The sequence below is a fragment of the Melanaphis sacchari genome, unplaced genomic scaffold, assembly GCF_002803265.2.
Source record: "Melanaphis sacchari strain LSU unplaced genomic scaffold, SCAv2.0 Contig26_pilon_pilon, whole genome shotgun sequence".
NCBI classification, from domain to species: Eukaryota; Metazoa; Arthropoda; class Insecta; order Hemiptera; family Aphididae; genus Melanaphis; species Melanaphis sacchari.
The window spans coordinates 707,367-967,028 of record NW_020271143.1 but is presented as its reverse complement, the minus strand read 5'-3'; the positions used below and the strand labels follow the sequence as shown (position 1 = coordinate 967,028).

The 259,662-nt window shown below is 27.7% G+C and overlaps 8 protein-coding genes across 17 annotated transcripts in view; 5 read left to right on the top strand and 3 right to left on the bottom strand.

The window, feature by feature from the left end:
- Positions 1-21,556, top strand: part of LOC112595361 (acetyl-CoA carboxylase) — a 49,770-nt gene extending 28,214 nt beyond the window's left edge. For 4 of the 6 annotated variants that reach the window (XM_025340522.1, XM_025340520.1, XM_025340523.1 and 1 more), the window contains exons 3-37: positions 9,103-9,217; positions 9,365-9,494; positions 9,648-9,766; positions 9,850-10,030; positions 10,560-10,762; positions 10,844-11,053; positions 11,123-11,456; positions 11,609-11,771; positions 11,839-11,935; positions 12,007-12,164; positions 12,554-12,720; positions 12,800-13,011; positions 13,083-13,436; positions 13,507-13,646; positions 13,722-13,891; positions 14,030-14,268; positions 14,406-14,609; positions 14,695-14,813; positions 14,884-15,190; positions 16,113-16,267; positions 16,739-16,919; positions 16,987-17,223; positions 17,290-17,493; positions 17,782-17,983; positions 18,049-18,146; positions 18,211-18,480; positions 18,585-18,705; positions 18,777-18,985; positions 19,065-19,329; positions 19,407-19,594; positions 19,657-19,792; positions 19,933-20,110; positions 20,481-20,910; positions 21,078-21,233; positions 21,333-21,461. In XM_025340522.1, the coding sequence (XP_025196307.1) occupies positions 9,103-9,217; positions 9,365-9,494; positions 9,648-9,766; positions 9,850-10,030; positions 10,560-10,762; positions 10,844-11,053; positions 11,123-11,456; positions 11,609-11,771; positions 11,839-11,935; positions 12,007-12,164; positions 12,554-12,720; positions 12,800-13,011; positions 13,083-13,436; positions 13,507-13,646; positions 13,722-13,891; positions 14,030-14,268; positions 14,406-14,609; positions 14,695-14,813; positions 14,884-15,190; positions 16,113-16,267; positions 16,739-16,919; positions 16,987-17,223; positions 17,290-17,493; positions 17,782-17,983; positions 18,049-18,146; positions 18,211-18,480; positions 18,585-18,705; positions 18,777-18,985; positions 19,065-19,329; positions 19,407-19,594; positions 19,657-19,792; positions 19,933-20,110; positions 20,481-20,910; positions 21,078-21,233; positions 21,333-21,461 (6,781 nt within the window). Of the gene's footprint in view, positions 1-502; positions 564-9,102; positions 9,218-9,364; positions 9,495-9,647; positions 9,767-9,849; positions 10,031-10,559; positions 10,763-10,843; positions 11,054-11,122; positions 11,457-11,608; positions 11,772-11,838; positions 11,936-12,006; positions 12,165-12,553; positions 12,721-12,799; positions 13,012-13,082; positions 13,437-13,506; positions 13,647-13,721; positions 13,892-14,029; positions 14,269-14,405; positions 14,610-14,694; positions 14,814-14,883; positions 15,191-16,112; positions 16,268-16,738; positions 16,920-16,986; positions 17,224-17,289; positions 17,494-17,781; positions 17,984-18,048; positions 18,147-18,210; positions 18,481-18,584; positions 18,706-18,776; positions 18,986-19,064; positions 19,330-19,406; positions 19,595-19,656; positions 19,793-19,932; positions 20,111-20,480; positions 20,911-21,077; positions 21,234-21,332 lie in introns of those variants that run through there. The other 2 variants (XM_025340525.1, XM_025340519.1) reach the window with 2 other exon arrangements.
- Positions 21,557-29,548: 7,992 nt separating this feature from the next.
- LOC112595304 (leucine-rich repeat-containing protein 51-like) lies at positions 29,549-30,136 on the bottom strand. The gene has a single exon (XM_025340451.1). The coding sequence runs from the start codon at positions 30,134-30,136 to the stop codon at positions 29,549-29,551; it is 588 nt and encodes a 195-aa protein (XP_025196236.1).
- A 3,063-nt stretch (positions 30,137-33,199) lies between these two features.
- Positions 33,200-41,365, top strand: LOC112595332. Its single transcript, XM_025340486.1, has 6 exons — positions 33,200-33,451; positions 37,829-37,933; positions 38,009-38,184; positions 39,708-39,825; positions 40,020-40,130; positions 40,924-41,365. Exons 3-4 carry the CDS (start codon positions 38,019-38,021, stop codon positions 39,806-39,808), a joined length of 267 nt encoding a protein of 88 aa, XP_025196271.1. The 5' UTR covers positions 33,200-33,451; positions 37,829-37,933; positions 38,009-38,018; the 3' UTR covers positions 39,809-39,825; positions 40,020-40,130; positions 40,924-41,365.
- An 11,241-nt stretch (positions 41,366-52,606) lies between these two features.
- Positions 52,607-55,455, top strand: LOC112595339 (histone deacetylase 8-like). The gene is made up of 9 exons (XM_025340494.1): positions 52,607-52,936; positions 53,211-53,391; positions 53,715-53,856; positions 53,961-54,067; positions 54,164-54,356; positions 54,435-54,607; positions 54,932-55,032; positions 55,162-55,267; positions 55,362-55,455. Exons 1-9 carry the CDS (start codon positions 52,859-52,861, stop codon positions 55,406-55,408), a joined length of 1,128 nt encoding a protein of 375 aa, XP_025196279.1. The 5' UTR covers positions 52,607-52,858; the 3' UTR covers positions 55,409-55,455.
- A 3,181-nt stretch (positions 55,456-58,636) lies between these two features.
- LOC112595334 (receptor expression-enhancing protein 1-like) lies at positions 58,637-62,822 on the top strand. The gene is made up of 6 exons (XM_025340488.1): positions 58,637-59,240; positions 59,340-59,412; positions 60,740-60,819; positions 60,886-61,006; positions 61,082-61,192; positions 62,380-62,822. The coding sequence occupies exons 1-6, from the start codon at positions 59,209-59,211 to the stop codon at positions 62,647-62,649; spliced, it is 687 nt and encodes a 228-aa protein (XP_025196273.1). The 5' UTR covers positions 58,637-59,208; the 3' UTR covers positions 62,650-62,822.
- Positions 62,823-65,497: 2,675 nt separating this feature from the next.
- Positions 65,498-76,251, top strand: LOC112595294 (carnitine O-palmitoyltransferase 2, mitochondrial). Its single transcript, XM_025340435.1, has 12 exons — positions 65,498-65,545; positions 67,841-67,890; positions 68,486-68,887; positions 72,120-72,261; positions 73,053-73,209; positions 73,306-73,576; positions 73,653-73,855; positions 74,604-74,773; positions 74,893-75,006; positions 75,085-75,196; positions 75,291-75,483; positions 75,810-76,251. Exons 1-12 carry the CDS (start codon positions 65,498-65,500, stop codon positions 75,934-75,936), a joined length of 1,989 nt encoding a protein of 662 aa, XP_025196220.1. The 3' UTR covers positions 75,937-76,251.
- A 4,121-nt stretch (positions 76,252-80,372) lies between these two features.
- On the bottom strand, positions 80,373-90,499 carry LOC112595330 (cullin-3-like). Its single transcript, XM_025340484.1, has 14 exons — positions 89,319-90,499; positions 87,537-87,734; positions 87,243-87,428; positions 86,315-86,518; positions 86,071-86,250; positions 85,785-85,979; positions 85,378-85,554; positions 84,122-84,292; positions 83,945-84,055; positions 82,525-82,646; positions 81,384-81,621; positions 81,134-81,303; positions 80,936-81,074; positions 80,373-80,866 (listed from the first exon to the last, which is right to left on the bottom strand). The coding sequence occupies exons 1-14, from the start codon at positions 89,367-89,369 to the stop codon at positions 80,714-80,716; spliced, it is 2,295 nt and encodes a 764-aa protein (XP_025196269.1). The 5' UTR covers positions 89,370-90,499; the 3' UTR covers positions 80,373-80,713.
- Positions 90,500-99,293: 8,794 nt separating this feature from the next.
- Positions 99,294-212,733, bottom strand: LOC112595320 (protein muscleblind). 5 transcript variants are annotated; one of them, XM_025340464.1, is made up of 10 exons: positions 212,715-212,733; positions 203,994-204,055; positions 173,745-174,065; positions 173,411-173,619; positions 127,972-128,142; positions 117,480-117,680; positions 108,898-108,939; positions 102,335-102,476; positions 100,226-100,307; positions 99,294-99,421 (listed from the first exon to the last, which is right to left on the bottom strand). In XM_025340464.1, exons 4-9 carry the CDS (start codon positions 173,594-173,596, stop codon positions 100,276-100,278), a joined length of 774 nt encoding a protein of 257 aa, XP_025196249.1. In that variant the 5' UTR covers positions 173,597-173,619; positions 173,745-174,065; positions 203,994-204,055; positions 212,715-212,733; the 3' UTR covers positions 99,294-99,421; positions 100,226-100,275. The 5 variants fall into 5 exon arrangements, with proteins under 5 accessions (XP_025196249.1, XP_025196250.1, XP_025196251.1 ...); XM_025340465.1 differs by having other exon boundaries at positions 173,797-174,065; XM_025340466.1 differs by having other exon boundaries at positions 173,832-174,065.
- Positions 212,734-259,662: the final 46,929 nt, after the last annotated feature.

Here is a 259,662-nt window from a genome sequence, read left to right as displayed (position 1 = left end):
ACCACCACCATTGCTGCCGCGGCTCGCCAACTCGCAACGGACAAGGCGACCTGGCTGCAGACCGTTCTTCTGGTCGCCGACACAACGCCGGCGCCGTGGTCGCGACATCATCGCCGACGCGTGACACGCGAGTAAAAATACCGTCCCGGTGTCCGCGCACGAAACCCGCGAACGCGCATGTGCCCTGCGCGAACCAGTGTCCGACGCGCGCGCGCGCGTATACCACCTGCTCGGCCGAACGATGACCAGCAGCGCAGGAACTCCAGGCGGTTCGGTCGTCCGGCGTCGCGAAGATGTCGCGCCGCCGCCGCCGCCGCGTCCGCCGCCATGGCCGGCGAGGGAGCGGCGGACGTCGACGACGACCGTGTCCGCTGACCGCCGCCCGATTTGGACGACGCGACACGGCTTGCTACAGTTGGAAACTGATGGAGGTCGGCCGCCGCGGGCCAAACGGCGCTGGCCGACCTGTCACGCCGCGCGGACTTGCACGACGACGGGCCGCCGCCGTCCAACTACGAGATCGCCCAATGGAAATCGATTAAAAACCTCAAGTCCGGCATCACGTAAGTGTCCCGCTGCAAACACCCACCGCGGCTTAGCCCGCAACGCCGCCACCGCCGCCGTCGCCGACTAATGATATATTATAACAATCACGTCCGCCGTTGTTCAATTCTATCCGTTTCCGTTGATAACAATATTAATTATATTATTATTTCTATCGCGCACTGCAGATTGCAGCGGTGCACTGCATTTCGTTCGTTCGGCGGAAAGCCTGCAGTTTACGTGAAATATCGTGTGAGGTTTCGTTGTCTCGACATCACTACGTCGTTAATAGAGCTTTTTTATACGTCTTGTGTCCGACAATTTGACAAAATATAAACGTAGGCGCCCGCGGTGTTAAGAAGTCAAGAAAATTCGATCGCCTTCGATTACCGCTCGCCAAATCAAAAGTGTATGCGCTCTAATTCAAACTCTCGTTCAAAGCACGTCATTATTCTTAGTACGGCTTTTCGCTATCAAACGAAATGCAATGCAGTATTGGCATCTATTGTAAATAGTTATGAAAATAATACGTTACGTGATTTATATTTAATTTCGATTAACGTGCACATTTACTTACGTGTTATTGTTACGCGTAATATACTTGCACATCGCACTTGTGTTATTATATCGCCGGGTCTCAGGTCTAAATCACGCCTCCTTTACGCACCTTAATTACTTATTAATTATAATATTCGCCAATATATCAGAGCCGTCCCGAACAACATTTTATACGAGGGGGGGGGGTAGACTTATTAATTCGCCGACTCAAAAAAACTTTTTCTATTAGATATATTACATTATAATTTAAATTAGTATCTATTTTATGCGTAGGTACATTATATATAATATACAGAATGTTTCATAATGAACTGATAATTGTAATAACTTTTATTCTATTGAATATTTTCAACTTTTTTTTTAATTGTCAATCATCATTTGTGCTATATTTAAAATATTTTTCGAGTTTTTTAAATTTTGTATACAAAATTAAAAAAATGTATTTGTTATTTAAAATAATCTAATATCCATTTCGTAAATCTGATTTTTAGAAAAATTTTGGTGTTAAAAACTTTTACTAAGGTTGAGTCAATATTTTTTAAAGTTTTCATAAATTAAAATTTATTTTTATTTATCAGTGCTACAGCGATTATCGATTATCCAGAAAATCTATTTAAAATAATATAAAATTGTGAAAACTTAAAAAATTGTAAAAAAAAACGTTTGAACATTTTCAACAAAGACAGCATTTGGAATATAGGCTTATTTTTTTCAATACAACATTTCAAATTGTTTCTTGATAAATTGATTTATGTCGATACGAAAAAAATAACCACTTAATATTAAAATAATAGAGAAAAGTTCATGTCTAGAAGCTACAAACGATGTTACCGTTTATCTTAGACGAATAGTCGAATATACGACAACTATCAATTGAAAAGTGCAGATTGCAACAATAATAAATTAATATTGTATATTACTAAGAATAAGTCAACGAGTTTGATAGTAGATAAACTCGCCTGTTTTTAGAATTCGGCGTATTCTAATAAAGTTGTCGTCATCGTTTTAAACAAATAGATTTAATAATATATGCAAATATTTCTTGAAAATAATAAAAATATTATCAACATTCTGATGATACCGAATCGCTGACAACTTTTACTAGGTGTTAAATTTGCCGACTAAATATTGAAAAATCATGATTGGGGAGGGGGGTTAGACACCCTTCCCACGTTCCCCTTAAAGGAGGGCCCTGTTTATTATGCCTATGGCTGTAATTAACATGCGTAGTGTAAGAGATGTCGGTGATCAAAAGATTTTAATTTTTATTACTTTTTTTAATCGTTCGTTCACACCAATACACCATTTTTTACACACACACACCTCATGAATACATGATACATACAAAGTAATTAAATGAAGCAGTGATGTTCAAATCACTTAACACTTATTTTATAATTTTTTCTTTTTATCCGTCATATTATTATAACGTATTATTGCACTTTAATAAATCGTATTATCCATTGTTGTTTGCATTCTAATTTGAGCACTGTTTTTAGGTTGCATGCTTTGGCCAGCCGATTTGGTCTTTTCGTTATTATTATTGCCGTTAAAAAAATCGCATATGTTGCAAAAATGTTTAACTATTCATTTTGAAGTAGGTAGGTATTGTTACTTGTAAAGTATTTATTAGTAACTACTTTTTTACAGAAATAATATAATGTTTTACCAAAGTAGTTGTCTAAATTTGTATCAACTTAAAATGCTTATAAATAAGAATACTATTGCCATTCGATATTCTATACTTATACATCAACGTTTTTAGAAAAGTATTATTAAAAAAAGTGAAAAATTCTGTTTTTTTTTTTTTTGTAATGAATGTAGTACTTCATACATTTTGATAAACACCTTTAAAAAAAAAAAAAAAAAAAAAAATCAAAAATCATCTAAATAAGATTGTAGCCATGCAAAATGGATCTCATTTACTACTGATAACCAGGTTGCGATATTTCGTTGAGAAATATTTCTGTGCCACGGCCTATAATATTTGTTGCGTGAGACGTGTTTTAATGCCTAAAACGTATATAATACATGATTATTACGACATCATGAGCCTGTTTTTGTTATTCCGTCATCTAAAACTTGCCTATACATACGAGTGTGCTTTCCTGCAGGCTACAGTTGTATTCTGTAAAAGCCTAAACGAAATTCTAATATTTAAAAAATATTATATTCATAAATACCACTACATCACGATGGCCAACATGTAATAATTGAGATTTTCAAAAAATATTATTATTTATTACCATCACAAGAATATAATTATTTCATTTTTTTACGGTGCTTGTACAATATTCATCAAGTTTTTAACGCTTTTTTATGGCTTTGAAATATCAGTTTGTCTTTAATATGCTATTTATGTGTAGCGTGTAGGTACCTTTAGTTATGTATTTTGTTAAATAATAACATGTTGACTTATTGCGTTAAAATCGTATTCAATCGTTAGTTTAGCACGTTTTTAGCGCATAAAGTTGTTAACGTAAACAGCAAAACTACCCCTCTGCAATCCAAAGCACACCATAAGGATGACCTATAACATTATATAATAAGATTTTATTTATGTTTATTATAATTCAAAACAAAAACACAAATATTAATGTTAATCTAATTAAACCTTGCAGATACCTGTTTATGTAAAAATTTTGACATATATTTCTTATTTCAATAACTGTTTGGAATAAATTATTGTGGTTTGTAACATACGTATTTGTAGGCGACTGAGGTAAACCGGTTCTCGTTTAGCCATGGATATATTATGATTATCAGATATTTTTCGATCATTTCAAAAAAATAAAATTATTATTTATTAGGTACTTCATTAGTGTTGGTGTTTTTGCACGGTCGGTTGAAGTAATGTTAAGCAATACCCGCATCAAGAGTTTATAAAATAATTATAAAGAAAATATAATTTAAAAAATATACATATAATGATATATTATAAATTCAAGGGAAATAATAACTACTAATAATTTTATGTTGTTGGGAATAACATTACGTAAAATAAGTCAGTTTTTAACGTAGATATAAATTACAGTTATTGACAGTTGACCGATAAAGCACAACAAATTCGTAAAATTTGTTTGAAGTGTAAATCAATTATACTAACAATTCAGTTGGGTGTCTTTGCTGGGAATTAAATAAAAATGTTCGACTATTATTATTACAGTATCCTATATCTAAAAGTATGATGTTACTTAGTAATAGACAAGGTTTATGAGTTACGACTTACTAATACATTCTAATTTCTTTTATTCTGATTTTTCTTTTGTTTGGACTAGCTTACACGAATTGGTTCAAGGCAATTTCGTTGAATTAAATCTTTACTTTTAACTATTTACTATTATTTTTGGTTTATATGTGATGTGTTCAATGGGATCAGTATATTCTAAATTACGAAATAAATAATAATTCATAAAAATTAATCTTTATGCTTGAAATTGAATCATTAGTAAAGACTAAAAGTTAAAACTATTGTAAACAAAACTTAATTTGTAGATTTAAGATAATTTGCACTTGAACAATATTTATGAAATGCTAATGTGATGATTTGCAATTATTTATTAGCTATTTAAAAAAAGGTTTATAAGTGTTTATAATGGTTGTTCATAGAATAAAATATTTTCTTACATTTCATGTTGTACTCCCTATTAGACAAATTTGACATTATTTGAAAATATATTTAAGATGTTAGTTAATAATTAACATAACATAAATATATACTTATATATTTTATATTAAACATTGACTATATTCATTGAACTATTTAAAAATAATTTCATAATTAATTACTTGATTACAATATTATAATCATAATAAATCATTTTATTTAATTTTATTTTATAATAAATCTTCTTTTTATTTATTTTAATTTTATAATAAATCTTTCCTAAATCAATATTGTAATTTACCTTAATACTTATCTTGTATATATGTGTTTATTTCTTAGTTTATCATTGATAAATATTAAAATATGTGTAAAAATCAAATTTGTATTCGCATGTCTAAAGACATATCTTTAATATTTTCTTAGTTTAAAATTGTTTGATAAAATAAAAATTCTGATTTTTTTTTTTCATTTCATATAAGTTTGTGCTACAATTTTTTTTTTTTCAATGATTTCAAAATATTATCCCATCAATAGTCATATTTATTGTATTGAATTGTTTTTTTTAAAGAAATATTAGAAATTATATATCTGTTGTAATATTTTATTTAAACTTGCCCAGACATATAAGAAATTCAATTAGTAACTAATGGTATATAATATGTATTTTACTATTTCACATTTTTATATTTGTTTAACATAAGTCATTTATTTTATTTCCAAAATGAAAAACAGGTTGATGCATATAATAAGAAATGAATATGTGTTTTTGGTACCTTGCTTCAATGTAGTTAATTCCAGTATTTATATTTATTTAATTTGCCTACATGTTTTAAATTCAAGGACACCTGGTGATATATTTAGGTTATACTTTAAAATTAAGATTAAATTATTTTTTTTCTAATGTAGGACAACTTAAATGTTTCATAATTTCAAGTACTTTACACTTCTTAAAAATTAAGTTAAATTGTGTTATAGACTTATAGTTGTATAAAATATTTTTTTGGTTATCATTTTAAAGCTGAACTGTAAAATGTATAAAAGTTAAAAATTGTTCTAAAAATAATTTCTTTATAGTTGATTTTCATTTATTTATTTACATTTTATGTAAAAATAAAAATGTCACACCAGTATTTCTTATTTTTGTTTTTGTTATTCTATAAAATCAAATGTTTCAATATATTACTAATAATATTTAGTTTTTTTTTGTATCATCTGTTATATTATTTGTAATATTTTTTACTAGTGAAGTACTCTAAACATCTCAATTACTAGAAAACATAAGGAAATTAATTTCAAGAACCATCATGTATCTTATTTATATCTTATAAATTTCTACTTGTATTAATAATAGTTTTAGGATTAATTCCAATATCCCATCTAAGTTGATCTTATAAATTTATTACTGAATATAATAACTCATTAATAAGTGTTTTATAGTGTTTGTTTTACTTTGTTAACTTTATTTTTATTTGATTAAAATTGTTTCTATAATATATAGATGATTTATTATTTTTCACATTTATAATTTTCTTTGTGTGTGCACTTAAACAAAAAACAAAAAATATGAATTTTTTGTGCTCTTGATAGATAATTTTTTTATTTATTTAAGTTCTATTATTTATTTTAATAAGATACTTAAAATTATAAAAAAGACTGTACATTGTATATAACATTATGGGCATTATTAATTTAACCTATAATTTTTTATGATGCTATTACCTTGAAATTTATAAATAACATATAAAAAAAAAAAATTGTATGAAGATTTAACTAGATGAGAAAATCTAGTTAGTAGCAAATATTTTTTATAACCAGCAAAGAATTTTATATTTTGTTTAATTTAATAAAAAAATGTTATTTAAAAATTAAGCACCTATTTAATTTCTTCATAAATGACATCATAACTAATTATTGGTTCAAAATTCCTTTGTCCAAAGTCTTATACCATAATTATGTGCATTGAATTATTATGTGGTGAACTGTTAGTTAAATTTTATTATCAAAACTGTTTAGCAAAGTAAATGTTGACATGAATTATTATTAGATAAATATGATTAAGTAAAATTAGGTTGATGCATTAATCACTATTCATTATTTCAATCATCTCTGTCCACAGGTTTAATGCTATTGTTCTTTTAAAGAATTGCTGCACTAAGCACACAAAGCCGATATAAAAATAATATTTTATGTTGTCACTACTTTTGGTTTATTATTTTATTGTGTTACTATATTATAACATGGTTATTAATCATACCATTTATTTAATAAATGTTAGACCATAATTTTTTTGTAGACCGCATAATATGACACAAATGCCTAATTTGTTGTTATCCTCTAAAGTTTATATGCAAAGTTATATTTTATATCTTGATGGGTTTTTTTGTGTACTATCCTGAAGCATTATGGTTAGGTTAGAGTTGTTTCAAAAACTATAAGAACAGTTAGATATAAATAAACAACTATTATGAATATTCACTTTTTTTATTTTTAAGAAAACATAGTAATACTCTATCATTAGAAAGCCAGTATTTTTTTTTTTAAACAAAGAAAAATGTATAGTTGTAATCATATGCTAGGTGCCATATCTTGTAAAATATTATTGAAAATTTAAATATCATCTAAAAATATTTTAAATATTTAGTGAAAGTTTGAAAAATGTGTTAATATGTGTTAATAAATAAGATTAAAATCATCTTATATTAAATACATTATTTATATTACCTGACTATTTTAAATTTTACTTTATTATAGAGTGGTCTTAAATTATTTTTTTCAGAGATTTATAACTTTCATATTGTGCTTTTATCAATTGAAAAATGTATTTTCAATATTCTTATTTGCCAATTTCCAGTTTTGAGAAAAAATATTATAAAGTTATTAGGTATAAAATTATTTTGAGATTCCAATACTTTATTCTGAAGTGATCAGTGATTTAAAATGTTTAATTACAATTTGGCAGTTATATGCAGAAACATACTCTTTAATAATGTAGAAAAATATATAATTTCCCAATTTTAAACTCATTTGTAAATATTACTTTTAATTTTACCATGTAAAATTTAAATTTAAAATTATTTATATAATAGACGTATTAAAGGAAATACTTTATGGATCATTTTTTTTTCTTTATCAAGGCCATTATGGACTTGGAACTATGCAGTAAGTCAGTGTATAATTATAATAATTGGAAAACTCAGGTTTATTACACATTTTTCTATGATAAATTTTTTTTCTTAAAATTGTAAGTATTTAATTTATCTTAGTTTTGTATTTCTAAAATTATTTGTTTATTTAATCATTGAGTTATTAGTATTTAATAAAAGTATAAAAATGTGTTTCCAAAATAAAATTATAAATATCTAGTTCTAATTAATAAGTTTTTCAACAACTTTATTTTTGATGTATAATTTATTTTATGATTCAATTAAACAATTTTTTGTGAAAAGAAATTCATAAATAAATTTTGTTTGTAATGTTCAATTAAATAATACATTTTAATAAGATTTTATGATATTGTAATAGCTACAAAAAAATAGTTATAAATTATAATAGTAGAGAATATATGATTTATTTATAAAATAGTAAGCAATTAAATGAAAGCAAACTAATAACTACCATTATGCAAAAATATTTATAGTATAAGCAAACAAAAAGTAAGCAAAATTATAGATGAAAATAGAACATTAGCATTAATATTGTTTTTGACATAAAAGAACAATGATATTGCTGTGAAGTAAAATTATATGAAAATTTATATACTAGTTCCTCTCTGCAGAAGTGAAATATTGGACAAATTACCATATAAAATTGTTTAATAGATTGAAGAACATTTTTTAAAATATTTCTACCTAAAAAATAAAATAATAATTTGATTACTTAGTTAATTTTACAATTTAAAAAAATAATTAACTATAGTATTTGAAATCTTTATTGATTTTCTCAGCTCTAACTCTCATTTGAAGGCGATTTGATTTATTTCCAAAAATGAAAAGTTTTCAGTAACTGAATTTATTTATTTATCACACATCTCTGCAAATATGTTGATACTTGAAACTGTTACCAATTGCATGACCAAAAATATAGTATTTTAACTTAATTATTTTGTTGAAAATAGAATAAATATTATATATTAAAAAATGAATGCCTTTTTGCCCCCTCCTTGCAGATACAACTCTTGTCTTACTTACTACACCTAACACATTTATTTTAGATATTATTAACAAAATTGCAAATAATAAATTATTTCTTAAATGCTATTCACACTTTAATTCATAAATATTTTATCATACTTAAAATTAAAAAAAAATATTACATGTTTAATTCAATATTTATATATAATATTTATAATAATACAATGAATATTTTAATAAAATATGTTATTAAACTAATTACAGGCCTAGTATGTCACAAGGTAATGTCATCCATCAAAGACTTACTGAAAAAGACTTCAATGTTAGCACTCCTGAAGAATTTGTGAAACGTTTTAAAGGAACAAAAGTTATAAACAAGGTTAGTGTTCATGAATTTGACAGTAGTTGTAACTTTCAACAACACATTTACAATGAATAAATAATATTCTTAAAATTCAAATTTAAATATTGCTACATTTTATTTGGTAATTATATAGTATGAGATAATTTTATTTTTTTATTACAGGTTTTGATTGCTAACAATGGTATTGCTGCAGTCAAATGTATGAGATCTGTTCGCCGATGGTCTTATGAAATGTTTAGAAATGAAAGAGCTGTACGATTTGTAGTTATGGTTACACCAGAAGATCTTAAAGGTATTATTTTGCATGTAAAATTAATGAAAATTAATGCCAAAATTAGTTGATAACAATTACTTTATATGTAAAGAAAAGATAACTATTTATTTATTAATGTTTGGTATTATGTATGAATAAAATAGTGTCATTTATGTATTATTATTATTTTAGCAAATGCTGAATATATTAAAATGGCTGATCATTATGTACCTGTACCTGGAGGTACAAATAACAACAATTATGCTAATGTAGAGCTCATTGTCAATATAGCTATACGTTCTCAAGTTCAGGTATATTTGTATTTACAAAATTATTGTGAAATATATGATCAATTATATTTATATTAATGTCTGATTATATGTATTTATAATAGGCTGTATGGGCTGGTTGGGGACATGCTTCTGAGAATCCAGAACTACCTAAACTGTTGGACAAAAATAAAATTGCTTTTATTGGACCACCTGAAAAAGCTATGTTTGCTCTTGGTGATAAAATCGCATCGAGTATAGTTGCACAAACAGCTGAAATTCCAACATTGCCCTGGTCTGGTTCAGGTAGAATATTAATAAATGCTTATATTAGTACATATACTAGTAAGAATCCCACATCCATTTATAGAACTTAATGTTGTATTGTGTGGAATTTTTAATTGTTGCAGAACAAAAAAAATGTGAACTTCTATAAAAGGATATATTATTATAACACATGTTTTTCTTCATTTCAGACGACCCACTTTTTATGTCAATTTCTAATTTTTATATTACTAAATAACTATTACAATTTAAACATGTTCAAAGCAAATTTTTTATAAGTGGTCTATTAGTTCATTATTTTATACAACTTACATAAATAATTCATTTAGCTAATATGTTCATAAATATTTTTTTCAAAAATTAAATTTAATATTACTTTTAAACCAAAATTGAGGCTCAACATTTTTTAACCAAAGAAATGTGTTTTTCATTTCATAAAATTTAATAATTCTGTTTTGAAACACATAAAGTCTTGTAGTATAATATATCTTGTAAACTGAAATAACATATATACTTAATTATCTTTTAAATTTGTATATTTTAAATTTAGGTGTAGTTGGGCATTATTCTGGTAAAAAAATTGAAATTGGACCTGATTTGTATAAAAAGGGTTGTGTTGCAACAATTGAAGAAGGCTTAGTATCTGCTGAAAAAGTTGGTTACCCAATTATGATAAAAGCTAGTGAAGGTGGTGGAGGTAAAGGTATAAGAAAAGTTGAAAATACTGAAGAATTCCCAAATGCTTTTAAACAGGTATTTGAAAGTTATATGCTTTACAACTGTTTGATTCATGAACAATTGAATACTTTTTATTGTAAATTGATTAATTTGTAGGTTCAATCTGAAGTTCCTGGATCACCAATATTTATTATGAAATTGGCTAAATGTGCTAGACATTTAGAAGTACAACTTTTAGCTGATCAATATGGTAATGCTATATCATTGTTTGGACGTGATTGTTCAATTCAAAGAAGACATCAAAAAATTATTGAAGAGGCACCAGCAGTGATTGCGGAACCTAGCGTTTTTGAAGAAATGGAGAAAGTAATGAGTTTTATTTTTTATTATAATTTTTAATTTTGACCCTATTTTGTTTTTAATATTTTATTATAGGCTGCTGTTCGTATTGCTAAAATGGTTGGTTATGTTAGTGCTGGTACAGTTGAATATCTATACGATACCGATGGAAATTATTACTTTTTGGAGTTAAATCCTAGACTGCAAGTTGAACATCCATGCACAGAAATGGTATCTGATGTGAATTTACCTGCTGCACAATTGCAAATTTCAATGGGATTACCTCTTAACTGTATTAAAGACATACGATTACTATACGGCGAATCTGCTTGGGGAGAAAGTTATATTGATTTTGATGCACCAAGACATAAACCTCATCCATGGGGTCATGTTATTGCTGCTCGAATAACTAGTGAAAACCCTGATGAAGGTATAATAAAAAATTAATAATTATTTTTATTGTTTTTAATATATGAAGTTATTAATTCGTGATAGTATAGTTTATGACTGTATTGAATTGCTATATAAATTATGAAATTATGTTTTATACGAATGTATGTTGAATTACATATTTTATTTTAGGTTTTAAGCCTAGTTCTGGAACAGTTCAAGAATTAAATTTCCGCTCTTCAAAAAATGTATGGGGATATTTCAGTGTAGCTGCCTCAGGAGGATTACACGAATTTGCTGATTCTCAGTTTGGACATTGTTTTTCATGGGGAGAAAATCGAGAACAAGCTAGAGAGTAAGATTTTAAGAATTAAAATATATGTTTTATAATATGTATATAAACGTATTTTGTTCTCAATTAGAAATTTAGTTATTGCACTTAAAGAATTGTCAATTCGAGGAGATTTCAGAACTACAGTTGAATATTTAATTACACTTCTTGAAACTGAATCATTCCAGGTACGCAATTCTTTGATATTTTATATAAATGCATAACATTTTATTTAATATTGTTTTTCTGTAATTTTCAGTCTAATACAATTGATACAGCTTGGTTAGATTTATTAATATCAGAGCGAGTACAATCTGAAAAGCCAGATATATTTCTGGGAGTAATTTGTGGAGGACTTCATATTGCTGATCGTACTATATCCGAATCTTTCCAAAACTTTCAGACATCTTTAGAACGGTAATAACTAATAATATATGTTTCAATACTTACTTTTTAAGAGGGGTAATTTATGTAATAGTTTGCAGTTACATCTTTAAAAAATGACTTACTGTTTAAGATTTTTATTTAATTCTAAATTTTATAGTTCTGTTTACTTTTTGAACTTAGGTATTTTTTATTTACAAGATAAAGCATAGAACAATTTATATTATTGTATAAACTGATCTAGATTTCTTTAAATTAAATGTATTTATTTAAAAATTTAAGTATCTAGATAGTTGTTTGTTTTAAAATTTAATTTTGAATAACTAAATTAAATTTTAAAATAATATTGATGTTTCAATGTTAATAGTGTTTATTGTTATTGACCATATGCAATAGTTCTTATACTATTTATCTTTTTTTAGGGGACAAGTATTGAGTGCCAGTACTCTAGATCACCACGTATCTGTTGAACTAATAAATGGTGGATACAAATATAAAGTTCAAGTCACTAAATCTGGACTTAATTCATACTTTCTTATTATGAATGGCTCATTCAAGGAAATTGAAGTCCATCGTCTGTCTGATGGTGGTATGTAAATTATTATTTAGTTTTTGTTTTATTTGTTAATAAGTTATTTAAAATGTATTCATTTTCAAATCAAATTCAGGAATTTTGTTATCTTTGGATGGATCGAGTTTTACTACTTATATGCGAGAAGAAGTAGATCGATATAGAATTGTAATTGGTAATCAAACATGTGTTTTTGAAAAAGAGAATGATCCATCTTTATTACGCTCGCCATCTGCTGGTAAATTGATAAGTTTTCTTATAGAGGATGGTGGTCAAGTTAAAAAAGGTCAACCATATGCTGAAATAGAGGTAAATGTTCATAAAGAATTTATAAAAACATTTCAAATGGTAATGATTAATTGGTATTTTGTTTTAATCAGGTAATGAAAATGGTAATGACATTAACAGCAACAGAAAACGGCCGTGTATATTACAGCAAAAGACCAGGTGCTGTTCTTGATGCTGGTTCATTAATTGCAACACTTGAATTAGATGACCCATCTTTGGTTACAAAAGCTGTTGAATATAAAGGACAGTTCCTTGAACTCGATGGAACTTCACATATTTATGGAGAAAGTCTTAACAATATACATACATGTTATAGAGCTATGCTAGATAATATTCTGGCAGGGTATTGTTTACCAGAACCATATCATCATGTACGTTTGAGAGAAGTCATTGAAAAGTTTATGAATTCTTTACGAGATCCAAGTTTACCTTTACTGGAGTTACAGGTATAGTAGTTTTATTTTTTTTTTATCTAGAAAAATGAATTATAAACCAATTTTTATTTACATTTATTAGGAAGTGATATCATCAATATCAGGCAGAATACCAAAAGCTGTCGATAAAAAAATCAAATCATTAATGAAGCTATATGAAAGAAATATCACATCTGTTCTTGCTCAATTCCCTAGCCAACAAATAGCTGCAATTATTGACGGGTAAGTTACTATTAAAACATTATCGAATTTAGTTGATATTAATTATATATTTTTATAATTCATTTTAACTAAAAGCCATGCTGCAACTTTACAAAAAAGAGCAGACCGTGATAGCTTCTTTCAAACAACACAAGGCATTGTTCAACTAGTACAGAGATATAGAAATGGAATTCGTGGTCGAATGAAGTCTGCTGTTCATGAATTGTTGAAACAGTATTATGAAGTGGAAAGTCAATTTCAACATGGTAAGGAAATATCTACATATTATATTATGTTAAAAATTAATAAATTTATTTTATATTTTTTGTTTCATTTACTAATTTTAACTACATTTTTAATTATATTTAGTATATTTAATCAGCTGTTATCTTAATATTTTACAGGAAGTTATGATAAATGTGCTACTGCATTGAGAGATAGATACAAAGATGATATGGCTGCTGTTACATCAACAATATTTTCACACACACAAGTAGCAAAGAAGAATATGTTAGTTACTATGTTAATTGATCATTTATGGTCCAATGAACCTGGTTTAACAGATGAGTTGGCAGCTACATTAAACGAGTTAACTTCACTTAATCGTAGTGAACATTCTAGAGTTGCTCTCCGGGCTCGACAAGTTAGTATTATTATTATTATTATAAATATTTATAGTTCTTACTTTCTATTTATTAGTATTGATTCATATAGAATCCATATTTTAAGTTTTCAATAAAAATCTATTAAGAAAAATTTGTTATAAAACGTGTTTTATAGGTGCTCATTGCTGCACATCAACCAGCTTATGAATTAAGACATAACCAAATGGAATCAATATTTTTATCTGCAGTTGATATGTATGGACATGATTTTCATCCTGAAAACTTACAAAAACTTATCCAGTCTGAAACTTCTATATTTGATATACTTCATGACTTCTTTTATCATTCAAACCGTGCAGTCTGCAATGCCGCATTAGAGGTAATATAAGTTACTGAAATCAACTATTATAGATACTTGGTAATATTCAATAAACTAATACATTAATATCTTAATGTTTGATTAGGTTTATGTTAGACGTGTTTACATATCATATGATCTTACATGTTTGCAACATTTAGAACTGTCGGGAGAAATACCATTAGTACATTTCCAATTTCTTTTGCCAACTTCTCATCCAAATCGGTAAGCTTATTGAATTTTACTAAAATTTCTACTAGAAATATAATTTTAATTCCATTCTTATTGTGTACAGTCAACAAAATAAAATCAACTCTGGAGCCAATGGATCTGAAAATCTTGAATCACCAACCAAAACGCCATTGCCGTATATTCCCACTTATCAAAGAACTGGTTGTATGGCAGCATTTGAATCATTTGCTCAATTTGAACAATATTTTGATGAAATTCTGGATATTATGGAAGATCTATCATCTCCTGTTTATGTTTCCCCCAAAATCATTGATGCTCTTGAAAGTGGAAGTGAATCTAGATTAAGCTCATCTCTCAATGTGAGCTTGTCTCTTGGTGACCAACGACCACCAGACCAAGAAAACGTTGAGGTAATTAGATTTGTAACTGCATATAAAGCAAAATATAGCAAGACTTGTTTAAGATGCTTTCCTACATTAAATGTTGTTTTCCGTCAATTCTTAGACAATCATCCCTATATTATTCAATGTTAAAACCAGCTCATTCGAGTTATGACTGCGGTTTTCTTTAGACGTATACTTATGAGTTGCATCCATGAGTTTTTCAGCAACTGAGAATAATGTTAAGTAATAATTTCGTAGATAATCTGAAATATCGATATCTTATCTGTAAATACTAAATACCACCTAACCATTTATTGTTGGAAATTAATTTTGTTCATGTCAGCATTAGTCACATTTTGACATTTCATTTTTTTTGTCAAATCATCATATTATTTAATTCTGTTTTGTAAAATCTTGAAATAATTCAAAAGTTAAATGAAAAAAATAAAATAAATTATTATATTGTATCATGAATACAAATTTACTTTTCAAAAATGTTTGAATGATAATGTTCGGAAGTGGTTGTGTTCAAAACACTTATGGAAGTATTATTTTAAAATTAACTAAAATAGTGAAATAATTTAGAAAAGAAAAATATGTATATTATTAACCAATTAATTAATCATAACTAGGGTGTAACTAGTATATTTTTGTATTTTAGGACGGAATTCGTATACAGCTATAAAAACCACCTGTTTAGATGTTTGATTTTTTTCTATCTATTAAAATAAGACACTTTTTTCAACAGATAACGATAAATTTAGTATTTAAGAGAGAGTAAAAATAAGATTAATAATAAATGTTGAGTTATGTTATTTAAGTAGAAAACTTCCTTGTTAAAAGCGCATTCTCACAATCCTATTTTTCTTTTAATTCTTTTGTAAGACGCTCTAGAGTCTAGAGAGTTTTATTGCATAATTTTCATGACAATTCTTTTTATTAATTTCAGATTGAACCATGTCATATATTATGTATAGCTATGAAAGACACTGGAAATATGGAAGATGACAAACTTGGTAAGATGTATGAAGAATTTTGTCAACAACGTAGAGAAGAGTTGAAAAAAAGATCAATCCGGAGAATTACTTTCTTGGCTTTGAATAAGTAATTTAATCTATATTCTATATCATAAGTCATAACCATCACATTTGAATAATATATATTTTATATATATTATTCAAATGTATTTTGAGAAATTCAAATTGAATTTTAATAATGTTGGTGTAAAGAATTAATCAAAGATATTACTCTTAATTTGCATAATAAAAAGTAAATAAATATTAAAATTATTGTGAAATTGATTAACAACGCCAATCATTATTTAAAATAATTAAAATTACCTAAAAGTATACCTTATACTTAAAACAATAGTTATTTGAACAGTGTTAAATAATATTTTGTAGGATATTTAAAATAATTAATAACTTAAATAGTCAAATGGTTTTAATAATCAATAGATCATTTATCATTTGACTAATTAAGTTTTTAATAACTAGTAATAAATAAATATGCCTAAAATTTGTACTTATTTGTATTTCATATTTATTAAATGTATTTATTTATATTGATTTGTAGAAGACAATTCCCTAAATTATTCACCTATAGAAACTATGAAGATTTTGCTGAGGATAGAATTTATCGGCATTTAGAGCCAGGTATGGCTTTCCAATTGGAATTGAACAGAATGAGAACTTATGAATTAGAAGCTTTGCCTACATCAAATAGAAAAATGTACTTGTATTTAGGAAAAGCTAAAGTAAGTTATATTATATTAAATATTATTAAAAATCTAATGTTTTATTATTTTTATTTTTTTTTTTTAGGTTCCAAGAGGTCAAGTTGTAACTGATTATCGTTTCTTTATACGTTCCATTATAAGACATCAAGATTTAATAACTAAAGAAGCATCTTTTGAATACCTTCAAAATGAAGGAGAACGTGTATTATTGGAAGCAATGGATGAATTAGAGGTTGCTTTTAGCCACCCACATGCTCGCAGAACTGACTGTAATCATATATTCTTGAATTTTGTCCCCACTGTTATTATGGATCCTGCTAAAGTAAAATTTAAAAAAATAAGCTATTTTTTTTTTTACTCATCAAAAAATATATTATTTTATGCTTAGATTAAAGAAAGTGTGACTAATATGGTAATGAGGTATGGCCCACGTCTTTGGAAACTGCGGGTTCTTCAAGCTGAGCTTAGAATGACAATACGACCTTCACCTACCAGTAAAACTTCAAATGTCCGCTTGAGTCTTGCAAATGGTAGCGGTTATCATTTGGATATTTGTCTTTATAAAGAAATTACAGATTCTAAATTAGGAATGGTTAGTACATTAAAAACATTTGATAATTTTAAAATTGTAATATTAAGACTGTAGTTTAATTAAGGACAGTCTTGCCAAACATGGGTAGGCAATTTAACTTAAATTACATAATAAAAATCCAAAATAATTTTATCTCTTGACTAAATATTTAATTACTTAATCTTACTTTCCTGGCTAATATATATATTTAAAAAAAAAAAAAAAAAAAAAAAAAAAAAAAAAAAAAAAAAAAAAAAAGATATTAAATAAAGAAAGTCCAATTTTTTAATAATTATCATTAATTTACAGATTAAATTTGAATCATATGAATCAAAGCAAGGACCATTACACGGACTTCCAGTTTCTACTCCATATGTAACTAAAGACTTTCTACAACAAAAAAGATTCCAAGCTCAAAGTGCTGGAACTACTTACGTTTATGATATTCCAGATATGTTTAGACAAATGATAGAAACTTTATGGCAGGAATACATTTCAGAACATCCAAATGGTAGGTTATTAGTTTACTGAATAAAGTTTGCTAACAACATTCTTTATATAAAAAATATTTTTTAGATGGTGTTTTAAAAAGTAATTTAGTGTTTGACTATGTTGAGCTTGTTGTTGAAGACAATCATTTAATTGAACAGAAACGTTTTTCCGGTGAAAATACTGTACGTATTAATATGTTTGTCAATGTTTATGCAAAATGTATTAAAATTTGTTTCTATTTTATAGGCTGGTATGGTTGCTTGGAGATTTACAATGCATACTCCTGAATATCCTTCTGGCCGAGATATTATTGTGATTGCTAATGATCTAACCGTGAACATTGGTTCATTTGGCCCACAAGAAGACATTGTTTTCGATTTAGCTTCTAAAGAAGCACGAAGAAGAAAAATTCCACGTATTTATATATCAGCTAATAGTGGAGCTCGTATTGGTCTTGCAGAAGAAATAAAAAGTTTGTTCAATGTAGCTTGGGAAGACCCATCAGATCCAGAAAAAGTAAATAACATTATTTTTAAATGATTCTTATTTTGATATATTTTTATAATTTTAAATATATCAGTTATTACTGTTGTTATTAATTTTAACTATTTTCATCTTAGGGATTCAAATATTTATACTTAACACCAGATGACTTTGGAAAATTAGCCGGTCAAAATTCTGTAGAAGCAGAATTAATCGAAGATGAAGGGGAACCACGATATAAATTAACTGACATTATTGGTAACTACAGCACATTATTATTATTTGTTACAATATAGGAACAATTTTAATGTATTGGTGTTTGGAAACAGGAAAAGATTTTGGTTATGGTGTTGAAAATCTAAAATTCGCCGGTATGATAGCTGGTGAAACTTCTCGTGCATATCAAGATATTGTTACAATTTCAATGGTAACTTGTCGTGCTATTGGTATTGGGGCTTATCTTGTGCGACTTGGTCAACGAGTTATTCAAATTGAGAATTCTCATATTATTCTGACAGGATATAGTGCTCTAAATAAGGTTTGGTTTTTTTTTTTTTTTAAATTTATTTAGATTTTTAAAAAAAAACTTCAGTTAAAATTTAATCTTATTTTTTTAGCTTCTTGGTCGTGAAGTGTATGCATCTAACAATCAATTAGGTGGTATTCAAATTATGTATAATAATGGTGTGTCACACAAAACTGAGGCTAGAGACTTAGATGGTGTGTACAGAATTCTGAAGTGGCTTTCTTACATTCCAAAAACTAAAGAATCTCCATTGCCTGTGATTAAAAGTGTGGATCCTGTAGAAAGAGATATAGACTATGTGCCAACTAAAGTTCCATATGATCCTCGTTGGATGATTGCTGGAAAAGAAAATACAAGTTAGTCCTATATACACAATTAATATATCCAGAATTTACTTATTTAAAAACCCATTGACTAAATTTATTCATTTTAGATGGCCATTGGGAGTCAGGATTTTTTGATAAAGGATCATGGGATGAAATAATGCAACCCTGGGCACAGACTGTTGTTTGCGGAAGAGCTAGGCTGGGAGGAATCCCAGTCGGTGTTATTGCTGTTGAAACAAGAACAGTAGAAGTTACTTTACCGGCAGATCCTGCCAATTTAGATTCCGAATCTAAGGTAATCATCATCATATTTATTTTATGTTTTTTTTTTATTACTATATGTATTAATGTTACTAGACTGTATCTCAAGCTGGACAAGTATGGTTCCCCGATTCTGCATATAAAACATCTCAAGCTATTAAAGATTTTGCTCATGAAGACTTACCACTTTTCATCTTTGCTAACTGGAGAGGTTTTTCTGGTGGAATGAAAGGTATTCCACATTTAATTATGAAATCATATCATTATTCGGTTACAATTTATTTAATTTATGCTCTGAATTAATTGAGAATTCAATTTGTAAACATATTTTCAAAATTTGAATTTAATTTATAATTTTTCTCTATTTATTAGACATGTACGAACAAATAATGAAATTTGGTGCGTATATTGTTGATGAACTAAGACAATACAACCAGCCAATTATCACATATATCCCACCATTTGGTGAGTTGCGAGGAGGTGCATGGGCTGTTGTAGATACTACTATTAATCCAAGACATATTGAAATGTATGCAGATCCAGACAGCCGGTAATACTTTCAATTTCAACAACTTATTTATTTATGTAATTTATAGAATAAGAAAAACCTAAACAAAATTGATTTAATGATGCAAAAATCCCTGTTTCATTATAATTATCAAATCATACTTACTATTTATATTTTTAAAATGGTTATGTAATGATTTATCTTATAAATCAGTATTTGTTTCGAGTCCTTTTTGTCTTATGATATATTCTATATGTTTTGATATATACAATGTGTTAATATATATGGCTAAATGTATTAATTTAATACATTTTCTTGTAAAAGATGAATGTAATAAATTACAAAACAAAATTATTTTAAAGCACAAGTAAATAATAACTAATGTATTTATATTGTAAATGTTTGTTCACAGGGGAGGTGTTCTTGAACCTGAAGGAATTGTTGAAATTAAATTCCGTGAAAAAGATATCTTGAAATCTATTAACAGAATTGATACAAATATTTTGAGTCTCAAAGCTAATGGTACTCCAACTCCCGAAGAAGCAGTCGAAATAGAAAAGAATGTTGCAGATAGAGTATCAGTGTTGAAACCTATTTACCATCAAGTAGCAATTCATTTTGCAGACTTACATGACACACCTAAATGCATGCTTAGTAAAGGTGTTATTAAAGATATTGTACAATGGAAAAAATCTCGTAATACATTATATTGGCGCCTTAAACGGCGTTTATTACAAAACCAAATCCAAAAAGCAATAACAAAATCCAATGATACCATCCAAGATGATGTTGCTTATGAAATGCTGAGAAGATGGTTTGTTGAAGACAAAGGCACCACTGCTGTAAGTGTTATTTTGCTATACATTTAATTATTTTTTATTTTTTAATAGTAAAACAAAAAAATTCCTTTATAATGTTAAACAAATAATTCAAATGTCTTTAATTATTTCCCTATTTAACATATTATTAATTATTAATATTATCTTTTTTTTTTTTTGTCTTTTTACAGTCTTATTTGTGGGATAACAACCAAGCTGTAGTACAATGGTTGACAAGTCAATTAGATGAATCTGATGGCACAATTATAGCTGATTCATTGATTGGTAGCAATATTAAGAGCGTTAGGAAAGATGCAGTTATAAATCAAGTTACATCTACAATAAATGTAAGTATTATTTAAATTAACATAAATATTAATTTTATTTTAAAACTTCAAAGTTTATTAGTTCTAACATTAATGTATGTAATTTCTTGTTATTAACAGGACACACCTGAAGTTACATCAGATGTTATAATGGGTATGTTCCAAAGTCTATCAGAAATGCAACAACTCGACTTGATTCATAATTTAACTCAGGCAACAAGCATTGGAAATGTGAAATTAAATAGTTGATTACCCTTTACTATAAGCAGTTATTGTTGTTTAATATAAAACAAAATTATAAATAAATGTACGCTTATACATGCATACACACATAAATATGTATACTATATATAATAAATGTGTGTGTGCGTGTGTGTTACTTTAAAATAATTATTTTAGTTATTTCTGTACTGTGCGATTGATGAAAAAAAAAATTAATACTGTTAATTTGATTTCACACAATTGCTTATAATTTTAATTTTATTATGAACAAATAATTACTATCAACGGTTATATTATATAGTGTGTAGTTTATATCTACAATATATTGTATAGTGTTTACCAATCTTTTTTTCCTTTTTGACAAAATATCAATGACTGTTTTCATTAATTTAATTATAATTTATAGCTAAAGAAAATTATGCAAATTTATTATATGGGTTCATGATATTTTGATTTATTATTACATGCAGCTATTATAGAAGTGTAATGTAAATATTTATTGTTTAATGTTGAACCGTTTATAGGCAATTTTTAAAAAAATAAAATATTATACATATGCTATTTATATATAGTTTTAAAATAATTATACTTGAAATTGAGTTCTATAAAAAACAAATAACTATCATATTTCAATGAAAAATATACTCGTTTTTTGTATGCTTATATATGTTTAATATCTGAATAAAATCTATCCTAGAAATTTCATTATAGGTATAGTATTTTTCTGACTAAGTAAAATGTATTTCATATTTCAAACATGCTACCATTTTATATTTTAAAAATGGCATTGGTATCTATGATATAGAAAATTTATGGAAACTACTTAAATAATTAATATATTTGTATCTAATTTAAATAATAAATTAGAACATATAATTAACATACAAATAAATTAGCGTTAAACTGAAAAACAAATACAAATTAATTAAATACATGTTGTAATGAATTCAATTAATATCTTGTATAAATGTTTTTTGACTTGAAAAAATAATTCATTTTTTATTATTAATGAACTTAAACTAAACTTAAAAATTTTATTTTTACACTTTATTATCTACATTTGTGTTTAAAGAGCATTAGGGTATTATAAGCATCACAATAAAAATAATGATGCATTTTTTTGTTTTTAAATTTTTGGAACAATTACATCATAAGCTTAACTGAATGTATTTGAAAATTGATTATGACTCAATAAAATAATTTATAATTTCATAAAATTTAGTGGTAGTAGAATTAATACTTAAATCATTGAATGAATAATCAAAATCAATGATCGACTAGCATTTAAGAAAAATTATAAAAAGTTAATTATTACTTCATTTATGTTAGAGTGATTGAGGTTAATAATAAAGTCTAATGGAGGATGATCATCATCGACTAAAGGAACTAAAGAGTGTCTTTAAGAGAACGCCATTCTCGCATAAGTTGTCTTCATCGTAGGTACAAATGTGGAACATATTAAATGTACTATCAGCAGTTTAAGGTCAGCTATGTTAGTTTCAAAATTAGATTTGATATGTTCCATTGACTATTATGAAACTGAATGGTACAAACATTAAAGCTATTTGTAAGTCGATTTTATTGCCATATTCAATTATTTAGCAAGTTTTGCATATCTATAGCACAACTTAAAAATTAATTTTATTTGCTTAAAAACTGAATAATCGTAAAAACCAACATATGAACACACCACAATATTACATTGATATGTTACATATTGAAAAATGATTAATCGGCGTTTCGGATAGGCATTTACGATGCATGAATGTGAGTTTTATGTTGATAAGTTGTTTATATTTTATACTGTTCCGCGTTCAGTGCGATATTAAAATGCCATTACAATATTTCCATGGCCAAGTTTGGTCAATAATTTACTTATTACAATACAGTAGGATACTGTGAATAAATTAATTTTTTTAATGTTAGCATTAGCTGTTACTTAATAGGTGATCGTGTATACACCTATAAACGTATATTATATACAGTACATACTAGATACGTTCAAGATCAGCTAAAAATATGGCTTATACATTTTTTTTATTTTCCACTAAACATCTCTGTCGTTTTTTTGGTTCTCTGTCCAGGATTAATTCTCTATTTCTAACCTGCTTGACCATTTCTTAAGAAGTGAGGAAAAATATCTAACAAATTATCAAAAAGTTTATTATAATCAACATTTAAATATATAATCGTATAACGAATATAAAATATACAAGGACATGAAAAAATACGTCTGCAATGCATTTTTTGGTTGCAGTGGTCTTACGTTTATATTAATATGAAAAAACTTTGGTATAACATATGTTGTATGAAATCGTATGTTTACGTTTTATTAATTATGTTATTAATCTATAAGCCAAAATAAAAAAATAATGAAAAAACATAAAAATATACCTAATTACTAATAGTAGTAATTACTGTTACAATAGTCCTCATCGACTGATATTTTTTTTATACTGGTATGATTTGTTTAATATATATACATATTTTATACTTATTGTACTATCTGTGTACACTAAACACAATTTATTTGAAATGTACTTTATGTTCTTATCTCGCTCCACAAAAATCGCATACACGGCCAGCCATCCTGCGCAATAATATATTAATATATAATAATATAATATCATATATTATGTATCTACAGTGAATTTCGATTTACCTACATTTTCTTGTACGACTCATCATTTATAAACTTTCAATGTTTTGTAACGTTTTACTTTGATAATTGGAAACCATTGGGAATACAATTTACGAAAATAAAATACGATATAATTTATACTTATGTTCACATACTAACACAGTCATTTAGTCTTCCCGGTATGGTATTTCAGACTTGTCCAACGTCAGCATTAATACGTTATTATGCCTATAGGCTACATTGTTTTATCATTATCAATTAATTAACTTACTTGGGCGTGCCACTCGCAACAGTGATACAGTGTCAGTTGTCACAGTAATGCATAAACCCCATGGTCCACGATGAACAAAGGCAACGCCCTGCCAATAAAAAGCCATAGCCCGCATATAATATAAAAAATTATACATCATACTTACACACGACTATATTTTACACACACATATATAAATATATATATATACTTATGTAATATATATATACTTATGTAATATATATATATATATATATATATATATATGAATACCGAATAGCTTCAATTAAAATCCGTAATCATAACACCTCCACGTTTTTATATTGTCACTTTTATTTTAGATCTTGCGATACCTACTGCGTTAGATATGTACATAAGTTTATTGACTATTATTTAGATATATTCAAATACCATGCGACGTATAGCTTCATTTTTTGTGGGATCATTATTGGTATTCAACTACGTACTCATATATGCGATAGATAATAATATATCATGATCATTATGCGCAATGCCTCACTAATCATAATATGGTTGCATCGAATTTATAGGTACATTAATGGTAAAATAGATATGTATAATGTAAAATATACACATTCATAAAATATTAAATGACTACGTATAACTGTATAACTATATTTTTATATTTCTTTTAACACATATAAACATAAAATAAATAAAAACGCTAATCTTCGTTTAAAAATTCCATCTAAAGTTTAAATTAAAATAATAAAATCCATATAAAAAATAAATGTATATATACTTTTTAGATTTTTAAGTTTCAGCACGTTTGAAAAACATTGTATTACATTTTTAAACCTTAACTGTAAAAATTATATATTTTATTAATTTTTAACTTCAAATGATTGTTTTAATAACCTAGAGGAACTTATAATTAAATTATAAAGCTTTTGACTTAGAAAAAATGTTATATCAAAATCCAAATTAAAAACACTGTTTTAATTTCAAATCTATTAAATAGCTTAAAAAGAATCAAAGTATTTTTAAAATTTTATCATGAATAGAATATTTTAATTTAAACATTTGAAGACAATTTTAAGTATATATTATTATTCAAATACTGTATAGATATAACTATATATTTTAGATTCTAAGTGGAGCAATGAGTGAGAGTAGATCCTAAGTATATTCATTTTACAACAATGATGCATTTTTTATGTGTAGGTACCTATATGTACTATATGTGTCACAATAATAAGAAGACGAAAAATGCTTCAATTTTCAACCTTAAAGGTGGTTTTAGATAGCAAATTCAATTTAGTTTGCACTTTCAAATGATCAAAAATAAAAATTCCCAAACCATTCAAGAAAAATAAAAATAAAATTAAGGAAAATCAGGAATTTTTACAAAAAATACAGTTCCTAACAAAATCGATTTTGTTTTTTTGGTGTAATTCGAAAACCAATAATCTAGATTCTATATAACTTGAAATTTTAACCACATTTTTATAAAATAATTTTAAATACGTAATAAAATTTTCAAAACATTTTGACTCTTATTAAGCTATTTAAAAACATTTAAAAATTTCCTTTTTTTTTACGTGCCGATAAAAATTATCCACAAGGTAAAATTATTTAAAAATTTAACACAAGTTCCCAAATAATAAGTTATCTTTATATAGATACTATGTATATGAAAATATAGAAATTAGGCAACATTTATTTTTTTAAACATTTGAAGTTAAAATTTTAACAAATTTTGTCAAAATCACGAAAACTTACAAATTGTTTTGTAATTAAAAATTTTTAAAAGTGCAATATTTTTACTACTAAGAAAATTTAATTCAAAGTTTATCATAAATATTTTATACTGAAATCAAAAACTCTAAAGAATATAATAGTATTTACATATTTGTATTTTTATACAGATAATTTAACATAAAAATTTCAAATTTGAATGAAATTACATATTATTTAAACTAATGATATTCAATATTTTGTTATAGTTTAAAAACATTATTTGTGGGGATATAAAACTTTTATGTATATTATTATTTAATATTTATTATACTTTATACGCACAAATACACAATGTACCTACTTACTACCTACATATTTCCAAATGTAATGTTTCTGCGAAAAATAATTCAACCTACTGTTTATAAAATAAATTGCCTAATACAAAAAAAAACATAAGTATCACGTACATAGAGTATTGTATATATTAATTTTCTTCACTCAAAAAAAAGTAATCTATTGGCGTCAGTGCGTCACTGTCTATAACAATAACCATAACGTGCAGAATATTAAATTAAATTGATTTTTTTTTTTTGTGAAGCGAATATGCATAAAACGTTATAAATATCTAGTTATGAATCATGTTTTATAGTCTACGTATAAATATAAATGTATAATAGTTCAAACTTTTGGAAATTCTGGGTAATACACGTATATATTTTGTAAACTCGTCGCGTGATGTCACCATTCTAATTATTCATTTATTTTTTTTTTCTTTACAGTCAAAATATCGCTACAAATAACGAATTAAAATTATGTAAAATAATAAATTCACTTTTTATTTATAAAAATATATGGACAGTAGTCAGTATTTAGTGTTTCAACCGACGGTTAGTCGACAAATTTTATCATGAAAATTATCGTGAGTCATTGTAAATGAATTATTGATATTAAATATTAATAATATGTTATTATCAAAATCTATATATAGGCAATATATGGTAGGCAGACGAACAGATCAACAATAGTAATTTACGTATTTTTCATATAAAATATATGCACATAAAGTGACGAATAACGGTTTACGACGCACTTTACATAAACTGTCTATGTGGAAGAACTCAGAGATAAAATATATTTTATATTGCATTCTCAACAAATAAAAGCAGAAATTTCATCATTTTAATATAATATTTACTTGTCTGCGTACTTCTTTAAATTATTTATTGACCGTCTTTTGAATAATAATTGTTTGCATTCAGTTTTCATTTAAAAATATTTAAATGACATACGAAGTTGGAATACTTCGCTAAAATAATAATGCACCATCTATATTTACTATAAATTATTATACCATATTTCACATATTTGTATTTGTATAACATACATAATAGTATATATATATAAACATAATATGGGGTAGGTATTAGTTACTTACTACTCGGCACTCGCATAAATGAAATGAAATGTCATGTAATGGTTATCCTAAACTATTAAATATTGTTATTCGTTAATCATCTGTCGATTATAAAATATTAATTGTATCACCTATATATATTTCATATTTGTAATTAACTAATAAACAATATATTACTATATGTATGTGTGTGTGTGTGTATTGTATATATCGTATGGTTATATATATACAAAAGTTATTAATTTATATTGTATTAGTCTATCAAACATTTTTTTTTTATACACCTATAGACTATAGTATTTGTAAGAACACTCTCAAAATTAATTTAAAAAAAATGATTAACAAAATGCACCCTTTTCAATATTTTCAAAATGATTTCACCTTATTTAGTGCTAGGCTATGTCCCGTGGGAAGGTACTCTATATTTTATTATTTAATTATAATAATAAATGTATATTAGCCATTATTTTTAGCTAATAAGTATAAAATAATACATTATTAATTATTTTTGATTAATATAGTTAATTTAAGTAAAGTTACTAGGTAATTAGGAAATTCAGTCTTTTTATATATTCATGGTAATAAATATGCGGTATAAAATATTATAAATATAGACTCGTAGAAATGTAAATCGTAATACGTAGATTGTCACTCAAATAAACAACTTTTCATTATGTCATCGTGAGTTTTTTCAGTTTGTTTATATATTTTCATTTCATATTGAAAATGTATACTTTATTGATAAGTAATAACAATTATTTATGTTTAAAACTGATTTTCATCTTGTAAATATTATTATGATAAAAATATCTGTAATATCGTAGGAAATAACATCAGCTGTTGAAGTCTGCAAATTCATCATAAAAAAACTGGAAAGAAATGGATAAAATAAATACGTATACTATTTCACAGTTAATTCGTCCATGTTTCATTGTAGATAAAGAGAATGAAAAAAATATAAAATAATAATAATAATAAGAAGAAGAAGAAGAAAAAATAAATATTTTAATATAAATTCCCAGTTGTCGTTTTTCTGTTTGTATATCCAATCGATACACAAAAATACGAACAATAAATAATTAACATCAATATCTATAGTAATTAAAAAATACTTTATAAAAGTATTAGTATTGATACAAATACTTAAAAATATATTTATAGATACTTACAAGTATTTAAATATTTTTAAATGAAATTTAAATGTACGCAATTATTTATTTATATTTTTTTATAATGTTAATATTTCCTATTTAATAATTTTAAATAAATAAAAAAATAAACAATTGCCTATAGTAAATAAATTAGTCAAATAATTAATCAAGATTAAAAATAATTTATGTCAAAATGTATAGAAGCATATTTATTTAAAATTTAAAATAACTTATAATGAGTTATTAAACTTGAATATATGTATATTTATTTCTAGCTTAAAGTTTTTAAATTTTAGTAACTTGTCTTATCCGATTTATATCATAGTTTTCTATACTTCCACATTTTATAAAGTACAGATCAGCATAAGGAATTTTAACCAACTGTCAATCAAAACTGATGACCATCGTGATTATTTAAAAAAGTTAAAACATTTTTTTTTTCAACAAATTACATCTAAAATGAATTAAAATGTTCATATTTGTATTACAAAGAGTGGGTTAGGACACGCTTACTGTATTAAACACAATAATCGATTTAAATTTCAAACGTCAAAGGATCAAACCTCGAAACTCATTGAATCGTTATTTACCTATAGTTATTTTTTAAAAGGATATATATTATTATTATAATAATTTATTTGGCAGTTCCGCAGCGATATTTTATATCGATTCGCGCAACGACTGCAACACTATTGTACAACGCAAAATCGTAAAACAAAGTGTCATTTAATGTTGTCGTAAGTGTGCATTATAATTTATAATAATATATTTATGGCCGCAGCCCGCAACCTGTGGCGTTACGCGTCTCTCCGTACTTCCGCAGCCGTCGGCGGCACGATTATTATACCTACATATATGTATTCTTATTTTTTTATCGTCGCCTCCAAGCGGCTTTTCGCAATCGCAATCCGCGGCCGCGGCCTTTTGCACGCGATCGTTTTCGCCGGCCGGTCACGATCAACGGCGCATCAAATAGTTCTTGATGAAACCTTGCAAAGGCGTGGGTGGCAACAGACGTCTCTCGCCGCCCGTCACGCTGACGAAATCGAGCCGGGTGATCCTGCGCAGCGCGGTCAAGACCGCGGTACGGTAACCGCGGTGCTCGGCCACCGGGTTGTTCTGCAGCGTCAGAGACCTGAGCCGCGGCAGCCGGTCGATCCGGGCCACGACGCACAGGCTGGCCAACCGGTTGTGGTGCAGGTACAGCGTGCTCAGGTTCGGGAACCCGAGCAGCGCGTCCGACACGTCGGTCAGCCGGTTGTGAGACAGGTCCAGCCAGCAGAGGGCGTCCGGCTGCCGGAACAGCCTGTCGACCAGCTGCCGGATGTCGTCCAGGCCGCCGGTCAGCCGGTTGTGGCCCAGCAACAGCGACGCCGTCTTGTACCGGCCGTCGCGCCCGGCCGGCACGCCGAGCATCCGGTACGAGCTGACGAAGCCCGTGGAGAACACGCGCAGCGAGCTGGACTCCAGCGACTCCAGGTCTTCGAACGATAGGTCCAGCGGTTTGGCCCGTATGTACGAAAACGGCACTTTCGTCGACTTCATCGCTACGTCGGAGCTATATGTTTTGTACGAGTATAGGTACTGTAAACGTTATAATATATCGTTTCGCGTGTGAATTACATTTTTTTTTTTTTTTTTTTTTAATAAAAATTTGTTTAAAATAGTTAACCGTTCTCATATCAACGGTTCATCCTATATGGCATGTTATCGTAATAAACAAAATATTTTAAAATCCATGATAAATTTATATATATATATATATTATATGTGTATGTGTGTGTGTGTGTGTGTTTTATCGTTTAACGGTTGACCCTGCACTGCGTTGCCCGTGACAAATCGAATACGTAATATGTATATTTATATTTTAAGGAATCATATTTTTTAATAATTTTATGAAACGTTCTGTAACTAGAATATATACTTAGGTATAATATAATTAATTCAAAACATTCAATTTTTATGATATACATTTTTTTTCTGTAATCTTTAATTTTAATTTTTAGCCATTCTATGGAAACGATAATGTATTCTTTATTAATGTATGTGCAGGATTGTTTTTCTCTCAATTGAAATACTGTTTTCCTCCTCATAAAAAAAAAGATTACTTTCCATTTTCGTCTAGATTTTTTTGGATTTAAATTACATAATTTTCCGTCCAAATAATATCTAAATTAAAATAAATGATATATTTTATAGTCGGCACCAGTGTGGTAGAAGTGTTAATATGTACCTACCATAATATATAACAAGCGTAAGATACTACAGTCAATAACTACGTTGTATGTCGTAACTCTAATTAAGCCTAATTATGATTAGTATGATAAGTACACATGGGCATATATTTAGGTACATCAGTACATGCGATTTGACATATTATGTATCGGTTGACAGTTGAACAACATGACTAAAAAATGATGTTATTCAGGTTTTCGGTAACTACTTCTTATTCAAAACTATAATTATCGTTTCTATGGATCCATTGGATCCATATGTGACATAGCTATTGCTTATTAATTTATAATTTTCAAGTGGCGATGGCGTTGTATATCTTACACATGGCAATTATCTTTACCTTACAAATAATAATTAGTATAGTGTTCCTCTTTCTAAAACCTTGGAAACTCACAACTTGTATTTGATTGGGTTAGATAACGGTATATTTAAAATAGAAAACGTATTCATTTTAATAGATTTAAAATAGAATTGTCAACCTAATTCTCTCAACGAAAAGAATAATTATGTTTATTTTTTTCTTCAATTAAATATTCTTCAGATAACTCTAATAAAAATAAAATTATTCTTTTTAATATGTATATGAATGAGTACCTAAGCTGATAATACGAATAGGTAATACGATATAAATAACAATTTACATTATTTTAGGATTTTCTTTTCTTTTAATTATGCGTTTATTGAATAAATATTTAAGGTGTTTTATTTTTACTTATATTGATAGTTACAGTTTTCTGTAATGTTACATTTTCGTCTCAATGCAATGTTACCATGTTTAATTAGTTATTTAAATATCTATAAAATTCAAATTATTTTATAGTATACATATATAACAGATTATTTTGTTTAATAATTACGTACTGTCACAATTTAATTAAAATTAAATAAAAATATCTATAAACTTTTATATTTTAATAGAAAAAAACTAAAAATTATAAATAGCTCATAATTTATTATTCTAAATATTTTAAAAATTAAATTGTGTATAGAAATTAGTTGAACAATTTAAGTTTCTAGTCTTTTACGATTAATATTTTTCAAATTATGTATAAAAAATAAAAATTTCAAAAATCAATCGAGGAAATCGTAACTTTTTGTGTTTTTTTTATGCATTTATCTGCTAATGTTGTTGAAAGCCGTGTAATTATTAATGTCTTTTTTGACGCTCATGATACAACTTATTGTGTATTTATGTAATAAGAATTTTCTTATTTAATCGTATTTTAAAATTATTTTGGTAATACAATAATTACATTAAATGTTCCTACTCTTATGTATAAATAATGTGAAATATAAATAGGTATCTTAGCGATTTGGAGTTTTGCTAGCTGTTTACACAATTAAAAGAGGATTCGACTTATACTATGCGTTTTTAAAATCAATTTTTTTTTTATTTAAACATTTAATTTTTTAATAAAAATTATTAGTATTTTTTAATATTATGTTTATGTATACTCTATAAATAATGTATACATATTATATTATGATGTATAGATTGTATAGGGAACGAAAGTCACTATTTAATCTCGTGTAGCTAGAGTGTCAAGCCACTTATTATATTATAATATGTAAGTAGGCAAGTACTAGAGATAGAGAATAAAGAAACTTAATAACCTGCAAAAGCATTTTTACAATTAGTATAAAGTTTAATTTTCTATTATATCACTATTCCACTTTTAAATACTAAAATATTACTTTTATTTATTTCAGCTGTAGTTTTTTTTAATCATTTTATTCCATTCGTTTTTATAATTAAAAATTTAAGTTTATTAGTGCACTCGTTTAAAATGTTCTCTGAATCTTGCAGTACGTTTAAAACGTCTGCTCGTACTCATAAATGTGTTTTGATTCATAATATTACAATGAAAACCAGTCTTTGTAGACGGATAGAAAAAGCTTTTCGTCAGAGTTATCGTAGTAGGTATTATGTACGTATGTGTCTGTGGGTCTACGATAACGTTGGGTCAACTTTTTCTGTACATGCACTATTTCGCGGCCAATGTCTTTTAGGGCTTTAAAAAATATCGCCCCCCCTCTTAACCCCTCTAACACGCAAAACGGTGCTGCAGAGATCGTCGTGTAACATACCTCTTCACGATGTGAAATTATTATTATTATTATTATTACTGTTATACGTATTGGCAGGTACCTCGCCCGGGTAGGCACGAACGAATAAACACAAAATTCGTGGATAATAATATTATTCTCGGAGAAAGTCCGCGACGCCATCTAGCGGTCGTTTTGCGTTCAGATTGTTTATTAGCGGTCTCTTCGGCCGAGCGTCGCCGCCGTTCACCGCTCAAGCGAGCTCTTGGCGCCGCCCGACCGCTTGTCGCAACTCTCCGGCGGACCGAGTCGTCAGTCGTAGACGGCGTCCAGTCCATAGATGGTGTCGTCGGACGGGCATTTGCGGCGCGGCGTACGGCAGCGAGACGACGACGACAACAATAATAATAATAATATCTCCCGCGCGGATCGATAAAAGTTTTCGGTTTCTTTTCGTCGACGGCGTAAACGATATATTGTCTCCACACACCGCCGGCATTATAATCATCATCGCATCGTAACGAACACCTGAACACCCGTAGTTGCGATACGCTCATAATATTTAGAAATAGCGCAGAAGTGAGTTGAAAAGCTTTTTACAATATATTGTACCTCTTCCTTTTTTTTTTTTTTTTTATTATTGTTGTTATTATTCTTTTTATTGTTGTACGTGCGGTCGAAGTGGCGTAGTCAGAGTTCTTGAACGGGGAGGTTTAAGGGGTTTAGGTATATGTTAGAAAGGGTTAAGCAATGTGAAAACAGTTCGGCCCTCATGTAGTGATTTTCAATGAAAAAAAAAGGTATATATCAGAGATGGACAATTCAAAATTGTGGCGGGCCAGAACATAGAAAGCAAAAAAAAAAAGGTTATTCAAAATATTATGCATTTTAATTAGAATTATGATGTTTATAATGTAAAAATTAACCATAGTCTTCTTGTTTTGATCGCTAATTTATTGAATAATCAAAAATATTATAGGTGTAGGGGTTACAACACCCAAACCCCCCCCACCACGGCTACGTAACTGGTGCGACGTCTTAAATACGCTTTCGTCGTTATTCCCATCCGATTACGAGATAATGTCAAATACGACGACTAACGAGTGCGTTTTTATTTTATTTTTTTTCCCAATAATACGGATATTAGGTAGGCAGTGCGCCAAGTATGGTCAATGAATTCGGCGCCCCCGTGTCTTATGACTAAGACATGATTTTTGCACATCCCACGTCACCGATACGTGTTATATAAGTGCTGTGTACGACCACGTCTATCTTCAATAAAAAGTATATCGTAAATTATGATTTTGACTAGACAAATATTTTAAAGGTACTTTTAATCGACACTTAGAAATAGTCACTATATACTTATATTTATCACGATTTACAGTGGAGTTTAAATTCAATAAAATCAAAGTAAAACATATCAGGTTACCGATCTATGATGAGAAAAATTATTACGTAAATACATAATACGAGTATGTGTGATAGAAAAGTTAAATGTTTATTTTCAATTTTATTAAATAGAATATCGAGTACGTATACAGGGTTGTAGTTCGTAAGATACGATGTGCTTTTGTATGTTTTATAATAATACACGATGTGTTACAAATACGGAATAATATAATGTTTTTAGTAGGTATTAATTATTGATTCGATGATTTCTAAATAAACACAATTAACAAGTACATTTATTTTTAAAGTTATTCGTATTTAAAAAATAAATTATATGATGAAAAATTATTTATCTAATATCTAACACTTTATTTTTTTAATTGATGCTGTATATACTTTTAGAAAGTAGTTATTTTGGTTTAGAAAGTACTTACCACTGCAGTAGGCACCCATGTACAATTATTAGTGCGTGACACAATAAAGTCTTGGTAATTGATATGAAAATCTTGCAGGTGAAGGCCCAAGGGCACATTGTATTATTATATTTAATTTTTATTTATATATCTAACGTAATTAACGTTCTAAAATAAATGTTCTAGTTGAATATTTGATTGTAAAAAATATTGTTTAGGTACTTTTTAATATATGTATAATATGTAATTATACAAATGTAAAACATATATATTTTTAAATGGTATTTATAATATATAAATTATAAATAAAATTAATAAGAAGTAACTTGTATTTTAAGAAAGTTAAATATTGAAAATTGAAGATACCTATAATTATCTAATTCCTTTTACTCAGTTGAACTTTTTAATGTGTGTCTACTGTAAAATAATATATAATAAATTGACTCATAATTTATTTGCATTAATTGACCATATAATATATCTGAAACTGTAATATATACATTATCATAACATTGTATATTTATAGACTATAGACCAGTTGTATAGTAATTTTTGTTATAAGTAGACGAAAAAATAAAACAAAACAGTAAATCAATATCAGATTACAATCACTTTTGTTTTATTTTTGGCAAGCCAAAAAATGTGTTTTACGAAGAAATATGCGTGAATGCTTAGTGGGCTCTTCATTGCCCACAAATGACGTAATCTGCACTATTAATATTACGTTAAAGTTGTTAAACAATGTTGCATTTATTTTATCGTATATCTTGTTAAATCATCTACTAAATATTTTTAAATTGGTTTGATAGAAAAAATAAAATAGAGATATAGGAAATCTATATACTAAGCAAATATTGATACCTTATATTATATGTATTAATAATCATTGTATTCAGTAAGAGGTACCTGAATATTGTTTCAGACTTTCAGTGAATTGTAAATCCTTTTTTGTTTTCTTAACATTTTTCATTAATTAAAATTTATTTTACTTTCAATAAAATAAATTGTACATCTTAAAGTTACCTTCACAAATTATTAAATTTTTATTCAGTATTAAGTTTTAATTTCTGTGATCTTTGCCTAACTAAATTTTACATGGTTTTTTTGAATGATTTGTACATGCTATAAACGTTCGTTTTCATATTTGTATATATTTAATAATTAATTACTTATATGTTAGGCTGTGAATTTTTAAATAATTACATTACTTTAAGCATATTATAAAAAAAAAACATTACAATTACTTAACAAAAAGTTTGAATTAGATGCTAATAAATTCAAATTTTACACTTTAATTTTTTTTTTTTAAGCCATTTTTAGCTTTTTAAAATAAATTTTCATTTTTGTTGGTATTTTTGATAATTTCTATCAATTACAAATTTTTAAAAGCGCTTCATTAATTATTATATAATTTTCGTATTATAAATATATGCTAGATTTTTATACTCACTTAAATAATAAAATCTTTTATTTCAAATATTTTACACTTGAAGAGTATTATATGAGTGGCATATTCACACCCTTCAACCCTTAATTCCCACAAATAACACCCCTTATATTTCTCGCTAGATCGGTTTAGATATTCGATGTATTTTTTTTTACTGGATAACAAATATTTAAAAAAATCTGTTCTGTTATTATATATACATTAGAAGAAATGGGTGTAGTCATGGGGTAAATAATAATGAGGGGGATATAAATGTCAAAATATGACTGGTGACTGCAGGGTAGTAAATGCCCTTGTCGCACTTACAATAAGTATATTTATGAATAGACCAGTTGTTGTTGAGGCTTTTTTATTTAGAACTTTACACTCAAAGGGCACAATATCGATTTATGTAAACCCAATTTAAGTGTTACGGATTAGTTCCTAGGCCGATGATAGGCATATAAAAAATTAGATTTTGTCATTTTTTTAAATATTAAATTTATCGTGATTAACATAAGCACCCAATGAAGATATTACTATAACTTTTTTAAAATTAATTTTAATAAAATAATCATATTTTTTTAAGAAATATTTTTTACCATAATTATTAGTTAAATTATAATTTTATTTATACTTTTTATTAGTCTATTATGTTAGAGTTACAGATAAAAAAAAAAAAAAACAGAGTTGTAATAATTTAATTTAATTTTTAGTTATTCTACTTTGCTAAGCTTCCATATTTATACATAGTGCAAATGCATATAATTTACAAAAATTAAAATTGATTTCTATTATTTGTTAGTATGTATTGCAATTTGCAATTTACATCACACTTATCAATAAGTAATACAGGTATAACTACTATTAATAATAATAATCAAGATTATTTACTTAATAGAGAGGTTCATCAACTTTATAGGAATCGAGAAGAATAATTTTATAAAACTTGAGTACATTAAAAAAATCTAACATTACCAATATAAAATGAAAATAAGTAAAATATTAAAATATTATCTAACGTAGTTTAGGTAGGTGGTATATAGTACTTTATGAAATCAAATGTCAATAGTAGCATTAAGTACCTATATCTACTTTTACAGTTTTACATTCGAAAACCATCTCAGATATTTACACAATGACATAACTTTTTACTGAAAAACAATTGTATAAGTACATTGTTTAACCCAAGGACCAATCCGTATTAATCTACCCAAAAAAAATTAAGTCATTAAAATAACTACTGTGTTCAATTATGAATATATTTAATTCACATTTTATCGTTTCATACAGTTAGATATTTTATTCATCACAAAACAACATCGAGTGATGACTATCTATATAATAGTATTAGGTTTTAAGCACCTATTCTTATCTATAAGTGTGAAAATATATATTTATTGAGTAGGTACCGCCCGATACCTGTATTTATTATGATTTTTAATATTGCTAAAGTAAATCATACAAAATTATACAAGAAATTATTACGGCGTATTTTCATTTTCTGTACTATACTTTTGTTATCTTAACTTAATTTTATGTAAGCACTTTCTTCCTTCAACGAATTTAACATAGGCTTTGCTTAAAAAAGATAGACTCATTTCCAATAAAATATTATATACTAAAAATGTTTTTTGTGATTTGAAAAAAAAATAAGTTCAAAATAATATCAACTTAATACAAATATATATATATATATAATATGTAATACTATTATTGTTACAGGAAAAATTATAAGGGGTTAGTACCATACCGTGTAAAAGAGGATATTTCAAGTTATTATCAATAATCGTATTCTTCATTTAACCTTCAGATTTTTTTTTATAAAATGTAAGTATATCATGAATATTAAATATCTTTATTCGAATAAAAATGTATTAATATTACATTACTATTTTTTTTCAGTATTTCTACCATGCAAGAACCTCCTCAAACTGATTGGCTTATGATCATCGCAATATGTTTCATAACTAGTTGTGTATTAATTGGAATACTCTGTGTTGTTTGTTGTTTTTGGTCTAAATGCTTACTATTCAACTGTTGTCGACCAAAATATAACAATACTTTAATAATATCCTATGGTAAATAAATATACTTGATAATATTCGTATCTCAATTTTTTTCTTACTTCTTAAAGTATTAATAAGTTGTATTTGAGGGATTATCTTGAAATATTTTTTAATTTGAGTTTATTTTTATTCCTCTTTGAAATTTGAGTTTTGCAATATTTTAAAATATAAATAAATATATTCTTAGTTAGAATATATTATTTTAAGAGTAGATTATGATGAATATTTCTATTATTTAGGTGAAAAATAACAATAATAATAATAATAATAATAATAATAGGTACGTGTTATGTCGTAAATCGAGGTCAAAATTAAACAATTATACTGATTTTTAATTCAAGCTATTTATTATACAGGGACTTACTGTAGAATTCAATATTTAAAGTTATATGTTTTTTAATATTTATTATTTAAATGAATTAGTCTAGTCTAAAATCTATTTTCACTAACCTGAATTAATCTTGATTGATGTATTATCATGTACATTTTTACTTATATTTAACGCGACCAGATTTTTTAATATTAGGAGGAATAATTGTACTGCTTTTAAATATCAAAACAGCTACTAATAAAAATAATCTTTTTAACATTATACTGCAAATACCTGCGGTTCTATATCTAAGGCTTATAATACATGCCAATAAAAATAATTCATCATAATTCATATGCCATCAATAGAATACCCACTTCTATGGCAATTTGTTTTATAGTTTGTTTTTTTTTTTTTTTTTATTTGATATGAATTGTTACAAATATTTTTATCATATAAAAATAAAAAGTTTTTTTTTTTAATCTGATTATATTACTCCACAAAAAGAGTGTCCGCTGTATGTTTCAAAATGTATAATTTTAATAATAATAAATTTAAAGAATACAAAATATCACTAAAAAACATCCTCGTAAAATAAAAAATTTACAGTAATAAAGATAGCTGCACACAATAATAAAAAATATATAAGAATAAAATGTATTTATTGTCTTCTTTTTAATCTTAAGAAATTCACTTAAAATTTATTACATTCGGCGTTTACATTGTTTGCTCAAAAAAAATTTGTGATTGATTCATAACTTCTTTATACTCTTAATTAAATAACAAAACTTTTGCCAAAATATAGAGATTGTAACTGTACGAGTGCCGTGCAATAAATGATGTTCTGAACGCCTGAGTTCATACTTTTACGAAGTATCAAAATATAATTATTGAAAATCATAAATTAGATAATATAGCCATAAAGATATTGTGTAAACTAAAGAAAATAAATTAAATCATATCTATTAAAGATAATCATAAGCCCTTGTCAAAATCAGCCAGTCGCAGACAACAGCCAGTATAATGCGTTTATCGGTAGACATGCATACTATTTTATGACTGTTTTATTGCCTTTGAATAAGACTTATAATGATTGAGTCTTAGTTAAAAAATTATTTTCTTATTTAGTTCGAGCAAGCTATTGAACAAGTTTTTATTTACCAATCCTAAACTTTTTTTGATACATTCATTTATCATTAACTTAATATATAATAATTGTTTATAGATAAGCCGGAAGAAGCATTGAATTTACCACCAGAAGACACAAATAACAGTACTTGTTACTCGCCCGTCCGAATGAAAAAAATAAAAACATTCGATTATTAAATTTTTTGAATATTAAGGTAAATAATATAGTTTTTATTCTAGTATTCTAAATAGTTTGTTGCTTTAGTATAATACCTACGTATACCTATCTATAATTTAAATGTTGTGATAACTTATTACCCGATTTATTGTATAATACCTAATAAATTATTAGATATTATTAGTGATCATAAATTTTATACATTTTTTTTTTTTAAATTTACATTTACAGCAGCAAGATAAATGCTTGCGTTATTTACTTGTGACTGCAAATAATTTATCAAAATGCAGCGAATGTTCCTGATCTCAGTATTACCCACATAAACAAATAATAATAAAAAAAGTGAGTTATTTTTTAAAAATATAGATACATTTTTACCCAAACTTTTTGATATAAAAATTTATAATATTCTAAAAGTAAATAATGTACTGATGAGTTAACCATAATAAGACTAATGTGTAGTTTTTATAAAATTCGATAGTTTGAGCATTGGATGTGTTAAATGTTATTACACCGGCTCTGTTCTCCTATTATTCAAGCTAAGGGTTCATTTTAAATTCTCATCGAGGTTGTTTTTAGAATTATTCTTTTCTATTTTTTGTCCTTATTATGTTCCACGAATTATTTTTGGAAGGTCGTATCTATTCAATTCCTTTATAAATACCTACTTTCCTTTGTAGTATCTTTTGTTTAATTATTTTTCGTTACCAATTGAATAGTATTGTGTTATTATTAATAATAATAATAATAATAATTATTATTATTATTATAATTGTACTGTTTGATTTTTATGTTTAAAAAAGATTTGCTGTATCCTGTGATGTAACTATACCTAATTAATGAGCTCTTACTGCAGTATTTCTGCATAAATTAATTATAGTATAATACCATTGTATAAATATATATACATATGTAATACTATAATACCATTATAGTTAAAAATTAAAATATTAAGTACAAATTTTATTTTAATTAACATAATGATTACGTGGATATAGTTGGCACCTATAAAATTGGTTGTTTTGTAAAAGCTCTATTTTCATATCCCTAATCCCTATAGTAAATAATATTTATAAAATAGGATGATAGAGCGAACATTATTATTATATCTAGATGGTTTGATATTTTTTTTCAGGATTCAGAAGTCAACTAGAATATTTCATTTATTCAGAAACAAACAATATTATAACAATTGATTCATAATTAATGCTTTGATCGACTTTGAAGATCTCAATAATTTATAATATTATGTTTGGTTTGTACCTGTATGTTGTATTATACTAAGTACCTACTACCTATACCTACTTATCAGTATTATAATGTTAAATGTAAAACGGCCAATGGTTACATTATAAAGGTATATTATAATAAAATGCGCCAGTGCATGATAGAAAGCTTTGAAGGTTAAGAGGTAGAAATTATTAGAAAAAGTTGAAGAGTAATATTTTTAATCATATAATATGATGTTTTAATATTATTCAATTACTTATAGCTACCATTATAAAACAGAATCGTTTGTTATGCCTGTATAGTGTATACCTACTAATTTAAAATGTCTTTGTAATCAATTAAATTAATATTTGTCTAATTTTGTTTTGATATATATTTATTAACATTCGTTAGTTAGTGCCAGATTTACTTTAATTACATAAATTAACTATTCAATTTTTTATTTTTAAATAATTATGTTAAGAACAAAATTAATTTGTGATTATTTAATTATTATTTACTTATTAATGTAATAATAATAATAAAAAAAAAATATGTTACCATATAAAATTTTGTATTCGTCAACATTAACCAATTACATTATTCTATGCTATTTTTTTAAATATATAATATCATTTATTTTATATACCTACCAAAATAATTATAATCAAATTTATACTAAATAAGTGGCACACACAATTAATAAATATAAATGTAAAATATCTCAGAAATTTTCCCAAAAGGTATCTACATACTACTTTTTTTTATGTATAACCGTGCTTTATTTTTCACTATTAATGATTTTGCTTGTATTCAAAAAAAAATTATCTCTTAAAAAATAAATTCTTTATACAAACTGGATGTTTTATAATAAATGCGTGATAAACTAAGATTCTTGTTTATCAGTTATTTGTAATATGTTAAGATTTTAGACTTATATAGTTGTGTAATAAATACAACATAATATATAACTAACTATAATTTAAAACTTATGTAGATTATAGACATAGACTACTCGTATATTAATAGAGATTCGAATATTTTATGTTATTAAATACAAATCTTAAATAATGAAATACTATGAATTGTGATCTAACCAAACAATTATTGTCCGGCGATCGCCAACCGGCATATGCATATCTGCACATACGTCATATCTGCAGTAACTGAAATAACAAAATTACATTATTTTTACAAAAACTACTTATAATATGTATACTTATAATAAGATAAATATATACCTACTTCAATCTAAAATTACGTCAATCTACATTTATCATATATACAGCCAAAGTCGAACCGCTTTAACTACAAATTGAGCACCCAAGTATAGCTTGGGTATTGTTATGAATGTCATAATTTATAAGCACTCGGCTCGTTTTAGTGAAAACTATTATACCTAGTAGTGTTGTGTATAATTAAAATGTTTATAGATTTGAAAGCGAAGTTAAATCGCTTCGTTTCAAAATATACCCGACAATGAGTGGATCAGTTAACCGGAAAACATAAACATGAAATACGAACCTTGGTTTCCGAAAGGAAGTTTTTTTAAGTTACATACCTATCGGTATATATACCGGTTTCAAATTTCCAATCTATGCAAGTCAATCTAATATACCTATTATAGTATTACCTGTACAAAATATGCTACAGCTATAAACACAATTTTGAAGCGCTTTAATTTGGAAAAATCATATTAATGATGAAATGAAGACTAAACGTAAAACACACATAATCTTCAAAAACATTTTGCCTTAAAAAAATAATATAGCTATAAATATGTATCTAGCAAGATAATTTTGTTTAAATTAATTAAGGAAATATTTTTTAAGTCCTAAAAAGTAGAAAATTGTATAACCAGCAGTATTGGTATTTAATTGTAGTTCAATAATTTTACTAAAGGTTCCTACATAATTATATCCATATTTTGTAAAAGAACGCTATAACCCGGGCTGTGAATTTATAGGAAAGTGCATTTTTTTTTTTTTTTTTTTGGTGATTGTAAAACATAGCTTTGTAAGTACATAATTTTAATTATGTAATTACGAATTCATCTATGAAACACTTTTATTTTGCATTTTTGACATTTTTAATTTTTTAGGTCATTTTTTTGTATTTTTAGGTCATATTTTGCTTTTTTAGTTCATTTTCTAGTATTTTTAACCAAATTCTGTCAATTGACTTGTTTGAAAACTTTTTTTTATTTAACACAAGCTGTATATATTATGTCAAATTTATATTTTATTAAATAATATTTTACATAAGTCACAAGTTATATACGGGTTAGGTAAAGATAACGATTCGATAAAATAAGGCGATTGCTAGACAACTAGATAAGTTATTGTGGCATATCGTATATCAGTCACGAATTTCTAGATTAGGTTATTAGTAGGTATTTCAGTATTTATCGTTTAGTACCTGTTCGGCTGTTCTGACCTCAGATTTGATGACATGGCTTTTATGCAATATGCTCCTATTACGTCTGTAGATGTTGAAAGGAGTTTTTCGGCATTTAAAAATTTATTGACAGACAATCGACAGTCATTTTTATTTGAGAACATCAAACGAGCACTTGTTGTCCAATGCAACAGTAAATACTAAAGATGAATAAGGTACCTGGAAATAAATATCTTTAAGTTTGTTTTATTATTTTAACAAAATAAATACAAAAAAGTTTTTTTTTTAATGTTTCAGGTGAATAGCATTAATTTAATTCAGATTCAATCAACTTTTTTATTAAATAAACATTTTTTTGTACTAATATTTAATATCCTGTACCTAATATTAATATAAATATAAAAATTAAATTAAAAACCATTTTAAATGAATTTTATACTATAATTTTTGGCATTTTATATTCCTTTTTTTGCATTTTGAGTACATATTTTATTGCATTTTTTTGGCATTTTTAATGCATTTTTTAAGGTTTTTTAGTGCATTAAATTCACAGCCCTAGCTATAACATAGATATAGATATTTAGCAGATAATTAAAGTTCAACAATATTATATTGGTTATAATTTAAAATTGATAAATCTAAATACAATGAACATTAATTTAGTTATTACATGGATGATACGTACATATGCCCACATTTTAATATTAGAATATCAGATATCTAATCCTAGAATTTTTTTTTTAGTAACAGTAGGCCTATGCCACGTAAAAACAAAATAATACTTCTCCAGTAGCGGAGTTAGGTCTTTTTTCCAGCGCGAGTCAAAGGGAAGCCAACATATATTAGAGTAGGCACAGCCACACGATAGTGACACAAATGGTAGGAAGAGGAGCAACAGTAGCACCCATGGTCTGAACTCCTTCAACTTTGAACCCTCTAATCTAAGTACGGTACCTTTGTAATAAAATATTATTCAAACCTGGAATTTAAACTCTCAAGGTCTTTAATCCTGGATGCGTCATTAAAACTCAATGGACATTGGGAGTTTTGGAGCGCTGGTCAGATTGGTAATATAATATTAAAAATTAAACACATACTTATTTTAAAATTATATAATTCAAAAAAACCATAGCTGAGTAAAAGTATATAATATATAAATAGTTCCATAATGCATATTACACTATTATGTAACTGAATCATCAAAATTCAGCAATTATTTTAAAATGATTCTACGATTAATAGGTACGGGATATTGTAAAAGTATCAATAATTTCGTCTATATTTAGAAATTAAGCTTCACTTTTTCTATTGATATAACACTCTAACTTGGTAAATAATTATTGTATAGTAAAGAATTTCTTATATAATTATGTTTTCGTTTCGTACACGAAAAAGTACGTTTACAAACAAATGGAGATATAGGTATAATTATTGCGATGAAACATTTTTTAAATATTTCATTAAAGACTATTTGCTTCTCACATTAAAAAAATAAAAAGTATAAAAAAAAATCTCTTAATTTTAATTTTAACTTTTCAACATATTTATTGGTTTTTGGTTATTTTTAACTCTGTTTTTAAAGAATATAAACCATTTGTTGAAATAATGATTTGCTAAAGGCACAATTAAATAATAATCTAAAAAATAGATAGGTATCTTTTTGATTAAAGGCACTTTTCCATATATAATATTAAAAGTATCAGTAAATCGCTTATCTACTTCACTTATATTATACAAAATACTGTAATATAAATCAGCTTGAAATTATTTTTCTAATACAATTGATTTTTTTCTAAAATACTATTTTCATAATATAAATATACATATTAAAAATAAATAAATAAATATAAATATTTTTATAAATATTTCCAATTATTTAGGTATTTTTTTTTAGTATTTTTAATTCCTGTAGCTTCATCGTATATTTTTTTTACGAGAGTCCTAATTTCTCATATCCGAAAAATACCTTTTTATATACTCAGTTAATGATATTCCATTTATTATATCAGCACTAATATCTTGAAAGTATTTACTAATGATATTTATTTGCAATAATAAATCATAATGAATAAATACATTTATCTTGGTTTATACAGTCCTTTAGCATTGACGTCATTTAATAGCAATAAAATAATGTCAAAAGTATTTTTAATAGCTTTGCAATAGTGAATTTGTGAAAACCATTTTGAAAGACAAAGGCGTTTTGATTCCATAAGTTTATTAGTTTTTAGTACCTTTTTTTTTTTTTTTGTAAATCTATAAATGTATTATGTAAAACTGAACTAGACATGAAAACATAATTCCTGTAAAAAATTACTGAAGATTTCAACTTCTTCAATATTTTTACTTTTTAGTTACATCAACTAAAATTCAATTTAGTCTATGATTAGCACAGTGTATATACATAGAGCCAAATATTTTTAAAACTATTTACGTAATCATAATTGAATATTGAAATTCAAACTTTTGTATTAAATTAAAATTTCAAAGTGAGCCAACGAGCAGGCCGTAAGTTTACGAGGCGGGCTACGGCCCTCCCGGGTCCGCCTTTGGCTCCGCCATTGTACTTCTCAGTCATAAATATACACGATATCTGATAATAAACTACTGCAATGCGACGGTCATAAAAATTGTACTTATACAATGCGTATCTTGTAGTAAACCAAAGCAATGAACATACTGTAGTATTATATATAAGTATATAAATTGTGGAGTATTGAGTATTGACATATTACACTACGATAGATAAGTTGCAGCCGTTGTAAGTATATATGTATTACGCGTATAGATATACTGTTACAACTTACAAATCAATTAGAAACTTAATTTAATCTATCTGCTCTATCTAGAATCTAGTTTATTTTATTTTTAAAATTGATTAAAACATTGGATATATTTCTAGTACTAGTGATAACTTTGCTCATATTGACCAAGAAACGTAGGCCGTAAACAAGAAAACAATTCAATAAATATGTGTATGTTTATTATTAATGCGTATAAAACATATGTTTAAAATGTACACCAACTTTGGTCGCAGGGTATGCAGCCGATTAAATGTGCTTCCCAAAAATATAAATGTCCCAAGTTAAATACTCATACTATTTTAATAAAAAAAATAACTCATTTTATTATCATTGATTTCTATTACCTAGAAAGCATAGGCGCACATTGAGTGTGAATTTAGGGGGGTGCTGGAATAACCTCGCATACTCTATTATGTATACAGTAGGATAATTAAGAATAAAGTTATAATACTTGAATTACAACTTGAAAGTATTAAAGTACAAAATAGTTATAATAGTTTATAACCAGTTTAATTTCTACTTACTTTGATAGCAGAGTTGGCTTTAAAACGGTTTCTGTCCTAAGCCTTTTTAAATACGCTACCTCTTCAAAAAAAAAAAAACTATAGTATTTATTAAAAACTTGGAGTCTTGACAAATTAAAACTACATAAATTTATCAAAAAATTAATTTTGATATATAAATCTTTATATTAGCCTGTATACGTTTTATAAGTTCGGCTATCAATTACAATTTATTTACTATAACGAGGAAATAAGAATACATTTATTTTGAAATTGTTCTGGTTAAAATTACTCCATTACTTGTTTCGCCAAATTGACATTTTTTATTGATAGTTCTCCTATATTTTTTGTATCGTATTTTTTAGCATATTTGTATAGCTTTTCTTTCATACTCTTTATAATACCTCTTATCTCTAATTTTAGATATATTTATTCTAAAAAATAATAATCCATATAATTCAATGATTATTTTTAATTTAATATCGACTATCTGATCGTAATTTTTTTTTATTACTTTCTAACATGCCGTTTTAAAAAATAATCATAAAGCACATTATATAACTGACATTATATTTATATGTTATTTTATATGATATAAACCTTTAAGAACAACACATAATACAGTGTACTTAATATTTATAGCTTATCTTTATAATCTATATTACGAGAAAACTGATTTTGTAAATCGACATAACGATAATAGCGACGATAACATTTCAGTCTTATTTTTCCCTATATTTTGTACTATGTAAGTTTAGTAAGGCACATTTTATCAATAAGTCAAATTAATGGTTTATATTGCAACTATTATGGCTAATGTTTTTTAATATATGTTATTATTTATTTATGCATTTAAATAAAAAATTATTGCCCCTTAAAATTTGTAATCTTAGAAGGGCTCTGTTTAATAGTTATGTCTAGCAGTGCGATTAGAGTTTTTAAAACAAATTCAAGTTACCTACAATGTTAAACTACATATAACTCATAATTATATCACTTTTAATTGATATTTTTCATTAAAAAATAAAATATGAATAAGTATGGAAAAATAGTAGATTACAGCTCTGCTGTAGGTATAGTAGATGTCAACTGCCAAGCATATGCTTTATCATTAAGTATGTTACTGTAATATATGTATTAAATTCGAATTCAGTGAAAAATTATTGCATACGAAAAATAATTCTAAGGGAAGATGGAATTTATTATATAATATATATTTATAGTAAAGTAATTTATTTTACTATAAGTAAAACATTACGCATTTGAAAATATCATTTTAAGTACAAAATATAATGATATACATTAAAAGTTTCATGTACCCAAGAATAATATTTGTTAAATACAAAAAAAATAACTGAAATCTTAATTCTTTTTGTCAAATATCTATGTACTTAATTTCGTCCAAATTTTAATTTCAAATGTCTAAAACACGAGTTAATTCAGATATTTGATTTTTTGGTAGTTTTAATATGAGATAGTTATGAGGAGTTTTTTATTCTAGGTAAGGCTAGAAAATTGTACATTTTATAAATATTCAACTACATAAAAATGTATTTACTTTTATGAACTTAACGAATTTTTCCGAAATTTGAAGTTTTTTTTGCAAAAATTATGCATGTGTATACTTAATATTTTTAAATCACTATAATAACAACTTATAAGGCACCTTGTATATATTTTTATTGATATTTATAGAAAAAACTTAGCTTTTACGCAAAACCAGTTTTTGGGGAAACTGTATGTAACTTTTGTGTAACTTTAAAACGATTAAACGAACAAATATAAATGGTTAAAAATAGTAATACCTAACTTTTTTTTTCTGCTAACTACTTAAGTAAATATTTAGGTATTTTTGAGCAAACCATCAAATTTAAAACTAGAAATTACCATAGATAATTATACTAATAGTGTAATATATACTTTAATATTTTTTACTAATTTAATACAAGGTTTCTCATAAGTTTTTTTACTTATATATTAAAAATTTAATTAATTGGAAAGTCGCATTAATATTTTAAACGCTAATAACAATTTTAATAATATTAGATATTTACGTGTAAAATAACGTTTTATCATAAAATAATCCATTGCATTATAATGATCCATTAGACATCTATACAGCAAAGTGGTACCCACTTGCCCACTCTTTTCTTTTTTAATCTTACGTATATTTTTGTGAGTATGATTTTAAATTTAACATATTGTTATAATATACAAGTATACCCAACACATAAAATAAATTGAATAGATATACAGATCACAGATACAAGTCAAAATATTAAGATATTCATTCTAATAGTTTTAAATACTATGAAAAACTGGAAAGCTTATAAAATTAAAATTACAAACACACCAGCGTCGTAAATACATAAAAAAAAACTTAAGACATTGGCACTATAATATTTTCAAACAAATATACATATCATTAGACATTGAGTAATTTAAGTGTGAAACCCACACGGCCTCGCATCGTATTTCTTAAATTGTTACGTACTTTTAATATAATTAAACTTGTTTCGTGTTGTGATGTCCTTTAAGAGGATACTCGTATTTGTTATACTTGTATTTATCTTATAAATGCGTGACATACAATTTATATTCTGCAGTAATTCACGTTTACCTTGGTGCTTGGTTAGTTTAAATATATGTGTAAATTGATCATGTTTTACGATATTTCAATATTAAAGCAAGTTAAGAGTATTTTTAAATTTCAATACTTTACATACTAACAAAAAACACAACATACACTTAAAAATAAAAATATCGTAACAAGTCAACGTACACAAATATTAAAAATAATTAGATCTTCAAAGTTAAAGTGGTTAGATAAATTCATACTAATTAATAATAACGAAGCTAAACGTGATCTGCTGAACGTAAATGTATATGTTAGTCATTTGTAAATTATAAACAAAATGGAAATTAATTTTCGATTTATTGATAGGTACCTACTTATTTTACTGACTATGTATTAGTGTAATATAAAAATATGATCAAGAAACAAAAATATAATACGATAACGACCTAAATACCTACAACGAAAGAATTATTAAGTTTGCATCAATATAATAGAGTTGTCCTTCTTAGCTAATTTTGATATACGAAGCTGTTTGTAAATTTGTAATAGAAACTTTGGCCTTGCTCCTAAATTAGTTCAGGAAATTTAATTTAAAAAAAAATTAAAGTCGAAAATTGCTATGAAACAAGTAAAATTCGGACTGATAATACATGTTCAAAAAAATCTTGTCCAGAAATTTAATTGAAAACCACTTAAAAAATAAACATATCCCTAAAAATTAAAAATAATTAATTTAGTATACCAAATAGATATTTGGCATTTGTTCAAACCTATATACAATCTATAATGGATGACAAACATCCAACCTAATTAACTTATAAACCTCTTATTATTATATTTTAATATTCCATGCATTTTTCGGTACTCGTCTAATATGCTACCTACCCTAAAATGGTATCTACCAAAAAAACTGTAAGCGTGTAGTATGCTACATACCGTAGTTATTTTTATTTTATTTCATTTTATTGCGGGAAAGTACATTTGAGTCATTACGATAAATAACAGTCGTACAAAATTATAGCTTAATAGTCATTATGATATCTGATCCACTAAGACCCATGATAACTTACTTTTAGATATATTATTATAGTCTATGTTGTGTCTGTGTTGTGTTCCCGTATGTGTTCTAATCGTTGCAAGTTTTACTTTTTATTTCTTTATTTTAAAATAAACAAAAATGAACAAATCAATGCGCTATTTGTACAAGCATATAATATGTAATGGGGAAACATATGTTAATTATTTTCAAGAAAGAAATTTGTTCCAAGAACTTGGTAGTTGTTCCAAATTAAAATATGGTATTATTTATGGAGGTACGTTGAAAGAATATCAAAAAAAAGTTGCCAAACTTATCATTCTTTAAAAAAAAAAATCCTTTTTTACATATTAATAAATTATTTAGTAATAAGTTATTATTAAACAATAGTAAATGTTTTTTGTAGGTATTATTTTACAGTAAGTAGCATACTACACCAATGAAGTAGCGGTAAGTAGCATATTAGACGAGTATTCATTTTTTACAAAATTTTTATTTTTTTTAAATTTAACCTAACGATTTATTCAATGTGTTATATAGCTAGTGCTTGGTAGATTACATATTAATAAATTATTTTAAATTGTACGGTAGATCGCATATTGCATGAAAGTCATATTTTTTTGTTTGGAGTACCTAAGTCTCAAAATTTAAAACAATGCTATTTAACTATTTTTTAATTTTTACACATTTTCTTTAATTTTTTTTTATTGTATTACTAACATGCACTTATACCGTATATAATGTATTTACTTAGTGTTTTTTATTTTAAAAATGTTTTCATGCATTTATATGAAATAAAACACTATTATTGATATTATAAAATGTAGACAGCAGTTAATACCTACCTATAGGTATCATAAAATAATATTGGTTTAGAATGTTATTGATTCATTTTTGATTTGTACACATTTATTAATATACATCCGACCATTCACGGCTTCGCGTGTAATTGGTTTTTTATTTTGCCTTTGGACGGTGATATGTAGAATTTTTTATTCAAATTTTATCGTTTAATGTGATCAGCAAGTAAATATAAAAAACAGTTAATGAAAACGTATTGCAATGTTTCTAGCGGTATTAATGATAAATATATTTTTATTAAAAATGAATACAGATACAAAAGAAATGCTAATTAATCTGTCGTTGATAAGGAATTTTTTTAAAAGTTTTGAGTCTATATCGTTTTTTGTTTTATCTTCTGTTGAAATCATTAAATAATTCTAGTCCCCAATTCGAGAAAATCCTATGTATAATTTGTCTATGTGAAAAGCACTCTGAACAAAGATCTACGCCACCCCTTCGACAAAAAAAAAAAAAAAAAATCAAAAATTGGGCAATGCGATGACATTCAAGAAAATTTTTAGTACAACTATGTGAAAAAAAATTCAATAGCGTCTAACAATTTTATAAAGTATCTAGAAGAGATTATACAATAATAATTCACTTGATAATATTAGGTAAGCATTTATGCATATCGCTGCTCAACTTACTTCTATTAGGTACTTATCTACTAAATACAAATATTGTTGTACATAGTGTATTTACCTATTTCCGGGGCTTGTCTCTCCTTTTTTCAGTACAGGTATCACACACACGAAAAGAAATACATGACGTGTAAGCGATAGCTTTTAAACATAATAGCTGATATCGTCTATTTTAATTATGTAGGAACTTATTATAGTCTAAACAATTACAAGTTATAATAAAATTATAGTCTAAACAATTACAAGTTATAATAAAAACAGTAATAATTGGTAGTTACTAGTTATGGTCTTGGAAAATAGAAGATAGCAAAGCCGAGTTCACAGAAAGCCATGTCTTCTATCGTGTATAGTATTGTTTTTTTTTTTTTTTTTTTTTTTTTTTTTATTGTGTTTCGTGTTTGTCTTTGTAAGTTGAGCTCGACCTCAATCGTGTTCGGTAAAATTATACCATAGATTATGTGAAAATATAATATTATATGTTTACCATGGTCAGTCACCAGAATACGACGAAATCCACACGGCACGACGAACACGAAACCGTAAAACCTGGGCCGTTGCCCCGATAGTTAACAGGCAATATGGATCCACCTTGTTAACCGGTAACCGACGGTTGATATCAAATAACTGTGATAAGAGAAACGCCGTTAAGAAGTATCGTTGCGCTATAGCCCATAGATAATAGATAATATTATTATGCATTGTCCGTTTTGTAATTTTCGAATGATTATGATTATGAATTATAAATTATAATACATAATAGTATCACATATTATTATTTATTGTCTTGTTGATACGATTATAGGTGTAATAATAATTAATATTAAAATGTAATAGGTTTATTTCGGATTCCAGTAGCTGAGTTTTAAATGAGAGTTTCGTTTTACAAAACTATTAAATTTTATTCTATTGTAGTTTAGTTTTCTTTTCATTTTTGCGGTTCATAGAACGCTCGGATTTCAACAATCTAAATGTTGCTCTTTTACTGTTACCCAACAAATCTAGATTTTTAAAATTATAATATATGTACTTATAGTTCTTAAGATTTAAAAATTATTAGTTATGGACCACAGTGTGTGTTATATTTCTGACCCTCAGTTGATCAAAGAATGCTGCAAAATTCCAAACGTCTCAAAAAGAGTAAGATCTGACTAGTAAAAATATGAATAATTATTTTAATTTAAATAGTATACCATTTTTCTATATTGTTTATTTAAAATAAATATTTACTGTTCTGTTTCTATGCTTATCAAAATAATTTAATTATTTCTGAGGCACATAACAATTATTATAGATAGGAATCTGACATGAACATTTTTTAAATTGTATTTTCTTATTGTCAGGGTTGAGCAAAGTACATCATTTTATGTATTTAAAATAATAAATCAATTAAATTTTTTTTTCTTAATTTTAGGCTTATTTAGTTGATAGTCTTATTAAGGCATATCACCTTTCTGATCATATGGATGTATTTAAGGTGAATCCTTCATCATATGAAGATCTCATAGGATTTCACTCTAGTGCATATGTTGATTTCCTCAAGAAATTAAATGACAACAGTTCTATCTTGGATACTGAAGATGAATATGGAATAGGTTATTATTATTATTGAGTTATATCGAAAAAACAATAAAAATGACTAATATTAAGTAATACTAATATTATTAGTCTTGTAATAAATACTACTAATATATTATGATAACAAATACATTTTTAATTGTTTTATACTAAACTTTTTTCAAACAAGACTATACATAATAGATCAATTCTTAACTATTCAAATATTCAAATTATAAACTAGTTATATGCATAATAGTTAATTGTATGAAATAAAATATTAACAGTTTTTATACTATCAGCTATACTAACCAAATTATTAGATCTAAATTATAATTTAAATACATATATATATATTTAGGTTATGATTGTCCAGTAGTAAAAGATATATGGCAATTTATTACATATATCTCGGGTGCTTCATTAACTGCTGCAAAAGCATTAACAACCATGAAATACAAATTTTCTATCAATTGGTGTGGAGGTTGGCATCATGCATTAAGGTTATACATTATATTATTAATTATTTATTATAATTAAAAATTTACTTAATTATATTATAACTTTATTTAATGCCATTCAATTCATATTTTTCTATTTTTAATAGAGATTCAGCTCAAGGTTTTTGTTATGTAAATGATATAGTTCTAGCTATTGAGATATTAAGAACAACATTTGGAAAGGTGTTATATATTGATATTGATGTTCATCATGGTAATATTAATTATATTTTATTTTATTTTTATGAATTTATCTTTTTTTTTTTTCATGAATAAATTTTATGTTAATAAAGATTTCTTATTTATTTAGGCAATGGTGTTGAGTATGCATATATGGCTACAGATAAAGTTCTTACACTTTCATTTCATCAATATGAACCGGGTTTTTATCCTACCAGTGGATCGTTGGATGATATTGGAATAGATAAAGGAAAATATTTTACTGTAAATGTACCATTTAAAGAAGGAATAAATGATGATAAATACATAACTATGTTTCAAACGTAATTATGAATAACTAATATTTCAATACATAGTAATGTTTTAACTAAAAATAAATCATATTTATTTATTTTATTTAGAATTAGTAATATGGTATATAGTTCCTATAATCCAAAATGTATTGTTCTACAATGTGGAGCGGATAGTTTAGCCGGAGATCCAATTGGAGGATTTAACTTAACACCAAAAGCATTAGCTGAATGTGTGAAAATCATAATGAAATGGGGAAAACCTACATTATTTCTTGGTGGAGGTAATAAATGTTTTAAAAATTTATCATGAAGACAAGGTACATAATATGGGTGTCCAAAATATAAATAAGCTATTCCATTATTCCAGTTAAATTTAAACTATCTTTCAGTTTATTAATTTTGTACTGAATATCTGATTAGGTCAAATTAGTTTTGACTACCTATTTATTATATTGCGACTTTAAATTTGTGGAAATAATATATATATATATATTTTTTTTTTTTTTTGCAAATAGTATTCTAGAAATGTTGAATACTACAATTTAAAATATTTTTTGTAAATTAATTTTTTTTAACAACACTTTTTTATTAAAATGTTAAACTAGGTGGATATAATGAAGCAAATGTTGCACGTTGTTGGACATATTTAACTGCAATTATTACTGGACAAGATGATTCATTGTCTAGTGATATTCCAGATAATGAGGTAAATGTAAAAAAAAAAAAAATACATAACCATAATATGTACAAATAATAGATTGAAAAATTTTAACTAAAATATGTTTAATCAGTTATTTAAAATTATTTTTATCTAAAAGCATTAATTTTGTTTCAGCATTTTTCGGCTTATGGTCCAGACTTTATTTTGGATATTAATCCAGGAAATCGAAAAGATTTTAATTCATTTTGTGATTTAAATAACATTTTCAGTGTTATTGCAAGTAATAATATTTTTTGTAATAATTTTGATTTGTTAATAATTTATAATAATTATAATTAATCATAATTTTTTTTTTTATTTCAATTCTTTTTAAGAAAACATGAAAATAGTAAAAGAATTAGTACGCAAGCAGGAACAATAATTCAACAATAAAGCTGTTTATTCCTGAAAAAATTGTATTAAATATTATTTAAAAATAAAAATGTTTATAGTTATGAATATGTCTTTGGTACATAATTATTTTTAAAAACTGATATGATTTTAAAATTTGGTCAAAAGCCTGAAAAAAGTTGGCTATCCATATTAGACAATATTTTTTAAATATTTTATTTTTCATAGAAAGATTTTATATCTGTAACTTTGTTTATTATAAATTTAAATAAGTACAATTAAGTTTTTAATGAATATTTATACAGTAATGGACTGACATTTTAGCAGGAATTTTCATACTACTTCACTCCACTCAACTGAACTTTAAATACTTTAAACTCCTAAACTATTTATCCAATTTTTAATTTTTATGTTTTAATATACTCCAGAAAATAATCTTTATATTATTGATGCAAAAAAAGTGTAGGTTATTAGTATAGAAATTTGTTTTAATTGACTCCCAAAACCTTTTAAAATATTATAATAAAATATAAATTTACTTGATTATAGATATTATGTATAAAAAATGTTTGTATTAAATATTTTTTTTTTTTTTATCATGAATATTTATATGATAGAAAAGCTGTAACATAAATATTGAATCATTCTGTATATTTTAGATCCATGAAAAAAGCAATGCAACAGAATATAAAAAAAAAGTTAAGATATATTTTACTATTAATTTTTTTTTACAGGCACATATAATTTGACTAAAAATGAATATTTTAAAATATTTTGTAATTATAATAGTGTTATAAAATAGTAATATATCATCAGACATGTATAACAGTTTATTCACTAAACAAATGTTATATTTATAAATTATTTTGTAATTAATGTTTTAAATATTTATGATTTATGACAAAAAAAATGAGATTATTATTTTCAAAATTAAATTGATTTTCAACAAAGCATGAAATGTTTTTAGCTGGTTTTAATCATTTCAATGTATTGAAGTTAATATCAAAATTTTAGTTGTTGTTTATTGGTTTTATTTTTCACTCTATAATTTTTAAAATAATTAAAATTTTGAGTATAAATCATTCATGTAGATGTTTAGTTAAAATATCTTAAATTAATATTATTTTGTCACAATTTCAAACAGTAATTCCTTTAAATGTGAATTAATCATGGCTGTTCAAATAATTTAAAGCTACAATTAATTAATTTATACTTAAATTATTTTTTAAAATTTGATATTAAAATTATAATAATTATTTTGTAATAACAGTGATTATTTCATTATCATAGGCATTATTTTAAAATTTGATTGAAATACAAGTCAAGTATTCATGTTAAATAATTCAACTATAGCTAATGATATTTCAATTGCTACTGATTGTAACTTTAAAATATATTTTATAATTATATAGAAGTATTATTTAACTGTATTTTTTAATTTTTTTGGTATGAAAAAAAACAAGAAAATATGGCAAATAAAAATTTTTAGCTATTATAACTATTTAATTTTTGACTATTGTAGAATGTACCAGTATACCAGTATTATGTCTACCAGCTTAATATTGAAAACTTTTTATTTGATAAATTAATTACATTCAATTAACAATAGATTAATTTTACGACATTATATGTTACGGTTTAACTGAAATTGTATTTATAGAGGACAATTAATATTTTAATTTTTCAAGATTTAAAAAATAGCTTCTAAAATTTTGGAGATGAATTTAGAAGTAATAATTTCGTAAGCCAGTTCAATAAATATCATATTAAATTTGTAAAACAATATCCATCATTGGTATCAAAACTTGTGATTTTTATTAATTACTTAAAAATCAAAACTATACTTTAACAATATGAATTTAGATGAAATATCAGAAGAAGAATCTATTATTTAATAATTTTTAGCTAAGAGTAATAACTAAAACATGATAATTAATCAATTACATAATTAAAAATGTATTGGTAAGTATTAAGTAATGGATAATAATTAAAATATAGACAATATATGATATAAAATAATAAACAAACAGATGAGATGTATATTAATTAAATATTACAAATTTTAATTAATACTTATATACTAAACAAAATTTTCAAATAAAACCAAGAAATATCTAGAACTTAAACAGTGTAGTACAATTTAAATCTCAAAAATATATGAAATCAAGTTTTTATAATTAAATATACCTACTATTCAATTTTCTGGTGTCAGAAATGGGGAAACATTTCTATAAAATTTTATATTTCAGTTGCCACATTAATTATAATATTTTTCCATTAATCTACTGCCCGTTACATAATTGACATTGATACAGTGTATTAAATAAACAAGAAAACTCAAGTTTTAAAGAATTTTAGAGTTTGAAATCTGTTTTTTTATTTAAAAGAAGACATTTTACAACCAGCATTGAACTTTGAATTTTATTTTTTATTAAGTAATTGTATAAAACAATTTGTAAATAAACATAGCATTATTAGATATATTATTTTTGAGTCAATATTGAAAAACAAAATTCAATGTAGTCTATAGAATGTTTTTCATTATTAATTAAATAAAAATAATCAAACTTGGTTGATTCTACAGGTCAGGATCATATGGTATATTTTTGAGAACAACAGAGCATTAGCGCATCATTGTAAAATACCTTTAAGATACATCATCAAACATGTAAAAGGTAACGCAAACATTAAAATTAAGTTTACAACGCACTAAACGAGTAATATCTCACTTATTTTGATATATAAATAATTAATCATTAATATTTATAGCTCAATCAATCGTAGGTTTAAATCACATGGCACTTGGTATAATTAATACATTGAATACCTGAGCAATTGGGATTAAAACATTTGGAACTTAAGTTGTGAACTAGTTGTTATCAGTCAAAAATAAAAATATTGATTAAATAAAACAAACTTAATTCTTATTTAAGTTATTCAGAAAATACAGAACAAGTGATTTATTCAGTTAGCTATCACCATGGTAATTTTTATAAAACATCCGAGTCAGTGTTATGTATTATGCTTTAATTTAGTAATCATTTTAAAAAATCTAAAAAATAATAACACGCGTAAGTTATTGTTATTAAAACGAATTATTATTTATTTTATTTACCAATTTCAATACACAATTAATTAAAAAACAAATCAATAAGCTCTTCGAAAAACTAGTAGACAATCGACATTAAAATTTGGGAACAATTTTAACTTCGTAAATCGTAAAAGAAAAAGAATTTAGATGTCGTCTGTCGGTTGTTACTCAATTCATATCTAACAGTGGTAAAGACTAAAGAGTAAAGACTAATTTTTAACTATCATATGATATTATTTAACGATAAGAAAAAATTACTATCAAATGAAGAAAGAAAACACCAAAAAAACCCTACTCCGATTGTGTTAAGGTCTATGACCAAAACAAAAGCAGCCTGTGATAGCTAATCGTAGCCAATAAGAATATTATATTTTTTTTTCATCGAGACAAATTAGATATGTTAGTAGACCGTGATCGTTCATAATGTTTTGAAATCCGTTGCCTTATATAGTAGTAGAATCGTATAGAATGAAGGAATTATTATGTAGTGTATTGCGTGTATAATGTGTAACAATTTTATTTCTCGATCGTTAACTACAATAAATGAATAAAAAAACACAAATAAACTGTTTAGATGTAAGAAAAAAAATGAATTTGAACAACTTTTAAAATTGGGCAAGTTCATTTTAAACAGAAAATAGACAATGTTCCTTTTTAAAATAGCCAACAAATAATTAGCAAACAGTTAATCAATCCATGTATAAATCTTCATTTTAAATTATTCAATTGATTTGTTCAATATGATTCCGGGAGCTGTGTGCAAAGCATTAACGTAAGTCAATTTTCTAAAAATTAATTATTATTAGTAAATTTTTTTTTTTATATACATGAATAATTTATATCATAAAAATATTATCATTGATACTTATAGACTTTTATTTGGTGTAATGTATCCAGCTTATGCATCGTACAAGACAGTGAAAAACAAAAATGTGAAAAATTATGTGAGTAATGTTTAATGTACAGATAATTTAAAAGTAGGGCTCGATACATTTGTTTAGACAGGCTTAAACTCTGAATCTATATTTTTTTTTTAATCTTTGTTATTTAAATGAATAAAAATTGACTTATATTAGTTATATTATGAAAATAATAATTAATAGAAGGATTAAGTAGGTATCATATATTTACTAGGTGTGAATCTAAGTGTTCTCACTGTTCACTTTCATTTTTTCCTTTAATACATATTTTTATTTAAATATTAAAAATTTCAGTATACTTACTGATGGAGTAAAAACCATTTTTCAAATTTAAACTTCTTTTGTTTAAATGTTAACTATTCTTTATTATTTATAAATAAATTATTTAACTATTAAAGAGGTGATATTTTTAATTTATAAAAATTCAAATGCATTCTTTTTTTAATGTTATTTAACTTTGTAATTTTGCATACCTAATAATAAATATGGAAAATATTTTCTAAATCTATATAGCACCATTATTAAGGACTTTAGATTACCTAGGATATGTCAGATGTGTTTTCAAAATATCACCTGATTAACAATTAGCAGTAAAAAGTATAATCTTTTAAAAAAAATACTTATACATCACCATAGAATACTCCTTAAATTAAATGACAATTTTCTAAGTATTTAAAAATATGGTGTTTATGTTTATTTAAAATTATTATTTGTATTTTAAAAATCAGATTTTAAAAATATGCAATATTAAGAGGATAAAGAGGAGGATTTGTAATATGAATTAGATTTGATCAAAATTAATATATTTAAAAACAAATTATTTATGTATTAACATATTTATGATAAGTAGTTAGTAGTGTGTAAGTTTTCAATGGTCTAAATTTTAGAAATGTTTAGCACCTCTTAGATTTGCCAATAAATTTTGTTCTTGTAAAATATATATGATTGTACTTAATTATTATTAGCTATTAAAATTTCATAGTTTTATTAATGTGTAGTCTAATTTGACTAAAACATCCTAGTATCACATTCATCAATAAATCAGTATGCACTAAACTATAACAAAATAAACAAACTAAAGTTATGAAATTAAGATAGGATAATTATAATTTGATTAACAAATAAAATGTATATTCTTATTTGACCTATTTAAATAAATCTTATTATTTTGAAATATTATAAATCACATTTCAAAGTTTTACTAAGTTATTTATAATACTCCAATCTTTATTTATTATAATAATAGTTTAAAGTTTAAGTTGCTTAAAAAAAATAAATACTATTGTATGTTAGTATCATTTTATTTTAGAATTGTTTAAAATAATAAAAAATTATATATTTTTGCTTACAGGTTAAGTGGATGATGTATTGGATAGTTTTTGCAGCATTTATTTGTATCGAAAGCTTAACTGATATATTCCTCGAATTTTGGTAAAATATTTACACTATCACTATTTGAATTAAAACTAAAAAAAATCTTACATTATATGATTATAGGTTTCCATTTTATTATGACATTAAATTACTTGTGCTATTATGGATTTCATGCCCATTTACAAAAGGTTCAACAATTTTATACAAGCAACTAGTACATCCAACTTTATTGAAAAAAGAAACTGTAAAAACAATAATCAACATTATAAAATTATAACAAATTTGGCTATTATATATAACTGTTATTTATTGTTTACAGGATATTGATGAATTTTTAGTCAATGTTAAATCACGTACCTACAATGCTCTAACTTCAACCGCCAAACAAACTTTTCAAATGACAGCTGCAATTGTAGCTCAGCACACAGTAGTAAGTATTCAATATACATTATTAGAAATAAGATATTAAAGATCTGAAAAATACCTAAAACTGACCAAAAAAATCTGATACACTTATATTATATAGCATAAGTGGATAAATTTAGCCCTGTCTTATAGGCCAAACGCCTAACTTTAATTAACATGCTTAAAACTCTTAATACCCCTTTTAATATATTCTTCATAATCATTGCAAAATCTACATAGCTATTAAAACTTTAATTTCTTAAATATTGGATGCTAGCTTCATTATATGATAAAATGTAATTTAAATTCTTTGTTAAAAATGTAATTGTTGAGCTACCATAAATTATTACTAGCAGCTAAATAAAAAATAAAAAAAGTGGATAAATTTGTATTATTAAAAACTTTTATTTGTGGGACATTAATATTTATAAACATTGTCTAGATAAATAAAATTATAGAAAATTAAATTAAATTATTTCAAGTTCACTCCATAATCAATCATTTTATTTTAGGATTAATAGATTGTATTAGTCAAATACAATATGCTGTGATTTTGTATACTTATTTAATTTAGTTAGAAAGTGATTTCTTTAATACTAATATTTAAGTTATATGTTCCTCATTTATGCTATTAGTAGAAAAGACTTAGAAATTACATATTTTTTGTTTATTCTAAAAAATGTTCAAGAAATATATAAATTTTTTTCACACTTTTCTAATGTCTTGTATGCAATTTTTATTTTTTATTTTTTAATATTTTAAGCTTGATAAAAATGTATAAAAAGAGCTATTTAAAAATTTTGTTGACATTTTTATCATCTAGGTTGTTTAGAATTAGATTTAAAGTTTTTAGAAATCTAGAGATTGAAGCGACCCTAATATTTAAGTGATTTTAAGTTATTAATAATTTTATCAATTGCCAAATAGGTATCAACAAACAGAAAATTCCAAAATAAAATTGATTAAAATAAAGAATATATATTAATATCTTTTTGACAATTTTATTTTGCCTATTTTAATTTTTTCAATACGGTTTGATATTTATTTTAAGCATTTTTAATCTTGTTTTTCTTTCCTATTTGAATAAACCATTCAACTAAATGGACTTTCTGGCATTACATAAATTGTTGTTTTATACAAAAGTATAATCACTAGTTCCATTAAATTATAAACAAATCATCTATAAATGTATTAATATTATATTTACTATAGGTTGGGCGTATGCCAATGGTTCTTCAACAAATGGTGAAATTGGATGATGAATGTTTATCTCAACAGCCAGCAGCTGTCATAAGAAAAGTGAAAAAAAAGAAACCTACAACCATTATTATAGAAGATTCTATATCAGATTCTTCCTCTGATTCATTGCCAATAGAATCTACTATTGTCGTTGAAGAGGTACCCGTTCAAAGACCAAAACGTAGTAAAGTGCAATATCAACAAAAATCTAGTAATATCAATAAATTCAAGACAGTATTTTAAAATAACCATATCATGTTCCATTATAAAATCATCTTATTATTTCTCATTATAATAAAAGCTTTATTATGTATAAAATGACATCATAATCGATGACAATATTGCACTGTTTTTTTTTTCATTTCCACTTTCACAAGTTTAAAGTTTGTAATCACTGAAGGTTTTTAATTTTTTTTTTTTATTATTATTAGTTTAATTTAACACATTCACATTTTTAATGATGAACAAAATAATGTTTTGATATAGTAGAAACTTATCCTTTTATAAAATACTATATTCTTGTTAGTTGTTATACATATACTAATTTAGTTATAAGATATAATTTTTGACGTAAATAATTAATAATATAGAAAGACAAATATAAAAGACTAACAAAAAAAGGGTAATAAACAATAATCATATTATATTGCTCACATTACAGTTGTTTCCTTATGTAACGGTGCTACTTATAAGTTAATTTATGTTTAAAAATAGTCGTTATTTTAGGTAATCTCATCTCATTTGTGAATATTTAAAAAATACTTAACTAATTAAATTGTTTTTCTATCAAATATTATTTGAAATCTCCTTTATACCTAGTATTATTTTGAAAATTTAATAAATATTGTTTAAGAAAACATTTTGTAAAAAATATTTTTATTTTTTAAAAGTATTATCCTATAAATATTATATTTTTTTTTTTCTAGTCACATACACAATCACAAAACAAATATATATAATTTGTATTGAGACTTTAATTATGTCATTTACATTAGATATTTAGAAATTTTAGACAAAACCAAGTGTTATTGTTATTGTTACTGATTTGTATATTTTATTAATATATTCATATTTATTATGGTAATAAAATATTTTGTTGATACTTTATTTGGTTTTACCTATTAAAATCACAAATTATTACTTGTTTATCTAATTCTACATTTAAACATATTTATTTATGTTTTCAATCCGAAGATTGATTAAATGATTATTAATGTCTCTCTTCACTTATCATCCTCTTCAACTCGTAGTAATTTAAATATTTAATGCAAAACTGAAAGTGAAATTTTCAATAATTTTGTAAAATAATGAGAATTTCTTCGAAAGATTAAAATGATCTTCGTAATGAGTTAAATAAATAAAATATAATTAAATACATTTTATTAAGAGGGAGAGATTTAAAGATTTTTAGCATACTGTAAGTTGTTATTATTCTAGACTATTTCATATTTTTCGAAAAAACATTTTTTAATATTTGTTATCATGAATTTCTCTGTAATCACTTGAATTGAAGAATTGTATTTTAGTACATTACTCTGTGGTTTGCAAGAGAATGATTTGTACCCCTTACACGTTATTAACATTTAGCAATTTTTTATCGAAATTGATAAACATGTTTCTAATATAGTTAAAAACAATTTGATGAGGTCTTAGACATTTTTAATGATAAAGTGAAATTTTCAATTCTACTAACCTAATAGCTTAAAATATATTTACTGAAGAATTTAAGTAGTTAGATACTTAAATATTAATTATCTTATTATACCTTTTGTATTATCTTATGTTTAATTCAAAAAATATAAATAATCTTTTAGCATTAATTATTATCAATTTATTTTCATTAGAGTTAAAGAAAAAATGATCAAATATTAAAGCTCTACAATGTTAAATAATAATTTATAAATCTAAAAATATCTATTTTGATAGTGATTCTGATTACAATTGAATATTAATTAAATTATTTTTGCATTCTATTACAATCTTTTAAATGACGCCTCTGAGTATAGTACTTTATAAATGGTCGTTACAATTAACGAGCGTTAATGAGTGTTATTGAGTGTTAATAGTACTTTGAACTTTGAACAAGTCAACTATTAAAACTATTAATGTCTACATTTCTTGTTTAAAAAACAAAAGTAAGTGCAGTTTTGTAAAAAAAATAATGTATTGCTTTCAAATAAAACGTAACGACTCACTATATAGCAATAAAGTGAAAAAACCCATTAATTACTAATGCAAGTTCATCGGACATCACAAAAAATGCTTGATAATAATATTATATTTATTAATATTATGAAATAAATTTGATATACCTACCTTTCTAGTAGGTATCAAAGGAATATTTTTTCTAAATTATTCATTTATTAAACTATCCGATAAAATTATTTGGGAATTATAAAAACTATAAATACTAGAGATGGTTTTGTGTTAATTTTCCGCATCATTAAAAAATAAAATTTATTGGAAGGCGCGAGCACGGATTAATATTGTAATCTGAGAACGCTAATATTCAGTATACACTATACAGAATAATCAATAGGTACCTACATATTATATTATAGAGAAATAAAAAAGTTAAAACCTAAATCAAGTTTCAAAGAAAAATATTAGATGTGTATTATTGTAACAGTTTTTTTTTTTAACGTGTTTGGTGCTCAGTATAAATGAGTTGTGTAACATCAAAGAATGTTTTAACTTTTAATTAACTGGTATAAAAAATCCAATGCGATTTATGCGAGTACTGAGTATTCGAGTTTATCATCAAACGACACAAGCTATTCAATGTCTTGTTATCAATTAAAAAAAATATCATGACAACATTTTTTTTCTTCTAATGATAACGAAACAACACAATAGTTGTTGTCATATTATTACGAGTATCTATTAATTTATTCATTATTCAATTATTTTATACAAAACAAGTGTCCTTATATAATTTTGTCATGTTTATGGCAGACGTTTTACTAGGTCTTAACATCCTCAACTGCTCAATACTCGATTGAATTTAACTTAAGACTTTGTGAATACATTATTACGTTTAAGTAACAGTTTGTTTGTCTTGTTTCGTTTACGAACAATATAATTAAAGAAAATGCTTTCGAAGTACAAGCCATCGATTAACTCCCATGTGGTTGAAAAAGTGAGTGTCTTTGTCTTTATTCAATCATTTAGTTATTAAAAAAGAACGATATTAAATACACATTTGAGATTTGAGTACCTATATTTTTAAGAACTATAAATAATTTGATTTAATGAAATGACAAATTATGTGTGTTAAATTATAACTTAAAAAAATTGCTACTGAATACTTATAATATTAATTTGTTATTGAACAATAGATATTACATGGTTTTTAGAATAACAGGTAAACATAACGTTTAAGACCTTGGTACTGAATCACATTCAATATAAATAATAGTCTATACAATTAATTAATTACAAATCAATTAATTTATTTAACAAAATGCAAAGTTATGTAAAATATTATGACAACAAAACAAATTTAATTAAAAGGTTGATATTACTTAATTAATGATTTTAAATTTTACTTAATAATTTAAATTATTTTTAAAAACCCTGAAAAGTAAAAAGTAGGCAATTCAAAATAAAATTAGAAAATGGTTCATCAATTTATTAATTTATTAGTAATTACTTATAGAATCTATTATGAAAATGAATATCTATATAAGACTGGTATGTTTAGGTTTGGAATTTGGTTCATGATTTTACCTATAATAATGAAATTGTCAACTTGATAATACATCAACTAAAAAATTATTATATAAAAAAAGAATTTTTTTGATTAATGTGGAGCACAGAGAAAATTTGATCAATAATGCTTAGAATTTGCAAATGTTAGCTAACCTAATTAAATTATTTCTAATAACATAAATAACCTATTGTCTATGACTAATAATGATAATTTATTTAAAAAAGTGCAGTAATTGCCTATATTATTTTAAAAATGTTATACATTTTTTTTCTAAAAATCTGTCCAAACATTTAAATTAATTAAAATTTAATTTAATGTATAACAATAAATAAAATTCTCGACACAGAATTCTAAAAGTTTTGTTGTAAAATACTTAAGACTTAATGCTGTATCTAGGGCCATATATAGAATTTATTGGCCCCTAGGTTAGCCTATAGTGCAGGCCCTACTATGAGTACAGGAATATAATTAATATACATAGACATTATTTAAAATAAATAATCATTGAAGTAAATGTTACTAGCACTTTTAAATACCTCTTTCATTTTATGATGATCAGTGTTTAAAAAATTAAAAATATTGTCAAGTTTCAATAAATATTTAACACATTTATTTCAATATTATTCACATTAAATTGATAGAATCAATGTCATTAGATGTTGGTGGTTACTTATCAACTATCATAGAAGTATGAATTTTATAATTGCTGTCTACTTACAACAGAAATTTTATTTTAATTTTGAAATTCTTGATAACAAAAAAAATAATAGTTAATTTCAATACTTCATCATCTAGCTATTGACAACAAAAATGATGACACTGTGATGTGTTGGTTAGCAATAATCTGTTGTTGATGGTCGTGGTTATTTTATAGTTCCTATCTAAATACTAATAACAATAAAAACTACACAACATTAATGGTATTATTATTGTAAAATATTTTAATATACACAAAAATATTTTTTTTTCTTGGACTTTTCTATAGTTTAGGCTTCTAAGCTGCCTATGAAATTTAAATACGGCTCTAATTATGCCTAATAAAAGTATTATATAAAAAAAAAAAAAACATATTGGGGATTGCTATAAAATACATATTTTTTAAAACAGGTTTTATCATAACGTGAAATTAAATATTTATGTTTATGGATAAAGCAACTCAAGTCAATGGGAGGTATATTGCTAACATTATAATAATAAAAAAATTATTTTTAGATACTCAGATGTCTTCTAAAAATTTTCATTAATAAAAAGCTAATTTATTCACTATTACAAAACTTTTATTACATCACTTTTTGTTATGGCATAAACCTTTAGGTATACAACACAAAGACAAATAATCAATTATATTCTAACTGTTTTTACAACTAGCCACTAAGTATTTAAAAAAAATATTTACTAATATATTAATATCTCATTAATAATTTATAAATTATATATATTTGAATTTAAAAAAATGTTTTTACATACATAAATTTATTTTTTTATACATTTTTGTTCGCATATTTTATAGGTTTTAATTTCTATAACTTACAAACTTAACTGATCAGCAATAATGTCAAAATGGTTGTGTATAAGAAAAACATATTAATTTTAATTATGTAATTTATATAATTTGAATAAGTTTTGTATTTAAAGACCTAAATATTCTAAAAGGCAATACAATAATAATTATATATTTTTATGTTTGTATTACATTGATATTAATTTATTTTATTTTTGTAGGTAATATTACAAAATACAGATTCAGCAATTAAAATGTTGACACAAATAAGGTAAATAGTATACATTTGATGGCTTATTAAATTAATTCATATTTTAAAATATAACACTATTTATTTAAATAATAAATGTATAAATATAATATTTGTTATGATTTATTTAGTAACTTCTAAAAATTTCTATGATATGATGTTAAAAGTCTATATAAATTGCTTATATAAAAACAAATAATGAAAAGCATTAATCCATAATTAATAGATTGTTAAAAAAATATTATCGTATTATTAATTCTTAAAAAACAAAGAAGTACCTAGGTTATTATGATTTTGAATTCTATGTTTTTACAATGTTTAAATTTAAATATCTCAATAAAAAATTTAGACTTTCAATGTAAATGTATTTCAATTATTTATTCATAACTTTATATAAATATTCTTTATTTAAACCTTTATGTATGTTATGTATATAAAATGTGATGGGTGTTTTTATGATAATTAATCTTACTGAAATAATTAATTATTTAAAAAAAAAAAAAGTTATATCAAACATTTCTACATTAATCAAACAAAATTATATTTATCAATTAATTAATTGAAAATAATTGTAGGTAATTGTATGTATTTAATTGTTCATATTTAATTTTTTCAGACATCGATCTAATGACTATCAATTTATTCAGAACAGTATTATACCTACAATGCATTTTCAACGATCTTTACCTAGACTTCCAGTTCCAGAATTAAAATTAACTTGTCAACGTTACCTTAAAGCACAACAACCTTTGCTATCAAAAAATGATTATTTGAAAACTAAAGATATTGTGGAAAACTTTGAACAAAATGATGGGCAACTATTACAAGATATGTTAAAAAAAAAAAATGATGCAAACAAAAATACCAGTTATATTACTAAGGATTGGTTTAATATGTATTTGACAGAAAGAACACCTTTACCAATTAACTATAATCCATTGTTGGTGTTTAAACAATTTGATAGTGCATATAATAACCAATTACTAAGATCTACTAATTTGTTGATATCATCACTAAGGTCAGCATTACCTAATTAATATAAATTATATTTAAAGTAGATAAATAATTATAATATAATGCTTTTTAAAATTGAAATCTTAATAATGAATATAAATAAATTATATAAATTATATTAATACAAATACTTCCTGAAAAAAAAATGTTTATAATTTTTCATGGTAATAGATAGCAAAATTAAAACTAGGTATATACCATTTCTTATTTAATTTCAATATTATGAATCTTATTTACAAATTTTGTGTAATATGGACAGAAATTAAATTTATTTTTGAGAATATATTATCATATGCAATATATATTGCTAAAAACATAGGAATTTCCATTCTTCAAAAAAGAAAAAAAGGAGGAAAGTGGGCTTTACTGTATAGTAGATGTCGAGTGAAGTTTGCTATAAATTAAGCTTAATTGTTATTTTTTGTTTATTTTCATCAAAATTTGGAAATAAAATGTTTAAAAAAAATTGTGGTTACTTATATAAATTGGATTTAGCAAGCACTACATAAGAATAACTTTGTTCAATTTTTAAGATTTTTAAAATATCTATAAATAGCTCAAAGAGAATTCAATCTCTTTTTAAAATGTATTATAGTATACTCTTAAAAAAAGTATATTATACTTTTAATAATATTTGCCTTGAAACCTGTAATATGGTTATGACATAAGAAACAAGTAATATTATTTGTATGTTTATGAAAGAATAATATACATTTTCAATTCTAAATAAATTAAAAAAGTTATTTATAAGTTACAAGGTAATTAGGATCCTTCCTTTTCTTTTTTTTTTTAAATATTAGTTCGCTTTCCATCTAATTATCAATTATAATATGTGTTAACTTATCTCAACTTAAATGTCATAACTTGTTGTAAGTTTATAAAAGCTGTATGATGTTTATTATAATTAAATTAATTGATTAATAGCTGAGTAAATAAACTTATTATTTGCAAATTAAGTATTATAAAAAAAAAATTGAATTATATGTTAACATGTTTTTAAAAGATGAAACATGAAAATCATTTAAATGAATGAATGTTTTTTTTTTTTTTTTTAATCTGAGTTGAATATTATTGTTTATATATTTGGGTTTAATTTTGTTTAATACTTCTAGGGTATTAACAAAATAATCTTTAGTATATTTAATAACATTATTAGTTGATATATGATGAATCTATAAGCCAATCATAAATTAAAATAATCATACTATCTGCTGTGTAACATATTATTTCCATATTAATACCAAAATTGAGCTAACATTTTTTACATACATATAGTAAACCAAAAAGGTTCTAGAACAGTAATCTGAAGAACATCTTGTGTAATTTAAAGTGGAGTATTTAAAGAATTATTTATTTTAACTATTTGCATTCTATTAAAAAAGTTAGATTTTATTATAATGTATATTTTGTTTTTTATTTTAGCTTTTTATATTATGTAATAAAATGCTTTTATATTTATATATTTAAATATAACCCTAGAATTTTAGAACACTTGCTAAGTCATCATAGATGAATTGATTAAATATAAATAATATATCATTAGCAATGTTAATATTTAAAAAAACCAATTTGATAAAACTTGCAGTTTAAAAATATTGATATATTATATTTTATAAAAACATTTTAAATTTTGGATATTAAGAAGGAGAGTATAATTATGTATATTAGTAGAATTACTTGGCTTTTATAACTGATTATCTAATTACATATATTTATTAAATTTTAAAGATTTGTATTTAAATATAATTAATTTAACCCAAATTTAAAAAGGGAATAATCTTTAATGTTATTAACATGAAATTCAATTTCTAATCTATTTATTGGCTTTACAAATATTGAAACTATTATTTCACAACTGCTATTGAAATAATTAAAAACAGCTAATTTCATATTATTTTCAATAAAAGGACCTTTATTAATAAGATATTTATTACATTTATTTCAAATGACTTCATTGTTTTTTAGTTAGATTATCAGAATTACCATGTTACTTATGGCATATGTTTTACTTTTTTTTTACAATAACTTCATAAATTAATTTTCACAGAAATTTTTATCTTTACCAGTTTTAATTATTTTACACTGATAAAGTAATAGTTTGGAAATTTTTTTATTTAATCATTTCTATAATTGTACAATGTATAATGATAAATTATCATTATCAAAAAAGTTGTAAATTAATTAAAAATAAATTTTGGATAAGAAATACAATTTTAAAATGACATGTTTAATTTTTTATGGGCATAGTTTGATATTTATTGTGCATATTTGCATGTATTTTTTAGTGTTTTTAATGTCATAAACATCCTAACTCTAATGATAATATTGTCTTTTTAAATCTTTATCAAAAAGTGTTTTTCTTAACTTACAATCCAATTTATTTTCATTTCTAATAAAAACAATTAAACCCAGTATAATCCAATTTTTATTCTTAAAATATTTTAAAACATGATTTTTTTTAAATTATTTACAAATTTGTTAATTATTCAGTTTACTAATAATTCACTAAAATACAATGGATCAATCACGAGCAACTAAATTATGCTTAAGGAAACAATTAATTCAATGATTAGTAATGTTTATGTAATTTGGCATTAAAGTTATATAATTTTCAAATATATTTTTTAATGCAAGATTTAAATACATTTAATTTCAAAATATTAAGGTATTAATTTAATTAATAAAATTAAAAAATAAAATAAAATATTAAATGTATTTAAAAATTAAAATTAAAATGTTTATTATCCTTTTCTTGAGCCTTATTTATTTTAAATTGTTTTTCAATTCAATTATAAGTTATTAATTTTAAGTGAAATATGTTTATTACTTAACCATTTATATTATTATTATACTTTATCAAATAAATAATAATAATAATAAATATAATTAAAAAAATGATATATAAATATAAATACAATATAAATGTATATTTACATATATTATACTTAAATCATATGGTATTCAATTTTTTTATTTAGTTTGAATTAAAACCATTAAATACTATAAAATTATTAATATTTTTATTCATAATATAGTTATAAATAATAATTTATTGTTGAAATATTCTTTAATTGATAGATATAATTTATATAATTCAATGGTCATTCAATTGTTGACTATATTTATTTAAAAAATAAATCAATTTAAATAACATTTACCTATATTTTTTTTATTAAACTTAACATCAATTTATTAAAATTCTAATAAATATGTCTATGTTTTCATTTAAAATTTAGATTTTACAAATCACTTAAAGCAAATATATTAGAGCCAGAAATTTATCATATTAATCCAAAGAAGAGTGATACCATCCAATTTAGAAAATTAATGAAATATCTTCCAGAATCAATTAGTTGGTATGGAGCTTACATGTATAATGTAAGTATAGTATTTAAATATAAGTATAAGTATTTAAGGATAAATGAGTTTAATACAGGCAATTTTCTAAGTTTATAATTAATAATGCGTGTTACTGCACTGTAAAAGAAAATAAATAATGGAAATTCCCACTTATCCACTCTGAAATCATATTATATATTTATAAAATTGTTGTTTAAAAGTTTCAGTTTTTGTCAATTGTATTTAAATATTTTAAAACAGAATTTTAATTTACTATTAAGTTTATTTGCAAATAGCTTTTTATATTTTTGTTTAAATTTTTTGAGTAAAATTTTTAAGAATTTTTAAGTTTTAAAATTAATTAAAAATTAGTTTTTAATTGAATTTAATAAAAATTCAATTAGAGCTTCAGAAGTTGTATTAAGATATTAGGATAATTGCTATACACAATATAAAATATACACATTTTAGTACCTAGACATACTGTTATAAAATTCCTTTAAATGAAATAATTAAGCCTATTGAATTAAATTATAATTCTAAGACAACAAAATTAATTTAATAATGGTTGTTAATAAAAGTTATTGGAATTATTTAGACGTTTTTTAGTTTTAATTTTGTTATTAGAGTTGTATATTTAGAATACCATAAAAATTTAAAACATTAAAATGGTTAATGAAGTTTACATTTACTACATAAGGTTTATAAAATATATACCTTTTTATACATATTATTTATTTTATTCTATTAATTAAATATCTATGATGAATAATTTATTTATTATACCTGTATAATATATAGAGCACTTATTTATTTTTAAAATTTTTCAGGCGTATCCTTTAGATATGTCTCAGTATAGTTCTTTATTTAATAATACTCGAATTCCAATGGCTAATCAAGATGTTTTACACAATAATACATCTGGTAAACATATTGTAGTTATGAGGCGAGGACATTTTTATAAATTTGATGTTCTGGATAATCAAGGTACTTGTTCATAAATTCATAATTAATTATTTAATTTGAATTTGTTATTAATAACTTATAATTAATACTTATATTTTGTATAATATGTACTTAAAGGTAATATATTAGACCCTCAGTTATTATTATCCAAAATACAATATGTGTTGAATGATAATATTGCCCCATCTAATCATCCAATTGGCGTTTTGACAACCAGTGAACGTAATAATTGGGCAAATTTAAGAAATCATCTTATCAAGTTAGGAAATGAAGAGTCATTGCGAATAATAGACGACAGTCTTATGATGATTGCTCTTGACGATGAAAAACCAGGTTCTGATCCAATACCTTGTGTTAAGCAATATTTACATTCTGACGGAATCAACAGGTTGCAGCAATAAACGATTTAATAATAATATGTGCACAAAAGTTCACATATATCTATTGAAAATATTTATGTAAAGGTGGTTTGACAAGTCATTCACATTGATAGTATGTGCTGATGGAACATCAGGATTAAATTTTGAGCATTCGTGGGGCGACGGAGTTGCTGTGTTGAGATATTTTCAAGATATTTCTAAGGATACTGCAGACTTTCCAAGATGTCATCCAGAAAATGTAAATCAAGTATCATTATCAGCAGATGCATTAGACATACAGAAATTGGGTAATTAGTATATTCAGCATCTACTTTTATAAAATTGGTGATCGTTAACTTAAAAACACTCAATAAAAATTATCAGTTTGAAAAATGAATCAGTTATCAGGTCGTAGGCACATTAAACTATTATCATAAATTGTGTATACAAATACAATATTAATAATATAATTTTATGTTATGAATATTACTGGATAAAAAGTAGTTCTGTTGTATAAACACATAGTTCTATGTTCTGTTATTACTAATTTTTGCTATGAAATTTGGAAATTATTATAAAGCCGAAATACCTAAATTAAACATTTAACATTTCATATTTAACTAAACATTTAAAAAATGAATAATGATTGTCTATTAACTATGACCTTGCTTGGAAGCTTTTAAAGTACTTTATCATGGTTAGTTGATAATTTTTAGTTGAAGTTGTCATCTATTCCCTTGAAATTTTCTCTTTAAGTTAAATGTATGATTTATTAACATTTTATATTGAATGATTGAGCTGTTTATATATCAGAATTTTATAATATTTCAAGGCCAGTCTTTGGTGTTTGGTTAAAATATTTAATATATGTATATGTCAAGATCATGAGTGCCTATTTGTGTATTATTTATAGAGAATAATCAATACTTCTTATTCTTTGCAGAGATAATTGAAAATATTTCTTCAATTTTAATTAATTTATTAGAGCGGTAAAAAATATGTTATTATATATTTGATGTTAATAACCTATAACCACTAATTTATTTTATGTTTTAGAATTCAATTTGGATGAAAAAATGAAATGTGATATAATAAAAGTCAAGAATGAATTCCAATGTAAATATGAATCTTTGGATGTTAATTACTTTGAGTTTTTTGATGTTGGTAGAAAAATGTGTAAAAAATTTGGAATAAGCGCAGATTCTTTGATGCAATTGTGTTTCCAGGTAATTACAATACAAATTAATTAAGATTATATATAAAAAAAAAAAAAAATGTCTTAAACTATTTGAAATCAAGTATGCATGTATGATGTATTTTATAAATTAATTTAAATATATTTTAGCTGGGTCATTATAAATTACATAAAAAACATGTTGGTACTTATGAATCATGTAGTACAGCAGCATTCAAACAAGGACGAACAGAAACTGTAAGACCATGTACTATGAAGACTGCCGTAAGTATAATTAGTAAAATTCTTGTTGAAATTAAAAATTAATATCTACAATGAATTTATTTTTAAAATATATTTTAGGATTTTTGCTATGCTGTTTCTAGTAAAAACAAACCTTCTAAAAATGACTTGGTTAATATGATAAAACAATGTTCAGTTGAACACAGTAAACTTGTAAAGGAAGCTGCAATGGGTAATACTCTATTAAAATATATATATATATATATATATATATATATATATATATATATTATTGTTTAATATGTTTTATAAATTTTTGTTACCAGGACAAGGATTTGATCGTCATTTATTTGCTTTACGGTTATTAGCTAAAGAAAACAATTTAGATATTCCAGGCTTATTCACTGATCCTGCTTATAGTCTGATTAATCATAATATCATATCTACTTCTAGTCTAACTTCAGATCATGTGTGGTTAGGAGCATTTGGACCTGTTGTAAAAGATGGTTATGGTATTGGGTAAGCAAATCAATAAATTATGATTTTTTCATGATGAATTTGTTTTAAATAAAATAAAAGTATTGGAAAATCTCACATTTTAAAAAATGGTCTCAAATTAATAATAGTTATGAGACTATGTTATTGAAAATTAGCTTTTAAGTTAATTTGTAAAAAAATTATTACTACAAAATGTTTAAATATTATGTTTTGTTTGTACTCCCTTGCGTATTTGTTGAAATTAGCAATAAGATCAATTAATTGAAATCTAGATTTCACCATTACTTAACAAAAAAAAAAAAAAAAAAAAAAAAAACATAACTGACATAAAGATTTTTTTATTTCAGATACACAATTCTCGAAGACTACTCAGGTGCTATTATTACTAACTACAAAGAACATTCTGATGGAGATACATTTAGAAATGCATTAACACAGAGCTTAAATCAAATCCTTGATATTTTGAAAATCTAGTTTATTAAGTAGGTTTATATCTCTTAGTTTGTATTTAATATGTCTTTACTCTTTATTCCATAAGAATTACTTTTTGTTTTCATTAAAAAGTAAACATATTTTTATATTATGAGCTAATTTAAAGTACATGTATAATTTTTTCTTTAATACGCCAAGAAATTTTTTTTACATATTGTAACCACTGCATTCTTTAGTTTATGTTAGCAAAGGAAGCTTATTATAACAATACTTGAATCTCTGACGTATAAAATGTCAAGACATAAATATTGATATTTGATATTTTTCAATGCAAACTAAAAACATCAATAATTATTATAACATTTAATCGGATATTATGAAACATAAAGTATTAAATTATTGTGTGCATACATACATTTACATGTATTAAATTCCATATTAATATTGTTTTGGTTTTTTTTTCTTTTTGTTGTTGTGTATACAATTTCTTATATTTTATTTATATTTGTTTATGAACAATATTAAATTTATTAAAGTTATGTATATGTTAAGATAATAATTATTTCAATTCCAACTGAAGAAGTATAGACATAAAATAGCAATAAATATTTAAATTAATTCTTATTTCTTCAATACATACTAGTCTTGTTTATATTAAGATCATTATTGCTCAATAAATATTTTAGTTTTATAATGATATGCATTTTAATTTGTTTGTCATTTATCAACTTGTTGTGGTTGGTAGCAAAAACAATACTTTAAGAGTAGTTTATAGTTGAAAATTGAATCAATACGGTACTTTCCAAAATAATTGGAAAACAATCGCGATTTAAAAATGAAAACAGTAGATAATTTCATTTTTTACTGAATATTTTTCTTGAAATTTTAGGATTTTGGAGATATTATTAGAATTTGAAATTTCTAGTCAATCTACTAAGATTTTTTTTTTTTTAAATATTTTTATGAGCAACTTCTTATTCAATCGATTAAGTCAAAGGACCAACTGAAAACAAATAAGAAAATTAAAAAGTAAAAAATTTATTAACTAAATAAAAAATTTATTAACTAAAAAAAAAAATTTAATAACTAAAAATTTGAATTAAAAAAAAATTAAATATCAATTTCATGGTACACCTCAAACCTATAATTTTTTACCAAACCTTGTCCTAAAAATAAACCCCTAAATTGGAATAAGAACGCAAAATACTTCAAATTAACATGTATTTTTTTTTTTTTTTTATTCACTTCTATTAATTTCTAACAACTTCATTTTTTTATTTACTTCCATTTGTTTGATTGTATATACTAAAATGTTTTCATTTCATGTTAGTCTTATCAAAAAAAAAAAAAAATAAATAAATAAATAATAATAATAATATTAATAACAAAAACATGAAATAAATTAATAACATATCTATTGCATAGATTGCATGTTATAAAATAGATCGATTATTAATATATATACCATAAATGATGTATATTTTCCATTGATAATATATGTGAGTTAATATGTTTATTCCATAAATTGAATATATATATATATATGTCATTAATAGTAAATTTTTATTTTTTCTATGAATTTTTTCTCCAATATAAAATTATGTTTGATACTTTTATTCACAAAAAAAATATTAATGTTATGGCTATAAAAAATCTATACATTAGTGGTTGGCAATCCGCAGGCCAAATCCAGCTCGTGAAGAAAAAATAATTGGACTAAAAAAATATTTTTTTTTAATAATGCTGATTTTCCACACATAATATATTATACTTTATCTATTTTATGATGTATTTAGAGATTACGATGGTGTTTATCGTTTATTGCTATTTACAATAATAGTTGCGATAATACAACAATTATTAAATAATAACGTGAGTTTTTAGTTTTTACTGGCCCTCAAAATTTTTTTTTTTTGATTTTCTGGAACTCCATAGAATTTAGTTGCCGACTCCTGCTACACATAATCATAAGGTATAGTAGTCGTTATCTTTTTTAAGCGCAGCATTTTATGTATACTAAATTTATAAATTATAGATTATTTAGAGTATATCAATTAATAATTATTATAGAATTAAGGTAATATTTTTTATTAGTTTATTTTCATGGTATTTTTAGCAATGTTGTTATCAATTAAGTTTATTTTACACATTTTATTTATTATTCTTAACTAATACATATTGTGTAAATATTAAACATATTTTAAATTTTAGTTTATTGTTAATTAATCAATTTAAAACTATATAAAATTATTACAAGCAACAGCTTATAGAAGATTTGAAAAAACTTTTGTAACATATCTGTTTTATTTAATTTAAAGGTAATACCTATATTGTGAAACATATAAATAAATAATACTCTGTAAGTAATAGTGATTGAGTAGTTCATTGACAACATCATTGATAGTCATTTCTCCAACAAAATTTATGATTTATTATCATGCACATTATGTTGATTTTTCACTATTAATTAAATAAAAACATTAAATCAAAAAGTACTCAAGAAAACAAATACAATTTATTCTAAAATAGTATAATATAAAATGTTAATACCATTTAACTTAGAAATGAATGAAAGAGAGGCTAAGTGAGAACTGAAGAATTAGGAAATCTAAAAATTATAAAAGAACATATATAATGTGAAATAATATTTTATATTCAATACATATATAATGGAGTTATAATATATCAGGCAGTATATGGATTTAAAATCATAACAATGTTTATATCATTATGAAGTATTTTAGCATAATATTTCTTTTTATTTAGGATTAAGGATTTAGTTTTTAAATATGTTATACTACTAATGAAAATCCTGTTAAAATATTACAGTTTAATTTTATATTACCAGTAACACGTCCAGTATCATTGATTGAGGTGATAAATAAAATTACATTTTCTCAGATGAAAAAACATGAAAAAAAGTTGAATATAATGATCGAGTCAAAATTAAATGATTTAAAATTTGTACAAACACGTAAAGGTTAAAAAAAAAAAACAAAAAAACAAATAACTTAATCTTAAGATTACATAAAATAATTATAACAATACTGTAGGTATGTATTTTTATCAATAATTACTTAAACGAAAAAATAACATTAAAAATCAAACATTATTTACTTACAATTCTAAGTGTTGTCAAGTAGGTAACTGAAAAAATTAAAGTGTTGCATAAAAATCAATTTATTAAAATTGAATGACCCCAAAATGGATGATCAGTTCACAATCAAAATCAATTTTAATATTTAATGATTATTTATGCAAGTTGGTTTTATATTAATATTAGCTAGTTAATAGAAAACAAACAAAAAAAAAAAAAATTTCCTAAGATTATTATTGAATAAATTAAAGCACACAAATAATGGAAAATAAAAATTTTATGGTTTAATCATACACATAAATACACACTTATAATATATGTTTAAATATATTGAAATACTCCATAACTGGAATGTAGAAAATTGTTTGCATAAATACCAAATTGGTTCATTAAAAACACATTAACTTAAAAATTAATTTTTCATTAAATTAAAGATTTACAGACGCAATCAAAAAAAAAAAAAAAAAAAATAAAACAATTGAATATTTATAAATTGATATAATTTAAATTGTGTCAACTTATTAAAATTATTATACTATATTATTCTTGGTTATATTTCAGTATGAAAAAACACATTTTTTTAATTTATATTAATTATGTGTACTAAAGATTGTCCCGAAATAAACAACAATTCGAGTTTGTTTGATAATATATTTAAAATGGAATAAACACATTTTAAACTCATAATACAAAAAGATCATAGATGAAAATGATCATTATCACATTAAACTTAAGAGTAATAATCTTTTTGGTTTTTGTAAATAGTGACTGGAAATTATCACTGGTTCACATTAAGATACCATATAGCACCTTAAATTTGTTACACGACTATAACATTACTCAATATAAATTCCTTTTGAATGAAAACAATTAAGGAATTTATTAAGTATTTGTTCATTTACTTATATGGTTTTATTTTATTTTTTCAAATAGGAACAACGGGTCCCTAAATTAATATGTACATATTGTGTGTTAATGCTAAGAGGTACCACTTATTTAATTGGATAATATTGGATTTTTAAGACTACTTAATATACATTTTGAGAAAAGTTCAAATGTATGACCTGTTTTCTATGTGCACAATCAATATCTTAATTTTAATTAAATCGCAACAATGTTTTTATACATTTAGATGGATCAATTAATTTTTAAGTAATTTTGATGTAAAAAGTTTTGTTCTAAATTACTTGTAGCAAATTGATATTTAAAAATACTATCTGTTTTTAACAAAATTATGATACTACATTTATTCACAGAAAATATGTAAATTAATACCATTATTTATAGAATAACAAAGTTTAAATTAACAAGTTTGTCATTTTTTTAAATTTTTTTTTTTTTTTGTTATTTAATGAATGCCTAAATAAGAGTACAATTGAATTTATTCTAATTCAAGTGGATTTTATATTTTGCAAAAATTTTTAATATATAAAATTGTTTATCTAAACCTGCAGGAAACACAATTGGTTACAATTAAAAAAAAAATCAAATTGTAATTTATATACACATATCAAACGAGTTAGACAATTGAAATTTTCAATTTTCTACAAATATAATCTTTTGTACACCTTTTTAACTTCTAAAATCACATTTCAATCAAAGGTCATCTCTAGTTGAAATCATTAGTGGTTCCTCTAAACGTGATCACAATTAATAATATTACCTTTTTGTTTTGTCAATTTTTACATAGGAAGACTTAATATACAATATTAAATACACATTTTATGCAACATAAAGATAAGTCCGTCTATCTTCTGCTGATCTTGATAGGTATTCTCTTTCAATCAGTCCTTCAATTCTTTTTTTAATAATAACTGGAGAAGGTAAGAATCTATCTTTGAGTTGTTCAACAACTTCCAACACAAGAGCATTATGCTAGAAAAAATAAAATTAATAAAGTAAACATTTAACGTCAAATAATGATAAACATTGTATTCTATTTACAATCATTTTTTTGCGAGATTTCATAACGCGTACAATAGCTGCTTCAATTTCATGTTTACGGTCCTCGTCTACTTTGCTTCTAGTTTCTTTTCTTTCTGGTTCAGTTTCACCTTTAGCTGCAACTGTTTGAATTTTCACTCTAAAATGAACAGATGTTTAAGTAACGTGACTTTAAATAAAAACATGAATATAGCTTACCTATGTAATTTTGATGTAAATAACTCATTAACACAAAATTCATGAGTTAATTCGATTTCTTTACATTTAGGAGTTTTTAAAAGAATACGCTGTGAGGGTTTTCCTAATGCTAAGGATTGTAATGCTCTTATTAAATCTTTGTCAGGAATATCAGTTTGACTGCGAATATCCTGAAATTTTTGTATTTCATTAAATACATACAAATCTGAATATAATTAAATTTGAATGAATATTATATTTAATAGTTTACTTCAAAGGATAATTTTTCACGGGTATTGAACATTAAAAGAATACACATCTGATAAGTCGATACTTGAATTATATGTTTTCGTTCAGTAGATGGATTGAGTGAATTGACTGAAGAAGATACACTTGTTGATAGGTCATTATCTGGTCGTTTTGAACCATAGAATACAGCATTCAAATCAGCTGAACCAAGTTGTGGTTGTAATGTTAGTTGCCGTCCATTATGTTTTCCCAGATAAAATCTGTTAAGAAATTATATTTTTAAATTACTAAAAGCAATTAAGTTATTAGTTAAAATCTTTAGTATACAAAGTACTATTTTTTTTATCTACATTTAAAATAACTTTATTATCTAACTAAAAACCATGATAGTATAGAACATAGAGAAATATAGAAATTACAATTAATTTTGTATAACCTAAGTATTTTTAATCAATAATTTATGGTTTACAGATTTTATATTTTAAGACTGCTATCTTGTGAATAAATTAATTTTGATAAGAATACTCGTATAATAAATATTATATTATATATATTAAAAAATGTTTTAAGCTAATATATCAATGGTTAACTTAATATGTATCAGTATGGATATTAAAATAAAGTAAATTATATTTTAAAACACAAAAGTTATGGAAGTTTCAAAAATATATTCATGTTAAATGAAAATAACAATAAAAATTAATATATTTTAACATTGAGAATTGAAAATACATTTTCATACCTGGCATTTTTTCAACAATTTTTATTTTATAGATCATTGGTAAATAACAAAATATGCATTATTACAGTATAGAAATATTATATAGTTATATAATATGCTGCAAATGTTTACAATTTATAATTAAAAAAATATAAATATGACAATTTTTATTCTATAGATATAAATAAAATATTATAATATTTTAGATTTATTGAATGAAGTTTAAACAAGTTTATATAGAATTAATACAATAAAATTTAACATTTATAAAATAACTTGTAAAATTATTCTCAACACTTATGTCATTCTAAAGAATAATAATAATATTCTTCACAGCAATTGTGATGCTTAACAATAACCCATTACCACAAATAATAATTTTATACTTCAAATATAACTCAAAATATTTTTACTCATATTGTCATTCTTAAAGTGTACTCACATTCGGTATTCTGCAAAAGCACTTCTTGGAACTAATGGTACATTGCATTTTGATAATGCATGAGTAGGCCAGAATCCTGTGGTTAATACTCTCACAGTAAGATCCAGAGAATGTAAATATCGCTAAAATAAAATTTTTAAAGAAAAAGTTTGTAATTTATACACAAATAATTAATAGTAAACATAGAATATAAGTAGTGTATAATAGTTTTAACTTTTCTACAAAAAATTAAAATTTTTTATAGTTTACTATATAATATTTATTATTGAAAATAGTCAATAAAATAAATTATTAAGTATAAATTTTATACATCATAATAATAATATAGATAAATATTATATAGAGATTCTAAATAATTATAAATGATGGAAACTAAGCTAAAAATTTAGTTTATTGAGGGTTTTTGATTTGGTAAGTTTAATTATTGAAAGAAAAAAATTAATTACAATTAAAGAGAGTTAAAAAGTTTAATTAATAACTACAGATTATAATTTTTTACTTTTATTTTCTAGAGCAAGCATATTATTTCTTTAATATTTTTCTAAGGTTTTTTCAAAACATTTTTACATGTTTTGTGTAACATTTTTATAGCAATAAAAATTGAATTGTTACACGGTTCATCATCTATGGAGTTTAAAATTGTCTATAAAACTTCTATTCAATACAGCGTTTTAACATTTTTTGTTAATCCTGGATCTAATGATTGGAGTAAAAATATAACCAATATATTTTTAACAATAAACACTATACTTTAGGGGATCAGATTATGTTTTTAATTATTTAAAACAACTATTTGACTATTCCTCAGACTTCGAGCAATGATAAATGAACAAAATAATTATAATCAATTGCAGTGATTTGAGAAACTATAAAAATTAACTACTATTATGATAATAAACTAATGCTGTTATTATTTTTCAATGCTAAAATTATATATTCTTTCTAAATAAAAGTATGCCAGTTGAACCACATTTTTAATTAAGTTTATTAGAAATAAATAGTATCAAATTATTTAAGTTCTAGTCAAAAATATTTGAATTGCATATTGTTTTCTATTGCTGCACATTTTATTACTTTTGATTTTTTGAAGGTATACATTTGTTTTTTTCTTATTATAAAATTATTTTTGATTTATATGGTTTCTCTAATTATTGAGAGTTTACTGTAATATATTATTTTAGCATGCCTTATTTGAATTCTAAAGTTTTCAACAAAGGAATAACTAATGAGACAACTTGTTCTGTTTGCTATTTATAAAGATTTGTTTATAGCTAGTTTAAGGAGAAAAATATATAAATATTAAAATCCAAAACAATGTTTCAGGAAATTATTTTAAACAGAACAAAATTATCTAAAATATGTTTATTAATTTATGCATTACATATATGTCATATAATATTTTAATGTTAATATTACTTACATTATTAGATTTAGCAGCGTATTCTTTGAATTCTTCCATGATAGTGTTAGATATGGACATATCTTTAAACATGCCTTCCAGTTTTGAAGTAAATTGACAGCCACACTCAGTCTACAGATAATTTAAATAATTATTAATTTGGATTTAAAAGTTTACAATATACTAAATAAAAGTTACCTTGAGCTTTGAGATCATATTTTTTTCATTATCATTGCTGACAGATTTATTTAAAAGTAATCTCTTGGCTAAATGCTGTTTATAATATCTTTCAAAAACATCTTTTTCTTGGAGGAAACGGAATATTACCATAGCTTTGTCTAAAACTACCTCCACATCATTTTCAGTTAACTGTAAGAATAAAGTATCACTTTTTAATTAAAGGATTGAAATTAAATTATAAATGTAATTAATAACAATTTAAAAAAAATTGTATGCTATCTTTATCAATTCCAAATAATAACCTTTTATAGAAAAATTTAAAAGTAACAAACATAATTTCACAGATATGAAATGTATTAATTCATAAAATAAGTTAGTGAGTTTTGTTTTTCAAGATTCATAGACATTGTTTTATTACAAAAAAAAAAAAAAATTGTTTATAGCTCTTTTTAATTTATAATTGAGAATAATTTAAATTGAATAATACAATTAAAGTATTAAACACTATTATGTCATATTATATTATATGTATACTCAATAGACTAATGTTAATACATACAAAAATAGATGTTACTAAGGCCTATTAAGGTGTAAAAATACAAAAACATTAGTTGGTCAGATTTTAAGAAATTCTTAATGTTTGTTTCACTAGGTGATTCATTTAATAAAAGCATATTAGTCAAAAATTATTTAAGTTTTTTTAAAATATATTTTTCAATTTTTTTAAATATTCATAAAATAACAATCATAAAAATAATTTTATTTTTTATAATTTTTGATTTTCATAGTTTTTGAAGTCGGTTAGTTTTAAAAATGATATAAATTTTTAATTTCATAACTTAGAGCAGAATATTTATTTGGATTATTGCGATATATGCAATTTTGAACAAATAGTTAATTAGTTCAAACTTAAAATACTTTCATCTATAATTTGATTTTAATGTACAAAGTACTTTAAACAGTATTCTGCTTTGCAGTAAGAAATTAAAAATGTATGTTATTATTATAGAAACAAAAAATTTAGTATCAATAATTAAGAATAGTAAAAATATATTTTTAAAAACATAATTAAGTTTTGACACATGAGTGTTTCTTGATAAAAGAATCACATTATACATTGATGAAAATAATCAGGAACTCATCAAAATCAGAATCTTTTTATTTTTTTTTAAATCATTGTAGATTGATAAGATTTGTAGTATACTAATGAATTTATTTCTAAAAAGAATAATTAATTCTTAATTATAATTTAATAAATTTTATAAAATAATTACCCCGCGAACACCTTTTTTTAATTTCTCATCAATAAACAAAGATAGATACTCTGGTGATTTGGAATTTATGTTGAAAAAGTATTCAAAATCAGCAGCAATCATTTGTTTGAACATTTTATCATTGTTGAAAGAATGAACCAAAAAAAAATTAAATCTATCTTTCAGATCCAGCAAACTCTGAAAAAAAAATGTTTTTAATTAATTAAAATAAATATCAATGCATCCAAAAAGTTGGTAAGTATATATATTTTCAAGGTTTGTTACATTTATTATATCTTTTTTTAGCAACAAATTGTCCTGGTCTCTCAAAAGTAGTTAAAATCAATTTTACTATACTTAATAATAATGAGAATAATTTTTATCGTAGTTATTTGAGACATATTAAATGTATTTTAATTTATAATAACCTGAATATAGCTGATTGCATTAGTATTAATATTTTCTTCCTGTACAAGTGATTTTCCTATTTCCCGTAAATATTGACTAACACAATCAGACATGGTTTTTAAACCATCTGAAACGCGAGATAATAACTTGTACATACATGCTAAATCATCAATTTTGTTATTCTTCAACATGTATACAACACCAGAATTTTCCATCTAATAGAAAAAATATACAATTATTAAAATAATATAAGTGATAAACCGAAAAATAAATTCAATTTTAGTTTAAAATAATGGATTTTTTTACTTCAACAATGGTTTTCATATTTCTTTTAATTAGTTCTACTTCAATAACCTCAACAATTCGACATTCAGTTGAATCATCAAGGTAATGTTTTGCTCGTTCAGATTCTTCTATAATTCTAGATTCAACTTTTCTTATATAAATACATGCACTGTTTTCATCTAAAAACTTTTGACTTTCCATCTATAAATATTTTCAATATTAAGGTTTACAGTTATTACAAAGCTATATAATTTTAAATACATACTTTATAAAATTCAGCAGATTGCTCCAAAAATGGTTTTTCAAAATCTTGTTCATAAACCATTCGTCCAGTTATTCCAAGAATCATTAACATTTGACAAGCATTTTTAATAGCTATTCGATCAACAACTTCACCTTTTCTTTCAAGTTTGATCATATTTAACAGAGTCATTCGTAGGTGATCACGAATATATCCATAGCGAACAATCTAAATGAACAAATAATATAGTTAATTATGTAAATGTAATATTATGAATTAAATATTTTTATAAATATTGAGAGCAGATACTTATTTAAAATATAGTAAAAAAAATAACAAAATTATTTAAGTTTCTACTTCACATTAACGTATAGTAAGTTGGTTCAGTGGGGAAAATGGATGGGTGCCATTCAGGCCATAACGTTACTATTTAAATAATTGTTCAATGCCAAGGTTCCTTTTTAATGTGAATGTAATATAGAAAACTATTTTTTTTACAAGCAATATATTGTATTTTTTTTTTTTTTTTTTTTAAAAATTTTTAGTTAACCCTTAAGTGCACGCTAAGTGACACTGCATACTGCATATTCACGCCATTTTAATTTACCTGGTTATTGATTACGTAATATCACTATGACTATGTTCTATTTTTTGTCTTATCAATACACTATATTTTGGATACGCATGTTACAATTTTAAGAATTTTTGTTGATTTTGTTCTTTTGAAGTAATAAAAGTTATCATTTAATGTTATATTGGATAAATTTGTTTTCTTGATAGGTTCTGATAAAAAAATAAAACTCTACTAGATGTTTCAATTAGTCATAAAAATGATAAAAATGCTTCAAAAGAATATTGCGTTATACAGTGTGCAAGCGTGCACTAACGATACAATTATAGATGTGTGCACTTAAGAGTTAAGTTAATAATTATTGAAACGTGTATAACTTACTAAATCACGAAATAAAATGAGACCCAAATTATAAACATTGTCAACTTCATTATGCTTAACATAAACTCGGTCCATGTACATCAATATATCACGTATCATCACCATAGAAGTTTGATGATCATTCCATGCAACATTTAAAACTTGTAAAAAATTGTTATTTAATGCTTTTAGAACATCTTCTCTGACCTAAAAATAATAATATGTTTTTGATTTGATAATACTATTTATTTATATTTAATATATTATTATTATAATCAAAATAGATGGTATATTATTTTATATGATTAGGTATACCTTATTTTCTAAATGGTTTATTACAGCTTCCTTCATGCCAGTATATAATCTTTCGCCATGTTTTAATAATACCATGGTATAAGCATTTCGATACAATTCTTCAAAGCTTAAGCCAGAATTGTTTTTCTTTTGAATTTCTTGAATAGCGTTTTTCAATAACAGCCAAATACTGTCAATTAATTTTTCATCCATTGTCATCTGAAATAATATTAACACAGAATATTATTATGTTTAACTTTAAATAAATGAAAATATTTAAAACCAATTTAATATTAATAAAAAAAAAAATGTTCATACATGTTATCTTAAAATTATTTCATACATTTAGTTAAGAAATAATTAAGATTTAAGTTAATATGAATTTAATAAAAAAAGACAAATAAAACTGTATGTACCTTACTTTTAATTAATTTAAAACAATTTAATATTGAAATATAAATTTTTATAAAAATAAAACAAAAATTGTACCTAATAATATTATAAGATACCAATTAATTAAATAATATAATATAGACATACAAAGATTTGGATTGCACAAAGAGAAAAAATAAATTTAATTATAGTAAGAGATAAAGAAACTACAACATACCCTACTAATGAAAATAAAAAACAAAAAATATTTGATTTTCCATGGTTGATTAGTAAAGAATTATAATTTGTCAACTAATAATTACATTAATAAAAAATAAATATTTCATCAAATTTTAGACATATAAGATATTTTTATTATATCAAATATCAATTATTATGATCTTAACAATGCATGAAAAATAAAAAAAATATTGTTTTATGATTGGGGCAAGTCTGTTGGTAAGTTTCTTCTTTCAATAATCATATTACCAACCAGAATATGTAAGAATACACAGTCCATATTCTTATATTATAACTGTGGTTCAAACATAATTATTCTATTTATGTATTTGACTATGAATTATTTTGTCTATTCCAAAAATAAGATCTGTCATGGTTTTCAAAAATCTGTTATTATGATACTATACTGTAATTATATTATTTATATTTCTATATTATAGATATATCTTCTGTCAATTAAATTAATTTGTTTATCCTTGTAAAAAGGTCTCAGCCAGTGAAATATATAATAAACAAATATCTTTTAATTAGTTTCTATTATGTTCACTTAACACATGAGTAAGTATATGATTAAAAATAATTGCCGAAAAGTGTAGTTTTATTGAATGTTAGTATAGAATTAATTTGATATGAATAAACAAATATATATTATATAATATCATATTTATTTAGTTTTACTCGGGTTATTATAATACATTATTAACTATTTACTTATTTATTATATGTTTATAAATACCTATTACTAACCAAGAAAACATTTTTACTTTTCTAAACTTTTATTGGAACCTACCTAGGTGAAAAAATATCAAATGATATATTTTTTTTTTCATATTATTAAAAATAGATGTGTAATTAATGTTCATTTCATATTATATAATAAATAAAAATGTATATTATTATCAACAGTAGCAGCTATCCTATGCTTCAAAAACACATAAAAACTAATAATACTAAATATTACAGAATTTTGATTGAGTTGATGAAGTTATTGAATTTCGAAGTATAAACAAATACTTCATGTCGAAAAAAGTAGTTAGGTATATAAAAATGAATAGTGAGAATGTTCAAAGTATATTCATTTGTGAGGATTTAATTATTAGGCAAATGGGTAGATATCATAAAGATTAAAAATGGGAAAATAAAAATACCAGAGTAACAGAGAAAACTCAATAACAATACTGATGGACTTACCGGGAAAGCTTTGATGCGCAAGTTTGTACGTTTCTTTGGTACACCGTTCATTATTCTGTGTTTGAAGAGACGCTCATTGAAGTGGGGCAGCAAATGTCTACGATAGATCGTTGACACGATTAGTCTGGCTAGCGTAGAGTTAATTGAGTTTACAGTAGTTTCCAAGTGACCATAGCAGCGACTGTCATGTCAATAGACTGACGAATGGATGGTGAAACAGAAGAACGAGACTAAGATCAAAATTACGATAGGAACGAAGCGATTGGCAAAAGCGAAATAAAAAACGTTGTTCACGCCTTGCACTGATCTCGCAGTGGCGCTGTTCGAAAACGTACCTCTCCAGAGGCTGCGAGAGGCGGCGGTCACGATAGTGGCGAAACAATGTTAACAAAAAAACAGACGGTGTATAAAACGAAACGATATCGGAACTAGGACGTTAATCGAACGCGTACGCACGCACACTAACACTATTTCTTACAATCACCGATAATATACACATACACATACACACACACACACACACACCAGCGATAGTGTAGGTGGCTACTGGCGAATAGTATTAGATCTAGGCACGTCAGTACGTGTGTAATGCAAGTCTATTTATTATTATTTATACTTATCTATTATCTAATATTTATTAATGGTTAACATGATAGCACGCGAATCGCGGTGAATGGCGACTGGCGAGTATTCATCATTTTGTCGTTCGTCCGTCACGCAGTGGCGGTGATCGAGTTTTGCGCACGGTCCGCCTGTCTTCTACTCCGGGGTCCGGCGAAAAGCGCGAAGCTCGGGCGCTTTTGTCGCTGTCGTTTCGGCGACAATCGCGATCAATGATTATTGTTATTATTTATTACGTTCGATGGACTGCAACGGTGATAACTGTTGACTGTTAAGTAGGTATTTCATCAATATCGGAAAATGGGTAAAGGTACTCGACGAGAAAAAATTAAATAAAATGATAATCCGAGTGGAGTAGTTGATGCGGCCGCGTTAAAATGTCGCGAGTAAAAATGAAAATGTCGGGCATAAAAAATACGCTTCTTGGTTTTTCTCACTACCGTCAACGGCGGCGGTCCCGTTCCAATGGATGTATTTCTTCGTATATAGATAATAAATATTATTACTATTATTATTGTCTACGCGTCGACTAGGACAAACCGCAACTGTGCGTTTGTCAGCGATGCGCGTGCGGCTTACGTAAACCTCGGCAGCTGCACTGCGCGAAATTTCGCGTTCGTGTGCGCATTATCAGCTGCTATCGGACGATCCGCAAGATTCTCATCTTACGTAACGTTGCGCTCCGGCCGCTGCAGCTCGTACAAAACAAATGGTACTATAGTTCCGACGCAAAAGCTTTCTCGCTTTGACTTTAATGAAATTCTTCTGATATTCCAGCCAACTCTCAGTCCATTCTTTTTTTATAAATCACTCTCACAGTCTCATTTGGTCATTTTGATCACGGTCAAGCTATTCCAACAGCCGCAGTGGATATTTTAACTAATATACACTGGGCGACAAAAATGTCGCTTAGAGAAAACTTTTTGTCGCCTAGTAGACTACATATTTAATTACTGGGCGACAACGATTTCTCGTAAAAATAACGATGTTTAAAATTATTACATTATAATTATTTATTATGATTAATTTTGTTATTTATTTATATATTTATATTATTTCGTTCGATCATTTGAATTTGGAAGTACAAATAACTATTGAAATTTTCTACAACGGAAAACCCGTGTCGCTGATTACCTTAGGCACTCATAGAATAATACAGTACCTATGCAAGTAGCAATTTATTCTATGCGACAATGCGACATGTTTCATCTGGTCATCAGCCGTTTCAACAAATATCTACAAATTGTTTTCGATTTGATTTTAGTCCTGTTTCAAACTAATTCTTATATTTATTTTAATGCGTGTAGTTTTTTTATACTTATATAATATGTATACTGTATGTTATTGATTCCTTTTTTAACTAAAAAGAATAAAGTTAACTCATCAATTATTTGTACTTGTTTATATGTTGTGAGTTTTGATGGTATTGTTAAATATACCATAGGTTTTGTATACTTAATTCCGAAAAGTATTTTTTAGGCATATATGTTGATTTTGATTATGACGTTTCCCGTGAGAATTTGTTTTTTTAATATCACCTAGTGATAGTTAATAAAAATATTCACTGCCAACAGGTCATATTCAAAATATAAAAAATTACTCGTTTTTATAGTGTATTGACTTTGATTTATATATATATTCTTAAATTTGTATTTGTTAAAACTAATAGCTTTATACTAAGTTTGCTTAAATGAAAAAAAATATATATAGTTAGTGTTGCCTATTATTTAATTTATGCCTTTAGATGGTCTTTTAAACATAAATTTGTTTTAAAACGTAAACATTTAAACATTTTTGGATTTTAATGAATTATTACCTTTTGTAGAATATGATTTATTCCATTTTATAGAACTTATTTTGACTTTTCTCTTTTGAATATGACTTACAATTTATTATTTTCGAATTTAATAGGTTAATAGGTATTATTTTAAACATGGATCTTCATTCTTATGGTTTGATTCTTTGATAAATATACCGAAAAAAACCTTGACTTTTTTATTGTCATTTAATAAATCATATATTATTGTAAAATAGTTCTATAATAGGTAACACTTATTTGCCATAATTTATAACCAACAATTTTTGTTTAATATGCAAATAAGAAATTTTTACAGTCGTAAATTATTCTACATAAAATTATTTTATGATTTATCGTTTTATTAATAAAGTAGGTGAAATGTTTAAAAAATAGTCGGCGGAGTACGATTGCGTGCAACGCCAGAATAACAAAGGACATGATTTTAACTATTCAAAGGCATACGATTGCGCGTAGAATTGGATGCGACGTTTCCAAATTTTTATTAAACAATAATTAAGTTGTATCATAATTATTTTTAATATTTAAATACAGATAAAAATACTATAATAAAATTTTAAAAAATAAGTATAAAATTTAACACTGTGACAGTTGATACATGAACACAACTGACAGTAAATAGGCAAAGCATTAATCACATCGTGCATAGTATAGGTATATTCGTATATGTATGGGAATTTACAACAAAAATAATGATTCTGATCCACTTAAAATATAACAAATTACTCTTAGTGATGGGAGGTTTGTTTGGTATCGGTAATAATAAGTAAAAATAATTTACCATAATCTACTTTTGTATCGTAACCGTATGGATTTATTATGAGATTATATACTTAGAAACGTTGCTTAAAAGAAAAAATATTATAGCACACGCAGTCGTTGCCTCAAATCTACCACTATTAAGGACCACGCGCAATTGTATCGCGCCTAAAATAATTATTTAATAAAATCATATGATACAAAAATTGCATACTTAGTTATTTAGCATAATAGGTACTAGGTAGGTAATAACATTGAGTATACTCAATGAAAATAATAATAAGTATCTCATAAAAATAAATACATATATATTTTAGTATATTTATCTTCTTTGGAATAAAGTTGAGGATTTTTAGTGTTTTTTTTTTTGACAGGGAGAATATTTGAAGAAGTATGGCTAATTGAACAATTAAATGAAATAAGATCTTATAAATGCGAGAAAGTTATAACATTTTATTTATTTAGAATAAATATAAATAGACATGATTAATAATAACTTTCTTATGATAACGCTTTAATAATTTTAAGAATTATAGACATATTTGAAATTGGTCTAAAATTGGTTACATTATGTTTGCCATCATTTTTATGAATTAGAACTACAAACAATTTTTTCCAAATTCAGGAAAGTAGTCAACGCCCAACACTCAGGGTCGGCGGAAGGCAGGGGCGGCCTGGGCGATAGCCCAGGGCGGCAATTTTTGTCTAAATATCCATGGGCGGCATTTTAGCTAAAACTTTCGCAATTTTATAATTGTATTAATATTATTAGTATATTTATATCTATGTGTTATGTAAAGACTATTTTATACTTTAATTTTATGTTTATGACGAAAATATTATGACTATGAAAATAAATGTTTTTAGATAAACCAATATTATTGCATAATTTGTATCATATGATTATTTAATTTTTTTATTTATTTAGTTTTAATAGGGCGGCATTTATAATTTAGCCCATGGCGGCAAAATAGCTCGCGCCGGCTCTGCCAACACTGTTATTTATTTGCCTATATTTTTATTAAAGTAGGTAACTTAAGTACTTAAATTGTTGTTAGTAAACTTATAAAGTAATATCATACTTACCAAACTAAATGCAATATGTTATAACTTCATGTTACTTCAAGTGAAATACCTTGTTGTTTGTTTAATAATATGAACCATTGTGGGTTGATATTTTTTAATATTTAATGGATATCTATTATAAATGACTTAAAATAATTTAATAGTTTCAATTGCTGTAACCTTTAGATTTTTCTTGTTCTACTAGATGTAAAATTATTATATTCAGCATTTTTATAGTGATAATATTAAGATGGAACAGCTTAATAAGTATAGAAATGCATTAAAAAATTAATCAATTGTTTTTTAAATCATTATGAGGTATCTTATTTAAAGGTTTATTTTTATCGTGTTCATCTTTTATAGCAGTTAACAATTTAAATTTATTTGATTCAGTGAATTTTATGTAATTTTGTGTAGGTATTTATAAATTTTTCTAAAATAAATTGTTGACAATATTTTGTTATAACACCATAAATTGGCAAAAAATAAGAATTTGAATAACTTTTTTTTTGACATCAATAAAATTGAGTAGGTAGTGTTTTATTTTTATTGACTATTGGTTAGTATTTATTGATGCTATACATTTATTTTTTATTTTTTGATTACTTAGTCAATTTAATTTTAATATCATGGTATAATTTAACTAAAGTTCAAAATTATAATTTGTACTTATAAATTCTAACAAAATAGTCACAAATTTATAATTCAATTTGTTATACATGATTATTATTATCTATGTAAATGTTTTTAATAATTAATAATAATATTATGTAGTGATTATTTAAATAATACAATTATAAATTACTGTATTTATTTAAATAAATCCCATAATTGTAAATAATACTCAAGTATTATTTTACAATTGGCTACTTTATTTGATCTGTACAATTTTAAACCACTTAAAATATTGTTTAGGGATTTACAGTAGGCTTACACTAAATCGTTTGAAAATATTGATAATTATACTGTGGATTACATAAAAAAAAAAATAAAGTTGAATTTAGATAAGAATTTGAAAGTTACAATATTTGTTTATATAAATGTCATAAACTATTATGTCGGTGATGGTAATATTTTAAAAATTGAAAAAAAAAAAACATTTAATTTACTTACAAAACCAAATGAATGTATAATACCTACTATTAAAATAATGTAATATAAAGTATAGACTTTAGTAATATACTTAGAAATTGCATTTTGAACTTGGGATTAGCTATCATTACCTATTTAATTATTATTTACAATTTTAACTTTACCTACCTATACATCTTATATTTTGTTGATGTAACGTATCTAACTATTATAAATATTATAAAACCACATGTTATACTTACTATGGGCTGCACTATGTAGGAAGAAAGTTTTACTATAAACTTTAACTTTATTAGTATAAAGAACTTCAATTATTCATAGAAGTGTTAGGTACAAAGTCTCGAAAGAAAAAGTATAATAATTATATATTTTTAGAATGTAAATATGTTTTTATTTTGTCTTAAATATACACCAATAATAAATGTTATGATCTTTTAAAAATTTTCATTGAACTTGAGAATTCTCGAAAATTAAAAAAAAAAAATTTTAATATAATATAATAATAATCACTAAAAATAAATAGGCACATCAATAACAAACATTTCTTATCTAACTATAGTAAAAAAATATCACGAAAATCATAATGAAGTTTAAAAAAAAAAAAAACTATCCTTAAAAAATATACGTATAAATATAAGCTTACAATATTATACATATACAATTATATATGTTTATTATATTCATATGCATAATGTATGTACCTATATACATACATTATAAATATGTGTGTGTGAAGTATTGTGCATAATATGTTACAAACATGTTACGGATAATTAATTAATTAAATAATTTTAAGTAGGTTTAGGTACTATGTTATATAAAGTTTATATTTTATGTTGAATTAGTTTTTTTCTATAATATAATAAAATAATGAACTAAACGAAAAAACATTAAACAAATAAACATAATATGAAAGAATAATTATTAAGTCCGTTTTGAATTATTAAACAATCATCATCGTGTGTGAGTCAAGATCAAATTAAAATGTCAATATAATTCTGATTGTCTGTTTTTATGTTGTTCCTTATGTTTAAAATGAAAAATAATTGTTTATCTTTCATAATAATATCCAAAGAGTTGACGTAAAAACTTAATACAACATTTTCATACATTTTTATTTTATGTTACAAAAAATATATTGTAATAATTATAAGTTAAATTGGTAGTTAAAAATAACAATATTATCATGTATACAGGGATTTTATATAATAATAATAAAAATTAAGACGTTTATAGAAATGTCTGTCCGTCATTAGAGATAAGTAACAAAAACAGTATGTGTTAAAAAATATTATGCAAATAGCGGCTATAGCGAAAATTTAGGAGTTAAATATTATATAAATGAGATTAAAGGTTTAATAAGTCAAAAATATAATTAAATACAATTTTTCTTTTAGATCAATAATTTAATTAGAAAGGAATACATTACGTTAAAGATGTGTCTTATTATCATTTCCTAAAGTATGATGTTAATGACATTAAATATGTTGAGTGAAAAAAAATATCTTTTAACACAACCTAATATTTTGTTAACTATATCAAAATAAGGACAAACATTACGTCTCACCATTCTCATGATAAACTTGCATTCATAATATAAGATAATAATAATAATAAAAAAAAAAAATAACAAAAAAAAAACAAATAAAAAAAAAAAAGGAACAAAAATAGAAACTTTAAAATTTTTTTAAATAAAACAAATCCTATTAGGTATGTTAAAAAGGTTAACTAATTATAATTAACTATAAGATTACATTCTGGTATAAATGTATTTATGTAACTTAGTTTAGTTCTAATAGTTTAAAATTTTAATTTATACAAGATGGCCCGAAAAGTCGCACATTTTCAAATAAACTTCCCTGGAAATTTATAATTTTTTTAAATTTTTATTTTTTTACATAGAACAGCCAACGATATTTAATCATGAACAGGCGTTTAAAAATTCCAAGACACCTAAAAGCTTATAAAAACATCCTTAATCGGATATCGTTATCAAAAATTGTTAGTGTCGAAAATGTTTGAAGATGTTATGCCATCGTAATACAATAAAAACGTTCAATAATAACATCGAGTAAATAGCAAACTTTTACACTTAACATCTTAAGACTGATTTTGGTCTGTATTGGTCGCAAGTGTCATGTTAATAAAATGTTTTGAATAAAGAATTTTGGTGAGTCTGCATAAACATATAGATTGGTATTAGATAATTTGTAATAATGCCAAACAAAACACTCTTATAAGAAGTATAATATACTTAAAATATTAAGGTAATGATAATGACTTAAAATAGGTACTTAAAGTATTCTGAGTGTTTACTTGAATTATTTGTATGTTTTGTGAAACTACTCTACGTAATAGGCTATAAATAATTAATATAAATATATTCTTATAATTATATATACACGTGTTGTGTATGTATTTATAGGTGTGTGTGTGTGTGTGTGTACTGTGTAGATTTATATTAATATTTATATTTTAAAACTAAATATACCGATATAGGTTTATATAAGGTAAATATAAGTTAGGGTAAATGTAGAATTTTTTCAAATAAAACCGACGGTGTAAAAATCGTTTTTCGTTTTATGGTAGCTATGGACTAGCATTGAATGTATTGCGATTTTTTGGAAGCATTGAAATGTAATAGTTGTAGTTGAAGGTGAATTATTGGTATACGCTTACAAATCTGGTTTGAGATACACGACAGTGGAAATTTAAAGTAAAGTTTTCGATTATGGACATTTGGAAACTTGTGTATGTATTTATACATTTATTTAGGTGTATATATATATATAAATATTTTATCGGAAATTAATTAAAATAAATTAATTAAGTGACATAGCTAGTTAAAAATGACTTGGCTAAAAATGTATTTCTTGATGTAAGAATGATATATTAGATTGACACCTAGTATAATGATGAATTGTTGTTTAATTTATCGGAAGATAAAAACGAGATCGTTGAGGTAATATTTAATTTTAATACTCTCAGGTTGTTAAGAAGAATTTTATTTATTTTGTAAGTAAGAGAATTACTGGGATTAAAAAAAAAAAAAAAAATGAATAATAATGTTAGTAGTAAACTGCAGAGTTACCGCTTATTGTTTTAATTTAAGAAATCGCGAATCACATTAAATATTTTATTTTTATTTGATGTGTTATACATTTTTTCACATCACTTCTATATTTACACACAAACGGTATGATGGATTTTGGTTAATATTACATAACATTACTATAACATACTTATAGTTGCAGTAATGTAATATTTTTAAGAAGTAAATTATTATTATTATTATTATTATTATTATTATTATTTTCAAACACGTAAATCTAATCAAACATTGCGTATCGTAGCATATAATGGGAATAGCTTTACTAGTATTGTTAGTGTTAGTTTATAAGTAGTAGTATTAGTTAGTGATGGTAGTGGTTGTATACCAATAGTGGTATGTGTGTTGTGGTAATAGCAGTATGGAGAAGGTATTATTATGGTAGAGTAGTAGTTGTAGTTTGATTATACGAGCAGTAAACCAAAGGCTGTCCGAATAGCTACTCCTTTGTACTCGGCGCATCTATAATACCTATAATACTGATTCCATAGTAATAATATCTCCAGGTAAATTATATCCCTCCGGGTTCATAATGCGAAATTCGTAACTATATAATACGTAATAAGTATAAATACTATATAGGTATGAGCGACCAAAACCATCCGAATAATAATATTTTTTACTGTACGGACACTCGCCGATGTTAATCGTTTGTAATAACGCCAGTCAATCATTGGATATAGAATTGGATAGATAATATATTATAATAATATATATATGTTTATACTGCGGTTAAACATTTGAACACATATAATATTATTGTTATTATAATATTTCACACAATTTAGTCATAACATGTTAAATTTTGTAATTTTTATAACAATTTATTGAAAACTCATTTATTTATGTCAATTAATATTTGATTAATAATATATTATTATAAATATATGCATGTGTATATAAACATACATATATAATATTTATTATTGTATATAGAAGGATTATTTTAATTTTATATATTACTTATATTTTGAAATTTTATTTTCTAATCTAAACTCGATGTTATACAATTTTATTATTAGTAGTACATAAATTAATAGTGTACCTAAAAAAATTTCCTTAATTTAATTTTAAGTACCTAATCTAAAAATATTGTTAAATATTTAATAATATAATGTATAATAGCTACCTACAATTAAATAGCATAAAAAAAAAAAAAAAAAAATATTGGTGCGTTAAAATATAATAACAATAGATTAATATTTATGTATTATATTGGTAATATAATTAGTTATATTTTGAGTAAAATAATGACTTTAAATAATAATATGAAAGGGTTTACATATTATATAGTGAGTAATCAACTTGACTCTATACAATTTAAATAGTTCAATAGTATTTTAACATTTATCTATGTAAAATAGTTTACTTTTGTTAACAAAATACAAAGTGCATCGTTTCTAGTTAGATTAATAATAATCATTGACATAGTTTCCGACACATTTTAAATATTGGATAAAGGAAACTTAAATCAATCTAATTTATTAAATTGTTCAATAATATTCAACTCATATTCTACTTTATTATTTATGAATTATATAATGTATTAAAATACACTATAAAAAATTTACGGTGTATTAAATTGATGACTTGAATTGAACGTGATTTTGTTAATAAATATTAGGCCACGACCATACATTCCTGTGAACAAAAAAAAAAAAATTAAAATTAATTTATATTGTATCTCGTCAATATCTACTAACCTACACAATTGACTAGTTATTATTATTTTCTTACTTTTTATTTTTTATTTTTTATTTTTTAATATTTATCTTTTAGTTGTAAGAATTTCGGTACTTGATGAAATTATAAATTATTGACTATCGTAAGTTTATAACGTATTAAACATATAAGAAGAGCCATGTTTTATTTAGAAATGCTAGAATGGTAATAAGTAATAACAAACTCTTTTATTTAATTCGATATTATTGAACAACAAAGAGAAACTTTCAAACATAATTTGTAATTTATTTGTTTCATACAAGAAGTATCAAAATTTCTATTCAAGTAGGTAAACTTTTTAAGCTTTTTGCCAAAATATATTGGATGAAATATAATATAATATACTCGACAATATAGGACGAGTTCCATTTTAAATTGCTGAATTTATTTAGTTGTTACTCTACTCACGTTTAAAGTTATAAAAATTATTTAAATATTGATTAATTTAACTTATGATACAGGTGCATCACTTAGTGTAAAAAGCTCGATGTGAACATGTAATTAACTTATATTTATTATTATTGTAGAATCTTCGTTATAAAATTATTGTTTGTTATATTTAAATTTATCATAAAAGTTAAGAGTTTCACGAACAAATTGTCATTTGTGTTCGAATGAAAGAAAAATGCATTTTATCACCGATAACTTTAAAATTTAAACCGTAATTAATTTTTAGAAAAAAAACTTTTATGTAAATGTATAAGTTCAATGTTTGTTACTCACAATGGATGCATGGTGTAACACAGATTGATTTCTGGATTGTAGTCGTTATGTTAATACCTCGGGATGCCCGGTGGTGCAGCAACTAATATAAAAAAAAAAAACAAACATTATTTTAGCACTTATTGAACTATACAACTTACAGTAATCGTCAAAGTGGACAAGTATACGTTATACGAAATTGTTAATACTTAATATATTTCTTTTAACGGTATTTCGTTGATACAATAATCATGAAATTATAAAATTTAATCCTACATGCTCATATATAGTGTATCTTTTGTCATAAAGTTATCAAAGACGTTTAGCATATACAGACTGATGCCTAGAATAGGCAAATAGTATTTTACTTATAAATGATATTATATAAAATATATTTAAATATTTAAAAATATTTCCACAGTCCATAAAAGAGATTCTTAGCTTTAAATTTTTAAAAATACCATAAGTATAAATTATAATAAAATATTCATGAAAAAAAAAAAAAAATTAAAAAAAATTATAAATAGTATTTTTAATTGAATTATAAATTTAAGCTTGATAAGATTATTTATTATACAGTAGAATAACTATAGTTTATTATAACTGAGATGGAGAAAAAGAGCAGGGGAATTGCATTCTTAAAAATAATTAAGAGTAGAAATATAAGATAATATTTCATTGTAAATATTAATGAAGGGATGGCCTACAAATAATAACCCTGTTTGGTCCACCGTTTATAACTTTAACCATATAATAAGCTATTTTGTACTCTGAGCACATTATTTTTTTTAATTTAACAGTAAACACTTATTATCTCAAAAAGTAAAACGTTTTTAAAAGATTTTTCTTACTTAATTTTTAATCACTAGAAACGAAATTTTTGAAAAATAAATTAGATTTTTACTATTTTTTATCGTTAATTTCATGAAGTTTCTTATTTTTTAAAACATACATTTTTAATCTTAAATTTCAAATGATGTATACAGGTTAATTCTTATTCAAACAATACACATTATTTCGAAATCTATTAACGTTTTAAAAAAATAATATTTTACCTAATTATCAATTAAAATATTTTAAATTTAATATTGTGATGTAGAATATTTTTTGGAGAATTTCAATACACAAAAATCAATTATTTTGACGAGTAGTTTATGAGTTATGAATATTTAAAATTTAAAAGTTATAACAATAAAAAACGAAATTTTATAAAAAAAATGTTGTTTTATTTCGTCTGGAAATTATGCAAAAAATATTCTTAAAAACTAATATATTTTTGAAATAATAAGTGATGTTTGATTAAAAAATCACTCAATATATATTTAATAATTTTAATTTATAAAATAATACTTTTAACGACTAGTTAATTATTTATAATTATTTAAATTTTTATTGAGAGAAGTGGAGTAACTTAGGGAAACGAGTCAAATATTGGTCCGCTTCATGGGCACAACTAAACCTCTAAAATGTTGGGCGCTTAAACTGTTAATGTCTCACAGAGCCATGGCCCATGGTATTTCTTTTAAACAATAACAGTTGGTTATAAAAAATAAGGGGGTGCTAAATTTGAACTAGGGAGTGCTAAAGACCTTTTTGCACCCCCCTAGTTGTGCCACTGATCCACTTCTCTGATAATCTAAATTATTTTAAATAGTTATAAATAACTAATCAGCTACTTGTTTAAAAGAAGATTATTATATCTTAAAATTGTTAAAAAAAGTTTAAAAAAATTAAAAAGATAAAAATAGTAAAAAGTACGATTTTAACAAAATGTACTTTAGTAAAATTGTTAGCAGATTCTTTACAAAAAAATATTATATTATCTAATTTGGTATAATATATGAATATATTTAAAAAAAATAATATAAAGGTTTATACTTTCGATATGAAATTTTAAATAGCCTTTAATATCATAACTTTATAGCTGGTTATATTTTAGTAGTCGTTCGGCTCTCCAGAACATCTATTTCCTGACCCCTAATAGTTATTCAACAACAACCCGTATATTTACCGAGATTACCTTGTTGATTTAATTAATTCTCTATTATTGGCATAATTCATAAGAATACAAATATACACCATATCAACAGGTACCTAACACAGGTTTCGTAAATATTTAATGAGACTTACAAGATACGGTTGGCACGAATGGCTGAAGCAATTGTTGGTAAGCTCCTGTGTTTTGTTGAAACACCGGCATTCCAGACTTGTCGCCCGCGGCACGTTTGTACTGCATCATTCCCGGAAATGCCTGGAAACCATTAATATTCATCTAATATAAAAAAATAAAACATTAAATCTCTGTACTTTAAATATTTATAACTTATATAAGTAGGTATACACTTAATAAGTGTACTTGCAATCAGACTAACAATAATTTTAACTCATCTAATAATATATAATATTAATTTTAGTTTATTTATAATTTATAATGATAAATATGATTGAGTTGACGTTTAAATAAATGAAAAATAGGTTAAAATAATAAATTAAAATTTTTAGTAGGTTAACTAAGCTGTAGTCTATAAATATTTTGCTGATGTTGTATAATATTATCATTATCGGATTACATTCATAGGCGTGTGCATACCTTCTGCAAGCAAGTTAGGACCCAACTCTAAATAACCTTTTTTATCGCAGCATCACTATTAATCAAAAATATAATAACTCGTTTGTACGTTTTAGTTCAATAAGGTTGTTTTTAAATAAATATTTCATTAATGTTTTAATTTTTATATATTTAATACAAATACTTATTATAAAATAAAACATATAAGTATTTTGAGAGAGATACAATTAAAAATGCTATTTTTTATTTAAAAAAAGTATTTTCAGATCTTTTTATATAAATTCTAGCTTCTTCAAAGTATTTTTGTTTTTTAAAATCACAATTAAATTTTATTTTAAGTACTTATTTGATGAGTTTATTATTTAAATGCTTTTAGAAATTATATACTTTTAGGTCAGTTGAAAAATATTAAATTTTCTTTCAATCCCTTTATAGTAACAGATTACTTTGAAATATAGTTTTTTTGAAAAGTACATAATGCAAATTACTTTACATAAATTAAAAAAAAAAAAAAATTAATTATTTTCCACTTAAAATTCTTAATCAAGAATAAATTGAACTAAAAACACAGATGTGATGATTAAGTGATTGATATGTTTAAGATAATATAGATTTGTGTTGATTTTTGATTTATTTTGTTAATTTTTATTAATAATTATCGTTTATTATTAAATATTTTTCTGATTTATATCTAAGTTTATTAATATTGTATTTAAAAATAAAAACTAATTTCTTGTAGTCCTTCTTTTATCGTTTGACCATGCGCACGTATATAACATAAACATTATCTAATAATATTATGTAAACATATTAAGTTAAATATTAATTATTTTTTATGCCATTAACTTAGTATGACATAATAATATACCTCTGGTGTACAAATAAACAAAGGTTATTAAAAATATTTAAATTTTATTATTTTATATCAGATTTGTATTGTAATCTGATTACACACTGCAGTTAATTTCTACATTCTACGCAAAATAAACTTAATTATAATATTATAAAATAAGATCTAATTTGATCTAATTTGATCTATTATAAAATATTGTGTAAGTATTATATAATTAGTTTGTTATGCAAAACATAAAATATAATTAAAACTAATAGCATGCGTTTTTTTTTTTTTAGTATATCATAAAAAGGTAAAAGCTCAAATCAAGACATAAATATAGTTAAAATCATCTAAATGATAATTAATAGTATTGTTTACAAGCTATTGATGTATTCAATTCGGTTTATCCATACATATATGTATAAATATTAACGACATGAAGACTTGCAGTGCAAGAATTGAAAAATAAAAGTAGTAAAATTATTGAACAATGTAAGGGTAGGTACAAATAATTTGTTTTTCAAAAGATTTATCGACTTGTATGTCATTAAGATAAATTAGAGGGGTGCGTTAGAATATTTTTAATATGGAAAGAGTATAATTCGCTTCTTTCTAAATTAAAGTAACTGAGATGACTTTAAACAAGGGGTGTAATAATATACGTAAATAACGGGAACTTTTGTATAGGGTGTACGTTATTGCGTTATTTTGCATCTGTTAAAATATTTTTATTTTTTTGATAACTTTAGATACGTTTTCAACAGTAAGTATTATGTTCAAAGTTTTTACATTGAGTATTATAAAATTATAAATTAACCGTGGGTTTTCGGATTAAATATTAGAATCATAAACTTATATGCCATATACATGTAATATTTTATTATAGCCTATTAAGGGTGATAAAATAATGTAAACAAAGTAAAAGTAAGAAAGCTTTAAAAAGGTAAATTTTTTTTAAATTCGTTTTGATTCTGTTGATATTTAACAAACTGATATGAAAAATAATAGACTTTTTTGTCATTAGGATGTGAAGTGCAGATATATTGGCTAAATTAATAAATATTTGTTCAAGTATTTTTTATGAAATAGTTATTAATAAATGTAAAATTTTGTTTTCTTATAATGATCATAATTTAAACTTGAATTGTAACTTTTAACTTCTAAGAAACTTGGATTTCTTATTTATCTTTAATGATAATTTATTGTATTAATGATCTGCATAAAGAGTATTAAAGATAACGATTAAAAAAATGTACAACTTAACAGCTCTTACTTTTAAAAACAAAAATCGCATATTAGAAAGGTACCCAAGGAAAAATAAAGTATCAAATTGTACTTAAAACATAGATACATTATTTTTGATTGTTTTATCTAAATAATTATTTTATTAACTACTGTACATAGTATAAGATACGAATATAATTTTATTTATTTAAAATAAAACTTAAAGAGGTAGGCATACAATTTAAACACTTGTCTTGTAAAACAAAATTATTTTGTAATAAATATTACTTCTTTATTTTTTATCTCTTTTGTTTATAATGAAGTGATGAACTGATAAATGTTTCACAAATAAATCATATAAAAGTTTAACTATCATATTTATAACTTAATGATTATTTATATTATTATTTGATTTGATTGTGTACTAATAGAAAGGATAAGGTAGAAGGTAAACGACTAGACCTCTCTTCTATATTTTAAAGAAAAAATATAATGATTTGAAATTTTAATCGTTAATACTTTATAATTAATAATTATAAAATACCTACTTATTTAATATTTAAATTTTAAGGGTTTTTTTTTTTTTCAAAAACCTATTACATTATCTAAATGTTGCTAAAAAAAAAAAAAAATTGTTCAAACATAAAATTACGACACTCGATGTATTTTAGTTTGAGTGTGAGTGTACTTCAATTCATGGATAAGTCGGTGTCGGCATACCTCACTAGAAAATAAATCCGACCGATAGGGTCAACTTGCCTTTTTGGTCAATCTGGATTATACACAAACTAGTATCCATTTCGGTTTAAGAGTTATAGTTTCACGAGTAGGGCAGGGAACTTAATGCACTCAAAAAGTGTTAAATATGCATGCACTTATGCGCGCATAATAGTACAAATATGTTTTAAAAATATGCACTTATTATTTTTTCTTTTCACAATTATCATGAATACGAATATTTTGTTGAAACATATTTTTATATTTTATAATTTGTACTAAATATTTATTTATAAAAACAGGAAATTGTATGTCAATTAAGGGTTTGAAAAATACGACAAAATATTATCTAGAGAAAACCTCAAAATAAAATATGTATTATACCAAAAGTATATATTTTTTTTATGTTAAATTTTCAAATTGTATTATTAATACATCATTGGTTATCAAATATGATCTTAAAATTACAAAATCACTAAATATGCAATAATATGCACTATAAACTTTTAATATTTTCGCAAAGTCGGGAAATAAGTTATAAGCTTACTTAGCAATACATCTAATAACTCAAAAACATGCAAATGCATTAACTTCCGAGCCCTATTCATGAGCATATCGTCTTGAGTAAATAGGTAAAAAGAACAACGAAAAATGTGAATATCACAGATTTTTAACACGGTGATGTTTCCATAGAAAAATATTTTGAAAAGTCGCTGTAAAAACCGGATAGATGGCGCCATAAAATTGTTTTTATTTCATCGCTCAAAGTTTTGGAGATACGAAATAATTTCGCTTATACCTAATCCACGGCGTGCTGTATTAATTAAAAAAAAAAAAAAACACCTGGCAGTTGATCAAATAACCATTGAAATCAATTTTAGTTTAATAAAATAGTATACACAATAATGTATATTTAGTTTCGTACGAGCTTTAATCGAATTTATAGAATTCAGCATTACCACTCCACAATTTAAATGTATTCCTACGACATTGATTAGTTTAAAATAATTGTGATTATCTAGTTTCGTATAAAATAACTGTTATATATTAACTGTAATTTTTACGCAGTTTGCACGATTTTTTAAGTCACAAAAGTTATATCCTATTTACTTATTTACTTATCTATATATTATTTTAAATAATGAACCTTTTTAACAACTTTTACATGATGTTATCGTGGATAGAATTTTGTTTTAATTTTTTTCTCTCTTAAGGATGAAACAATTGAAATAGCCTTGAAATTTTTAGTTTGTTTTTTTGTTTTGCAAATAACAACAGCAAAAAAAAAAAAAATTAACGAATGGGTAAAAATGTTTGAAATTTTAATACAAGGTTTCTAGAAAATGGTTTATTTACCAATTAAAAAATATGAAAAGTTTATAATCACAATATTTTTATTACAGCATTTAAATTTAAAATTTTGAAAATACAGCTTATTTTACAGATTATTAATTACTTATTTAAATGATAAATAATGATGTTAATTATTTTGTTATAATTTAAAAACATTATTTATTAGAACTTAAAGCTTTTACGTATATATTATATTATTATAAACTTTATTATACAAAATAAAATTTATGATTTATTTTAAGATATTATCTATTTATAATATGAATCTATTTTTTTTTATTGTTTTACGGTATTTAAAAAAAAAAAGTAATTGATTTTCGATTTAAATAAATTGATATAATATGGTAAACATATATATATTATCATAATTAAATACTAATCATAAAATGAATATGATATTTTTGGAATTGGAGGTACTTAATTTACTGTACTACTGTAATATTAAAATAAAAATAGACGACTTTGATAGCTATGCATATCAAAAAACAATTATGATATATATTTGTGATATAGGTTGACAGACCGTCTCCGCTCAGAATCACATTTTTGGTATACAATAATATAATATAATTTAAATCAAATTTAACACACCCATAACAATGACCTCGACATCTGATGTACAGCAAAACAGTACCCTCTTGCCTACCTTTTTATTTTTTAATAGTTAATTTATTTATTCAAATTCTGTTTTATTGTATTTTTAAGTGTACCTACTTTAGATGGTATATTTAAATATTTAGATTTTTTCACCATTTTGGGAGTTTTCTGTGACGATGCAAAATGTTTTTGAAAAGTATAATAAACTTGTTTACTGTAAATTTTAAATTGGATGATTTTTTTTTTTTTGAAAAATTTTATGCATCTAAATCAAAGTTTAAACAAGTAATTTCGAAATTATTTAACTTTATAAAATGAGGATAATAGTCCTTAATAATGAATATACATATATAAAATAAGAAGTAGATTTACTATTTAGTTTAATTTTTTTTTATACATAAAAAATGAAATGCTTACAAACTATACAATTGTAATAAATTAATATTAATTATTATAATTTTCAAATTATCTTAGCCTTCAGTCTCTATTCAATGGTTTTAGTTGTACTCGTATATTAAACTTTTAAATGAAAACAAATTATGAGATATACATTGCTTATGAGTTATATGAGAATTAATCTTTCATTAAAAGTGCGGTAAACAAATTACTGCAATCCGTATTTACGTATTTGCCTAAAATAGTTTTGTATGAATATTAAATGTCTCTTTTGATTTGTACAGTAATCAAGACCATTTTGAAATTTATTTCATAAACTCATCATCTAAGTACTGAGTTCTATAAATTTTATCAGTTTTCGAGGTCAAATGTAGACAATAACGCTTTCTGAAATTTCAAAAATATTAGTCTCTCTTTTGCTGGAAACGTCCGGCAGCGAAAGGGTTAATTTATTAAGGTCTAAAATATCCGTTGTTACTGTGGTTTTTTGCACTACATTATTAACACATAAATCAACTCTCCCGAGTTAGTAAGCTTCAAGCAGATAAGCAAATGTTAGCAATTAACAAAATAAATAAGGCATGTTAAGCGTTGTATCGATTTCTAAAATGAATATGATATGATGATGAAAGCAAATCGAATAATGGAATAAATGGATTAAGCGAAACCAGACCGTATAAATAATATTAATATTTAAAGACGATGACAAAAATGGTCGCATGTTTGCATTGGGCAATTAATGTGTGAATAATTATGTTACAATGACAGTTTGTTATAACGTTTGCAATAAAAAATTAAAATAGCTTGAACCGATTATAGCTGCACCACGGAATGCTTCTTATTTCTAATGCATTATTATGTTATAATATTATCTTTCGTTTTTTTTTCGCATAGAACACATTTTTAGATCATTTTAGAATGTGAATCATTGAAATGCGTCATTTCGAAATCAAAAAATTGCACATTATCAATATCAACAGTATTTACATGTTATTTACTTACAAAATTTTCGTAATAAAATGTTCCAACGGCTTTCATATCCATCTGAAACACATAACTCGTTGATAAACTAATTGTAAACCTTAACACATTGAGCTGGGAAGTGGGAGGTGATTATTGAATGGAAAAAAATAACAATTATTTTCACACGTTTATATACAGTAGTAATTATAACTTATTATAGGTTATATTTTTACTTTCGACAAAATTGTATATGTTAAAATTTAAAATCGTATGACGTTGCTGCAATGAGCTATGTATATAGTATAAGCTATATTATGGTACTATAGAAATATCACTGAACGGTCTCATTTTTTCGTTTGTTTTGTTTTTTACACGATTCTTAGTGATTTAAACACAACGTTTTTGAAAGATAACTATATTTTATACTATTATTTTTTTTTGTTATTTTGTAATGGGATGGATACAGGGATATATTGCAAATTGTTGTTTTAGATATTGATATTTTCGAAAAAATATATACTCAAGAATATAAAATTTATGTTATAATTTGAAAATTTAAAAATTTTTGAAATAAAAACGAAATAAGTTAGTTAAAAGTATAGCTTTTTTTTCAAAAATGTTGTATTGTATCAAATTCAAATTATGTTGAAACAAATGTTATCAATAACACTTCAATTTACAAATTAAATGATTATCTAGTGAAAAACAAATCAATTTTTTATCACTAATCGATTATTTGTAGTCTCAAATGTAACCTGTATATTATAATATACCTATATATTATTACTTTTAATACCAGTAGAATACCTTTATAAAACATTTCGTGAGTTTATTTCTTTGATACCTTACTATACGTACATATTTTATGTGTATTTTTTAGACATAGTTTTTTTATCTTGGCACACATCATTGTACAATAAATTAATAAATAACAATATTTAGTACTCTACTCTTATCTCGATACAGAAATTTTTATTTTTTGATTTATTGAGTAGGTGTTTGTATACTAACGTTGTATAAGTGTTTAAATCAAAGTCAATATTGTTTTCTCTTTGAAACTATTAATATTTCTTTTGACTTTTATCGATATTATGTTTTCTTACAGGATTCACGTTAAATAATTAAATATTAAATTGAATGAACTTTAATATAATATATTATGTGATGATGTCCGGTTGTTTGAAGATGTATTGTTTAATTTTTTTCTTTTATTTGTAAAAATGAGACTTATTTTTATTAATTCATATTTCATAATTATGAAATATTTTCATTGGAAAAAAAAAAAATTGCGTAGTCGATTCGTCCGTTAACTATTCACAATCACGCGCATGTACAATTTTGTTGTATGTATTTTTATTCGCGTTATGATCATTTTTGTTTGTCAAATAGCTGCGAGACACGAAATTCTAAAATTGTTCGTTCAAATGTATTAATGCGATAAATCAAAAGTAGATTCCTCATAAAATACACTTAGCTAATCAACATTTATGAGTTATACATTTGAATATTAAAATTGCTATCTTAAAACGAACCACGATTTATTTATGGCTTTTGGACATGGACGAAAATTCAGTAAGCTTAAGAAAACTTTGGGATTACACGTTGTGTACACTAACTTCGTTTATATAATGGTGTCTGAATATTATTATTATTATTATATATCGTTAAAATTATTTTCGTACCATCTCTGTTCGATTATTTTACGGTTGACAATTATTATTATTACGAATTTCTGAGCATATATTATAGTATATGTATGTAAACGTGATAATTATTTAGTTTATGAACATAAAATGAAATTGATGGTTGCATCCGATAACCATGTTGTGCAGATTCATTATTAGTATTGATTGCTGTGTATTGTAGTATACACACACATTATATTAAATTATTATTTGAAATAGTTATAAAGCGTTATTTGATAAAATCATTGTATTTGCATATATATGTGTAAATATCATTTCTATACTTGTAACTAGGGCTGGGATTGATGCAAAGGCATCTTTTTTTCTGGGTGTTTTGAAACGTTGGTCCGTAAGTACCTATAAAATATATTTTGGGTGATACTGATTATTTTAAAGTAATTTTTTTTTTAACATTTTTTGACAATTTTAGTGTATTTTCTTAGTTTTTAGAACACTTTTCACAATTTGTTCATGAAATTAACAAAAATTTTTGCGATTAACAAGAGACTTTCGGCAAACTGTCAACAGTATAAATAATAAATTATATAGCACGACAAGTTATCATGGATAAAATTTTTTTTTTAAATTATTATTTTAGAATGAATGGTTATAAGAAAACAGAAGTACAATAGAACGAAACAAGCAAAAACGAACAATACTATTGAAAAAAAAAAATACTTCTATAGTAAAATTAAAATTTTTTTTTTCAATTTTTAAGTTTTAATAAATATTACTTAAATGCATTTTTATAGTGCAAATTTTCTAAAATTTTAAAGTCATGTGTGCATTTTTTTTAAGGGCATTTTTTGAGAGTTTTTAGGGCATTAAAATCCCAGCCCTACTTATAATGAACACCGTAAAGTTGGTGTTTTATAAAAGTTTATAATTTATCAAACATCATTCAAAATTATTCGAACGAAATTAATTTCCATTTAGGATACCTACATATTACAGCCACCCTAATTATTAGCTATAGCGAGATGGAAGAATACAGATCACAAATATTTTATGCACGACACATAATTTTATTAAAGTTCGTTTATTCACTCTAATATCAATCCCGGGTAACATAGACACTTAATGTAAACCGATCGGTCGATAAATTATTATTAATCGACTACAATGTATTATATAATACGAGTATGTCTTGGTAAGAAATACTGTAGACAATATACAGCATTGGATAACAGTTCATTAAGTGACTGAAAAATCAATGTTTTAAAAACATTATTTTAAATTTAAATTATATGTATAAAACAAAGATTACAATAAAATTGAATTTTACGAATTCGTCGTTATTATTTATCTTGATTTTAAAACAAAAAGAAGTTTAAGAAGTTATTGATTTCAATAACGTCTGGGCGACAGGATTTTTTCCGGTTATTCTTTCAATTATTTTTAATTTGATAGAGTAAATCGACATTTTTACAAAAAAATATAATATTTATTTAGGTTAAACAGTTCTACGTATAATTGTGTTTCTGCATTGTAGCGTGTAAGCTCATGTTTTTGGGCTAATAAATATTCGGAGTGGTTGACAGTGCCGATAATGTGTGACTATTTAGTAGATATTGAGTATGCTTTTCACCTATCACGGAATAGTTTATAATAAATTATTATTATTTTTTGTTTGATTTCACTTATTGAATTATTATCTAAATGGATTTTTATAAATTCGGTTTTTGAGAAATAAAAAATTTTATTTTAACTAAACTAGAGATCCAATTTTATTTTAGAACTTTTAAAATGTTATAACTATACATTGTAAGATTATTTTTTTAATGTTTTAATAATCCTGATTTTTATTTCTAATATTTTTTAGTCTTATACAAATTATTCTAAAAATTATAAGTCATCATGTATTAGATTGTAACTCGTGTAGAATTGTCAAAATCGATGCGTAAGTTGATTGCGATTTTGTTCTTTAAACAAATCATTAGGACTATCATCTCTTATACGATGCTGATCGATAGATATATTATTAAATATACTGGCTTTGGTTTATCGTAATATAGGGCTTGAGGTTGACATGAATAATTATCTATACGGTCTGATCACTGACAATATACTGCACAATACGTAATAACAATACGAATTCAATAATGTAACATTATTTATTTATTTTATATATATATATATATATATATATATATATATATATATATATACATACGATACAATCTCTTTTAAGACCGCCGAACTCAGTGTTTTTTAGAATAGGTACGAGCAATATTATCACTTTGGTTTACATTCGCATTTGATTTATGCAAGACTGTTCATATTATACAATGTACGTCGTCGTCGTCGTTTTTGTCGTTGTTTGTTCAGGAAAGGATCTGATGGCATTTTAATTAAACCCGGGTTAATTGGTCATCTCATACATTAAATGTATATGCATATATTCTGCGACCCTCAATGTTGACGGTTCTTCCGCATAATGCGTTATGTATGGTCGTCGGTATTTTTAATTTGCTATTAATATTCTTAACCAAAACGGTTTATGCGACGCCAGGCACGTGTTATAAATGACGAAAGGAACTCCAAGTGCGTTTATACATATTCATTCTAACGGTATTTTAGTTTTAACGCGATAATTTTTGTTGTGGAATCACGCTGAGTGAATATTATATTAAATATTGTTTAAGTATGTTTTTCGATATGGTGGTAAGTGTTATGAACTCCGTATATAGTAAAGGTATACCGTAATAAGTAAAAATAATTATTGAAAAAAATAAATAAAGCAGTACAGTTAACAAAAAAGTGTGAACTGATGCGATTTAGGCATAGGATACAATAAAATTATATTTTAAAATTTATGTAACTGAGGAATAAATTGGTTGAAAAAGATTCTGAAACAAGCTATGATGGTGTAAAACATCAACGGCACAAGGTTTTGAAGGGGTTTTTTCGCATACTATCTTGAACCACCATTAATTTGATATATTTATTTACCTAAACCAAACCTCAACGACTCACTCGCGTGTACTAAATCTTGTCCTTGTGATTTTGATCACCTCCTTAACCACATCGCCTACTTTTTACTGATATAATATATTCTTATTAAAATTTAGGAACTTCCCATCTCCAATTATTATTAATGTAATCTGATAAGAACTAAATACTTAATAATAGTGCTTCATATTTCGATTTCCAAATTTACGATTCGATCGTGCACTACGCCACCCATTATGAATGATAAATATAATTTCGGTTATTTAATTTTTTCTTTTAAGTATTGGTTTTGCGTTTATATAACAGTTACTTAGTTTTCTAGTTTATTAAACATATTATAATATATATACATATTATATCTGTACCTTTAAAACGGATATTATATTTAAGTATATAATTTTGGTATTGTATATCATATAGGTATATATAAAAAATTAATACTAAGGTCGAAAAATTAACGCGTGACAGGATTTGGCAATGTCTTACTTTAACACGTAGCACGATCATGTTGTGGTCACTGAATAATAGATTACCGTGGTTAAATAGTGTATAATAAAAATATGGGATTTCTGGTCAGAAAATTCCTTATTTGAAACCATAGTCGTATTATAAAAATAATTACTATAAAATCATCATATTGAGTTTATGTTTATGATTTATAAACAAAATCTATAGTCTTAAAATTGGAAAAAATGTGTTAGAAAATCGAAAGTATTTGTATTCATTTTGTCGGTAAATTATTTTTTAGACGCCGTACACAAAAGTTACAGTATGGGTGTGTGTATGTTATAGTGTTTATTAATTCCTATAGTATACGTCTGATTCTTGTTAGAAGAAAAATAGTTTAAATCGTTTTTTGTAAATATCTTTTTCGGGACCAGTAGCGATCAGAAAATCTGTGGTTGAAACAGTTTTAATCCGACGAAATGAAAAGGAATCGCATCGATGAGGTTTTGAAAATACCCCTCGTTACACACACACACACACACAGATCCAGGTATCAGTACGGGGAGGTTTGTCGATTAATTACTATTAGTTGTTAGTACTCGGGTTATACGGTGGGAATAGGATTTCTGGTCGGTAAGAGCACGGTGATAACAATACAATAATACCTATATATGTTGGTCGACGTTGGCCCGGGCAACAGATTCAGCTACTTCGCGACCCTCCCGAAGTGCAGTTCAAACGTTACGGATGGAAAAAGTTATTAATGCCAAAATAAATTGGTGGGTTATATATTACATGTATCGAGTCAGCATACCCAGGGTCACGTAAATAAGCCGGACTAAAGTTCATGCGGTAACCTGAGGGTGTTGCTGCAATACGGTGTGCTGGTGTGTGTAATATAAAATGTAATAAGTAGCTTTATATACATTGTTGTCGGGTTCAATTTACAATTTGTTCCGTTTGGCGTATTGTAATATATTTATACGTCGAGAAATTTCAAAACGTGAACTTCAAAATTATTTGAAATGTTATACGTATTACTGTGCGTTGTTATTAATATTTTTTTTTATTCAGTTCATATTGATTAGGTTTATGTGAAATAAAATACAAGTTTACGATTGTTAGTTATTATTGTCACATATACAGTAATATAATTTGGCATAATGTATTTGAAAATATTGTCACGAGCTTAATCGAGTATAACTGATGATGGCGTGTTTTAAAAATAATATTTCCTGTGACAACATGGATAATAGTGATAGAATATTGATTTTTTTTTTTGCATTTCATTAGAATTACTTATTTTATTTTATGTATAATGCATAATGGACCAATTTGTATTGATTTTTAGCTATAAATTTTAATACTTTTCAAATTTATCATCAATTCTTTAGTTGCGTTTAAGAGTTGTATTAATTTTTGATAAATATATTATGTATATGTATATTATATAAAGAGTTATAATTACCAATGGGGAAATACGTTTCAGGATCATTGAGTAAATTAAATTTTGGAGAGTAAGCAATCAACTGGAAATGCATATTAATGATGTTATACGAGTTATTTGATGAGAAAAATATCGATTTACTTTTAAGAACAATAGTGATTTTTTAGTTTATAACCTTTCTTTAGTCATTCAATGATGACTTCAAATAATTTTAATATTAATGAATCACGCGTTCGATATTCGATTAATTTATGCTAAAATGTTCTCTACATTTATAAACTAATATAATTTTTGCCGGTTTAAGATTAATTTTCTCTGAAGTTTGAGGAAATAAATGAAGGATAAAAAATAAAAACTATAAAAAAAAAATATATAGTATAGTTATAGTTATTAGAATAAATGATTATAATAGGTATATTCTAAAAATATATTAATGAATATTCCTAATAAAGTCAAAATAAAACGATAATATTATGAAGGCTTTTCGGTATAAGATTTACTTAAGAAATAAAAACTAAACCCGTAGTAAATAACATACCATTATAACACTAGATCTTACATAACAATATAATATTATGTAGCATTAAATGATTATTTATTGAGTTTTTTACAGACTTAATTTTTGCATAACTGGTGCTAATAATTATATACAACAGGACCGAATCATTGAGACGCACTTTAAATGTTGGTACAATTATTGTGGTAGTAGATTATTGCAAAGGTGGGCATTAACTAGTTAAAAAGTTAATTTTTTTAAATTTTATAACTTAACTAGTTAGTTTATTTTCCATTCAACTTATGAATTATAAATTGTATTGTTTTAATGTTTTATGACCTTCAATTGCTATATTCTATAAAAAAAATAATATTTGTTAAATTATTAATTTTAGATGTGTATAGTTTAAATTAATAAATAATATATCACGTAACGTAAAAGGGTATTTACACTGTACAGTGTGTATTATGATAAAAATTAAATAACATTATTTTTTATAATTTAGTAAATTAGAAAAACATAAGTAATCATTCTTTATATGATTTGCATACTAATCAAAAAATAAATAAATAATTTTTTTTTTAAACTGAGTTAAGTGAGCATTTTTTTCTTTCTATATTAAATGTTAACTTATTGAGTTAAATTTATAATTTTTTAACGGTTAACTTCTAACTTATCGATCTTGTGGTTTTTTAACTTAACTAAACTTGAGTTAAATATTTTTATTAACTTGCCCACCTTTGGATTATTGTACGGGTCACGGAGTTAAGTTGATATCGTAATGTCATATAAAATCTTTCAATTCGCAATACCCTTCTCAGTTTCTTGTTATAAGTAAGTTAAAAAGTAATTAGATAAAAGCCACACAACAGTCGCAGTAACAACAGTGTATTCATAATATGTATGTATAGTAAATAAAAAATAAAATAAAAAGGTGTGCGCTAAATATAAAAACTTTTATCGCATTAACAGTAATACGTTTTTTTCTTCAGATAAGCAATAGAAACATAATTTTGCTAACGGCATCATATAAATCTACGAGAACGTTATGAGTTAAAATAATAATAAATAATCAAACAAATTACATTTCTATTGGCTGATGCGAGTTTGTTTAGCAAAAGTATAATGCTTATAATAAATAACCACGTGGTAAGATGAAATCTAGTATTAATATAATCGTAGATGTCTCTATATTATGTACGCACTAGAAGTAGTATATATAGGTATTAGAAGTACGCATGTAATAATATAATAATTTTGTGTAAAAAAAGCTACTATATAGGTATATATAAATATAACAGGTGATAATATTAAAATAGTAATAATTCTTTAGTCTAATAATATAAAATAACAAAAACAACACCACGTATTGTGAGAAAACGTAGGTATTAGCTAAAAAGATGTAAGAATTGAAAATAAAAAAAAATTAAATGTTTAGCTAAAGGGATCGAGTATAATAATGATAATATTATAGTTTGATCCCGTTGTGTCATGCTTTTTTTTTTCATTCATGTTTTTTCAAAACAAAGATTAATACCTAAAATAAATATGAAACTATAAGGTTAAAAAAAGATTTGTTTTTTATTTTACTAACGTCTAGACGGTCGTTCCTAGGCATTTTCTGTTGAGTAACCATTGTCTGCTGTACGGCCATTGCTAGCGGATTGTTCGGGTCTGAAGTGATTATTGTGGTCGGTCCAATCAACGGACCGGCGGCGCTAAAGTATGGCGTGTAAGTGTTACCGACCTGGGTACTTGCGCCAGGGATTCCGGTCAAATATGCTGTTGGCGCTGCCTGCAAATAAGACAAAAAAAAAAAAAAAAAAAAATGGTCAAAAATTATTTAGAATATTTTTTATTCGAACTTTTTGAAGTTAAAAATGTAGCAATATTCCCAACAAGTATTTTGTATATTTTAAATACATTAGGCTATAAAATATAAAACTGTAAACTTTGATTCATTTTTTAATTAGATACCTGTACACAGATATATTATAATCTTACTCGATAGAGCTAGAGAAGCATTGGTAGAGCAAGCCTTCATGTTCTGGATGTGCAAATATTTATAGAAATCTTAACCTCACTCCTCTCTCAATAAAAATATTATTATTTTAATATTTTCTTTGCGTTGTATTAAGTAACTGAGTACTAAAAATTACAAAATGTCAGTTTACCTGTATCATAAGGATATACACAATGACTCGCTCCACTCAGAATCTAAAAAGCATAATTCGTAAACAACTTATTTTTGTTAAGGGATGACACAGCATACTCTGTACACCCCCAATGTTCACTTATGTTGGGAAATATGAACTTTTATTGATAAAATGTGTGTGTTACGATTATTATTTTAATGTAATTAAGGACCATACAGGTTTATAAGATGTATTGATCATAAATTAATGATATTCAATAATTAAAATGCTAAGGTAAATATGCTAATAGACTATAACTTATAAGTACTCTTAAATATAATAATAATATTGTTAAACAAAGTGCAATTAAAAATTCTGAAACTGTATGTATTAATGTTATACACTACTAAGGGCCTCAACAAGCATCGATTAATACATATAAAATTCATAAAAGAATAATATTTAATATTTAAATCTTTTATAAAGAAAGAAGACGATTAAAATTATTCAAAATTTACAACTAAATGAGTATCTAAAGTTATGACTTATGATACTATATTATTAGTATCAAATATGTTCATTCAGTTCATTTTGAGTTAAAACTAATAGCAATTATTTTATAAATAATTTTAATAAGATATTTATTAAATTTTAGAGTGTAGTGCTGCCATAGCTATTAAAATTGGTATGTACAATGAAATACGTCTAAAAGTATTCAAACTATGATAATAATATTATCTAAGTAGGTACTCGTGTTAGACTTAATGATAGTCAATAATATTATATTTAAAATTTCGATATCGTAAATTGCATCACATTTATTCGTATATCGTATCTAAAAATATTGATTTGATTAATCTTTTAAAAAAAAAAAAAACTATCGCAATGCTGAATATAATTTCAATTAAATTTATTAGGTATAATAATATCTTGTTCAGTATAATTATTTTTGAATCCTTGTAGAGTCGTATGAATTCATTTCAAGTTGGTAGTAAATTCAATTTGTTTCCAAGTAAAATTTCGTTTATTTATCAAAATCATTCATAAATGATAAAAAAAAAAAAAAAAAAATGAAAAAAAAAGAATACCGATTTTACTTTGCTAAAAAATGTGTATTATGCCATTACCAGAGAAAAGTTTTGTTTGCGTGGACGTAACGATGTACAAAACAGCCTTATCGAAAAATCGCTAAGCTTTCCAGGGATAGATAAATAACTACGCTTTGATATCGGTATGATACTTATTATGATTTGCACCGAAAGAACACCCGCCCCGGATACCGGTGCGATAAAGACGATTAAGCGGAAAACAACATAATATAATATAGTAGCTAGGTATAGGTAGGTATATTATACTATAGGTACCGAGTCTCGGCGCAGTAACTTAATTTAAAGGATTCGAAAGGACGAACTTTATATATAACTATTTTTTCTGTCTGCGAGCGAACAAAGACGCGCAGTGTACAAGAATGAGTTTCACTAGAGTAGGAACTTTTCAAATACCAGTTAAGGAACACACCCTCATACACACCACCCACATGCATGCGAATATTACATTATGCGATCGTGTTTGTTATCGGCCATCGTTGTACGCTGCGGTGGAAAATCGATTCGGGTGTTTTTCGCGTTTTTTCTATTTTTTTTTTTTTTTTTTTTTTTTTTTTTTTTTTTTTTACGGCCATACAATGCCGAATGTGTCGTGGTACTATAAAATATTATATCGTAAATCGTAACAATTTAATCGCGTATAATAACACTACATTACTTCGTCGGCGGCGGTGCCAGAACTATATCGTAACCTAGTTGCGGGCCGGTCGGCTGTCCGTGGCCGATTTATGATTTTTGCGCCAGACGTCGTCCGCCGACTGTTTTAAAATTTATATTTATTTTGCGCCGATATTCAACATCTAGCGAGGCGATACTCGCGGGTCACACAGCGGTCGACAGGCATATTATCAAATAAAAATAACAATAATAATAATAATAATTATATTCACGTATTATAATAATAATTATAATTATTAGTTCAATCTATGTGCATTGTATTTATATATATACACCTAGGTATATATCTACACTGCGTGTAACACGTAATTTATTGACACGCAAACGTTATTGAAGTTTTTTTTTAAACTTTGACGAATAACGTTTTTATTTTTTTTATTTTTATACGTGTTACGATATATCGTACCTAATATTAAAACTGATATCATATTAGCGCTGTAGATTTTTTTTGTAGTTGTTTTTTCTTTTAATAGTCACTAAACCAGCGTTTATTACTATTTTTTTTTTTTATTATATATATATATATACAGTCATGCAATACATTATTTTATCAAGGTGGACCCGGCGGGCGCCGCCACTGGCGCCACTGTAACGACAACGCCGACGGTCTGTACAAATATAATATACACGTTTACTGTGTGCACGATAAAATCGGCGACGACGACGGTATGCCGACTTTAATAATGGAAATGATGTGAGCACGACCCGTGTGTGCGTGTGCGCGTACAGTGTGGTGCACAGCAGTACATACACACACACACACATTCCGAGCACCTAAAACCGAAAATAATTAATACTACCAGCTCTGTGCAAATCGGGCGCAGAAAACGCATCGCTTAAAAGGTCGCGCGCGTCGCGTGACGCGGGCTCGGACGTAAATCATCGACCATTGTCTCGCAGGACTGCGCGACACACACACACACACTCACACTTGCGCCTCGCATTCCTTCTCCGGTGATTACGAGCCGCGTTCAATTATTATTATTATTATTATTATTATTATTATTATTCACGCGAGGACGTTTTGTGCAATTATGCGGACGGAAATCGCCGGATAAACCGACAACGTAAAACCCCATAAGCGAGAGTATTATTATTATTATCGTCATCGTCATCGTCATCATTACGATGGCATTCGATTTGTTTAATGATAATAATTATTGAAAAAAAAAAATAAAAAATTGCGACACTCGTATAATATAATATTATTAATAAAGACTAGTAATAACTATATTATAAAGAGTGACAAGCACACACACACAGAGTATAGCATTGGCATGTGTATCTGTGGTCGTCGTAACACTTCTTCGTCTCGTCTGACGTGCGTGCAGTGTTCGTATATCTGTTTATAATAACAATAAATCTACGTCGCACGTACGAACCATAAGATAAACCATAAGGTTATTTATCAATAGATAATTCTCTTATGGTCCTCGTTCTACGCGTATATATCGTAATTTCGTACACTACTTAATATACTATAGGTTTAAATTCGACATTGGATTGGCAACTATACAATATACGGTCTAATGGGGCGTTTGTTTTTCTTCAAGCGCCAATATTAATTTCTATAATTTTTTTTTAACTACTATTACCGTTGTAGTCTGTATGTCGATTTCGGAGCATTTATTTCATCGCGATTGTAGGAAACCAGCGCGGTGTGCTTAAATTTTTTGAAAAGGATTGGATATTCTTAGACCACGTTATAATAAGTAGCAAAAAACATATATTCTTACGATTACTCATCAGTGCTACATTAATTATAATTTAATAAATCGTGTATAAGGAGAGTTTGTATATTATGTATGTTTGTTGTTACTTATTAATTTAATTTTAGCCTAAATCACGGTAGACGGCGGTAAATATGTTTTCATTACTTTATCATATATTTTATTGTTTTCAATCAGTTTTACTTATAAGTATGAAAATTTAAAAATCACATGGAAAAAAAAATGTTGAAAACACGCACAGTGCATATTTTAATAATAAAATATATGAAAAATCAATTGACAAAATAAAAAGTCAAAGGATTATAATATGACACCTTAATCCTTCTCTCGTTAGCATGTTCTTGAACAGTTATAAGACAAATTCAATTTTTTCGTATTATAAGCTAGAAAAAAAGTGAACCGATTATGACGCCCGATAACCTAAGTTTTAATACGATTTTTGTCGTGGGAGATTGAAAATTAATTTTAGCGACACACTCGATCTACGCGCGCCCAACTCTTCGGTATATCATCGTCATTTATGATATACCATATACAATAGTACAATATACATATACGTGCATATACCTTATACCTATATGTCATACACCGATACGAGTATATTGTATTATGTATTTCATTTAGCTATATATTATATTGACGTGACTCGCGAGACAACGATGACAATATGAAATAACGATAACAATAGAAAAACAAAATAAAAAAAATCTTCCTCGGCAAAGGTTAGGATCAACGTCGACGAAGACCATAGCGTAGCGACTATAGCAAAGAGCCACCCTTTTGGCGTGCCGCTGAATACTGGCATTTCATTACAATTGCGGATCGATATACGGAAATAAAACAAATCGATAAATTTTTATTTTATACGAAATGATGGCACGCGTGGGGTGTGTAATCCCGCTTGCTTCACCGCCGGTCCGTTCGACGTCTGTGAAAAATCATGTAATCAGTGCTCGTCTATGTATTGCGGTCCGCGATAAGGGCGAATCTCACGTCCGGTTTGTTTTATTCGTTGTAAAATAAAAAGAAATAGTAATAATAAAATCGGTATTTCGTTCACGTACACCGGCAGTCTGATTCGCAGGCGCGAGGAGACCGTTTTTCCTCGACGAGCGCGTTTGCGAAATATCTATATATATATATATGTGTGTGTGTGTGTGTGTGTGTGTGTGTGTGTGTGTGTGTGTGTGTGTGTATTTTGTATTTGGCGATCCCTCGTAAGTCGCATTCATCGAACATTCGTCATATTATTATGTACATACGATCCGCCCTCCGGCGAAACATCACTCGAATTTATTATTATCAGATGTAGTATAATATATTATATAGGTAAGTACAGTGTAATTTATCTCACCATTCAACTTAACTCAGTGTCGTTTTTGAATTGCTTGTTATTTATTATAATCCTGAGTTTTGGACGTTATTTAAATAAATACATAAAAAGAAAAAAATAAAGTAGGAACTTACCACTATAAAATAGTCAAAGATAAGATTTCCAAATACTTAGATTTGTTATAGCATTAATAGTTTACAGACCTTCAGTGCAAGTTAAAGTACTGCGGTGGCGTTTTTCCAAAAATATAGTAGACCTCTTTTTTTCAGAGAATTATTAAACGGGTCAATTTTTTTTTTTTTAGTATATAAACGCTAAAATATCTACTTATTAAAATCAAAGTAATAAAAACAAACTGTAGACAATTGGGTACCGCTCTACTGTATTTTAGCCGTTAGATGTCGAGTTTAAATATTGAATTATTATTATTTTTATTTTTACCATATTATATCAACTTATATAACTCACAAAATGTAATTATATCTTTTTTTAAATACCATAAAACAGGGAAAATTGATTTATCGTATAAATAGAAAATATCTTATAATAAATAAAAAATGTCATTGTGTATGATAGTAATATTATAATATACATAAAAGTTTTGATTTCCCGTGAATAATGTTTTTAAATTGTAACAAAATAATAACCAACGTTGTTTATCGTTTAAGTAAGTAATTTTATCCAAATTAAACTTTAAATGTTTATAAAAAATAGTGTCTGCTTATATTTTTTTAGATTTTTTGGTTCCAGTATAAACTACTTGTAAAAAATCTTATATTAAGTATTCAAAACTTAGATATAAAGCAAAAAGTTTTTATGAATTTTTAACTATAAAATAGTTTTAAACTTCAGTTATTTTCTCAAATTTCATAACATAGATTAATTTAGAGTTTTTTTATTGTTTATATAACAAAATATTTATAAAAATTGGAGTGCTTCTATGATAAATATATATAATAAAATGAACATACGACGGAGTATACTATGTTGATCGTAAGAGACACAAGTACCTAAATACAATTGGATTGATGAGATATTGGAGAATGTACACACGTGTGCGGCAGCTTATGAGCTTTTGTCACAATATTTATTATAATTTATTTTTTATTATCATATATTCGAATGAGATCAGCCATTATTACAAGATCTGATATTGGTTAAACGTTAAACATAAGACGTATTTAAAAAAAAAAAAAAAAAATAAATATTTACTTGCAAATTAAAATTCATTGATCTATTTTATGTTTTATGTATAACCCATAGGTACAAAGGTATATGTTATAATAATATACTCAAGTATTCAATAAACTATAAACCTTAGATCTTAGTACATACGTAGTAGAATAATTCAGGAACCGCTCGTTTGAATTGCAATTTCAATATATGCATTAAAATTTTCAAACAAATTATCTGCATGACAATCCAAAACAAAGATAGGAAGTTTAATAAATGCGTTTTTAACGTGTTGTGAAATAACCAAGACATAACATCTCCCTCACTATTAAATATTTTAGTATTTAGTTGCTATTTCAATTGGAGGAAAATAGGTTAATAAATAATTATTAACATATTATAATCAATACTTTTTTTAGTTTAATGGCCCATTTTAATTATTATAGAGATGAAAATAATAACTTTTCTCCATTATAGTCATATTGAAAAATAAAAGCTATTGGAATAAAACGTGTGTCTTTGTTATGGCTCTTTTCTCTAGATAGGTACTTAAAAATGCATGTAAAATGTACTTATTTTATTAGTCTCTCAATATTAGTTTAACCCTACCTAAATAGATATATTACCAAGAATAAAATAATATTAGTATAACTATGTTTATTATTTTTTTAACTCTATAGAACATCATGTACATATTATTACCGAATTGAATGTGCTTACGTTGGTCAAAAGAAACATGGTTTAAATATTTTTTTCTTTGGATAAATGAGACAATCTATGTTTTAGAAAAATATTTTTCCCTACAATATTTGTGGGGTTCCATTTAAAAAATAATTATAAAATGTCATTATATTACAATGCAGCCAAACGTTTCGAGAGGATACAATATTTTAATGAACGGTATACCACCTTTATGAAGTCGTGAGTGTCTAATTAGTAGACATTTCCTATACATAAAGAGTATACGGATAACCGTAGGTACTAGGTACCAAACGAAATTGAAAGATATTGTCATCACCTCGCGAAAAAATCTAGTGATACTGCTGTAGCAACTAACAGTGTTCATACAAACGCGTGCATATGAATAATAAAGCACGTAGTTTGAGTAAGTACGTTTTTTTAGATAAAAAAAATCCAAAGTGCATTTAAGTATTAGACATTCACGATCTACCCATTTATATTTTATTACGTTATGTTGGACGGCACTTTGCGTTGTGTCTTCGATGCTGCAGGATTCTTGAGATGATTAATAAAATAAAACATCGGTTCGCGTGTCTCATTTTATTACGTTTGCGCTGGCAAGATATTGGTTTGTATATAGGTCCTTGCTTCGCATCGACAAGTCTTATCAAATTTCCCGTTATCAACTAGGAAACCAACGAATTTCCATTAACGACGGTTGACATTACGCGTACAAGTCCAAATACATTATACAGAGTACCTGTGAGACCGAGGTTTTATCGCATCAGGCACATAAAATAGAATATAATATACTATTTTTCCATTTCGTCTTTATTCTTATTATTCATAGTGATCAAATTCGTACACGGCGGTTCTGAGAGAAACGATAAATCAATAAATCGTTACGATCAAATCAAAATTCCTATTGTGATTAATTTTTACTTAAAAAAAAAAAAAAATTCCCCATTAATCTATTTTTTCTTCATTATTGAAATAAGAAATTTACCCGTTTATTGAAAGTTAAAAGTCATTGTGATAGAGTATAGACTATAATAAAATATTAATTTAACACATTTGTGCATAATGATTATCTACCCATCTCTTACCTTAATTCGATTATTTTAATACTTTTACTAAATAGAAATTAGTTATTTATTAGAATTTTAATGTAGGTTCTTATTATACTGAATCCATTTTTACGACTACAATAGTACAACATATTTGGGCGTGATAATACATTAAAAAAAATGTGTTAATAAGTATTATACCCATAAATATTTTTGTGCAAATGAAAATTTGACAGTTGAGGGGGGGGGGAGGTTGTGTGATTTCTTTGGAATGTATAACCGTATAAGTACGCGATATGTTCTTATTTTAGGACAAATTTATTGAGGTTCTGAGGCTGAGTGATTGAACCGTAGCTTGGAATAAAAAAATATTGAAAATGAACTCAGAAAAGATGAAATTGTTGCCACTAAAACGCTATTGACATAATAATGAATCTAATTTGGACGTACCGAACGAGCAAAAATTAAAAAAAATATATTACTATTGGTGTTATTATAGGAATTGGAATCGAAAATTATACGTATTGAAACCATACGATAGCAATAATATGTAGTACAATATGCACATTATGCAATCACGGTAGTACAATAATTTATAACAAATGTCATTGATTAATTAAAAATCAAAGCGGGGTCGCCTTTATATTTTCCAACGTATATAATTATTGTTATACTCTACCCCCGGGGTATACACTATACGACAATCGCATTGGCATAAAATAATTCGTATCGTAGAGGGAAAAAACCAACAATAGTATTGAATATTAAACATCAGGGTGTCTCATTTCCCTCGCTGCATATACCTGAACCCGACATCATGAATCCGTGCAACTTTGGTCTACTTAGTCCTTTGCTCTATTCAAAGCCCCCGTCAACATAATTTTTTATCATCCTATGATAACATGCTGTATTATAAGAAACTTGTTACCCTAATATATCGAATTTAACGGTAGACGGAAATGATAATCTAAGAAAATATCCACCAAAAAAAGTAAATCCAAATTATAAAACAATTAAATTTTGTATATTTTGTTAGACATTAATTATAATTAAAAATTCAGATCAAAAATAATATTTTTAATTAAAATTGTATTTCCCTAAATATGCATTTAAATAATTAAATAAATATATAAAACTTTCTTTTTTTATACCTATCCAATTATTTTTTTTTTAGTTTTTATGTTAACATATTATACATGAGTATAATATAATAATAGAATTTAACCGATCAGATTTTTATTTGACTGAATTTTTAATATAAACCGAGTGGAATTTAATAAAAAAAAATTGTGAACTTTTCATATTTTTTTATTATATTTGTGTACAATTGTTTTGATTAATATATGTCCAGTGTTTTATTAATTGATTTCACGACACATAAGTACGATAATATCAGAGAACTTAGCCAATAGGATTATTGATCTAAATTAAAAAAATTAGAAAATTAAATTTAACGTCTGATAAAATATGAAATAATAGCAAAATAATGTACAAATTTGATTTTTATTTTTTCTTGAAATTGTTTTCTACCTTAAACCACGAAAATATTGATCCTTCCAATAAATTATTAACGAGAAAAGTAATTAACGCAAATAGGTATATCAGTTGCCACTCCGATACACCTACAATATACATATAAAGTATAGCCTAACCCAGATGGGTTACATTCACTAATTATAACATAATATTTATTGACAGTTAAACCGATGACCGGATATTCGAAAATAAATTCCGTACAAACACCTATAACAATAATAATAGCTAAATTATCAATGCGCTCTATATTGTGATTACGTAACAATTTATACCTGAATCAGCAAAGGATTATGTAGATTTTAATATGAACGTTAAATCATCTGTTTTACATTAAACATGTTTGTACTTTTAAAATGGAATTAAATAAATCGTAATTACTTTTGCAGGGTGCTTGTAATTATTACGATGTAGGTTATGAAGTCATATTATAATGTATAATATGTTTGTGTGTGCACGCGCACGCGCACAATATGATAAATTGATAAGATAAACATTTTCTGGTGTAATAAAGTGAACATCCCCCCCCGCGGACACATTATATTTTATATAGCATTATTACTACACCTGTATAAATTAATTCCTGTACTTTAACTAAATTATATTTATGCGTTCAGGACGTAAGTAATGTACAAGTTTAATGAACTTACCACTGCTGTAGGAACTTGCCCCGGCACTATCTGTTGACTAGCCAAATTCATTTGCTGCATTAATGCATTCTTCAGGGCCAAGTGGTTACGACCATTTATCAACAGCTGGTCCTTGAGATGTTGCGGTGGATGAAAATATTTGCACGGTGGTTTCTCTCGGTTACACCTGCCCTGTAATTCATTAACATAAATAAATTAAGTATTGAACATTCGCTTATTGTGTTAAACAGAGGCTTAACATAAAACATTTAACGGTGTGCATAATTTCCGTTTCATCAAAGAAGGTCGGTAACATAATTTACACGTGTTTAGCAACACTACATGGAGTCGTGCATGTGATATTGTATTTGTTCCGGAATAAGGTATACAATCATGTCCCCGAGATCACCCGTCCTCACTTAACACAAGAGACGGATATTATAACTTATAACATCGGGATGTGTATTTTATTTATTTATTTATTTTTTTTTTACAGTAAGCAGTATAGTGTTTTATTTTACAAACTTACAACAACACTGTCGCATATTAATATATTAATATTACATTGAAAATTCGATTCGTACGTTTATATTATAATATTTATTATACCAATTGGTTTTTTTACAATTTAACTAACCCACATTTTGCTTTTTGTACCGATAATAAGATAGTAATTTTATCATTTTTTTTTATTTAATGAAAAATATTACTCGGCAATTAAACGACAAATTGATGATACATAATATGTGCGGGATTTTTTGTACCTTAAATATGAAAGTTAAGTAAATAATTAATAATTTTAAAAAGCTCATGTTTTGCTATTTGCTTTATAATATTGTCTTCTTTCAAATTTACAATAAATGTTTAATTGATTATAGTACGTCTATATTCAGTAATAACTACATTAACTACATAATGGCTGACCTGAGTTTAAGTGTTTTTAATGAATCTCTATAAAATTTTGTCAGTACGCAACAACAAACAACGGCAATGATACATGGCTATCTGTAAAGGACTTTAATTTTTTACTTCATATTTATAATTATTCCATTTTTTTAAAAATTCTTTTGAATCGTCTAAATAAAACCTTATAACAACGCAGGTGAAACATCTTTTTATATTTTATTACAAATATCATGAAATCAGACGTGAATATTTTCTATAATAATGCAATATAATATAATACAATATGTCCTAATTCATTAATGTGTACCTATAACTAATAATAATATGTTATAATGTTAATTGTTTGTAACGTTGTTTCATGTCATGGCGTAATGCGTAACGCTTGTTATGTCTTATTAGATCAAAAACATGGTTGATTGGTCAAATGGCACAGCAAAGGCTCACCGGATTATAGGGCTTATGTGTATGAAAATTGATGTACACATACTAACTTGGTATATAATACATTATACTCGTAGAGTGTAGTTAATCAATTTAAAAAAAGAAATACAGAGAAACCTCTGATTCACAATTTATTTTTATGTATATATTCGTAGTTTTTCATATTCTGTAACAAAATATTATGTATTCAAAACGTTTCAATTTGATTTTTAGTAAAATTTACAAATATTTTAATGTCAAATAAATATATATATATTTTTTACTAAATAAAAGTACAACGAACCTACTTATAATATTTATATTTTAATAAATAGTAGTGTACTTCTTGTAATATAAAAATGAAATGATCCAAGTTTGGAATATTCGTTTTGGTTCGAAAAACCAACTGAAAATTGCTATTATTTGAATTGAAACAAACTATTTAACAGTTCAATTTAAAAATTAAACTTAATACACTTAATTTTATAATTAAAATAAAAATAAGATGTAATTATTGTTAGAATGAATGCAATATTGTTTTATTATATATTTATTGAAACATACATATAATATTACATTCAACATTTCTTTTAGTAATTTTTAAAGAGGTTCGGTTCGGGTTGGATATGAAAATATTAAGATTCCGGTTGGTCTATAAATTGTCGTGACAAAACTGATTCATATTTGTATAAAAAATTCGTCATATTTCAATAAACCACGTCAAATATAAATGGCATTTAATACACAGTGCATAATTTATGCATGTAATAATTACATTGTGTCTAGGACATTTCTCTAGAGAATTTGATAACGTTGCATTTGTAGATGTAAATCGACAGTTAACGGACGTGGGGAGATTGTGATACACGACCAATGACGCACTGAACTTTATTTAATATAAATAATTTATTATACATATAAACATATTATAATAAAATAACATTATCTAATTTTGATCGTCATCCGTTTTTTAATAGAGGTTATATGCGTGAACCGAACCACGTGACACGATTATGTGGTTTACATGCTATGTATAAAATTACGTGGTTTCACAGAATAATTTTCTGTTCTTAATTTCAACGGATTTTTTCGGAGAATAATAATACTTATCCAGATCCAGAAAATGTTTAAGTTCAACAAGTCGTGTGCCGCACGATCAAAATCCGAGCGTATATTATCATTCATCAATAGGGTTGTTAATGTTTAAAATTTTCCAGTGGTTTCATGAAAAAAAAAAAAAAACATGACAAGAGCGAACGGACATAAAAGAAAAAGAAAATTTATTACATTGACCGTTTTTTACTATTATTATTATTATTATTTTTTTTTTTTTTAGGTATAATAGCTGTTGATATTTGTTTTTTTTTTTCTAGTGCAATGATTTATGATCGCTTTCTGTATTATAAAGACGTGCGTCCAAGTCCTGTGTAAAACTATTTTTAAAAAAAATCTTTCGAGATGCATATTAATAATATTTTACTATTTGTACTTTTGTTTTATACGCCATAAATGAAACGCATGTGGGTTCACTAGTTAAAAATGGGACAAGTAATAATACTGTAGCGCGGCTTGTAATACTGTTAAATGCTGTTGTATTAATAGTGATATTGATATATCTATGAATACATTAATGTTATGTTATGTGAAATCATTAGTATTTCCAAATAAAAAATTTAGATTTTACTATCATAACAATATTATTACGATTATAATATCTGTGTTTAAATCTTAAGAATTAATTAAACTCGATATATAGTTTGCACATGACATTTGTCAATTATTTCAAAATTTTCTATAATAATGAACACGATTTGTTTCCTAAAATAAAAAGCATCCTGTAGACTACTGTCAGTAGTCACTGCCTATTGGCGTCCGGGATCATAAAGTCTATAATTTTCTATTAATGGATGTATTGAATATTTTAGAATAATATTATGTTGAGCACGTGTGTGCACGGAATATTAAGAGTGATCTGACGTGGTATTACGTGAGCTTTATTCAGCTTCGAAAATGAATAGTGATGTGAAATATGTAATTTGGTAGTTGGTAGAAGTTCGATTTATCATTTATGCGTAGTATGCTATGCAAATGTATTTAGGCAGAAATATCTGCGCACACCTATTTATGGTTGAACAATATATTCCATCAAGAAACGTACTATCTATTTTGCAATCAAAATAAAAGCTTTTTAAGAAAATAATCGAGGAAGTGAAAACAAGTAAAACTTGACGGAGCTTCAGTAAAACAATTGAATAATAATAATTATGGAGTTGGTTAAAAAATATATTCCTCCCAGTCTCCCTAAGACTAAACAAATAATTTAATGATGTAATTTTATAGGATAATAATCAAGGAAATAGTTTACTTTCGTGTAAAAAATGATCGATTACAATCATAATATTAAACTATATATACGTATGGTTGCAGGGACATCATGATTATCAACAGTAAGTTCATAAAAAACGTAAAAAATAGCTTGCACGAGATTTTATAAATTTTAAATTATTATTACTGTCTGTGAGCTTGCACAATAACACAAATGACCTGCAATTTGCATTGCATCCAGTTGGTTCTGAAACAACTCGTACGGAATTATGCTGTCATCCATTATTATTAGTTACCTGCAGATGATATCGTGTCAGCTATAAATATTTTATAAGCAATTCTGTAATGGATTTAACGTGTTTATGCGTTTACGTCATAGAAAATAGTTATAATATTATGTTTAATTTATTTTATCTTTTTTTTTCAACTGTTAGTTTGTTTTCCGTAAATATATTCGAATTCCGGCTACTTGAAGTTTGCTTATATTTTGTTTTTACGTTTAAAAATTCAATATACATATTTAAACGCGTAGTAAAACCATTTCGGGTTTGCCCTATTCGAGCATTCGAAATAATATTTGATTCTTCTTAATATTGTTGGATCCAAACAAATAAAAATGAATATGAAACTGTAATAAACTGTTCTGTTGAATAAATTTAAGTCCTATGTGCGTGGTTTTTTTCTTACAGACCTTTCTCGTTTATTATATTATGAGATATTCAAAACATTATGATTCGATAAACAGTACTATTAGCTCGAAGTCATCTAAGGCGATCAAGGACGTCGAATTTTCAATAAAAAAGCAGCCTTATTACAAACAGGCGATGTTGTTTTCTTTTTTTACAAAATATTTTTGTACTTTTTTCATTATTATTAATAAATTTTTTTTAGTACAAATTCGCGTTAAAATGATCAAGTAAGATCCGCGCTTGTTTTTCATTCTAAAGCTGCTTACTAAACACTCTTTATATAGGTACCTAATTTACCACTTTCATGTTCAAAACATTTTCTCCGAATAAGCACACTAATCAAATCAATATAGATTATAAATAGCTACTTATTTACAAAAATGAAGTAAAATATACGTGGCCGATTGTTAGATATCAAAGTTTCAAAGAAAATTTGTCGTGTTACATAGATAAATTGAGGAATGTGTACTAAAATCTAAAAAACAGCATTGAAGTTATAGTAAAAAACTTCTATGGAAAAAAAATTATGCTTTTGTTTACAATAATAATTATCAAGATAATTTTTTAAGTTTACTTTTTTGAATGACAACAGGTATTTTTAATTTTACTATTCGAAGAAAAATATTATTCAGAAAAAAATAGTATTTAAAGTATTGATGAGCTGGTGGAGTGCTGGTCAAATATTTTGTGCGGTATTCCTATATTATACGACTCCACTCTACCAAACTTTAAATTAATTCAACTCATGAAATAATCGTTCAAAGTTTGTTTTTCATGCATTAAACTCATCAAAGTACTTTAAAAAATATTTTGCTTGAAAAAAAAAAATCAAAAATAATAACGATAGAAAATATTTTTTTAACGGCTTAAAATAATGGACAATTAATACTTTCAAAAATGTTAATAGTTTTTGAAATAATGAATGTCTTGCATTAAATAAGTTAGCTGGTATAAGTTACTGTTTTTAAACTTTTTTTTTGGTTATTTTTGGCACAACAATATTTTAAATATACTGAAGTAATAATTTCGTTTTTGCAATAATTTTCATTCGTTCAGCGTGATTTTTAGAGTATACACTTTATTCAGACCCTCACTTTTTTTTTTTTTTTTGTTAATTATTAGTGAAACAAGAAGTCCGCGGTTGATGGTAATATTATTGTACTGTGTGTAAACAAAAATTAGTCATTGCCTAAATATTATTTTCAGCTGCAGCTGCGTAAAGAAAGAGAGGAAAAAATTTCATCGTGGTAATACAAAAGAAAATATTTGTATAAAATCGTTTTACGAATGAATATAAAATATGTTTACTTTCTCTCTCACTCCCCTCTCCCCCGTCACGACGAACCGGAGCATTTGCTATTTTTTTTTTCCATTCAATTGTACGCACTGCATCTAATGGTTATTTAATTTTTTAAATTGCTAGCCACAAAGTCTCCGCCGGGTGTTCAATTTATATCTCGTTTGTTTCGTTTTCGCTGCCCTCGCGGTCATCGACCACCCCGGTGGTCCACGACCGACGACCGCGAAACCGCCGCTGATGCTGTACGAGTCGAATCCGGCAGAAAATAGGTATGTCTTAATTAATCACCGGCCGACTATTGCGTTATTGCATATTATACGACCAGAGCGTGCGGCAAACGGAAATACCGACTGCAGAGACATTATTAAATAATATTATATCTTCGCCCAAACGACGATCATGGTTGTACAGTAGGTACATATTATACGTATTAATGTATTATAACTGGGGTCAGAATTTCAACGCATAGTGCATCACATTCTTTGGGAGTTCTAGGATAATGCGTTCCAAGTGCATAATTCGTTTGATGTAGTTTTTTAACATATTCAGATTATTTTATTAATTTTGTGTGCATTTATTAATAATAAAAAGTGCCAAATCGAGTTTTTAGTGTAAATTAAAAAATTAAAAACTATTTTACAAAGAAATATTTTTTTCATAGTATAAAAAAAGTGGTTTCTAAGTATTTTTCATCCGCACCTAATGTTCAATCGTTCAGTAAATGAATGCGCAAAACGGATTTGTCTGTTTCCAGCGGGGTAACGGTTATCGGATGTAGTGTCTTACCGGGACTCAAACAAATAACAACTAATCACAAATATCAAATACTAATTAGTCAGTTGTAACTTGTAGGATATCCATCGCGATCGCGTTTATTTCCAGCACACCTTCTACCTATCATCGATAGTCAAGTTAAGATGAAGCGTTTAAAATAAGGAAAGTTAAACTAAAGTTTTCCAATTGTTTACGTAGCCGCGTTCTTATAAAATACATTTTGATCATTATATTAATGCGGTTTATTTGGACCTTGAATTTATGACGATATATTCGATTAAAAAATTGACTAGGTCTCGCTGGCGTTTGCAGTCTTTTCGTGTTATTTACACGTGTCTATTCTTTCGTTTGTTTTGTTTACGCGTAAATTTAGCCGCATAATGATATCAACGTTTTTCTATTACTTTTTTTTTCGTTTTTGTTTGTTTTGTTCCCAACGAATTGCGTCGAAAATAGTGCAGCGCCGGCAGTTAACCGAGACGATCGAATTCGTCGAATAGCAGCCGTCGCCACTGCAGCAGACTGCGGTTTTAGTGCGTTCTAGACGGAACATAATGGGACAAACGCTAGTGACGTGTAGGTATTATTTTTTTTTTTCAAGAAGCTCTTCTGTGGTTGAACACGAAACAATATAAACGAAAATCATTCGCTTTAAAAAAAATAATACGATTTTCTCTATGAAATCGATTCAATATTATATAGGTACTAAATATTATCGTCTCGGTGACCTTAGTTGTCAGTGACATTACTATTCAATTATTATTTAACTGAGAAAATTAAAGTGTAATGATATTATTTTATACAGATATATATTATTAAAACACAATTTCTGCATTGTAAATAATAACCCTACCTACCTACGACGTACTAAATACTAATTTAAATAATGTCTTTTTATTTGAGCAATTTTTAAAATCCTTTTGGTTCAGTTCACGCTACAACCCCATTAGCTGCAATGAACTTTTATTTTTTTTTTTAAGGCGTGTGTTGTCATGCCCAAATGTAATATTTATACGTAACTAGGTCACCTCCGACAACGATGCAGAGATTTAAATAGAATGCGTTTTATGAAATATTTCATTTTTATGAAAAAAAAAAAAAAAAAAAAATCATATTTAAAGTAGATTAATGCTGTAGTTGAAAATTACCAAAGTTTAAAATATAAAAATATTTCATAATAATATACGTAAACTAATCGTGGTTATTTACTTTTATAAAAAATTATGTTACATTTTGGCACAATTCCAAATGACTGTATTAGCAGTTATTTTTATTAATCATTAATAAATATTTAACTTATTCACACACATTTAATTAGATATTGAGCTGAAAATTCACATTCATGCCGCAGTTATGTCATACGATAAAATATAGCACTATTTTCGTTTTGCACGAATCTAGCCAATAATGTACAATATTAGAAAATTTAAAAAATATTTAATCTAAAAAAAAAGTTACTATTTTTAACAGCCAATAAGAGATATTAAATACAAAAGCAGCAGTGAATTTTACTATTTACATTAGAAATTATAATTGGCAGAAAACTATTGCAAAAGAATAAAAAAGGTCAATAGTAATTTGCGTTCCAAAGTTCTTTTGTTCTAGTCTAGTTGCCATCTTTACTATCAATATAATAATATAATAAACAGAATAATAAATATTAATCGTAATTTGTAATTTTACAACAAGCAAATTAATCAGAACGAAATTGTCATAAGGAATAATATGTTCAGAAAAATTTATATTATGTCAAGTATTCTTAGAACTGATTAAATCAGAATAGTAAATACTTATTTAGTTACTTTTGTTGGTTGAAAATATGTTAAGTGGATTTTTTTTCTTTCTAAAACTTAAATATAATCTTAATTTAAATAAAAAATAATCGTAATATAATAATTAAATTGATATAAAAAAAATTTTCAAGTGTAAATGTAATTAATAATAATAATAGTATACCATTATATTGCAATAATAGTAATAAAAACAATTTAAATTTAATCACCATAAAAATATGTTTTACCGCATGTCGAAATTTAAAATAAAAATTCATAACTGTTATCTGCAAAATAAAATTTTTAAATTACGTAGGTCGCATTTCTTCTCTAAAAAGCACATTATAACTGAATAACTTTTTTCACTAAAATAACATCGGAAGAAGTAACATCCTCTCAATAAGCATTTCGATTACTTTACATAGAATTGCAAATTTAATTTTTGATCTTAATGTATACGTACATGTGACTACGTATGATTGGATGTGTTATTTTATTTTTTTATTACGTTTAAAATATTATACTGTATATCTTTGTGCTCTAAATTTTCGTATTCGTCTGTCTACACGTACGATATATGTTTATTCCATCGACCGCTCCAACATCTTATCATCTCTGTTTGCTACATTCACATGTCACAGCCCACCTTTCCACCCCTAACTTGTACCACCTTTGTTGAAATTACAATTCTACACGTTATTTACTTATTCATATGTTTATACCATTACATTTTTCTTAGCATATTCCACTAGCAGTTAGGTACTCCAAAAACCATCACCTCTTGTATTATACATTTACCTAACCTACTCGTTATTAATTCTACCCACATAAGAATCTTCATACGTGTACGTACACTATACAATATTATTAACCATTATATCTTCCCTGACATTCTCACTTCTGTTTTTTTTTTCATTTTGTTTCGTCGCCCGTTACTCTCAAACGTACTGTAATGTATTATATTTTAATACCATGATATATAATTATGTTGTATGCGTTCACGTCATTCCTCACGAATTTCTCAACACCCTACTCGGCCTCGAGCCCATACATGGTGCACATATTGTTTATATAATTCACGCGGTGAACTTATATTATAATACGTGTGAAATAATGACCGAAGAGTATATGCGATACGTATATTTATGCGATACGTATATTTATGCGATATAATATTATAATTTATAATATTGCGCCAGCATAACGAATTGCGTGTACATATAGCGAATAAATTAGTTGCCGCGTGCATTTGTATAATAATGATTATTCGGATTGTGATTAAACTTTGACGTATAATAAATTCAATTACAGAAATGCAGTCACATCTGTCGTCGCACGACTACCAAACTACAACGTGTCGTCGGTACGACTGCAGTAGTGGTGTGCGATTGGCGAGGGGAAAAGGGGGCAGGGGCGGAAAAACGCAAATCGTATGACATTGTATATCGAGTGTGACAATAGTAAAATGCACCTATGTTTTATTATATAATCGTACGCATAATATATCATTATCGGTCTTTTTTTGATGCAGTCACTGGACAACGTTCCCATTTTGATGCATATATTACCACCGAGAACACTGTTCTATACTTTCCTGCAGTAAAAAACATGTAAAATACAAAACATGTTAAATTTGAAAATTGTCAGAAGCAAGTATAATTTTTTACCGGACAACCGCCTCATGCCTACTCACTACGCGCCGGGTTCCACTCACCCCGATCATTGGTCACAGTAAATGCATAATTCCGATAAATGCGTTTTTTGTTTGCATCGTATAAATCAATATATTCCTACAATGCATTGTCACAGAACGAAAAGCCACCGGTAAAATTCATAAATTATATCTAACAATGTCATTTTATAATGGTTAATCTATGGATTAACAAGATTTTAATTTTATAATCGATTAACCTCCCTGAGGACCATATTATCTGGAAAAGTTTCTTGTTAACATATTACAGTTGATTTGTTAACTTTACCGAGGTTTTTCGTAAGTTGTATATTATACATGGTTTCTCACCGAGCGTGCGCACACTCCCGTTTTTCATTTAATAATGCATTTATTTCAGGATTAAATTTTTAAATTTTTTATATTGCTTATGTGTTTTGTATAGAGGTAAAAACTCCTGTTTTTCTGTTTTTTTTTTTGAGTTCCCCTATTTATACTGTAAATTATATTATGAATATATTATATAATTTTTTTTATAGAATAAAATAGGATGTGCATATTTGATGAATCGTTCTGTATATTGTTGTCCACCGATTATTATACGTACTATGAACTCACTACACCCTTGCTTATTTAAAAGCTCAGAAGTGACTAAATTTTTGTAATGGAAAATAATATTATATTGTTGATTATTGTATTTTATTATAAGAAATTATCGCTTTTTTTTTTGTTTTTGTTTTACTGTAATAATTCTTAAAAACCTCGAAAAGTCGATATTTAAATAACGAGTATTGGGCGAGACAAAACGGACCTTCAGAACGTAAGTAATGTAGACAAATAATATACGAAAATGCACTATAGAAATTCCCGTGGGTCGCATGCACTACGGGCATTTCGCGTTAACAAAGTTTTTTGGTTCCGTATTTTTTTCTTTCCATTTACGAAACCAAATAAAGATATACAATTTATTAGACTTGATTGTTAAAAACGAGTACAAAAGGTCGTCGCATGCCTGTTGTTTTTGGGGAGTGGTCTTTCTTGAAAAAGGCGACGGCGGCGTTAGCGACGGCGGTGTAGAGGAAACGAATTGATGGCGCCAGTGCATTGGCAGACAGTATCGTTGTCTATAACCATGGCAACATAGCAGTGTATATAGTTTAAAAGTTAGATTACTGATTAAATACAATTATTCAAAGGGTTAGCGCCTAGCAGGGTGTAGGGCGGGTCATCGTGTGCACTGAGAGAGTGCGTGGCAGGTGAATATTTTGGTGAAAGAGGGGTAGACGTTCGTGTCGGGATTTACGATTTTTATCTATTTGAATCGGTCAGAAAAAAAAACACACCCAAATAATAAACTTTTACGATAATTGTGTGGCGTGGAAAGGAAACTATATAGAATACTAATTTTGCGATTGTCGGCCAGTAGAAAAAATATAATGATAATTGTGGAGTAGGTACGTTTTAGGAGAATAACGATTAATCAATCGCAAAAAAGTACGAACGAGGAAATTTATCTAAGGAAAAATAACTTTAAAAAAAAAGTAAAGAGAATTACACAGAATGAAGTCTATAGGTACATAATATCTTATGAAATATCCCTTCTCATTACTACTTGCTCAGGATTGATAGCTTCCGGGTTTGTTTAAAGGGTCGATTGGATTTTGCGATGTGTTTAGAAATTGATTATGGTTTTAGTGGTCACGACTTTATTAAAGTAACAATAAATTAAAATTTTTATACGATACACAATACAATATATTTCGAAAATGCTGCCATATAAAATTAATGAAAAAATCTATCATACCATATACGGAGTGATTCACTATAGATTCACTATACACATTCACCCCCATTTTTCATTTAATAATAAATTTATTCGAATTCTTAATAATTATTTTAAGAAACTTCAAATAAACTCAAAGACAATATTTAAAATTCTTGAGATTTATTAATATTAGTTAAAGAATGTTTTGTGAGACGATACAAGCTTTATTTTTCAAACGATTACACTAATTTTTTACTGTACATTATTTAATGTATTTAATTTTTTTTTTTTGAGAACTTTGATGAATCAAATTAAAAATTTTATTAAGTAGTTTTTTAGTTATTTAAATATGTTTATAGTGTTTGTACAAAGAATGATAGCCTTTAAAAATGATTTTGCAAAAATTAAAGATAGATTTTTAAAATTAGAAAAATGATTCACTGAATAAAGAGAAAGTATAGTTCAATTAAAAAAAAAAAAAAAAAAAAAACAAAAAAAACAGAAGTTTGTATCTCCACAGAGTATTCTTTAAGTAATGAGAAAAAGTTAGAAAAAGTTTCAAAAAAATTAAAAATATGGTCCTCAAGTGTATTTTAAGTTTTAAGAAATAAAATTTTGATTAGCTGCATTATTAGTAAAAATAAAGATATAAAAATACTTGATGAATCACCCTTTGAACACCATATTATATATATATTACAATTTATCGTCACGTATGTACACATATAATATATGTTTACAAATTGTGTATTGATAAGGCTAATGATTCGGTATACAGTTGTTATCGCAAATTTATCTATCGGTATCGGTTCATGGTTTTCACTAAAAATGTTCGGTTTTTAAGATATCGTTTATCGGTTTTATATGCCATATAGTGTAATATTTACATAAGATTATTAGAATATCGAGTATTAGTAGAATAAAAAGTGATATCAGTCCATTCTTTAGTTATATAGGTCAGCGCCACTGTGTTCGTAAATGATAAAAGTATTCAGTAGTTGTTCAACTATTATAATGTACAACTATGTGTATAGTTTACTTCCGGGATATACATGCAACATCATATTACCGGGCTTATAATATCCGCATACAAATTCGCTTTTACCGCCAACCATTTTCTTATCAACCCTAAAACCCTTCTCTCTGCGTTATGAGTAACATGCACCTATAAATGTAATATAATATACAAACGATAAGTTTACGAAATTCAAAAACCATTCTAATATCCACTAATTAAAATTTACGTGCATAATATATAATTCATTATTATTACCAATTATTCAATAATTATTTAAACTTGAATGAAAAAAATATTTGAATAAAAGTATAAATGTATTTAAATACTTAAACATATTTATGCAATTTAGTAGATAGTTATTATTTTGAATTCGGTGGGAACATATGTATATGATTGAGTATAAAAATATACTAGACATTTTTAGTATTTTTAAATGTAAAATCGCAATTTAATTACTAATAGGTATTTAAAATATTTATTTTCTAAATGAATTTGAAATATATATATATTTATATAAAAGTATTTATTTTAAACTGAAAAAAATCTTAAGTAAGTATATTTTTGAATATAACATGTACGTATATTTGATGTGAAATTGTCGGCACTGAATATTTTGTTCATTAAATTCATCACATCTGCTGTTTAAAACATTCTGATGTACTGTGTTATATTATATTATAGGTGCAGTTTACTGGTCTTTGGCCAATTTTTTAAATGACATGTATCACAAAAGCTCTATTCACACATCGTTGATCACGCCAGTACAGACACATATTAAGCAGCGGTCAACTTGTAACAATTTTATTAGATTTTACATAAATCAATTCGTTTTATATTATACCTATTATATTACGTTTTGGATTTTAAACATCACTATATTGTATAATCAGATGGTAAACGATTTATAACAGCGATTGCATTTATCACATAAATCACCAAAAACGATACACACACGAAAACTCGTTAATATATAAGTATAAAATTATGCAGCTATATACACACGCTACAAATGTTCACCGAATACAAGACGTGTTCAATCTAAACAATCCAAAAATCGCTTTGTCGTTTTCATTTCTCACACAATATACTTTGCAAAATGGGTTCTGTTTTCCAGTTTTATTACCCCATTCATTATCATACTTATTCTCAATTTTTCTTTTAATCTTTTGCTTGTTCAAATTCTGACTTCCGAAATTTTTAAAAACTGTATTTCCCACACTTTCAAGTATTTAAATTTAAATAGTTTCTTGAGGCAATAAAATCATTTATTTTGTTCAAATGTGAATCAAAATTTTCAATTATAAATTCTTAAGTAAGTAATTCTTATTAAAACCTTTTCCTGTGTATTCAAATTTAATTTTTAACGACTACTTTTGAGTTATTAAACGTTATGTTTAAAGGAAATAATCCACTATAATAATAGGTTTGGAATATATACGAGGGCTATGACGATATTTCATAAATAATAGATGGTATAATTAACCATAATATTTTAAAATAAGGTCTTAAAAAGTTTATTTGACAATTATTTTGAACAATCAGAATTTGAATAAGTTGTATTATTTATGGATAAATAGTGTGTGAGGGGGTGGTAAGCTTGATGAATCATACTATATAATTGTAACACAGAGATAAAAAAAATGGTAATAAATATTATATTAAAGTTGCATTCTACTGCTTCTAAATTTAAACTTGCGACCTCAGCTGTAAACTATACAAAAGTGGAGTCATGATACATAGTTTTAAGCCGTCATTCGTTAACGCTATAAAATGTACAATGCGCATATCATATATTTATACATATTTATAATATATTCTCTCATTACAATGACGAATCTCAAAATATAAATATCATATATTATAACATATTATTATACCGTGCTGAGCGTGTCTAAAAAGTTTGAAAGTCTTAAATATTGTATGTAGACCAATATGGCGTACCAGCATGAAAAAGTGTAGCGATTTAAACTTAAACGAAAAACTTTCTTTGTCTTAAAAAAAATCAAACGGTTAATATTTTCATAATAATATAATACGTGTTATTATTATGATAACAGTACTTATAGGTACCTGTATCGACTACCAACACGATGAAAGTTATTGGTTATCGTTATTTTTATGATCGTCAGGTTAGGGTTTGTTTATAAACTTTCCAGACATGCCTCTCGTTCAACGATTCCGTCGCTCAAAATCTGATTCGATTATTATTACTATTATAGTTTTACTATATATTACACCGTGTGAGCACAAATTACCCATTTCCTGCATTTTTTTGATTTTATAGTCTCATCTCAGTCATCTAAATTTTATAAAAACCAGCGTGTTAGGCACGCTTGGCATAGGTACGACTTGTATCAAACTTTTTTTTTTTTGAATAAGATGTCGATTTTTTTATTCACCTGGATTTTTTTCAATAGAATTATCAATTTTTATTTTTAGTGTGCCTAAAAATATTTTCATGCACTGTAAATACATATCCTTTGTTTTGTAGCGTGAAAAAACTAAACCACAACATTTATATCAAAACAATCAATGTTATATAATTCGAAATAATAATTATCATTATAATCAAAACGTTTTTAATATATTTTTGTTTGTTTTTCGACGTTAGATGGTAAGGTTATTATTTTTCTTGTCGTTTTTATTTCACTATCTCATATTCCCTCAAATTAATATAGGTACGTATACGAACAAAGATACAGATGCAGAAAGACTTTATGACGTGTACAATATTGCTATAGCGTGTGTGGATGCGACACGATATTACGTTCGTTGTCATTACCACTGCGAGAATATTGAGAAGGTTATTATGATTATTATTACTATTATTGTCATCTGTTTGCGCACGTCGACGATCGCGTTGGTGTATGATATGGAAATGAGGTAGCTCGTGATTTGCATCAAACATATACATATATTTACTTACCTATGCATCGTCATAATAATAATAATAATAATAATTTTTTTATCGGATTTCACCGAGTTCGTACCGAAATCAAAAAGGTATACTATGAGTATGCTTAAAATAAATTTGTACCGGAACTTAAAAAGTCATATTGCCAATATTTGAATCATTTGGTTCAAACAAATTCTCCTTTCCCCCCCCCCCCCCCCCCAACACACACACACACACACAAGCAAAATGGGTAATAATTATTTGAATATTCGGAGAATTTGGTGTAACTACTAACTCTACATTGGTTACATTTATATTCGGGGTGCGTGTATTACCGTGTATGCCGTCATAGGCCTGTGCGTGGCACTTAAATTGGCACATCAAAATATTGTTAAACACACCTACGTAAGATTATAAGAATATTTTAATATTTATTGTTAATTTTATATATACATGCTACTCCAATATGCAACTAAAAATTACTTATAACTGTATAGGTGATTTGGTAGGCAACTCAGTGTGTTAATTGTCGACATTTTTGAGATGTTTTTACAACATGAATATTACATCATATAATCTCACAATATCCATTTAACTAATTAAATAAGTTAATAAACGAAAAAGGCATTATTGAAATTATTTTAAAAAAGGATCTAAGGAAAGTTATCATAAAAACAGCATAACGTCCTATACGTATTCCATTAAAAAAAAGTACACTAAAATTTTTAAAAAAGGTGTAAGTACTCATATCTCTCTGTAGTTCCCCTACCGCTAGAAGTCTAGCATTGATAATAATATACTTATAATGCCCTTACCACCGATTACCTTTTACTGCGGTGGTCACTTATCGCTACTTTAAAATACTGGATTATTATAGTCTGCCACGTTCAGCAAACGTTGACTAACTCTACAGTGGTCCTCTGAACTGAGTGCACTCTCATACCTGCAGTACGTAATATATAATTCCAAATGATAATATCACTATTATTGTGCACGTGACGCATCGCACGGTTTGAAAAATAATCATGAGTACTTATACGTAATGTTGTTATGGAACCGATGATAATTTAAATGGTCTATACTAATGATTCATGCGTTTGCTTCCACATTTAATCGCATGTTGTATTATAGATACGAGTACCTAAACGCATTATCTGCAGCTACGGTGTGCCTAGGTATATAATGTTTAAATTGGCACGTACAGTTCTATATAAACACACACGCACACACGTCACACACATATTATATTTATATATATGAGTTAAATATAATACAACAATATGAACGTTGATTTAATAAAAAAAAAAAAAAAAAAATAAAAAAAGGGCTTAAACAAAAAAAAATAGTAGTAGAGCTCTGTCCCACTATTTCAACCGTGTCCTCCCAAAAAAACCACAGTTTGAGCACCATAGACTTTGACTGCTGATTTTATTGAATTTGGCACGTCGTAATATTACGGGGGACAATAAACTATGAATATGTGCTGCAGGGTGAAATAAAATCAACGGTAGCTTAAATTCCTGAGAATATTTAATTATACATCTATATTTTACACTTAAATCGCTAATGGAAATATGGTAAATTGAACTAACTTTTGCTGAAAACAAATCGCATAAATCCTATAATAATATTAATATTATTTTATGCCATATTACTAGGTAGTTGTTATTAACTTTTAAGTCGATGTATCGTGGAGCGGTATGAATAGGTTCGTAATATAAAAAGCTTATATAAACCTAAGTACCTCCGTTGAAAATTAAATACCTAATATACGGAATGGCGAAAAGTTCTAAGTACGTGCGAATAATATTGTAATAATATTATATTACATAAAAATTAATAAAATCGTTATTTTTCATTTGAATATTTAGTTTCGATACTTTTAAGTAGTTATAAAATAACTTACGAGAAACATTGCATTACGTTTCCAAGCCTTAAACATTAGAGTTAAAAATCTTATGAAGTATTAACTATAAATTTCTATAAATATCTCAAAATATTATGAACAATTTATTATGTCTAAAAAATGGTAGGTACCTACTATAAATTTCTGTTAAAAATGTTAATTACCTACGATTATTCTTTTTGTAATTAAAACAAACAAAATCGATGTCGACAAAGACTGACAGTGTTGCGTCGTTTTCTATAATTTATTATATATTTTTCTCGATTATTTTATTAAGTTTAGGTAATTTTTTACCTATGAGTGTAGAATTTACCCAAAGTTTTATTCCAATTTTCCATCAAAAACCATCTTCAAAGTTGAAAATATTAGAGCAAAATTAATATTATATGTATAAAGAAAAAATACATATCTTTGTAAAATTAATTCAATCACCGTTCCGCTCAGAGTCTAATATGTATTTTCAAATCAACAATCATCAGCCGTATGTAAATGCTAAATTATATGTAATTATATGTACAGTGGCGCCGCCGGACTATGTAACTACAGCAACAGGTATGAGTAATAATATTTAAGCCCCCTGAGGACTAATCACAACCGATTCTGCTTCAAACCCCAATAAATTATACGAGGACGATGTGTATACATAAATAAATAATAAATAAAATATGGGTAGGTGCTTACTGTTATAAAATTGTAATTATACGTTTCCGCGTTGAATGTATAATTTTGTTTTTAAGATACGATATACGATTCTGTTTGTACGCTGTAATTTTTTTCAAGTATTTGATAATAGGAATTATATTATCTTCTCCCACTCACGATCGATTGGTAGGAAATCGTGTTTAAATAATACTATCAATATACATATCGGTAGCGATTTTCTCAGCAGTTTTTCCTTGAGTGTGAATAATAATAAGGAAGATAATAATACCGCCTGTTGAAGATATTTTTCTATATATATATATTTTTTTTTCTATAGTTATTTTAACATGCTGGTTTTAACGTAACATTTTTTTAACTATCGCAATTTCAGTCGTGTTTCATCAATAACTAAAATCCAATGAAAAATTTTAGCATATCTCATTAGTAATACTGTTGTAGTATTGTGCAATATAGTTATTGATTTTTATAATATAATAATATACCGTTTATGAAATTATTTAATTTGACTCGTAAATGTTTTGAATGAAAAGACGGAACTGTAGAACACGCGTACATACTACAAAATTTTATTATTTTTAAAAGAGAAAAAAAACGCGGAAAAATCGATCATCTGGTAACAATATGTATGTCTTCGCTGCAGGCCGCAGAACAGAAGAATTATTGTGCGCGTCGTGATGTTATGTGCCAGTATAGTTGGATCAGTGCAAAATATTGTGTTTCATACAGTAGACGAAGGTAAACACAATGGTTTCTAAATTCGACCTGCTTTCATGACCTCTGAATTTTTGTAATATGCGTCGTAAGTGATGATGGATTCGCCGAGTGGAGATTTTTGAGAGTGGAAAAAAAGGGGATTTCTTTTGATGAGTGTTAAGTTGACAATAGTGATTGATAGTCTTAACATTATGAGCAAGAGAAAAACGAATAACTGAGCATTTGATATTAATTTGTATAATATTCGGTTTACTCGGCTATAATGGTTTCCCACTCAAGTACCTACACATATTATATATTGCAGGATTTCGTCGCTTAGATATCTGTACACAATATTATGCGCGTATATCGTGTTATAAGTTTATAACTTTCATCTGCAGGTCTTTGTAAACATAATATTATGGTTTTAGTTATTCAAAGCGACTGATTATTTATATAACTGTACAGACTCTATATTCGATTAGACCGCTACTATATATGCGCATTATAGTAGTATTTATTTCAATTTCATTATTAGACAACCATTATTATTATTACACGGATCATTTCAAGTTCTCGAAATTAAACGTATGTGATAACGAATCGTATAATATAATAATCATATTTTATGTGTGATGGAGTTAAATTAATTTGAAAACATATAGTTCAACATTGTACGGATTTTCGTTAACGAACATCTGCTTAGAAAAACAAATATTATCTGATTTCTGCTTCCTGCAGTTTTACAATGTCACTCACGCGATCGGGTTGTTTTGTGACATAGTTTTCGATTAACTTGAAAAGTATGTAAAATGCGTACAAACCAATTGTAAAATTTAAGTCCAGCACTATAGCGGTATGTTCGACATTGATTTTCACGGAAAGTTTATATTTTGTAAACAAAATCTTAAAAGCAGTTGAGTAACACGAGATCTTCTCGAGAAGAAAAAATACTCGCCTCCAATTATCTTTTTGTGAATTACTCGTGTCCGTTCTCAGCATTAAGTTGCCTCAAAACTGATATAGAACATTTGTATCAAGAATATTTGAAAGTGATATTTTTAGCATAATATTACGATTAAAAAAAATTAAAATAAAATAATTACATGTATTCAATAATACATAATTTAAAATAAAAGAATTGTTATAAGTAGACAACAATAATAATATTATTACATACAAACATAAACAAATTCACAAAACTGATCGCTAAACCATGTTAAAATTTTTGCATTTTATTACAATCACTTTAAGTTCAAATTAATCATTTTATATATATGTATTTATATTTTTGCAAAGAAAGCTATAATTACTTATTTATATATTTAAACGGACAAATTATATTCTAGTATATTCTAAGGTGGGAACCGATTCTGACGTTTCGGGATCAGTCTTATAGGAACTATACCGGAAATAAAAAACAGGAAACCCGTATATTTATATATATATATATACATATTGTATTTTCACCACACCCCCTTGACGTCAAGGCTGTGGTCGTCGTAAACACCACAGCGTTTGAATTTTGCACGAATATTAATAATATAAATAGTAATATCATTGAATATAGGTACGTATATCGTATACAATAATATAATATAATATTATACTGAATGGTAATATTATTAATAATAGTAATAATAATCGCGTGAGCATGACAAGTTTAAACCACCGTCGCTGCGATGACAGTCACGCACAGCTGCAAACCAATCAAACGCGTCAATATTTTATAATAATATAATATCATATTATTATGACAACGACGACGCGACGAGACGGTTTGTCCGTCAACGTAAATCTATTATACAACGATCGACACATACAAATATGACACCGTGCTGTATAATATTTTAATACTAGTATAGATATTAGTTATACATAACTTCGTTATTACGTTCAATTAGAGAGTATTCAGACGATATCACATCATAATATAAATTATAATAGCAGATGATCCGGTAGTAGGTAGCTTCCAGAAAATACTTAATAAGACTTAGTTGTATATTATCGCCGAACTGCGCACGCAGCTTCTTTGAGAGGTAAACAGTTTGATAATAACCAAAAAGATTCAACTATATATTAAACTTCTATGCGAAGTCACATAATTAATTTTCCGTAGATCCCTGAACACTGTATTGTTTAGCCTCAGTAAGTGATTATAATTTTGTGTAGATTAATCCGAGTTAATATGATATATCGTATTTTAAACGCACACTTGAATTTTAGACACATCAGCGATTTTGTATAGATATAAAGCTCGTGTTTATGAATTGTAAGGTAAAAATAGAAAAAAGTTTAAATAGTTAAATTGATTTATTAGAGCGTGTTCAAACAAACAAATAAAAAAAAAATTAAATAAATAAATAAATAAACAAGTAAAATGTGATATTTAAAAATATTCCAGAAATATTGATCACATTAATAAACATATCCAATGAAAATCTGTATATAGACATAGACCATAAGGGTATAAAATATAAATTATTGTAATTCGTGATTAATTAAAATACTATAATATTAAATAGTTATTGTTTTTACTGCTATTATCCTTATTCCTACACTTTTCATTGGTGTCTTCAGACTTAGGTTAAGTTAGGTAGGTAGGTAGGTATGTTTTAAGTGAAGTTTTTGTCTACACATTTTTACTTTAATTGTTCACCTAAAGAGTAGAAATCAATGTTTTAATAAACTTATGAATTTGAATACATTTTCGAAAAAAAAATCAAAATCAAGTAAAATGTGTTATAATAAACCTTAGATTTTAAAACGAAGAACAAATGCAGTTCACGATCACAGTTTAATTAATTGGAACAATCAAATACCTAACTGTTTAAACAGCCAATGAAACGATTAATGTGTATAAACATTTTGCCGATTATATGTTATTATAGTAGCGCTTGATGGATTGCCATTCTAAATATTATAAGTACGTACTTGAATAATAAATGAAAAAAAAAACCATTGACGTCGCCTCGTTCACTTCAGATGAGTGGTGCGACGAGTGACCTCAAATTAGTCGCACCGACCCCATTTACAAACGAAATTAACGGACCCAGATTCCTTACGAACTATGAATTTAATTTTGATTATATAAAATGATTACAAAGAGTAACACTCAGTTTAGAGTTCACGCCTGTCCCCCAACCTAACTTTAAAGGCGGCATAAAAGCTGGTACCACATATTTGGTCTGATAAAATTAGTGGAGAAAAATGTTTACAATAATTAAAACTAAAAAATACGTCAATAAAAAAAAACTTTCCGAAACACTAAAACACATCAAAAAAATAATAAAAAACTATCTTCAATATGAGTGCGATGAATTAAACCTGCCTACCAGCTGGAATGTCTAAAACATGCCTCCTAATCATTATTGAATATTTGGTTAATCATGTGTTTGGTGAGGATAAAACATTTTTATCCATTATAAACATTTTAAGATGACTCAAATTTTAACTTGTTGTCTAAATTTTTCTCTAAACATATTTACACATACACACAAATACATAAAGTAAATTTCTCTCTAAACAATTTAGTTTCCGAAAAGAAAATTTTGCATTCGTTGTACACTTTAGTATAATATATTATGTAGGTACTATTTATGTTTTGTTATTTTTTTTGGCATGTTCCGAGATATAGATAAATTAATATAATATTTCGGTTTTATATTCAAAATCTATTAATATCATGTGTGTTGTAGACGGACTTAACTTTCTGGGAGAAGGATGAGAGAGGAGGTAGAAGTTTATAATATCCGCTAATATATACTCCTACTTAAGTAATTACTGGTAATTGTGAAGGTTAAAAAAAACATTTAGTTGTCTTCATCGGCGTAGGATCTACAGTAAATTAATGATCATTTGAAAAATGAACATTTAATTAATCTCTTCAAATAAACGAGGAAAATTAGCCTGAGTACGAAACCTGTGACTCGAAACGACTATCGAAACATTCTTAAGTATACAAAAGACCAAATCGGAAATTTAAATTACGATGTCTGGAGGCGGTTACCTTAAAAAAAAAATACAATCCAAATCGTATTTAATTTGAGTAAGTAGACGTTCAGAGTTTCATTTGAATTACGCACAGTGAAAAAAAATAATTATAACTCTCGTTGGCGATAATCAATGTTTTATGTACGTTCTGTTGATCCGTGTGCTGATTAGGTACTACCTATAATGTAATTTCGAAATGATGAGTTGATTTCAACGTTAGATACAATAATTGTATATTACGAATCGTATACAGGTAACCATATCACATTCCGAGTGAGATTTTCGTTTACACATAGTCAAGTTTACAAACGATTTTCAATGTCGTCATTAAATTGTGATAGCTACGTATAATATTATGCAATTATAGTTCTATGCATACACGTTTAATTTGACTAAAAACGATATAAGTGTCACGATCCCGCCACTGTGTTAATGTAGGTATCAAATTACTAATTTTAATTACATTGTTTAAACTTTAAACTATTCACATTTAGTCAGTATTCGATCAGTATGAAATTGTTTTCGTTTTCTATGAAATAACACATTTTCAAAAGTATAAAAAATATATTTTATTTTGGAAAAAAGTCATGAAATTGATCTAAAATTCTTTTCAACCGAATTTCCATGTACATCAATCAAGTAAAATACGATTTTTTAAAATTGTAAAACCTTAATATTATGTTACTGATTTTTTTTTTTTTTTTTTGCTGGTTCAAAGGGAATTTTTTACCAATAGTAATAATAAGCGCCACTTTAATGTTATATATTATGTACCGGAAAAAAACCATTGCTCCCTCCCACGTCATCTGATTTATATACACGTGTGACAGTGACACACAAACATCACAGTAGTTATAGACAGACAGGTCATAAATTACGTTCGGACAATAATAATTATCACATTATTATCGTGTGGAATTTAAAGTTCGATAAATGCTGAGTGTCTGACATAATATTAAATTACAATGTGCAATGTGTAGGACGTATATGCCGCACGATAACACAATTCTGTACATTTCTAATATATATTATTATTATTTTATTTTTACAGCAACGGCGTTTTTCGTTGTTTTTTTTATTTCATGCATAAACAATATAATATACGGTTATAGCATATCATTACACGTATGTATCACAATATTATACACAGGTAAACAGTCATTATATTAATTACGCTGAGACCGAGGATAAATGTGTACCTACATTTTAGTTTTAGCTTTTGTTTTACAGGATATATAGGGTGTGGACGCCTTCGAGACGAATATCCAAAAGTAGAAAAAAAAAACCGGACAAAACAGAAATGAATAAATTATAAAATCGTTCGTGAACGACGTGACACATACTTTTATTGTAGACACGCAACAATAATACTGTAACGATCGCTATTAAAAAAATTAATAAAAATAGTTTTAGTTGAATAAAAATCATTAGTAGGTATTATAATGTATGTACCGCGCGTGTATGAGTCAAATATACGAACGTCGATGAAAATATTTTTCTCAGTCAAAATAATTTGTTTTGGTGAAAATTGCATTTGATCGCGTTTAAGTCGGTGCTCGTACAAATCAGTGGTATATATGGGTAAAATATCAGATGGAGGGGGCATCGCTAAGGAAAAATAACTTTATAGTCGGATTTATAGATAAGTAAATACCATTCGAAAAGATAAATAACTAGAGTGAATGGGAATGATAAGCTTTGTTGTCAACAGATATTGATAGGGACGTATATAATAATTTACATCAAAGTAATATAATCGTGAGTTTGGAAACACATATTTTACAAAGAAAATGCGTATACCGACTATTATCGTGGTACTTAGATTTTACGATGGATATTTTCAATTTAAATAGACTGAGCGACCGTTTACAAACTGTTATAAGATAAGATTGTGTGTGATCCTGTCCGGTCTTCATAGATGTACAAGTGATGATAAAAAAAAAAAAAATAAAAAAAAATATGACGAAAAAATAAATGTCCCGAATAAAAAGTTTTATCTGAGTTATTCGCCTTTAACTTGCGTAAGTGATTCGTATGTCCCAAAAAGTTTTCAATACTCAACATTATAGATATATCCATATGAACTTTTTATAGTTCAGAACTACAACAATGTGTGTATTGCAAGTTATTAGTCCATGAAACGTGTTAATCTTGCAATTAATTAAGTATATCAAAACATTATTACTGCCACATCGACGGTATCTATGTAAAAAAAAATTTAACTTTCTGATAAAATAAATTATTCCGTGAAATTATTTTTCCCGAAACTATGCACGATTCTTTGTACAAATAAATCGTCCACTTGTTATACTGTTTTTTCCATCATATATGTTTATCTCTATGACATCGGATATCGGACCAACGAAGATAATTTCTTGCGTTAATATAATAGATATACTTACTCGTAATAAGTATACTATGTAGAATGTCTATAAATATAATACGTTATTCACGTTAAGTGGTGTCGTAAAATTGTTCAGTTTGGGATTTTTGATAGGTGAAAGTGAATATCGAAATAACCGCTCAGGGAAATTTAAAATACTGACTGTTTTTTTTGTCTCACATAAGTACAATACGTGTTAGGTAATTAATATTTTATTTGGCTAAAGTAAGTTAAAATTTACGAATTATCTAATATCTGTTTTGAACACTTCCGTGTTTTTGTTATTTACCCTAAATTAACTTATTTGTACTTGTGACATAAGATCAAACATAATTTAAGGTATCTAATAGAAATCATAAATTTACAAATTCATCATAAAAATATGTGTGTTTAAATTTTATTATTTTATAAACACATACTGGTTGTTTCTTACGTATTCTATGAGCATGTATATAAATAGTAATTTTATAATATAGTGGATATTTTAAATATGAAATGACTGTGATTAAGATTTTGTTAAAAACGGATAATTCCTACATTTGAAAGCAATTTTTTAGTAATAAAACAATTTCTAAAAAAAAAAGAATTTAAAAAACGTAATCTATGTATATTTATAGAAAACAATGTATGTTTGGTATTAAAATATATATAAGTTATATCGCCAAAGGTTTCAATATTTCACATTTTTCCAAACCATGTTTCAGTATTCTCTTTCACTTTCTAAAAATCCTATTTCAATCAAATATCATTCAGTCAAGAGCAGAAATATATTTTGGTATTACCTCTTAGCACATATACGCAATGTTAAATATACGCACCCTATTTTCAAACTAAATTCAATTCTGATTAGTAATATACATGTAATCCATGCTGTAATCGTTCACGAGTCGTTTGTGTAGGTACCTATATAAGCTATGAGATGATCGGTCAAACAGTCGATTGACAACTGCTGGATTACAGAATAATCTCGTATGTGATCAAAATTCACATTTTCCATTGGAATGGAAATAACATTGGGACGTATATATTACCGGGCACCTATACATAATATTGAGTTCAATTTATAGTAAATATAAAGGAAAAACCAGAAAAAAAATTATACGATTTTTATTCGTCAAATATTTTTTTTGTTGCACAATAAGCCACTATTATACTATTATGATGATAAAAGTTTCGGTTACGAGATTTTTCTACGTATACATTACTATGAAAAGATTCTTTGATCCTTATTTTTTGATATATTCAAGCGTCGAAGCGTTCACTCCGAAAGTACCCTTTTTACAAACTATCTTAATTATCTAGTTTTCATATTTTTATGTACAAGAAAAAAATAGAAAAAATAATAACTAAAAAGGTAAATTCGGGTTTTAGAGTTTTAGATATTTTGATTATAAGTACTGTACTTGGATTGAAATTTTTACTGATGTGTTCCATTTGATTCCCAAAACGTATATTATGTAATTAAATATATTGAATTCGATAAGAGCGTATAGAACAAAAAATCAAACAACGTCAACGATGACACATTACTATATTAATCCGGCCGATTTGAGGGCGAGGAAAAAATTTAAAAAAGTTCTATCCACGTTTCACCGATGAATTGATTAAAAAAAAAAAAAGTAATACGAAAAATTGACGGGTGCAAACTATTTTATATTCCATGTAATGCGACGAACATATAGACGATATTACGCATAAATATACTATGTTAACGTTTCTTTTATATAAGAACCGTTAAATACCTACCCCTTTCTTTTTATTTAAAAAACCTCATTTCATTCCTTGTCCCTTAACTAGTTCCTTCTCTCACACTTAAAAAAAAAAAAAAAATGGCGTGTAGATTATTGGTACAAAAATTAACTGTACAAATACTAACTTAATCAATACAACATTCATATTATAAAAGAGCATTAAAAAGAGATTTTTAAATTGGTAAATTTGTAAATTATTTGATTCTAACCCTTCCACTAATTGGTTATATATTACTATTGTTTTTAAATTTTAGAATAATATTGTAATAATAAAAAATAATACAATATAATAGCCGTAAAAAAAAAAAAAAAACAATACTAATGTTAAATCAATATTTAAATTTTTGTAAATATCCATAATTGTATGAAATTGGTGGAATGAATGGGCTCGTGATTTTGATTAAAAACATTTGCAAGACGATGAGATTCTTCGTTTTCAATTATTGCGATGTGTTAAAACTATATTTTCAACGAGGAAAAAAAAGAATTACAACATTTATGTAAAAATAAGGAAATAATTCACGTTTATTTTTTTCAAAAACAATAGAACCCGTCGTCCTTTACCGCGCTCCTCAAAAGGCGAGTAGATCCTTAACAACGCTGTTCACGTAGGTAAAGGCAGTACATATAAACCTAAATATATGCCATTACTTGCGTTCGCCACATTAGCCAGTAAACTCGCGGAATTTCGTTTGTGAAAAGACACCGTATAATATTATAATACAACGATCGTTAGCCATGTTATTATTTCTTTGTTTTCGTATCCGTAGAAGTCGTGCCAGTTCAAACGAAATTCTACGTACATAAACAAAGCGTGTGTGATAATTGGCAACGACTATCAACTGCTATTAACTATTTATTTTATTTATTTTTTTTTTTTATGCAATTTTTGCACTCCTATCGTCTTGATTACACTCAGGTCTAAGACACATGCATGCACGTACACACTCACGCCCACGCAGAGACATAGGCCAAATTTGTTTACGTGATTTTAAACGGTTTACAAAAATAAAAACTAAAAAGAAGGGAACCCCGTACAACAAAATATACATATTATTCTTTATCTACGGAATAATATTCCGTTGTCCAAGTAAACGCATTTATCATGTGTTTTAGTTAAAATTTGTTAATGTTTTATAATATATCTGTAGTAGTTATACTGCGACTCAAGGTCTAGAACAGAAATTAAAAATACTGGTATCCGAGACCTGGAGCCTGACCTAACCCACGTATTTCATTTTCCGTGGTAACGAATTCGAAATTACAATTTATTGTTTTCGGTTTTTATAAATTCGAATTTCATATTATTATTTTTACGATGAATTACAAAATATAAATAATTATTATAAAACAGTTGCAGCAGGTTATTATTTTACTTAATATTTTAAGTATAAATTATGCGAAGTAATCAGTATAGTGTACCTAATGGTTTATTTTGATATGGTTATTTTATTTTTTTTATGATAGTGGAAATTGCGTCGAAGGCTATACGTTGTACATTGAAAATTGAATATGATTGTAGCATGGACTATCTGTAAAAATCAATTTCGTATTTATCGCACACTAAAACTAGAATCGTAACTATTTTTTTACTGATTTTGAAAAATTTAACAGAAATAGAAAAAAAAAATTAAAAGGTATCTAGAGGCGCCTAACCATATTCTGTACGCAGGAACATTACAATATTATACGCCATAAGCATTTCAATCGTATTTCCACACTTGACGATTTAAATGGTATATTTTTAAAATGTTTGTATTTGTTATAATCGCATGCAATTTTCAGAGTTTTTGTGGTCATCTACATTCTAAACCTAGTTATAGTTTATACATGCTAGATGGGCGATCGAATTTATGTTGAAAATCGAACGAAATATATTTTTATGAGAAGTTCATGATCGAAATGCGTTACCGGTTACGAGCGTCATTCGAAAACGAGAAAATGATAATAATCTCATTAATGGAATTATGAAGAGGCGTCATCGCGAATCCGTTTTCAGATGAAATATTTTTTTATTATTTGTATTCCGTCACAAGCGTTACGTATTGTGTATTACAATATAATATAATACGAGTCTAAAAAGCGTATTTAAAATAATTACTAAACGAATAATATTGAAATAGACGAAAACGAAAAATAAGAAATGCTGAAAGTTACTTTTCTTCGATATTTGACATTATTGTCACTATTATGTATCAGTTAACATAAATTACGAGTCTTATTTGCATTAGTTTTTGTTGTCTTAGGATGAGTCCACTAGAGGATCTAATCTAAGGCTTTAACACTCAGAATATCTAAATGCCCATCGTGCACACTCTGTAACAAAACAAACTAAAGCTAATACAACTTATTAAGTCCTAGTTCACTGTACACCCTGAAACGCTTCCGTCTATGCCTTATATAATATGCTAGAAACGTCTTGATTGTACTACGGTTCACAGTATTTTCCTCATTTCCACGTATTTTATATCCTGTGGTTTCACAATGAGTTATAACTAGTAATCAAATTGTCATTATTGTTATTGTGCCAGCAATTCTAATACTCACACCACTACGAAATCCATAATAGTACACACCTACGAGGCGCGTATAACATTGTCTCGAATAATTCATGTTTATATAGTTTCAGATCATTTAAGAAAATATTTTTTATATAACACATATATTATTATAAAATATAGATTAAATAATCTCTATGTTATTATTTAAGTGTTAACGTTTTTGAAAATTTTAATTTTGAAAAATGTAAATTAAATTAAAATATATTATTTAGATTTTTCTTACTGATTTTGTTTTTTTTTCATCCATAATCTACTCGTCAGTTCTTAATTTTTAAATCGCAATCAATATATTTTCTATTCACGCATACGAATATTGCCCAGAATAAGCGCAGACGTTTTTACCGTGATTAAATAAAACTGCAATTAGTAAAATACTATCATTTTATTATAACTTATAGAATTTACAATAAAACTACCTGACAGATTTTAAACATTGCTTGGTTATAAAATAGATTTATAATATATACAGTACAAGTATGCAAAAAATAAAAAAAAAAGTGGCAAAAACTGCCGTAGGTTGATACGAATTGAAAAATTAGAAGCTGCGGAATACGATATTATAAATTCTGTGTGTGGTATAATACACATGAGTTTATAAAAAATAAACGAACTTTTTAAACAAAACCGTCTCACTTAGTAATTTTTTTTTTTTTTAACTCTTTTGAACACGCAAATACTTGTATAAAGACTCTTGTCCTTGTGTCCTGATTATTTTAATACGCACATTATATTCGTATACACTGAACTTTTGTATTATAATTTACGCGGTGCGTGCATTGCCGTTGCTACATGTAGTCACCGAATACAATTAACGGAAAACCGGAAAATAATTACAGATGTACCCAATAGTTTATTTTTTTGAGTACGACGAGAACTCTTTAATAATATAATAATACAAAAGTAATTTGAAAATACATTCGTATCATTAAGGCACGAGAAGATATTTTTAAAATGTATAATACGACGCGAGTGATGCGTATGATACGATGTATATATATATATAATATAAAGGTATATACACACATATGTATTATATAATATATACCTATTATTATTTTATTATTATTATTATCTCGCAAGGGATGTTATTCAATGTGTATCTCCAATTTCAGCGAAAAAAAGATGAAAAAACACAAGGCGGAAAAAAACGCACGCGGACCGCATCGTACACTTATCATATTTAGGCTCTTGAGACCTATTATGATGTTTCATATTTGCTGAACTAACGATGTACTGAAATAAATTTATATTTCCATAAATGTAAAAGACGAAACCAATATTTTCCGAAAAAAAAAAGTGCAACGTCGTAATGATATACCCACACGTACTCGCGCAACAATATTATAATAAACATAACGACGACGACGATGATGACTATGATGATGATAATAATGTATTCATGTGCTAACCATAAAGAGTATGACTGTGAACATTATATTTTCGTTATAAACATTTTTTTTTTTGTCTCTTTGACCTCGCCTTATATACTTCACTGTTTTATATGTATTTTCAATGGCTGTAGGAATTGTTCATTAATTAGGGTTTATTTCGTTTACATCGTTGCATTTATGTAGTTAAGATATTTAAGATTCTTTAAAATTCAATATGCTACGTTTAACTCGTTTAAGTACAATAGAAATGTTAAGACTTTTTGAAATATTTTATTGTCCCCCTATCAGCTGTTAACCTACCAACATTTTTAAGGCCCCCAGATAAAGGTATATATTTTAGTCTATGGAAATTATGGTATAATACATATTTAAATAAGAAAAGAGAAGATAACAGATGCATGAGATGAAATAAAAATGAAATCGAAATTATCCAGAATCAATGTGAAATAATTTTGTATTTAAATAATGCATTTTATACATTAGGACACTAAGTAACAATTTCAACCCAAGTACGTTTAATCACCGTTATTAAAATTATGTATACTTTATCCAATGCCAAATGTATTTATTAAATAATTTCTTCGTTATTCTTATAATTATTTCCGATGAAAATAAATGTCAAGTGCGCAATTTCATGATATAATTGACAAATAAGAAAAAAAATACATTAAAATTCAAAAGATGATATTATTAATGTCGATAAGAAAAAATAAACATTCATTATATAATTTTGTTATTTACTAAAAACGTTTAATATATTCTATGTAATTGGTCACGTGGAAACGGTTAAAACAAAATGTGCTCTATGGTCTATGCAATATATTAATAAATAGCATGTATAATATTAACCTCTTCATTGTTTTAAGCGATGTTTTAAATAATCGCTAAAAATAATACTCATTCTCTGCCAAGAGAATATTATTTTTATACTATCCGTTAAATAGGTGGATGTAGAATAGGAGATATACTTAAAAAAAATTTCTCAGAGTAATATTTGCTTTGTAGTATCGTTATATTAAGGTGACCTCACAACATCATGTTATTTGGGAATTTAATAATAATATGAAAAAAACTCGTTGAATGCTTTGACGAAAACGAAAAATTCGTTTCTATATTATATTTCTAGATTTTGCTTTGTACATCAAAATAGAAGCATTGGTATTATTTCGTTGGTATATTATTATTATTTTTTTATATGCCCTTATTGAAAAATCTACACACACATATTATATACATGTATGGGAGCCTACAGTACACGATTGTTCGGTCGGTGTAGACCAAAAACCAATTTATCCGAAATTCTGTAAAGGTCAGCGTGGACATAGTGCTCTCAAAAGTCCCCTGAGAAACGTCGACCTGAGTCAATTGCATATATCTATCCCTCTAAAAATAAAATAAAATGAAAGGGAAGAAAAATCGCTCACCAGCCACAGAAACATACACACATTTTCACGTTTTATTTATTCCAAGATGAATGGCACAAACAATTTCACTGAGATTAGGAAGATAGCTGTTACCTAGCAAACGCCGGCAAAGGAGCTTCCCATATCATATCCAATATAAATAAATAGGTAAAAAAATAAAACGGCCTTCTTATAATCTTTTTTTTTTTGGCATTTTCAATTTCGCGACAATGTTTTCGAGCGACTTTTTTCCCTTTAAGTTTCTCATAATAAAATATATTAACTTTTACACACAAAGGGTGGTTTTGCCCTGAAATAACATCGCTTTGAGGAAATACATACGAAGCGTGTAGTACACGTTCTATGTTATATAATATTTTGTACCGCGGACAGGGCCGAAGGCTGAAAAGCATAAATTAGTACGTATTATAAATAATAATATTATAATGTACGCGTTGTGCATTATCTATTTTTAACCGAAACCGTCAGATCGCGATGCTGGGGCGGTGTGTTCGCGTGTGAAGTGCTTTGCGCGGGACGCGTTTAAAACACATTTTCGAGTATAGCTTTTATAGAACGTTTTATGTTTATCTTTCTATTCAAATATTTAAATACGACTGTATTGTGTGCGAATAAAATAATAACATTAATTAATCAATGAGAAAATCATGCGCGGTCTGCATCATCGAGGCTTAAAGCGATTAGCGGCTGCCTTATCTCGTCGGCGTACGTGTGCCCGTGAGCGTATACCTAGCTATGTCTTTAGGTGGCTTATAAATATTTTAAACACCCAGGTTATTAAGCGCTACTCGATTGGCGGTTGTTTTCGGTGGCTAGATAGTACCGTAGCGCCAGATTTACTCATATGTTATTGCCTTGTTTATTCGTTCACTCGTTATTTTATAAGTGTTCGGTATGTACGTTTACTATTACCGAAAAAAAATCACTACTGTGAGCACACACACACAGACACACACACACACACACAGACACACACACACACACACACACACACACACACACACACACACACACACACACACACACACACACACACACACACACACACACACACACACACACACACACACACACACACACACACACACACACACACACACACACACACACATTATCCGTTGCCTGAAAATCGTTAGAATATAATAAATAATATTGTGTACATAAATGATCCTAAAATAAAATATAATCATTAAACAGCAAACGTTTTCGCTAGTAAAAATACAATAATAATACATTTTTGTTTTAGATTTTTCGTTTCGTAGTCATTGACACGTTTACCACATATTATTCCGGTTAAATTGGATAGCACATCACTAACATTTATGATTTTAATGATTTATTATAATTAGTGGTTTTTATATAATGAAAACTAAATATTAATAAATAAATGTGAATGGATTGTTTTTGCATATCTTTAAAAGTTTTTCAAAAAATTGTTTGGTTATACTATAAAACGTATTGTAACTAATCAGCAAAAAATAAATGTATGTATTTTTATCGACTGAATACGTTAATGGTGGTTTGAATAACAACGGTTTGCTTTTTGATTTATAATAAATAATATGATAAAGCAAGAAATAAGAAGCTTTTATAATATAAAAGAAAAAATACTTGCACAGAAACACCTAAGATATTTTATAAAAAAAAAAAATCACGATTTGTATTTATTAAATATTGCGAATGATTCGTAGCTATATCAACTTACAATAACGAAACTTAGTTTTATAATTGAACTCAGCGTAAAAAGATTTACGCGTAGTACCTACAGGATAAATATGCTTGCACACAATATAATATGTCTTAACTTACGGGTCAGACTAAAATATACAACAAATTTATGTAGATTACATGTACTTATATCTATGAAACACCTATTAATAATCTAAATAAATTACGTTAACGTTTAAAACAAATCAATAGTCGTTGTTCAACCTATTCTTCAAAACGTTTATAAATACAGGATGAACATGAATAAAATTATACACGAAAAGTAAATTGCAAAATACTCATTAATGCAAATAATACATTAACTATGCATTATAATATCATATGTCTAAGTTAAATTATTGTAAACTATTTATTTATAAACCATATTGTTTTAATATCACAGCTACCACCACCATAATATAGCGTATTAATACTGTTTTCAAACTTCAGTGAAATATTAAACAAATCGAGCATGATGTCACCTTCGCCACCCTGCAATTTTGTCGAATAACGATTTATACAGCTGCAGGGCAAACGAACGGTCACAGTTAATATGATTTTATATTTTTAATTCTGTTTTACACAGAAAACCACTACTGACACGCAATGCGGGAATTTTCGTGCCCACAAAAACTGTTGCTGTAGCGTTCTAGTAAATCCATATAGTGCCCGGCAGGGAAAAGAAAAATACATCATTACTGTACAGGTAAACACAATTACTATTATTGATAATGTAATATTTTTCATATATTTTTCTAGTGCAGCAACGACAGCCAAACTACTGACTAACACGCCACTACAGTTATGCCCGGACGTCCATACCATTATTGCGGGTATCGTTAACTAATAGTAAATTTACTACTAAAAGTGTTATATTTTCTCTCGTGGCGCATGTACATTACGGAATTTATGTAAAAAAAAAAAAAAAAAAAATGTATACACGTTTATTATATTATATTATTAAATATATTATTACAATGTATTTTTTTTTTCATAATAAAATAACATAATACGAAAACGGATAAAACGCATGGGAATAATATACGGCTCGGCGCGTCACGCGGCAGCAGTGACGTGACGGTGCAGGTTTTCATTACAGTAAAATGGATATCTGACCGAAGTTATGTGACAGATTTAAAAATATATATATATATATATATAAACTAATTTGAAATATTTTTGTACATCTACAACAAGCGTACGTATATACGCAGTATAGTTTATGTATTGTGAGAATAAAAAAAAACGAAAAAAAAACCACTGGTTTTTTCACCGGGTGTGAACTTTGAAAGACACAAATTTTAATATTTAAAACTTTCCTGGAGGGGGGGGCAAAAATAAGCAATTCTTTCGTGTATATGCTACACTCCGCACTCGCTAACCAGCAACGCGATATTATGTTAAATTAAAGTAAAGCAAAATTAACTTATTTTTGAATTTATTATTAAAAGAAAACCTCCACAGCATATAAAACAGTATACGCGTTTTATTTATTAAAAAACAAAAGCAAACTCTTAAACTTTGATTACACACAGAATAAGTAAAACGAAACATATTATAAGGTAAAACTTAACGCGTGCTTTTGCACACCAAATATTATGTTTTGTTTTTTATTTAAACATTATTTTTTTCACCGCGGTAATAAACCCTGTTTATACAATACATAATAAAATCGTAAAGAAGTGTTATCGGTCTTGTTCGGCGTTTAACTTATTGGCGTATATTATTGTGAATATGAAATGTTAAAAGTTTAGTTATTATTTTTTTTTTTTAATGTTTTTGTCGGGAACCATTAGTATCGTATGCTTTTTTCACGGGCAATAGGTAATATCGTATAAAGTATCTCATATGTGTGTGTGCATTTTGCGCAGGAAAGGCCTGATACCGTAACATTGTAAAAAATATTTTATATACGTGTGCACTACACAGTACACACGTATACTATTATAGCAAGACATCCCTTAACGGGCAAGTAAATGTGAAGTTAAAAACGTAATATGAATCTCTCGTGGTGTAGGTACCTACGTTACGGATTAAACGAATAAAAGTGTGTATATTATTATTATTTTTTTTAATAAAATAAAATGATACGAAAACGGGTAAAACGCATGGGAATAATAATATGCTTCAACGCGTCTCGCGACAGTGGCATGACGGTACAAATTTCATTATATATTCTAAAATGGATATCCGACCGGACTATGTGACAGATTAAAAAAGCAATATATAGGTATATATGTTTTATAAATTAATTTAATTAATGTTAGACATATTTTATGAGAACAAACTACAAACCTAATAACCTTTTAAATAGTGGACACAATTTCAACGAACGATTGTGTCCGGTATTTAGAAGTTTATAAACATATGCCAAGGGCTTGAAACAAAATTGAAATTTTTCGATTAAAATTAAATTTTATTTACCGATATTAATTTTTTCTAACATAAACTTAGTATAGTATGTATTTATTTTATTATTTTAATTAGATTTAAAAAAAATATTTTTTCGAATTAAAATATATCACTTTTAAATTTATTTTATATGGTTTTAATTTTTTTTTCTATATACTTGGAGAATCGTCAAAACAGGCACAGGTAAATTAAATATTAGTTTTTAGTATTTTATTTTTGTACCTACTGTAGATAAACAATATTATACCTGTTTGCTATTGTTGAGTTTTAAATTTAAAATGGATTTACTGATATGATTATATATAAATAATTATAAAACAATTATTATTTTGATATAAATTATTGATTTAATTTTTTTTTAAATTCCATTATAATATTAAATATTTAGAACATCATTAGCAAAAAAATGTCGTTTTTATTTTTTAGAATAATTTTCAACGATTTTTATCGACAATTAAAATAGATTTTTATTTCGATTTTATGCACTGATGTGCACTGCAGGGTGACACAGACATACACACACATAATATAAGTACTTATAACGCCGTGACGATAGTAATTGAAATAATAATACCGGGTAGAGCGAGGAATCCGAAAATTGATTAGATCATCAAGATTTTTTGTTTGTTCTCTTCCTGTCGTAGATGACGACAATACAACGACGGCGTATTAATGTATCATTAATAATATGCTATTTGTGATTGCTATTTCTTAAACGTACTCAGCAATTATTATTATGAATGACAGAAAATAATAGAAGAACTGTTACGGAGGACGTTGTCATTGGAGCACAAAAAAAAAAAAAAAAAATATAATATAACGGATCGTCATCGTAACAAATATTTTATTCGTAAATTTTACCGACACACGCTTAAAACGTGATCCGTCTTCATTTTGCAGCGGTCCCTTCATTCGGTTATTATACGGCACGTGTAGGTTGACAATCAACGGCCAAACAACTAATTCGGCATGTACTCGTATACCATATTTTATTGTAATACACTTGAGTCATATAATAAGATGGTACGTTTTATTTATTTGCGACCACACATGATATTGTAATGTACATATATAGGTATCGTAATCGTCATCGTTGTTATCCCTGCAGTACGTGTACACGCATGATATCTTTAACGTTCGCAAAGACGATCAATGTAAAAGTTTTAATACATAGGTATAAGAAGATTCAAAGTCGATTCGAGGTCCCGTAAAGAGTATAATTTTACCGTTTTGATTTATTGTTATTATTTTTCGATTTGACGAGTTAATTTTGTTCTACCATATAGTATTATGTGCGACTACGCGACGTGTAGAGTTATTTCGCAATCAAAAGATATTTTATTATAAGTACCGATTCGTGTAGTATTATTTTTATTATTTTATTTAAACTAATTGTTTTCGTTCAATTCTATTGTGCGGAATTGTATATTATTATAATTTATAACACAATACAGGGCTATTCTAAATGAATCATATCTAATGCTTTGCACCTGGCTTGCTAAGTCACCTGGTTCTACGCCATTACTTCATCTTTTTTAAGGACTCTGGGAAAGATACTGTGTACGATACGTGCCATAATTATCATTAACCATAGAGGAGATGAAAAATTAGTGGTAATTAGGTAAACATTAAAGTTAATTACATCGGATATATGCATGAAATGAATTAAAGTAACGACTAGACGTCGTTGTTCGTGTGACTAAGGGAATAGTCACAAAGAATATTTGTAGATACCATTACCTTACATTTGATATTATTATTCTGTTATTTAGTGTGTCATACATAGTATTTTAAATCAAAACATTAAAAATATAACCAGCTTTTAAAATTGGATAAATCATTTTTAATAACCCTACTCATTTTTAATCGAGATGGGGATAGACTTTTTAAAAAACAATTATGTAAAATAAAAAATTTCGATCTCGATCTCGATCAGAAGATTTAAAAAATGATTGTGTTATACATGAAAAAACATTCTGTTTTCGATAATAAAAAAATCAAAAATATATGTTGTTTCAAAAATAATAAAAAAAGGAAAAAATAAATTTTTTTTTCTTCAAAAATATTGCACTGTAATAGAGTTTTAAATTTGACGAGAAGAAAAAAGTTTTCGAAAACACAGTGCCATAAAATTTACCGAGAAAGTTACTTCTCGTGATAAATGAATCAGCCTGAAGTGCAGAGCTTTACGGTCGTAGGCGTTCAAAACAAGTCACCATACTCAAATTACGCGGTTCGCAAAACTATAGATTATTACGGGTATGTGTGTAAGTAATATATAGCGGAAGGGTCGTCACGAAGCGCAATGCATTTGATTATTAATCCAATTTAGCGAGTATATATAATATGTTATTATATCCACCAATTATTACGTAACGTTAAAAAATCGACAGTTACAATAGTAATAAAATAAAATCCAAACGAAAGCATATCGTTAACGATCAGTTTTCGGTTCGTTTTGAACAATATTTTCTGTTATTATTATCGTGATACTATATTATTATTATTATACATTGTCGGTTGGACACGAATCAGTAAAATATAATGCTTGTAAGTATGCGAATTAAATAACTTGGGAGCTACTCGTATGAATTACAATAAAAAACATTAAAATTTTCAACTAACGAAAAAATCATCAATTTCAATTAACAGTAAAAAAAAAAAAAAATGAAAAGGTCTTAAAAATCAAAATTAGAATTTGACTAACCACGTTATAAAGGATAAAATGAGGGCACTTGATAAACCATTTTATGATTAAAATATATACGCGTATATCATATAGTTATAAAAAAGTGATGTGTTATGGTGGAGTGAGAACAACTGCATTGTATACTCTTTAGACTAAAATCAAATATTCTATAATTGTTTGTAATATTTTCAATTCTCAGACGGTATATTTCATATTATGTATCAGCTGGTATTCAGAAAAAATATTTGAAGAACCGATGAGTATTTTTATATATCCACCTCATATCCTTTACACTCTGCAGTATATTTGTATTATTTTTCTGTTTTAAAGTTTTCAAAAATATAAGATGTCATGAATGTATGGCTATTTTCCTTTAACGTTATCTATTGAGTTTTCGTGATTTAAAAGTATTACCTTACAACATATCCACAAGAGATTATTCCCAAAGGTATTAAATACTCGTGTCCTGACAGTTATATAATAGCTGTAAGGAAACTTTTTTTGTTATTTTTTGACAATTTAATGACAAAAAGTTTTTACCAATGTTACTTACCTACTTAAAAAAGTCGTGTACAATATACACACTGCAGATATGTTTAGCGATACCTATACATCACTAAATAAATTTGATATTATTAACATAATAATATAATATACGCGTGTATATAATATATGTATATATTTATATATTAGGTACCTATAACTGCATCAGTCTCTGATCCTCAGCGGCTCTAAACCCGCATAATAATAATAATAATAGTATATGCTCTCAAGAATAAGTCATTATCATAATAATTATCATAGTACGCGATTGCGATAATCGAGAGAATCAGCGGAGAAATATTACGGTTACGTTAAAACTTTTGTCATGAATATTTAAATGCACAACCATATAGTATAGGTTTGAATGGATATAATGATATACCTAATATTGTACCCATTATGTTGTTTATATTATAATGTCGCACACAGTCGTATACGCAATATATTATAATGTTTGATGGAATAAATAAACGGTTTGGCGAACACTGTATTTTGTTTGTACATTTATAATATTATACGTCAAGCGTCGTATCATGGACCTAATAATAATTTAAATAATAATAAATTACACCTTGACCTAATTATGTACGCTGCCACGTGGTGCTATGATATTTTATCATCGAATGACACCGCGCGACGGCAAAGTATTATATGTCACTGGATGTTGCAGTATGGTGAAAGATCCGCATTTTTAAATTAGTTTTAATTTCCCTACACAGTCGTGTTTTCAGTATAGAAACTTTCGATCCGTATCCGTTCCGAACGTCACCGGTCGGATAAACATTAAAATATATTCGAAACGTCAACGAAACATATTATATTAATATAATAAGTACCTACGTAAATATAATTCATGAGATAGGTAGTTGATATTTCAATTAAATACGACCGACACACATTTATCAGAAATAAAATTTGATACGAAAATCAATGCGTACGCGTAAAATATTGAGACACACTTCATTGTAATGAATTATGTAATAGCCATCAACTCAATACGAATATTATATTAAAAAACATTAGTGTCCATTATGTCATCGTTAATAATTATAAACCAACCGAAAAATTATCGCAATAATAATTGATCGCCGTATAGTTTTAAGCAATATATATTTACCAAAACAATAAAAATAATAACAATGCAAACTTGAATATTAAGTCTAAATTACGTTTTAATTAATACAAATTATGTGTAATAATAACGATCGAGTCTACCGATTTTCAATTATTATAAACTACTATAAATGTATCCATATTTTATGTTTAAAACTCAAGTTTGAAAATTATTCTTCGCAATGTCAATTACATGTTTAGTTTATGTCATAAAAAATACTAACTAGTATTGGATTTCATGATTATCGATGTACGATCAATAATAATAATTATAGTCATTCGGAAAATGATTTCGATCGAATTCCGTGCGTAGAATTGTTTATCTATCAACGTACAGTCACTAATATTACATTAATATCATCAGAATTGTTTGAATACTGTATCCATTAGTGTAATAATTATGTCGATCACTATGACGTTCCCGCGAAGACGTGAGTGTATACGCCTGTCATATTGTAGTACGAAGAGTGCAGAACGACTAATTATTGTGTCGGCAAAAAAATGATAAACATAATGTGTATGTTGATATAATTATCAACCGTTTGCATATATTAATTATATATCAAAAACAAAAGTTTCCGACGAACTCAACGTCAAAAACATCCCATACAAGATGCACATATTCAAAAGTACGCGAATATTTTGCATATAATATTATGTTATGGTTGCATTCAATTTGCATGCCGTCCCTTGAAAGGTTCAGTTCAAATTGCATATCATCTTTCAAAAAGGTTTGCGAGTTGCACGAGATTCATGAGTATAAAATGGGGCTATTTAATGTTATATATATTATTAATCGCATTACATTTTTAAAATATATATATATTTTAAATTTGTAATTAATTTTACAATTATTTATAAACTATGTTTGTGAATTTAATGTTTCTTCAATTGATTGGGATGTTTTTAAATTATTCGAATTAAAATTATGAAAAATGAAAAATTGTCATTTATGGAATCATAATAATATGTATACGGTATTCATTGTATAAATTCAAATTAAAAAAAAAATAAATATATTTATTATAAATTTTTCTTTATTATTATTAATAACGTGTAAAAGAATTTTTATGAGTATTAATGATCAAAGCTATACAACAATATATTGTACAACGTGTAGGCAACACACTGTACTACATTTATTATAGTTTTAAACATGATTAATATTCCACATGTTTGAAATGGAAATAAGTCACTGTCAATTAAAAAAAAAAAAAAGAACAAAAATAAATGTAAGGATCGCTCTTTTGTCTTTTTACTGCGTTTAAATTAAAAAATAAAATAAAATACCATTATTCTTTGTACAATTTGAGAACCCGTTAATGACATATCCAACACTTATACATTTTTTTCAATATTCAAAACAGAAATGTATAAATATCCAACGATAATGAAAAATTATTTTCGTCTATCACTCAAATTCATACTTGTACGATCAAATGTGCGTAATAATTAATTATGTTTTGTAAAATTTTCGATTCTGTTATAAAATATATTATAACCAGTAATCAGTTAATTAATAAATAAGTTTTTAATTTTTAAGAATTTTTGTGTGTAGATTATTTATGTCGATATTGATGGAGTTAGATTGAACAATAATATTTTCATATCTGGAGATAGGAAAATTTAAATACAAACGCAATCGATATTCTGACCCTAAACAAAAATTTTGTTTTAGGTGCAATTGCCCGGACACTTATACAATTTTTATAAATGGAAATATACTTGAATGATGAATACAATTTCGCGTAAAATTTTTATATTGTTAGAATATTTGGATTAATATATTAACTCGTGTAAAGTACTATATTAAATTCACATCATAATACTTAAAGACACAATCTAGATATTTAGTTTTAATAATCACTGAACACAGTCTTCCGAGTACCTGCTGTGTATAGGCTGCAATCGAGATTTGAAAATGGAATAAAAAGGGTTAAGTACTATTTGAGTACATTCAGGTGACCACTCGGGTGGTGACAGTAATAATTAGGAGTGAACATTTTTGGATGACGATCCGATAAATAGAGAATGAGTGTCTATTCTAATTGTTATAATCTGTGAAAATATTATTACCGACTATTCTTAAAGGTTTTTTTCTTAAAATAAGACTCAAACTAAAGCGTGGTCAGGACAGCTATAAGACCTCATTCGGTAGGCACACATATTTTAATAGCTCATTGATGATAATTTAATAATAATGATGTTTACAAAATATAAATAAAAGGTGAGTAGATGGTTTTTGAATTCTTTGCCACCAGTTCACCAATACATAATATATATATATATATATATATATATATACGCATTCAAACTGTCTGAATAAAGCACCTGATTAAAATGCCGCTACAAAGGTATCGAATAACCAAGTTGGTTAATCATTAAGTCTCTCCTTTCTAAAGCCATTCGCCTGTCGCGGTGCCTTTAATTTCGAAAATTGGATTACACGCACGCCGAATATGTATATTAGAACTGCGGCGCGGACTCGCGGATAAATTAGCGGGTTGGCTCGTCTATTGCATACTAAATTTTTGTCGGATATTTATGTCACGCGTACACCCACCCAAACGTACAAATGTATATATATATATATTTACTGTTGCAGGTTTATCGTACACCTGCATACACGTGTAAGTATACTATATATTATAATACGTATGTGATATATTGCACGGCACGATCGCACTCATATTACGTATATATTATATTATATAGGTACGTGTGTATGGTGAATGTGTAATCATATACCACAGTAGTATTATAATAAATAATAAATATACACAGAGACACATGCATAAAGCATAAATGTAAGCCCAACGAAATAGATTTTTTTTCGGAGGGGGGGGGGGGGGTGTCGCTACACTTTTTTAATTCACATTTGTCATTCTTTCCCTCCAACCGGCTCTAATTTTTCAAAAAAAAAAAAAAAAAAACAATGCATCCATCTCTGGAGAAATTGTAATTTTGAGCGCGATACAATAATATTATTGTTTTTGTTTTGTTTTTTAAACAACACTAAAAAATAAAAACAAACCACAATATACGCATATAGACAAAAAAAAAAAAAGTCAACCGCAAAGATAGTGGTTAAGAAACTCGATAAGAAAAACGAGTACAAGCGCCCCGGATATCATTATTATTAGCTGTTGGTCACCTAAAAACCAGGGTTTACGTTTGAAAAAAGAATTTGTTATACGTTATTTTATAATCGTTTTAATCAACTTTTGCGTTTATATTCAGAATTAAAATTTTTAATAATTTTTTTAATTTATAACTATTCAATAATTGGAAATTACGAGTGGTTAGTTCTTTTAATGATATACTATATATAACGTTTTTTGTTTGACGATTTATCATATATTTTGTTAATCGTTATGTTTTGTTTTGTGTTATTTAATTATTCATGTTAATCGTTTTCCGTTATAATTACGTTTACAAATTTCAATCGTTTTTATCAAATATAACGTTATTATAAAGTTTGCAAGCCTTTCTAAAAACAGTATTCGTGCTTTCGTTACTATCTACCGCCGCGTTGTATCCAACACGCGTTATTAGTGTATCAAAACTAGCTGTATTATTATTTAATGTACGCTGTGCCTTCCCACAGTATAATTGCTCCCTCCCCCCAACTCTTTATATATAATATTTATGTACAATAATGCACCGGTCTAGCCGCTTTCAAGTCACCCGCAATAATGTATTTTAGGCATAAATCGTAACGGATCTCAAGTAGATATGATTGCAAAACAACAGCTCGGGCATATATAGTAGTGGGATAGGATAGGTATAAGAAATGATTTTTATTTCGAACAACATTTGATATATGATGTTCGTGCACCTAACCTAACCAACAGGCTAGGTTAAGTTAAGGGATGTCACGTGTTCTGCGAAAACTTAATCAACCGTTATGCATATTATGGACGTGGCGTAATATCATGTTATGTAGGGGCCGGAATTATATTCTTTTGCATATTTTTTTTTTAAGTTTATGTAGTCAGACGGGGGTTCAAAATCTTTAAAAATCATAAAAACAGATGAGTAAATGGCAAAATTTTGTTTTGCATATTTGAGAATATTTCAAGTTAAAACAATATTTCGTGTAATAAAGAATATTAGAGAGTATACCGATTAAGTTTTATAGATATTTATGGGCGTAGCTAGGATTTTAATCAAGGGGGCAGTTGATAACCTTTTTTTTTTGCTTTTTCCATTCATTGTATAGTAAAAACTTACATGTTTGATATGAACGTTCGATATTTTTTTAAAAAAAATTTCTTAGTTAAAAATTTAAAATAATTAAACATTAAATATTATTATAAATAATTTAATCAAACTTTTCTTAACATGTAGTATTTTTTATTATGTATCTATTTATATATATTTATTATTTTGCAAATAAATACATATCTTTAGTTCAAGAGAATATTTAAAAGAAGCATATTTTTTTGCATATTTTACTATGATTTTTAAAGAATATTGAAAGAATATTTTCTACTTTTTAAGTGAATATTAGCATCTTATTTTGGCTATTTCAAAAGAATATAATTCCGGTTCCTAGTTATAAGTATGCATGCAGATGATTCCGAGTGACGTCGATGTACTCGAGATAGAAAGCTGGGGAGTTTCATTCTCTGGAATAATAATAATAAAATGCCATACACACACACACACACATTCGCACGCGCTCGTTCAAGTACCTTTATGCTGTCGTAGCAGGCGGTGACACGACCATTTTGAACCTCCACGTTGGCAGCCGGGTGCGCAAACTTGCAATCCGTGTCAGGTCTGGAGCACTTGTTCCGCTGGTATTCCCGGCATACCTCCAATTGCAGCCATCTGGAATCCTTGCCGTTCAGCAAATTGTTCATGTTTACAACGGCCATATTATCGCTGTTGTCTGTGTTCTCTGTGAACGAAAGAAAAATACGTCTATTTTATTTTTCCGGACGTGTGCGTGCAGTGTATTTGTTTTTGGGCGCTTGAAGCGTTTCGAGACGGACTGTAAAGAAAATATCCGGTTGACGGAACTACCTGTCGCGTATAGTGCAAGAATGGCAATGAACGTGAGATTCGCTACACGTACACTATTGACGACTGCAGTGCTCACGCAGTGCTCACCGGACGTTATTGGTTGATCACCGTAGAGTGGACCGACGGTGGCAAACGATTTCTCCTCCCTCTCCGGTTTGATGTATTTTGTTTTCTTCTGTCCGTTTTTCGGCTCGCTGGGCGGTGTGCTGGGCGTCCCGTAACTTGCCTATGTGTACTGCAAGTAACGGTGGTGATGGTGGTCGTACGACACGTGCGATTGTGTTATAATATTATATTATAACGGACGAGGGCAGAAGCAGTCTGAAAAACATAAGTAAAACAGAACACATCGATATAGTTGCGATTCGTATGGATTATAATATTATGCTATGTAATAGCTAGTAGTAAATATTATACATTATATCGCATCATATGTGTGTATGTGTGTGTGTGTAATCGAATTATGACAACGAATTCTAAACATATTATTTATGTGCTATATTTGTTTTTATATTGAATTTTTTTTTTTTTTTTTTAAACCTCATAAAACTACCCTCTTCCACGAAATGAATAAGGGGAGGGGCAATTTAATCAATATATCAACGATTAGGCCCATTCAAGCCATCGTCGTGATATGTATCGCTATATACGAGTATACGAATAATAAATATTTTATCGAAAATAATATTGTGTGTATTTTATAAAATTATTTTCATCTATAGATTTTAGTATTATTATAAATTATATAGTTGTGGACTCGATGTCATGTCTCATTCCTATAGCTACTATTGTTGTCAATTATTAGAGTAAATAAAAAAAAAAAGCCACTTATACAAGAAACAATCCGCTCATTCATTTTTAATAAGTTTTTGTTGCTAGACGTGCCTATTATCGACGTCCGGCACACTTGTTTTGTATAATATATAATGTTTATGTACATAATATAATACGTGCCAATATAACATTAATTACACGATGTAATTGCAATTAGAACATAGTTAAGGCATTTATAATATAAAAATAAGTGATTTTTTCTAATGTTTGTGCGGGTCATTTTGATTATATATATATGTAAGACGGATCGACTGTATAAAACATTTTTTATTTAATAACCGTTTGAATTGTTTTTATTATTCCCCGCAGATCGAGTGACGAGTATTATAACACTATATAATAACTTTATCTCGCCCCCGAGTCGACCTAAATGTACCACACGAATACGCATTGTACAGAGGTTTCGATCTTAAGAAAATTCCCGCGTGTCCTTGTGTAAAGCATAATATTTTGCGATATTCAAATCGTCACTTTAACGAGTAAATTATTTTAGAGACGCAGTTGCATCGGTGCAGATCTCAGAAAACGTTTTGTTACTATTATTATAATGATAATAAGATGAGTTATTTAAATTAAATTTCAACGAGAGCTGGCGATTAAAGTCTACAGCAGTGGCAAATCGTGACGAGGCATAGATAATAATGGGTTCATAATATCATATTATAATGAATATGTCCCAGTTTCTTGCGATATCGGCTAAAAAAATATTACTACCTATTTTTATCATTCAAAATAACTCGCTGGACACGCTTTTCTGTCGTCCGCCTGCGTGGTTATTATACAAAAAGTTATATTTAGACATTTAAATAATATGTATTTATGCATTTAGGAGACACCCACTACAACTGTCTCATAATGTATATTATAAGTTGGTAAATTATAATGGGTACGTGTATATAGGTATACGCCAGTATAATAATAATAATAATATTATAATTCGTTAATTTTTAAAACATTCTAAAAGAACAGTTTTTTTCACACCAACCCACGAGTCTTTTATAAGTTTTGAAAACAGTCCTATATATTCGGCACGTGGTAGTTTTGCTGTCCCTGGTGCATACGAGGTTTATAGATGCAAGCAATGGTGGTGATGGCGACGGACCGTAACGGCGAGGGTTTTTTTTTTTTTTTTACTTTTCTGCGAGAAAAGGACCTTCGCCACGGTACGACGGGTGTGGAAGGAAAAAAAAAAACTGCTGCAGACGGCGGTCGGTGGCACACCGGGGGGAGCGTGACGCGAATTATAAGATTGCGGCGAAAACGTGTGTACGAGAATATAATCATTACAAAGGGGACGTGGTGGTCGTCGCTGTCGTCGTAGTCGTCGTCGGTGGAGCGTGCTCGAGAATTATTAAGAGCCGCCTAAAGACGCGCGTGAGGGAGCCACACACACACACTCATAGTGGTAAAGTCGTGTACAGTGTAAAGTACACCGCAAGTCGGTGTAATGTAATAAAGCGTATACTGTATATCGTGTATTTATGTGGGCATGGAGAAGGGGAGGATGGATAATGTGCCGTGCGACCGGACGAAAGCAAAATATGATTAGTTTGTGTCGTTAAGTCCACAACTCACGAATTATATTTAATAAATAATAATATGATATTGTTATCTTTTTCAGATGCTCGGGAGCGTCCAATATTGCACGACAACGTGTGACTACTGTAATCGTACGCCAACACAGGTACTATATTTCTAGTCGGAGTACTTTTTATAACAATCGAGGAATAAAATACAGATAGTTTTCAAAACGGTAATATTACTCGTGTTATTAAAATAACTGTTGGTAACCCTACTAACGAAATACTTAAAATAGTTTTCTGTATAAAAATGCAAGCAAGGTAAGTATATTATTGAATTAAAATTGAAAACATCCTGCAGTGACATAGATAATGACTAGATGCACTCGACGGGCATTCTCTGATTTTACCTCAAAGTGACTTTTTTTTCTGTTCAATATTCAGATGCCAGATTACGGCCCGTAAAAATTAGGTAGAAAATACTGTTATCTCATTTTCAGTGCTTATTAGAATTTAGAATTAAATAAATATTCCGATTTCGTCTTACGTATTTTAATGTAGATTTGTAGAATACAGCGCGTTCACGTTAGCTAACAATTTTCGGCGCGAATGGTGCAAAAAAAGCTGATAAACTTCAAGATCGCAAAAAAAAAAAAACATTGATTTCGAGTTGATGAAAATAATGAGTTCTATACTATTGTAATACACTTAACTAATTTCACAATGTACAACACGTATACCATTAAAGCATTTGAATATATTATTACTTAATGTGTTACATAAAAATATATATTTTTGATCATATCAATTATACTGTTATGAATCGACTGAATTTTATGATTTTAAGAGTTGATATTTGTGTAACGATGTATAAGAAATTAAATTACATTTTTGTTATTATTATATCTATTTTATTAATATACAACTACGTTATTTTGGAAACCAAATGTGTGCTCGGACATAATATGGATACTTATATTAGGGACATTTGGCATCTATTGAACCGCAGAACGATTATCTATTTGTTCACTTTTTTTACAACCATAAATATTTGATTTAAATTATTATTATTATTATAAAATGTGTAATACCTTCAGTTTTTTTTTTTTCATTCTTAGTTGCACCCTTATAAAATATATGTTATTGATGTTAGAAACCTGCACGCAAAACTACACCCACGAATCCCCTATACAATTAAGAACACGGTAAAAAAGTTGCAAAATAATTATCATAAATTAAAATTACTGCATTTATATTCTGACCGTTTTGTTTTACTTTTTTGTTTGTTTTTATTCGTGCAAGACGACCATGACCAAAACTTTATGTTCGCACGTTACATCAAAATTTATTCGTTTATAGAAGACATTGTTTGATAATCATCTCGAAATAAAAATATGTTAACATCAAAATGTTGAGCTATCACGTTTTAATGAAAAACAAACCAACACACGCCCGAAACCATTATGGACGATTACATCGGTATAATGCGTTTATATAATGTATCAATACGGATTAAATCAGGGCAGTTTGCAGTGTTTTAGCAGTATGCGTGCTTTTAAAGTACTGAGAACTGTCGGGTCGAATATAATACCTATTACTTGTACCCGTTATTATGTTTTCTGAAAACGAAATGTACCCGATAATCCGATTTTCCGGGGGACAATATCTGACGTGATCGCACATTGACGCTAGCCAAATAATAATTATGATAATGAGTACCCGTCGACGAGTCAACGACCTCTGGGCCATACTGCTTCGGGGGGGGGGGGGGGGGAGGAAAAAATCGTTTGCATTCATTACTTGCACCGTATTTCGTTTTGAACGTGGCGCCTCTAATCCGTGAACTAACTCAGCTACATAAAATAATTAAATACATTTTTTTCCAGGCTATAAAAATTGTCCAGTCTTCTGGATCAATAACGTTGTACCTAGTTATGACCGTGCTAAGAATGATATTACAGAGGATTTATAATGTATACTGATCTTCCTTAATCTAATATTCAAATGTAGTCGAAGACGCGATTTCCAAACTCGTAGTTTATTGATTAAACGTTATTTTCGGAGTATGAATACATTTTTAAAAGAAGTCGCACATTTTGAAAAATTAAATCTTTTTCACTATATCATATCGTACGTAAAAATCCTCATACGTACACACGTAGTATACAACATATTATTATAATACTACATGACTATCAAATGGACGCAATCATAAGAAATATATGTCGAGGGAACTAAGATGGTGGACAACTGCAGACCAATGTAAAGCCGTATTTTGAAATTTGTAGTTATAAATATTTGAAATATTATGATGATAACACCAAAATGATAGCATTAGCGATTCTTGTGCACAACAATAACATCATATTTCTGTATAGTACTTATTATTGTGTATGAAATAATTAAACAAAAAGCTTCTAAGGACGAAGCAAGAATTGTAGCTATATGGTCTACCATTGTGTTACCATTGTTACCAACAATAATAAACACAACAACCGCAATTTATTTGGTCGATCTCGCATGGCTACTTAACATTTGAAATTAAAAAATTTCTATCGTTTTTGTTTTCGTGGGATGAAAATTATGTGTAAATTATAATTTAATACGCGTAATAAAGTCGACGCGGAGGTCATGAAAGCATTATGATAATAATTATAATATTTGCCGTGTACAAAAATTTACGTTTTCCGGAGTGCACGCGAACGAATTTTACTGGGCACTAAATATATTAATATATTTTGGATACTTGGGAGCTGCAGGGTTATTGCAATAATTATACGAACTCGCTCAACCGATTTACGATTGATGAGAACACGACAAAACAAAAACGAGATGAATAAAAACAATGATAAAAACACCAAAAAAAACATATATACCTTCCATCCGACTGTTGTTGATGTTTGTAAGGGTATACTTATGTAATGTGGCGGTAATTGTTTTAAACGGGCTTTTTCGCGTCATCGATGACAGACATATAATAATAATACAAATATAATATTATGGTCGCCGAAAGTCTACTGCAGAGAATATAAATTATTATAGCGATAAAATGATATAATTTTACTGAGGCTAGGATTTTTCAGAAAACGATTATTATTAGTATCAATATTATTATCATTGTTGTTATAGGTAAGTGAGTACTTGTATCATATGTTAGGTTATTCCATATTATTCATTGCACATAAGTTTGGTTTTGCCTTGTTCCGATAATGAATAAAATGAAATTATTTTATTAAAAAAACCGATTTTTATACCATGTTTTTTCTTCTCCGGGTTCGAAATAAAAAAATACTCTTTTTCCATAGGTAAATTATAATAATATATTTGTATTACATGCTCGGCCGCAGGGAATATAATATATCCGCCATGACCATAAAATATTGAAACTCCATAATACGTATGTAGTATCATGTCCAAAAACCATTTGCATCTGTTAAGTACCCGAGTACCTATAAATTACATCATATTGTTTTTTTTTATTAACTATTATGATACAATTGATTAGATCGTATCGGTTTTGTGGTTGCCGTCTACAATATCATAATTAGAGCTGTGAATTTGATGTACTTTGAATGAGATTGTCATGTGTGTATGCTCATTTCATAATATAAATACGTTTCGTATATTTTTGAATCAAAAAAGGAGTTTTATTTTTGTATTTTTTTAACAACTTTTTCCTTTTTTAGAGCATTTAACATTGAAATCCAGTTATTATAAATTTTATTTTAAGATTGAAACGTTTTAACAAGATTTTATCCGATTGAACACTATAAATCACAATTTTTAAACGGATTTGTGCCACGTAGAAAACGATATTATAGGATTGGCGGTAGTAAAATAAATGAGAATAATTCTTTTTTTTTTTTAGATTAAACAAATCCACGTAGAAGATTTAAAGATGTGCAACCCTGAAAACTTTTATTTAAATTTATCAAGGAATGTTATTTGCATCAAAATGCATTATAAATAAAAAAAAAATTATTAGTTAATAATTACCTATCAATACATTTTATTGTTTAAGTGCATTATTTTGAATTTTTAGGATATAAAAGTATTTAGTCTAAGCTATTTTTTCTAGTTTTTGAATTATATTTACAGTCTTTATTACAATGTACCTATACATATTAAGATACACTGTTTTTATTATTATTATTTAGTTACCTATGTTGTAAATTATAAGGTTCAGAAAACAATAATTTTATATTGAATTTGTACAGGAGGGCATGTATATAAATAATAATAATAATAGTTATATACCGATGAAGAAGAAGTACAAATCACCGGCGCACGGATGTACGAAAGGTATAAAATTAAATTTATTGAACGTCCGTCGAAATAGATATAGGTGCCTATCGCAGACCATAAAAATATTTTATATTATATATATATATCACCTATTGTTATTTATCGAAAAACTTTTCTCCGTGGGTGGAGGACACGTATAGATCTATAAATATAGTAATATTATTAACACGCGTATAATATATAGACACCTTCTATACTACTATAAAAATCGGCGTGCGTAGTTTATATTATACAATATGTATACACATATATATGCCAGCGAACGGTTTCGGATGAGAAGGTGAGTCGGTGGAAAAAAAATTACGCTGTAGCACAAAATCGTCAAAGAATAAATTCCTGCAAAGTTTATGGGCCACGCTCGACCGTTTTTCTCCGTCTGCGTCCCGTCGCAGTCGCTCTCTTGGAATATTATGCATCTGCAGCTATTTTACCGTCACAATAATAATACACTACTGTAATTAAAAAAAAAAAAAAAAAAAATCCCTAGACCGAAGGATAAATAGGGTCCTACAGCGGTCCCGGCGGCAACGACGAGAGAAGTCCGGATACGCGTGCCTCCTCTCCCTCTCACACTACACACACACACGTCCGCCCAAGGATTCTGGATGCTGTGAAACACGCCGAACAAGCACAAATTACGGGATTTATTTAATACAGCTTCAGAGTGCGTGCGTGCGTGCATACAGAGTGTAGGTATATATTATTATATCATATAATGTAACGTGAAACGAAATCCTTTGCGGGATTTATACCTAAGTTTTGTTTTACTGCGATTTTGTGACTATAAACGATTTTATTTATAGAGAAAATATTTGTCAAGATTGTTTCGTGTTATATATTATGACGGCGTAAAACGATTATGCGCACCTGTCTGCGTAATATAGGTGTAATACAATTCAAGCGCGTAACCAGGATTTTTTTTTTAGCGGTGCTGCGGGGTGTTTTAATTTTATATTTAAATATTATAACATGAAAGAACGGAGGAAGTCCTAACTCACTCACCATTGTAAACATCAATTTTCATTATAAAAATATCAAAAATATAAACGAAATACAACCGTCATATTGCGACAAAATATTTTTTAGAAATCTCAATCAAATAGTACGCACCTATATATTTTGTACAAAAATACGGCCGTTGGGGTATGAGGGTCGGTCCTCAAAATCAAATTTTTTACTTATATTCTATGTACGTCATAGATATATACATTAGTAATTATTAGTTTTAAAAAACCATTAAGGTTTTTCTTAATATTTGTGAATCGTACACCGCGCATGATATGTCTGAAAACGAACAAAAAATTGGATAAAATTGTATCGTATTCAAACGATTGTTGATGCCATTGATTATAGAATTACCTTGTGTAATAAAACATAGTTAATCTTCAATCAGAATCAGTTTTCATCATATTATACAAATATTTATATCATTAGTTTCTAGTTTAACACATCCTATATAGTACCTAATCAATAACAAAACACGATTGTATTATTTTATTTATAAATTATAATAATAATTTAAGTAAATACATTATTTTTGTTGTTGCGTTCTATAATTCGTTTAATAAATCAAACATAATATAATTAGTTTTTTTTTTTATTTTACATTTTTATTATTTTTATCTCATCAAAAATCACTGAGTATTAAAATTAAATATAAATAAAAATTTTACGATATGGATAAAGATTTGCTCTATGCTCTATTTATTGTAAAAATTTGGTAAATCCAATGTGTCTGATATCCAGTAAAGCACAGGGAAATTTAAATACTGAATCTTAACATTGAAAAGTAAGTCAATTATTGCTCCCTAGTTGGATACAAAACGATGTATTAATGTATTATTAATTATGGCGATAGTACGATTCTAAGAACGGCTTATTGCTGTTTCCGTCACTGCCACAAAATGGTCCAGAAATATTATGTTTTGTTTGTTGTCAATAATAATAAAATGTAATGTTCATTTATACAATGATACCAATTGGCAGCTATTATAAAATACATTTTTAATAACCGAAAATCCGTATACCATGTTCTGCCTATCTGTCTATCCTATAATCAATGGGGGTACTATAATATGTATTAAATTGAATCGCATGAAATATTGAATGTTCAATATACTTTTTGTCATCTACATATTGTATACCCTTAAAATAATATTACATATTCTTCAATAGATATGTTCAATATCGTCGTGTCCGACTCACTGCGTAGGTATACTATTTTATATTTTATTATTTTAAGCCTATATATAAATATAAAATATAGCAGGTGCACTATACATTTTGCAGTCTATATGAATAACATATAATATTAGTATAGGTAATGTCAACTTTATCAAAATATTGTTAGCTACAGTACGATAGTCTATAATAATATTTAATTTTATATATTTACTGAAAGAGTGTAACCAACGTGATATGCCACTCTTAACAGCTTTCATTATTATTATTTTTTTACTTTTTATGTTAAAATAATTTATTTAATATACATAAGTACCTACATAACAATACTATTTTATGAAATAACGTCTGGTTATTTGTATTTCTATATTTTTAATATGGTTAGATTTTGATAAGTGTCAAGATTTTTATAGAAATAGTTTGTTCATCAAGATCTATTAATATTTGTGCTTTTAAGTTAAGCTCCCCCAGTCTTCGCCTAAACAAAAACAGAAAACCATAAATATACCACTACAGAATTCTGTATACGTGCATATAAACCTATAGTACGATGATGTTGTGTACATAATATTATTATTGTAAAAGTCTTACCGAAATGGTTAACAAAAAAAAAAAGCACACCGTTTCGTGACGTTCCGCTGCAGACACATTAACATACAATATAATGATACGAGAATTTTGTTTATTTTCGTTTTACTTAACTTTTACGGTCCGCGTGTAGTCCGACTCGAACGAAATATACTCACCGCAGCCTGCAGCAGTGATGGGGGATACCTCTCGTATTTTACTTTATATATAATTTTTATTTCTTGGAAAACAATATAATATACATAAGATGATATAATAAACTACAGTACAAGCTGCAAATTCCCCCATAACCATAATGGCTGTGGTGGAGATGGATAATTACGCGGTATATACGCGTTTATTTGTGACGAAGACAGTCGCCTGCGATACCTAATCGAAACGCCATACCAATCGTCGTGTGTGTCTATGATATACACTTATATAGCTGGATAGTAACACTCAAAGGAATCGGTAATCAGTCCCTATTTGCGGTTCGTTGAACACCGCCAGCATAGGGAAATAACTCGACCACGAGGAGCACGTGGTATACGGATACAAAGGTATGTCCTGACGATATACCTTATTGGAAGTATCCACTACCCACGCACCGAGATCATTCGATTGACAATTTTCCGTTTTTCTTTGTGGGACACGTCGTAGGCGGGTTTCGCGGATACGTTTTCGCGTACACGTAGTCCGTCTGTCCATTGCATCATCTATGAATATCTAATATCATGCCATATTATATTATAATATTAGCATATTCCTGCAGGACGAAATACCTTTGTCGCACAAGTCCCGGTTGGCAACATCTTGGGAAATGTAAGGAACCACGTAATACCACTCGGGTACTAAATGTTTTACATTTTTCTTTGACGATCAGCATTCAACGTTAACATAGAAAAAAATATCATTATATTCCACTATTATGCATTGTTTCCTACGAGTTCACATAAAATAATAATTGTCCTGTCGCTTACAAGGCGATTGTTTCGAAGTTAAAAGCTTATGTTCTCGAATGGCATCAACGTTTCTAGTGTTGTATTTTTTTTTTACATTATATTTGGTCGTGATAAAAACAATATATTTTTTGAGAAAAATACATTTTAACTGTTTTTGTCATCATAATTTTTTTTTTTTTTTTTTGAGACAGTACCTAGAATATTTGATTGAAAATTTCAATAAATTAAAATCGATTTAAGAATGTGTAGATAGGTATAACTTAAAAGTATTTAAATCTATGATTTTTACATTTTTGATTATAGTGAACCAACATTTAGCGTTATATCCCTATTCCCTATGGTACTGCATGCATTCCGCTAATCTAAACTTTAAACACTTTTACATATTATATATGAATAAAAAAGTTTGTTGCTCTCTCAAATAAGTACAAATATAAAAAATGACAATGTCAACGATAAGGAATAGTAAAATATATTTTATTTTCAAGAATTTTGTTTTCTAAAGAATTTGAATCCTGTGAAAAAATAATTTTCAAGCACGTTAATACTTTTCAAGAATACGTACAAGTGTATGCCTTAAAAAATCTACTTTTATAAAATGTACCTGCGCACCGAACGTTACTCATTGTGATATATTTTTATTTCATTTTTCTTTTCATATACACCGAAAACCTAAACGAATCCAAATATACAATATATTAAAATATTATGTATGTAAATAAGCTGTAATCACATATACTGCAAAGTAATATTATATTTCTATAGATTCGTTTCGGGTGCGCGTAATACAATATACCTGCTCAATACGTATAAATGAGTTATAAGTAATTGAATATGATAAGGTTATTGCGTTTTATTTGATACGTTGAGAAAATACGGCAAAAGAATACGAATGAGACATTATCTTCCTCGTAAAATCTTTCATTAATGTTATAATAATTATATCGCAAGTTTGGATTTTTTTTATATCGTGAGACCGTGTTATTTAACACGATGATTTATTTATTTTTTTTGAATCCGGTGGGATAGAAGTACGCGTATTATTGCTCTCGCACGAGATCGCCCATTGAATCCACCATCCACGCCTAACTTTTCGTTTAGACGCTGCTGCAGATGTGCTTTTCAGCATTATTTTCGTCCCCGTTTTTCTCTATTTTCTCGAAAACTATTAAACCAGGTGCTATGTATAACATCTGGGTCCGAACTTCAATCTGCGGCAAGGCAGTGCCGCATGACGAAGGATTTTCGTCACCCCTCAAAAAGTGTTCGTTGATCGAAAAACCACATGAAAATATCACGCCGTCGTTAACCGCTGCAATAGCTAGTACACGTAATTTGTTTTGACGGGGAAAAAAAAAGTTTCATAATCATTCATAATCAAAATCACGTGACGCCGGACGATCGCTATAAATTCCTGCAAATATCATAAAAATTATGATTGTTTTAGAAGCGCCAAGAGATTTTTCACAGATATTGTCGGTACTTCATATTTATACAGTGTATAATATTATCCAACATGGTAATGATTATGTCGGCTGGCTGGTTTACATAGGTATACGCGTGATCTGTGACATACTTGGATTTTTCATCAGAGAAATAGTTTTCAAGCTCCGTTTGAAATTACTTATTACAATTATATATTTGTGTATAGTTGTACAAAATTTATATAATTATCCTATAAAATAATTTCGTCGATGACATAGGATTTTATTTTGTCCCTATATTATGTCCAAGACTACATTTATTGAGAAAACATGCTGTAAAGCGCCCAAAAGTTTTTGAACTTATTCAACGAGTGTGCTTCGAATTTAAATTACGATTTATTCAAACCTCTTTTTTGTTCAGAAGTTCGTTTTCTACCTGAATACAGTTCTGTCATTTGGAATCCATCACCACTAATGACTCTTAAACGTGGAAAATAGTTCAACGTAAATTATTTCGTTTTAGATCGATATTTTGTATTTTTCGTGAGTTAAAGATAACTCTTTAGTCCAATAAGCTTAAAATCTCTCTTATATTTCACATCGGAGACTAGCTGCTAATTTAAACTCTTAGAGAAAAGTTTTGGCAGATGAGGTTGATTCTACTACATTGCTTTTCCTTATTAATTTTAGAATTTCACACCTCACCAAACGAGAACCAATATTTCTTTCTATATTCCTTTTTCCTTTTCTAACTATTATTATTTCACTCTTTCTTAATATGCCGTCTTATATGACTTAAAAATAAGAACATCAGTTTTTCTTTTTGAGTTTGTAAATTATTTTTTTAATTTAAATTAATAGGTATAGTTATATTTTTTATTATAGTAACTTGTTTCATTGGGCTTCGGTTTATATTATCATAAAATAAAAAATAATTATTAATACGTCAACAAATAAAATATATTCTAAGTAAAATTAAACTGATTTTTTTGTTTTAATATTATTATTTACTGTAAATAATTGATAAAAGTGTATCTCTATAATGTTTGTTCTAGAAGTTTATATAGTATGCTTAACTTATTTGGGTATGTAGATAATATATGGTTTTCGTAGTTCAACAAAATTTAAACTTTAAACTTGTGGTGTTGAGAGCGGACATAGAAATTCTATTTCTCCATTCTGCCGCCAGTAAACACGTCACTGATATCTATTTGCGTTCTGCAGGTAAGGGCGTTTCGAACATCATCACTCGTAAAATATGAACGGGAATGATATAGGTATCAACAAAATGTCTACATTATACAGAGTAAATCTAAAGTGTTGGAAAGTTATACTTTGAAATTGAATTTAGATACTATGTCATGTCTTTTAGAAACACCCGGTATACATGACGATTTCATTTTAATATTATATTTACGACAACCGAGGGCTGTGGTGTCGGTGGTGCAAAACGCATATACAAGGGACTGTACACGAAAAAGATATTGTTTCGTGTACAACGCAGCTGTTGCAGTATTATACGTATGCTTATACTACGTGTATATGAATAATAATAATAATAATAATAATGATATACCGTCGCATGGGCTTAATGATAACATTTTACGCGAATCAAAGAATAAACCAACATCATATATTATGTAAATTCAATTATGTTCGCATATTGAATCTAAAAAATATGATCTACATAAAATAATTATTATTGTTATATGTTGTACTATACTGACTACCACTGTCTACTTGTAAGTACTTATAATACAACACATATTACATTACGTATAAGGTAGGCTGCAGAGTACAGGTAGGTAGCAATAGTGGGTATAATAACAAAACAATCATATATGCAAATTTTATTTCTGCATTTCCAGTTGAACTGCAATATTTATTGGCGACAGATGTATTTTTGCAATTCATTATACCTACTAATACTGTTTTGTCGGCGTGTTATAATTATAATAATAATAATAATAATAAAAATAACCGTTGCTATCGTGAACACCGAAAGAATTAAACCGTTCACCTAGAAAATATTCATAAAAAATCATACTACAAACTGAAAAATGGTGTAATACTATTTTAAGTTTACGTATAATCAAAATAGGTGAGATATATGAAAAAAAAAATTAAATGTAAGAAATTAGATACATACATTTTTTTAACAAACACAATTTGCTACTAAAATGTAAAATTAAATTATTATTTATTGAACTCGATAATCAATATGGTTATTTATCAAATAATATATGGTTCTTAAAAAGTACAACGATAAGATAAATTACGAAAATAATATATATTTGTTAGAATTCTAGGTATTGAAAACAATTACCTATATCTTTTATTCAAGTAGTCTACAATTCTATATATTCGTAAAATAAAAATGGTTAGATCAATATGTTTTTGAAAAAAAATTGTTTATTTTTGTTTTACTAGGTACATATTAAAAAAAAAAAAGAAAACAATTTGTATTGCAGAGCAAGCTATTCAAGATTACTTCTGTGATTCCGTCTAACAGTACGTCATGAAAGTAATAGCATGAGAACAATTTGAAAAGTTATTTGAATAAAATATTAATTTGTTTTTAAATTATCCATTCTCCTCAAAAAAAAAAAAAAAAATTAATATTTTTGTACGTATAGATACTATAGTATCTTACGTAGGTATGCAAAAAAAAAAAAAACCAAAAAATATCTAGATATACAATTACTTAACAAGCTTTAAAAAATAAACGCTGTTATCCCATCCCTTGCGTACAGCTTTAACAGTACAGCACTATATATATGTATTATTAATATTATCCAGTCGCAAAATGTATAATATCTTATTTTATTTTATATTATAATATTATACAGGAGCAGACCTGTCGACCCACGGGGTTGGCAAACTATAAAATATATTATAATATGCTGAGAAGGACCACATATTCACAGAGTCCCGTAGTGTGTATGTACATAATATAATATGTATTACGGGATGACCGCGCGCTCGTTTCTCCATACATACATATGGACTTTACCACTAACATATTTTACGCACGTCGTGTATGAAAATAATATATATGCGATGATACACCCGCTGCGAATATTATATTACTATTATTATTATATGCTCTACCGCGTGGTGCCTGTTTACGGTAAAGGAATAATATAGGTCTACATCTATAATCTATATATAGTGTGCGAAAAGTGAGTCGTTGCAGGCGGTGGGTGGCAAAGTAACCGAGAACCACACAAGGCATTGCGGTTCTTATATTTTCGGTAATAAGTATATATAATTTATTGTATAATGTACTTAACCTCTACGCGACTAGGTGCGTATAACACACATATATATATATATATATATATAAATAATATATATATGTGTGTGTGTGTGTGTGTGTGTGTGTGTGTGTGTGTGTGTGTGTGTGTACACTGTATAGACGAGTATAGTACTGTGTGTACTACTCCTGCAACGGACAACGGTGACAAAAACTTCAAATAACACAACACCACACCCAGATGGTGTTTCGAGCGCAGAAAACAAGAATTGAGAAGTGTGTGATATATATATATATACGTATATAATATATAAAATAGTACTTTGTAAAGTTTTCGTTTTATTTTCAAATCCCAACGTTATCAGACTATCGTTATTATACCACAAACGCGATCACGGGATATAATACTTATACGCGTATACGTATCCCCGGCGAGCGTAAAAATAATATACCGAAGTGGACATCAAACGGAAGTCGGCTATTAAAAACAAACACCGCAGTGAAGAGAAAAAAAAAAACAAAAAAAATAAATAAATAAATAAAACTTTTCCGGGCTAACTAAATTATAGACGCGAGAAATCCGTAAAATAAAAAAATCTAAAAAAACTATGTAGGTACCTACTGCAGAACCATCGCCCACGCGGGAGAGAAGACGCGAACACATTCAGCAGCGGCAGTTATCTCTCTTACATACGTACGTACGACTGCAGTGTGTATAATATATTTAAGTTTGTACGACGTTCTTATTATTATTATATATTAATATGTTATATGGGATCGGTGCTATAAATAAAGAAAACTTTTCGTATCGCGTGCGTTATTAAAAATAACGAAACAAAACGATTTACGCTCGCGCGTTTGGCGTCTACGGCCGCGTTACACAATATTATATTATACGGAGTGATCCATTTACACGGTCACTCTATCTTTCTAAGTCATCTTCTGTTTTTGCGGTGAAATAATGCGGTGATGTGTATTATATTATTAACACTAATTATTGTTTATAAAAATAAATTTTAACCGTTACGTATCATAATTTTCCATCAGAATATAATTATTGTTTGTGTTTACTATTTTTTTTTTTTTTTTTTTTTATGACAACCCATAGTTTTCAGTGAAATGCTATTAAAGTATAAAAATGCTGACATACTGATATCGAAAAATATTGAATGACTGTGGTCCGCATCGACTTTTGCGGCTTATAATAGCTTATAACCTTTTATCATTTTAGTACACGGTCATTCAAACTTTAAATGCCTCTCGATAATATAAAAATATTTGATACCAGCTGAACATATATTTTAGAAAAGAATTCTGAATCTGTTTGAGAATAAAATTTTTGTTGTCGATAAAAATTTTAAAACCAGAATAACTACGAAAACGTACTTACAGACGTATCGTATATAAAATTATATTATAGTCGTGAAAACGGATCGCTCTGTACTCAACGCATTGTGTAAGTATATACCGACAACTAAACACACGGCGATCGATATACCTAGAACATGTAATAATATCGTTATCATTACACACATATAATATACTACATGTATGTGTAGCGTACAACAATAAATACCAAATCGATAAGTTCGTCTGCGGTGTACGCGCGTATATCATTATATTATATAGTTTATAAAAAACGAAATATACGTCGGAAAAACTGTGGTGACGACTTTTCCGGCGATCGTTTAACTCGCTTTTAGCGTATAGATTATACAATTTTTTCGTAACAGATGTTTGTTTATTTAATTTTTTTTTTTTTTTTTGTTCTGGCCGAGACACGCACAATATATAAAAATTTTACAAGTCGTGATACATCATTTCAGTAGTACGTAATGTATGCGCATCGAGTGTATCTGCTTAAATACTATACATTGTATAGTGCATGCATTTGTGTACATTGTATGCCATTGTATAAGCGTAAAAAGCAAAACACGCACAGTCAACTATTCTTCTATGTGCGTAATAATAAAATTATTATACACAGTGTTAGACGATTCGACCGAAACATTCAAATCTCGGTACATAATATCGTTAATATTGTGCGAAGTTTACAGCGAATCAAACCTTATTGCGACTTCATAATGTTTTAATGCTGTGATCGAAAAACCAATCTCTGTATAATATCGTACAGTACCCTCAATAACTACGTCTTGATAAATGCATAAATAATTTGTAATATTCTATTATTATATAATATTATAATACATGATATAATATTATGTACGTGTATTAGGCATATGCGTGTATACTGTACACAAGGGGCAGTCAATGAGTACATTTTGATACAATTGATTCTGGATTATACTTAAAAAATATACATAAATCGAAGAACAGAGGAAAAATTATTTATTAGTATTAGGTATAAAAACCATGATATTTACCATTAGAACCAAAAATCCGTGAACAATGTGTCAACAATTATAAATCGAATTGATAATATAAAATATTCATCTTAAAAATATATCAGTTACGCGTCGATCGTATTGAACAAGATATTTTTACAGTTCATTATTTTGCACTCTGTGTGGTCTGGTATCACATACACGATGCACACACTTAATTTTAAAGAGTGATTCACCAAGTACGCTCAACCCCTTTTTCTTCTTCAATAATTCAGTTATTTATAATCTGAATTTTAGAACGTTTATATATATTTAAATTGCTTATATTTTTTGTACTGGTTAAGCAGTTTCCAATTTAAGGAGTATACTATTTATTATACATTTGCATAATTTTCAAAAAAATTATATACAAAATACTTTACAGTAAACAAAGAAAGAGGGTAAGGGATATAAATACTCATTTGAAAAAAATTGCAGTATTACCACGAGACCGGGGACATTTCTTAAATAATAAGAAAAATCTCAAGAATTTTAAAATATAATTAATAAGGCGTACATTAAAATATTTAAAAATTTAATTTTGAATAAATTTATTATTAAATTAAAAAATGAGAGAAATAGTGTTTGATGAACCATCCTGTATAAACATAATAACGGATTTTTTGTATATTATCATCTATATATTCAGTAAAAAAATGGTAACATATTATACTGCATTATTTTGCGGGCTTACACCGTCCGAATAGTAATAATTATTATTTTTTTATTGTTAACGGGTAGTGCAGTTGCGCATTGCTGTGCCAGACGATATCGATCTAATTATTAAAAATGTATAATAATATTATTGTATCATTATATAATAATATAATAATTGTAGGTATACAATCGTAGTATTATTATACACACGCGAACACCATATGCAACCAGACCCCTGTTGTAAGAAGGGGGAAAAAAGCACACCTCGCCTTGGTGCAGTGTTTATAAAATATATGATTATATTATGTTGAACGAGTATGACTGTATAACATTAAATGTATATTTTACTAAGCACATTATGCATACTATCGAAGGACAATCTTTTTGTCGCTCAAAATGTATTTGAAACCCCGTTGGGCTCGACGTGGTTCAATTTAATAATATAATAATAAACATAAATTTTCAGTTGTATCGTTAAAATTCATTTTTAATAATGTTCGTAACGGATCGATTATTTGTGTAAGTTTTGGAAAAAAATGGATGGCGTACAATGGGGTGTTCTATTTTTATAAGGCCACGCTTTATAATATATTATTTTTCGCATCGATTTTTATGATTTTGGAAAAAAAAAACTATATTTTTATAACACATCAAATTTTATTGCATAATCTCAAGTATATAAATTTATTTTATCAATGGTAGGTATATACCTCACAAAATAGCAGTAGTCCAATACTGGCAATACTCAACTGAACTTCAAATGTTCAGGTATTAATAATAATAATAATAATAATAATAAAAAGATTTATTTCATATGCATCAATACTACGAATATTTTATTATAGTGCGACCAGTAAATGTACATTATGTCATTATTTTATTTGAATATTTTGTCGTATTGTACGTGCGTAATAACAGAATCTGCGTTGCGTACGATAAACTACAATGGACATTGTATCGGTATACTTATTACCTACACACTTCGAGGGCCGGCTTAACGAGTACTTAATTTATAAAAAAATCCTCGAGTATCCGCCCTAGTCGGGCCATACTATTGCTCTGTAGCGATTACAATATTTTAAAATTTCATGGTTTTAAAATATTAATACTATACCTACTTCGCATCAAAATACAGCGCACGTATAGAGGTACCGTCGGAGAACAATGGAAAATGGAAACGCATTACAATATATGGAATTTGAAAAAATATACTATTGAGCATTTATCGCATATTATTTTGATCTTGCGTTTTTGAATACAAACACTGTATAAAAGTATAAAAAGTATTTAAATATTACGGTTAAGAGTAAAAACTCTAAAACGTCGAAATATAATGTAATATATACATACAAGTACCTATGCGAATAATAATTGAATAATTGACGCACTAAAGTGAAAAATAATAATGATATGCAACCCGCATTTATTCGTTATGACGTTGTATGTTTTATGCATAAATTTGTATTGGAAGGTACATATAAATTATTACTATATAATATTATAATTATAATTGAAAAGTTAAAGGTAAACAGTCACAAAACATTTAACAGATAAATGTTTTTAGATTTTCTAATTTCTTAATTTATAATTAATGTAGTCTTATTTTTAAAATTATTCATTTATCATAAACACCTGCCACCTATCTACTCGTATGCTCAAATTACAGATAGAAAACAATTTAAAAAATATTAAAAATGCAGTCATATTGTTATTGTGTGTGTTAATTAATTTTTTTTTTTTACTTCGTTATCCAAACTGATTTGATTGTAATTTATAGATCATTATATTATGTACTATTGATTTTGTATTTAGTACCATTTTAATATCTGGATACTAAATTTTAAATATTTGTAGATTTTTTTCCTTGTAATTTAGATTATACTTGTCATAAGTAATAATTTTTTTTCATCTAACTCGACATGAACTTTCAATGTTTTAATGGTCTTATTAAAAGAATTCAGCCATATATTATTTAGTAAAAAATATTTTATTAATGTACGATAACATAAATTTAATATAACAATTACACAACCGTATAATAATGACGTGCTATGAATGTACATAAAACATTTTATTTCTCTTTAAAAGGTTTCAAATTGGTTGTTTCTCTTTTGATGTAAATAACAAGTCCAGACATGTTATAATATGTATGCGCTCTACATGATTACACTGAGCTCGCAGTTGAGGTAAATATATATTTATTTTATATATATATAAGTCTGTTTTTTTTTAGGACAAAGATATGTTTTTATACTAAAAATACGTACGTCTATAAACCAAATACGGAAAAACGAAGAAATAAATAGTATTTTCAAGTTTATAATATTTGCCATGGTGATAAAATCGTTCCAAATGACGACTCAAGATGATTTTAACGAAAAAATTCGGACTTGTCTAACTTCTCAACCGTCGATTAAACACAACATCAGAACGATAATTTAAAATAAATTATAATGGCGTGCTATGGCGATCGCGTTATTATATTATTTATCGATTTTCGGACGAACAACAACGGGATTGGAGTAGCTAGTAGGTCAGAGCCTAAATATCACGATCTAGACGGGCGCAGATGGTCATCATTAAAATTTAGCATGCCTCGATACGTAATAACAATAATAATATAAGGATCGGATAACTTTTTTTCACAAATGAAAATCAACTTAATAATTTTACTATAAACCGTTAAGCAAATTATGTTTTTGGAAAATTGTTAAGTATCTTTAGTAAAATTCGAACGAATGGTTTTCGAGTTATTAAAATATACAGTTTATACCTACTAAAGTAGATAAAAATAAAATAAATAAAAATATTTTTAGAAAAATACAAATTTAGTAAATGGGTTTGAAATCTACTCATAGTATTTATTATACCCTTGATGAAGAAAGAAGATCAACCCATTTGCGCCAGTTGTAGTACTCCCCTATCAATTAAACATATTATATCTGAATGCCGCTTCTTTGAAAAGAACAAACGCGATGCTGAGGTATCAAATATCATATCGGAAGTCCTTCACCCTGACAATATAAATCGCATGATATAATTTTTGATCAAGACCAACCTATTATCAATAACTTATAACCCTTTTTGTTTTGTAATATGTTTAGTTAAATAGTGTAGATGAAGAATTTGTTAACCTTATAACTCATTGTACGCCAATGGCCGTAGTCGCCGAGTCTTAAACTAGGTAAATAATAAAAAAAAAAAAAGTATTTATTATAGCTTTTTATCCGAGCGGTTAAAAATATTATCAAGACATTAATAGATTAGATACCTAATAATTATTATTTATTATTAAAACCATTATATTCTCTGTATATTTCTAACCACTATTATCACGGATCTATCATCCTATGCATAAACAATTGGATGACTCTGAACATCTCTTTCAAAGTTCAATTTAAATACATAAACATTTACAGAAAAAAATCATTTACTAAATAGTTTACAGAAAAAGACGATGGGCGAATCTAATTTGAAAAAAAAATTGGTTTCGTTACAGAAAACTTCTTGTGGTACATAAAAAAAAAAAATGTGAGTATTTGAAAACATGCGGTCTTTAAGTGGTACACTTATTCCACACAATAGAAATTTGAATGAATTGATCATTGATAGAAAAATTGGAACTACCCTGTATATTATATATTATTATTATTATTATTATTATTACAGCTGGTTACGACATCATATACAATAATGTGATATTACATACACGAGACGAACGTAATATATTATAATGTTATATTGTGCGTATACTTACAGTGTGCGCTTTGGAAATAATATGTTTTATAGTACGCATGTGTACGATTAGATTTTATAGTATCGGTCCGCTAACAATAATAATAACAAATATAAACATTAAACAACCCATTGGATCCGAGATGAGAGAATTGAGTTGGTCACGACCGCTTCGCAGTTTTATTTGTCCGAAAAATCGCTGACTAGCACATCCTATACAATAATATCATGTACATTAATATGTTTATTTACTCGGACTGGAGCAGACACGATGTAAACATAAACATCTGATACAAAAGTGGTGCGAGGCAAATAAAAAACTATAAGGACTAATAATTCATTTAATTTATATTAGGCACTGCATATCCGAAATCATTGTGTATTATAGATCGGCGTCATTCGCAGCTGCGGCGCGCCAAAAGCATACATAATATTATAATATTGATCGCACAATAAGGGAGGGGAATTATTTACAAAATACGAAAAAGTTTTAGCAAAGGAACCTGCCCGCATGGCGTGTAATGCAGAAAAACGATCGAAAAAAATTATATATCTTGCTCTTATCCGTTCCCGACAATAATAATAATAATAATAATAATAACGGCAAATAATATATTAATATCGTATCGAACGGCTGCCGTTCGGGAGATTCTGCAGTAAGTGTGACGATAAATTTTATTTTTTCTATCCTTTACCTCCCATTTAGGATGACACAGTACCGCGGTTAAAAATCATAACGCTGTCGAACGCAATGCATTATCTTATCTGAATAGGTATAGGTGTATAGAAGAAAAATTTTTATCAAATTATTGTCTGAAGGTGGACATCGCCAACTACACTGAGTTAAAAAATTGACGTTTAAACTTTACGACTAGACTACAATTATAAGTTCCTAATAATTGTGTAAGTATATAGTAAACTATTGTTGAAGTTATGTCAAGTTAAAATCATGAGTTTACAGTGTTTACACATATATTATCTGTATAAGTATTTAAGACTATTAGACTAATATAATTACAAAATGTGAAATGACATTTTTTTAATAGCGTAAATTTCCTATCACAAGTTATAGGTTTTTTAATTGAGAGTTGTTTGATTTTTCACAGAACTTTACTCCTACAACTCTCTTTAACTAATGTAACTATAATTCACTATAATTTGGTAACGTGTGAGTTTATTATTACTGCACGTGAGGTTTTCAGACTAATTTCCAATGTGATGACTAAGTTACTCAATAAGGTTAATTTACTGTGATTTAGGTAAGTATTTTTTTTCTATAGGTTTCAAAATTAATACAATGCTGTGTCGACAATTTGTAAATAGAATTAAAGTAGGATTTTTTTCCGACAGAAACTATAAAATAATGCAAATTTATTTAATTTCGTTTTTGATTGAGTTTAAAAAAAATATACATAAACTTTTAACTAATTACTTAATTTATGTTACTTTTTCATTAACATTGAATGGTAACTTAAAAGCTTAATCAGGTTAACGTTTCTTGTAGAATAACTTTACTTAATTTAATTAAAAATAATAAATATAGTAATTTTCCTTGCAGCCCTGTTTTTTTGCAATAGACCCATCGCGTCACGATACCGACCACATATTTTATACTATTTGCTTTTTCCAAAAAAAGGACATTAATAATAATATTAAGTAAACAGGAAAATCACTTGCAGTTAATTGAATATATTTTATAAGATTAAATTAATTATTCGTACCTCTCGACTACTTTGTACAAATTATACTGTACAGCAACCAGCTTTAAATAACAAAAAAATTAAACTCATATTTACAGTTTGTCCTGTAACGTTTATGTACGGAGAACGTGGTGGCCGGGGGCTAATTTCACACACATAAACTTCGGAAACTTTTTGTATTTTGCCACAAACGCACGATTTAGGTAAAAATTTACTAAAGTATCGACGTTTCCATGGCTCGCATGACAGAATTTTTAGACATTTTACATTCACCAAAACCGACTTTTATAGACACGATGATCTCAAGCTGCAATACACGAGTAATGGATGGTTAGCAGTCGAGCGCTGTACGTCGGGACGAGACGTACCTAATGAACAATAATAAGACAGACGGCAACAGGCGAATTCGACGAAGATAGATAAAATATATAACTACGTAGTACGTATAATATAGCTTAGGTTTAACATCGAATCGTTAAGTACATAATAAATGTCATTATGTCGAGGACGGATTGTCTCGTATTTCTTTTTTAATTTTTGCCATTCAAATGTATATTATTATTATTATTATTATTATTATTATTATTATTATATTTTTGTATTATATACAATAGTCATGATAATATTATTGTGTATGTCTGCAAAATTGTCCGGTGTGCTGTTTAAAATCGATTTATTTTAATGACGCTTTAATTCAAGTCTCGAATACTTGTGTATTGTAATAATATATATGTATATCTGAAGTGTTTAACTCGAAAATTACCATTCGTTTAGAGTACGGATAACTAGGAACGTCCCCGAACGGGCGTTCGCTGCGCGAGCTCACAAGAAAACGTTAACGAATTCAAACGGCATTACCGACGAAAAGTACGTGCCGGACTAGTCCTTTAATAATAATAATAATAGTAACATCAAATTGTTATTGCCGTGTCCTTTGAACCGCAGTTTGCATGCAGCTGATGGGGCGTCGGAAAGAGCGAATGGGAGTGACTCGGCGGACAAAGAACGGCATTACGCGCATAACAATATATTTATACATATATTTTATTTCCCGTTTTTAAAATTTGTTACATAATACAGCGACAAAATACATTCAAACGGAATCTAATGCGATGTGCGGCCCACGCGTACCTATACTGCAGGTACCTCTACCTATAGCGTAGACGCGAATTCTGTATCGAACGCCGACGACATTTTTAAAATAACAATAATAATTGAGTAACGGGGGCTTAAATACGACACGAATAATATGATAATTGCTCAAATTGCGTAAGTCTGTCACGGCGGTATTGCCGCTTATTTTATTTTATTTTTTGTGCGCTGTTACTCAGTGACTATTGTTTAGGTCTTTAGCGGGACAATTTTTTTTTTTATCTAATCTATGCGTATGTCCTGCAGTGACTAGAGAGGATTTACGTTTACTTTATAATGACGTTTATTATTATAGTAAACAATATACATACTATCTGCACGTCATTATAAGCTCGGTAATATCATGTACCAGTCGCGGATCACAAAATTACCGTATACGAAACCGTTTTGTTTAGGACTAAAATCCTCTGTATGAAGTTGCAGAGCTTTCAATTGTTGACACTTCGCTTACCAATATTGAAATCAGAATGTGATGAAAACCCTAACACATATTTTACTATCCCGATTTAAACAAAAATCGAAACAGATTTTCGGAGATATTATTTGATATTATGGTGAACGGGTAAAGTCTTTTCGATTTTTATAGTTTCTAATTGTATTTATTTAAACGTATGTAATAAGCTTTATTAAATGTAAGTAATCAACGTCACCTATAGTATCTTACATGGACAAATTAATATATATTTTTATAATAATATTGTATCGTACACAATTATTTTTTTGTACTATAAAAATATTATTTTAGAAAGTATTTTGTTATGAGAAATGAATTTTTTAAATACATTTTGGTACAAGTTCAGTACTTACTTACTTCAATAATATTGTTTAATATTTAACTTTTTATAAATTATTTGCAAGTATATCTTATTTTTACTAAAAATACCAATTTTATACTTTTATTTAATATCATTGTGGACTAAAAATAGACGCGTTATTATTTTTACTGTAACTTTAAAAACCAAAATCAAATATTTAAATCAGAGTTTAGTTTTTAATTGAGTTTTGAAAATCTAAAAATTTAAACAAACGATTATGAACATTTCAAACTCTATACATGAAAATTGTTTTGATGTTAGTTACAATAAACTTAATAATACATCGTAATATTATTACAAATACTCTTCACATATATAAATTATGCATAAAGGATTTTCGAGGCGTTTGTTTAGAAAGCTGGATATTTTTTGCCTCTACTACACTACGACTGCGATTCCTGTCCCATTTTACGGCACACCTTAAACTGTCTTGTTACATATACATAATATAGCCAAATACACTCAATTAAATAATTGAAACTAACGTGGAGTTAATGACTGACATATAATAAAACTTATGGGTTCCTTTTTTTTTCTTTTTATAGCATCTTTTATATCGAATTAATTATGCATGAAAAGGACGTGCGACAGAAATTTAAATAAAACATGTCATCGATCATGATTTTATATTTTAATATTACATTATCATCATAATTGAATACGACAATTAATTGATTGTTTAATATTATACCTTCAATGGAAATGTGCTACCACTAATCAAAATTATTTTGTGCAATTATTTACATAATACAAATTAATAATAAAATAAACTTTATTACATTTTTATCTGTAAGTACGTTTTGTTTAACGAGTGGGTATTTCGATGGAATAACTCGATAACATTTAATTATTTCTTGTTGAACACGAACAAAGTTCACCAGTCATTTGCTACAATTTATAATTTGATTAGCTTCATAAAGCTGAACATCTTTTGCACGTATTTAACGGGTGATCGTTAACGTTTAGTGATGAATAATATTTATGTTGTTAAGATGCACCAATATAATCGTGTAACGATAATATTACATTATACTCGCGTATAGTAACAGAAGAATGAAATAATTTTTGTACCATATTATAGCTGAACGGAAATTAACTGATTAAAAATACAATTTTTCATATTTATTCAATAGACGAGTGTAGTATATTATATTATACGAATTTTGTTTCAACACTCAATTATTATACACTAATTACACAGCAGTCTGTTGTACAAACAACTAGTTAAACAATATTATATACGAGATACACATATATATTACACATAATATATATGAGTCGAGTAAACTGAATAAAAGATTTCACGGTACTCCGAGCTTTAATAATTAGTTTAAGTTGTTTTATAGAAATCTGTTAGTTGAAAAATACGCGGCGAGGGGGAAGGGCGGAAAAAAAAGAGGTATCCTTCTATAATAATTTTAAATGAAAACTATTTTTGTGTGTACGGATAAAATATAATATAGTTCCTTGGTTTCCGATATAAATTAAATAAAAATAATAATAAACTTTTTCGTCAATTTTCGTTTGGCTGCGCGCACAACAATGATAATAAACAATAACATAATAATATACTTACCAGTTACCACTCTATATCTCTATCTCTCTCTCTCTCTCTCTCTCTCTCTCACTTAACTCATTGTGTGCGTTTGTGTATAATATATTAATATATATATAGGATAAATATATTTTTGGAAACTATATAAAATGTATTAATCCTCTCAAAGTCATACTGCAGACGGTTACGGTCTATAAGTCAATTCCTATTACAGAATATAATTTCATAGCCTACCCGAATTATAGTACATGAAAATAATTGCGAAAATCAAATGAAAATCTGTTGTTCGAAAATAAAAACATTATTGCAGTCAAAGTACATGGAATCATTTATCGGAAACTGAAGATCGTATATAACAATGCGTAGCTTCCGGTATAAGTTAATCTTATTGTTTTTCAATCATTATTAATCAAACTTACAGAGCACGACATGTGGTTTAATAATAATGAAAAAAAAAACTCAATTTTCGAGGGATATGAAAAAGAAAATTACCAACTCGTCGACCAATACCGATAATTATCGATAATTATATTATATTATGTTATTGACGTTTTAAACAATAATTAATTAGTTAATATTCGGAAGCGGGAACACATGTATTCGCAATGGATTATTAACATACTCGTCACGATGGTGTATTAGATTTTTAACGTTTTATGACGGGGAAAAGAGCAATGTCGCGTTGTATAGGTACCTACGATACAACGCAGGTACGTCGTATATAATATTATACTACTTGATTTATCCGCGGGGCAACAAAAAATAAAAATAAAATATGATATAACACACAGATAGACTTCCTTTATTTTTTTTTATACACTTATTGTATACTAGTATAGTATAATCGCCCGGATATGTGTTTCTACGCCGCGTCGGGGATAAAGTATACGTTTCCTGGAATATTTTGGTTTTTCTCGAGACGTTCTCGAAGTATTTATCCGATCATTCGCGAATTTTTTATCTCGCTAAGACATACGACAATATAATATTTTTTTTCTATGCAATAAACCTATTTAACCATCCGTGAAACCGCGTCGTCTGAATAATAGTACATTATAATATAATAATACATATTATATATATTTACGCCACGTGCATGCGTGGAGATTTCATTACATATTAATCACTCGCGCTCTCGCATTCGCATGTAAATGATGAACCAATAATATTAGCGATTAATAGCAAGAATATAGTATGTAATATTGATAACAACACGTCGTATAGTGTATATTCATAAGAAATATATGGTTCTCGAGTCGGTCATTCCGTGATGTAACACGCGTGTATAATTATGAAGTGTTGCGCAGACTTGATTTTGATTTTCGCACTAGGATTAAATTTTGTTTAAAAAAATATGACCTGGCAAAACATAATATTAAAAGTAGGTACAGTGAAATCTCCCCTGACGGACCCCTCCAAATCGCGAATGATTTCTTGGGAATGTGGATATTTTCATTACTTTTCGATGGAAAAACCCTTTAAATAAAGGACTTTACGAATAGCGAATACCAATTTTAATTTTTAATCTAAATTTAAAAATAAACACAAAACAACGATAGAAAAAACACTACAACGTTTTATCGGAACTTCTTTAAGTCATTATGGGGTAAAATATAGATAATACTGTTATTTTAAAAAGAAAGGATGAAGTAATAACCACCCAAGTCAGTTTAAGACACACGAAATTAATCCACTCGTTTTTCATCCCTAGAGAATGAACTCCGACATGTGACACATAAATTGAAAAAATAAATTATTGAATGATTTATATTATTGTTCATTTGAGTTATACTGACAATTTTATAAGCTATAATAATTTCATTTTTACGTGATTTTAAAAAACATACACAACACGAACGTATTTCAAACTTTACAATTCATTTTAAATTCATTTTATAACCATTGAATCAAAACGTATGTGACATACATGCAACAAAGGTATGTATTCGCTACTGTTATGTGAAAAAAATAACCAGCTTAAATTTTGGCACCACTGGTGTACGAGTGGAACAACAAACTTTTGTTTGCTGCTACAGCTGCTGTCGCGAACGATACGTGTTTAGTGGGTGGCAAGCTAAATTAATAAATATTGATTATCGAATAATACAGCTATTTTAACCGATTTTAATTATTCTGGAGCGAATTTCATTTTCCCGACTGTTTTCAAGTTTTTTAATATTATTTAATATATAACAATTTTTAGGAAGAACTATAAGTTTTTGAAAAATTTACATAACAAATGTCAAATATTAATAATAATTATACTTATATTATAATATTGTATTAATCGCCTCTACCGCAGAGTTATTACGTCAGCGAGTGTTATAGGAAAGACCTTAATATTATCATCATTGGCAATGGTTACCTGCATGGTTGTATTAAAAATTAAAATCGCAACGATTTGTTAAATATTGTACTAATAGTTTCAAATTATTTATTTCTACACTACCAAGAAATTATTTTTATTACACTATATCGTCCAGTAGTCGTAGTATCATTAAGTTCGATTGATTAAAAATTAAACGAATTTAGTATTTTCTTACAGCATTTCTTTTTCAATAAATACGAATGGAAAGCATATAAAGTTAAGTGGTGCTGAATTTCGTAAAAGAGCTGAGGAAAAAATAATAACAAAATGAACAAATTATTTCTATGATATCTGAAATTTAAAGTTTTTACAAAAAGGTAAAATCTGGTATAACATAATAACTGCAGGTACATTTAAAATTAAAACAGAAAAACAAAATATTATAAATTATTACTCGTAAAAAATATAAAAAACCTAATTTATAATACTCCAGACTACCGCCGTTTTATTAAACACATTTTTATTTATTGTTATATTTTAAATAAAGGGTGAATCAGCATTATTTGACATATGCAATAGCTTTTATTCTATCCAATGTCTTACATTTTATTAAAGTAAATTAAAAATTTTAAAAGTGTTATTTTTGATATAATTTCATTTTTATGATGGGTACAAGGGTTGTGAAGGGTGGACTTAAAATCTACCAGCGAACGATATATTCGTTAACCTTGCTCTGCATGTAGATATAACAAAAATATAAAAATATATATTCTAATAAAAAAAATACTAGAATATATTACAATGCACACACACATAGTATTATATTATTTGAAAATAGCTTGTTTGTTTTTTAAAGTGAGTATAATAATATATTATATATATATATATATATACCTGCAGTATAGATAAGCGAAGACGGACGATGATGACCACCACACACGGGTTTTCGGACTTATCTGAAAATAACATAAATCATCTTTCATAATACTGGAATATTCGTGACAAAAATACATTTATAGTAAATAGTAGTATGTAATAAAATAAAAAGAAAGCCAATATCCCGGAAACGGACTTCTTAGAAGGTACATGAATACAAATATACCTCCGAATTTTCATTTTAAAAATAGTATTAACTGACCCCGTCCCCGACGAAACCTAAACTTTGTAGCGGTACATTTTCTTAGTATCAGCTAGTTCTACATAATAATATTATAATAGATAATCTATCGACATAACCCCCTTTACCTACGCTTTCACAGACTCCTAACAACGAAACGGATTTTCTGCAGGTAGAAGGTATCTGATAGACGACGTTGTAAACTCTTAAAACTGAAATACAAGACTGGTGCCTAAGTCGTTTTATAGCATACAACAATATTTCTATGCCAATATGTATTATAGTGCATTGAGCGTCGAGCGAGATGCCAGACGCGGTCATTCGGTTGAATTTATAACATATCGGCTAGAAGGTGAAGCGTGTCATCAACCGGAAAATCCCCCAACATTTTAGGCACGTACAAAACGAAGTATTTCGATATGGAACGTGTTTATGTGAAAAAACGTAGGAACCTTTTAATATTTGGTTCACCGTACACCGTAAAGATAAGCACTATATTATAGTAATATTATGAAACATATTAAAATGCTTCTGAAGTTAACTCTAGATCGATCGTCAAGCTTTTAAAATGTCGACATTTGTCTCCTCCTCGAGTTTGATTTCAAATGCAAGAAATTCAGTATTTCTAATGTAAATAAGTAAAGTGTTTATATGAAATTGAAAAATTGAATAATAATTAAAAAAGTTGAATTTGATGATAGGGCAAAGAAAATTTGAATCAGGTTATTGGACGTAAGTATGTGTTTGATTTTATAATAATGATCTGTGATAAATTTAACAATGTGACCGTTTGAGTTTATGAAATATGTTAGCAGATGGACTATATGCAGTATACACATAATATAATAATATCATGGATGTAGCAAGGATGGGGCAGGGGTCAAGTGCTCCCCTGTGCTTCACACTAAACTCTATTTCTTATACCAAACGTGTAAGTTTAGTTAATTAAATCCCGTTAAATTAGCTTCAAAATAACGAAATTCATATGGTAAACAGTCCCATCTAAAAAATGTAAAACAATAAATAGAATTTTAACTTAGAAGAACTAAGTGTGTTGAGTTCCGGATATACTCATTCTTATTTACATTTAACAGTAGATTTAATGACGTGGAAGATGGGTGGGCAATCGAATTTTGAGTTGCGCAGATGTAAAGAACAAATACAGCGTTGGTTAGGTTTTTTTTAATTTTATAGATTCGTAATTATTCATTAGTTTATAACCATTAAAAATGAACATTGTTTTTTTTTACGTTTGTGTTTCATTACGCCAATACGCCAGTCCATTCTATTACATTTATAAGGTATATTTTGATGTAAATGCATAATACATTCGTGTTAATTCTGTTTGAATTGCAATACTACTCATACTAAAAATATCTTCATCAAACCATTTTATAATATAATTATAAAATGTACTTTATTAAATAATATTATTTCTATTGAAAAAAAATAAAATTTAAAAAAGATTTTTTGGAATATGATTCCAAGAATCATTAAAGTATAGTCAATACTAATAAAACTACATTTTTACTATACAAAAATATTTATGCATGTTGCATATAATGTGTAATATAAATTAAAATATAATATTATTTATTAATGTGCTATATGAACAGCATATTGTATATATTATAGTATATACCTAGTATCTACCCACTTTATTTTTAAACGTGGTTGGTTCATCGTTTAGATTGATTTTCAGAATAAATTAATATCTCAAGGAAATGAATAAATTCAAATTAAATATATAAATAGTATTATAAATAGGTTCAATAATATGTGTATATCGTTTAATTTATTTATACTACGATTTTTGTTGCAATTTATTTTACCATTGATCGTCGTGCTATTATATTGTTATATATATTAAATATTATAAAATGTATAAGATATAATAATATAGCATACATTAAAAATAACTAGGCAAAAAAAAAAATGCAGTTATCAAAAATTAGTTGTAAACTATCTTTAATAAAATTTCTATATTTCATTTATAATTTTAAATTGTAATATTAAAATTGTTTTGTTTTGTTTTGAAAATCCAACATTATATTATATTATAACTAATATAAGTTAAGCCTACTAAAAATAAACATGCGCCTACTCATATTTTCAAAATTTATATTAAGTTATTAAAAAATATTTTTAAATTTAATTTTAAGTTGTTAAAAACTAAATTTTCTAAAAAAAATGCTATTACTAATACTTTTATTATTTTTATCATTACTATTTTTTTCTTTAATTTGTTATTTATTTTAGTAACAAATTGCATTTTTAATTCTGTATTACAAAAAAAATAAAATATTTTTTGAAATACTTTGATCCATTAAAATCGAAATTTAGACGAGTAGCTTAAGAGATTATGCCTTGTAAGTATTTAAAGATTTGATAAACGGATTGGAGTGGTGCACGAATATCCCCTGAAATTTTGGTCCACTACTCTACTCACCAATACTTAAAAAAGTTACAGCTAATAAACTGCTTATTCTAAATTTGATTTGTATAAATAAAAAATACCGAGTAATATTGTGTTTTGTTAGAATATTAAATTAAAAACGTAAGTTGTAAAAACAATAACAATAAAAATAGTAAAAATAAATCTTTTCCCTAAAACATTGTTTTGTAGTGATTAAAAATAGTGTAAAATGATGTGTTTTCAAAACGTTAATATTTTTTGAAATAATGAGTATCTTACGGATAAAATAAATCACTTTGTATATATAATCTATATATATACATATTTTTTAGAAACAGAAAAAAAATTCTATACTCTAATTCAAAAAGTATACTTGGGATGAAAATACATATATTGTCTTGTATTTATATAATGTAACATATTAAGTGCAGTGGGTGTATATGTGGCGGGCTGCAAACGATCAGATAGAGATTTGAGATTTGAGAGTGAGAATTATATTCGGCGCGCAGATTTAGCGCGTGTTCGAGCATACCGCAGACGAGGGGAGGCATGAAGAGTGCAAGCTGTCAATGGGTAATCTCGATTTTTTTTTCAAAATGCGATCGTAATGCGAGCAATGTAAGGGGTTATAAAGTACAGTTCACTGGTGATCACGTCAACTGGAACGGTGCCATTTTTATTTTTTAATCGCAACATTTCGTTTACACTACATACACACACACACACACACATACACGTCAGTGGTGGCTCGTGAGGCAGTTATTTCTGAAATTTCTGAGAGCAAAAATGTTTTCAAGCTACTGTCCATACGCTGTCCCGTGTAATGAGAAGAATATTATTGTTAATGTTTAATGTATAAAATGATAAGGATCGATGCGATAATAGAATTGTTTGAGTTGAAATGCGATTTCCTTTTGATAGGACATCGTGACAATTTTTTCTAATAAATTTTAATAAGTTTAAGTTTAATAAACAAAATGTTTATATGAGGAAATATTTTTTTTTTGTCATTGCATCGTGTTTTTTTGCTCCCCACGTTATCTTATATTTTTATTTGTTCCCATAAATTGAGGCACAATATTTTTCGCCACACTAGTGATGGTAGTATAGTAATGATGATGCTATCATCCGTTATAGACTGTCACGGCAACATTTCTCGCGTCACCAAGTCTTATCATAAATATTGTTCATTAATTTCAGGGTTAATTTGTTATTTAATTTCCTACAGTTAAAAATAATTATAGAAATTAAAGAATTAAGAAAATTATAAAAATTGCCCGAATGTAAAAAAAAAAAATATTTAAATTAAAAATATGTATTTTTCTTTCCTTTTCTTTTGGCTTTTATGATAATAGAGATTATATGAAATATAAAAATAATAAAATTTTGTTAAAATACAAAATTTAGAAAATAAGTGTAAGTAACTAGTGAAAATAAAAAAATGTATTCCAGTAAACTTGCGTTTTGTATAAACTAGTATAAAATAAATTGATTTTCAATTTCCTAAATTATTATCTTCAATAAAGAGAAAACATTTTTAATGCTATTATTTATTACCTATTTATAATGATGACCATACAAAATAGTATTGAACATTTCAATCTAAAATTTGGTTTGAAATCAGTTTATATACTAACCTTATTCCACGATAAAACAAAAATATATATAGAGTAAAATAAATGTGAACAATTTCAAGTCAAGAATTCTCTAACGGGAGACTCACATTCGCACAGCCGAATAGCGTATACTACTAACAATATTTATAGCCTGTTTATTTAAATCTTCCAATCGCAGAAAAATGAGTTGCTGTGCGCGCAGAAATTCGTGGAAATCGATTTGGATTCAATGGACATGATTAAAACGATAGAAAGAAAATTTCGGTTGAGCGACGACATGGCGTATGGATAAAAAATTACAATCATTCCTAGGTTCGTAATATATTTACACTTTTACACGTGTGCACCTTTGTTGTGTCCAATCATCCAGAATCAAAAATTTCTTTACGACAGCATCGATAAAAAGTGTACGAGTGTAAAATATTTTATCGCTACATACACAATATATATTTATAAAACAAATATCGAAATGAAAAATTACAGATTACTGCTGTTTTTAGTGTCATAACTTTCAGACCCTATTTATGTAACAAAATGTTTCAGATTTTTTTTATCATAATATTCAATACTCTTTCCTGGTCACAGTCATATCTAAAGAACCAGTTTTAATACACAATACGTGCAAGGAAAATCTGACGATCTCAATGTAATAATAACCGAATATCGGAATTACGCTGGAGCAATTAATCAAGATCTTCACCGACGCAATTTTACTTTAAATAGTAATGAACAAAGAAAATACTCAAGTAATTTTTCTGTTTTTCATTAATTTTAAATTAATCGAATGATTATAAATAATTGTAAATACTGTATATCCTTTTCCTTTTTTTTTTTCGTTTATAAACATATATATTTGAGCTAACAGTAGATTAATAACCACTTTCATTGAAGCCTTAATAGTTAATTAAAAAAAAATCAAAAAAATTATCAATATGACTAGCGTAACTATGAATTACGACTATTAAAAAAACAAGATATAGGAAAGAACTTAAAATGGATATGATATTTTTAAAATTATTCAAGTGAATACCTAACCTTACCTACATGCAATAAATAATTAAATTAATATACATTTTTAAACTCAAACACTTTTACGTTAATTAAATATCAGGCAGATCGGTACGTGAGCAAATATTTAATAAAATATATCAACGACAATAATTGTGCACTTCAGTGCTGTCACAAAACGAGCAACGGTTTTTCTCCGTAGGTAGGTATAGAGTAAACGCGTATTTTGTTGTCGTTCAGTGTTTATTTTTTTCTCATTTTTCGTTTTCGACGTTGAAACGTCTTTAATTTAACGCAACTCTTATTTTATACAATACCATATCCCTTGTTTTTATGCAAAACGATTATTTTTATTTTTTTGTCGTTGCTGACATTGAACATTGCAATACACACACACTCACACATGCACACTCACTCGAACGTGTGTACATATTACATACATATATATTATTATTATACCGTGAGACGACTTGTCTGCCAAATATTTAAATTGCTTTTACCGCTTTATGAACGCGCATTTTTACGGATCAGACACAACGCCTGCGCAAACGTATAAATTAAATAAATTGTCAACTATATATGTATATAATCGTGCACATGGTAGTACTATGTATACAAGAGTGTGTATTACAATTATTAAATTAATATTAGTATAAACGAGTTAACGCAAATAATAATAATAACAACAACAATAACGTTAAAACGGAATAAAGTTTTGGAATAAATATCCATAATCGCGTATACATGACGATTTTGCATCGGTTACTACTCGCATAATTTAAATGAAGAAATAAAAAAAAAAGAATTAGAATTTTGTCACGACGCATAAGTATAAATTTACAGATAATAAATGTGTAAGTATTAAGTCGACTGCGTCATCTGCATATTATTATTTTATGTACGCCAGTTATAAAGTAATACTGATAAAAGAAAAAAAAATGAATAATAATACCATAATCATAATAAATAAATGACGTGTATACTGTATACATAATAATATTGACATTGCCGTCCGACGATTGCGACGATCTGTCTTGCAGTGACGGTAATATTATGTCTATTATGATTCTCAACGGGTCTGCGAGAAAAATGTTTTAATTTTGGATGCTGTTTATTTGAACAGTAAACAGTTAAGCGCGCGGGCCACCCAAAATCATGATGTTACGTATAGTTAATAAATCAACAAAAATTAAATATAGAGATCCGAGAGTTCGACAAAATGAAACTCGATGGAAATTCGCTTGTTCAAATTTATCGAAGGCAATTAGTGTTTTATTATGAAAGATTTCGAACGGAAATCTACACTGCAATGAAACCCCTTGTCGAGTTGCAGCCCGCGCGATAGTGTCTTTCGACTGTCGCACGCGAGACACATATTTGTCGGGCATTATAATATTATAATACGGGACTTTAAAAGTGAATCGTATTTCTTTTAAAATATTGATATTATTACTATTATTATTATTATTATACGATGCACGAAGAAGGATGAACAATGATATTTTTATACGTACCTATGACTATACGTAACATATTTTAACTATCTCGCATTAGATTTGATCGAAAACAAATCCGAGAAACTCTTAACCTTACGTGATGTAAAGCGGTTATAGTGAGAGTGGGGGTACGATGAAGAAGAGTTAGCGTCAAAAATTGCGTCAGAATGGCTAAAAGCTTTACGTTCGCCGCTCGTGAGTCGCGTCAAGTCAGTGTGGTCACCGCACAATCAAACTGGAGAAAAAATTAAGGCGTGTACGGCTTTATTTGATCGTGCACATACCTATACATAAAGTATGTGTTACCGCTATTATCGTATGTTTCTACAGTTATCACACGATTGAGCGTAAAACACTCTTTATGACAGGATCGAGAACATTTTTCGGTGTATCAAACGATGAAGATGTATTATATACAAAGAAAACCTCGATAATGCATAAAAATTATACGATTTTGCCATTTAGACACGTTAAAAAAACTCTAAGCTATTTTATATAAAAAATGTCAATTCGAATAATTATTGCAATAGTATACAGATATGGTATGAATAATAAAAAAAAAAAAACAACACGATTCCATGGCCATACGTATGTGTTGCAGTAACTGTTAAATTTATATACCTGGATAGGTACCTTGCGTTTTCGATTTTTCTCGAATAGAATATAGTAGTACAGAATCAGTATATTTTTACAATTCGAATATTGGTCGATAGCTTTTATTTACTCGAATCCATTTTTTTTTCTTTTTTTTGATTTTACCGGTGCCTACAGTAACACTGAGTGTCGGCCGACCCTTGACACGCCGCCACGCACTGTGAGTCTGTGAATCGTTACTCCGCAAACGATTGTTGCGTATGGAACAACTGGGGGAGTGTGCACACGGTGATTTAAAATTTAAAAAAACGGTGGGCGAGTGTTCATCGTTTTGAAATAAAAACAAAACAAAAAAACAATACGTGTCCCGATATCATTATTATGTCCCGTGGCCGAACACTTGATAATATTATTATAATTCTATCGTTGTACAACGACGTGGACGATCACAACGTTACACTACGGTACCTATAATATTATAATATTCGCAGCCGTCATCGTTTCGTGTACAGCGCGGAGACACAGTATATGCGGACATTACGCTTATTGGAACGCGAATCGGGCTCCCCTCTCCTCCGTTAACCTACATTATATTATATTATTAGGTATAATACGTTTCGTCGTTATAACATTATATACGGCGACTACTCGGCGGCGAGAATTTATTTTTAGGGCGGCGCGATAGTACTTTTTTAACACGCGTATATTTTTTAAAAAAAAAAATTTTTTTTTTATTTCCCTGGAGCCATCGGCGGCGGCGCACGTCTATTATGGGCCATATCGGGAGATACGGCGGCACCGCCCGTCGTACGTACACATTTTGCACGCAGACCTCGTTTTCCTAAACACGCGTTGGCACCGCAAGCTCGAGATTTATTTAAGTTGTCGGAGTCGGTCGGGCCGCCACGCACCGCACGTTAGCGTTTCGCCGCCGCCGCCGTCGAGTATTTTTAAACTCGCGGGCGAGCTCCCGGCTTACAATGAGCCAGCTGCCGCCGTCGCCGCCACCGCCGCCGCCTCCGAGAGGCCTCGACGGATCTCGGTGGGTGTGCGCGACACGCACGCGTCACCGCCACTCGCCTCTCTCAAGACGCGATTGAATTTTAATAAAGTTTTACTACGGCAATAACGTCGATGAAATTACCATTCAGAAACTATCAATCGTCGTTGTTCGCCCAGACCGCGGATTTTTTTTTTTCCCCCGACAAGAGAACCGCAGAGCTGAGAACTATTCGTACTTGGATATCATTACACGCGTTACGCGATAATATTATTATCATAATAATAATAATTGTCGTCGTAGTAGTACGGTCGTCGTAAAGACATGATTATTATTATTATTATTATTATTAATATTATTAATATTACACTCTTGCCTGCATGATGTTATTATTTTCGTTTTCCAGTGTGTGTGTTTTAATCATGACGTGTCATTGTCCATTGGCCCGCATCGTCGCATTATAAACCGTACACTCAATACTATTAGAACACTGTATTATGCCGTTTAAATTATATCAATCGTAGACGTCTGTGTAGAGTGACAACAATAACATGTTCGAGATCGACGGTGACTTACACTCGCGACGGGCGTACGGTTGCGACTACGGCGTGATATAATTTTAATAATGGTAATGATGATGATAATATTATGTAGGCTTCCTAAACGGACGAAACACGGTGCAGCGCGGGTCGGAACGCGTGGGTCGTGCAGTATTGTAATACTACATTCGGCGGGGCCTGGATGGATATCGTGTAGATGTGCGAGTTATGTCGAAATTCGGTCTTGTAATAAAAATTACAATATTATTATATTGTTCTCGTCCGGGAGTAATATTGGTATTAAATACCCACGTTGCGTTATTACTCCCCGCCCACTCCACGACTTGAGTTCGGAGAGAAACAAAATATTATTATTATTGTTATTGTTATTATCATTACACGTCGCGTGAGATGCGAAAAACGGATGTTATCTATTTATAGTTACAACTCACAACCCGTCTCACGAACCGATTAATCTGTCTATGGACAGTTTATTATCATTTTAACGATCACTTAGTGAAGCTGATCGAAAATCTTCTGAAATGTCGAGCACAGAAAGTCATCTGCAGGTTATGCGTATGAATTCGAACCATATTTACCGAAAAGAGCCGATTCTGCAGTCAGAACCTGGCTTGGACTCAAATTACAAATACTGTTTTTAGAACCGAGATCGATATTCCGATAAGACTAAATCTATGTTATAATTAATGGCATAGTCATTTCAAATTTTGAATGATTTTTGTTGTCGAGTAATGCGAATAAATTGTATTAAAACTGGTGAATATTGGAAATCCGAATCAACCGAGACATAGATAGGTTATTTTTTTAAAACTAAACCGAAACCGATGTCAAAAAATATAACATATAGTAGTGTTTTAAAAGATAATAGTAATAATATTATATTAAGCACTCAACAGTCAACATGAACATTTTATTTCAGTTATATATTAATGCAAGCAAGTACGATTTTTGATATATTTTAGAAGTTAACAGTGTTATTCGATCATAATAATATTATATGAGTACCTACCCATATAGGCTGTAAGGTTTCTACGATATACATTATTACAAGATTGGGTGAATTTATAACACTTTATAACTGAGTTGTGAAATTAATATTAAATATTTAGTTTAATGTTGATAGTGTGCTATTTATTTTTATTAACTTAGAGCTATAGAAACGATTAACTTACTAAGTTGAGTTAGTTTTTTTTTTTTAATTCATAAATAGCCAATAGTTTTAAATAAATGTCTATATTGTATAGAAATCAAAAAAAAAACTATTGTTATTAAATTAATTTATGATTAATGGTAACAGAAGAATATTTAAGAATTCGATTTTTTAATTTTCGTTTTGTGTGGACCATTAATAATTGATAATCTTTTATTATAATATTTATTATTTCATAATTTATAAATAAACGTAACTTGTTATTTTATTGAATTAATTTCAATAAAAATCAAATTATTTAAAAGGGTCAAGTTAAAATTAACTTAGCTCTAATATTTTGAATTCGCTTATGCGCAGAGCACCGCATCATTATCAAGATAAAAGTATGAAGTTATTTTTAGATGAACAGGTATAATATTAGAATGACGTATTTACGTGAAGTTTTTATGGTTCAACGTTTATCTATAGAATCATTTAATGTTTAGGCATTAGTGTACACGCGTAAGGTCGATGTCGCTGTGCGCCTGCACCAGTACAAAATGGGGTGAAAAGGAGACACCACTACCTTGCCTGGATTAAGCGTGTATTTAGATATATGCGTGACCTCTTTTGCTCAGTAGGGGAATATGCGTGCGGAAACAAAAAACATGTACAACGAATCAAGTAAATTGGATATTCACAAGTTTATAATATGATGTATACTGTTGAATCAACTGTATAAAAGTGTGCATATATCAAGAATATAATACTATGGTAGTATATTACCTATAATAATAATAATAATATCATGAACAGGTATATGTCAATATTATCAGTGAATATATAATCAAAATTTAGTTTATTTAGCCGTAAGTTTAAATTCCATTCCAGAGGTGTACGCGTTCTATCACACACAATTTGTCCACTTACGTTTATAAGATTAACATCCGGCTAAATTTTGATTGAAAATACTATTACAGCTTTTGTTTGCTGGATAACTATTAAGTATAAATTAATATCAAATTGGAAATGTAATTCGTTGATTTTATTTTGATATGTTCCATGTGTTATGTCAACATAATGATATTGTTACGAACAAAAAAAACCAAACAATAATATCATTAAATAATTTTTAAAAATCAGTACATTTTAAAGTCTAGAGATAAATAAATAAAACATTTTTTTTTTTTTAAATCCAACGGTACAAACAAAATATTATCGGTATAATAATGAATAATGAATAATGATAAACGAAGACCGCAACGCTCTGTCCAACCATAAATCTTAACATTTCGGACAATGCGCTACCGTCTCGATAATAATACACATATATCTATTATATAATAATATAATAATATAATGAGCGATTACCGCAGATTTGTTCGTATTCTATAATATAATATTTAGGTGTTATAATTATTAATTGTATCGTGAGTTTTTAAAGGAATAGATCGATTAGCCGAAATAATCGCCGTTCTCGTTTCCGGCTTTTGCCGCGCACACAATAGTAATAATAACAACAACAATAATATCACATAAATATTCGTGTATATATATATATATATATATATATATATATGTGTGTGTATATATTGTATATTAAATCCACCGAACCGGCCCTCGAAAAGCCAATATTCGAAATACAAAAGCTGTGCGCGCCGACTGTTAGTTTTTATTGTGGCGACGAAACGACGTAATACTTTTCGCAGTGTATAAAATCCGCCGCCGTTGTCGGTACAACTTACCGCCCAAACAACCGTGTAATAATAATAATATAATATGACGAGGAAACGCACTCTCTTTTCTCCGGGACATTTATTTACATTACACTATATTATAGCCACGCACACACACACATACACACGCTCGCGCGTATTCGCGTAATCATAGTGGATATTGTATGTATATGTATATACTGTTATAATATTATATTGTGGTTGGGATCGTGTTTGTTTGGCGCTTACGGACATTTACAAACGAATCGCGTCATGTTTGTATTTAGTAGTTCTCAAGATGTGTTGAAAAAATTACGAGTGGTCGACGACAATCATTGTTAAACTGTTATTATTATATTATTGTTATCATACTATCGTCGTCGTCGTCATCGTATTCGTTATTGTGTGTTGTCCATTGTATAGGGTGGTTCTTTTATTGCTGAACAGTTGCTGGGATTGTCAGTAGATTTATGAGTTTTTGTACATTTTTTTTTTTGTTTTTGGATAGTGTACCTATAGTGCAATATTATATGTCAACGAAAAACTAGTCTGAACTCGTCTTAATACTTGTAAGTGTAACACTACATAATAATTGACTTATAGTTTTAAATTAGATTTATGCGCGGTAATAAATTAATTTACCTTGTAAATAACTGTCGAGTTATATGCCAAGTATCACCAGTGGCGACCAACTCTGGATTTTTTAAGGGCGGCTGATAGGTGGTTACACAGCTAATGGACATTGGCCAATAGATAATAATTTTCTATTAACTAGTGTTTCATTATTTATATAAATACCTACTATAAATAAATGATGATGCTCTTGTCGGGCTATTGGTTGGTCGGTGGATAGAATATTATATAAATTGTTTGTGAAAAATTCTAAGCGCATCACGTCACTGAGTATCGCCTTATATGGTAAAGTACGACGTATTAATATGACGATCGAATAATTATTATTTCTATATAGTAGTCCACACCATGAGATTACAGTAATAATGTTTGCTATCTCATAGAAGTTTCGGCGTTATAGTTATGTTGAAGAATAATCTATTTCCATCGTTTTAAAATAAAAATAGTGTACATAATCGTTCACGTACGCCAATTTTTAAGAATTATCATAACAAAACAATATAATCAGTATCCGAACCGAAAGTAAAAATTACAAACATGCTATACTATGTAAATATAGTATAGTCGGCCAAATTTTACAACTACTTAATACCTATGTTTATGTTAACATGTGCTTATACATCATAGTAATATTATAACTTTAACCGATCCGTTAAAAATATTTGAATTGATCGACAAACCAAACTCTACAAATTTATTGTGATTTATAATTTTTTAGTGTATTATAAACCGGTGTATACGAAATTTTTTTCTTTTATTTGAGACTACGCTAATATATTATACAATTACAAACGGCCGCCTTTAAATCACTCAGTTCTGTCTATATACTCCACGGCACAACGGGGAGGACAAAAAATAATTATTATAGTTCGTCTGTTCCGGTCGCGTTTTGCTCAGATTTCCGTAGAACCACTACCATTATTGCACTCTGTTCCGGTTCTGAATTGGACGCAGTATACAGTTCATCAAACGCTGCAGCTGATAATATATTATTTATATACCTAATACCTACGTCTGTTCCTGTTAAAATAATAATAATGTGATATCATGTGTTACCAATAATGCCTATTAAATGATATTATAGGTAAGTATCTCCGTTATCGTCATTGCACTGGCAAAACGTTCGAGGGTGAAAGTGAAAACGAATTAAAACACGATTTGAATTTAAATTATTCCACACATATTAGGTACACGTAAACGAATGAAAACTCATACGAGCACACTACATATTATAATATTAAGTGTTTGCTGCTAAAACATGTGTATTGATCTATTCATGTATTTGTACAATGTTCACCGTTTATAATTCATTTTGCTTATTTGCATAATATATATACACGCGTATGTTTCGCTGCATTACTTACTAAATATAATATAATATGTGATGATATGCCCAGTACCTCTATAATAGCAATAATGATCGTCATCAAAGTGCTTATTATATACAGGATGATTCACCGTGGAGCATAATTATTCTCTTTTTCCTTTAGTATAATGCAGTCATCTAAAATCTGATTTTTTCGTATTTGTAATACTCCTATTTACTCAGATATTTAAACACCATTTTTTCGAATACTAGTGTTTTTTGTATCATTTAAAGAGTGCACATTTTGGCAATACAAACTTATGTTTTTAAATTGAGTACCATCTTCTTCAAGATTAATTATTCAGTAGATAATTATTGTTTTAAAATTATCGTTGTATCAAAATCAAAATTAGAACAAGTAATTTCCGGGTTATTAAAAGTTATGTACTTAAGATGGTTGCTCAATATTATGTTTTTTTATACTTAAGAAAATTCAGATTGTATATTTATTACAATAAAAAAGATACTAATGTAAACGTTCGCTTTTTAATTGATTTGAAAATTATAGCAGGCGAACTATATTAATCAATTAAAATTTCAAAATTTTTAATAAGTTTGAATAATAATTAATAAGAACATAACTAAATAAATATTGAATTTATATTCATTTACATATTTTGTATAACCATAGCTTGTAATAGTAATACTAGCCTAGTATCATTGAATAATAATTATACGTAATATATAAAGTTCAATAAGTCGAAAACTACTGGTTTGAATTTTAATAAACTGGTTTTAAATATATTAAAAAATTCTAAAAATCAGATTATTTGCGATTAAATAATTAAATAAAAAAACAGGGATTGATCATGCTCGTTGAATCGCTCTGTACACCAGCAATATACATAATTTATATTATATCAAACGGTTTAGGTATCAACTGATGTGATACATGTTCGGGTGCACTGTAAAGCGTAATAATTTGTTGATCGATTGCAGGCCGAAAAATATATTTTTATATTACATAGGACTAGAAAATATTTTGCGTGGTTGGCGAGGGGAAGGTATGCTGAGTGGCTTCAAAACTATAAATCACTGATTTATGTGAGAATTATTGTAATCGGTTGGATATATGTTTTTTGTATATTTCACGATTTAAATTATCACCCAATGAAAACACGAATATCGATATAAATACGAAAATATTATTATTGTATAAATCGGACACGGGGATTCATTTTTTTTTTTTCTGATGAGAAATGTTTGTGACCTTAAAAATCTTTTATCACACTGTACTACCGTAATTCACATTATATATTGCCACCAATAAAATGTTATACACGATAATTGCGTATTTGTTATAATTATTATGAATTATGTACGATGGTCGATGAGTAGGTCGCTACAGTAGAATTTCGCTAAAATCCTCATAAATATCATGTAGGCTTTATAGCTACTACTATTTACTTACAAACGGAACATTTTTAATACCAGGTAAATATATACGTGTTAAATGTAAAAAAAATGAGCTCGTTAAACTATACACGGGTAGATAAAAAAAATAAAATGTATTCTTAATGATTGACCTTTTTTATATTTTTTTCCTATTAAGTATAGTGATTAAGAAAAACGACAGAGCAAGATAAAAAGAAACGGACAACTACTAATAATAGGGGGAATTGGCTTAAAAACTCTCAACAGGACACCTCTCAAAAAAACTTTGCACACCTTGTATATATTTATATATATATATACATGAGTACTATAGGTATAGAAGTTGTGTAAAAAAGGTCTAAAAACATCCGTTTCTTCAGATGATAAATCGTACGCGACGATAAATATATATATATATATATATATATTCCGATCATTAGGGTAAAACTTTTGACGTCACACCTATCGCGAAAAAACACAGTTGTATCGTATATGTGTGTATATGTTTATGACGTAAAAAAATGGCATACATTTTTGGTTCGGATGAAATAAGTTTAGACGTTTTAATGAAATAAATCACGATTTTAATATTCTATTTTTTTTTTTTTTACGCACTCGACGGCGGAGTACATTTCAGTTTTATCGGGGGTGCGCAATTTATTAAATAGGATTGTACTAAAAATAAAATCAATAGGCTTATTCGATTCAAAAATATATAACTATGGTTTACAACAAATAAAATATTTATTCGAATTTGTTTGAATAAACTCACACCGAACTCCACGGCATATACATAATAATGTAAACGCGAGTGTACGATGCGTATTATACTATAATCTGCTTTTGTATATTTTACGTATTAGCAGCGAAAATATATTTCATAATATCACCGTAGTCGTGTTAATTCATTATATATTATACATGATAATATGTGATTGCTGTGGATTTTTAAAACACGTTTCGTTTTATTAATTTCACAACGGTCGGCGGTTATTTATAGGCATTGTGTTTTAGCGAAAAAATGTGTAACTAGGTGGTGAATATATTATTTATTTATTACTATACACTGTGGGAAACATTGAGTTAAACTAACGGGAAGAGCAAAATATAATTATAAAGAACGAGGATCGAATTTGGCAATCGTATCTGGTCAGTAGATGTATTATATAATATAATGATTGATGATTAAATAACAAATACAATTTCACACTACCACGCTGTGTTTTCGTTAATTTAAGTACTTATTTGAACAAAGAAGTATCGACAATTTTGTAAATGTATGTTTTTTTTAATGGGGATATGACCCAAAACTGTTGGACAATAGCAGAGTAAATAAACTATATAACTATATGGTGTACGAAATAAATGGATCAGGCAACAGTTTTATACGATATATACATTGCTATAGTATGTCGAACAGATGTTCATTCGATTAATAGCCATGAATCATATGTTAAAGTATATGGGTAGTATCAATTTTTTTCCGACAGATAATGGTTTTTGTATATTTTTTTTAAGCTTTACCGTATTACGCAGTGTAACCATTTTTTATTTTCATAAACTTTTTACTTCTTTAACTATGCCGGTGGTCCGTGCAATGGAAAGTTTTCGTGCCATAGTAGTTTCAAAGCGTGCGAGCGACGGACGGACGGGCCGGCTGATTCAAGCGTTTTAGATTATGCAGAGTAACTACAACAACAACAACAACAACAACAACAAAAAAACTACAACAACAAATAATAATTAATAAATATACAAAAAAAAAAAAACACTCCCGTAATCTTGACGCAAAGTATCTCAACCGTTTTTCCGCCTAGGTATACCTACGCCGTTTTGAATTTGATAAATTATTGTGTCATGCGATACGTAGCCGAACCTCGGTACAGCGCGTGTGCGATTGATGGGTACAATGTGATATTAACATTATTATTATGGTAACATTATTTTAAATTATAACAATATGCAATTAAAATAATAATGATGTATAACTATGTGATATTAAGTGTATCGACAGCTTAGAAGTTATTTTGTAAACAAGCCAGTGCGGATAACAAGTAAAAAAACGTCAAGTACGATTATTATTATGTTTTGAAAAAATTAAAAACTTTAAAAGGCCTGCTGTATAATTTGATATCTGTGACGTATGAATTTTGGGAGATGTTATAAGAGCAAAAACCCATTATAACCATCACACTAGCGCGGTGGCAAAAACTTAATCTCCGTATTATTAGCGGAGGATTGTCGTCGCAAATTGATCGGCCTCAACCACCGTTGTCGTCGCCGAATTGAGTTTAAAATTACACGTGCCCGTGTAGAGCGTTGTTGGCAGTGATGGGTGGGGTGAGGTTGACGCCGTTGACGGGCAGGGACGAGCTGGTTAAGGGAGCCAGCAGTGACGTGATGAAGTTAGGCGGCAGGCGGGTGAAAGGGTGGAGCGAGTCCAGGATGTATACGCGACACGCGTACATAAGGAAATAAGCCAAGGATATATACTCGTACATCCTTTTATTCTTTGTCGCCAAAATCGATCGCTGTAATCGTTTTCCGTCGCTCTTCTACAGCGCAGTGTAGTATTAGGCTCAACAAATATATATTACAATATACTTGTATATATATATATATATACAGACGCATAAACTGTCAATATGTCGTCGCCGTCGCCTTTCATTGTCCGCATCGTACATCACGCAACGATGTTGATTTATCATCGTCTCGTACCTATACACTATTATAGTATAACGTGTACGCGAGCGCCACCAATATATTCTATATCATAGTCGTGTCGGCAGCTATTCTCCGACGCGATTGTCTATATATATATATATACATATAATATGTACGTACACATAATAAATTGCATAATAATACTGACGTTCGCGGAGCCGACTCGAATCACGCGTGTCTCGCCGTTTAACTTGGGCGCTCGTACCGTATGATATATGATAAATGTATATATATATATATATACGACTGCACCTAATGTAACGGCCGTTATAATATATTGCTAAACGCGTATAGGGCAACTGTTTAGCGCGTGACGTATATAATGTCTATGTGTTTTTGTTGTGCTCGGCGGCGACTGCAGTCGTCTTCTGCAACTGCAATAACCAAAGATGCGCGTCTGCAGTACAACTCAATCGATTGCTATCACGCATTACTCTCGTGTGTACACACCGATCGCGTGTACGGTATTACAGGTCGCACACGATATATCCATGCGTTCATAGGAGTCCATTTATCGCATCGCATTCGCCAGGTCGGGCACCGGCACTTGATACGCGCTACGACCTCATTGCACAGACATCAACATTTTGTTAACAATTTTTTTTCGTTTTGCTATACTTAACTTGCTACAAGTTTGTGCTACGTGTCAAAAACAAACAAACGCTAGTAGTGCTATTTCGAAAAAACCCAAGTATACTCCGTTGAAACACTCCTTGACATGATTGGTTTGAAAATTGTTAAATTTTTCTACGGCACATTTTTAGAATTTGCTTCACTTATAGGTTTTCCACAAACCGGGAAAACTAAAGGTTTCTTAGCGCTAGCGCATTGTTTAAATACTTCAAAATGTGCGGGTAGGCATCAAAGTTTTGAGATTTAGTTATGTTAGACAACCGAGTCAAGTATTTAATATTGTTGAATAATACACGCGTGCGAAGAGTGAGTTGGCCTTTTAACTATTTGTCGTAAAGGCTTCGTGCCAAAAACTTGTGCCAACATTTAGGCAACTATACGTAAAAATTTTCAACTTGCGGCGAAAATCAATTTTTTTTGAGTACCTATATTTTTTTCTAATATTCTAATACATTTGCGACAGATCACTAATAACCAGATTGCAAGATAGATTGGTAATTTAAAAAACATGTGTTACGTACAATCCTGACATTTATCGTGATTTTTGTATTGTTATCATCGCGGTAGATATAATAATATAATATATGTGATCATACCATAGACGTACAAATAATATTATATTTCATTATGACACGTGCACAAATTGTTCATTTCCAGTATAACCATTCACATATACTAAATTGGTACGCTCGTCTTACAGAACTTGGCATTTGGTCCGTGACGCAATGCTAATAGGTGTATATATATGTGCTCGACTCGTTTATTTGGACATACAATCTACGATGGTAATTATCTCCGTCCATTTCATTCGTGACTTGAACTTATAACAACTAAAAAAGTAATATTGTATAATACATCAAATGTCAAGAAGGTACATATCATGTACATACCGATAGTATTGTGATATAATTACATAGGTATTTTATGAGTACATATATTATGCTTATACCGTGTCGTGTATACACGAGTATAAATTATGGTAGATACGTGAAACCATGTGCTCGTTAATGGTGCCCGCACGTCGTCTGTGTCCGTTTTTAATAATATTAAATATCGGTACTCACGAATTTTGTACGATATTCCAACTTCTCGAATACGTTATTATTTTATTAAATATTTCGTAATCTATAGATTAACATAAGCTGTATGCCTATATCTATTTTAATCTTATACTTTGTCAAATGTGAAACACGATAGAATATTTTAGTCATTATTATTTTGACATAAAAATTGTGTAATATTGTACCACGAAGTATACTTTTTGAAAACACGGATCAAAATAAATATAATATTTTATAATAATAATATATAGTGTCGTTGTTGCTGTCTTATTAAAAAATGCAATATAATATGTTCCAGTCGAAAGTACTTTTAGTATAATATCCGACTATCGAATGGAAGTTAATCGTATTTATATGATTCGTCGATAAAAAATAATAAAAAAAATTTTTTGTACCTAATAACAATATTATGACATTAAAATATGTTGTAGTACATTAATTTATCGTGTCATTATAGCCGTACATAGCATAATTAAAAAAAGCCGAATGCGAAGAATGCGTAGGTACTTATGTACATATACGCACCCGTATAAACGACCAAACGTGTGCAATATGTATGTGCAGTGTGTATATATGCTAGCGCATTGCTTGTATTATTGAAATATTCATTTCAAGATGCGCTGGTGGTGAATTAAAAAAAAAAAAAAAGAAAAGAACTAATAAAAAAAAGCGCAATTTCGTCGTACCGAAGATCCTCGGGCGGCCGCGGCCCGCGCATCGGCCGTTAAGCCCGCCCGCGAGTTAAGACGCGTTTTAAAAAATTCACGTCGGGACTAGAATCCGATGGTATAATACACACACACACACACACACATAAACATATATAATATACATTATAAAAAAATATATATTATATATACATGTGTATTTTACGCCAGCGCAGTGCAGACGAATCCTATTGATTTTCAACAGTGTACGAGTGCACCAGTTTTTTTATTTTCTAAACCGTAAGTATATATATAATATATATATATATAATTATATTGTATTGTTATTATTATTAGATTATTAAGCACGAGCGTGGGCTTTTATACACGTTGGTTATGATATACGAAAATATAGAACGCAAACGGCGCGGGAATAACATGATGCTGCAAAAAATGAGAAGTTGTTTGTATATGTACAGCTCATCTATCGTCGCCGCCCGTTGCAACCCGTGAGTTGTATAGATATTGTATACGATCACTTATTAGAATGCGCAAGAATGATATGATATTATAATATATATTATCTGTTCGGACAAAATGACGAGGGTGCAGTGTGGCGGTTGACAGCGGGCGGAAACGGGAAGAAAATATATTTAGGTACGATACACACATATTATTGTTATAATAATATAATACATGATATAATAACACAATATAATAATATTATGCAGAAAATGGGGAAAAAAGATGAAAACAATCTCTGCAGTAGTAAAGTTATATACCCTGTCGTACACACATATATATATATATTATATTTTAATATTACCGTGATACGATACGTGTGCGGCTATCGAATTTGAAATTGTAATATTATCGAACCTTGGACCGTCATCAAATTTGAGCGAATGTGTTGAATGTACCTACATAATATTACGGGCGATAATCTCAGCTATACAGCGTGTATTTTGTTCTTTTCCCATACCGCGTTTGCGGGGTATCTTTTTTGTCGAAGAGTAAGGTAGAAGATGTGACCCTATAACTTCTTAGGCTTAGGGACCATATGTTTCGGAATGCAAATTGTACATTTATTGTACCCTCGAGATGGGCCATTTTTGATTTTCTCATGTTTTCGTGTTCAATGCGTTCTAATAATATGCGATACTACACTCGCTACTAGGTATATTATACTTGGCATAAAACACAGTTTTGATATTTATCATGCAAGTATCAGTGTAAAAGACTCGAGTTTTTCATAAACTATATTATTTTAAAAAGACCATGCACCAAAATTAAGATTGCGTTAATAAAACGAACTGAGATTTTTTGTGGTGTTTAGCATATTTGTTCGCGTCATCATTCTATCGCATTGTCAATATAGGGTTTCTTTCAGAATCGTTTTTTTTTTTTGTACGCATATTAATATTATGTTTTAGAAAATAGTTACTGTCTTTAAAAAATAAATTTAATTTCATTCCCGGATGATGATTATTTATTATAATGGCGTCGAGCAAAAACGTTGTATTATTTTTATTGTCACGCCATACGCGTATATAAATATAATGTACCTATACTATTGCAAAGTGTCTATCGCTTTTCTCGCACATTAAAACGTAAATGAATAGAATACCTGAAATGTAACGTAGGCGTACAAAATGTTATTTACACACACGCGCTTTTGTATATAATATGCGACGAAAGGGCCGACGAACACAAAAGGCGGTTCGGAGAGGATAAGTTTGAAAGCGGTGGATGTGACACTATATTATATATGCTTAAGCGTGTGTATACCACCGTATAAAGAGAAATATAATAATACAGAGTGATTCATAAAGCATGCTCATCCCCAATTCCTTCTTATTTATGAATTTATTCAGATTCTGATTTCTGGAATTAAGTTTTAAATATTATACTATATATTCTTAATATGTTTTGTACTATTTAAGGAGTGTCTGTGGCGGTATGAAATTCAAGTGAAAACCCTAGGTGTTCGTTTTGTACAGAGCAATGTCTTGTATTTGTAACTCTTTGTCAAAATTTGTATGTACCCGACAATAATGTTATGAAATTTAATAATTTGACTTGGCAATGTAGACATATTTTATTATTAAACACTATTATGAATACTAATTATACGTTTTAATTAGTTATTGTATAACATTTAATATAACTTTTTGCTTTTATTTCATATTTGTACTAGTTATATACGAATCTGATCTCCAAAAGAGAAATTTATTCTCGGTAGATCTTTATTGAAGATAGAATGGCCAATGGCCATCCCTAATATATTGGTTTAGTCGGGTGCAAAAGTAAAGGAAAATATACCTACTCAAGTGGGTCAGCCACGCAAGAGGATTACCTTTCAAGTCAACCAATGAGCAACACCTATACATGAATATTCATGAATATATAGGAGATGTATGTTCAGTTCATCAAGGGTACTTGTAAGTTGTAAGTAACTAAGGCAAGTATTTTTTGATTTATTTTTTTCTAGCCACTCGAGTATTTTGCTAGCAATATCACGACTTATAGTCTGTGTTTGCATCTCTTTTTTCCTAAATAAATTTAAAAATTTAATATTACGTAGGTATCGTATTTAATGTCCTATTAATGATATTTTATTAAATATTATATCGGACGGTTATAAGGCGCTAAAAGTATTTTCTGACCAAAGACGTCAAATTTTAAATAAGAAGCAATTTTTAATTATTCATTAAATTTAATAACATTTTAAAATAGTAGAAAACTTAACCTGGTTTTAGACTCATATAATATGTTTATAACATATATAATGATAATAACTATTTACGGGCTCATAAAACGATTTCAAGAAGAATTGGACGTACGATTTTGGTTTCTTATCCGACGATTTATTACAATAGTTGAGGGAAAGTGAGAGTAGTCATCATTCAAAAACTTACAACGGCGGCGTTGTTTGCCAAATATGCTGATATTGACATGTCTATTATTAAAAAAATCATTATAGAAGCACATTATAGCTGTGTATTGGCACGTTTGAATAAAAGTTAAATAAATAATCACCCAGTATACACGACACAGATGAACGTATACACATATATAGTGAGTACGATAACTGTCGTAAATAATTATGAAAATAACACGAAACCAAAATGAACTAAAGAAAAATTAGCTATAAAAACCTACCGATAAGTGACACGAAGTAGTAAAAATGTGTTTTTTACTGTGTATTTATCACTTGTAAACGTCTCAACTCACAATAAACGTTAATACTTGAGATACAACGTACGTATAATACGTAGTACTTACGGTTGCAGGATGGGCATTTAAATAACGTATTTTTTACAAGTAAAGACGTGTAAAGTAGGATTGGTCGGCACAAGTGATTATTATATAGGCAATGTTATCTTTGATCGTTATTAAAATAATAATCTGGAAGGATCTGGAAACTTGATATGTTATATTATAGAAGTATTATTATTACTATTATTTTACACCAGTATATTATATTATTTTACACACACTATTATCATATTACTTTTTTTTTTTTTATTTAAGCCTTCGAGATTGCTTTTTAGTATTTTCTGATAATATTCAACCAAAAGGCTAAAGTTTTGACAAGATTTTAATGTTAGTTATTATGTATGGTTTAATTATTGTAATAATAATAAAAAAAAAGATTTAGAATCGATAAAGTAGCCATGCTGTAATAGATGTTACAGAGTATCGTTCCGAAATTCAATCTGATACTTTTATAAACGATTATTTAAAACTGCAGCACGTTGTTGTTACATCCAATGTTGGTTTATTTCTAATAAAAATGTAATGAAACTAGAAAAATAAAAAGTAATATTTTGTCGGACAATATATTATTATGTTATGTTAAATTTGAATTTCTTTCAAGAATTTTATTAAAATGCAGAAGCTTCGTTTAGGCGTACATATATTTACACCGCAGTTACAGATGAGTGGCCATCACGAGCAGGATAAAAACAAAGACATTTTTAGCGTACCATTTTTGGGTTTTCGTGACTTTTGTTCTGCTCTTTATACGTGATACTTTACGTCGTATTACAGTATGCGGTGCACGCGTCAGTAGAGTTGACGTTATTAGCAGTGTACATTGCACGTGTAGAGTGACGACGGTATTGTAATACGTATCGACGTATCGTGTGTATACGTCATTGTCATGACACCGTGTACGAGCTAGTGCTGCAGGTATACCGGTTTAGCCACTGTACACACAGAAGGCATCAGAATAATAGGCACGGTAGCAAATGTGCGGTCGCGGTAGGTGCAGCAGTGTTACCTATGCAATGCCGGTACGGCGTTTGTATTATAATAATATTATTATTACAATAGTTTACACCGTGTCGTTCAAATATCGCACTAATCATAGATAATGCATAAACCGTGCAGGCTGCGGCCGAACGGAGTGTACCTACCCACTACTACCCACGTATAGTCGCGGTGCACCCGACGTCCGATACAATATCGTACAGCATTAAATGATGTATTACCGTCGTGAATCGAGCTCACCCGCGTCATGTTAATAATGATATTATGGCCATTTGTTAGTCTGGCGAATAACTAATGGCGGTGAACCGGCGAGGGCGCATTTACGCGTGAGATCAAACTATTATTATTATTATTATTATTATTATTATTATTATTATTATCATTTCTGTTGTTTGCCGTCCGCAGTCGGACGCAATACCACTGGTCGGGCCGATTCCGACACACGATTGTGTGCATTGTGCACATCGGCTACTGCAGTGTGTAGGCGTGTATCATAACATGTACTTAGCCTAAGTATTACACGACCGTGTGTAGTAGTCACGCATTGCGTTCGGTTCGTCTGTCACGCGACCGATGACGAGTGGGTCGGTTACGCAGAGTAGGCATCCATAAGCTTATGGATTACGTCGTCGTCGTCGTCGTCGTCGTCCATATTCGGAGGGAGGCTCAGCAGTGCAGTTTTTGTGCTGACCCGTGACTTTTTCGAAAAAAAAAGTTTTCGCGTATGACATCGCATCATCGCGTACGACGTACGCTGTACTGTAGCATACGCCCGTGGGCGATCCGAATGTTTTTTTTTTCATTTTTAAATACGTTTATCATAATGACTTATGGGCGTGCTTATATACGCGTATACGATACGATATGACTGACGGATGCCGTAGCGGCGGCGGTTCTTGTTCCGTGAACGCCGCTCGTCGGTTTTTTGCTCTCGCCTCTTCCTCGAAAGCGCCGTCGAGGTTTTCCGATACTTTACCCCGCACAAAATCGCTTATAATAAAAAATATGCATAAGTGCGTATACGATGCGATTTGTTTCGTAGATATACGTAAATACATAATGTACATATTATATAAATATATATATAATATATATACGAGTATATATTTACGTTTTATGCAAAACGATACGATATGTATCCTTCAGGAAAATGACAAATTTCTCAGGGCTCTTTCCATAGTTGCTTTTGTTTTCGGTCGCATAGTTATAATATCTTTGAGTACTGCTTCTACGCGGGCGCGCGCGCACATCGTGTTGACGGATGATTCGTTGTTAAGCATAATACCGCGTTTCATTAATAAAACAATTTTTATTTCTTAGCGACGTGACAGGCGACAATAGGAAGTCATTTGTTGACTTTTCGCAGATAGACACTGCATTTTACTGTAGTGAAACATTCGATTCAACCACAGTTATCTTTATTCGTAAATCTGATTTTCCTATTCCTTCCGTATACTTCTATTCTGTATGCTTATAAAATAATATAAATGTTATACCGTAGTCTACGCTACGCTGCATGGCCTATATTATGCATACGAGGGTTTTATGTAACGAAATCTAATCTATGATATTGTGAGATTTTATTTTTCTCGCGGCTTTCACTCACGCGTTGCTCTTATAGGCTCGCAAAACTCTTATATTTTACTCGTTTACCACCCTCAGGCCTCGGTTTATGTATAGCAAGTATATTTGCAATAAACAGCATAAGCAGCTATACCTTCGTGTTATATACATTGTTTATTGCATTGAGGCGTTATATATAGTAGTGGAATACACAGCCGTTTTGAACACCTAAGGCACGAGTTGTCATCGTAAATATATAAATAATATTCAAAAACGATACGGATAACGTAGGGTAGAACATATTGTTCAGGAAATGTTGACCATTTTATATAATAAATTGCATAGATTATTTGAGCGTTAGACTTAGGTAAACTAATGGAATGTTTGGGTAAAAACTTTAAAAATTTAAAAAAATATAAATAACCAATTTTTTTGCGGTATGGATATCACTTAGAAAATAATAAACACATAATATATTATACGATATTGGTATATAAACCGATACGTTGTCATATCGATACATATATTTATTAAGATATGTACCAATATTTACATTTTTCCATTATTTTTTGTCCATCGAAATAAGTTTATCAATCTTTGTCAATTTTTCGTGACTTGGTAGCGATAGAGTGTGTCTAGCGCACTACCACCCCTTTTTCTAAGAAAAGAATTTTTCACGTGTGTGGACGTTACTCCCAGTTCAGTAGGCTCAGCGAATGATCAGAATACGTAATTTTGTGTTTTGCATTATATCATATTTTTATATGATAAAATCGGTAATTGTTATGCCAATAAAATAATTCAGTTTCGTAGATGGTTCGTGGAGTTTTAAACGGATGTCTTACCTATAACTTCTGGAGAGTGGGGTTAAAGGAATTTTATGTTTGAGCAACGTAATTATTATAGTGCGTAATCTAAAAAATCAGTCCTCTATGTGATGCTCAGTCTTTGGCTATAAACAATATATTTTATTGAACACGTCGAAAAACGATTTTATAGTTTACATTGCTGCTCGATAGTCCATTTATCCTCATAGCTTAACAATATATAGTGTTAACCATACATTATTATTTCACAAAATATTACACGAGTACATTATTATTATCGACGTATATACGCACAACGACGGACTTGTAAAGGTTCGGCCGGACGTAGTGTATGCATGTATACAATAATATAATATAGTTAAGTGCTGCTCTTACTATTATTCAGTTAAGCGCTGTGGGGTGCGCCGAAAGTCTGACGCCTGGGGTGGTACAATCTTGTACTACTACTCTTACAGTGCCTGCCAGATTTGATGTGGATGCAAACGGGTGGAATGCACCTCAGGACTAGGAAAAACAAAATCATCGGATTTTTAGAGAAAAATCGTACAAACGAATTTCTGTTGATTGATTGGGAGTACCTTCGTTATGGACACATACAATGATTACCAGAGGCTAAGCCGGTATTTTGGAGTCACCTGTCCGAGTGAGGGAAAATAAATATGGGTGAGTCGGCGAGAAATCGGACAAAAACGATGAGAAGAAAGAAAAATAAAAAGTTAATATGTATTGTTCATTTGCGAAGGCACGACGGCGGTACGTAAACGCGAAAAAAATACAAGCAATGAACATTCAATTAAAAACAATTCGAAAAAAAAAACAACATTGTTCTAACGAGTTCCGCCGGCGCCGAAAAGAAAGGGCGTCGAAAAATTACAGACAAAGAAAATTGATAACGGATTACGCCGGAAAGGTGGGTCGACGGCGACGTCAGGCGTTATGATTAGCAAACGCCGACGGACGCAAGTTGCCGGAAATTTCGTAAACCCATCCATTCGCGTGTTTATCTTTATATATACACACATACATAATGTTCTATAGCTTTTCACTACTTATGTCCCGACATTGTTAATTATTATATGATGATATAATATATAAAATTGGCGTGAGCGGTGGCGCTAATTGTTACGAAAAAAAGAACATTATCCTATCTACTCAGTAAATAGATAATTCACTTTGACGTACAGACATTATTTTTTATTGTTGAGATTTTAACATAAGTTATTTTACATACAAATTTAAGATAATTTTTTAATACAAAATTATTAAAAACTGACAGCATACCTATATGAAATTAATGTTGATGACTATGTATAATTATAAACACGGTAAATTTGAGCTTAAATATATAAATAGCGAAGAGTGACTGAGAATAAGATAATAATATTATCATGATCAACGACAATACTCTGAGTTATCGGTTGGTTATGACAGAATAATGTTATTTTAATTGTTTTACTATGTTTTTAATTTAAATTGAAAAGTTGTACTGTAATTTTAATTTTAATTGTATAATTGTATAAATAGCAATCGGCAATTGTAATGATATGATAAAATTGAAAATTGAAGATAATAGCTGCAAAATAATTTACAAGGATACATAATACACTAACTCAAAAATCCAGGTTTCTTAGTTTAGTATTTGGGTTCTGAGCAGGCAGTGAAGCCCGTAGTTATGATTGTACAACATGTCGTGATTTGAAATAGAGAAAGGGAGCTATTTTGGGGTAAAATGAGAGGTAATTCTAAAAGAGACCTTCCGTGAACATCTGGGACATCCAGAGAACCATTTAAAAGGAAATTAACACGTTGTCGGTCAGGTCTAATGCGTTGTGAGGAAAGAGTTTCAATTCCGTAGGACCTTATCATCGTTTTAGAAGATGACCTTTTTCAAAACAATTGATATCACATTACATAACATTATAGTTAGGTATATACCCGTTTAGAAGCGGTTTTTAAACGGAGTAAAAAGTTTATGTACGGTTAGGTGTAGGTACACGTGCAGAGCGACGTGTGATTTATAGTGTTCATCTGGGGTGTAATTGTACCCATAAAGGACACGATTACCGCTATTCTTACAACGTTTAATTTCAGCGCTCCATCCACAGAGTATCGCATCTGGGTTATTAACGCGATACGAATCGTATTGAGGGTATATATACTATTGTGTTAATACGATAGCAGGTACATAATATAATACCATTAATGTATACTTATGGCCCACAGTATTTTCGAAACTAGTGTAGTACAAGAGTAAGCAAATTATTACGATACACGTGTAGTTATACCATGTATGTATATAAAATACATGTAGGAACAATATCAGTAAACATAAATCGTCGTGTACGAGTATATTATACATGTGCGTGTATCGCTGTGTTTCGCCTATAAACGTCTTAAATATATTTTATGCTCATGTGCACGTATACGTATATAGTGTACGCGAAGATTTTAATACTTTTAATACTCATAATATTATTGTTTTACGGATGACGCAATAAAAATAATTCGTAATTTTAATAAAAGGACTCGGAGAACGCGACCCCAATATAAAAATATATATGTAAGTATATGCGCACGTATGTATGTGTACATAGTATATACCTACAATTTCTCTCTCTCTCTCTATATATATATATATATATATATATATATATATATATAGAAGGTTAGGGCTTTATATTGGATCCAGTGTGAGGGAGCAGCAATCTATTATTGGTTTCACGGTAAAGCGATTTTTTATTTTTGTTTTTCATTTTTGAACGTAATCGGTTTTTTTCCGGAGAACAAGAAGCTCTCAGAAAGTTTCATTAAGTAGCCCTTCTAATGCAGATACAACAAATCGTGCACAGATGCGGTAGGTATCCTAGAGAATATCACTGCGATTTGGTAGTAGTTTACCGGAAAATTGCGAATACCCAAAATCTTTCTGTGTTAAAACACATTCGCCGAAGGAGGTCTGGGTTCAACTCATTTTCCCGTTGACAGGGAAAACATTTTTAAATCCTAGACTAAAAAACAAAACAAAAAAATACACATTTCGATCGATTGCATTAATTTTTTTTAATCCACGTTATGTTATAATATAACAATATATAGTTTTCAAACATTTTTACGATTTTTTTAAACAGAATTTTGAAGCTTTTCAAAGTGTAATTATGCAGTTGTTTTTGTTTTTAATTCGAATATTCGAATAGCTCAAACAGTTAATATCAGTTCAACTCGAATCACGATTTTTAATATAACTTAGTAGTATATATAATATAATATTATGTCTGTAGATGTATTGGTTTTTCGAAATCAATTTTATTGATAACGATGACAATAGGCGATAATAAAAAACAATAAACCTATCGCACCAAGGCGAACTAGACAATTGAACGACGACCAATGAGCATCCATACATTTTTCTAAAATGATTTATTGTTAAAATAGGTCACCTGCAGCTATATCTAATATAATACACTGGCAGTAAAAATAATACTATGACGTCTACAATATAATATAGTATTTACACGAAACAATAGTTCACGTTTATTTATTTTTTTTTATCGCACCGTTCGTGTCTGCTACTGTTCAGCACAATTTTCTTAGAGACCGTCTTAGATATCGTCGGTCTTGCGTAGGTACAGCAGATTTACAGTAAATAGTAACAATATAGTACACGCATAGATGTACTATTTACGTAATACAGTATCATGTTATAATATATTTGTATTATTATATTATACAGAGAAGTAAAAAAAAAAAAAACAATTTCAAACTACGTGTATCGGTCGCACGACGAACACGGCGGTGATTGTGCCTACCATCAACCTCGTTACTTATACATCACAATGACATTACGAGTTTCCTTTCCCTCTATATCGCCCCGCGCACGTCCGGGGCGGTTTCAATATTCATTCGAATGTGTTTTATGGAAAATAAACCCTTATAAAACGTATGGGGCATTTTCCATTTTTTTTATTTTTGTCTGTCATTGATCGTGCATGTGAAAAAGTGTTAAAGTTCCTGCGCGTTACAAGTGAAATATTTAGTTATTAATAATATTATTATGTATATTTATACGATATATTATATATGGACGTGTGCATGAAACACAACGAAGATTATTATAGCATTATATAATATATCAACCCGTCCATTTATGTGTACGTATATGATGCACTTTCAGTATCGTATAAATTTTGACGTATCAAGCGGCTGCACTAGTATTTGGCGGGTTATACGAATGTGGTCGACGGAGCGGGAGAGACAGAAAAAAATATGAAAACTTAGAGCGCGGCCGAGCGTTATCGACGAAAAACAGTCGGATTTGTAACTACAGATAAAGTGAAAAAGAAAAAAACTTCTAAAATTTAATGAAACTTTGTTTCGCGGGATTTTCGTGAAATGTCCGAATACAATATTTTATACGAGTGTTGTATGATGTTTTAGCAGTTGGATGAGATAATATAAATCTCTGTATGTTTTGATGCGTGATGAGCGCGTTTTACGTACACTGGTTGAGCATTATGAATACCTAGTAAAATGTTGGTTCACTTATCTTAAATTATGTAAATACTTATAATAGTTATAATTAATAAGCTATACGTCTTGTACGAAATTTGATTTTCATTGATGTAAATACTCCGAATAGTCCGAATATAGAAATATGAAATTAAAATATATCTTTCAAAAAATTGAAAACTTAAAATTTAACTACAATAAAAAAAAAATTATTAAAAATATTGTATTTTAACGATTTAAAATTATGTAAAAAAATATTTTCAAAAAGTTAGAAAATGTGTTTTTATTTTAAGTACAAATGCTGTGTATAATACCTCTTTATACCTCGGTATTTACTTATACCCGCAACTACACCTATTCAGGTGTTATTCGATAAGTTTAAAATAAAAACTGTTTTACGCGTTCGCTCAGTGTTAACATCTTCGTTCCGATCGTGAAATTATCGACCGTCTGTGTACCTATTTGTGCACCTAAGCTATATTCGCTATTTAATATTATGCGTTGCAATTCAGATTATTATAGTAATGGTAATTTATACGTTATATGACGTGTACTTTTCTAATTGCGAAAGTCGATTTATACGATATAATGCGATATTATGTGCGCACTGCCACTATGCGTTTATTATTGTACACGCATCTAATACAATAATAATTTATTACATAGTATTATAATAAAATCAGGGACGATGATCACTTTATTTGATGAGATCATATTTATTATGTTACAACAAACCGATGATGTACTGGTGAGATGGACGATTTGGGTGTTTTGATTTTGAAATTTTCAAATATATACTTAAGGGCCACGTCATCATCAAATATTTAATTTTTTTTTTATACAATTTCAGCAGCACAAAACTTCAAGTGAGAAGCACCTTTTATTATAATGTTAAGTCTCGAGTAAATATTTTTTTATTATTGAAATCTAAATCGATATTTGAACGAATAATTTTCTTAGCCATTCGAAACAAAAAATGGAGGTACTTGTTTGAAACCATAAATGTCGTATTGAAATACAAATATTTTTTTAAATAAATATGGTATTTAAGTAAGACATTTAAAAATTCCAAACATCAGAATTCGAATTAACGCGTAACATAAAGGATTAAATTTTAGTGAACGTGGAATCTGTGTTTATGTATTACCTACATATACAACAGAAGGTGCAAGAGCGTTATTAAAATAGGCGTAATAAATGATGCGTATAAAATATACCATAATACAGGAGTATATACTTATCCAAGAATAAGTGTATGTCTGTATTGATATTACGGTGGTGAAAAGTTGACTCGAAATTATAAAGAAAAAGCTTTATTTTTTAAACTTTATTTTCTGGAACCGCAAGGTACTCGTATGATGGCGATGATAATATAATGAGAGATGAGACGATATAGAGAGCCAAATCAATTTCAGATCGGAGATACGATTGACTGAAACCGAGTGTACGATATTATAACGTAAGTGGCGAGCAAATAAAATAATGACGGTTAAAAAATAATATGATGTATGAGCAGTATACCTATACATATTATATTATTTATGTTTAAAGCAGCATGATATATATTATTTGAATAAACGCGTAAAGTATGGTTTACGGGACGTCGTAATTCGAGCCCGGACCACTTTCTAAGGGCGTTGGTCGCAGGCGTCTGTATATAATATTATTATTATCATATACAATATATATATATTATATATTATATATAGGTATGCGTTGTGCTGCCGACAAAAGGAAATTCCCGTGAGGTCCGCGCCCGTCCACTATCTATATAATATTAAGTTTAAAAAGGTAAATTGGAAATTCTATAGAAAACCGCATTTTTTTCAGTCAACCGTTCGAAAGTGCCGTACGTGCGCCGCTCGTCCCGGCTTACAATATACGCACGCACATAACTCATACCCTGCTCGGACCACGTCGCATTTATAGAGGGGACGTTTCGAGAATCGTAAGTTTTCCGCGGCGAAAACCGCGAGAACGCGCTGCACGTTGACGTTCAACCTAACCTAACCGTCGCTGGTCGGATTACGTAATATTATAATATGCGCTTTAATGTAGGTACGACCAAACACAATGCCTATATCATAACTGCAATATGTAATCCACGGGCGCAGCAGTGCCGTGTTACAGTTTAAAATATTTAATGCCATAATGTACGAAACGAATACCTGCACAATATTATAATGTTGCCTTTTTCGATTAATTTTTTTTTATGTTTTTCATATTGTTTTAATGTGAAATTATTTGTATCCGACGCGTATAAAGTGGGTCATTTATAAATTTTATGTTTTTTTTTTTTTTTTCGCAAAATTTGTGTTAACATTAATTGTTACCGGTGAGAAATCGCATATAACGCTGCAGTAATTTAACTTGGTCGTGTGTTTTTTTTTTTTTTTTTTTTTTTTTAATTATACAGTAACAACACAATCGATTGTAATTCAATATGTTTTTAACTCGTGAAATTTTTGATCTTTAGCTCAACTCATTGGCTGCATTTTTTTTTTTTTACAAATGCGTTGGTATCACGACGACGTTATTACTTTTTTGGTACGCATTTTAATTTATTTATATATGTTTGTGTGTGTATATATATATATATATATATATATATATATTATAACAATAATAAGCGATATATAATACGGTAATGTGAATCGAAAATTTGGTTTTGCTGAGAGGTTTTTTCCTCCCCCGTACGAGCACAAGAAGTATTTATTAAATCGGTCGCGTTTTGTGATGTATTATGTGCAATGAAAATAAAAGATGGAAAAAAATCAAAGGCCGTGAGCGTGTAAATCGGTGTGGAGGTCGTGAATTTTTTTTTTATTTCAGACGGGATAGTTTTTGCGAAGAAAACGGCACTGTCGTGCGGGCGACCGCTATATAGGGTTCTATTGAAAACCAAGTGTGTGAAAGAGTTTCCGGTTTAACGGGATGCGAACCGAGTAAAAGGCTTTCTTGAAATCATAATGCATATATATATATATATATATATATATATATTTATTATTTCTAAACATATATAATAACTGACAGACTGTAAAAATACTAAAGAAAAATTGTCGAAAACCACTCGCGAAGCACTGACGAGTAATACCTACGCACGCGGCTCACATTATATTATATACGAGGGTGGTACAGAGAGGTCACGATCCGGTAAAAGGGTGGGAGATTTGCGATTAGACATACTAAGGCGAAAACGGTTTGTATTAAATAACGAAAACGAATAAACAATTAAACGAATACAAAATAATTTCGATGACGTCGATTATGTGATATGTTGCTATGACCATAATACGAGGAGTGTATGTTTAGTTGTGACGAGCCAAACTCTGTAATAATATTGTTATTATTATTACTATTATTATTATTATTATTATCTCATAATCGTTTTCATTCCGTCGAAATAAATGTCGAACGACAATCCCCGCCGTCGCTGCTTCGCCGCACAACTACGTAACATATTATTATTTTATTTTTATATAGATGGTACACGCATAGAATGCGGCCAGCCAGGGAATGTGTTTGTGTGTAGGACGGTATATCGTTGTGTCCAAAGGGGAGATTGACTCGGATCCACCGTCGTCGTAGTTTCCACCGCAGTAAAATATATAATATATACGGTTCGTGCACATCAAACCAAGCGAAAAGTGCGCGAGCACCGAGATACAATAAATATATATACTCACACACACACACACACAATATACGGTCATGCGGATATATTCTGAACGCACGTGTATGCGTGGGTGGTGGACGACGACACAAAATACGTATCTCTCCGCGTCCGTATACAAACGATGTATACGTATAGAAGTTACCTTAAATGAAACCTCGGAGTATATATTTTTTGATCGAACTTTAAATTAAAATTTCCGGATACGAGTATCTAAACACGAATTCACAATTGCATTGTGAGCACATCAGATTTATGTATACGTACACGCACACATATAAAATACTAAATGACATATTGATATATATATATATATTTAGTTATAGTGCACGGTCGGATGTGCTTGACGATCTCCCGAGACAATATAAAAACACAGTCTCGTCACTCGCCGTTCGGTGTGTATATAAATAAAATTGTGGTATGCTAGTGTACATGTTATAATATATATGTATTATGTATATACGTATATTGCAATTATTATTATTTTCCTAGAATGGAAAACGCAAAATCCGTGTTACACATGTTACACTGCAACCGCTGCAGACCCATATAATAGTATGTACATTGTACACCGACGGATGTATCGCAACGCGTGTTCAATACATATTGTCCTATATATAAAACTATAAATAATTCACTGATATTGGAAATGTATTATGTGTGTGTACAATATATTTATATATAAAAACCTACTGACATGTATTTAAAATTAGGGATGGGATTTCAATACACTTTGTATTTTATTTTATTTTTTTTCGCATTTGATGCCCATGATCGTTTTAGTACAAATCTGTTTCATGCGTTATGTTGAACGGTATCCACGGAATTTTATTTTTATTGGCATATTCGATTTTCGACAGTATTTCTTTCATGTTTAGGATATTATTTTACACGCGAATTCAAATTTAAAAATTAAATTTTAAGATTCCATTGGAAATATTTAAATATCGTATAATGTATTACATAAAGACACGGGGTCTCTAACCTTGTATTTACGGTGGATCGAATCTGAGACACATTTCCGGCGTCGTGAGCCAAATAATAATTATTGTTTTGTGTGGGTATGCGCGTAGAGATGCAATTCAATTAAAAATACAAATGAATCATTTTATCATACCTATTTTATTTCACTGCCGTGTATAATTGTGCAAAGGAAAAATGTATTTTTCTTTTTTAATTCACTTGACTGATTTCTTCACTACGTTACAACTTAGATGCATAATATATATATATAGATATGGAGTCTTGGAGCTGAAAAACATCAGTCAGCTTGGCGGGTCTGTTCAAAAAGCTCGGTCAATCAAAAATGACTCCAAAGTCGTAAGTTGAAGACCCCCTATGGTCTTTTGAAGAAAACTTATATGCACAACGCTTTCACCCTTACAGGGTTAGGTGTAAACACGTACGGCGTACAAGCTACATAGTACCTACATACACATACATACATATATATATATATATATATATATATATATATATGTGTGTGTGTGTGTGTGTGTATAATAATAATAAATAATATACATCGTTGTTTATGAACTCGTCGACAGTGTGGTATTGATGTGTTCCTGCTCCTGCAGAGTATGATAGAACTGATCGACGTGCTCGAGTACGGCCGTGTAGCAACAAGGACTTAGCTATAAGGCAGGGACATAATATTATTTACAAAAGGAGAGTATTGCACATACACACACGCGCGCGCGCATGCACGTCTACTTATAAATAATATATTAGTAAAGCTTTATAATATTCTAATTGAATTTAATAATAATAATAATAAACATGAAGGTTCTCAAACCCTCTTTTTTTCGTTAATAAAGCAGTTATTTGTTCAAAATCTGATTTTTTATATTTTTAAATATTTTTAAGACCATATTTTCAAAACCCTAAACTTATTATTTATTTGTTTGATTGGAAGAGAGTCGGTGAGGATAAAAACGAGTATATTTACATATTTTAATATTATACTATATTTTATCATTTAACGTATACCTAATTAATTGTATTGTAAAATAAGTTGAGCTTTTGAAACGAATCTATTTTGAATTGTTACCAAACATTTTGCTATTTCAAAATTATTTTAAAAAACTTTGTCTTGAAATTTTAAAGCAAACCATTTAAATGTTTACTATGTACAATTCGATAAACTCATCTCTGTGATAATATTTTTTTGAAAAACCATTTTTTCTATAATATAATATCACAGACAATGCTTGATTTTATGATAATGTAATGAAATAAAATAATTCACGGTAACGTGTTCATAGGAAATAGGTCTCTGCACCAATCGCAGTAAGCTACACTTATGGGTCTTTTGACGCGCGTACAAAAATCCGTACGATTATTATTGTGCGGGCAGCGAAAAAAAAATCCGCTCGACCGTCGGCCTCTCTTGATAACTAATAAAATACTATTACGGTTTGTAAATATTGTAATGAGCAATAACAGTATAGTCATATTTTACCATACGTTTATTATTAGAACCGTCACGAGCACACAACACGTCATCTTTTCCCGTCCGGTCGTGCCGTACTATTTCGTTTTGTTATAGCGATAATATTCATGGTGATTTTTGCGTAAGCCATCGTGTACAGTGTACATGCATTACCGGCTGCATATTTTAATAATATACCTATCTACCTGCTGTACGTGAATTGTTTTTTGTTATTTGTCGTTTTCGTTTAAACCAATGCATTTTTAAAATAATGTTCGCGGCACACAGCGGCCAGCGAGATTAAATATTATAAATTCATAAAAATCCTAAACCGTTTTGCATTAGACTACACTCGACTATACGCGGCTGCTGTTCGTAGTATAATATCTACAGGGTGATTTACCAAGAACGCTCGCCCTACGCCGAACTACTCGTTTGAATTTTAAATTAAGTGCGTCAACATTTAGAAAAAAAAAAATGTATAGTCCATTAAATAATTTACTGTATAGCAAGGGGGTCTCATTTGAAAAACAGTACCTACTCTTCGGGCGTGTCAGATTTACAGATTATTTAACGAAAATTGTACAATTATCTAAATTAAAACTGAAATGGTTAATTTAAATAATTGTCTTTGTTAATATTATATTTAATGTGCATACTATTTTACAATAATTATTATTGCATTACGTAGAATAATTATTTTATAAATTAATAATTTAATTATTTTTGGATAATTTTCTCGGATATCGATTTTATTAAGTATGTGTATACCGTATACGTGACCAGTAAAGTTGTGTTTGATTTACAAAATGATATGTATACAGGTATATCACTAATAAATAAGTAATAATATTATACTTATATTGTTATGGCGGTGCTTTAACAAAAGTTATTTATTTATTGGGCACTAAAGGATATTAATGTCCGATCAATACCTTTTATATATTACTATATATATTATATATATTAGTTACATGATTTGTGTTTACAAAATTTGTTTGCTCGTTCCTATCTATACTTAATTATTATTTATTATAGTCGATATGAATAAACAAACACATATTTTATATATAGATATATCGTTCTAAATAATTAACAATTGCTAAATTTCCTTATAGACGATACGCAGTAACTATAATACTAAAATAAAAAATAATCTCATATTACAAAATTATATTCGTTGATAAAGGAAAATTATTTCTAACATTCAGCAGAGAAAATAAGTTCTTCAAAAGGGTTCACATTATTATTATTCTTTAGTTGTTTTTGCGGAATAGCACAAAAGGAGTACGGTAATACCTTAACGAGTCATTAATACAGATATAGCGGACCGCGTACACGTAATATTACTATATAGCGAGTAGTGTGGGCAGTTCGGTTGTAAATTATATCGGAGGCGAAGTCGGATGGAAATTATTGTTATACGAAAAGTTACGAGTTTGCCCGCGCGGTATTGTATCTCGTGCAGAATCCTCGTCCGCTCGGCAGACGACCGACTGCACCGGTGTAATGCATAATATAAGTAACGTTATATGCATTATATACGTACGCGCTTCCTTATCCGCGATTAAGTTCGGATGATGATTGTTTAATACGACGTACGCGCATAAATCAAAACCACGGTATCGCACGGAAGTCTTCCGAGTGTGAGAGGGGTAGTGGGGCAAATTATACGCGAAAACGTAATAGTATGAAATACGAACGCGCCCAAGTATACTATAATAATAACAATAATATGGAATTAATACAATTATTTATATTACTAAGCGAGTATAATAATATGTGCGTTGCAACGATTAATAGTATATCATACTGGAGCCGGGAAACAAAACGAAGACAAATAAAACCATTTCGTCGATCTCTGGCCAAACACTCGTTAGTTTGTTTACCGTGGCGAGGATCTCATATTATACGGGTGGAGAATAGATGAGTACATGGCGTGTGCACATTGCACAATGCACACAACATTCTATTCGATAGCAAAGACTAAACGTCGGATGCCTCGATGACACACACATCGCGCTGTCGTCCAGTGCCGTTCAAATTGAACGGAGTCCAGAAACGATTTTCACCGCGCACAAGTACTCTGCAGAAAATTGTTGACAATATAATATTATACGAAACAGACGGATCGTTTTCAATTATGACTATATTGGCGGACGTTATTAAATATATTATTGAAAAAAAAAAAAAATATATATATATATATCGAAACGTATAGGTATCTTATACGCTCGAATCGATCTAATGTAAATAATTGAACGCGCGAGCTAATGACCTTGTACCCGGTCGATTTTTATCAAAGTAATATGAAAAAACGAAATGCACATGTACGAGGTCGTATATGCTCAGGTCTAACAGGAGGTATCCCCGCGGTGTCTATAATACACACGTCACTGTTGCGGTTTTATTCCGGTTGATCGAATTTCGTTCGCGCACGACAGACGGAAACGACATCGCGTTTGTACGCCACACGTTTTGTGTATAATAGGTAGGTGGCATATTGTGTCATACGTTCGCGGTTGTGACTTACAGGTCACATTATATATCCCGCGCACCATAATATATTATTGTACAGGGCTCCGCGACAGGGCGTTGACTTATATATTTTTTTTTGCGTGTTATAATATGGTTTTTATGTACATTTTTCATTATATACCGCACGAAACGAGAGCAAATTAATGAATTCACACTTTTCTACTTTGTTGTTAATTATACTGACGCGGTTCTGCAGTATAATATTATATTCATTTGATACGTTTTCATTATTATATCACTACTGCTCGAGAATATATAATATTTTGTATAGTTTCAAATAATAAGTGTACTTTTATTTTTATTTTTTTAATCTCGTAAGCATTATTTTGTCGGTGTGTGTGTGTGTGTTTGTAGATCATCACGCTGTATAAATTGATTTTACAGGTTTATCAGTTTTTTTCATTTGTAAATAACTATTTTTAAGTCAAAAGTTCTGTGTAATTTCGATTGCATTAAACTTTGCGCGATCATTGTTTTACCAAATAAACAATAGTCGCATTTAAAAATAAAAACATCAATATTCTTGATTTAATTGAGATGAATGAAATTTAAATTAAAATATAAAAACTTTTAATTTTGATTTCTAAGAATAAACGTTAAAAAAAAAAAATTAAAAGATATTAACCGAATCAAAAAAGTTTGGAAATGATAGTGTTCTGTTAATAAACGCCTGTATAGCTGCGGGTACTAGTCAACAAGATCATTTTAATAACCATTAAGATATTAAGATATTGTTATTAGTTCACGGTAAAATAATTAATATTAAATATTTGGTTATAATTTTTAATCTTTGTATGTTAATGAATATAAAATCTTTATGTCATTATGTTTTTTTAATAGTTCTTAAAAAAACAATCTGCCAAAATTAAATACTAGAGAAATTATATTTTTTTCAGTTGCACACATATACACAGACACAAACGCATCTATTATAATATATAATAGTTTCAACTTGTTGAGTACAATAGATATTAAAATAGTTTAGAGATTAAAATATGCCTTTCTTTTTGTTTGCATAGAAACCGCCAAAAAAAGAACTTTAAAAAAACAATATTATAATTAATATATCCGGTGACCAGTAGATATATAATAACATCACGGTGCCTTCGAACTTATGGTTTTTAGAGCAACAGAACTGTTTGTGTTTTTAAAATCTAACTACAGTGCAAAGAGGATAACGGTCGACATGGATAATAATTGTTTATTTATCATTCCAGAATTACAGAGATCGATGTATTAAGTAAACCTATATACAGGGAATAGTATTTTTATACACGCCATATTTCGTATAATATTATGTACATCTTCAACTGTTTTCGTTAATTGACTTGTATATTTGACTAATCAGGAAATAGTTAATAAATATTTCGATAAAAAAAAAAATAGATAAAATTGCGACGAATACTGCCAAACGAGAATTTGATCGTTTTCGCCAGTCGGAATTACGCCAAATTAATACTGACAATTTGCTTTTAAACGGTGCGCGAGTTCGTGAATGGAAGTAATTTAATTATGAATCCTGTGGTGCGAGCATTTAATGTCTGAAACGGGTATTTGACGGTATTGAACTGTTATCTAATTTATATTTATGTACGAAAAAAAAACAGTCTTTGTCTGACCTCAAAGTACCTTATTGTATTAAATTTCATAATTAATTAGTCGTGTTGAAGTATCGAATAACGAACGGACAGGGGAAAATAATAACGGCAGGTGGAAAATATGTAATATTTATTATACATATATATATATATATATATATTTAATTTATACACCACACACGAGACGTTCTTTCAATAATACACTAATGAACACATTTTAATACACATTGAGGTGAACACAATATATAATACTATGTATATATATATATATTTATTTATAAAAATAATCATTATTATTAATGTATAATATTATAGGTCGTTGTGTACATTATATATGTGATTATTATTATTGTGATCGATCAGTGAGGGATTTAAGATTGAAATGATATAGTTTACAAAAAAATAAAAAGGTGTCTCCTGCAACCGTGAGACTTGACACATATACCTATAACAAAACCTTTACCATTTTCATTGTAATTTAGGTGAGCCCCAAAACAAAATATTGACCGAGTCCCCCCCTCTTTTTCCGTCTGAATTTCCCGACTAAAAACGGCAGTTAAATCTGTCACTTCTTACGTTCAGTATCTACTTGTCCTTTTACAGCTATTTGTAACTTTGCCAGTTAGTAAAGTGATAACCTTTAGACAACTGCTGAGTTCCCATTTTCTACTTTAAAACCACTAAAACTTTATTAGCTTTAGTAAATATTAATAGAAGAATATTTAATATTTCAGGTAGAATACAAACTGTAAATAATAATGCATTACTAATGAAATAAATAACACATACCTAAACCTACATTTCTTAAAAGTTTTGTACATTTCCATTTATATATTACTATTTTATAACATAAAATATATGGCAGATGAAGATAACTATATCCTACTTAATGCTCAGAATAAAAAAGTTAACCCCCTCCCTGACCAAACTCTGCTCACTAATGTTATTCATTTCGTTGTACGTCTATACTCATGACGGAAAAACGTGAAACTAATGTTTTTACATCGATATACCCATAAATTACAATATTATGTAAATATCTAATGCGTTCCGGAGCTTTTTTCTTTTATACGTCAGAAGGTATAAACTATAAACACCGTAGGTATAAGTATGGTGGTATATCTATGGTGTACATAATATTATATAGTATTACGTTATAATGAAAGAGATGAAAATTGGTGGGGCGAATGCGAAAAAAAAAATGTCTCGTTTCAAAGGATAACGTAATTCATACTGCCGCAGAGGTGCTACCGTGCAAAACAAAGGTCATATTTTAGGGATAATTTTTAGGTTCAAATCCACCCTTGAAATTGAGTTTATATCCCGAAATATATACCCTTCTTTGGTATTCTTTATGAATAAATGCGGCGTAAAAAAGACGTGTGTCACTAGGCGGCGGTGGCGGAGGATTATTCGTTCACTTCGCGTTCTACAGATCTTATACATATAAAGTACTGTTTGTATGACTATCTCTCATCCAGTATATGTACAATGTACCTATATATATAAAATTATTCTTTTCGCCTCGTTAATTTACCGAAAAATTATTAAAACCGTTGTCGTCTATAATTTATAAGATATCATTGTGTTGATATCCGCTGCAATATGATAATATTAGCACATAATAATACTTCAACAGAGGCAAAGTTAGTTATTGACAGGCAAAAAAAATTCGTGTGTACCTTCAGTTTCACAGAATTTTTAATTTAACAGCAAATATTCAAATTAATGGATGATTTTGAGATTTTAAATTAAAGTTTTGATGATTTGAATTTTTCGACTTGCTCAAAGATATAATTAACTCTTTTTGGTTCTTAAATATAGACTTAATTAAATTTTCATAAACATATTTGGTGTTTTAAATTATACAAACAAGTTTTAGAATTTTCGAACTAGAACGTAATTAAGTTTAATAGTTTTAAGCAAACTCTACCTTGATAAATCAGAAATTAAATATTTTCTACCTATTACATAATATCATGTTAATTTAATGATGTTTTATTTAGTTTTCGTAGATGTCCCGCACGTCCGCCCAACATTACTACCCACTATAGTAAAATTAATGCAGTGTGAACAAAATATATTCCAATTAAGTAAATTAAAGTTTTCTTTTATATAATAACGCTTACCCGATATTATTTCAGAAATGTAATCAAATATTATTCTTTGACTCGTTTATTTTCTTTTGTCTCGACTTAATCGAGTTATAATTATTCATAATTTAGGAACTCAGACTGTTTTCGGGAACATTATTAAATTCCTACGCATATATATATATATATATATAATATATTATACACATTATATACGTGGTACACCGGTAATAAATACTTATAAATGCAATTTAGTGGGTCGTAGGCTAATGTTCCCAAATTTAATATCAATAAATTGTCAATTAATTAATAATCTTTTGGATTATAATATATTTTGATTTACGGTGTCATCATAGGTGTTAAATACGTTAGCCCTACCCCCTCGCGTAACCGAAGCAAATTTTCACCGCCCATCGGCTTATTATAATATGATAATATTATTATTGGGTAAGTCGATTTTCTCGTCATTATAATACTATATTAATAGTAATACCCATTGCACGCCTAAGTAGCGCGTACTCTCGAATCGCGATCGAGGAACTCATAAAACGCGTAAGACAATAACAGATAATCTCATAGCATATAATTATACGGTGTGCAGTATATTATACACACGTTACGCAATGTTAAATGGGTACACGGTATAAGTATATAATATTACGTAGGTGAATAGACGAAAGAGTCCGCGAACACAATAATAATAATATCGTAACATTGTACTCGGCCGTGTCGCACTCGATAATAGAATAATATTCTTCTTTTGTGCTCGCTCGCTCGTCAGTTCCTGATAATTCCTACCTACCTATCTACCCTACCACCCCCCCACCGGGCCAGCCTAGCCTATGACCGACGCCGCGGGAGAAGGACCGTCGGTCGTCGTCCGCTTGGCGGTGGAGACGCGATGGCTGCGCACACTGGGTGCCAAGACCGCCGACGCCGCCGTTAAAAACGGCACGATTCGAGACCGAGCGACTTGCAGCTGCTGGCGACTGCAAACGGTTTATTTATTTATTATTTGACTGCAAAAGAGTTGAGTGCGCCAAACACGGGATTGTGTCCGTAGGATTTTTTCTAGGTTACGCGAGTTTGTACAAGTCGTACGTGCCGATAAATTGAAATCCTGAAATTTGTCCGTTACGCCACACATTATAGATATAGTATACATAATACGTTTTATATGATAATGAAATATGTTGTTTATTCGTATTTATATAATTAATATAAATTAAAATTATCCAAAAAAAAAAAAAACAAATAAATAATTATTTATTGTTCCAAAATGTAAATGAAAGTATTTTTTAAATTCTACTTGTTTCCAGGACACGACCATTGTATCAGAAACATTGCCGTGATATATCTCGTTAGCTACTTTGCTTTTTCGTCAGTGATCTTATTATATTATTATCATATTATAACCGTTGCGTTGGCCGAGGTTTCATCGTGCACATACGTTTACAAAAAAAGGAAATTGTCGCCCTAATAATATACGTATTATTATACACACAACACAAATATAATATTATATATACGCGAAGTATGACGCAGTCAAAAAATTTGGATTTATTTCGGCAGAGGTAGATGTGTGGTGAGTGTAAAAACTTACTCCATATATAATCTATTTTTTTTTTACTAGCCATTAGAACAGTACTTATACTTATGTTGTAGACGGTAAAAATAGTATTATTGATTAATCAATAAATGAAAATTGTTAGCTTGAAAATGTTTAACTGTCAAATAACATAATACTATTGCAATTTAAATTCTAATCATAAAACTACTTACAAAGTTTACAATAAGTAGGATGACGAAGGTACCTTTTTTCTTTGACAATTTTTATGTGACAAAGTTAGTCCTACACTTGTTTGACTCTCTTGTCACATTCCTTGCCTTAACGGTGTTTCAGTCTGCTACGAATGTAAAATCGGTGAGTAGAATTCCAAAAGATAAAACAAATAATTTAGAGTAAGTGACATCACGTTTGTATGGTTAACGATAATGAGGAAACTAAGGTTTTATATAAAATCTAATAAACGTCCTCTCTATGATCAACAATTATTTATTCTATCTACAACGCTGCGGAAATAACGACATGGAACGGTAGGTAAATAGCTTACGATTCGTTGACGTATAACGCATTTAGTGAATAACTCTAAATCTGAGCACACCGTTCCCTTAAAATATGCTAATGGTTACGAACAAAATTATATATTGTTGTGGCAATGTTGACCGCGTCGTCTATCTTGACTAATCCGTCACGTCGCTTGTTCATATTATATTATCATAGGTATTATGATAATATAACAACAGGAGCGCTAACGGATAAATGTATATCATATATAATTTTACATAGGAACAGCTATGTATGATGACTACAGAAATAATGGCACAACGACGACATAATAATTATATGCTCAAAAACTATCATAGTTAATCTCAAAAAAAAAATCCGAAATTGTGTTTAATATATCTATGTCAAAGGATTCGTATTTTTAAAACGCGTGAGACTAGTGATGTGCCACTATAGGTATAATTCTTAGGGAATATTCCCTTACCTCTCGAGAAATTTCTTAAAAAGAATAATTAACAATAGTTATATGAGTAGAACGGCAGTAGGCAGTAAAAAAAAATATTTGATTAACGTGTTTTATTTCACATCAACTGACTAAATTGGTTTGTTAACCAACACAATTATTAGATTATAATTTATAATTGATTATACAATTATAGAAGTATCGTTATTTGTTATTTAATTTTACACAAATAAAAGTTTTTGATCATTGTTCATATTTCACAGACTTGTAAACATTTCTAACAACATTTGCTATTATAAATGGCAAATAGAAAAAAATCGGTGTACTGGTCATATTATCAAGAAAAATATATGAAAGGAAAAAATATATTTGAGTGCATTTTTTGCAAGGGCAATATTCATTTTAAAAATGTCACAACAATAACTTTACATTTAACTAAAAATTGATAGTTGAAACACATGAAGACTGTTTAAAAAATGTTATAATATTCCCGATAAATTCCCAGTCTTGGAAATATTTCGGAAAAAATCCATGTTGAGATTGAAATGAAAATAAGTCATGTTTGTAGTGAAAAACCAAAATGTCATCATCATCCGTCTAAAATCATCTGTTATCGTGGCTTTTTAAAGTGCAAATATTACACTATTTAGGCTAATCTCATACAACTTTAGTAAATATGAATTTCTAGAAAAATATCATGGCCTACAAAACCGACCTATCATAAATCATGATAGACTATCTAAATAGTAAATAGTGAATATTAATAAAAAAAAACATCACGTGATTTTGATTTAGCTGCCTAATATACATTTTAGATATTCGCCACATGTATACTATTGTTGATGTTGTAATGTTGTATAATATATTTATATGTGTTGTCGGTGTAAATTCAAATTGTTATAAAACGCCCCATCAACTTTACGGTCGTATTCCTTTAAACATCTCGAAATGGTATTTTAGCAAGTGTCATAAATAATGTATAATGTTATACTGTATCTACCACGAAAAATATTATAAAAAATTTTACATAACATTTACACATTATCCTCTTATTGACTTCTGTTCACTACTCATCATCAATCTGGCCGAATCGATAACAGTTTTCGTTTTTCCGGAACATTTCCCTAATTCTTTTTTTTTTTTTTTTATCGTTGACAAATTGCATGTTGTGAACAGTATATTATTTTCGACGGACAATATTTTTCACCTATTTAATGTTGTTTTCAACAACAAATAAGGAAATCTCCTCGAAATGTAATTATTAATTATAAAATATATTCAGACGATAAGATGAATATAACGAAATAGCTTTTTGTATCGTTTCACTGGGGATGATTTTTTTTTTTTTTACTCTTTTAATGCTGGATCGGACTGCGCACCACTCTACGTTTTTTTTGTTGTCGTCGTATAAGGATGGAATCGATGTTATCACAATCAAAATGATCACTTTGCGCAAAGCAATCAGAGAGAAAAAAACCATATACAGCCCCGTATGGCGTACACAACGTATGTTTTACGCTATATAATATATATTTTTTGTATACGTATATCATGTTTTGGCAAAAATACTGAAATGACGTCACCGCCATAATAATATAATACAACTCTTGGCGTGGCATTTTAGCAGGCAACTGTAGAGATAAGAAATAGGAGTCGGGGGAAAAGAAAGAATAAATAAATGAAAAAAAAAAATCCTCGAAAACTACTTTTTCCCGCGGTGGTGTTCGTCGATTTATTTATGACGATCCCAACGCCGCAAAAGGCTTAAGCACAGCGTAATTTCATACTGCAAAGTCGTTTTTAACTATTATATCCCGCTCGCATATTATTACGTTATTATTATATAATTTTATAAGGTAGATACAAAATTCACTTTGCACTAAGCTCGTTTTTGTTTCACTCGAACGCAAACACACAAACGACACTTATTCATACGTGTTATTGTACATATACACTCGAATATTACGCATAACGTTATTATACGCAGTAAATATGTAATATAATATTCAATAAGCACGAGAGGCTATACAATATTATAATGAATGTCTTTATTATTTCACTACTACCATTTCTCACGATTTTTTTTAGATTTTTTTGTTTTTTGTTTTTTTAAACAACGCCAATAACTTTGTTTTAGTCGCATTATTACTATAATAATAATGTACAAAATCGGTCGTATTTTCGTGGCCTGCAGTTCTGATCCCGTTTGGTTAAATAAACGCGTCGTGTATTATCTATGTGTGCACTGTGCAGTGTTCGGTTGGAAAGCTTCTGTATCCACTGTGATGGCAATAATACAATAATAATCCGTTTCGTATTATATTGTTATCGATGAGGCAGCGCGAGCGACTCGTTAAGGACATTTCTCAAAGTCCTATAAATTCTCGATAAATTTTCTTTTTACCGTTAAAACGTTGTGAAGATACCTGTTTGGAGGGTTTAGTTAAAGACTTCGAGTGGTTCAATATTTAATAGATAATTTTGAAAAAAAGAATTATTAAGTCGATCAAGTTTTAAGATACTACTATCATATTAATTGTATTGTATTTTTAACCATGATTTATTATCATTGGAAAATAAGTAAAACAATAAAACGATAAACTAAAAACAATAAAATGTATTTCACATATTATATTATTACACTACCGTTATAGTACTTACTATTTTTTTCTTATCTACTAAAGTAAACACAATATAACATATTAATTAAAAATAATAAGTAATAACAAACGAATACTATTGTACACACATATTTTATTATTTTCAACAAATAACAAGAAGACCGTGAATGGTGTTAGTCGTATACGCGTATTTATACGATTAAAACACAAGTATAAGTGAAAATGTTAACATTTTATTTACAACAAATGTCACGTAGAAGAACAGAATGATATGGAATAACATTAGTAGTAAAATAGTAATAGTTAAACAACGGGTTGTTATTATTATTCCCGTGTTTACCGTTATTCAAAATCGATGAACAGATATCGTGTTATTATATTAAACAAGAGCGTTGTTTAATCTCGACACCGAGACTCATGAATCAAAAACAGATCTGAATCCACGAATTAATTAATTAGGGTTGGATGTACGAGTAAAACATTCGGGGAGAGAGAGTGAGAGGGGGAGATAAATAATAATCACGAGACTGTATTAGCACGCATAAAAAAGCTAGGTTAGCGCTAAATTGGCCACATTTTGATGTAGGTACTTAATCGTGTAAACACGATAATATAGGTCTGCAGGTATGTTATTATTGTTGTAATTCACTGATGTGATAAAAACAATTGTAATATAACGTATAATAATAATATATTTGACAGGATTGATAGGTTTTGACTTTTATAATTTTTGTAGTTCAAACAAACGGTAGAAACTAGCAACTGTATTATTTGTTCGGCGAAGAAGAAAACTACATCAATGGAAACGGTGATAATAGTGATGTGAATGTGATGTGAAACAATAATATTTATTTGTTCTAATAATATTATACGCTCGTTTTATTTGCATTCTGTACTATGCATATATACACAACTCAATAAGTAACAATATCAATATTAAACTTGTTTATTCATACTTCTTTTTTATTTATTTTTTTTTCACATAAACACTATTACTTTTTTTTTTTTTTTTACGCAAGTTGTTCCACGGACGGGCGGTCAGTCGCGGTCCTCAACTATTTGAATCTGAATAAAGGTTTTTTTTTTAACATTCGTGAATTTTAAATGGTCTATTGTCGTTTATTTATTTTATTATTTTTTTTTTATCCTCGTGTCACTCCAGCGCACAGTAGTCAGGTCTCTTTTTATCTCTTTCAAACCGTATCATCCCACCCCAACGGAATCTTTTAACTCGAAAAACAAAGCCGTATAGGTATATATAAACCCATCGTTGCGTGTGTATACGATTCGACAAACTGAATGTTCCGTGAATTTTTTTTTCTTTTAAAAATGTCGGTATATAACGCCGTTAAGGACATTATTAGAATTTAAACGATAAAACGAAATACTGTAATTTATATGGTTTTGCGGAGAAGAATAACAGTAAAGCTTTTGTATTCTCTTCCCCAACCAACCTCCTACCCGTTTTATAGTATTTACCATTACTGCGAGTAGCATTGAATAATGACATTATTATTATTTATCGACTCTCACTCACACTAATGGGCATTATTAGGCGTTCAACAGCTGCTGCTGTACGGGGCGTTGTAATCGCATGTTGCAGAGCGCGTACCGTCTTCACGTTATACTTAACTTCAGTAGTCTATGCAGTGTTGTTTTAAATACTAATAACACTGTTGTAAACTAACTTACATGACAATAACAGAAGATATTTCAAAATGAGAGAGGGGGAAACGTCTACAATATTGAAATTTCGAAGTTTTACATTTTGTTATCGTTAAAGGATTCGAAACATAGTTTATGTAAATTGGGCTAAACTGAATTTACCATAGTTTTTTTTTTTTGAAAGGGGGGGGGGGGGAGGTGACGTCAACCACGAAGGTGAAACGAAAGCGAGTCTTATTGATTTTTAGAAGAAAACGACTGCATAAGAAAATGGTATCTATAATTTGGAGGAAAATGGTTACGACCGAAGAAATAAATAAAACGCAAATGTTTGCAAAAACAAGATACGTTGCTTGTTTTTACTGCATTCGGCTATATTATATGCCATATTATTATACTGCAGTCTTGGCAGTGAAGCCTAACTGTATTTCATTCGATGCCCGGCGATTACACCGATATTATATACGGCTTGACTTGATTTTACGTTTTAAAAATCGCTCAAACGTTTCGCATAAAACATTTCTTTCATCAAGGACAATAAGAATTATGGTTTTCCTCGATGAATAGAATGGACGACAGACGCCCATGCCAAAACGGTTGCCGCTGACAACTCTATTTCTGCCGTTTAAGAGATTTAAAAACGTTTTAATAATTTTGTTTGTATTATGTACGCACGCAAGACATTGCGTACATGATATATACAAATAGTAAATACACAAATTAAATAAATTTATACATGTATTTGTGTGAGTGTGTGTGTGTATGTGTCATGTACGTATATGAGTCACGTTAAACTATACGACACTGGAAATATGTCATAAATATTGATAATATTGATACGTACATAATATTATATTATTGGAAAGGTTGGTTTTACGGTGTTGTTTCTAGTGGCGTTTTTGATTTTGTAACCCAAGTAATTTGCAAGGTAAACTATTTGGATGAACTAAAAAGTAAACATGAATAAAAAAAACATTCAATTGTTTTTTTTTTAATTTAAATTAATAAAATAGTAATGCGTATTTAAATATTCAATTAATTTTAAGAAACCTAATTAATAAAATAATGTATGATAATATGATAATTGTTCGCGTCCTATTATTGTAATGCTATATAGTTTGGCATATAAGTATTAATGATTTATACATGCATTTTAATATATTTATAACCATTTATCTCTTATATTATTATATTAGTTTAGTACGATATATTATGCTAGACTGATAAGTATTTATAAAATAAGAAGCTTTTTAATTATTAATTAAAAGAGTTAGTAAATAATTCAAAATATTATCTTACAACTACTGTTCCATTTGAGAATATAAAATAAAAGATTTCTCTTTGATAAATACAATTAGAAGTTAGAGCACTCTAGTAAATTCCAGAGTGAATTCAATTTAAAATCGACTTTTTGTAAGCTATAAAGCGAATTCCATGATTAAAATACCATAAAAATACTAAACTTCGTTTCTTCACTGCTTATTTAAATATTATATTATTTTAAAATATATAAAACTATTGTACATTTGTGTTGTACTATTCTGTTTTAAATTACCGCATTAAAAAAATAATAATCTTTAATAACAAATCATTATTAAGTAGTAAGGTATAATCGATAAATTAAATATAATCACAATTTCCGTCTAACATTAGCATTAATAATTAGACTAATACCAAAAAATGATGTGTATAATATATTATTATGATTACAACTGATGAATCATATTAAAATAAAACTTAATGTGAATTTAGTGAATGGTTCTATAATTTTGTGATTTATTTTAAACATACGATTTCAAATAGCTTTAATAATAATATGTTTGTATATTTATATAAAATTCATTTTTAGGTGTATTAATAATATATTGTTGAATATTTTAATTTCACAAGCCCTTGTATGTTAAAGAAGAAATTTAAAGGGCTAAATTTAAGTATTTCATTACATTGTTATATTAAAGGTATGTGGTGAAATTTGATTAAAACTACTATAGTCTATATTATATTATACTAGTCAAAGTATCTGTAGACGTAAATTATGGCGTTCCAAAAATGTTAGAAATAATTTAAATATGGTAATATGAAAGCAATTATTTTTATTCGATATAACATGGTTAAGGAATTAAAAATGCCTAAATATAATGCAAAATAGGTAGCTATATTTTTTAATAATATTCCTCATTTTTTAACTCGCAAGCAATAGTATATAACATACAAATTATTTATCTATAATTAATTTATCATCATTAGTTTTAGTATCATAAAAATTACCAAAGAGTAAACAATAATATACGTAGTTTCCTAAAATCATCTTGGACGAATATACATGCCCTGCAGTACCTAGATATATTATTTTTAACTATCGTATAAAAAATATTATTTTGCAACATTAATTATATAGGTAAGGCACCTTACAAAAAAATAATTATACTTAAAGTCAATATTATCTTTATTAGTATAGTTAATAAAAATTAAAAACAATTGTCTATAGTTTGCTATGGTTTGTATCATTCATTTGTTAAAAACTATATTATACTGTATTTTTTTTACTATTAAAATATTTGGTGATCGGTGAAGACTATAAAAGCTTGTGCATTCATAAATAGATACCTTCCGATATTAAATTCACACATAATCACTCTCGTAATACGACTGGTCATCCAATAATATACATAAGGGTTAACAACATAATCAATTCTGTTGATTGATATCGGTTAAGACAATTCGACCATTCAGAAATTAATCAGAAAAGTGGATCACCCTATCACATTGATGAGGAAGTGAGCAATACTAAATTATCAACATTTTAAATTGGGGTGAATGTTTCAGGGGAATAATATATAGAGATGGAAGTAAAAACGAAGAGCGGCTGCGGCGACCGTGAAGTGATTGACGAATATTTCCCTCCGCCTATTATCCTACATAATATACGAGTAGATACCTAAACTGTTTAGCTATACTTAAACAACTTTAAACTGTATCTATATAATACATTAATATCATACAACACATATTTTTAATAATACTATTTAAATAAATTATTTATTTCATACAAACATAATTTTAGCATTTCCGTACGCATGTTCGATTCAGCAAAATCTAAGCCCCGCAGTGTAATTATGGAAAGGGACTGTTTCTATATGTATTATTATTTGATAATTAAATGTTCGTAGTGCCACAAAAAGCGCAGTTAGATCGCAAAAATTATTTTACTACGGTATAACATGGTAATTCGTCATTTTGAGAATGTTCTAAAACGCTTCTTTTTTAATACTGCCAAAAGCAAAAGAACAAAATGGGGTTACTCCGCTCGTTATTGAAACGGCCTAAATCATTTTCTATACATACTATGTAAGTTTGTGTGTGTTTGGAGTGTGTAGGATGTACTACTCGATATAAATGTTATATATATATTCTGGAGCCCAACTTCCTATACTCGACAACTGTTTAATAATAATAATTTACAATATAGGTCACCCATTATTTTTTTCAAACTTTTAACTGCTATTTTAATCTTGATCATACAAACCGTACGCTGCAGCAGCACCTAAATAATTTGCTGTGCTCGGCTGCATATGGTGCGTGTCCTAAATGTATAAATGCAGTTGCCGACAATGACAATTTTGGCGAGTTAACATTAAACTACAAAGTTTAATATACGTGTACTATATTATTTTAATAAATTATATCAAATCTATTACTAAATTTAAAAGGAAAACAAATTAAATAATAATATTTCGCCATACAAACATGAGCTGGGGATTCGAGATTAGACGGATGTAATATTATACGTATCTAAACGCATTCGCGTTATGAGTGGTTTGAAATTTCTAATAAAAGTTAATAACGTATAATAAATATATACATACGGTTTATAATAGTTGTATATATTTCAATACTATAGGAATCCATTATTTTCAATGTACAACAGTATAACCTACACACCTAGGTAATATACGAGTCAGAGGTCTCTCAAATAATGTCAATAAAAGACTTATAGTTTGCCACCGTCTTATTATCCATGCGTATATAATAGATTAAATAGATATATTGTAATACCTAACCGTGATCAACTATTATAGTTGCGTGATGCGCGTAAAGTCACACGCCCCCCAACCCCAAATGGAACATGAAAAATTAATTATAGATTTGCAGACGTTAAAAATAATCGAAGCAAAAAATTGGAAAATGCTAAAATTGTTCATCCAACTAGCGTTGTTATCTAGGCCTTGTAAGCTGTGTAAACTACAATAATGTTTGTTTCGTGAGAACAATTACGGAATTTTTTTTCTTATTATCAGAATCCGTGTTATAAAAACACATACACACTACTCACATGAACCGCGCCGTGAGATAAGACGGAAAATTGAAATCTACTATGATATTATTACACTACAAGTTTAATTTATTATTTATACACGGTTGCTGTGCGTTCCTTAGTGTTAAGTTTACGAAAAATAATAACACGATGTCGTCTTAATTAGTCAATTTAATATATATATAATAGCATTATATTATACGAATAATAATGATTAATTCGTCATGATAATAATATTATGTATGCGATAAAATAATATTGTCTGTTCGTACTCACCTTTATATATGCACGTATGTATATAAATATAGTCTCGGTGTAGTCGCAGTCGTACAGTGGCTGCTGTGGCAGGGGGCGGCGGTGGCGGCGGCAGCGGTGGGGTGCAGTACCGCGCTGTTATTACTTCGTTCAGTTACGTATTGTAGCCCACGAATTTAAATTAAATTTTTCTCCAAATTTTATATTTGAATAAATTTACGGTATCAATTTTGGAAAAATATTTTCCTCTCGGTTTAAATTTTCCGCTCTGGCGTCATTATTTTACGTACATATTATTATTATTATTATTATTGTTATTATACTTTTCGTTCTTTCGTCCGCCCGCGAGAACCGGTCCCGCTCAGCCGCCGCGGTACTGCACCCCACCGCTGCCGCCGCCACCGCCGCCCCCTGCCACAGCAGCCACTGTACGACTGCGACTACACCGAGACTATATTTATATACATACGTGCATATATAAAGATAAGTCCGAAAACCCGTGTGTGGTGGTCATCATCGTCCGTCTTCGCTTATCTATACTGCAGACTGCTTCTGCCCTCGTCCGTTATAATATAATATT

Coding starts and splice junctions, on each gene's coding strand:
- LOC112595304 (XM_025340451.1), bottom strand. CDS start 30,136: ATGAAGTCGACGAAAGTGCCGTTTTCGTACATACGGGCCAAACCGCTG.
- LOC112595332 (XM_025340486.1), top strand. CDS start 38,019: ATGCAAGAACCTCCTCAAACTGATTGGCTTATGATCATCGCAATATGT. Junction 38,185..39,707: donor TACTTTAATAATATCCTATG/GTAAATAAATAT, acceptor AATTGTTTATAG/ATAAGCCGGAAGAAGCATTG.
- LOC112595339 (XM_025340494.1), top strand. CDS start 52,859: ATGGACCACAGTGTGTGTTATATTTCTGACCCTCAGTTGATCAAAGAA. Junction 54,357..54,434: donor TACATAACTATGTTTCAAAC/GTAATTATGAAT, acceptor TATTTTATTTAG/AATTAGTAATATGGTATATA. Junction 55,268..55,361: donor CATTTTCAGTGTTATTGCAA/GTAATAATATTT, acceptor ATTCTTTTTAAG/AAAACATGAAAATAGTAAAA.
- LOC112595334 (XM_025340488.1), top strand. CDS start 59,209: ATGATTCCGGGAGCTGTGTGCAAAGCATTAAC. Junction 60,820..60,885: donor GATATATTCCTCGAATTTTG/GTAAAATATTTA, acceptor ATATGATTATAG/GTTTCCATTTTATTATGACA. Junction 61,193..62,379: donor TTGTAGCTCAGCACACAGTA/GTAAGTATTCAA, acceptor TATTTACTATAG/GTTGGGCGTATGCCAATGGT.
- LOC112595294 (XM_025340435.1), top strand. CDS start 65,498: ATGCTTTCGAAGTACAAGCCATCGATTAACTCCCATGTGGTTGAAAAA. Junction 65,546..67,840: donor ACTCCCATGTGGTTGAAAAA/GTGAGTGTCTTT, acceptor TTATTTTTGTAG/GTAATATTACAAAATACAGA. Junction 74,774..74,892: donor TGATGCAATTGTGTTTCCAG/GTAATTACAATA, acceptor AATATATTTTAG/CTGGGTCATTATAAATTACA.
- LOC112595330 (XM_025340484.1), bottom strand. CDS start 89,369: ATGAACGGTGTACCAAAGAAACGTACAAACTTGCGCATCAAAGCTTTC. Junction 87,429..87,536: donor TAAACCATTTAGAAAATAAG/GTATACCTAATC, acceptor TATTATTTTTAG/GTCAGAGAAGATGTTCTAAA. Junction 86,251..86,314: donor AATCTGCTGAATTTTATAAA/GTATGTATTTAA, acceptor AAATATTTATAG/ATGGAAAGTCAAAAGTTTTT.
- LOC112595320 (XM_025340464.1), bottom strand. CDS start 173,596: ATGGCCGTTGTAAACATGAACAATTTGCTGAACGGCAAGGATTCCAGA. Junction 128,143..173,410: donor CCTGCTACGACAGCATAAAG/GTACTTGAACGA, acceptor AATGAATTACAG/GGCAGGTGTAACCGAGAGAA. Junction 117,681..127,971: donor GGCAAGTTCCTACAGCAGTG/GTAAGTTCATTA, acceptor TCTTATTTGCAG/GCAGCGCCAACAGCATATTT.